Genomic DNA, 288,358 nt, shown 5'->3' with positions numbered 1-288,358 from the left:
TTCACACGCACTATCCGAGAGTAGCTGAACATTTTGATGAAGATTTTTAATTAAAAACAAAATTAATTAAGATTATTTAGTGCAAGTTATCGAAAAATCTTAATAAATGACTTTCGACATTTTTCCTGGTATAAATCGCCCCTATAAATTCGTAAATATAATTAACGATTCTTGGATATCTCCCGTATGGATATGGTTAGTGTATACGATTATAAAATTATGGCAATCTTTTTAGTAGACGATCGAAAGGCTGACAAGAGAAGAATCGAGATCTTCTGATTCGCGTATACGAACAAGGGAGTGAATTCTGGATATATGCGGTAGTCGCTGCCATGTATGTGAAAGACAAGAAGTGAACGAGAGAGAGAGAGAGAGAGAGAGAGAAAGAGAAGGAGAGAGTAGGATGTCGATTTCGCGTACGAAAGAGCAGGAGGAACGGGAGAAGGCAAGGACCCGTATACAATGCGTGCTCTCCGCGTGGAATAAACGAGCTCTCTCGCTGCACAGAAGAAGAAGCAAGCCTACCGCAGCTGACGCAGCGAGGGGGCCCGGCAAGCGGGTGGGTAGGAGGAAAGGGGAAGATGCGGCAAAACGGGAAGCCGGGGAGGACCGGTTGGAATTTAGGGTAGGTCGGCGAAGAGAGAGAAAGAGAGAGAAAGCCGCCCTTCGCGCGTCGCCGCCGAATCCTCCTCGAGACACGACCTACGCTCACACGGTCTCTCTGCGTTTCCATCCTGTCGCCCTCTTCCCCCTCACTGCAGCTCCCGCGGCCCACACGTCTCGAACCCAAATTCGCTTCTCGTCCTTGAGTCAAGGGGAGCCTTGTTCTTCGCGCGCGTATATTCGTACCAAGAACCGGACTGAATGCGCCCGACCAAAGTCGGTGAGTGGACCATCGCGAGCCATACAAGAACGAAAGTGGACCGGAAAATAGCAATCTGAAGGATCGACTTTGTCGGTTTGATTACACGGCTTGATCGACGAAATTCGTTTGCGAGCTGCATGAGTAACGTTCTTCTCTCGAAAAAAAAAAATATATATACATACATGTATACGCCGTGATTTTTTTTCATTTTTATTAGATTGCATTAGTTGAATTCTTTTCAATTCAGTAATATTAAATACTGACAATTTTTTTCAACATACAAAATTGCAAATAAATTTTTAATCTAAAAAATATGATGCATATATTCATTATATTCCGTACTGCATGTATTTATCTTAATTCGGCCATACTCTATCGCCATAATTGGACCTTCCTTCTAAACGCCATTGGACCTAGCCCCTCTGCTTCCAAATACTAAAACGAGTTTAGGAAGAACGCGTCAACCAATACGAGCGATCATAGTAGCCATGACGGTTTCACGAATCTCTTGAATAGATTCTTAGTCTTCACTTACGCGAACGAAGTGTGATAGATATCACATCAAATACGATATATGTCTAGTGTATGTATATTCATTTTCTATATACGAAGAGCTGTAAAATGCGACTAGTCATGAAATATAGGCGCGCTTGACACGAGAAGGAGAATGACAGTAATGGAAGTAGAAATAGAAACGTTACTAGGACGGTATAGAATGCAGAAGGTCTCAGGCAGTCATAGTGGAATAGTGGATAGAGATCGGGCAGAGTGGGAGCCAGGCCAGGTAGAAAGAGGAGTGCCTGGTTTTCTTTGAGCAGCGGATGAAGGAAGGAGAGGCTGAAGAGGAGGAGGAAGAGAAAGAGGCATAATGGCCCGAGGCATTTTAGGATGGCCACTACTATTTATTATGGCTCCCGACATATCCGCTCGCCATGTCTTTTCTTTTTGGCTTTGGCTATCGCAACTCTTCTTTTCCTAGTTTTTTTCAGAATTCTTCACGCATCGAGACGACAGTAGAAGAGTTGCAAAGCACGCCATATCATGAAAAATATTATTTCATCTATTAATATTTGCAGTATTACATACTGCAATTTTTTTAAAAATTATATCACTTAATTTTATATTGCTCTGAAAGAAACATCTTTCAGTTTTATGATAAAAACTCTTCATATGCAAGAAGATTATAGTTTAAAGTAAAAAAAATGTATCAGGGATAGTAAATTCTTAATCCTATGAAATGTTGGTTATATCTCGCGTTCCGCTCGACATTTTCCCGATTGATCGGTCATTTAATCGGATCGACGCCGTCGGTCATCGTCGTCCGCCTGCCTCTTCTTGTGACATCTCGTTTCGCTCCGTCGTCCAAAACCGAAACCGTTATCAGCGACATTTCCTCTTAAGCGCGGAATCGACAACGACAACGGAGAACGGCAGTGTGAGCGACCGACCAACCAATTCCCTTTCCTTCAGTTTTCTCACGGTGGCCCCTCTTCCGGTGGTCCGCAGACTGTCGTCCTGGAAGTACATACTAGGAAGGCACGAGCAAGAGGTGGAGGTGAAAGGAAGAAAGACAGTCGTGCGCCGCAAGCCGATACGTATCTGCGTTCAATGAAGGAAACTGCCGTTTGTTTTACAAGGATCATAATAAACGAAAGAGAGAGGGATTGAAAAGACGGAAATGTATATCAAATTATGTATATAGAGGCAATGAGACAATAGAAAAAATGATGTATAAAATTTCTCTCTGAGTATTTTCAGCAGATAAAAGTGCTCTTATTATTAATCTATTATGCAATTTTTGGAATCTAAACATTTTTTGAAATTTTAATAATTTATGAAATATAAACCAATTAATATTAAAATAAGTGACTCGATTTAAAATAAATTTCTGATGGAATTCATAAAATATGATTGCTATATAAGATACATGCACAAGAATATCTTTATATTGTAAATTGATAAATTTGCAAAAAAAAATAATAGAGAGACCTTATGCATTTTCATATCGAATTAAGCGTAAAATGCCAAGATTATGATGCCACGAATATTCTTCACTTCAGAACCGCGTTTTCTCCAACGAAACGACAAATGAACGAGACGAGGAACCTTCCAGAGGAACGAACGAACTCTCTCGCACCGCTCTCCGTCTTGTTCGCTTGCGCGTCGAAAGAATTCCCTGCTTCTCCTTCGGCAAGAAGTGCAGCGGATGAAAGAGAAAGGAAAAAGAGAAAGAGAGACAGAGGAGCGAGGCGTGCGAAGGGGTACCGGTGCGCCAACTCAATTTCTCCTCTTTTGGTACCCAACTTGAGTCTCCGACAGCGCGGCGGGTGCCCCACCATGTCAGGCCTCGGCGCGCTGGGCCCTCTCCGCCGGCCCCACCGACCATCCCGTAGTCAGAAGGGTCCTACGGCCATTGATCCCGACCTTCACGCGCCGAACGAGCGCGATTGCCAACGAAAGCCGACTTGCCGAACCCGAACCTGCGGCAACGCGGTTTTGCGCTGCTCCTCCCGTTCTTCCCGTTCTCCCCCCATCCCCCATCGAGCTGCCATGCCGTCGACTTCTCCCTCGTTTCCTCCATCCTTCCACGTCGAGAGATCCACCGCACCTCTTGCCCTTCCTCTTCTTCTTCTTCTTTCTCCTACTCCCCTAACCTTCCCTAACCAAGCGACCGCTCAGCTCGAACTCCCTGATTCTCTCTTTTCCCTGCGTCTCCCCTTCCTTCCTCCCCTCCTCCCCCTCATCACGTGTCCCTCGATTCACCGAGGGTCCATACGGATCACGTTGAAGGATGAAGGGCCCGCGGGGCACGTCGGGGGAATAGCGAAACGTTCATGGGTTTAAAAATAACCTTCTTAGAAAACGGCCCGAGGAAAAGCATTTCTGCACGACGTTCCCCTTTTTCCGGCTGCTATTTCGTGTCGTCATCGCCATCGTGGGAGAATCGGAGTTTGAGAATGAATGGCGACGATGAGATGAGTTTTGGTTTCTCAGGCTATCGCGAAGATTTATGTTATATGAGCCATAAAATTCCAATTCTTTTATCTTTCCAATGATTCCTTTAAATCGGAGTATTATTAAGGAGAGGTGATATAAATTGGACGATAATTATGTAGATCGAGTTATGTGTAACATTAATATTTTAAAACAAAGACAAACTAGAGTTTTTAGTACGGTGAAGATAAATGGCTTGTGATAAAAATCAACATCTTACACATATAAAAGAAACCTCGAGAATACCTGCTATATAATATATTTCTTTGCACTTTCCACACAAGACTAATTAATCGCAAGTAGATTAATCAATTTAAATAACTTAAATTAAATCTTTCTCTCAACGATAAGAGATATATAACGCAGTCAAATAATCACTATGCACAATTACTCTACATTCATGTGCGATTAAAATAAAATTTACAAATCGTAAAAGTCGAAATTAAGAAGATATCCAAATTTTCCGAAGCCAAGAATAAAATCGCTCCGTGCTCCGTAAAAGTCAAGTGTGATATTAATCCGAATCTGATTAAAAATGATTCTAAAATTAATACGCCCGTGACGGGAAATAAGAATATATGTATCTGTCCTCCTCTCACATCTCAGTGTCAACTTGAACCAAAATAATATCCAACAAAATGTTAATGTCGCTTCGCGTATCGCGCACAAGCACTTACACCTGTCAATTCAAGCGACTGCCATTTCAATGTAACAGATATCTGGATTATTCGCACACGTGTACGATGCAGCGGAATAATGAATGCGCTTCACCTTGAATTCAGTCATTCCGCCTCTCCATCCAGCGGCGCGCTTCGACAACGGAGCGAGCCCATAGCGATGTCCCGTCATGCGCGAGGGATTTCGCGTGTGTTTTGGTTGTTACTTCCACTCGGGCTCGTATCCGCGCCTGGGCTGTTATCTGCAGCGCCTTAATAACATTTTGAGCGACGCTACACGCAGACAACTCTTGACAATGGCCGTAGGCCGGCTTCTCAGAAAACCGACACGTTTATCGCGAATTTCCGTTGTTATGCCTACGCGAAATATGCTGCTCGCCATTACGCGAAATAGTCGAGGCGTGAGTTCGAATTAAGAGCGCCAGCTTGGAACGCGCGCGGCATTGTTAAATTAAAACCGATGGATTCGCCGATTGTGTTGCATCGTATATGTAACGTCTGCGGCTACGCAGTCATCGCGTCGGTGAATTGGAAAAAAAATAGAGTATTCATTATCTCGTTCGGCGAAGGCAGCGTTCGCGATCTCAAAAATGCATTGTTCTCTCTGTCTCATCGCGCAAATGTCTAATTAATGCTCGATTCTTCATTATCTTCTATCGTATACTTGTCTAATGTGTATTGCGAATAGAAAAAAATTAAATCGTCTTCCTTTAAGAATGCGCAAATCGGGTAATTGATGACTACTATTTATAAATGCCTGGGAAGATATCTGTATAAATCAAATGTAACGCCCGTCATGATGCAGGCCACAAAGGATTAAATCGCAACTCGTATCTCCAAACTCAAATTCGGCCAAGCCCGCGTTAATACGGCGCATTATTGCGCGCGGTGTATGACCGATGTGTGTGCGTGAATCGCATATGTTGCGCGTTATACAAATCGAGAGGAGGTACGATCGATCGATGCACGCACTACTCGCGTATCGGTGCACACAGGTCGCGTACAGCCGTCCGTATATGTAGGTATATGTGCACACGTGGTAAGTAATCGTTACCGTGGCTACCGGCAAACCGGCGGTGAAATTAACACACACCGGCGGCTTCCACAGCAACTACTACGGATATATTGCGCGCGTCTACGCATGTAACGCATACACACGTGTATAACATATACATATCGCACATATATTTCGGCGCGTCAACGTCGCGACCGCGGATTTGCGGAGATGGCATTAGTATCGTGTTACGTGAATTCCGTGACGCGAGTATGTATACGGGGTGTCCCGCACTGCCACCATCCCATCCTCCGATGATGGATTCTCGAATGAGAATTGGATCTTTCCTTGACCGAGAGAATTTACCTGGAGATACGCGCGATCGTAGCTGCGGCTATTGATTATCATTTTATTAGCTATTTTCGGATGAAAGGGCTTAACAGATTGAATCATTTACAAGATATATTCCCTGAAACACATATACAATTTAAAAAATTCTAAAGACTTGATTCTTGTGAATACCCATGAAAAAATAGACGAATAAAAAATATAACAATATTTTTCACGTGTCATTTTTAGGTGTGGAGATTCTTTAACTGTTATTTCCGTTAAATTCTTCTTCGAGAAAGTTTGAGCACAGATTGATCGAGGAATATATCGGCAACCGATCGTGGCAGGACACCCTTTATATTCTACGTGTATACGTGTGCGTAACGTGTCTATGAAATCTGCGAGCGGTGCACCGCGGGCGTCAGGTCTAAGAAGGAGTGGATATAGTTGGACTTACTATAGCAACGAGAGACGTTACGTGAGTAAGATGATTCGAAACAAGGTTATTGGCTCTGCGAGTGCAGCTGCCGCCTGCTGCCGCTCGCTGCCTCTACTTGCTGCGGCTATTGAGCGCGGTTTTCTTGTTCTTTTCCCCGATGCTCTCTTGCTTCATCTATTCGCCCATCCTGCCTTCTGACTTCATATCAGCCCTTCTTTCTCTCTCTTTCTCTTTCCAAGTCATAGAAAATTTAAAATTCATATGATGCTTCGTTACTGCTATTATCGATATTTCGACAATATTGCACATTCTAAATCAATATAAAAATCTGGAAGATATATCTAAGAGACATTCAAAGATCATTTGAAAAATTTAAATTTCTTTCTCTCGAATGAACGTTTTTCGAGCAAAATTTTCAACCCTAAATATCCTAGGTTTTATTTCGTATATTTATGTAGTTATATATAATAATATTTCTTTGCAAGGAATAAAAGAAATTAGCAGCAAATGGAATGAATCAGCAGATGTCATAAGGGACCAAATGCCGCCATGAGAATGATCATCGTGCCATGCTGGCAGGGACTGTACCCGAAGTTTGCGGGCCCGCCGAAGTGAGGTGTATACCTATCTACCTGCCTCTCCTCCTCTCTTTCTTTCTCCTCTACTAGTCGTGGTAAGTCACTGTATGCTCGCCTGGACTGGACGTCGTCGAACGTTGCTGTTTCGAGAGCAGAAGTATTCGAAGGAGCAACGTCCAACGGCAAGCGGGCAGCCAACCGACCGGCGCGCCAAGGGACAAAGAGCGGCCGCCGGCCCAAAAGAATAAATAAATAAAGTAGAGAAAAAGAGAAGAAAAGAGAGAGAAAGAAAGAGAAAGGAGAGGGGCAAAGCATCAAGCGAAGGAGAAGAAGAAGCGAAGAGGAGAGAACAGGTTGAAAGAAGAAGGAGAATGTGCCGCAATGAAGGCAGTGGAGGGAATAAGGTGGTACCCGGCCCAAGTGGCCGCCATCAGTGCCAAGGACATCGACCGAAATCCAAGGGTACCGTCAAGGCCAAGGAAGGCCCGACCTGCGCCATCGCAAATTCGCTTGACTCTTTTCTTTCTCTGTTGCGGTCTTATTCAGGGGCGTGAGTAAAATAAGAACTGTCTGTGCGCGTCCAAAATGCGTCAACAGCAAACCGACCGAAACTCGAGGGCGTCTGCGAAATTCACTGTGCGTTGGAACATGACTGACATATCAACACGTTGCAGAAAATATCGATAACTATCAAAAGTTTTGATGAAGAGATATTAAAGTTATTTAGCTTCTCGGAAATTTAGAGATGTTTTTAATATCGAAAGAGAAAAATGAGTTTATTTTAAAAATAAATTATAAATTAACTTTATAAACATTTTAAAGATTAAATAAAAATTAAATAAAGATTAAAAATATATAAGTAAAAATTATATATAATTGATATGTATATTACTACCGCAGTTTAATACATGTTACATGTTATTTAATTTATATATGTATATATGATGGTCATTATTTTATTGCAGCATGACATGAGTGGAATATTTTTTTCTTAGACTTCACTCTCTATAGAATACGTTGTAAATAATTTTAATAAACTTCAGCCACATAAGAGTATTTAATACAGGCTATTTTTTGTTTGCGCATCACCTTTTTCTGCGTAAAATATATTTAGATAACCTTTTTAAAAGGTTTCTCTGAAGTTTATAAAAAAAATTAATAAGATTGTTTATTCGCATTTTTATTATTATACTTTGTCACAACACTTTCCATTTTTTTTAATGACATTGCTAATAATACCTATGCCTAACACAAACTAAAATTGAAAGTCTAGTCACTATATCGATTGTCATGTTTTCAATAGCAATCGCATGTTGCTAGCTCCCGATATTAAGGGTCATCAACGCCTAGGCAACGCCGTCAGGATCATTAAGAGCAAGTGCCGGCGCGTTTCAAGTTTCGAGCGTGCGAGCCAGGTGGATGACCGCAGCTCGGCAGCGAGGGTTGACGACTCGCGCCGAAGGAAAAATCCGGAAGCCGGATGGCCGAGGAGGATGAGAGAGGAGGGTTGATATGTGCGCTAGGGCGCCGCAGACTATCACAAGCGCTAGACTTACTTCTCTCTGGCCCTCGCAGCCTGACCCTCCCCTGCTTTCCCCGCTGCTCTCCGACGATCTCCCTCTGTGTCTCTCTATTTTTTTTTTCATCCCTCCAGAAGGATGAGTCTCCAGCGGGGTGGAGTCACCCACGCCCACGCAGGCCGAGCCGGTAGGCCTACCCCAACGTAACTCGCAGTGCGTATATCTACCCTTTAGGCCGGCAGCCACCCCCGATCCAGGCGACGTGTAGGGGGCGTGTACGTGCCCCTGCCTGCCTGCGACGACCAGGTTTGCCAGTCCTGGCAGGTTGCACGTGCACCGTTTTGCATCAAGGGTTAGCGGAGAGGAACGAGACGAAAGGGGTGGCACGCTTTTTCGATACCGAAGACGGAAAGCTATCGGTGGCAAATAGGAGGCAAGAGGCCCATATATCGGCAGGAAGAAGAAAATTGACTCCACTGGACCGCGAATCGGAAAATCCACGCCATGATGAAAGTGCGTGCGATTTTCGACGTCGCTCCACAGGTCAGCTGAGAATGCTGAAGGGGTGGCTGACGTGTTCGCTCGAAGTGGTTCCGCCACGTGCCGAGAAATATCGAACGACGGAGAATAAGGTAAATCTTTTCCCAGATATATATCGTAATCGCTCGGCATCGAGCCGAGCCGTTGCACATAAAACGGGAGGACACACGCGGTGGAAAATATCGATCGGATAAAATATACTATTTTATGATCGAATCGTCGAAAATGACGGTGAATGATTCATCGCTCGCGACAAAATTACAGGAAGAATATTAATGACCTAAATCGCAAACTATCTCTCTAATCAATTTCGTTCCATGAGATTTCGCGGTATGTTTTTGCAAATTTTTCTGCGAACGTAAATTCTCATACAACTTCTGACGTTTATTGCGGTACTGTTATTGCAATGGATCAGAGAGATGCTTGACTTTTATCTAAATCTCGATTCACTACAGAGTTTTATCAACCTAGATTTTATTTCTTATATATAGCAATATATCGAGAGAGAGGGGGGAGAAAGAGAGAGAGAAAGAGTCTTGAATGCCAATGTATTCTAGAAACAATCCGTATTTTATTGACTTCCTTTACACGAATGAGAAAAAGAATGAGAATATTGTAGATAGTTGCTTCTATTTGTATGTCATTGCATATACAAGATCTTAATATAAGAAACAAAATCTTTCGAAAGAGCCTGTAATATAACTTTTTAGAGATGCTGTCAATACGTATATAATCTTACGTAAAATATTATGCATGCACGACTAAAGACCAGTTTTAAACGACGCGATTACATTTTATCGGATAAAGAGAAAAGGCAAACCGACCAATTTCTCGAAAGATGACAGACTGTCAAATGAGAAATTACGTTTAAGCGAGATTGCGCTCAACGACTTGCCAACATTTTCGCGATTTGCGTTTAAGATACCGAATAAAAAAAAAAGAAGAAAAAATTCGGGCAACGATGATGAATCAAGTGCACGATTTATTTGTTCCAAACAGGTTTATATTCGCGGGAGAGATGAATCGTTGGCGTCGTCAAACGTTAATCACGACGGGCAACGATATCGGGCGACGTTAATAATTCATCCCCGCCCGTTCTCGGGCCCTTCACCGCGAATGAATTATGCACGCGCTTCTCATAAGCAGCAAACGAGAGTAAACTCCGATTAGTCTTTTGCACCTGATCCCGTTTTATCTCCCGATCGTGGCAACGGCCTCGCTCGAGAGAGCCGCCGCTGGATCGTGATCGTCGATTGCGCGGGATCGCCGCGCACCGCCTGATATCTCAATTCCCGCTCGAGAGAAAGAAGGCATATATTCGATGTATATCTCTGTATTTACATATAAATATTAATAAACGTCCGCGCGCGATCGCGCGGCTCCTCCACGGCAACGATCGTCCTTTACTTTATCACGAGGACGCTTAACTTCAGTTCGAGTTCAGCCGGACGTTTTCTTCATCGTGTTGCCTATCACGATTTTTCTCTCATCCAGAGAGATTTTCCTAATCCGTTCATTAAATGAAAGACCGATTCTAAATTAAGATTTCATCGAAATACTTTCAATGCTTGTCTCTTGAATAAATCTTGTAACGATCGAACACACATGTATTGGCGTGTGTTTATTTAATTATCTATTAAGCTAAATGTTAATGAGAATTATCACATATTCGCTTCGTTATCTCAAATTGACCTATCGCTCGATAACTTTGTACCCTTTTAACGATATTTAACGTTGACGTGGAAATAGAATACGCTGGCGGTTACAACTAATACTAGAGGGATAAAATTAACACTTCTCTTTAAAATGGCCAGTCCAGCAGCGCATACTCGCTCGTGCGTTGCACGACTCTCGTCTCGTTCCTCTCCATTATGAACGGAAGGCCGTGGCCGAGTGGATGCGGTGCGCGCAGAACAGGTGCCAACCGGTTCGAGAAAGCTTCGCCCTGCCAATAAGTGCGCTCACCCTTCTTCTCGCGAGACAGGTGGACCGACCGGTGCATCGTTGATCCTGTCTGTACAGAGTCTCGCGACATGCACAATTTCAGGGAAACCGAAACGCGAGGCAAAAATAAGTTACGTCGCGTCACTCGATCGACCAGCTCCGCACTTTAGATTTTCGCTATCCTGAATGACCGAAACAGGTGATACCTTGCTAATATTTCCTGTATCCTTTTAAGAAAATATTCAGAAATTTCTCATAATCTGTTCTCATAAAATATACATAGCTATAGAATTTAGTTATAAAAGAGAGAAAATTGTTACTTGGTATTATTTCTTAATTATAGAATGATGAAAAGTATTAGGTATATAAATTTTTATTATTATTGAAATAAATGAAGCTTGTCGCTTATAGCGAGCAGTGACTGAAAACGAACGATGTACTCTTGTTTATGTATTTACGCGCGAGCTATGTAATTAACGTGAAAATGCTTACTTACGCGATAATGTTCGCGAAACGTTTTATCGTCGTCATCAGTAATGAGCTTCGTTAAGTATTGAGCATATTTGTAAATAACGATCGAATATCAAAACCATATAAGCGGAATTCCCCATAATTTGATTTACATTTGTTATGCGTTCCGTTACGTTTTTCCCTGATACACATATATATACATATATATGCACTCCGGTGCACTCGTCGAGCCGACGATGACTCGTATCATCCAAAAATGATTGCTTATGAAAACTTGGCGCATCCGGACGAACGAAAATCAAAATTGTGTGTACCAATTGCGTCCGTAATTGAATTAAAAACTAATTACTTGCCAAACGATGCGGTGCGCATTTGTATCTGATACTCTCTCGTCAGGGACCGGCGCGAGATCGATCGTCAGAGAGAATAATTATCCGTCACAATGATATCCGACCAAATCATCGACGAGTACCGAAATCGTACGTGTAATCGTCACGTTAACCATATATTCCACCTTAAACAATTCCGAGCATAATAGGCTCGCAATCAATTGGGTAACGCTAAAAGTTCTAAACAATTATATATTGTTGTTATACGTTAATATAACATGAAATACCATTCGCCAATTAACAAGCATGACGAAATGCAATTTATATTAAATATTACAAGAGCGCTCGCATATTAGTTTTAACCATTTCTACATCGAAATAGGTTTTTTCAATTAAATTTCGCGATATTATATTATTGTTTCGCGATACAGTATAATATAAATGTTTAATATGTGTACATTTTAATAAGTTTTAATTTATACGCTTATAGTTATATAATCATTAATATAAAAATTATGAAGGTGTATGATATTTTCGAATATTTTGGATCCCATCAACGGAATTTAAATACTTTTAAAATGCATTGTCCTGTGCGCGAAAGAAACTCAGTCACTTGAAAATGGATCCGCAAAAGGGCACATATAGGGTTATCTTTTTCCCCTATCACGCAGGCGGTCGACGTCGATACGCCTACGTTAAAATATTTATAAGACATGTCAGATTATACGCTTTCGAGACTACAGGGACCTCTCATCTAAAGTAGAGAGAAATAAAAGCGAATAATTTTATGAAAGATACACGACACGAATTTGTACTAATCGCGATCCGGATTCTATATTTTATCTTTTCGTGTTCATTATTACATTTATTATCAAATCGTTCGAAGTTTCTATTTAATTGTATATCTATTATTAAACGTAAAATAATTAGCATGGTGAAATATTGACTCGTTAATAGACTAAATAATAAATTAATAATTATTAATAAATTATTAAAACGTAAACAAAAATAATTTTTCAACGCATAACGACAATTTTATATATAATTAAACGATCGAATTAAGGCATGGAAATAAGGTCGAAGAATTTGAGAATATTCTGAGGAAGAAATTTTCAACTTAGACTGTCGACGAGTGCACGGAACGTTTCAAACGGGTATACTCGGCTGGGCTTCGCGATGATGATGGTTCCTCGAGAGCGGCCCGCGTGCGGAGAAAGGTTGGCGCGGTATGCAATTTTCGCACAGTGTAAACGGACCTCTCACGTAACACATGCTCCGCACGCATACGCATCCTCCCTGCCTTCCCCTCCGCGGAGCCCCGTAGACTCTGTTCGCGCGTTTATCCTATCCTCCTTGCAACCCTCTCTCGCCCTTCAGCCCGCGGTTCTCCGGTGAAGGCGCGAAGAGGATCGCGTCGTCGCCGATGTGACAATCGCGCGTATACGTACAACGAGGACGCAGAACGATGCACCGGTCGGTAGAGAAAGGGATGCGAGCGGCGTGCACGCGACGAGGATGGAACGAGCCGTTATTTTTATAGCGTTACGGTAGGTTAAAGCCGCGTCCGACCAACCGACGTACCATATCCACCAACCTAACCCGGGTTAGTCGGGACTATCTATCTGTCTCTGCTCCCCTCGACATCGTTCCTCTCTTTTTCTCTCACCCCGTCGTTCCCTCGACCCCCCTCGTCATCCCCTTTCTCACCCTCTCTCACTCTTTCTCTTTTCAAAGCACGCCGTGCACGCTCCTCTCTCCCTTCCGCCAAGCGAGGGCTCCGCGCGCATTTATAATGCACGCAAAATTTCATGCAGAGGCGCTTCGCCTGCCTTCCAATCCTTTGATAACACGCTGTTTGCGTGCGCCCGCGCGCACCGACACACACGCGCGGCCGGTCCGGTAGCTCGGTGTATACGCGACTATATTTAAAAGCGCCCGAGAGAGCACCCGTTGCCCTTCTCGCTCTCGTCCCCTTGCGCATCCGCGGCCTCTCTGCTCCGGCCCTTCGCTTCTACACTCTTTAACTCTTTCCCCCTTCCAACACACATACACATACATACACTCTCTCTCTTCTCTCTCTCTCGCGAGATGGGCAGCGCGCGACAACTTCCGGTGGCCGGGCAGCACGCTTCCACGATCGAGATGCGTCTCTCTCTCGTCGAGTGGTTTCTCGAAAAAATATCCCTCTCGACACATGCACAGACACGTCAATATACGTAAACATACAGGCGTATACGTATATACGCGCATGCACGCGCACATACACACATGTGTGAACACAGTGTGAATCGCGGGTTGCCTCTTTTTTTCTCCCCCCTTTTCGTTCTCTCGCTCTCGCTGCCGATCGCTGCGCGCACCATCTCCTTTTTGCGATGCGCTCGCACGCACGCGCACAGGGAGGGCTCGTTGCTTTTTTTCCGCGGCTTTTTGCAGTCTTTTTATAGGCAATGAGCGAGTGGTTAGATGAACTCCGCGCGATAAGCAGGGCGTGGGTAAATTCGAATCACCGCGCCGCTGGCTGCCTGCCTGGCTGGGCTTGCCTCGCGTCGCGGTTATCAGTTTGGGGGATGCTTTCAACCACCCCGAGCAATAGGATGAACGATTGCTATGACAATATTCGATTCTCTAATCTAACAGTATTAAGATCGTAGATGCGATTCTGACATTTTTGGACGCCTAAATCATTTTTGCTTTTTCTATCAACGATGCGAGAACCAGAAGAGATAGTGAAAGGGATGAAATAGAGATTTACTTTGCAAATAAAATATTTTATGTACCTGTTAGGGTGTTGGGGTGTTTGAAACATTTTAACGAAAATACTTGAGTATTGAGAATTGTTATGAGCAAAAGAGATTTAAATTATCATAAATCGTTAATGAGATTTAGTACTGTTTACGTTGAACAAGTGGACTTTAAAAAGAACGCAAGATTTTTAATTTGTTATTAATTAATATTATGTCATTTTTATCGAACAGCTTTTCAGAGACCAGTTCATCTCAGAATGGAATTTCGTGTGTACAAGTCTTTCATCTTAGACAGATGGTAAAATAATTAATTTCTATTAGTCTTCCGAGAGACAGCTACAAATATAAATCTTATTACAAATCTCCCGATGCGTACAGAGATATTAATGAGACCATGAAACCTCGTTCCTGCTGCGAGAGCTGCGTTTTATCAAAACGTTCCACGCCACGGCGTGCGTAATCCGCGAGAATTGAATCGGACGTGGCACGTGTCCGCAGTTGTTCTCTGGCCATTCCGGTCTCACTCTTTCTCTCGTTTCACTTCTCTTTTCTCTTTCTCTTTCTCTCTCTCTCTCTCTCTCCTCTATTTTACTCTCGCCGTTGTATCGCAGGACCTCCCACGCTACTCTCTCAAGCTCGTCTTCTCATTCTCTTTCTCGCACTCCATGACCCTTGATTGACAAGCGTTTATTTTGCGCTACGCGCTCGACGATCGATGAAACCCCATCGCTGCCGAAATGGAAATGTATATACATACATATCGGAAATGGCCAATTAATCCCGCACGTGCGGCGGGTGGATTTCGATACTGCCAATGAAACGGATGCGTAAAAAACGGGCCAGCTTTCCGCCGGATTAAAACTGCATCGACGCGTTAAACACATGCCACAAAGTTTGTAAACGCAAAAAAAAACCAACCGTATACTATATCTATGTACTGTGACATAAAAATAAAACATTGCTCGTAGAGTTGATTCACTATTGTTTGTTGTATTCTCACTGCTTATATTTAATTTATAGTTTGAAATTGTGCAAAAAAAAGAAAAACGTTAATCAAACATTTTTAATTTAAACTGCGTTAGATATTATATATATATATATATATATATATATATGTTAAGTGTGTGTGTGTGTAAAGAATATAGATGGAAAAGTAATTACATGAAATTTTCAATTATGTAAACACTAATTTTAGGTACAATAAAATTTGCAACTCAATGCAAAAAAATAGCAAATGTTTATATGATAATACAAACATAAATAATAGCATCGTTGCTTCCTGCATACTTACGAAAACGCAAGATACTATTTATAGAAAAATGCATCTTTTCGAGATATATTTATTTTTGACACTTGGAATTTCTTTTACGTCATTATTCACTAAAGTCTCTGAAGAACCATCGCGCTGCTTGACGAATTATTCCGAGACGTGACATTCACATTGCAACAAGGCCGCGATATCTCTCGACACGCTGCCGCGTCGTAGAAAACGCGCGACAAGCCGCCGTCAATGAATTAATTAAGCGCGGAGTCTCGTCTTAATGCGATTACCGGTGTAACGGGGCTTTTAATTATTCGCATGTCGGCTCGCACGTTTTTGGCGACGAAATCGATCCTTCCTCTCTAATGAAAAGAGAGAAAAGGGGGAGGAGGAGAGAGAAAGGGTGCTGAGAACGGGGAGATTCGCCTAAATTGCTCGTTTCTCAATTATTCATCATCCTTTCCCATCCCTCTCATCAACCATCCTCTTGGTCCGCACTCGCTTGCCGACACTTTTCACACTACCGACACGGTTTCCGTCAGCGTCCTTCCCCTCTCCTCGTTCTCAATCACCACTCTCGCCCAGAGCTCGGCGGCAGAGCTTCCTCATCCTCCTTCTCCTTCTCTCGTTTATTTCCCTCGTTCTCCCGGAATTGAAGTGTACCACCTACACCCACGACGGCCTACCTCCATTATGCATCGGCCTCGACAACGACGGCCACGACCACGACGAGGACGACGACGAGAGGGACCTCAATGCAAAACGCGCGCCGACATTTAATTCAGTTCAGTTCAGCGCCGCGGTATTTCGCGCGGTGGCGGCTCGCGTAGTGATGTTCCATTAAAACCCGAGACAATAACCTGACAGGTCTGATCGGCACATCTCCAGCTTCTCTCCCTGGCTTCGTACACACGCCGCGCGGCAGCTGCTCTCCGGCTCTCCGTCCCTATAACGGAAGAGCGGAGGCTGCCGCTGTCTACCGAGAAACTGACTTCCGGCCTCCGACCGCCATCGACTCTCGCGGCCGGATTAAGAGATCCGGGTGCGAGAGGGAAAGAGAGAAAGAACGATCGAGAGAGAGAGAGAGAGAGAGAGAGAGAGAGAGAGAGAGAGAGAGAGAGGAGGCGAAACGTTTAGTTTAGTTTCGAGCGTGTCGCTCAACACCGCGCACGTTTTGTCGTACGTTTGTCGACCGGTTTTGTTCCACGGCCGACCGCGAACCAGGTCAGCGATTTCGAACGAGCGTGAACCTTTTAACGGAGGAAACGAACCAATTAACCCTTTGAGAACAAACATTGCGAATTCGCTGGAGGCCGGTAGAACTGTCCTCTCTTTCGATGACAATATATAAAGAACATGCTGTTATCGACTGCATCGTATCCGCGACGAATAATACATTCTGGCGTGTACGTTTGCCATTTCTCTGTTCATAGACATTGCCATTATCCTGATTATAAAATAAATCAATCTTTCAGAGAATTTGGCTACTTTAAAGAATATAATAATATTTAAAATTTCGTTTAAAAAAATAATTTTTCTCTTAATTTTTTTTTCTTGATAATGTGAAACATAGATATGTAGCTACAATGTCAAATGTAATTTATCACATTACATCACGCACATTTTAAGAAAAAGAGAAAGTATTATAATATAAATGCTTTTGTAACGATATAAATTAAATATCAATATAGAGCGAGAAAGAAGATTTGTAACAACGATATAAAAACTCTTTGTTTTTATCGTTCAATGATTTAAGAATATCTTTCAGCCAGGGTTCAAGATTTCACACATTTTGGCCTACATTTTTTAAAATTATCTTCCTTTATAAGAAAAGTATGGTTTGATGAAAATTAATGCGGCGCCAGCTAAAATATGCGTCCGCACATTAAATATGGTATTAATCGTACTTAAAAATTCTAACGTCCGCGTTTAAGTTCCGGTCCACGCCTCGGCGTGGAGCGCTATGAAATTGCAAGGGTGCTCTCGGACTTTCGTGTGCGACGCAAATTAATTTTCAAGTGGCGCTCAGAATACCAGAGCGTGGCGCGAAGTGCAAAGCCCGCGGAGAGGAGAATCTGCGCGTTGGCCACGAATACGATTAACAATTTCAACAATTCCTGATAAACTCGCGATATTCTTCTCGTTACTCGACATGAAATTATTTAGAGAAGACTATATATTTCTGATTTTACATACATAATATATATATGATATACAATATTAATTATCTTAAATCAACTGCAAAGAAGATTGTACTTCTATGCAATTTATTTATTGATTCGCGGAATTTTTTTGTTCATTGCAAAGGTGATCAGAAAAACGTAGCGAGGAGAAGCGCAAAATGTATAGCTGTTTGCAAGCGAGTATGGGAGGCGTATATCATCGCGATATTTCGATCTCGAGAATCGTCCGTCTCTTCCAGAAATAACTCGAGTTCGAGGGACCTTTGTCACAGTCGCGGGTAACGATTGGCGATATCTCAACCGATCGACGATGGCCGCGTATCGCGACGGCGCAAGGATAGGGAGAAAGAAGTGCATCAAGCGTGAAATGGAAACTCTTCTCGATTTTAGATGCATACCCCCTACCAAAATAGTACTTTTCTTTTTTCCTTTTCTAAAAAAGATATGTAAAGTCGATACTTGTATATAACGAAGTTTATTGTTGTCCCTTTTCCGCGATGCCCATTGGCTGTCAAGATTCGCGTTGTGCGTTATATTCGTAGCATTGAGAGGCTGTCATCGCGAGGGTTAGTAGTTTGACAGTTTGTTCAAAATAAAATTAAATAAAATAATAATATTAGTTTTAAATAATATGTTATAATACTTTAAACTCGATTAATATTTTTGACAGTTATCAGCTGATTTCTGTCAAAAAATATTAATCGCGGATAAAGTATTATAACATATTATTTTATTTAATTTTATTTTGAACAAACTGTTAAACTACTAACCCTCGCGATGACAGCCTCTCGATGCTACAAATATAAAGCACAATGCGAATCGAAACAGTCAATCAGCATCGCGGAAAAGATGCAACAATACTCACAAGAATCGACTTAACATGCTTTTTTTAGAAAGGGATATTTATAATATTTTAAACTCGATTAATATTTTTGACAATTATCAGCTGATTTTTGTCAAAAAATATTAATCGCGGATAAGATATTATAACATATTATATAAAACATTAATATTTTTATATTTTCATACATATTATATATACCGCCGTTATCGCTATAAAAATGTTATAAAATAAACAATTTCTCACTCACCGATACGTACAATAGCGGAGTTGTAGTACATAGCACATTGATCTGAAAACAAAATATTCAAATTATGTATATACATGTGTGTGTCGAATATCTCATAAACAATGCATATAATACTTTAAACTCGATTAATATTTTTGACAGTTATCAGCTGATTTCTGTCAAAAAATATTAATAAAAAATAAGATATTATAACATATTATTTACAATATATTACTATTTTAATTTTTTAACATATTAATTTAAAATTTAATTAGCAAATTAAAGCTTTAATCAGCTAATTTCTGAGAGAAAATATTAATCGAGTTTAAACAAACTTAATATTATTTTTTTTAAAATATTTTTTTAAACATAAAACCGAAGAATGACGCGCTTGTGCTATTCTAGTTTAAATAAAAAAGGCAAATTCCAATATTCGATATATGTACTGCAAAAGATTAGCAAGACAATAATTTTCAGGACAATATTTCGGACAATTTCGAAAAGCAAATATTTGAAGATAAAACGATATTTTGTTGCGAGCAAAATTAGGTAGGCAGTTAATTACCCGACGAGTTTGTAATCATTCGATATAGATTCTGCATCCTAAATTGCAATAACATATTTCCAATAATTAATATTTAATGACAATTTGCTACCGGTAATTTATTATTTATTGTTACAAGTTTGCCCCGATAGCATTACGCCTTGTTGTATCGATCTTCTGGGTATTGTTGCGCAATTGAAAATATACGCATATATTAATATAGTCAATACAATTTTCTCGAGTGATTTGATGAATTTTTAGAAAATTTCACGAGAAGATTTAACGGCGTGTGGTGTGTCTATATGCACGTATGTTTAATTTAGTAATAAGCAAATCTGTTTGATTTAATAATAAATAAGAACACAGAAATATAAATAAAGAACAAATTTTTGTTTCGCGCTCCCGTTTTTTAAAAATGGTTTCAATTATCTTGTCGCGCGAGAGCAACTCGTTTACCTCATAATCCCAACAAGTGGATAAATTTTACATGAATTCGAAAGAACGTGCGAGGGCTTTAACGACACTGAAATATGCGAGCATCACCCTCACGGGAAGAGAGCACGGGAAAATTCAGGACCGCGAACGTGATGATATCTCACGCATGTAGGTCATGGGCCCTCCGTGGCAATCTCGTCGCTCGTCCTCTTTCTCGTCGTAATCTTCACCCTCCCACGAGAGATCGTCATAGGAACCGCTCAAGTTTTCTCCCTCGGCGAAATAATTTCCCGGAAAATTAACGTCGGCGGGCACGCGGCCATAACGCAACGCGTATGCATCGCGCTTGATAAATAGAAAGAACGAACGAAGGTGGATTGGTGGTGCGAAAAGAGAAAAAGGAACGTTCGAGGGTGCAACGCAGAGGCGCGACGACACAACGAAGGGAGAGAGAGGGAAAAAGGTAGCGCGAGAAGAAGATACGATGGAGGAAGAAGGGGTGCCGAGAAAGTAAGAGCGAAATGGAGACAGGAAGCGCGCGAAGAGACAGCAGAGTCGCAGGTGGAGGAAGCAGGCGGAAGAAGAAGCGAGAGGTGACACGCGGAGAGGGCACGCGTGGAATAGAGGACGGTGCACGGCCGAGAGAAATAGACAGAGAGAGGGTAACGACGAACACGGAGGGTTTGCCGGAGGGAATGCGATAGGGTGAGAAGGGAGAGAGAAAGAGGGAGAGCGGGGATGGAACGAGGAGACAACGGGGGCCGCACGGCGTTATAAGATCGATAGCTGATGTGATACCAACCCAACCCAAGCCGACCCAACTGAACCCAGTCCAACCCGCGGTTCGTTCACCCCCGCGGCGTATTCGCGCCATTATCTGTTCCAAATGTCGTCGTCGACGGCGACATCGCTCCACTTCGTATCGCGAAGCGGCTCGCCGCCGCCTTCCTTCGTTCAAACCGGCCGGCCGGCAGCCACCCTGTGTCCCACCCCGCAAGATAGAGGGGAAGCGGAATGATTTTCTCTCGCGAACCCCGACCGAGGTAAACGCGGGGTGGCTTCTTCGGCTTTTTCCTTCTCTCGCCCACTCCCCTCCCTTCTCCTCCCTTCGAGCTCTCACCCTCGCATCTTCCCCTACGTTTTTAAGATTATGCGTTCGCCATGCATTTACAGCGTTCCGGTGCTCGAATATACGCCGTTTTACGAATCCCCGATCCTATCATCGCGCTTCCCCTCTTCTCAACCCTCTTCATGTTCAACGACTGCCACTAACAACGTTGCGCGATTTCTGCCTAGCTTCATCTCCGCGTGAATTATGTCTAATCGTCGTTGTAAAGATTCAAGTTCAAATCAATTCGGGCAGATCGAAGAGATACTCCTCCACATCAAAGTTTCGAATTTATAACAAGAGAAAGCTATTAGTTATTAGACTGACGATAGGATAGATGTAAGATAGAAAATAAAAGCTTCAATTATCTCTTAGAACATGATAAGATTCCGCGTACTCTATTAACGTAAATTTTTCAGCCTAGATCTGCTTAATTAGCACGATTTGCGAAATATCGCGGTCGATGAACGAGACTTGGCCGGCACGTTTAAACATTGCCCACAACTGCTGAGTTTCTCTCCTCGATATATGTACGCGAAGCACGTTTAGCGCGGCCGTAAACCCGGAGAACCGGTGCGTTTTGGTAACCAGCTGCCACGCAAAAACTGCACTATCCGATTTTATGCCCGATGCACGCCCCATCGTTGACGTTTCCGCATTGCCCCTTATACGGCACGCATAGCCGTACACGTGCGCGCGGATGCATCTATCCGCAAATGCGCTTTGTGATGCCCGGTGCCGGGCAGGCACGCAAATCTCTGCGTCCGTTTCTCGTAAATCGATAATCGATACTAATAAGGCACACACTAACAGTTCCTACACGCGGCACGGTTTACGATTATCTTTTAATATCGATCCTGACGATTTTAACCGCGACACGCATAATTGGCGACGACGTTAGCGTTTTACGACGAGGCGCTCCTTCAAGCGACGACGGTTGAGCCCCGTTTCTTAAAGTTGAACATAAAATTGAATTCCTGCAACAGAGCAGTTTTACATCCCTTATGGCGCCGCTTTTAGCGACGTAAAAGCGCCCTAAAGAAAATGCATCCGGCATGTGTGTAAGGGGCTTCTCCACGGGAAACTTACATTTTGCAACGCAATAAGCTCTCCTTTGTTAAATTAATCAATATCTATCGCGCGTTAGTAACATAAAAGTCATTTTTAATAAGCATTTTTTTATGAGCACAAAGAAAGTGGAAGCAGGTTACTGCTTGAAATCAATTTCTCGCCATGTTAATAAATCGTAAAACAAACGCAGCTGTTAAATACTTTATGATTATTAATAAAGTTTAAATTATAGCTTGTTGCAAAAAAATTAAAAATAAAATTATAACTTTCAGGACTGCATCAGTTATTTTAGAAAGGACATTTTTGTCAATAAAACATTCTCGACATTTTTTAAACAAAGCTTAATTCAAACTGTGAATCTAATTACAAATACGTAATATTTTTTAGAAAACATATGGAATGTGTTAATATGTGTGACAAAAATTATATACGTATTATAATATACACATTAAAGAAAAATTAGAACATATACCGTGCATCTTTTTATTTTCCCTTCAATATACGCTATATAAAGCAGCAATTGCCACATGCTCAAATTACATGGACGTAAGTATTTCGTTTATGCGGTAGAAGGATCCCACTAACGGCGACAACAATGCGACTAGTATGCGCCACGTGTCACCCACACAAGGGATGATTTCGTACGAGCGCAGATCTCGTCACGAATGCACGACAGTGTACACTAGGATTTCACATCAATTAAAATGAGAGGTAATCAATGTCGTTTTTTCATTAATATAGGTTTACATCGGATTCTCGTTATAAACAAAATGAATAATAATGAAATAATTTTGCTTTAATGCACAAATTCGGTTTAGCGCCTCTACAAGAATTCTGTTTTCAAAGGGAAGTAAAAATTAATTTAAATAGGAATAGAATTGACATTTAATAAGCTATTTAATCTCTCATGTGTGACTAATTTTTTATTAGTAAAAACTCACTACATTGGAGATGCGTTGGAAAAGTTCTGTAATTTTGTGATCAGCTTATGCAATCTCAGAGTATGCGTAGTATTATTTATTCAAATATTATTATTAATTAGAATGGATTAATAATCAGAAAATTGATTAATCAAATCAAAGCGTAGTTAAGTGTCTTTCTATCAGTTCGAAATAAGTATATTCTATCGTCAAATGATAATTAACTTCAAATACACAACTCTCCCTCTTTGATTCACTGACAATAAGCTTAAAATTAAATTTCTGAGGTAATTGTTCAACATTGATTAGGTAGCAATTTTCTTCAATATTACAGTTTATTCGAATGATGTACGAAAATCTATTACAGTTTAAGTCGCTTAAAGCGAAATAAATTAGTCATAATTCAGCCAATGTTAACTTAATATTAATAACTATAATAATAGTGTCGTCCAACAAAGGACAGTCACGAAGTGTTAGAACAATTTTAGGGAAATGTATATATTTTTTAAAAACATTCGTCGAGAGAAAAGATTCAATGATATATATTATTGATGTCTCAATTGAAGTCAAACGAGTCAAAACCAAAAGGGATCAACATTTTACTCTTTTTTGCGTGCGTATAACTTGTGTTAAATTCAAAGAAATTTTATATGCAAATTTGTTCATAAAGCTGACAATGAATCGATTAAGACCTCCAATGTGACCCATAAAATCAAAAATTAAATGTTAGCCAGACTTTTTGGTTTTTGACTTTTGACCTCAATTGAGTCAATAATAATATATACTGTTGAACTTGTCGATGAGTACTTTTCAAAAATATATGCAAACACTTCGTGAGCGTTCCTTGTAAGTTTATTACCGTGTTACAGTGCCCTCTAATCTACTATTGAACGCGAACAAGGGTACGCTGCAAGATACAAATAAATTGTAAAGGACGCGCGCATCAAGAAGAAGGAAAGAAGTTGTTCGTTTAGCGGTGACAGATTAAATCGGTACAATCACGATAATGTAATTAATGTCAAATTTATCGCTCTAGAATGTCGCAAGATTAAATTCGTACGTCCTAAAATTTTAATTATATTGATAAAACTAATTAACGATTGGCTGATTTAATTATAAAGTCGCGGCTATAATTGTATTTAATTGATTTAGATATTTATTTCATTTTTTTCTTCCATTTAATCGATATAAAACGTATATGCAATCACAAATATATCGCAATCGCATATAAAATCAATTAAATTAATTAATTGACTTCTCTTGATATTGAAAATATAAAAATGCGAATAAAATTAAAAAAGATGACCATTCAAGAACATACGTAGGATTTCCGCATCGCGGTAAACTTAGCACGATTTGAGTCTTAAAAGCTTAAAATTAATCCCCGGATCAAAATTATTTGCTACATGTTAATAGACAGAACCATGGTAACGTGTAAACCTCTGTAAACGCATGTGGCATGTCTACGGCCGACACTACGGGAACACACCGACAAGCGAGGTTAACCAACTCCAGGTTAGCAATTCGTTGTCCCTTCCCGGATTGTAGCTGTACCTATATTATGTATAGCAGAGAAGGTAAATTTAGTTAACCAGGGTTAGAGCGCTAACCCACCTTGTTGCAACCGGTCCCTATACTCACCGCTGTTTGACAGCGAACACGAATTAGGGCAACATTATTATCGGATGTTTCGAAACTAACGAAACGACGGTGTAATATTATGAAAACTTTGTGTTTCCTCTACACATCTCGCCGCACGTAGTGGCCAAATCGAACGAGCGAGCAAATGAGATCAGGAATGGCTGAGACTCTCTGCCGGGGAGTCCGAAACTAATAGTATCGATTTTTCCAAAAAGCATACAACAAACATCATAAATCCCGCAATTATTTTCATCGAAGGAACAATCGATGGAAATTAAATGTATCTCGGAAATCTTTGCGGATGATAAGATATTTATTATTTGTTATATATAATATATATATATATATATTTCAATCTGCGTCCATGGGAAACATAACTGCAACGAGAAATTAATAAAGCGAACGGGCACCGCCTTTCGGCGCCGCGTCTTGTCTTGCGTCGGTGCAACTCTCGAAATGCGACACCGCATCGTATCCTCTACCGGGCTCTTACAAAAGTTCCCCATAACAAGGAGCGTGCTTGTAGCTGTAACAATAGTAAATCCTGCCTCGAGACAGACACGGTCCTCTCTCGCGTCCTCATGTACCCTTTCCCCCCTCCTACACATCGGATCTTCCCTGTAACATCGTTGCACGCGCGTGCATTCGCGGACGCGCCGTCGACATCTCTCTTCGCCGTATGTCGGGCGAAAAAGCACAGCGTTTTTATAGTTACACGAATCGCATTCGCGTCGCGAATAAAAATAGCGACGAGAGAGATAAGGCGCGCGTTGTTTTATGGCGAATTATACCCGGGGGATATTAAATATCTTATTACGCGCACCCGCTCTTTTAAAAGGGGGAACTTTTGTTACGCTCTCTCCTCGGTCGCGGAAGGGATGCGCGCAAGCAAAGGCGAACGCGCGCGCGAAAAAGCGAGCACTCGCTCGTTATATACGCGCGGGTCGCGGTAATATTTCGCAACGGCCCTTCCAGGCGAGAAAGGGTTCCGCGGAATTAAAATAGTTTTTATGGAATGTTTAAAAGAACCTGAAGAAGCATTACTAGGCGGCTTTCGCGAGTTTCGCGGTTAATTAAATCATGTGAATTAATCTGGCGCGTGACTCGAAAATCTTTTCAGATGTTTAATTGGAAAATTCGCGCGGGGCAAACGCGTACTCCAAATCCCTCGAATGACATTGGACTCGATTCTCGTCGGAAACAGATGTATAAGAGATGAAAAAAATTTCTCATAATAACGTCCCACCGTGCAAAAATCAAATGTCAACAATTATCAATGGCAGTTACATCGTCTTAATATCTTTATATTGAATGAAATGCAAATTCCCAAGAAGCTTTGTTCGTCACGTTTTCGCGTCAAGTTCGAAGTTCTTCGCAACTCGTTTTCTATTGACAAAGCGACTGGTTGATGCGATCCTGGGCAACGCGAACAAACCCAGACAGAAGTTTCTGGTTACAATGGATTTAACACCTGTGATGGAAGGAGTTTCTGCGCTAATAACAACCTGCGGGCTCCGAAACAGTCTTGAAAATTTATGATGCGTATTAAACCCGCCGACCGCAAACAGCTCCACGCCGATGGTCACAGCGAAAAAGATTCGAGTTGTACAGTCTTCAAATATGAGAAATATTTTATAAAGATTTCGGATATACATGATTAGGAATGCTATTACTTGCGACAAAATATTTCTCTATTGATTTGTCACGTGCGGTATACATTTGATAAAATAATTACATTTTATTACGTATAATAGTGTTAGAAAGTAATTATAATTAATAATTTTTAATTATTATTAAAAAACAAATAAAGAATTATGAAAAAGAATATAGTTTTTCGATAAAGTCTTTAATTTTTAATTGACAAAAAATGAGACAATTATAAAGATTCAAACAGTGATTTAGATAGACAGAATTGTGTGCTCGTTCAAGTTTATTTCAAATCTCTCGTGTATATCACTCTCTTACACAGCTTCATCTACCTAATTATATTACTGCTCTTAATATAGCACTGAGAATTATATTTAAAGACATCATTCAAGACATATTGATTAAAAAATCCCTGCAATATTATCCATAGTTTGGAAATTTCCAAAACCGATGGTCATTCACAGATATAAAAAAAGAAAGAATATTTTTTTAAATTACGGGCGAGTTTATGAGAGATCGCAAAACGATTGTTAAGCGTAACTGAACGCAGCCGCGCTGAATAACGTCGCCAATTGCTCTCATTGTCAGTATCTCACTTCTACAGCCTGCTCCCCCCGTCCGCGGCTTATCTTACCGCGCAATCGAGCCCGGTGTACGGAACCTTCTCCTGTACATGTACTTCCGGCGGACGCCTAAATTTAGGCCTCGCGCAGCCCCGCGTTAGATACTCAGCCTCGTATAGGCTGTAGTCAGGCAAACTAACCCGACGTTCTCACTCACTCAACTCGCGCGAACCTCGCTCCCTTTCTTTCTCTCTATCTCTCTCTCTCTCTCTCTCTCTCTCTCTCTTACTCTCTCTTTCTTGCCCTCTTTCTCTTCCTCTCCTCTTTCCTCTCCCCGTTCTACGTGCAAGAAAGGGAGGAAAAGAAGGGGAGAGAGGGAGGAGAGCAATGAAGAGTGTGTACCTACACGCGGCCGGCCGACCGTTCGGCCGGCTGGCAGGTTTACAAGGAAGGTAAAGGCAAAGCAAAGCCGGGCAGATAGAAGGCAGCCTTCCCCAGTGTTGAAGAGAGTCTATACGATACACACCGTCACGCATTCACCCTCGTCCGATCCCAGACCTGCCTGAACTCTTTTTCCCTTAGTCCCTTCTCGATCCTCCCTCTTGGCCCCTTTCTCCCCCCTTTCTCCCCCCTTTCCTCTTTCGCGTCATCCAGCCGGCCTGCCCGCCTGCTTACTTGTTCGCTCGCTTCCACCACCAGTACCATCGACACCACTACCAGCACCATCGTTACCATCGGTATACACACCACCACCTTTCTCTCTCTTTCTCTCTCCTCTCATCCACCTTCTCGACCCTTCGTTCTCGCGGGGGTCCCCCTCCGGCACCCCACTCACGCACAGGGATCTCCGGAATCCCCTCGCTCGTCGCCTCAGTCGTCGGTTGCACGGCGAGTCGTACGTGCCGTCTGGCCCCTCTTCTCCGTCCGCACTTCTCCTTCTCCTCTTCTTCCTTCTCTCTATCACATTTCTACTAGCCCTCCTCTTCCGTCGTACTTTATTCTCCTTCCTCCGCCTGGTTCCCTCATAGTTACTCTCTCTTTCTCGCGCGCGGCCCTGCGCCCAGGGGTGAACGAACCTACTAAATGACGGCCATGAAAACAGCCGAAGCTCGGGCACGAAGGATGAAGGAAAGCACGGACCGAAGACGCGGGGGGATTCCCCCTTTCCCCTTCTCGTCCGCGACCGCGAGCAACCGCTCCTCTTCATCCCAGAGACCCATGTTCTCCACATTCTTCTATCCTCCATTCTTTCCTTCTTGTTCCTCCAACTCTCTCTCAATCTTCTTCGCTTGTTCTGTTTCGCATATTTCTCTATTCTCTCTATTCCACTTTCTTTCATCTCGGACTCGACTAGGCACGAAGCGTCCGCTTTCTTTTATCCTCTTTCGCTACGTCTCGCATGTTACCGTGATATCGGAATGGCAAATTTTATCGATAACTGAATACTTCGTAGCGTTAAAAAAAAGGATTTGAATCATCTGGAAGATAATGTAGAGAAAGATCGAAAGCACTGATGGAGAACAAGAGAAACGACAATTTAACGTCCGTGATAGAGAAGAAATTTGTTAGTGAGATTATCTGAACAGAGTGATTTCCAAAAAGTGTAATAAACTTGAGCAAATTTTTTAAAGTGATATTATTTTTATAAAAGAATTAAAGATCTCTGTGCCTTTTCTCTGAAAATTTAAAAAATTAATAATTCTACATTTTGCATATATCTGATTTCGAGAATGCTAATTTTGAGAGTACTTGTTATAATAATTAAGTTAATATAAAAAAGAATAATTCGTCCAAAAATATACATATAATTATTATATTGCATCAAATATTTATTGATGTAATATATAATATTAAAACTTGTACTCATATATAGAACCATATAGAATATTTAAAATAATGTATAAGCAAATTTCTTTCCATGTCTTATAGAAGAAGAAAAAGAGCAGATGAAAGTTACATGACAAAGATTTTAATCGTACGAAACACACGTGAACAACTTTGGCTAGTCAACACGCGGTGCGAAACCGGACGTCGTCATCAAGCGAACGGTGACGATAAATTAGCAGCCATTGATACCCTCGGCTGTTATTTCGGCGAAGGAGCGGGAATAGAGAATGTGGGGAGGAAAATTAGCCGCGATAAAGGGTACTCGAGGAAGCACACGCTCGGAAGAAGAGGGGACAAAGATAAAGAGAAGGCAAAGCGAGGAACGCTCGCGCGACTACTACTACTTCTACTAGTATTACTACTACTACTACTACTCAGTGATTGCGTACAAAGATTACATATTCCATCCGTTTGTCGTCATTAAATCCGTTCTCTTTCCGAGTCACTCGCACTTTATTTATGCTACGTTTATGCAGCGATAGCAGGAACAGAGATCGTAAATATAGACACATTATAGTCACATGTGTATATATTTAAAATCGGAATAACACACATGTATGTCAATATAAGTAAACGAGCATAAAATACAGTCTGCTAAACCAGTTACAATATGTAATAATAATATGAGAGAGATCCTAAAATTCTCTTGGATTTAATTTTATGAATAGCTCCACCTAATTTCACACGAAATCCCTCGCGTAATTTGTATATATATTTTAATTTTACAGGATAAAAGTAAATAGAAACCGCGATAAAATTTTTTTTCTGCGAAAAAACCGGCATATATATTTTTAATTTAATTTTGTATTTCAAGGAGCTCTTATATGTTTCTATAATTCATTAGATTATTTTCTAATAACGCGTCGTACCGGAAAGAGTTACCGCCGGAAGTTCGATTCTTAGGATTGATTCCATATGCCGTCGAAGCAACGCGGATGCGTGCGCGTCTCGACGGTAACGAGACGAGAGAACGGAACGAACGCGACCAGCGTTTACGAGCCGCGAAACCCGGGCTCGAAGCAGATCCGGAGAGTGCGTAGCTGATCACGTCGTTCGACTGATTCGCATGTAGGAATGTAATTAGACGCATGATACAGATATGGTAATACGCGTTGTACGCATAATTACGTATCATTGCGGGTTACATATTGCATACGGATGCGGTATGAAATTCCGAATCGCGCGCAAAATTTCCAAGCGCTTTGCAGCACGCTTGGAAAACGTTAATTATAAATAAATTACGCGAAACTCTTTATACTTCTCTGTTCCCGTATTTTATATTATACAAAATATTATTGGATTACATTTTATTTGTATGTATACACACCGCATTTGTATACTTTATTTGATTTATAAATAAATTAGTTTTTTTAGAAAATATTCCAAGTGTATTTTCTTCTCTGAACGACAACATGAATTAGAATTTACGGAGTCGATTTTCAACATAGAAATTTTGACAAATGACTAAAGACTCGTATCAAATTTAGGGAAGAGCTCAATCGACGTTGCTTAATGAATTTTCTCGGAATGAATGCGCGACACGTTTCGAGAGGTTTGTTTATAGTCGCGAACACGCACTGCATCCGATCGCAAAAAACCGAGTTATGCCAAGTTATCGTGGTCGACCCGCGGCTTTCAATTCTCCGAGAGAGAGAGACGGCAGAGAGGCTTCAGGTTTCGCGTCGTAAAAGCAGACTCTCTCGCTCTCGATTTCTTCGTTCATTCTTATTATTCCCCTCTCCCTTTTCACCCTTCTGCTTTTATCCTCCTGCCTTCGATCTTTGTCCTACGAGCTTTTCTTCGCTCCTTGTCCTACCAATTGTTTTCGAATCGGCGAGTCATGGGAACGATCGATGGTGACTATAGATTGGATCGCGAAGTTCAAATGAGAAGAATTCCAGCGCGCTGATTCTTATCGATAATTGAGCTATCGATACCAATGCATGCGACATATTCATAATGTCTCGAAAAATTCGCTGCTTATAAAGCGACGATAAGTGAAACTGCTATGTCATGTTCTTCTTTTACATTTGGTTTGAGACATAAACTTGTTAAAGAGTCTGGATAACATTGCTATATAAGATGATAAAAAGTAATAATGCAAAAATCACTTTGCAGCTATTTTGTAAAATCAATATTAAAGAATGTTCAAAATAATTAAATAAAATATCAGTGAAAATATATCGTTCTATTATATTTAAGGCTGATATAACGCTTCGAGTGCATATACAGAATAGCCCGTAATTAAAAATATATTCAATGTAGAAAAACATTTTTTTCAAAATATCAAGAACATCACATGTCATAAATGTCAGAAAACACGAGTAAAAAAATCTAGTTTATATAAATAGGAAAGAGTAAAAGAGCGCGTATACATGATAATCCTGAGAAAAGATTTAAACGTCCATTCGAAGCAAGATTAAACGTAACGCGACGCACGCATCGTCTCTTCTAGCTTCCTCTAGCTTCTCGACAACGCGCACGCCGCGTGCTCGACGTGCTCCACGTGCACTCGAGTCTGTCAACAATTTTCCGTCGTGGTGGTCGCGCGAACAGAGAGAGTCGAACCGAACTAACGTACCATCTTTCCGCGCGACGGAAGAAGAAAGCGGAAGGCGGAAAATGGCCGCAAGGGGAAAGAGAGACGCGAGAAAAAGAGCGAGAGATCTTTCGGGTCAAAGGGGAGAAATACACGGAACGACGACGACTACTACTACTACTATTCCGTCGCGTTTCGAGTCGAGCGCTAGATTTAATTACAAAAGTTACGAGGTGCTCGACTACAACTCTCAAGGGAATTAAAAGCTGCGTGGTGGGCGCCACCGCTTTTCGCACGCTGCGGAAACATCGCGTATATCCGCCGCGATTAACGCTCCCCGTCCGTCACCGCGATGATTCTGATATGCGGTTGCATCTCCCGAAGAGATGCATCGGGGAGCAGGAAGCGTTAGATCGATTCTTTGATAACCGTTGGTATTGTTAATTAAAAGCCGACGGTTTTCCGAATGTCTGCATCGCGTTAACGTAATTGCAAGTGCAAACGCTACAATTAGACGCTGCAAAATTATCTCGCTATTATATATTAATCTTCATTTTTTGTTTGTTTAAATTTTTTTAGATATTTTTAGAATATTTTTATGCGTATCCGTTCTTAATTAACACTATATAGGTATATGAAAATAATGCACGTGGGCAGATACGACTTTGAACATAAAAAGCATCTGCAGAGCCTGTACAACTAAGTAGCTGAAATTATCCTTAAACGATTAGAGGAATTGAGCTTATTAAAAGCGTAATCGTGTAACGATGTCATCGACGTAACCTGCTTGTCCGGAGACGGGCGATTCTTTTCTCCTGACAAGTCGCTTTGTCGCCTTTATCTGTCAATACTTAGCGCTTCGAAAATTAGGAATGTATGCAAACCGGTTTTTCGCTCATTTAAGCATTCCTTCTACGCACATCTCGACAATTTCATCTGCAAAATTTATAAAAATGCGCTGCTTTGCGTCTCTAATTAATACCGGCGTAATTATCATAACACTTCGCTCTATGACGACCAGTGTTGTGCTTAGATGATTTTAAAATTAGCTAGATAAAGATGAGATAAAAATATGTAAATTTATCTTATATAAGATAAAGATGATTTTGTTTTAAATGTATCTAGATAAAAGATAAAATTATATGGCGATTCATCTAGATAACTTCTAGATAATATTATTTTTTGACTGATTATGTAAACAAAAAAATGTAAATTTTAAAAGGGATATAAAAATATATTCATACTTTTATTTGTAAGTTTCTATCGCTTACTGTTTAAGTTTACTATTTAAATATTTTTATGTGACTATGACTCTAAATCAAATTATCTGAACATTATTCTAGATAATTTAATAAAGATAACACATTTTTTCATCTAAGATGCAGATATAGATAATACATATTTTTATTATCTATATAAAGATAAGATGCTGCAAAAATTTTATCTAGATAATCATCTATATAATTTTATTTAGATAACAGCAAACACTGATGACGACTATCACATTGAGATAAAACGATGTATAATACTGATACCGTGTATAGAATAATACAACAGTGTAGTATGAATGAGATATTGATACCATTTGCAACTTAAGTTTTTCTTGCCACATTGATCCGATATATAAATGTTATTCCTATTCTTTTTGTTACAAGATATGATATATATTTTTTTCGTGAGATGTCACATCATGTTAAATAATTAATAAAAATAAATAAATTATTAGAAATTTTTAGAATTAAAAAAAAATTTAATATATGTATGTTTTTATTTTAAGTTTATGTAATAAATATTTATACAATATGTGGAAATCATTTTATATATATATATATATATATATATATAATGATCAATTTGCTTATCGATCGATCGATAAATACATACTAGGTCGAGTAAATCATCTTATTGACATTGACCGTCAAAAGACTGCAGCGCATGCAGCTGATCTTTCTCGATCCCTCTATATTCTACACTCTACACCTTCAGCCGCTCTTCTTATCTCTCGAAAGAAGATGCGATTTTACGCCACCCTCTTTTTCACTTCATCGCTTATCTTCGCTCCACAAACTTACTACAACAATCCGCAACTGAGCGTTGCAAGCTACCAGAGAAGAACTTATCTTAACGTTTTCGTTCTACAGAAACCTTGGAAAAATTTGGCAACTTTAGACAAGTTTTACAGTTAAGATAGAAAGTTTCGTTATCGTCTGCTTTGCTAGGACTTTAAGATTGCAGGATCATAGTCTTCCGCGTGATTTTACATCGATAAAATGCAAATAAGAACATGACAAGACAGAGACATTTTCAAGATGCCGGGTTAACAAAGTTTAGTGTGCAAGAATTCCGCAATAGAATAGAAACACAAATGCAATTTTCTGCAAAAAAATGTAGTTTTAAATTTAATTTATAAATTTATGTTCCCAAGATAACAAAATGCAAAATTGTAAAGGTATTAGTAGAATATACCTACTGCCTAATGACATTCAACATAAACGTACTTCAAAAGTGGTAAATGAGAGTATGAATAATTGAAACGTTCGTTATTCCGTTGTGTGATTTGCAAAGCTAATTAGTTGAAAATGTTCCTTCATTGCTTATAAAGTACAGTGTACCAGTTCTTAGTTCACGAAACCATAAGAATTTCGAAGAAACTGAAAACGTTTCTTGAGTAGCAATCAGTCTCAATCGCAAGAGTTAAGGGTTGGAGACCCCCAACGGATAAAAAAACCTTTCTTCAACACGACAATATTTCAAATGGAATATGTAAATTGCTACGTATGCATGAAAATGTACGAAATGCAGGTTATATATCTTACATCTTTTGTTTAAGAGTTTTAAAGATAACGAAAATATACTATACCTAGTTAATTTTTTATTATAATTCAAAGATTGTATAATCTAATTTTTTGATAAATATAAATTAATTTTAAATTATACTTAAATAATACGCAGATAAAAAAATCTAACAGAGTCTAGGGCACTTCATTCTTCACATCTATTTTATTTATCTTTACGGACGATTCGATTTTAAAATAGAAATATTTATTATTATCCTAATATTAATAACATTAGATTAATAAAAATACAAAAATATTTACTGTACGACTAGGGTGTGTGAAGTTGGCACCTCTATGTTATGCTATCATAGTTCTGTTAAGAGTTCTGAGTTATTTAGAACCATAGGAAGAGTTCTTGATAATTTTTAGAAATATAGTTCCGGTCACACATTACGATAACGAAAATCAGTTTCAAAAAATAGGGGTGCCAACTTTACATTTTTTTACATCGAGTTCCAATAGTTTTGAGCAGAGTTTTAGAGTTCTTTTAAATAGTTATATAGTTCCTGGTTATTTTTTGAAAGAATTCTGTAATTTTTAGATAAAAAAACGTATCTTCGATATTGAAAGTATGTTTTTTATCTCTATAAAAATTGCAAAACCCTTTCAGAAAATAATCAGGAACTATGTAACTATTAAACAATTTAAATTTACTCACCTCACGGTTGCTCCTTTGTTGCCCGATGCCTCCCCAGGCCTCCTTCTCGTAGAAGTTTCGAAACACTTGCATTCGCGTTATTTTTTTTTTTTCGCGAAAACGCGCGGCGACGCCCGGGTTTTAGCTATCGCGATTACGATATTGGTACGTGCGACGCAATCGGATTTATACGATAATTAACTGCCAAAGACGCTAATTAATACACTCGTCCTTTCGCGGACCGGCAAGAAGCGCGCGATCACAAACAATCAAAGAAGAGCACTGGAGGTGGAGCTACACTGGCACTGCCAGGTTCGAAACGCGCAACGATACGTCGCGCCGAGTCGTAGTGGTGGGGCATTGTAGGGATCGCGACGTGGGAGCTCGGCGAATCACGTCGCGACTGCATACCTCCAATACTACGACCTGGTGGGAGTATGTATTCGCGACGTGATTCGCCGAGCTCCCACGTCGCGACTCCTACAATGCCCCACCATTCGGCGCGACGTGTCGTTGGTCGTTGCGCGTTCCGAATCTGGCAGTGCCAGTCTAGCTCCACCTCCAGCCTCCAATGCTGTTCTTCGATTGTTCGTGATCAACGGGCACGCCTCTTGCCGGTTCGCGAAAGGACGAGTGTATTAATTAGCGTCTTTGGTGGTTAATTATCGTATAAATCCGATCGCGTCGCACGTACCGACATCGTAATCGCGATCGCACACGTGAAATTGATCTCGTCGATCGTGATGAATCGCGCTCAGTTCGTCTCGCTGCATCCTTCGGCGACTTGAGTGCGTCGCGGCGAAGTCGCTCTCTTGATCAACTTCGTTCGATAAGCCTCTGCGAAAAGTGGGTCTTGGAAAAAGCGGCGACGCGAAAATGGAGCTTCGATTTTATTCACGCGCGAATAAGCTCTCGCGAGTCTCGCGCTTTACCGAAACGCGTCGAAGATTGTGATAGCTAAAACCCGGGCGTCGCCGCACGTTGCGAACGAAAAAAAATAACGCGAGTACAAGTGTTTCGAAACTTTTACGAGAAGGAGGCCCGGGGAGGCATCGGGCAACAAAGGAGCAACCGTGAGGTGAGTAAATTTAAATTATTTAATAGTTACATAGTTCCTGATTATTTTTTTAAAGAGTTTTGCAATTTTTATAGAGATAAAAAAACATACTTTCAATATCGAAGATATTTTAGAAATATCTTTTTTATCTAAAAATTGCAGAACTCTTTCAAAAAATAATCAGGAACTATACATATAACTATTTAAAAGAACCTTAAAACTCTGCTCAAAACTATTAGAACTCGATGTGTAAAAAAATGTGAAGTTGGCATCTCTATTTTTTGAAACTGATTTTCGTTATCGTAATGACCGGAACTATTTCTAAAAATTATCAAGAACTCTTCCTATGGTTCTAAATAACTCAGAACTCTTAACAGAACTATGATAGCATAACATAGAGGTGCCAACTTCACACACCCGTACGACTAAAGATAAGACGCGAGAAAATCCATACGAAAAATCACGCATAATTACAACCAACGGACTTAAAGCGATGTTTAAAATATATTGAATTTCGGTCAGAGTAGCATTTTACTTGGAGGGACAAAGATAAACAGGAAAGGAGAAGCGCACAGAAACGTGGAAACGGATGCTGCCGGAGAAGAACTTTCAAGACTTTCAACACTTTGAAAAGCCGCGTTAAATGTCATCGAAAAAAGGCAAGGGAAAAGAAAATTTCCGTATGCACTTAAGTGCATACTTCATTGAAGTAATTATCATTAAGTGTCATCGCACTTTCTGATATATTATTATATCGCCGCGTTTGAAGAAACAATTATACGATCATAATATTCCCAGCCAGATATCGCGGGTTAACATTTACCTATAATAAGAATCGTTGTTATCACGCTTCTCGTTCGCGCTCTACGTTAACGTAAGAGATAATCATTTTTAATGTAAAGAGGAATATTGTCGAGTAATCGCACTCACTTGAAGAACCCACTTGTATAACGCATATAGTGTGCAATAGCTTGTTTATAGTTTTTCAAAGAGAGCAAAATTTAAAAATTATTCTAAAATTATGCATATATCTTTACTGATGAATTTTTAATTTTGCTCGTAATATTTTACGTTTATCAAAAATTTATTTATTTCTAAAAAATTATATAATATTTTGCAATATTTATATACATATAATTAAAGGCTATTATTATTATCCTCTGTCAGTTCTCTACCAGAAAAACTCAATCTGTCATCCCCTTCTCCCTAATTTGAAGTCTATGCAATTTTCAAATTCGACCAATTTACACACAGGCCTTAATCATTTTGTCTCGCGATTAGGTTGATAGCTGTTATTTCTTCTCTTTCTCTCTCTGTTACCGCAATCACTATCTTGTCCCCCTCTTCTATCACTCGTTCGCTCTCTTCCCATCCCCTTCGATCCCACTCGCTGCCAAGTGCGAGCTCATAGTCCAAGTACAAGCAATCGTTATATTCTTCTCTCTTTCTCTTTCTTGTTCTCTTTTTCTCTGCGTAACGTACCTACTGGCTAATCTATTACCGGTTGAAGGCGGTACCTTAGCCTTGCAGTTTGCTGACCGCGCCATTAAAACACGCAAGCTCCGTACACGACGACGACGAGTGCCTTTTACTCTCGATCGCCGGAGCAGCGGCATCCCGAGCTTCGTCGATATGAGTTATCACAGTCGCCGGAAAACCGCGTCGCAACCCGTTTCGCATTCGTCCACGAGAGCGAGGCCTAATGTTAAGCATGCGATGGCCTACTTAAAGTTTCACGGTTGTATGTGCACGCGCGTGACCGTCGTGTGCCTCGCGCGCCAAGCCGGGTATCGGCCTGACAACAGGTCAACGTTCACCGATCACCGACTAAATAGGCCGGAAAAGAAGCTGCAAAGACTCTTTTTAAGAGCATACAATTTTTTTCAATGTAAAAGAGTATATGTAAAAATTAAAAAAAAATATAATCGTAAAGAATTTAAAAAATTAAGATTTATACAAGAATACAATAAAATAGGTATATTAATTTATACAAGCTAGAGAGCGTGGGAGAAAAAGAAAGAGATATCGAAATTGAATTCTACGAACGCGAGAAAAGAACCAGACCGATACTGCTCGTTTCGCGGCGAGCGAACATTCAGTCGTCGAAATCCACCGCAATTTGTTGTTAAGCTTGTTCGTTTGCTCGTTGCCCGAAGATAACGGAAGGGGCAATGATCGTGCGAGGGCTTATATACGGGACGCAAGGACTGTGTGCATAAACTCTCGCAGATAGCTTATAGCTAAGCAATAAAAAGGGGAAACAAAAGTTAAGATTTTACTGTACATATGTGTGGGATGTATCGAATATCAACATGCTTTCTGACGATTACACAGATTCTCTGGAAAAATTAACGTTGTGTAATCTTTTCTTAATGAAAATTTGACAGAAATTCTAATCACTGTCCAATTGTTTTAAAATTGACAATAAAGTAATTAAACGTAAAGTTTAAAACGAATGACTGAAAAATGTATTTTTTTTATAACTTATATTTTTTTATTTTTATATACTGCATTTTTCTTTTAGAAGAAATATAATATTTTTATTTTAAAGATCAATTGTGTTGATTGAAAATTAAAATTATACTTGAGATCAATACTAAATGTTTCACGAGCGCAGCTTTGACTTTTTACAATTTTTCAAATAATTTTGTAACTAAACTACTCGACTATTCTATATACATGAGAAAATGTGTGCGAGTATTTGAAACTTTCGGTGACCTAAGATCCGAGTTATAACCATCAAACCATAGAGTATCGAAAATTTCCGGGATATATCTATAGTACTAGAGACATACTGGTTTCCGGCGCAAACCCAAATCGATAAAACCCATCTCGCGATCCGGTTATCGAGTACCGGAGATTTCGGATACTCACACAATCCTGGAACATATTACACGTTAAGTGCACGTTACATACGTAATGTTACACGATCATAATGAATGTATTTATATTAGCCAAAGGATTATCGCGTTATAATTATTATTGACCTTTTAAAATAATCATTCGATAACAAATGGAATTTACTATTTAATTAATCGCTTGTTGAATAAGCAATATATGGCAGATAGTTATTTCAAATTTATTTGAATGTTTAACATTTTGCTAAAAAATATATATATGTATAATTACAAATATATATGTAGAAAAACTATAAAAAAATCATGTGCCCGTGAGATATTATATCTCATGAATATCAACATATCAATAATGAATAACATATACACACACTATCATTTCTTTACGATTTTTGCAGCCTCAAGACATGCAAATAGAATATTATTTCTCCGTTACGAGGCACGCGATACCGTAAAACATATCGTCGAGCTGATCACCCGGTATGGTCATGAGTCCGCCACTGATTAAGTCGGAAATGAACGTTTACAAGTAATGTTTAAGCACCTTACATCGACCAGATCACCTTCGACCAGCGTTTGACCTCTGAGAAGGCGACGAAGCGGGAAAGGGAGAACAAGAAGAGGCAGATGAGGAAGAAGGCAAAACTGCAGTGCGCAAGGAAGAGGAAGAGGGTCGTGACTCTGGTAGCCTACATCCGAACGCAGTTATCTCTTTCTCTCTTAGCCACTATCTTTACGCCTTACTCTGCACGCACGCAGACACTCCGCTCGGTTATGTCGAGACGTTAACGGCTCTCAGCCATACGCCACGTTTTCTTAGCCTTTATGTTATACCAGCGTAGCGTCGCGCCTCTGAAAACCGCCAAGAGTGCGGAATAAAATCATGTCAATACGATGGGAAATTGATGGCGTGATATTTTTCTCTTTTATGTTAATACTGTGTCGAGCAACTGTTGCACTTTGTTCCACGTGCTGCGTCATTTTCGCGGAAAGAAATAAATGATAATTATTATTATCGCGCAATTTCAAGTGTAAATAACGTTCGATCGTATCGTTGACTTTGGAATGTCTCAAATTTTTTTTTCGAAATTACGCGAAATGAATTTTTTACTTCATTTCAATATTAAATATCAAGTATTTAACATGCCTCGCATCTCGTTAAACTTTGAATGATTATGACAAAAAAGGAATATAAATCTGCGCAAATTATATAACTTGTACATGTGTATCGCAAAGTATTTATTATGCATTAAAGTATTTTTTTTATCGCGTATTTAATTGTCGATAGACTCGTGACGGATATACTAATGATTTTTGCAGGAATTAATGACTTTGACAGAAAGAAAAATTAACTCGCAAACCTTTTTTTTCGAATCAGAGGCAAACACCGGAGAATCGCGAATCGTACAAGCGCAACATCATCCAATTATCGGTCGTGCAGCGACAGTTATATCAGTAACGACGCGTTTATTGGAATATTATCCAATGCGAGTTCGACATTAACAGAGCGATGGAAATACGCCGGGTTAACTTTTAATCGGGCGGCCGTGCTGCGCGAGAGATGGATCGTCGAAAAATCGGCTGGTATCGAATTATCGAAGTTATCGGAATGGGTTTTTGCCGCTCGCAAACATTTTTAATTAAATCCGTTATCTTATTATGTTTTAATTCGTATACGCGCGTTCGCGATGGCTTATATAATGATACACACACGGCATGTAAATGAAAATGCGTATACGGTGTGTGCGCCGTCCGTTTTTGGTTTCATATCGAATATGAGATTTATTGGTAGAGTAAACAAAAATCCGCGCGCCGGGAACTGAAAAGTACCGCGATCGTATTATCCCGCGATAATGTGCATAATACTATGGCCCCTCACGGAAAGTGAGGTTTGTAAATTTTTGAATCCGCCAAGTGTACAAAAGCGGAGAATTCAACATATGTATCTCAGTATTTTTCCGGCTTTTGCTATAGTGCGTCGCGTGAAAACTACCCATGTATATAACGACACGACGTGAATTTTGATGATATAAACGGTACAAATAGTTTTTGACATTTATGTGACCGATTTTACGCAACGCGGCATGTATAAACACGTGCATACACGTGCATAAAGTAGCATGCACATGTTCTTCCCACGACCTATATATTTTCCTCGGGTATGACTCGCGATGTCACAGAAATTCAATTCCTTCACCTCGACTACTTTTGCAGTCAAAAACAATCAAAAAATCTCCGTCCCGATATAGCGTGAGAGTGAATAGAAACGAGTGCCTCACGTGTTTCGATTAGTATGCCGCGTGCGCAAACTAACGTGGTTCTTTTGCACGATTAGTTTTCGAATTTTTTCCATACTTTCCCCACAGCATCTTATTATATAGATGCCATTCGTATTCATATATCTAAAGTCAATCCTGAAAGTGGTGTTTAATATTGATATCTAACTAATAAATTTAAATATATTCAATATATAGTATATGCACTTCCAGAAAAAACCAGTCTCACGATAATATGTGACAATTGTAAAGATTAAAATAAATTTTGACACTGGCGCTCTATTTACATATCGCAATGAGAAATAACTGACAGGAAATACGGCGTAACGTTCCTCAATTTTCTAGTCGTCGCGCATATACAATTTCCTTTTTTTAAACGCGAGAGAAAGAAGCTTAGCTCCAACGACTTTGGATTTATCTGCTTATCGCGGCCAGACTCTTCAATTAAAACAATCTCCGGCTGCGTGAGAGCGCGCGTCGGCTCTCGCCGGCTTTATCGAGAGCTCGCAGCTCGACGACGATTCCACGCTGCATCGCGTTGCAAGTTGGGCTCGCCGCGCGCTATGATGTATCGCGTGCCCTACGGAGTAAAATCGAGTACGCACACACGTGCTCACGTTCAACAGCATACGTCCAGCTCGGGCAGCATTGCGTGCCGCCGGCTCGGCTCGGCACGGCACGGCTCGACCGACGTAGGCCACGTAGGACGCGCGGTGCGTGTGCGGCAATACGCAGGGCATTGGTGTAGGTCTAGGGCCCGACTCGGCCAATGAGGGACCGGGAATTCGTGGCAGAACGCCGACGAGGCCGGCCAATCGCGGGGCCCCGCTCGCCCGGGGTTACTGACCTGGCCAATGCGTTAAATATCCCATCCTGAAAAATATCGTGCCCTCTCTCTTTGCCCTCAGCTTTTCTACGAGCGGCCGAGAGAGACAGAAGGGAGCGGAGGAAGACGACGACGGCGGCGCCGTGCGAGCTCGCGCGCGCGTACAGATGCATCGGGTTTAATTGTACGTGCATGTGTGCGTTTATGCGTGCGTTTATGCGTGCGTGTATGCGCGAAAGAAAAAAAAGAAGCGAACGCGAGAAAAAGAAGGGAACGAGAGTACGAGCGGGGGAGGAAGGGCAAGGGGTTGGAGAACGGACAGAGGGAGAAAGTCCCCAAGACGAAGCGAGAGAGAAAGACACGCGGGTGCATATCCCTTTGTTTGTACGGCACGTTCGTGCCTGGCCTCTACATATCCACTGCGCGCCCCCGTAGCTTCGTATTTCATTGATTAGTATTGCCCATTAAAAGGACGCCTTTATTTCGCCACTCTTCCATTCCCTAGAATAGACGGTACCACGCGACCGCGCGAGTATATAACTAATGTCCGCTCTCTCTCTTTCTCTACAAACGTTCCCTCCGTACGTATTTTTAATTCATTACTCATTATGCAAGAATTATATCGACGTCTCGCTGTACCTTACTTAATAATTCTGCGTACAAACCGAATATTTTTTTTATGAAACTTTGTAATAATGTAGACTAGAATATAGCCGTTCTATTATAAATTTCAAGAGAGCTTGCTGTGAGCAATATCGTTTAAATTAGTTAAAGCCCAATCTCATCTTAAGCAACGTTCCTATAGTATAATGTAATGTAAATATCAGCCCAATATCGCGCATGATACTTATCATGCGCGCCAATAACGATTCTATGCGCTTCTTTTCTTCCTAATAACTGCATTGTAAGAAAAAATTGTACGAATCTTAATGATCATCAAGAAAATAGGAAAGTCATTTCTTTCTTTCGTTGCGTCAAGATTGCATCAAAATGTTTCAATTTCAAGAGTCGACAAAGTCGTCTTATCGTACAGATCTTCCTATCGCACACGTGTATAATTAACCGCTTATCTTTATCACATCGTTCTTTACGTCGTAATTTGAAAAAATCCAAAGACATCCGTGAGTTTGTTACCTAACCAGACGGTTTATTTCTATCAATTTCGCGGTCTCGCGCAACGAGCCTTGTATCGCCGCTTTTTTTTCCCATGTCGCGTCCGGTCGTTTCCTGAATGCCGGCGTTACACCATAACTGCCCGCATAATGCGTTAATTATATGTCGCTATTAGCGGCGCGCTCCCGAGCGACGTTGCACGCCGATATACGGAATCGTCGCACCCGAGTGTGTCGTGTGCATTGTCCGCCGAGCGGATTATAAGCTCGGGATAGAGAGATCCGGGGATGAGAGATAGCCAGTGTGTGTGTGTGTGTGTGTGTGTGTGTGTACGCCGAAAGCGCGAGGAGAAGGGCACTCGCGTAGATCGCGACGTCACTGAGGACGTTCGTATTATCGCTCGGGCACCCAATTGCCGGCCCGAGAGAATTCCCGAGCGGAAACGCGCGCCGCTGCCGAGTATAGAGAAGGGTATTAACCCCTCTAAACCGGTTGTCAAATCCTCTCCTTTGTGAACGCGAAAAGGTAGTAGATCGCGCGACTAATCGTCGCGTAGCCCCGACAATGAGCGCGACGTGACGGATGTAATCTACGGATGATTTATCGCTGATGCGTTTCACTTTGATCTAATTTCGCGCGGATACCTTCTTGCGTCCGATAAATAAATATTATATCGATGAAAAAAATATTCGCGTCATCTCGCCGGTCGAGAAATCTCGAAGGAAATAGCGAAGGAGTTCTCTCTTCTTTTTTTTCGCTTTTTCCATTCGTCAATCGTCTCGCGAGTCGATTTCACAAGTACTCGTGGTGTCGCAAATTTGCACTGCCGCGGCCGGTTGCAGCTGTTTGTGTGCTGCCGGGGCCACTAAGGCGGCCCAACCCTTGTGGACTTTTGTATCGATTACCCATCGGTTGGGCGAGGTTTCGCCCCGGCGACGGGCAGCCGTAATTTTAGCGCAAATATTCTCGCGTTAATTGGAGCGATCGGCCGCCGATCGGCGATTATCACGTATCGCGTACGCAAAATAATTTCACAGCGTGTCACGTCGGAATCCTGTTCCATCTACGAACCGACGAGCCGTATATAATGGATTTATTCTGACGCGTTATACCTAGACACGAATTTTTCATAGAAGCTCGCAAATTTATTACAAAATGTATAGCATTATTTTTTTTAAATCTACATCTATATTAATCGAATATTAAAATGAAAAATTTTACGTATCATATATTATTGTACAGTTACAATAGTGCCGGTACAATATATATCAGACATACATATATGTTTTCCCTATTAATTTTTAAAATTGTACCGCGTTGTATAATTCATGGTGTTTTATTTGTAAGAAAAACACATGGATGTGTCAAAGAATATAATTTAATGCTTGCAGTGACACACTGTACAGCGAAAGAGAGACTTGATTATCAAAAGTAGAGAAGAGAGATAAATACGAATGTATCAAAAGACCGAGAATCCCGTTAGATTCCGATGTACGCATTTGCAAAGTTAACATACGATGCAAAGTCCTAACGCGAGACACGTCTAGACACTTCCTAAACGTGGTCAAGATTGCCCACACACGGCTTGCTCTTTCGCGAAATTATATTCACGATATATTTCGATTACCATAATTCGCGCCAGCTCGCGTACCATCAAATATTTGTGTAGATATAAGTAAGCTCCGTATAAAACGGCCACTTTACCATTCTAAATTTCGCTCGCCATCTGCAAGTCAAAGGTGTGCTCAAAGGCTTACGACGCTCGACGCCTCGGCGAGATGCATAAAAATGCACATGGATATTTGCATTTAAGAATCGTTCCCGATACCCTTCTCCTCCCATATGTTCGTCCCGCTTGTCTTCCCCCCCCCCCCTCTCTCTCTCTCTCTACAAATAACCCCGATAGTTACTTTCAAACATAATAACACGAAGGTCGATAGGATCTCTGAAAATTTCTACCCAAGTCCGTCGCGTATTAAACTTTCGCAGATCGCCTGCGGAAATTTTCAAAGGGATCGTAAGTAACGTCGATCTTTTTCGATTTCCAACATTAAGTTTCGCCGTTGATGATAAGTCGTGAACTCGAAATTAGAGAGGAAAATGTTGTAACTCGTACAATCTTTCTCGGCTATATGACATTTTATCAAAGTGATTTTACGAAATGATTGATATTAGCCCTTTCTAAAAAAGGCATGTTAAGAAAGGGATGTTATAATTTTTTCTTAATTCGAAATAAACAATTTCTCACTCACCGGTCCGTGCAATAGCGGAATTGTAGTATACAGCACACATTGATCTGAAAACAAAATATTCAAATTATGTATATACATGTGTGTGTGGGGAGGGGGTGTATGTGTGTGTACAAGTGTTTTGAAAGTCTGGAAACGGTCGAATATCTCAATATAGTTTAGACAAAAATGTTTTTAGGTTTTACCTCACAGTTGCCCCGTTGTCGCCCGATGCCTCCCCGGGCCTCCTCCTCCTCTCTTAGTTCATGGTAGCACTCACGGCACTCCCGACACGCGAAACTTTACACGGCACTCCCGACGCGACACGCGACGCGTGAGACACACGCGTATTTCGCGCATTGCACTTGCAATGAGAAAAAGCGATGCGAAAACTATAATCGCACGAATCAACGTCCGGTCGACACTCGAGAATCTTGCAGTCAAATGCGCAGCTTAGCAGCAATGCTACCTGTAACAAATAAAATAAAATAAAACATTACTATTTTAATTTTTATAACATATTATTATTTTAAAATTTAATTAACAAATTTTATGCAAATATAATCTATGCAAATATAAATCGCAGTCTGATTTTAATTTTTGTGTAAGGAAGAATCTGCCGTTAAATAATTTATAAAAAAATAGCTTAACATTCTCGCTGAAATATTTGATATTTTTATCGCCGAAACTTCTATAAAGTGCTCGGAAATAATTTGAAACATATGTTCGGATGAAATTGGAGCGCAAAGAGTTAATTGCGCTTGTACCAGGGTCCGAAATGTTTCATCCACCGAGGGTCGTTTCTCCTCCGGATAATCCGCGGTGATTCGTAATTCGAGCCTCGCGAAATTTCACCGTGTTCCATAGAGAAACACGCATGTAAATCGGGGACCGCGTAATACCTGGGACAGCTTACGACACCCGGTGGGCCAACCAGTTTCACTTACGCGAAACAGCGGCTGAACATCGACGTCGCCGGCATTCTCGCCCTTTTACCCGAGGATATCACCAAAGAACAGCATACGGAATTCACGAAGAAGAGAAGGAATGCAAATGCAGCCGCGAAACACAGCTACACGGTTTCGCGTGTTAGTCTCTTTGTCTCTTTTCTGTCCCGCGCGCGCAGAGTAAGTTACATAAAAAATAGAATTCTCCACGTTCACCTTCTCTGCGCTTTCTTCCTTTCATTCTGTATGCCATGCTTTCGAGGCAAATAGTATGTATATATATTATTTTATGCTTCTCGTACGCACATACCGAGTGTTCTAAAATTATCGGAAAAATAAATATAATATATATATATATATAGAAAGAGAGAAATGTTTATATAATCTGTATATAATAATATTAGATATATAATATTATATAATATTATATATCTATATATATATATATTTTATATACATATATTTTATACATATATGTTATATCTAATTGCATTGATTAATTAGAGCAATAAGATTTAGTTTATTTATCGTAAAACGACAAGTTTTTCCAACAATAAGCTTGATACTTTTCGAAGTCCTCTTTATGTTTGAAACAATATCATTATCACATAATGCGCTGTAGACGAAAATATTTTTTACATTTTACTGTGCTCTACACCGTCCCTTCCTCAAACAAAGCTAATTTCTTTAATTGTGAGAAATGTGCGTTGAAAGCATACCGCAGTCACATTTTAACACCCTTTCTATAATCCCTTTTAATTGTAGCCACGCTGAAAGAGCTATACGATGGGCGCGTTCACATGTATGTACACGCGTACATACATATGTGAGCACATTTACACGGTACATAGCGATCATAAACACCGGATATAATAATTCGGAATCACAGGTATAAAATAATTTAATAGACGCGAGCGGGTCGGCGCACGTGACCTATTTATCGTTGATATTACCGCGTAATCATAAGCCGCTTAATTATCCGCGTAATAGTGGTAGTCCTAGTAGCGGTAACAGTAACGGTACTAATAATAGTTGCGACGATAATGATTTTGACGATAACGAATTTAATTAACGCGAATTCAAGAATATGCGACGATGCGTCTCTTTGTCGTCGTATCGACTTATACGTGTCTCGAGTTTACTTTCGACAACTCTCGAAAATGATATTTAATGAATGTCAGACGACATAAATCATATAATAAAGATATAAATCATCTTTATGTTCTGTGAGATAATGAGATTTTTAATATTTATTTTAATTTCCAGATTTTTTTTAGAATCAATGGCAATGAAAAAATTATGTAATTATATATTATTGTACATGCAAAAAAACCCGATATGTAGCTCAATTATATCCCTCCAAACCTCGTATCCGCCGATAATTCTCGTCACGCGTAGCTTTAAGAAAACTCAGGACGTGTGCAATTTGCAGGACGGGGCACAGAGTGGCGCGCATAGATAAGGAGCCAAGAAAATGCCGCATTTCTTCGGAATGTTTTTCATTTTCAGAGTCGTGCGGCGCGGGGACACACACCACCTCGTCATTAACGCGAGAACCTTCGGCATTAACACTCCTCGCTAATGACAGTCAGCGTGTATGCGCGCTGCCAGCGGCAATGGTAGCGATGCAACGCACATGCAACCGCCGCGCCGTTCGTGCTGATGCATTCGCTGCAAGTGGGCTGCCCGGCAGGCCGCCACGGTAAGCCGATTATCCACCTAAATACGAAGCCAGAGCGATGCATGTGGCTCAAATTGATGTTGTTTCTTCCTCTCCTTAAGCTTTCTGTCTCTCCGCCAACTTTTTCCCGGACTTCCCCTTCTTCCCGCTCCCTGGCATGGTATTATTACGCGCCTCGATGGAAAGGTTCGAAGCGCATTTTTTTTTCCAGCGCTCCGCTCCTTAACGCTAATGCCGAAACATTAGTTACCGTGCATTTTCCATAGAGTTTTCCTTCGGACGAAGAAGAAGAGGGCCTGTCGGCAGTATTAAGTTGTTCCGGACAGGCGTATTTCGCGAGTAATGTATAACTGGCTCGGATTTGCGAATGTAATGTCATAAAAGGAAAAAGAACGTCTAGCTATTGTTAAAATACATCTTTAAAAAACGTGAAAGCAAATGTATGTATATGTACGCGAAATAGAACATGATACACAAATTAATAAGCAACGGGCTCTTTGTTTTGCGAAACATTTTTTTCTCTCGGTAAGACTCTATCGTTTACATTTTACATATGTTTTGATCACTAATGTAATATAGTGTGTTAATGAAATTTAATGTGTTAAAATGAACATTGCCATGATATCGGTATTGAGCTCTAATCCTTAATTCTGCGCCATCAATATTATTAAATTTTGTTGATACTTTTGTATGTTTTTCATTTCCGGAGTCGTGCAGCGGACGACGCCACCTCGTCACTCGTCCTCCTCGCTAATGACAGTCAGCGTGCATGCGCGTAACTTTTTTATATCCGTATGCCCCAGAATATCCATCTCAATATACTAATAACTACTCCCTTTTTCTCTTTTCCTCTCGCAGTTCTTCATCCATCGATCATCCATTATCGCATTTCGTATTCGCATATAAACACCTGTATACCTTCGTAAAATATATATATATATATATATATATATATATATATATATATATATACGCGCGCACACACAGGTTTTCAGGGTTTGCGGAACAACATGAGATTTCTCGATACGCGCGCGCCCGCAGATTGTATACGACCAACCATGTGCGGCTAATTACTTTACGCGGTGGTCTAAAAAAAAACGAAAAAGGAAGCTAAATGAAAGAGTAGCGAGCAAAATAACCGAATTCGCGCTCACTACGAGAAAGAGAGAGAGAGAGAGAGAGATACAGTGCTTGAGGGCGGCTTTAACCGAAAAAAATCCCATCCCGCGTTTCGTTTTCATGATGTATTACTATACCGAAAAAATTCAAAGGCGCATCAAATCTACTTCCCCCCTCCCCGTCATTGCTAGATAATAATGTTCAGAGGGATGCAAGTTATTGTGAGCTAATTCCACAACTGACCATGATGTGTATGATAATTTCTAACTTCTCCGTTTAATATATCACAATATATACAATCGATGAACATATAATAGTTCTGCGGAGAAAAAGCAAAAATGCAGCGAAGAGTAGAGATCGAAAAATCGCGAATAAGCGAGAATCTACGATTTTGTCGTGATTTGACTGCAATACGAGACGCAAATCACATGACGAGAGGAGATGAGTTATAAGATACGTTGGAAACGACCCTCGATAAAAAGCGAGTTTTGCGAGAGCGCGCGTTGATTTATCATCGTGCTCGCGATCGCGAACGGCTTCAAAAGCGAGAGGAAAAAGCTCCGTACGGCACGTACGGCGTCATTCTCTCGCCGGGTTCCGTCTAATCGAAATCTAATCTGACGCCGGGCGAACAATATAAAACCTCTTCGGCTCATCGAACATATTGCAACCTCACGCTTCGGCAATGCGGAAGGACTGGACAAGACGGACAGATTGCTCGTCGGGATCACTAGGAGTCTTCGGACAAGCTCGCAAAGCTGAATAATACGAGAAAAAAAATAGAAAAATCTCATCAAGCAGGTGTATAAAAGATAAATCTTTATATATATTGCTCTTTGTGTAAAGAAAAATGAGGTACATATTAAAAAAAAAAATTATTATTGTGCGAGCTATGTCTTTCGAAAGCAAGTTCGTACGTTTAGAACGAATGTGAACAACAGTAAATATATCGATAAATTATGAGAATAAGGAAATATTCGAAAGAAAGGAAGTATTTATGTACTCTCGGCCATAAAGTTGACGCGGTTTTCTTTAAAATGCGAGAAGAGAAATAATTCTTCAAGTTTATCGCAAGATTCCAACATTGTACGGACGAAAATAATGGTATATATCCGACATTCCTCGTTCATACACTTTAATACCTTACGAAACAATGTTGAACACTTGCAGGAAGAGGAACGAGGTAACAGAGGACAAATGTGATGGACTGCGACGAAAAGCTGACCGATGCGACGAGGCGTTGAACAGACAGGGTAGTCTGACAAAAGAAGAAGAGAAAGAAGAAGAAGGAAGAAAAGGGAGGAAGAGAAGAGGAAGAGGGAGAGAAGGAGGCGGGAAGCTGGATATATAGGAATGAAAGAGGGAGAGATGGCACTCGGATTTTTCCGCAGGCGGGATTTTGAAACCTGTTTGAGTGCTTTGAAATCTAGAGAAATAAAAGAGCGCCGAGGCCAAAGCCGGGCGAGCACGTTCGGATGAGACAAGGGGGAAGAGGGGAAGGATCAGGGGAAAGAAGACGAGGAAGCGGCGGCTGTCGAAGGGACGAGGAGATGTACGGAATACACGAAGGATGGACCGACAGGGCAGAGAAGAGAAGAGAAGTCTGGCAAAAAGTAGTTCGACGTTCGTACACGCACCGCTATTCCCTCTCGCGCTCATATTCTCGTTCTTCTTATTCTCCATCTCCATCGTTCTATCCGTTCTCTTCTCTTTTACCGCCGTCCTGCGGTTGCCTCCTTCAACATTCCTTCGCGAGGAATGTGCCATACTCTAACCCTGGGAGCTACGAAATTATATCAGGTCTGGATACATTATCTATATATATTGCGTTCTCTCTCTCTTTCTCTCTCTCTCTCTCTCTCTCTCTCTCTCGATCTCCATCGTTTCGGTTGTTTCTTCGATCGCGAGCTAATTCCGAGAGACTCCTCCTGAGAAGCCATAAACGCGCGCGACCGCGCATCGAGTGGTTAGTAATGGGTGTTAATTACGCGCAGTTATATTGCGTATGTGCGCGTAGGATATATTGATCGACGACGATTAGCTACTCACGGCAGATGCGCGTCTCCGTCTTTAAGCTATTAGCTATTCCGTTAATAGTGAATATTATCGCTTAGTTACGATATGTGATATGCGTTTCTGTATCTAGGAGTTTAACGATAATTTTGAGAAAGACCAATTTACAAGTTTGAGAGATACTGCATTTTTTTCAAGATTCTATAAGACATACGGATTATTTATAAAAATAGATCTTTGAGAATGAAACTAAAAAATATAAGAAATGAATAGAGGAGAGTATTGTTCATAATATAATTAATTATATTATAATTAATACATTTCAAATTTCCCATACACTTTTTCTCCAACATTGTTCTACAAAAATGACATCACGTATATGATAAAGAAGCTTGAAATACAATCAAAATCTCTCAAATTATATTATTAGATATTGCAAAGCATCAAATTGTTCTTAAGAAAAAATTCATCTCCCAGATGCAGTTATTATACTTTAACAATAGCAATGACCGTCGTTTTTAAAACTTTTATGTTGTACGATATCGATCTCGCTCTCAGCAAAGGAGAGACAATATTGTACTCATCCAAAAGTAACTTAACGACTTGTTCATCAAAAATGATGCGACCACCTGACGGTACCGCATATACACGTTTTCCACGCTTACGCACGTCTTACGCATCGCTTTAACCCTGCATCGTGGCATTCCGGTAATCACTGTCGCCGGTGATATTTTTAGACGATCATCGAGCGTCTCGTTTATAATTCAGGAAATCGCGATGCGGCGTCTCCGGCTTTTACGCGATGAACGGCGATCTCGCGTAGAAGTGGGTCATCTCACGAAGCGGGATCGTTTCGCGCGTAGTTCAGAAGCCGCGCGGCTCGTTGACCGAGGCCTTAATCGGCGACAAAGTGATCTATGGATTTAACACTCGACAAAGACGCGCGGGTTCATTTTTGCCCGCGAATCAGGTCGATGCAGCTCATCAGAGAAAATCAGCTGGCAGTATCCCGCTGCGAATTCGTTTTGCGAGAAGCGTGCATTTACAAGCGCGAGAAACGTAATCGCGCTGATTTTTATCGAATCGATTCATTTCTAATAAATTCACTCTCTGAGTTTAGATACAGCGAATGAATTGATTGGTCGAGAAAAATTGTTTTATATAAGTAAATATAATTTAAAGTACATGCAAAAATTTAATTTTTCAATTTTTTAAATGATGGTGTCGCTTTCCCATGTATAATCTTTAGCATTCGATTGTTAATTAAGATTAAAATTTTCGAAAACTGTCAACATTATTTAAAAAATATATTATTCAAAATGGATGATTAATAAAAGTTTAACTATTGCTTATTGTGAGCATCTATATTTACTGAAAATTTTACTGAATAAATAAGTGACGCTTCGTTGTTTATCTTGCGCGCAAGTTTTGTGTCGGGGACCGAGAGCATTACTTCGCCACCGTCGTACAAAAGGTCCTCGCGATGTCACCGTAGGGACCGGGTCGTAAGATCGTAAAAGGTTGTGCGCCGGCGATATAAAGCGTTTAATGCGCGACTCTTGAAATTCTATTTGCACCGGCAATGCCATCCTCGCGTCGACTTTTGCGTAGAAAGTTCGTGCAGGTGTGGCAGTCTATCGTATCGAAACAATGCACCTTAGCGGCGATTTGTCCTTCCTTACCCTCCCTTTCTCACATTTCCCTCTGTCTTAAAAACAATTCGATTTCTCCTCTGACGAGAAAATAGAATTCTCGAAATATCGTCTGCTATTTGTCAGATTTTTTTCCACGATAGTCATCTCTCCCTATGCATAATACCAAGGATACCTTCGGAATGATTTCTGAAGCTAAAGCATATAGTCCAGAATTTTAAAATAATTGATAAAGTTCCGTCTAGCTTTTTTTCTTTTCAAGTTTTAAGATTCGTGATACGTAACAATTTTTTTTTTTATAAAAATTGACTGTGGAGTTAGGTTTAATATTTTATCTAACAATAAGACGCAAGTGTCCAAAAATGGATTTTAATTATTTTGGCAGATATTTCGCCGACGCTCGCGCAGTCAATATATTCACAAATCCTTCACAGATTCGGTTAAACATCAAGTCACACATGTAGCTAATGAAATTTTTCTTCGGAGTTCTAGCGAAATTCTAGTCCCTTCGCAACCATGTCGCATCGCGCTTTAACGTTAATTAAACTGAAAGGTTTTTTTAACGTAACTTTGTTTTGCGTAACTTGAGGAATTAAGAATTCCCGCAGGGATTTCGACATTGTTTAATTTGGCTAGACGTGAGTATAATGAAAATGCATTTTTTTCCCTTCGGGATTGGCGAATGTAAATATTCGTCACAAAATCAAAAGCATCGCGATATTTTTATTCGCGAGATTTTTTTTAAAGGTGCCAAATAATTTCGCTGCCCGGCACGCGAATGTACCATTACGGCCGATAAAAAGTGTAACGGTGATAAAAATTATTACAGCGCGGTCAAACGTTGTTTCTGCGACGCGATCAATTATCGTCAGCTCTTTCGCGCCGCTAACTGTATTATGTATATGTGCAACGTATTGAATTACCAAAAAATGGTGAAAAATGTACGCCACGTGCGGACACACGGCGAGATGGAAAAATTTACGGTGAAATATACGAATAATGCGCACGGTGCACACGCGCGAAATGGTGTGCGTATACATATATGTATGTATGTATATATATATATATATATATGCACTCGCGTTGGAACGCATCCGATACAATTTTTGCAGCCATACATGCGTTTCACGCGAGCTTTTATCAGTAACTCATCGTCACCATGTTTTACACATGCGTTCGCTAATTGATTCAAATTGACTCGTTTTTAGCCAACTACACTTTGGCATCGAACTATGTAACAGATATACCATACACGAAAAATGGAGTATCGTTGGCACGCGCATATAGGTTTGTTGTTCTAACAGATTAATTTTAGAAGCACCCTACAGATCGTTAAATTAACAGATATAAAATACTGCTTCTTCGTTAAAATGTGTCCTCGTCTTTTTTCATGAAAAATTAGACACAGGTAAATTTTTTAATATCTTTTTTTTTATATATAGAAATAGTAAAAATAATATGATTACATTTAGATGAAAAGTATATTTTCCCCCGAATATTTGATATGGAAATTTTTTAAACATGTTATATGCGTATTCAGTTGTTTTTGTAAACGTCTACAAACGTACCAATACGCTGTCAATGTAAAAAAGTAATTACTTCGCGGTTATCAGTTAAAATTCCGAAAGAGACTCAAAAGATATACGTTTAAATGTCAAGTCATATGTAGCCATATGTGTCACGTCGCACATCATAGAACGTAATCGTTATGCGAAAGGAACGTGTTGATCATATCATATCATGTGCACACATCGAAAAAAACAATAAGCGAGCGCATGAGAGAGAAAGAGAGAAAAAAGGAGAGAATAAAAGAGAATTGAAGTTATGGCTTAAAGCTATGACTTAATTTTATTCTCATTTTTATGTTTAATATATATATCTATAATTTTATCAAATTGTAACTAAGCAGAAACTATTATGATAAATCTTTATAAAACCAACAAATTTTATAAAATCGGATCATCATTCATTTCATATCATTGCATCTGACTAGATAAGCAAATAGATCGATAACACGTTGAAAACAAATATGTGCCTTCGCGAAAGTATTTATTTTACCGGATTAAATCAAGATTGTGGATTTATTGTACAAATTGCAGTGAATCTTTATATTATCGTACTTTAGGAAAATTGCTTCGCTCCAGTTAAACTTTTTCATCGTAAAAAAAAAATCTTTTTCCGGTACGAAACCTTCCTCACCATTATCTGTTCCGCTCGACAACAATCCGCAATTACAAACTATTAACTTATTATTATTGCGCTACAATGTGTGTTCCGTAAAAGCAAGAGCGAAACCGTCATTCTTCCCGTCTCGTTCCAGACGGAAAGAAATGACGGCGGTATCAGAACGACCGAGAATAAAGTGTCATAAAAGTAGGAAAATCGAAGGTCTCCCTTGATCAGGACTTTGCGAGAGGAAGCGACTAGAAGCGGATATTAAGGCCTCACAGAAAAACAGGTTCACGATCCGGTCGATGAAATTGGAATCCCAACGGTACGGCTCTCTCATCGAATCTTATCACGGTAATATACGCGATCGCACACCGGACAGAAGAGCAAAGTAAAGAAGGAGCACCACGATGTAAATATCACGGTAACGAATCGAGAACTCTCTCGTTGAGACGATCGTTGCGTTACCGCAACGTTATGATGGACATCGATCTTCCTGAGCGCGAGTTTAATCCATCAGATCGTTGCGACTTATTTCTTCTACTTATATAAAGGATTGAACGGCGAAATGCGATGGTACTTTAGGTCTTATGAGAAACGGGAAGTTAAATACGCTAGTACACACCCGTCCCTGCATATATACTTTATCATAAATCTGTGAATATCTTATCTATATTTTCCTGCGGATGAGACGTTAATTAGTAACTTTCTCTGTTTATTTACAAATTTACGTTCACGGACTTCGAGTCAATTCATTGTCGACAAAAATGTCGGAATATCGGTAAACCCAGTCGTGGAACTATCGCGGCCATGTTTCACCCCGGCTCCGCCAGGTAAAACAAATGCCCCCACTTAACAAGCGAAAATTTCGCGCCGGGGTTGGCTCTACGCGCGACAATCCCGCCCCCGAAGACGATCTCTTCCGGTGCGCGGAAGATGAAAGCTCCCGGACGTTGGCCCGCAAAAATGTCGAGCGCACGTCGCCATTAATTTTCCCCGCCGTCCCGCGTGCGTCGCCCCTCGGCTCCGCTGCTCCCTTTTCAGTCCCAACATTCTTTCTCTCCTCCTCGCTTTAGGATCCGACTACCGGCTGTGTTGCTTTAGGTCAGTGCCGTCTCTTCGCTGACGCCGTTCTTCCCTCTCTCCTTCTTCTCAAATCCTGCTCCGAGATACCCAACGAGAGGAAACGGGGGGGAAAAGAGGGGTAAGGACGGTAGATAGGTAGAAAGAAAGGGCTAAGACAGAGGGAAAAAGGATATAAAGAAGAAAAAAAAACAAACGAGAAAGAGAGAGAAAAAGAGGAAATGAAACAACGCCTAACGAGCAGTTTAGGAGGGATAAGAAAACCGCCATCGGTCCTTGGTTCGCGTCCCGGAGAGTTCCTCGACTCTTGCATGACTTTTTGGGCCAACCTGCCCTTTTGCTACTCTCTCTTGCCTCGCCCGATCTCCGTCGAATCCATCTCTTCTCTTCTCTCCTTCTGCCTCTCGCCGTAGCTATCTTTTCTCCCGACCTGTTCCAGCCTCCGCTGAACCATCCTCAGAGGATCATCCACCTGGCGCCCTCTCTTGTCCGGAACGTCCCTCGAGGAGCGAGAGAAGTGACAAGGCATCCTTTGCTCGTCCCCGTGTCCTTCCGTCCTACGTTGCGCCCTTCTCGGCACCCTCTGTCGCGCGCACCGTCGATCGTACGCCCGATTGGGCTCGAGTAATTCGCTAGAGAGCCGAGGGATAACGCGAATAACGGCGAGATAAGCTGCGTATTGTCCAGACATGCTTTTGATCTCTCTCTCCCCCTCCCACCCTCTCTTTCTCCTTCTCGTTCGTTGAAATTTCACCGTCAACTGGTGCGACGATTTCGTAATTAGAGACTATCGATTCTAAAGGTACGCAAATTTCTTATAAATATCGTAAAAATGAGTAAGAAAAGTCTAATTTTGTTCGATATTGTTTAATCATTAGTTTTAATCTTTCTTTCTAATTATCTGCATCTATATTATACGATAATATATTTCAATTTTAGCATTATTTTATTATAAATATTTTTAAATGATTGTATATGTGCGCGCTATATGGATATTTATAGTGTTTGAATGGATAAGAAACATTACAATAGATATTTTTATAATAGTCAACTCTATTTCTTTAGGATCTCGTATAGCGAGGGGTATAGTTCCCTCGAGGATTTCACAGACCTCGGAATTATACGTGCCTAGAATTTACATTTGGTTATACGATCGCTTCCTCGCTGGCCACGCAAAGCAAAGCCGTTTTGTGAGGATTACATTCCTAGAAAAGTCCGAGCGCGATTAAACATATATGAACGCCACACGAGATAAACGGCGATATTAATCCGCGTTAATGCGACGGGATTTTGGAATGTAACGTATAACAACAAATAAGAGTATTATCGTCCTTTATACGAAATTTCTTTTTTTTTACCGTTGACTATCAGCTCTTATTAAAAATAAAAAATGTGTTTTTTCTCTCTCTCTCTCTCTCTCTCTCTCTCTCTCTCTCTCTCTCTCTCTCTCTCTTTTCTGCTTTACGAGAATAGTGAATTATTGATTATGTGCCAAATACAATGTCGCCTTACTACTTCGTCATATAAGTGCATTTTCTGCGAGGTCGTTTAAAGAAAATATGCGGGCATCGCAGACCGTTCCAGTTTCCAGTGGACGCTATCCTTCATGCAAAAATTTGCATTTCTGCGGTTAACCAAAGTACGAAATTAAAAACTAGAAAATATTTTTTTCCTTTTCTAGTGAAAAAGAAGAAATAAAAATCAGAAGAAAATATCGTTTTTTAAACTTAATAAAATCTCAACATTGCATTAGTCATCGGAATGTGTAAAATAATAACAATCATCCTTGTCGCGCAGCAAATAAAAGAATATAAAATCTCGTATCGAAATTTTCTTTTTGCATGATAAGATTTCTAATCGCGATAAAAGTGAAGTCGTCACTTGCACGATGTAAAATCTATCGGTTCTTCACACGTGTCGGACGTGCCGTCTCCTTTCCACAGTCCCTGATATTTAAATATTCAAACCCATGTCATGGCGCGACGAGCCGTTTCGAGTTTGATAGGGCTACTTGAAACTAGGGTAAGTTGCAACAGTCATAAATCTTGTGTTTCTCATGAAACGTAACGCGTTACTATCGATTTTGTATTTCTTTCGATGGAATAATAAACCATGATATTAACATTCTTTATCACAATGCAACATAGTGTTAAAATGATAATACAGATTTATTATATAATAATGCGTGCATATATATACGAATAGATTTAATATATTTTGAAAAGAGAAATGTGTAATATATAATTAAAGAATAATATACATTATTATAAATAAATTATAATTAATAATAAGAATTAATATAAATAAAGAAAAAGAGAGAGAAAATAGAGGTATTTAATTATTACATCAAAGAGTAGTTAGTCGCAGACACGCAAACAAGAAATATGAACCATTTACCCTAGTTGCAACTAGTGACTATCTTCTTTTATTACATTTTCGAATCTTATGATCGATGATGGATGGTAACGATCCAGGGTGATGTGATATTAGCGGTCGCTCTTTTCTCTTCGCTTTTTAGTGGTTGCTACTTTCTGGACCCGATTCGGTCCCATTGATAAACGCTTGCTTCACCGACGAGAATTTCGCTTCCATTACACGACGTCGAAACTGCGCTAAATTACAGCTTCGAAACCGAAGAGCTGTATGTACCACCGAGTGAACGATCGAGGCGCAGGGGAGGGAAAAAGGAAAAATTTAAAGAGCTCCTTCGCGCCGTCGGCGAAGGTACTCTAGAACCCGAACGTTAACGTCCATCATCGATAATGTGGTCGGCCAGAGACTAGTTGAAAATTGGAGTGGTTATACTTTTCAGGGCAATATGCGTTAAGATGAGACAAAGGAGTGTGTTTGTCGGCAGAGAAAGGAAGACTTTTAAACCAAATGTCAAAGTTACATGTAGTGTCACGCGGAAATTAAATTAATTATTTAATAAAAATTGAATTTTATTTTGAATTTATGTATCTCGTGTTAATTTTTTTATTCGTAAGCGAAAGTGTTCGCGGAAAAAAGACAGTAAAATTCTCAACGATAAGTTCTCTACACTTATGCGTGCCACTTCTGAAGACAATCAATTTCGAGTACGCTTAATTAAAAGAAACGCTAGAAACGAATTTTCGACATTGTTCGACGGGTTTCTCGTCATTATCCACAAAGTTGCGTCTCGACAACAACAACTATTACCCGACGTTGGTGGTTGAAGGCGTTGATAGTTGCGGTTGATGACTAGAATAGCGCATACTGGTAGCAGCTGTCATTACCCAGAGGCAAGCTTGCTCGTGACTAATCCTGCATGCCGATTCACCGTAACCTAGCCTACGAGAACCTGCCTCTATACATATATACATATACACGATTAACGTGCTGGGTTACCCTAGGTTGTCATCCTGCCGCAAGGAAACCAAATCGATAGCGCGCGTACTACGCGTGAGCGACCCAGTAATGCGGTATTCGTTTCGTTTCCATCTCTACAATATACAAACAGCCAAAATTTCCTAGGTACTCGAGAGATAGCAATTTGTACGATAGCAATTTTATAAAAATATTGTCAATTATCCAATATCGAAATAGTGATAACACTCGACTTGCCTTATTGCAATTTATCAATTTCTACTCCAAAAAATTATTACAAGGTTAATATTAATATTATTTAAAAATTCATGTTTACAAGTATATAAAACAGAAACGTCATATTTAATAAAAAGATTGTTATTTTAATGTAAATTGAATAGATCGATATGTGTTTGATAGATAGCATTTAATAGATAGCATTTATGTATTAATCTCATTGTCGCAGTTAAGTACATTTATCTAAATTTTTTGCATAAAATGCAAATTCCACGTAAAGTTAAATTAATTAAAGTCAAACTTAAATGGAATTTTAGTGCAATTGACGCAGTTTAAACATTATTTCTCGTCATGTCAATTACGTCCTGACCGAATGACCGAATGCAAGATAATGTTCGAGCGACTAGAACGAGAGAGACGCCTAATTTGCATAGCGGCTTTACACAGCAGGATGGAAGGACTCGCGTCAAGCAATGCTCTTTTTTTGACGACACACACATGTACAACACGTCGCACGACATTATATGTATAATTTAAGCGGAAAATTCAACGGACGCTTGCCCACAGAGTTTCGATGTATTTTCTTTTCCCTCATTTATACTCTTAGTAACGTTTCTACTGCGAATCCTTCTCTTATTCCTCTAGCTTCTCTCCCTTCCTCTCTGCTCTCCTCGCCCTGGTTGGTTCAGATATTTCCACGGCGTAATGTAATCCGCTTTACCTTGCCTGCGCGCCGCGCGGTTGACATATTTTTTCTCCCCTCGTCGTCTAAAGTACGTGTGCCGTCATACAATGTTCTAAGGAGCCTTTCCCGCTTTTTCTTTTCGCCCGGTAATACCGTCCCGGCGGATGTAACGCAATATTTTCATTGCGCTCTTTGCCCGCGGCCACGGAAATGAATATCGTCTCGTTGCCGATATTAAAGTCAAATCAGCAGGAAAACGTCGGGCTAATATTACCATCCCCAACGAGCCGTTTGATGCGGAAAAAGGCCGCAGAGCGATGAGCTTTCCTCGGATATCCCTCCTCTACGCGGAATTCGTTTCAGCTCTCGTTCAATCTCGATATGATGTGACATCGGAGAGAAATTAGAACGGTTTTACACCAAAGATTATCATATCACGTTGGTCGACTCGAGTCGGATTTTTTTTTCGCGTAGGTGATTTTGTTTTTTCGCGGAAGAATTTGTTATCGCTAAAACAACTTCGATGTTTTCTAGAATAACTTATCCCAGATTTAAAAAAGAATTTTTTATCTTCCGTGTACGGTCGTCTCGGCTGTGTACTTTTACCGTTTGATTACAGCGCGGTGTATATCGCCCAATTATGACCCGTACGAGAGCAGTTTTATTGCGCGACGAAAAGACGAAGCTCTCTTGGACGATCCTTCTTCTCTCGGTGAGAGCCTCGCTGCGTAATTGTGTACCTTGGGCTCTTCGATCAACGTCCGGTAACGAGTTGACATACCGCGCAAAAAAACGGATCGATAACATGCTGTGCATTGCGGTCGTGTGTCCATCCGTCGCGATCGCGTGTATACGTGCGTATATGTGTGATGCGGAATCGTGGACGGACCTTTCCCGCTATATGGATGGTTGCACGAGCGCAAGCACGCGACTAAATTTCGTGGAGCGATAAGCTTTCGGCGAAGAGGACACTTAAGCGAAAGGCCGTGGGGGGCGAATTCCCCGAACTATTCGAAATTAATTCTACGTACCATCCCGCGCAGTTTCCGCCATGCAGAATGGAAATCGAATTTAGATATCTTTCACGGTCTAAAATAAAAACGTTCGCGAATTGTCGCTTCTCTCTCGCACAATAAAATTTTGCCGGTAAAACTAACGAATTAGAAACGAATAAAAAAAAAGAAATAAAAAACTCTGACACATGTGCGATCCCCCAATTTTTTTATTTTAATTAGACACTCAAAATTTATATTTCTCAAGCAATAGAAATTGTCGTCTGCGCGCGTTGAAAATGCATAGTGCCGTCTATTTATGAATAGCGAGATTATAATTCGCATTACGAAACATTCCGTCGAACTTTAAATATGATATACTATTTACTTTGCCGGCACTTTGCATCACACCGCCAGCCGTTGTTTACGTAATAAACATTCTTCTTCGTGATAAAGAGTGCGCTTAGGCGGGCGGAAGAGGTTTCTTTCAGAGCATTTCTTCGGAGAACACGAGGTTTCGAGGTGGGAAGGTACTTTGTCTTTGCACCATCGCGCGTGCAGTGTTGGATGCTGCGGCGTGAAGATTTTTTTTTTATAAATCGCTTTTATAGCCTGCTATCAGGTCGCTGTATAAATAATATCCATTTATCCCCCGCAACGCTTAATATTTACAGCGAGTTTATTTACACTTTTTTCGCTTAAGCACCTATAATGCTACTAATAACCAGAAAAAGTATAACCTACTAATTATCCAATATCTTTTAATAATGCTTGTTGGATTAAATATTTCATCGATCATAGTTACATTATGTTTTATTCGCGAGATAGACATTTTGATATACAAATTTATTTTTGTTGTAATCCATGATTTACAGAGAATAATAAATGAATAGCTTGTACAGAGTATGTACAATTTCTGATTTATGCATAATGAGTTTGACTTTGTCTTTCAAATCATGTCATTGAATCGCGACCTTTGGTGCCAGAAAAAAAACGATCTCGATAATGAAAGAACAGATGTGATGTAGCCGATAAAAACAGTTATATAGTAAACAACGCGGGCAAGGTTAAAAAATACCTTTCTCGTCGTACGACCAAAAGATGATGCATAATTCCTGCACACGTAACTTTTGTATCCTTCTTTCATTATCTTATAGTCCGTCGCGTTCACCAAGGTGGAAAGTGGAAACTTCTTTCCCAAGAAAAAGAAGAGAAGATGATTGTTGTCCGTTTCCGGATGATGCCCTCCCAACACATCGCGAATTTCAAACGTTGGCGTCAGGCGTCAAAAAATTCAACGAATAAAATCATATTTCGAAATGTAAGCGCGATCTCTCCGCGTCTCGACATGCTATTGTTATTGTCAACATAATATTCAAGAAATAAGCAGAGGTTCATAGCTACATAATTGATGCAGCTTGAGTCTATACGCAGCTTGCGTAAAAACAATTCTAACTCTTGCAGTTTCTACGTTTCAGAAATTTAAGGTCAGACTTTGAAAAATGTTAAAAAATATATAAAATCTCAAAATGTATTTTAAACATTAATAAAAATATTATATTAATATAATAATTATTAATATTTAAAATACACAATAAATATAATAATAATAGATTATTTCGTATTAGATGTTAGATTATTTCGTGTTTAAGATTTCGCACGCGCGTATTTGATATATAAATCTGTTTTCGTTTAATACAAATCTCTTTCCGTTTAATCCGACAACGCTTAATTCGCATTTCCTTCATAATGTAGTGTCACGTATGTACGATAATCGATCTCTGGCAACTACGAAATCGCATAAAGTAAGGTAACGGCTAACTATACGCGCTATAAGTTAGTGCCTAGTTTCATACTAACATAAGAAATTCTCTTCTCGCTCGTTGTGTCACTCGCTGCGTGGAAGGTTAAGCTGTTGCACGACGGATTATCGATCCGCGGTGGAAAAAAAGACATGTTGCAATGCGTCCTATTTTAGGCTACGAGCGAACGAGGCTTCGCGACGCGTTGTTCAACTTGATTCTCTTTTCGTTGCAATCGACCGGACTTCACTCGTCAATTTTTATGTGGTGTTTCAATGGCTAATCAACCGACAAATGCCACTCACGCCCTCGTGACACTCGCATGCACAACTTACACACGCATATATTTAAAATAAATCGCTAAAAAGTACCTGAATATGAACATTTTATGGATAAGCGATAATAAAAAGAACGACACAGTTATTTTGTTATTTAAAGTCTTATCTTTATATTATTTATATCAAGTATCGAGAATCATTTGTATTTATACTGCTCCGTGAAGTTTCGTGAGATATGCATCAAACTCTTGAGTATTTAATTTCTAATTCTATTCAATTTAGCAGTGAGTAGAATCAATAAAAAATTTTAACATAAATTTACCTATGCGTAAAATTTAGACAAATTCTTGCTGCACAAATGAGCGAGAATTTGAAGTATTTTTATATATTTGATGTATAATTTTTGGCTTTTAGAAAAAGATTATTTAATACTATTTTAATGAAGATCTAATCATTTGATTTAACATTTGACATTATTCTAAAGCTTATCCGCATTATCTTAACGCTTTCTGATTTGAATTGCGAATTAACTCGCAACAATTTAAGTTGTATATAAAATTTTAAATTCTATATATATAAGATATGTGTGTGTAAGATGTGTGTCTTTCTCTCTATATTAAAAATTGTATACAAAATTTAAAACTCACCAATATGATGCGCGACAGTAGAGTTGTAGTTTCCGACGTTCCTTTCTGTAAAATATAAATATATCCAAATTTATAAATATATATATTACAGTTTATAAAATAATAATTTCTCAAAAATAACTAACGCATGCAATTAAACATTTTTCACGCATTTATTTAAATACATTTCTAATGGAAAGAACAAATAATTTCAGAAAATAATTTCAGAAAACTTTTGTTAAATAAATTTTTATATAATTTAATAAATAAAGGTATAATTCTTATATACGTATATATACAAATAAGCAATAAATCTTAACATTGTTAAAAACATTACAAGCACATACATATATATATATATATATATATACATATGTGTGTGTTTTTTAAAATATATTAAATAAAAGATATTTTATATATGTCATATTACACAAAAGAATTGTACGAGAATGCAATATGCAATAATTACTGAGATAAACGATTTAATTTCGTGCAAATAATGAATAATAAATGCATAATTAATTATTCTCACCTCAACGTTGCTCTGCCGTTGCCCGATGCCTCCTTGGCCTCGTCCTCCTCTCAGGTTAATTGAGTTTCATCAGGATTGCCAGGTTCTCATGTGTTGCACTTGGTCTTTAATTACGATCGCGCGCGAAACACTGGATACGGACGCGCGACATTTTACACGACACTCCCGAATTCGGACGCGTGATATTTTGCACGGCACTCCCGAACTCGGACGCGTGACATTTTGCACTCCTGAAAACTAACTGTAAGTAACAGGATGCGTTCGCAACGCGATTAAAATAGACTCGCGACATTTTATACGACACTCCCGCATTCGGACGCGTAACATTTTATACGATACTCCCGACCGAATCAACGCGACAATTCATCTTCGATATTAATCAACATTCAGAAATTAATATGTTTAATTTATTTTGTAACAATGCAATCAAACATAAACGAATCAATATCCCGTTTCGCATTTTGAGCCAACGAGTCAAGATAACAATTTGGAGCAATGGTTAAGCCCGAACCGGAAGAAGACGAAATCGATCGGTGCGGGATCTATATGAATATTATATGGGATCTATATGAATATTCGCTCGAATTTTGTCTTCGTACACATTTGTATCGCAGAAGGCGCGCGTGCGATTCAAACTCGTTTAAGCATGATTTCATATGAAACACTAGAAGTTATGCCATAGGAGATATAATATAGACGAAGAGAGAGAAGACCCGTTTCTGATGCTAACAATCTAGGAAATGGAGGCTCAACCTCTCTTTTAGCGAGCTAAAATCGACTCAAGTAGTTCTAATCAACCCATTAACGCGATACGGCTGATAGACGATATCAGAGAAGAGGTCTATTAATGTCGACCCCAAGACAATCGACCGAATTCTAATCGATTCGGGCTGAGTCATTTATCGGAGCAGAACGTGTTCTCAATCAATCGAATTTTAAGCTTAAATACAAAACCGCGCGCGCGTATATGTACACATATCTATGTATATATTACATACATGAGTATGTACGCGACCGGCATCATCTCGTGCCACGATGCACTTGAGAACGTTGCCTAGCAACGTCTCAATGAAATATTCCATTCTATTGGTATCGAAAGTACGATCGTCGATGACATAAGTGCGGAAGGGGATATCAATTAAACGCGCTGTATAAGTCTTAAAAAATCGCGTTCGGGTATACTTGGCTTCCCCTTCAGAATAAATAATTCCTCCAGGTACTGAGCCCTCCCACCACGTCAAGGTGTACCCACGGGAAGGTTTATTACATTCCTTGAAAAAAAAAAAATGATATAAATATGCTTCACAAAATAAGCAATCGTATATTATATCGCGCTTTGTTTCATAAAATATTCTTTCAATATATTATATAAAATAAATTGTAAGATATATTATATTTAAAAAATTACATAATATAAATGCCGAATATTTTGTTTAATGCATCATAAAATAATTATTATTAATAAATCGTCGATGTATGCTCGATATTCATTGTTGTTCGGATTATTCGATTCGATGAATCGAGTAGTACTCTGCCTTCCCAATCCGATAATAGTAGGCAAATTACATGTAAATTAGCGAAGATTTCAAAACGCGAGATATATTCGAATACAATCACTAATTGTTCGTAGACGAACGATCGCGTTCGGCACCTCGTAATACTTGTCATACTCTCGCAATCGTATTTCGAAAGATAATTATGACGACACACGGAGCGACTTACGACGCCTGCCTGCTCGCTCGAATCTCGGAGCGCGAATGCTAACAAGGTTGCGGAATGTAAACAATAGCGCGGCATGTGTAGCAAAATTCGGCAGTCGTTCTCCCCACTCCATTATATACATTGTATACGTGGTGATTTTATTATCATTTCGTGTGAATAGAATTGGAGATTATCAGTGCGCGCGATTTACGATATGTATAAGTATCAATCGAGGCAATTCATATTTATCATAGTATAATTATTTCACACAATTTATGCACTTTATTGAAATCAAAGCGATAAAAATCTTTATCGTTTTATTGCAATCTTTATGAGCACGCGATAATTGTTTCTTCAACAATACTTGGATATTAAAATTTCGGTCATTGACGAAATATCTCGAGTACATGACGAATCAATTTCAGCGTCGCGACGCGGTTTAATTAGTTAGTATAGTCGTTATTGACTCCGTGTTTTAATATTTATTAGTCATATTACTATAAATAATTAATATATTTTTACATAAATAAATATATATACATAATATATATTTTACACAACATTGTGTTTAAAATTTTTGCACAATTTGAATATAAATCTTTGTATTTTACAAATCAACATAGTGCACTACAACTTATGCGATAAAAAATTATTTTAATTTTAATCTTAAGAAAAGAATTTTTATTTTGGTCTGCAATATATATTCGCATTTAAATATATTCTTATAAATTTGTAATTTTTTTCTTGAGTTTCATACAAAAACAAAAAATGTTTTGTCAAAAAATTTTTTTGACATTTATAAAAGAGAATTTTCTTATTGTTGAGTACATATGTATTTAATAAATGTTATTATGCAATAAATTCAAATAAATCATATATGTATTAAAAGTGCAGTCTGTTTTAGTTTTTTATGCAATAAATATAGAGTTATATAATGTAACACATAATGTATAAGATAATATAATGACAAATATCATTATATAAAATTGAAAATAAATGTAATAATAAAAATATATATATACACACACACACACACATATATATATATATATATATATATATATATACTTTTCTAAGTAAACTTGTTGCTTTTTGATGAATAAAATTATGACAAATATTTTATAAAACGTGCGCTAGCAAGATTGTCAAAAATTTTGTTTTAAACACATTTAAGCAACTAAATATCTCGCACTAAATGGAATCTTCTTATTTATACATATTAAATACGCACCAATCAATTTAATATTAAGCTCCATATTAAACTCATCATAAAAATAAATTCATAATGTTAAATTTGTCATCATCATCAAGTGTGCAATTAAAAAGAGTGATCGTATTTTTGTATAATATTAGAATAATAACAATTTTCTGATATTAACTTTGAAAGTATAGAATAAAGCAACGTTACAAGGAGAGTGTGGCATACGAAACGACTCGCATAACATCATCATCCTGCACGCACACTCGTGCGACAAAACTTTCGCCGCAAAATCTCGTGTTTCTCTCACTCTTTTTCTCTCTCTTTCTTTCTCTCTTTTTCGCTTGGCGTCGCGATCCCCTTTCGAGAGGGGCCGGCGTGAATGTTCGACGGTCTGCGACCTACCCCAAAATCGCCCGTTAGGTCCTCACGAACGAGGCGACGCGCCACGCGCGCAATTTCGGACGAAACTTTCGCTGTACCACATCCGGCCCGAACCTTCCTTACGAAGTACGATGTTGCATGGGGCCGCCCCTGGCATAATAATTGTCCGACGCGTAATACGGTACAGTCCGAACGGGTCTCTCGGCGAAAATCGAACTTTGAAGAGAGTTAAACTGCAGACGACTAGAATTTTACAACATGTCGGATTTACATGATTTTTGATCTAATTATGATTTTAATTATGATAATTAAATTAAATTTTATCATAAAACTTCAATAAAAATCGATTTATATTTGTATAAGTATGCTTTAAAAAATTGAAACTTAAAGGTTAAATGCAAAATGTAAAATTGGAAATCTAAAATATGTATACTTCTTGTTAACAATAGCTCTTTGTATACATATTATATACATTTCTAATTAAACACGAAGAAATAACTCACGGAAACTCGTGGAAATTAGTCTTATTGTCAATTAAACTTAAACTAATGAGGAATGTATAAATCGAAAACATTATTAAATTATAAAAGCTAAATGATAATGATAATATGTTTTCGTCAAAAAACATAAAGAGGAAAAATGTTATGATTATAAAGAAATGTACAAAATAGAGAAAGATATTTATACATAAAGAAATCAAAATAAACGAAATTATTATGTCAAAGTTTGTTATAAAATATTATCTTTTGTTTTACTTTCATGTTTCTTATTATTTAATTTGCTATCAAAATTAATAAATGCATAAAAACTTTTTTTCTAAAATTTATACATATTTCGTTTTTTGCTTATTTATTTTTCGCGTTTTCATATTTTATAGTAATATAGATATTACATTATTTTAATTAAATGTGAAATGCGAAATGTAAATATATTAGCAATACGTTCAATTTTCAATATAACGGCAATACTGATGGTATGGAAAAAAACATGTAATGTAGAAAACTGTTTTTTTTTACTGGTGGAATTTAGAATATTTTATACATCGATACTTTTAATTATAGAGTGGCGTAACGTAAATATAAGTCCATGTTTCGATATATTGACATAAAAGGATGTAGCCGATTCACCTGATATTGATAAAACTTCTTGTAAGTTAATATTGACATAATTTGGCTTAATGCAAAACTTAGACGCCGCGTAACAGTTAGTATTTGCTTTTCTACCATATGTATATTTACTATTCTGCAGGTTGGCTTTATCACTTCGCTGTAAAAAAAATGTCAACGATATCGATGGAAGAATCGCGCGTAAGCTCTCCGTTACACAAACAGATATGGGAAATATTTTAAATGTACTTGAGTTTAATATTTATTTAAATCCCCGTCCGTTTCGCGCAATATGGTGATTTGCTCGTATTAACTCACAGCGGAGTGGAAATCAAAATCGCCACTAACCGTGGAAAATCGACGGTTCGCGCACAGATATATCTGTATAAATTTTTCGGTACCCAGCAATTCTCAGATAAAACTGGTGTCAACATTTTTTAAAATAATAAACAAATTTTAATATCCAACCTTAAAAAAACTTTAAAACTATCTAAAAAAGAAACGAGATAATATTAAAAAATTTCTTTTCCAAAAACACTGAAAATATTTCAAATTAAAAAAAAATATATAAATATAATATTGAAGACAAAAATATATAAATTTTTTTCGAGAAACAAATAGTTACAAATTCACAAGCACAAATTTGAATCTTTAAACGCCTATCCTAAGAGCCTTACATAGGGACTACTCTCTCCTCTCTTTCTCTTCTTGCGTAGATTCTTTCCATAAGTTAAAGTTAATTGAGACTTAAGTGATTCTCCGGGAATCAGTTAAACCACCGTTAACGTTAACCGACACTGGTGAGAACAATTCTTATCGGTGAATCCGTCGCTGCTTGTTAATGAATAACCGTGAATGTTTCAGTTTACATTCTCGAGCAGAATCATCGCGTGCGGAGCTCGTGAGTAATCGAGAATCGAGACGCAGTATGTGCGTTCGTGCGTGGGATCGTTAGATAATACACGGCGATTTCACGCCGATGCTATCGCAACATTTTTACGATGCGATACAGTAGTTCGTTACGGTATCACGTTTACGCCACTCATAATTATCATTAACGTTATTTTATACCTAATACTCGGCACCAGCTCTGAAGAGAAAGAGAAAGAAAGAAAGCATTCTATGCAATACTATTTAAATCATATATCAATATTTGTATGTTTGCAATTTTTTGACAATTTACGATAAAACGTTCGCTTGAAAGATTTTGCTCAATTCTTAGATCGCAACATTGCAAAGTTTTCATAAATAAAATAAAATAAAATAATATATGACTTCTCATAAAAGAAAATCAATTGTATCTCCACAGATAATTTATTTTATCTACAACTTATGGATAAATCTTACTACTACTTTCAAAATTTTATTTTATCAGAGTTATTTTGTCATTTTTTAAATAAAAATTTCTGAAAAATAACACGCTAATTTTAATTAATGTAAAGTATCCGTTTTCGGAGAAAATTGGCGCGTTATTTCATATCGGAAATAAATCGGTGTCTGCTTAGTCGACGATGGATTGATAGTCGAAATCGGACACTTTCCGGCACGTTTCATTCGCAGTGCATTTTTAGCCCACACGCATGTACGCAAGGTCATTGACACGGTACACTTTTATCGTTAAGTATGGTCGGCGATGAGTGATTTGCACGCAGTTGGATCTCTCCTCGTTCTTTTTTTTTTTTTTTCATTCCTCCGCATATATGTTCTGGGTTGGAATTGAAACGACCGAAACGAACTGTAACCGGACTAACTCGTTGCATCTTGGGACATATTATTCGAGACATTAATATGTGTTTTAAATATCGAATATAAGATGTCGTAGTATCTCGAATATCGCAACAAAATATATGAATAATTACAATAATTATTATATGATATATCAAATTATTATGAGACTATATATGTATATAAAAAATCCTTTTAAGCCTTTCAAATATAAACAATTTTGCATAGATTATTTGCATTTTTGTTAATTATTTGTCATTAAACATATCATTAAGAGCACCTTCTTATTATTTAAATATTTTATTGAATGATTACGCTGTCGAATAAATTGTATGATATCATAATCAATGTAGGACTCAGAAAAAAATTAATTGCAATTCATCGAAAAATTTCTCATTAAAAATACAGCTAAAATAAAGAATATTTCGATAAAGCAATAATAGTGTAATTTATTATCGAAGCTCTGAAAACTTTTGTTATTCAAAAAATCTGAATTTGACAAAAAAAGTTTGAAGTAGGAGAAACTCGCACACACAGACACAGAATGTATATTATTATGCATGATACATAAGAAGGAAATTGATCGAATAAAATGCATTTCTGGAGACTCGTAGGATCGCCATCGCTTGCTACCTTTGTTCGTTTTTGAATCGATCGCATAGCGATGATCGAGATGCTATCGGTGCAAAATGGGTTGGCCAATCGCGATGCTCGCTCTCGAGTAGCGACGATGTTCACTCATATTCGGTGAGTGACCTGCAACCGCTGGTCTCGACGACCAGCAGCACCAAACATTTATATGCCTACTGCCCGGCCTGAAAATATCGTCTCCGAAGTGCATACAAGGAACCCTGACCCTCCTCAACGACAATGTTCGACATCCACGTTGCGCTTTCGCATTAAACTTTTACTAACTATCGTATACTTTCTTAACTATATATGTATGTATGCACATATGTACGCACCGCATAAAGTTATAATTCTGCGTAATGATGCACATGCATAAATCAAACATAGATTGCCTGATAAATTTTTACTTCGTTTTAGTAAAATCATATGACAGTACTAACTTCAAATTGCTTCAAAAATTTAAGGAATTTTGACCAATTAATTTCTTCTACACATACATACAAACAGGTATCTTATACTTTTATATAGAATATTTTATATAATATTCTATATTTATATACGAGTTTTTATATATTAAAAAGATACCAAATATTAAAAAATAAAAAACTGCAATTGCTAACATCTTTTATATTTTATTGAAAAAAATTTGGCATAAAATTTGCCAGAAATTTGATGAATCCTTTATGTAACGGGTTTGAAATTTATTTTCGCGAGAGGAATACACACTATACGAGTACCACTAAATTTAAGATACTAATTCGATACGGTGAATTATAACGATGGCCTTCGGCGTTGGGCTTCATTCGATAATGTACTGTAGTTTGCATGATCGCATCGATCCGTAAAAAGCATCACGTAAATAAGCTTCTCTGAATATGTAGTTTATCTCGTTCTTACCATATGAAAGTCTTCATATGAAAAATTTTAACGTATCTATAACTAATGTAGGTCAAACATTTCTACATAACGCGACGACACAATGATGCTTTGTATAAAAATTCTACACATAGTAAAATATTTTATATAAAATATATAAATACAAATAATATTTTTGAGTTGCGTAAAATAAAAAAAAGTAAAAAAAATAACACTCGCATTTTTTTCAAAACCTCTGTTTAAATGTTGGGAATTTTATCATGTGCGAGTATAATTGCAAAAAAAATGTATGGAACAAATTCCTGCCAATTTTTCTTCTAATTGGACTAATTCGGCTATTGTTTTTCTTCGTGATAAAATTTCGTTACGTCGCGACGACGGACGTGTCAGACGCATCGCGTCAAGTATCGCGATGGATTAATCGAGTGCACCGACTAGAAGAACGGCGCACCTGCTGTTTCACGTACATCATACGATTCCGATCGGCATGATTAACGGCCGGCGAGAAAGCGGTCGACCTCGATATCCCTCGTGTCCGTTCGTCGGATGGAAAACTTATAATTTGGCAATTGGACCACGCAAACGCGCGCGCACCAAGTCTCGTACGCGAAACAGGAAGAGACGATCGTAGAGGTGTATCACTCGCGGAGCTGATAACCGTGAACGTTTCGTGCGCGCATGCACACATAAACATACATACACACATACGTGTGTATGATGCGCACGTGTACGTGCACGTACATGAGCGTCTATGCTGAATTATGCAGCCTGCATATTTTCCGGTCTGTTTGGTGGGTCTCAAAGCCTAACCGGTAACCCAGCAGCCTACGCACACGCGCGCGCACACATATATATAAATACACTGGCTAACTCGTCTGCAGGAGCGTCGCAGAACGCGCGAAAATTTTTCAATTTCACAGCAGGCTGCGCCTGCAAGAGAGAGCACGCTGTGAAAGAAGAACTACCTCCCTCGAGCGTGGGGACGATTTCAAACCGAGAATAGAATAATGATGGCGTCGCAAAGAGAGATTCGCGGAAACTCTTTGCGACAGGCCGCTATCTCCGGGCTGCGTTTTATTAGCTCTCGCTATACGCGTCAATCGGAATAGAATGTCTCTCATGACATTTCTTTCAGTAATAGGTAACGCAAGGAGCGCGTAATTATATATTATAAATGATTAATCATTTCCAACATAAACGAGAAATAACAAAAAAAAACATATAAAACTTCAATCGCGTTTTCAAAGACAGATGTGCGACGTTAATCGCAATGTCACCATTATATTGGGATTGCATGTTGAATACTAATTGATCCTTCGTTAGAATCTTGAAACTTGGATTTTAAACGAGAATGCTATTAGCCTGCATCGCGCTCGCAGTGAGAGAGAACCTTATCGTTTATTATAAATCATAATTCAATTTGCCGCAAATGATCATGATATGTGACAGCGCCGAGATGTCGTCGGCGTTTTATTGTAACGCACGTAATTCGCCGATTGATCGATCGACGATGATTTAATGAACGCTGGCGGACGGGCACCGTTGTGTCGAATCGGACGATGCGTAATTTCCGCGCGGCCGGTTTATAAATCCTGATTAATTATTTGTCACTGACCGCGCAGTAGTAGATACACGAGTACTTCGAAAATTCAATAATTCGGCGGCGCGGTTTATAGCCCATTATTCTCTGCGAAATTAATATCTGCCGCGCGGGCTGATTATTTCGACATTAAAAGCACTATTGTTTTGATTAATCTCTAAATGTAACCGGAAAAAGCGACATCTATCAACATCGGAAACTGATCTACAATCGGGGGAGTAAGTACAATGTATGTACATCGCGCGATGCAAATTTTAACGACTCGGTCCCCCCTCATCGACATGTACCCACAAATCCTGCTTCGCGTCTCTACCTTCCGCCCATTGTCATTCAAAGACTCACTATCAAAAATCTGACAGTTCATGAGAGACCACTATAAGCCATGAGAGGCCGAATAAAAACGCATGACTTGCAATCTCTGTCACAGTTTGCGTGGCGCTTTTTACATCTCATAATTTTATAGAAAACCTGTCAAATTACGGGATGCCCGTTAGTTCGCAAACACACGTACACGCGCGCATATAATCCTGCTATGAATCTACATAATAATCGACAACAGCACACGGATATTTTCTATCACGCAATCGATTTGTTTTCGCATCTCCGCCATTCGCCAGGCGCGTTATGCTTATTTGCTCGCCATTATCGATCATTTGCTAAGCGCTTGAAACTTTAACCCTCTTGTGAAAGACTCGTGAAATTCCATGAACATCTATGTTATTTTTACTGGACTATATAATATTTATTATATTTTTAAGATCGTCTCTCTATAGATGCGGTAATTCTCAATCTAGCTTCGAGAAATAAAATTGCAAAAAATCAAAACGCATCAAAAAGTATTAAATATTTGGTGGTGTACAATTTTTAATCCAATTTATTCACAATTTGTATCGTAATTCCATCTATATATGTATATAATGTTTTATTCATCGGATAAAAACGAGTCAAACGGTTGAATTTATTTAACTTTTTTCTACCAATCTGCCTTGCTACTTTCATCGAGCACTTGACATTACATGATTTTTAAGGCAATGACACGTTCACCTTTTCTTTGCCAATGTGACAATAATCATCGTAATCACTTTCTAAATCCCCAAGTGGCAACCTCGATTCTACCGCTAACATTACGCGAAAAGCCTTGATAAAGCTCTAGTCACCTGCAATAACTTCTTCTGCCGATGAATTGGCAAACACGATTTGTAAAAAAAAATAAGTAAAGTGGTTTTATGAGAAACAATTGATAAAGAACAACTCTGGTAACTAACAACGAATCAAACAAATTGCATTAGAAAGGCATGTCGAAGTACAATTGTCTTTAACGCTCTTTAAGTCTATAAACAACGATGATTGCAGAATAATTACACGCAAGATACAACCTCACTATCATTTTATTAGATCTAGTCAAAATCACGATCGTGATAATTAGACGTACGTACATAACGGCAGAAAACAAATATCAAAACGTGCAACAGGTAGCTTTGCTAAATAACGTTCATTACTTTTGGTAAAACGGAGAAATATAAAAAAAAAAAAAAAAAAACAAATAGAGAGAATTACTCTAGCTCCAACAAATTTTAAAAAATAAAAAATGTTTCAAATGTTGTCAAAGTAATTATGCGCAAATATTGCATATTATATACATATTTTTATTCATTACTACTCATAATTTATACCATTATTCCATAGCTTTAATTGTACTTTAATCAAAGTACGTGAGTTTAAAACAAAAGAATCGAACGTCCAATTACTTCCCCCTTCTGTCATTCAGAGCAAGTATCGATTAATTCTCTTCCTCGAGACCTTTCGCGGCTCCTTCTCCTCATCGGCCTCGACGCTCGTTTCGCCGACTCTTGCACATTTTTAGAAATTCAGGTTGCGTTAAATTGCTGGGCACAAATTGTGCCGGCCGCGTGTCGCGCTCTGATTCGACGGCGGTCACGTGTACGCGGCACGCGAACCCTGATCGCACGGCACGCATAAGTCGACCAAAGATGGGAGGAAGATTCGGTAGCAATAGAATCCATTGACAAGTAAAGTACTATAATTGTATTGTTCAAGAATGTTTAAGATATTTATTTCCAACCCTCATTTTTAAACAATTTGCTTGCAAACTTTAAAGAAATTGATAAAAACGTGTTTCTTTTTAAACGTATGCCTTTATAGAAGAGAAGGATCGTGTCGAGATCACTGTTTGAATATGTAAATTGATGTATATTTAAATTTTGGAAAGCACGAATATTCTAAAAACCAGGACTGTATACTGTAGAGATAAATGGCCATTGTACTACGATAAGTAATTCGCAATCTTCGTAATAATATACTCCGTACGATGTACAAATCGATCGCTTGTATATGTCTTGATAACAGATTCCCGTGAGATTGCTAGAAGTGAACGCGAGCAATGAGAAAACGAATAGTATCTAAAATGATACAGAATGGCACTATTATGAGAGATAATTTCTCGATAGTACTTAAGAGTTGTTCGAAACGCGGGAGAAATGCTATTCGGAAAAAGGAAGACCTAATCACCTCTCGTGGGACCACTTTGTGATTACCGTCGTGACAAATTACAGAAACAGTGTGACACACCATGGTCGAGTCGCAATATAACGCGATATACAAATTATCCAACATGGTAATCGCCATTGTAATTCGAGGGGTATGAAGTTACGATTGCGAGTCTGGTATACGTTACTTGATTACAAAGTTGCTCTTTCTCAAATGCTCTTTTCGTGTATCTCCAAGCAAAGTCATTAAAAATTCTATAACGTATAGCAATTGATTGACTATTGTCAAACCGAAAACAAATTCTGGAATTTATTTACTCGAAATATCTAACACATAATTATATGTGTATATTATACATACATAAAATTGTATATATAAATATTTAAAAAAATATATATATATATCTATATGTATATATTTATATTTATATATAATCTATTATACATGTGTGTGTGTATGTGTTTTTTTAATAAAAATTATTTTTTTAATAAAAATGTTGGAATTTTAAAGAAAATATATAAATAATATTCCACGCTAATATGTAGATAATATCTCTATCAGAGTTTTGTAATATATTAATGTAGTCACACACAATGTAAATTTGGAAGGTAAATCGATCGTCCAGCGCTCATAAATTACGGGCCATTCATCAAACAAAAATAATAAATTACGATGTTAACAACATCGGGACGTCAACAAAATAATAGAAAACACATTATTCGGGAGAATGGACTGTGACCGATGATCCTGCTGTGTGAGCGAGGAATAATATATAATTATTATTGCCGCACATTACACGCAACCAACCACATAATCTCCCCAAACATTGCAAATATTCTCTGCGACAAGTTACGCAAAAATATTATTTTAGCCTCTCTGTATGTAGCGTTTAATCTTTCTTTTTACCCTCATCAGTAAAACCGCGCAATTAGTCCAATTTTGCAGAGGGTATGCACGTACTGGTTTTAAAATGAAATACTTACTACGTTTTCTGCGAATTTTCTATAGCAAGTCTTTTTTCCAGTTCTCTCCCTCTCTCGATACCAATAACGTTAATTGCTAGAGCTATTCCGAGAAATCTAAATCTTTAAACGGCTTCATCAGTAGTGAATATCAATCAACATTACCAATTCTCTCTCAATTGAAAGAAAAATATCAAGAGACATTTTCCAATTTTCGATGATATATTTCGATAATTATAGAACTCAGCATTTGGAGAATAAAATTGTGATTATAATTAAAACATCGCGCAATTGTATAGCAATTATCTTAAAAGAGCTCTATCTACGGAAAGATTTCAACTTTGCAAACTTTAGCGAATAGCTGATGCACATAGCTTCATTATCTATATTTTTGTATTTGTTATTTTCGTGATATTATTATCTTAATTTAATTTTTTCTTTTTAAAATCGCCCGATCAATACAAATTATATTATCATATTTTGTCACACAATTTTCGCGTATTTGTATATAATTCTTGTATATAAGTATTTTTTTAATTCTTATGTATCATGTATGTAATCATGAACAATTTATTGTTTTGAACTATATTGAAAGAACGACCAGCACATATATATATTATAAGATAATTTTCTTGCAAAAGGATCGAAAGAGAGAGACATTATTTAAAGAATTCTTCGCCTTCGTATATTACCTAACATACACCAAAAGAAAGATACACTCCATAAAATAATTAATACAGAAAAGAGCAGCGAGAAACTTCACCACATGATACCGAAGAAAACATGAAAATAAGCAATAGCCATTATCGTTCCTTTATTTCTTCCTCTCTGGGTAATTATCGCAAACTATCGGATCGCAAGAATTCGTCGAAACGCGACTTCTATTGCGCAATAAATTTTTCCTCGAAGAAAAATTGTCGTAGGTCTTCATCCGCCTTCTTCAATCGTACTTGGCAATAATTACGAAGCAATTAGGCATTACGGCGTAACGATAAATATTTCATTACAGTGACTTTCGAGGCCTGGAAACTAACATTGGTAACACTATACATGATAGTCCTGTTTTTTTTTCTCCCTTTTTTTTTTATTCGATGGAGAACGTCATTTCGACGTCGTTGCGCGTTATAGAAGCGCGTTTACATTAAATCGATAGTTCCTTAGCGGTGACGAAAATTGCGGATACGTTGGCTGCTGCAGCCACGAAAAGCGGACGTCTGAGGCGTCAGAATTTAATTACGGAAATGGAAGCGGCTTATAACTGTCGTTCCACTACCACTATCACCGGTGCAGAGTTTTCCCGCAAAACATGGTTCCGCTCGCGCGCACGCAAAATGTTGTGAAAGCAAACGCGTTTCGCTTATATCCAGTGGAAGAGACACTGAGAGAAGAGATGCGATACGACAATGGTCACGTCGATCAACCTGCGAATGCAGATTATACGCTGTTTCTGAGGATCTTGAAGCTCTCGATAGTCGCAAATAGAAACGTGAGAAAGATAGATAGATAGATAGACAGAGAAAGAGAGAGAGAGAGAGGGAGAAGAGAAAAAGAGAAATAAAACTATTGCTACATTCAGCAGTGTGATATTCAATTTACTCATCATATCGCCATTCCTCTCTTTCTTTTAATCAATATTCATATATAATAGGAAAAAATATCAAAAACGAAAGATAAGTTTCGTAAAAGTAAACTAAGCGGTTATATTATACGGAGAAAAACTCTTTTGATAGAAAAAGATACATATTTTGCGAAATAAATGATCTAAAAATAAATGATCCGAAAAACGATAATTAATCTTCACATTTATTTATTCGTTTCAACAAGCCATCTCTCTTTCGATTCTACGAATTTGCAGCAGCCAGTCTACGTTATACATAAATTACGAAGCACGATATAAATTATGCAACGTGCTGAAAGAAACTCATCAGAAAGGCCGTTAACTGAGAAATGAAATGCTGAATAAGTAACGACTGGCTAAGCGACGCGGCATATTATTAATATCAACATATTCTTTTTAATTAACAATTAAAACGACTTTTCGGTCAATATCATGAATTATTAAGAATATCAGACAAACATGGTATTATAATCAGTGAATGTATTGTATATCAAAAAAAATTTCAGACTATACGTAAAATCGCAAAAAGAAACATATATACATTTTTTTCTTTAAATTCCAATTAACGGTTGATTAGCGGAATTTTTTCTTTACACTGCTTTTCCAGTCTTGCGGTTTCCTATATTAGCATCATTTCATCTCACTGATATGTATTCAAACGATTTGCTTCATGAAACATCGATTAATACTTGATACTATATGTGATATTATAAGTATTTACTGTTCAAAAATCATAAAGCAACGAATAGAAAGAAAGAAAGCCGATTGAAAGCCTATATACGAAAAATCATATTTTAAATATAGAAAAATCAAAGTCCGTCATTTAAATAATTTTTATCTCGTTCCAAAAAAGCAAAAATGCAAAGAAATTCTGGTGGGTTAATTTTTAATAGATATAATCATTAAGTGCATTATAAAAATTCATGTTAGAATAATATTGTATTTTTTGCAAGTTATATATCCGTCCTGATTTATTTAATAATCTTAAAAGAAAAATCTCTTAAATTTGACATTTGTCACATTTGTCATCGAGATTTAAATATGTTTACAGTAAAATTATCTTTGTAACGCGGATTGTGATTTAAATGTTATTGATAGTTAATCATTTTACACACAAAATAATTATTATGCCGCAAATATCGAATCGATTATGTTCTCGATAAGCGAATCTATTGCGCTATATATCGTTTTTGCAGACGTATATCAATCTGTGATTATACGTCTCTAACGAAAAACTGGTTTAGTTTTTATAGACAGAGAGTTATCGCGTTGATTTTTTGCATCATGCGTTGGAAGCAGTCTTGTGTCCGTAAAACAGGATTGTGTTGAGAAGAGCGCATTTCAGTACAAAATAAAGGAATATTCCAAAATTTTTTTAAGAAATGCTCGATTCTGAACACAAGCAGGGAATAAAAAAATAGGGTACTATTGAATTGTGCAAAACAGTTAAGAAAAATATTTGGATGGATGAAGACATCTAACACACAGATCGATAATAGGAGTTACATTCCGACTGTGGTAAAATATCGTGCACGAGAAATTATTATCGCACCGGTATAACCAGATTTAAAGCTTGCGCAACACGTGTGTTTCCGTAGAGATGCGAGAGAAAAATGGATGGAGAAAGGAAAAAGAGAGAAAGAGAAGAATAGATTTCCTCATGTTCAACGATTTTAAATTGTTCGAATGGAATTCAATGTTCGTCATTTAGTCGATGCTTGTCTCGATTGACACCGATCGATCGATCACTACTAACCGCAAGCTGCAGTAAAATTGATCCTGATAAGTGATGTCTACTAAGCATGCAGTTACATTCATCTAATTGAGATAGAAATCTCAAATGAGATTTTTTTATCATAAAATTAATAAACATATAAATCAGAACTATCATGTCAAGACAATAAAAAATAATCGTATTGCTAATTACTGTTAAAATGTCAAAATGTCAAATATTATCAATTACAAACAAGATAATAATATAACTATATAGTTGTCATAAGAAAAAATAGATATTAAAATCTACTAACAATAAAATCAGCATTCTCTCAGCTAAAACTTTTCTTATCTCTCGAACTAACTCGATGTGTCGACTGGGAACGAAAACAGATTCGAGATCTGCCAACAAATTATATGGCAAGCTTTCCTTTTCGCTCACAATCAGTATCAATGCTACCCCCATTCGCTCTTTTGCATTCAGAGGATCATAGAGCTACGGAAACCAATGCGTCCGGGTACGCACTTTCAAGTTCTCTCTTTCTCCCTCGTTTCCCTCATACTCTTAAACACTCCTGAACTTCTTCCCTTACAGCATCGCAGCGAGCGATCAAATAAAAGCCTGTGTTTTCCCCGATATTGAACCTTAAGCTAAGCCTAACCTGCCTCAACCTCCGCCTACCACAACGTGCCCTGGTGTAGAGCAAAGGGGAGAGCAGAAAGAGAAGGGTAAGGGGACAAACGGAGGGGCGCAGGACGCAGGGATGGGCACACGCGGGGAGAGAGAGGGCATCAGGTAGGGGGAAGCCACCCCAACTGCGGTCGTTGACCCCACGCACACTCCCAGTCCGGCCCGAACCCACCCTTCAGGGCCGACGACACTGGTGCCGTCTCACGGAAAAGTATTGTACTCGCATCGCGCAACCTTCTTTCAGAACTTCTCTCTCTTTCTCTCTCTTTTCATCCCCTTCTCGCCACCGGAACCTTTCGTTCCTCGTCACTTTCCGCATACTTATATCCTCTCTATCGCTCGTCCGCCCACGCTTTCCTCCCTTTCCCTCTTTTTCGTACGCTCTCTCTTTCTCTCCGTCTTCGTCTTTCCACCAGGACACCCCGGGCCTTCGAGATATTCCACGGTAACGACTAAGCGGGGAAAAAAATTTTAGGTGTCGCCGAGTGGAGTTCATTTTGTTACTCGCCCTTTATTGCCGCGAGCGATTTGTCGAGTTGTTTGCAATATTTCTCGAAAGCTGTCGGTTAGGGGAGACGAGCATTCTTGTGGAAGTGTAATTGACCGTCGATTTCCGTCTTAAAGTATCCGCGGACGATCAATGTCGATTAAAGAAGTGACGTTAAAAAAAGCGAATTAAACGCGTAAATAATATAAAATCTAATCTCTAAAATCTAAACTAAAATACAAGTGCAAATGTGATATACAACGCACGCACTTTCCTACATCATTTAATTAGAAAAAGTACATCACGTAATATATTTATTGTCTTAATATTTGCAAAGTTTTCTGATTAATGAAAAGATATACTTGCGTTTGTGATAAAATGAGAAATAAATTATCGAACAACATTTGATATATATCGAAACGTCTCATTCGGGCAGCAATTGAAAGTAACAATTTATTTGTTCGCGAGTAATTTTCGTACTTTTGTATCTCGACGCACACGAATCTACGTAATGCGCGGACGAACAGACAAAGATTGACGTTACGTAAAAGTATTGTATACTCGTTGCAACCCTTTTCAATACATGCTCTCCCTCCTTCCCCGCGCGCTTCCCCGGTCCTTGCCATTTCCTTCTCTCGCATGCGTGTTCCGGGATCCCGTGATACCCTCTTGTGGGTCTGTCATGTGCTGACAATTTGTGTACACACACATTCAAGAGCATAAAAAGTTTGTCGTCTGATTAAAATAGAAATAAAGAAGAAACATTCGATCACAGCATAAGATATATAAATGAGAAATTGATTATTTCAATAATTAATTTTTATAATTATTACACTCTCTTTAGAGACGTCTTGTTATATAACGTATATGTGTCGAGTGTATAGTAGATGTTAAATTAATCGACATTATTACGCCGAGCAACGTATATAGGGATCGATCTAAGATAACGTGGGACTTTATTGTTTATACCGTATTCGAAACTATCGTATCGTAAAAACTGTTATGCTGTATACTTTCCGCTGCGAAAAATGCAAGAGGTTCAGAGTATCGCGAAGTACAGATTTCACACACATTAAGCCGCTCATCTTTGCGAAAAATCACACAAAACCGATCGGCAATAATGCGTCGGGAAAATTCTGAGGAAAAGTTTTACTGTCTCTCTCTTAGCGCCATGGCCGATTTGTTATCCAGCCGCGCGGATGCGTATGCATGCCTTTACTTCCGGGTTAGGGTCCTATAGGATGTTGCTCAACGACCTGTATCGGCACACCTTTTTTCTCGTCGGCATCGAGCGCCAACGAGAGACGTTCTTTTTCTTCGTCGACAATCAAGAACCTATCCGCAACGGGGAATCTCACCCTGTTATGCGTATGTCATTCGCCGAATCAAAAAAATATATAAACATACTTTTTCTAGTCAATTATAATTAATTGCGAATGAAAGAATAAGTTAAACTTAACTCTTGAGAATATAACTTTTGTAAAAAAAATCCTCAGTTTTCCTCAGTTTTTATTATTTGATTTTATAACGTGTGTGATATAAAAATCTAATATTTAATTTCTGGATGCTTAGTAAAATAATTCGTAAAATAAAATAATAGAGTCTTGGTAAGCTCTTAAAGAGATGATATATTTTTTTCATATATCATAAAAAGTCCGCGTTAATAAGTTCGAATAATTAATCAGTTATTCTATCAAAGTACCGCCGTGACAGGTAACGCTGTGTAGAAAGCGTAATAAACTTTACTAATTTACGATTTCGTCAATAATCCAGCACATAACGGCGACCATCAGTTGTTCGAAATTTCAACAACTTCCGCGCAAATTCGTTGAAATAACACGCGGTAGGTTTACAGCGCGACCCTACGTACTCTAATCACATTTCGCTGTAGTTTCGGGGATCGCCTCACCGACCAGCGGGAACGTAATTGTTATTTTGCCATCGCGCAATGTAAATGTCGCCAAAGCATAGTTTGTTTTACGATAACGCATCGGCATGATGCCGCGCAAAGCAAGTGTAAACGAGGAGAGCACTTTTCCAGTAATGATTCGTTAACAACGATCATTGTGGTAACGTTATGCTTCGTTTCGCTAATGCCGAATAGCGACACTCCTCGCAATTATGATATATTTTACGCGATAATAGATTATTAGCACTATAGCGCTTTTTTCGAAATTTCAAAAACTAAACAGTCTAAATTGTACCATCTGTTTTGAGGCTTTGTTCTACGTGCATTCTTTTACATAATAAAAAATAATTTTCGACTGGCGATTTAAATTTTATTCTCGCTAAAAATTTGTTTTAACGAAATATTTGAATATACGATAATGTTTTTTTTTATGTATCAACTCTGTAACGTATCATGTCATTTATCCTTAAAAGCACGCACAATGACGTTCATCAAGCTTATTTTAAAAAATTTAGTGTTGCGATTTTTATTGAGTAAATTGCGAAACGATAAAATGTGATTTTTAATCTACGAAACAAAGAGAGAAAAAGAATCGCTGAATGGATCATAAAAACGCGGTGGTATTGTTTATTTTTTTCCACACATCATCGCACGGTCCTGTCACGAGTGCGTGCCTTTTTTTCGGACGAGCCTCGACAGTGTAATCCAGAACAGATGAAAGAGTTGCATTATTTTCGGGCGAACACGCCGGACTGCTAAAAATCTCTCTCCATATCTCTCGAATACCAGCGCGGCAATTTTTCTACTCGTGATAAACTGTAAATAAATGTTGTATTAAATCCGCGGCGCGGGAACACAATATATTTTTATTTGTCGAATGATGTTATTTCTCGTAAAAGTGCAACAACAAAAACAAAACAAGGGATGTACAAGATTGATTAAAAAGGAATAGTTTCACGGCACAAAATTGAAAATTATCACTTCGTCCTTGTTACTAACTTTTGTTTGATGTTTTCTATTATATAAATTAAACAATTTATTCATTTTTTTACGTGGAAAGATATAACTTCACATAAAGACACACAGTTTTATTTAAATTTAAATCAGATGATATGAATGCTGTTTTTCAAAGAAGATAATGGTTTTTTCTCTTTTTAGAACTGTGCGCTTACAAATATTATTCAGTTTATTAATTCTTCTACATTATCCCTCTCGAGAGTTTATTTATACCCTTTTATATTAAAACAAATAATAAATGTATATTATACTCTTTTGCAGAAATTAGAAAAATAAGAAAAAAGTTTATATTTATAAAATTAAAACATTTTTTTAATTAAAGCAGATTTCTCACTCAATAATTATGCCTACAAATATAATTTACGATACAGTAATAAAAATATGTTCTAAAGGTCACTAATTCCTCTGTGGTTTTTGTAATTTAATGTCTTTTTAATAGCAGAGTATACATAATAGATACATACGTATGCAAGAGATGTGTAATAACAGACATCTCTCACATATGTGTTTCCCAGACGAAATCTTTTTTTTTATTCCCGCTGGTTTTCGAGCGCACGACAGGGGCGAACTTATGTGTCTCACGAAAGGAGACGACCCACCCTAAATTTGCGTGTTCGAGCGGTTCGCAGACTGCTCCCTTCCTAAAAGTTTCAACCCTCCGAGAATAGCCCGTACTGACCTACCCCTACTACGTGATTTATGTACGAGCATCGTGCGTAGACTCAAGGGCGACGAGACCCCTCGTTCCTTCTTAGCCCTTTCGAGACACACCGGACATACGAGTACTTGTCTCGAAGGAAGGGCTAAAAAATTTCTCCCACAATCGTGCTTATTTTCGCATATTTTAACGATACAATAAAACGTGTTTTTAATATAAGAAAAAAGTAAATAAATAAAATGGAATTAATTTTCTAATTAATGCTCCCATCACACATTGATATTATATTTCATTTCTTATCAATAATAAGCAAAAATCTTTTTATGAATACACATAAATAATTAATTTACTTTAATTATAAGTTTAATTATTTATAAATAATATTTTATGAAACAATAGAAAAATGAAAAACTATTTGAAAGAGAGAGAATTGAAAACTGTAAAAATCCCAAATACAAGTATATCCTGTATTTTAGCTACTTATATTTGCAAAGTTCTATGTAAAACGGTGATGAAAACTCAGAGGTAACCCCTAATTAATTCAGCCACAAACAAGTTAATCGCGTAGCCTACGACAAAGCCTGAGAGAAATCCGCGAATTCACCGCAATCTGTCTGTCTCTCTCTTTCTCTCTCTCTCTCTTAGTGGTGCACCGCGTTGTTTTTCATCCCAGTTAACGTAATGACCACTTTGTGCCTCGATCGGCACCCGAAAAAGCACGTACACACACGTATCCCGATACGGACCTTTGCTTCAATATAATGCTAGAGTGACTCTATGTGTATTACCCTTGATTCGTCGAGAATGCCTGCGTTTATTTCGCGACGCAAAATGAATACTTTCTATCTATCTACCCCTTGCTCCCTTTACGTTTGCCCCCTCGTCGACCAACCCCTCGTACGCTTTTATTCGCGCCACTGAATTACGAGCAGCCTGCAAAATTGCTTTTCGTACGTAAAAGAAAACCATTGCCCGCCGCTCCTCGCGGTCGATACGACTCGCGAAAGGGTGTTGTATGAGAGATGTGTGCGTCGGCGTGTGCGTGCAGGGAATCGTTCCTGTAAACGATAACGGTCCGCGAAAAGAGGAAAGAAAAAAAAGCACGCATGGTGGTTTCGCGAACGTGATCCGTTTGTTGGCAGAAAACCACTGCGCCTTTAATTTCTTTTTCGTGGAAGATGCTGTTCGATGGGCAGGAAACCGTCCGAAACCGTCGTTTAAAAAACGCGAATAGCACGTTGGCTCTCTTGGAACTATCTCGTTAATAATTATTCCGAAGCGCTATTAAATTTCTCGAGAAAGTGAATACTATATTTTATGTGATTTTTAATTCATTATAGCACTACATATGTATATATGCAGATCTGGATTATATTATTATAATAGAAATGTCGCATGTGTGTAAGTCGATTCTCGCAAGTAATGTTGCCTCTCTTCCGCGATTGGCTGTCTTGATTCGCGTTGTGCGTTATATTCATAGTGTCATCGCGAGGTTAGCAGTTTGACAGTTTGTTCAAAATAAAATTAAATAAAATAGTAATATGTTGTAAATAATATATTATAATATCTTATCCGCGATTAATATTTTTTGACAGAAATCAGCTGATAACTATCAAAAATATTAATCGAAAGAGAGAGAGAATTTAAAGTATTATAATAACATATTATTTAAAACATATTATTTTATTTAATTTTATTTTGAACAAACTATCAAATTACTAACTTTCGCGAAAGCCTCTCGATGCTACGAATATAACGCACAATGCAAATCGAAACAGTCAATAAGCGGAAAAGATGCAACAATATTGCGAGAATAGATTTAATATGTATTTTTAAGAAATGGATGTTATAATATTTTCTTAACTAGATCGAAATGAACAATTTGTCACTCACCGGTCCGTGCAATAGCGGAATTGTAGTACACAGCATACATTGATCTGAAAACAAAATATTCAAATTATGTATATACATGTGTGTGTGGGCCGGGGGGGGTATGTGTGTGTACAGGTGTTTTGAAAATCTAGAAACGGTCGAATATCTCAATGTTTAGAAAAAATGTTTTTAGGTTTTACCTCACAGTTGCCCCGTTGTCGCCCGATGCCTCCCCGGGCCTCCTCCTCCTCTTTTGGTCCATGGTAGCACTCACGACACTCGCGAAAATACGAATAATTACGATCGCCCGATACTTTACACGGCACTCCCGACACGCGAAACTTTACACGGCACTCCCGACACGACGCGTGAATCGCAATGCTACCTGTAACAAATAAGATACATACATATATTAGAATAATCTTATTATTTCGCATTATATAACATACACAATATAAATATGTAAGCTAGAATTAACGATAAATATCCACGGATCGCAACAGATTCGCGCGCGCGAAAACAGATTAAGTTGGGTTATGTTGGCAAGAGATTTTGCATCCAATTTTTCGCGAAATATACGTTTCGAACAATTACGACTACATATTAACGTTGAAATTATGATATGCGATTGATAAATATTACAATACAAAGGTTAGAAATCGTTTCTAACGATTATGCTTACTAATTAATCACAGCGGGACGCAGCTCGAACTGCCTGATACTCGCGGCGTTTCGGTAATGGCCGAGGCTACAAACATCGGCAACTTCACTCTAATAACGCGCGCGCGATACTTAATTAACACTCGAAGGAGATTCGTTCGAAAAGATATAGCTTTAGAAAGAAAAAATATTAATCGAGAATAAGATATTATAACATTATTTACAACATATTACTATTTTATAGCTTTTACCATATTATTATTTTAAAATTTAATTAGCAAATTATAACATACATAATATAAATATAAATATGTAAGCTATATTTAATTAGCAAATTTTCGCTTTATTAATATTTTTTGACAGAAATCAGCTGATTAAAGCGTTAATTTGCTAATTAATTTTTAAAATAATAATATGTTATAAAAATTAAAATAGTATAATATATTTTAAATAATATGTTATAATACTTTAAACTCGATTAATATTTTTGACAGTTATCAGCTGATTTCTGTCAAAAAATATTAATCGAAAATAAGGTATTATAACATATTACTATTTTAAATTTTCATAACATTTATATTTAAAAATTTAATTAGTAAATTAACGCTTTAATCAACTGATTTCTGTAAAAAAATATTAATCGAGTAAATCAACTTTAAATAAACTTTATATTATTTTTTTTTAAATATAATTTTTTTAATACAAAACCGAAGAATGGTGCGCGCGTAACGCGCGCTTGGGTTGTTCTAGTTTATTTAAAAATTGAATCAACTTTGCTGTAATAAAATATAGTTTAATGTCGTATTTTCCATAGATTTTGAAATTTTAATATTAAATATCTCAGTAATCACAAATTAAAAATTTACAAAAATTAAATCCACCTGAAATCTCATTATCTTATTGCATTTTTAAAGTTTATATCACAAAAACTCTTGCTCGAAAATTATTTATATCTCGACACATTTGTCAAAAAAATATTTATATTTTAGTTTCAAAGAAATTATAGACATATACATATATACGTCAAAATTTACTTAAAGACTCTCACTTTTTACAAATCGCAATCGCATGAGGAAGGTTATGCGTGAGTCAGCCCTTGTAATATCATTGTAACGCTGAGCGCATTTATTTGTAATACACGCAAGAAATGATTAGGCCTGTCAGAGCCAAACTCTTTGACAACAGTAATTTATTATTGAGCATGTAATCGCAGTGCTGAAGAATCGTCGCAACTTTGTTTTTAACTTCCCTCGCGCGGGGAGCTCTTTAGGTTTCCTACGGAGGGATCGTACCTAAGTACTTGTTGCTTTCGAAGCGTACAGAATCGTGATTCTCTCGGCTGTATACGCGGTTTGCACGCTACGTAGATGCATGACAGATAAATATAAAACATAGTTCATTGTGAGAATAGAAAAATGCGTTGTTTATTATTTTTAAGACAATTTTCAAAATAATAATTCAAGAAAATAAATCTAAATTAAAATTTTTTTTAGAAACTCTACCAATCTCTCTTTTCTAAAGCACCCGAAAATTTATCTTTAAACATTTCGCGTACAACTCGAATAATGTGAGTTGAGTTGACATACGCAACAAGGCTACGCTTTCCGTAGAGAGAGTGTCCGTAGACACTCTATATGTATACAGAATTGTATATGCTGTATGCCCGTACACGTACGGACGTTAAAAAAATATCGCTATCATGCTTGGAGGCATCGTGGACTCGTATATCGCTCGATCAGAAATTTCGCAAACATTTCGAGTTGGATTTCCGCTCAATTGTCGCTAGCTCGCGCGTCTTACGCGCTTACCCACGTGTGTTTAATCAATCCCTATGAAACGCAGACGTATTGCCTTCGATAAATATTCGAATACAAACTTTCCCTATTTTTCCATTCTGTGTGCCCATCCTCAAACTCTCCATCCTCGCTCATGGATCGCGACGCGCTTGAAACGTCACGTCCGCAGACAATGCGATCCATCCGACATCACATCTCCATCAGAAAATTGATCAATCCCTTCCGTCGTGCCTCGTCACGAATCTCCCGGAGCCTTAACGAGCTACGTACACCGGAAGCGGACTGCAACCAACCACTAACACCTTCTTACCCAATCTCTCGCGAGCGTCTCCCCCAACTTCCAGCCACTTGCCCCCCTCGCGACGAGGAAATTGGCGAAGGTGGCGGTAGCGGTCCTAGCGGAGAATTCATCCCTTAAGAAAATACAGGCAATAACCTCCAGATCCTCATCGGAGGCAGGAAACCGGGAGGCTGTGGTGGAATGAGGGGATGAGTGCGACGGAGGGATGGCATAGTACTAGAAAGACGTTGCTGCGTAGCGAGAGGCAACGGGATGCGAAGGGGCGTCGAACGAAGGAGAACGAGGCAGCCGCCGTTGCCGCCGCCGTCGCGGAGGTGGAGGAAAAGGTGAAGGTGGAGAACTCGGTGGGGGACGGTGGGTTAAAGGTAGCGGGCCAGAGCCTCACTTTATTTTTATGCAGTTATTGATCTCCGTAGAACCCGACACCCGCCGCGTACCCGCAGCTTTCCTCTCCCCGTGCCGCCCTCTTCGCTCCTACTTGCTCTCCCCCGTCCCTCCTGGAGCGCCCTTCGGCCAACTCGACCTCCTGCCACCGCGCCTCTTGCCGCCTTGTACCGGAGAGCTACCCTCTGCCCCTTTCGCGGCAGGGTGGCGGCGGGTAACTAGCTTATCAAAAAATGGGCGTTGCCGCCGCTCACTGTCCTGTTCTGCCTCTTTCTCTGGCACTTGTGCACATCATCTCGTTCCTTTCATCCTGCATCCTCCTTCCTCTTTCTTTCTTTCTCTCTCATTCTCGCTCACTTTTTCTCGCGGTATTTCTCCTTCTCGAACTTACTTCCGTCCCTGTTTCTTTCTATTTTTGTCCGTCTTCGTTCTCTCTCTTCCGCCTTCTCGCTTCCGTTCGCGAACTCTTCTCTGCAATCTTCTTCGTTGCGCAGGAGAAACATCAGTTACCCTCTCGCTCGCGGCTACTCGCGGGTCCATCGATCCTCTCTCTTTACGCGGCTATCTCTATAGCGTCTTCCATTGTGGCTCGCACACCTGCCTTGTCGCGGGGTAGTCCTCATTGGCGTGTCGACGGCGGAGGGCGCGGGATTGAGCACGAAGGACAGGGGAACGAGGGCGCCTTCAGTCAGTTCGGTGGGGTGAGGCAACTCGCCCGTGGTGAGAGAAGGGTGAGAGAACGAAATAAGATATCGGAGAAAGAGAAGGGGGATGGTGGAGGAAGATGAGCAGCAGGGCCAGCAGGTGGAAGAGGAAGGATGAGGCAGCAGGAGAGCATCGAGAACGGGGGGGAGATGAAGCGAAGGCGAGAAAGAGAACGAGAGCGAGAGCGAGAGCGAGATCGAGACCAAGAGAAAGAGAGAGAGAGAAAGCGTACGGAGGTATCCCATCCTTGTGCCCGGCCACCCACGCCAACTACCCCACTTCCCATTTTCTTCCAGGGTGTGTCCCATGCTTCTTCGATTTAGGGTAGGTTCGGGGCCAACCGAACCACCCTCGGTCTCTCCACCTCGCGCGGTTCTGGCCGCTACACTTCCTCCCCAACCCCTCGCTTCGCCCTCACACCGTCCTTGTTCCGGCGACTCGCACTATCTTGCCTACGCGGAACTGGCCAGGTGGCGGCGTATGGTGGTTGTGTGTACATGTACGATGCGCGTGCACGTGCACGCTTACACACGCCTAGCCCGATCGATGTCTACATCCTATACACCCTCTCCTCAAATACCACCCCTTCGTCTTCTCTCTTCCCCGGCTTTTCCGCCCATACTCATCCCTTTGGTCCTTAATTACGCGCGCGGGACGCTACACTCTTTTCTTTCTTTTAGCGCGGCAGCTCCAGCAGTGGAACCGAACGGACCTCTCCTTTTCTTTCTCTTTGCCTCTTTCTTTTACAGACGCGCTTGATCTCGAAATGCGAGCCCGATCCTTAGATTGCATCGCACGGCTAAGGATGATCCGGCTTGATCCCTCGGCGCAGGCCGTATTCCGCCAAGACGCCGCTGAACGACACGTTCGATTTCATCTAATGCAAGCGATCTTTTTCTCTGATCTCATGTTCAAGTGTACTTGCGTATTAATCCTTTTACGCTCGGACTATTTATCAGATACGAAAATTCTCAAATAGAACTTACTTCAATTATTAATATTTTCAAAAAAGTGAAAAGTATAAAAAATTTATTAATAATTAATAACTTATTAATAATTTAAAATAAATAAAAATGTGTAATTAATTATAAAGAATATTTTGTAATGAGTTATGCGTTCAATATATAAGAGACGAACTTTTCCATTTCGTATTTTTGTTGTAATTAAATAAAATATACTTATATCATATATGTATACAATATACGTATACAGTATGCATATATATTTTTTTATCCAATCACAACAAAAATACAAAATTGAAAAGTTCGCCTCTTATATATAGAATGCATGACTCATTACATAATATTCTTTATAATTATTTACACATAATTGTATTTATTACAAATTATTAATAAAATCTCTTTTATACTTTCTATTTTTTTTTTTAAATTATAATAATTGAATAAGTTCTATATATGTACATGTATATATTCTTAAGTTTGTTTATATTTGTATACAATTAATTGTACTTGTCAAAGGTGTAAAGGTATAATTTTTAAAGATAAAATTCATTTTTGTGTGCTACATATTGTATATATGAGATATAAAAAAGAATTATCAAGAATTATATCTTCACTTGTCAAGTACAATTAATCATATACGATATACGATATACGGATACAGATTTGTTTATGAATATATCAGAAACATATGACAAAATATGTCATAAAGAATGTAAGCGATATATAACGAATATAATATAGTCCCTTCATAGAAGTGAAATTTACATCAAAATAGTAAATCATTGTATTCTACATGCATATATTATTGATATTTCTGTTATAGATATATTTCTTTTATTATAAGTACTTTTATTTTATGAGAATTTTTTTACGATCTCACATTTATAATTTTGCACGATTATCAATTTAAAATAATTGAAAATGTTATTATTACGCAAGAATTATTATTGGAAGAAAAGCTTTCGAAGAATGTGATCTGAATTGTGCATTCTCAAAAAATTGCATGTAATATCGATAATAATACAATGAAATACTATTACGTAAAAGGTGTGTTATGTCTTTCAACCGAATGGTGGATTCTGTTTTATTTCCAAATGTGGATCTATTTCTGCAGTATTGCGTAAGGGAAAGAAGATAGCTCCCTCAGGAAATTCTAAATATATTAGTGCAATGTGCACACGATTACGAAGGAGTAATTTTCGATAAAATTCTCCAGACTTGCTCGACAATATCGACGCATTAGAGTAATTAGTTAACGTAACCATATGTCAACATCCTTATATCAATACATATATTCCTTAGTTATTATCTGATATAATTAGCATCTGCTAATTAGCAAAATCTCGCGACATAATATACGCAGCATAATTCAATCTTTCGAACAAAAACGTTGATTGTTTCGATGTATAAAAGAAAGAAAGGATTACATTTTCATCAACTTCTTCGTCATTTCGAAAGTCCACTTCGCATAATTAACGACGCTCGAATCGCTCGCATAAAGCAACAAAGGCTGTTCAAGCGTAAACTACACAATCAATTAATCACCGATTAGTACCATTTATCCCGAGATCACGATTGTTATCGCTTCGTTGGTTCGAAAGTATTGTCTTCCGTAGAGAGAGAGAAAAAAAAGAGGAAAAGAGAGAGAAAAAGGAAGAGAGAGGAAAAAAAATGAGAGGGGAAGGAAGCGGTCGCCTCGTCGTCGCTGCTGCTGCGCCTCGTGCTTTCCACCCCCGAGCTACGTCGGGGATAGGGTCAATGCCCGATCACGTGGCAAAAAGGGCGAAAAACGTTTCTTCGTGAGTAACGGCGGGACGACGCGAAGGGATGACGGCGAAAGGGACGACAGAGGCAAAGGCAGGCAGAAGTCCGAGAAGCGGAGGAGAGCCGAAAACGTGATAGCGTCGCCCGGGCCGCGTAGCAACAGGCATCTGTTGCAATAGAGAAGACTCGATAGATAGACCCGCCGCTACCGTATGTACTTGCATCTATCGTTCCTGTACGTGTGCACCATACACACGTCGATCGACATCCACGTGCGCGCGTACGTAGATCTATCGAGAGGAGAAAATCAACCGCGCCTGCTGGAACGACTCTACATTCAAAGAGAATACGATTGTCGTGCGTATATATACGTGTAAGGAGACGCAATATGTATATGTATCGAACGCACATACTATTCCAAAAGACGCATATATGTACAACAGGAAACACGAGCGCGAATTTCGCGGAAAAGTATATATTCTCGAAAATAATGAAGGAAGCTTCATCTAATCAGCTTTTCTTTAATGTTAAATAATTTATCCTTAGACTTTTATACAAAGGAGAGAGAATGTATCGACCAGTTTTTCTAAATTGCTAATAATGTTTAATCGTGTAAAAATATTTTTAAAATTAATTGCTTATTAAAAAAGGTTCCTTTAAATTTTTAATTATATTAAAATTTTAATTATTGCGTAACAAAATTATTTCAGATAATGATGAAAATGATAAGTTAATTATTGCAACAAATTCAATGATAATAATTCAAGTATTTTCTATTTACTATTGTTATATTATTAGTACGTGTAATTAATACGTGTAATTCAACCGAATTTTATTCGAACAATTTTCTCTGTATTATTTGGCGTATTTTGTAAGTGTTCGTATATATAAGACACAGATTTACACCCGTCATCAGAACTGACATTGGTATATATATGTGAATCGATGCAATGTCTGCGGATATATCCAGCGAGGGAAATGTGCCGCGTGCAGGAAAATCGCGTCGTCGACCGTATCGCTTGCCGGAAAATAGGCATGAACGGCACGAAAAACGTGGCAGGCCATGCGTGGAGAATTGTCGGAGTGCTGGGAATGATGGAAACATATAGAGGAAAAGAGAGGAAAGAGGAAGCGAGAGAAACGAAAGTAGTACGATGCATAATCCGAGACGTGTGTCCTCGCTCAAGAAGCAAATCGACAAGCGAACGCGATTAATTAAAGGCGATAACAGACGTTCTCTTGATTACATCCGCGGTACGTAGTGCATTCTATCTTGTACGTACATAATAATACATCTTACACAAAAGATGTGTTAAAATATTTTAAATCACGTAAAGTTAGAAAAAGAAGTTTAAAATCATGATGCTCAGTTAGACGAAAACGTTTAAAATATTCGACAAATTGAGAATTTAAATAATTAAAAATATAGCAATCACAATATGTTGAATTTTTGAATAACCAATAAATAACCGAGAAAAAATAATGAAATTCTTAGTCGTATTAAATTTTTATCAATTATCGAAATATATCCTTTATACATATAGTTTGTCTTATTGAAATGAAAATCAACAGTGTGCACGTTACAACAGCAACGTTGAACTCAACACGGACGCGTATAATTAATATTGTTAAAACATTCTCATATAATTTCATGCGGCAATTAAGTTTTACGAAGAGTCGGGATATAGACGTGAAACTCGGTTTGCAATGATAATCTTTCAGTTCATAGTAGAAAAAGCCCGCGGCACAATGCGCTAGCAGTACAGTCGAACAGGTGGCAGTTCTATATTTTACCTTACCTTTACTTCGCTGCGGCTGACTCCTCCCGGCTCCTCTCTACTTTCGCCACCGCTTCGATCCTACTCTGCTCTCTCTGCCGAAAATAGCGACCGTGAACTTGCCTAGCTCTCTTGAATGAAGAGATATCCGTGCTACGTGTACGTTCCAACGTGGAAATTGCGATTTTAATAGACCCAACTGTAACAAATATAATATTCATTGAGATTATTACAACACGAGAATATGAACAATGAATTAACAAATAAATCGCGAAATTACATGTATTTTTGGATATCTTTTTTTGGTATCTTTTTCATGTAGATCACGTATCTTTCTCATAACGTTTTAACGGCTCTATGTGTGTATGTATGATGCTGTTTTTAATAATATCGAAGGTACATTGAAACGTTTAATAAAATTTTAAGAGCTTTCGTGTACGTAGAGTTCTATGGTTCTTCCATAATTTTTCAATTAATAGAAAGCGTTATTTACTTCTCTCAACCAACTCTTCAATTACTACGCAACGGCGCATTTAATTACCTGATCAATTTATCGAAATTAGAATTAGCAATCTCGAGAGCAGATTGCGCGTTTTTTGCTGTTCTCGTTCGCAACAATCGTGACAAAAAAAAAACGATCGAGAGATTCGGCAAGCAGCAAAAAATTCTGAAAACATCGATGACAAATGTCGGAAGCCACTTCGCTATCGTGCCTTAACTCCGTGACGACGAGAGATATCGCCCTATATGCCTACAATTTCTGACAATTCAAAAATGTCCATTAAATGCACCGTAACGTGGCGGCCGTCCTCGTACGAAATGGGAAAAGTTTCGGAGCGCGCGCATTGTTTACACCGTCCGTTGCAAGGGCGACGCGTAAATTCCGCGAAATCCGGCACCGCTCGATGTTATACGCGTGCATTCGCACACACACACACACATACACACGAGCCGCGACACACCGCGGCGTTATCATAACCTAGTGACGCCAAATATTGATTTTGACACGTACACGTGACGAGACGTGTCGGACACTGACGCGCTGTAAATGCATATATGTGTATAACACGCGTGTCATGTACACATACGTATATATACATATATATATATTATACATACGCGAGTCCGACAATATATGTATGCATTCGGCAGCTCGAGAACCAATGCACGTCGAATTTAGCCACTCACACACGGACTTACGCACGTTGATCCATCTCACGAGCTCTCGAGCTGCCACTTGCACATATACATATATCTGTAAAAGGAAGCGGCATTACATCGACAATACACCGAGGGAGAGAACTTGAGCAAATTTTTGATCTCGTTACATTTATGCCGCAATACACAGTGATTTGCAAAACAATAAACTGTACAGACAATACTGACACTTTAAGATAATATCTGTTAGACCATTTGACAAATAAATGCATCATTTAGAGAAGACATTACACAATATTTTTGCAAATTAATATTTATATTTAAAATTTCACTCGAATTTTGAATCTCATGCATATAATAATGATATAATAATACATATTTCTTGTTTTAAATAAATGGTGATAAATACCAATACAAAAGCAAGTAATTGTTCCTCTCTTTGTCTCTCTCTCTCTCTCTCTCTGTATGTGTGTGTGTGTGTGTGTTTCTTTTTCCTTTTATATAATATTCTCAGAAAGACAGCGTTGTTTCTTGAACCGAACATTTAATTTTTTGGTACGATGGATATTTTCCACGTAGCATAATACGATGGTCGAGCATGTTTGTTTTGAGTTCGCAATAAATACACTAGGATCATCGGCTAATGGCACGGCAAGATGCCGTGCCGAAAAGGTTAAACTCGAATGCGCATTAAGTACTTACGAAGAAGTCGTTGACGCTGCATTTCGGGTCGATGTTTTCACAGCCGGTTAGTATACAGTTGCATGCGCCGCGTAAAAGGAGGTCATGGTACAACCAAATAGCAATAATAATACAAGAACTATAAGTCCCACACACCGCACATCCGACACTTGTAAAACTTGAAATTCTTACGAATGTTTGTTGAGTGTATGCTAGCGGCATCTGGCAGGAAACAGAAAGTACGAATCACTAAAAAATTCTGCGATTTAATGTCGGTAAAATACTGTAGGTTAGAATAAGAATTGATAATAAATTGAGATATAAATATTTTCAAAGCTAAAATGATTAATACCATTTACATGAAAAATGTTTTACTGATTTAATTATAATCTTGTCATATGAACAAGTAGACAAAGTAATATGTAAATACCTGGACAAAAGCGCAATGATTTCTCTTCTCTTCCTCTCCCTCTCTCTCTCTCTCTCTCTCTTTCTCTCTCTCTCTCTCTCTCTCTCTCTCTCTCTCTCTCTCTCTCTCTCTCTCTCTCTCTTTCTTTATACAATATTATCGAAAAGATAGCGTTGTTTCTTGATATTCGTCGCGTATATAACATTACCGTGGCTGAACATGTTTGTTCTGCAATCAAAACAATCAAAACAAATACATTAGAAAAGCTCCCGTATCGAAAAGATTATACTCAAATGCGCATCACAGAGCATATCGAGAAATCGCGTCGACAAGTCAATGTTTCCACGGCCAATTATGGTTACAAGGTAATAATACCATATAACCATCGACTTGTCGACGATTTCTCGCTATGTTATGCGTTTTATATAAAAAAGATTGTGATACATACACAACTAAACAACAATATCGATGTAAAACAGTCTCCCGTTTGAAACCGTTGCCGACATTTTGAACTATGCAAGTGCCGTTCGTGGTGCAAGTGCATATGAACGACATCTGGTGGTGAAACAGAAAATGCGACACGCTATAATTTCTGCAATACCGACGAATATTAACATGATAAAAATATTTTTATTGACCTAACCCTAACCATCTTATACATGAAAAAAATTGTACATAGATAAGATTTTTACTATTCAGACGTTCTCCGTATTAAAAATTATTAAATGCATGTATTTTAGAAATAAAAGATTCGTTGTATATTATTCGTATCATTATAAATATCGTGTATAAAACAATATTGATTTTTTACGTAAGAATTATAATTATATATATTTCATATAGAGAATGTCTTGTTCGATTAATAAAACTATATATATATATGCTAATTGGCCACGATTACTTCTAGGACTTTGAGGATAGGAAGATTTTTCGTATTTATTGTTTAGTTAGAAGTACGTGGGATGCGAGTAGATGTCGCATGACGAAATTATGTATTGAGAAATATGCTGCTTCATGTCTTATACTTATATGACATATGTATATATATACATACATACATATATGTATATTTTTCTTTTAAAGATCACGTCAAACATTACGAGAGAAATATGATAATTCAATAAAAATATAAACAATTAATTGAGCGTACCATGCGAAACATCTGGATACATTCGGCAACGAAGTAAATGCATCTATTTTCACATCGTCGTCATCGTCACCTTCGTGTACATTTCTTACCCTTTTTTTTCAGTGATATCTCTGAAACATACAGACACTGTGATTGTCATATGACGCGACTAGGCGCTCGACGCAACGAAACTCCGAGTATGCTTACCGCTCAGTCCGTACAGTCGAGAGCAAAAGGTTAGCCAGGCTCGTGTCGGAAGGTCGTGTATCGAAGCGTTAAATCGCAATATTGCGCCAGGGGCGTCATGAGAAATTTGTAGAGAAAAAAAAGTTGACCCGCTTCGGTGTATATAGTATCCGTATTCAGGCCCGCGATGCGAAGTTATCGCAGGGCGAAGGTGATTTTTCCGGAAGTGCCGCCGCGAAGCGACGCGCGCAGACTGTACTGTGGACGCCACCGGCAGCCACGAGCGGCCGCTTGACGTACAGTCACTTTCAAGAACACGCCGCGTGAACCGTCTGCGAGGACCGACGTGACACACTCCGATCGCCGAATTACGCGTGGGGCGTGATGAGAAACTTGTCGGGCGTAAAAAACTAACACGATTTGGTGTATATAGTATTCGTTTTCGCTCGCTCGTTCTCGAGTTATTCGCGATCGAAGGAGCGTTCCGCACGCGCGTATCGGAGCGCTGCGAGCGGGGACTGTACGAACGGACGCTACGGGAGTCCGCAGCCGGCATAGGCTCAGTTGGCAGCAGCACGCACAGCGAGTAGCATCAACCATGGCCGATATCTCGAAGGACGAGCTACGCAAGGAGATCACCGGTAAGTGGCGATATCGCGCGATGTAAGGGATTCCGGCGCCGGATTATCGCGGAATCGAGGTACGCGAGAATGTTGGCGTGCGTTACGCGTAACCGCGCCATCGGGAATACGGGCGAAATCGGGCTCTTTGCTCTTGCGACGTGACGTCTTTAGCGCGCACGTATGTGCCCAAGTGGCGTGCCCCACGCCGGCCATTACAACCGCGATCCGCTGTATTTCGTCACCTACGTATCGGAATAACGACGGGACCCGGGGAATATTCGGCCCGTGCAATCCGCTCGCGATTTTCCGAGGAGCCACTTCGGTGTTCTGGCGAAAAGTCGGATTTTTCGTTGTTCGCTATAAAAAGATCGCTTTCTCGCCTCGCCGTCTCGTATATGACGCGTCTCGAGAAATGTATGTGTGTGGTAGTGTGGTGGCGCGCGCCTATCTCTCGCATTCGCATTTATGTTCTCTCATTTACTCTTTTTCTCTCTCTCTCTCTCCCTCGTCGTCTTTCGTATCTCTATCTCTCTCTCTCTCTCGCGCGCGTGTTCTCGGTGTCGCGTCACGACGGATTTTTGCGTCGTAGTAGATAAAAAAAATACGCAATATTCCAACGCGAGAATCTCCTTCGGGAAAGATACGCTCGTTCGTCGATCGGAACCGAGCGCGCGCGCGTTGCCCTTTTCCCTCCTTTGCGCGCCTCGCGTATCGCCGATTGGATAGTCATTGGTTATAACCGCCATCGCACACATACATACACATTCATACGTATCATGCATGCGCACACACACAACATCGCCGTACCGTACTTCTCTGTCTCCCCCCCGAGATATTTGTTAGTTTACTATCTTTTCCCGCCGCGGAGTAAAGCGCGCTGCTTCTCGCCATTACGACTCGCCCGTTACAAGTTACATGGCGGTGTAACGCGCGCGCGCGCGCGTTACTACTGTCGCGCGCGTATTTTTTTCATTCGAGATTTTCGGCAAGAGAGCGCCGTGAATCGACCGAGCGCGCGCGCGCGCGTTCTACTCCGCTTCGCTCCCTCTTATCGCTCTCTCTCGCTCGCTCTCTCTCTCTCTCTCTCTCCCTCTCCTCTCTCCCTCTGTCTCTCTTCCCTTCTTCCTTCATCTTCTCGCGGTTTTCGATCTTTTCCGGAATTAATGCGCCGACCGATCGACCGCGATACGCCGAGAAAAACCCCTCCGCGACCCATTCCACGCGTCGCATCGTCGCCACGTCATGTACTTCCAGATATCTTTTTGTTAGTCTCGCACCGCTCCGATCGGCGGTGACCGGCACCGCGCGCGCCACGGCGGCCATTTGCGTTCGATATTTACTAGATCCCCGACGCGGGAAACCGTACTACCCCAGATCACGCATACACGCGAGTTTCTCCGTGTGTGTGTCTGTGTGTGCGTGGAGAGAATGAATGGTGACGTATTCTCAACGTACTCTTACACGTTCATCCTTCCTTCTCCTTGCTTATTTTTCTTTTATGCAACTATTGGGAAAGAAATAAATTTTCATCTATTTTTTATTTTATATTTTTCTATGTTTTCTCCTTTTTTTTAAATGAAGAATTATACAATATATATCTTTATTGTTTTGTATCAGAGTTAAAAACTTTACAGATTTTTTTTTTTTTTTTCGGAATTTTTCTTGATAAATCTTTTAGAAAAGTAAAATATTTTGATACATATATTGATAAAATATGTTTATTAATTTTGTTTAGCTATCCTCAAGGATGCTGATCTTACTACAATGTCTGCTAAAAAAGTGAGACAACAAATCGAGGAGAAACTTGATATTGATCTCATAGAAAGGTAAGCAATAAGTAGAGAAAAATGTGATTGCGAATAAATATTTTTGTTCATGTTTTTCAATGACGCATAAAGACTATTTTCTCTTATCAACCTAATTGTGAGTCATATTCTTTATATATATATATATGCACATAGGATTAACGTAATTGTACATTTGTATGTGAATACATTTATATATTATAATTATAAAAAACATTTTTTATATATCACATGTTCTATCGTATCGTTAGTCTGAATCAACTTCAATTATAAATCATACGTAAAATATTATGGTTTAGATATGAAAACTAGCATAAATATGCAAACAAAATTATTATATAATACTTTATTTTTTTATATCTAAAAACAATATAATAAGATACATATTTTTGAGCAGAGAAGATAATCGTGCTTTTCAAATTTAAATTTATTAATAATCTATCATGTGCACGATAGATTTTTATGAAATCATATTACTATGACAATTTATATAATATAGCATTTAATTGAACTTACGTTATTATTGAAAGTGAATAAAAAATTAAAGCGGACTAATAGGCACTTGTGCACTGTAAAATGGTGCACAAGAGAGTCTCTCGATGTCCAAGAAAAAAAGTGAGGATTTCTGAGTGGGGCTGAAATAATAAGAATAAGTTACCACCTCGTTCCTCCTCTGACATACATTTTAACTTACATTTTATTTCTATCGTAAATATTGATATTACATATATTTATACGTTTTTTTTTTTTTTTATATATATAGAAAGAAAGAGGTCGATGATTTAGTTATGGAATGTCTTCAAGAAAAACAAGATGGAGGTAAAAAAAAGAAAAAGGCTGCTAGCGAAGAATCTGAAGATGGCGAGGAGGAAGAGGAAGAAGGATCCGAAGAGGAGGAGGAGGAGGAAGAAAAAAAACCAGCCAAGCGAAATCCTGCTAAAAAGGCTCCTAATAAACGTAAGAAGGGTTCCTCCGATGATGAAGAAAGCGCAAGTGATGATGATGCCAGTGACGAAGAATATAGCCCAAAGAAACCTAAAGTTACACCCAAAAAAAGTAAGATATATTTTTGTTATATATATTATTATTATATATATTATTATTAAGTTATTTTGTAGATCATGTTTTAAGAAATCGACAACATAATTTTTTTGTAGGTAAGCCTGGAAAGAAGGGAAAAAAGAAGGGAAGTGACAGTGATAGTGACGAGGACTGGGGTAAAAATAAAAAGGCTCCAGCAGGTACAGCAAAGAAGGGTGGCGCTGGCAAAGGCAAGGGAGGTGGTTACACACGCGCTATCACACTATCACCAGAACTTGCCGCTGTTGTCGGCGCAGAACAAATGGCTCGACATGAAGTCGTGAAGAAAGTATGGAGTATCATTAAAGAAAGAAATCTTTATGTAAGTATAATCGTTTATTTAAGATTTTTCACTCGATTTTACTTGTGCGACATATTTTATTTGGTCATATATTACAAGTCAAATACTAGCCATATATGTCGGATATAGATTACAAAAAGTGTCACATGTTGCCAATAAAATGATTCTTTACAGGATCCTAAGAATAAACAATTCGCAATTTGCGATGAGGAATTAATGAAGGTAATCGGCGTAAAGCGTTTCAGAACTTTTGGTATGATGAAATACCTCAAAAATCACTTTGTAGATTAAATCATATTTCAATCCCGATCTCCGACAAGTTATATACATATATAACATATTCCAAGGTGCGTCTCGTGCACCTCTCCATCTTTCTCACGATACATATATATATACACATATATATATACATGAAACACAAACGTATTTCTTGCGACTTAAGACTTTAGACCATGTTTACACCATTCCGACGTACTCTGCCGTCCATCGTAATTGTTTTGTCCCATTGGTTATTACAATATTGTACTTTGATTCTATAGGTATCATAGATATGACTTCCAACAACTGTTAGGAATAATGTTTGATAATATGTAACGACTATAATTGCCAGCTTTTTCCGATGATTCTAACATTGGGACAATTATTACCATGGACGTTCAGGTGATTTCGAAATGTGAATGACATTACAGTGGCCAATAGTCAATAAGCTGGTTTTAAGTCATCTAATTCAAAATAAATGTTTTATCATTTGTATGATCGTGATTAATAACAATATCTTACTCCAAACGCGGTAACACGACGCACCATTATAACAATGACATTTAAATGAATTAGAAATGTACATTTAAATTTAAAAGCAATGTTTTTTGAGAAGTTTTATTTTAACTGACACATTTATCACATTGTGGCACAATTGCTTTCAATATTTGAAGTATGGATTTGAAAAATTTCTTTTTTTTTTATTATCAAGTATCATCTTAATTGTCCTTCAGTATGAAAATACCACTCCTATAACAGCACACATATTCAAAAGACGTTCAGAGAATAGCCATAGGATGTTATAAACATTCTCTGATTGTCCTCCGAACGTCTTTTGAACATGTGTGCTGTTAGGGACATAGTATTTCTGTCGTTTTGTTTTATTACTCTTTTAAATAAAATGCTTCTTGAAAATATTGGATATAACAAAATGACAGACTTCACTTCCGAAATGGGAAAAAAAGTGTGGGACGTTTATAAAAGAAATGCGGAAAAACAAAGAGAGAAGCTATGCGGAAAATCATCCTGTACCTCTTCTGTATAATAGCTACATTAAACACATGAAAATGTAAGCAAAGTTTAATTGTATTATCGTGTAATTACTAATTATTGTCGTAATATAGGTTTCTTGGTGTAAAAATTGAAAATCTAACATTTAAGATCTAATGGTAAAACAATATATTCATTGAAAAGTATGATATAAGCACATTAAAGTCACAGTGCGCGCAGCGGTCTCTGGCGCAATGTTGAAATGTAGGAAGTAAAAATGGGCTCACGGAGCGAGGTGCGGAATCTTAACCGCATACGTCTGTTCGAGCTTTGACATGTGTAAAATTCGTGTATTTTGAATATAAATTAAAGAAATGCTGGCCTAAGTCATGAGGAAAGCCACACGAATGAAATCATACAGTTTGCGATAACGAAAGCATACATACGCAAGGAAAATGATATGTGCGCACGGAATGATAAATTATAACGCTAATTTTACGTTTCCTAAAAAGAAAAAAAAAATGGTTTAAGCTGTAATGTTCCGTGAAATGTATTTGGAAGTGTCATTAAAAAGAGTATTGCTTTCATTTTTTTTAAATCGCGTATAATTTATTTCAATTATTTCCTAGCATTTCCTCTGAACATGGTCCGATACATATCCTTTAATGCTCTAAATAAATATAATCGTATGTATTATTGATTATTTACGATACTATATGTGGCTTCTCTCTATTAAAAAATATTTTTTATCAATATTTATATTTTTTGTTTTCTGATTAATGCGTGCACTTTACGAGTTATTCATAGATTGATATGCATACAAAGTCACATAATTATCTTAGAAATTGCTTTAAAAATTTTATAAGTGTTCAAGCTCCTCTTCTAAAAACGACACAACATGTTGATTGTTATCCCGCCTTCCTCGCAAACCAAATATAAATGTTTTAAGATTCTTTGTGTTTGTATAGTTATCTCTTCTGGTTTGAACTTCCTTATCCTGAGGCGGAGTCGCTTGTACGTAAACACCGTATCGAAAGTGCGAGTTGAATGTCTGTGTACTACGAGTAACGCATCGACTTATATTTGCCTGAGAAATTATCATGTGTGAAATCATCATCATTTTTCATCTACGGAACGTGAGAGAAAACAAAGCAAGGTATGTGTTACATAAAACACACATGCATACATATATGTATATAATATACATGTTTTATATAGATGCATATGTTTTATATATAAATATATATATATATATATAAAACATATGCATTTTAATTAACTAATATATAATTTTTAATATTTCAATATATTATTTCTTGTAAAATGTCATGATATATTACGATACATATATTTTATATGTATATTTATATAACAATTATATAGTTAATTAAAATGTGGAGTATCATTAAAATTATTAATAGTAGAGAGAGAATGTGTTTGTGAAATATATAAAAATATATTAATTGATCAATTATTTTCTCGTAACGCTAATAAAATTCGACTCACCAAACGTAATGCTCTTCGTTTCAACTCCCAAATGTTGGAAGTATAATCTTTATCAATGTAAGGCGGAAGTATATGAACGTCCGTTTGAATCTTCTGATTATGACGAACTTTTAATTGCAATCCTTTCTCTGTCAATCTTGTGAAAAATGAATATTTTTTTTATGTCAAAGATAAATACACGACAAAGTTAGATTATACGATTATCAACTCACTCTTCTTGATTTTGCATAGCTTTAATTTCTTCGTGCAGTTGGAATAGATGGATATATTCCGGATGATTGCGAACAAAATTCAGCGCCTCGTAAACATACCTATTAACAGTCAACATTGAAAAATCTACGGACATTTCTATTTACAAACAAAAGTACCTGTCGGGATTTTTTCCAAATTTAATTGCTGCTTCGGGCGATTTAAAAGCGTAAAATTTTCCTCGCCATTTTGCCACACCGTTGTTCGGGTTTCCCGGTATTAAAGCTCCTTTAGCCGTGGCAAATGTCCATGCACAAAATCCTAGAAACTGATATACTTTTTGATTAATTATTTGAAAATTTATTTGGTACAGTTCTTGGAGTAAAGCCGCGTAATACTTTTAATATATACAAACATTTAATTTTTTTAAATCTCAAAATCGTACAATTAGATATAAATACTGTTCTACTTCGATTACCTCTAAATTAATCTTCTCGAAGTCCTTCGTAACATTTGGGTAATATATTAAACACTCTCCACACTCCGCTGAAAAAAAGGAAATATTTATTCTATCAAAATAAAATCGGCGGATAAACATATCCGTCTGTGAATTTATGCTAATTTAAAGAATCATGAATACTTATTAAATTGCCCATAGAACGTTCCAATCTTTCAGCATCAGTCAGAATATCTATATTTTGAGCTATGTTATCCAGCTTTGTTTGATAGTCATTTACAGTCTGTGTAATGCAAATATATTATTCTGAACAAATATTCCAAAAATATGTTAAAATCAATATCAGAGATAAATGTATATTTTGATACCTTATTACTCAAATTCTGTAATTCCCAAAGGAAGTTGTTAATGCTGCTCAAAATGATTACCTCATCTTGCAAACCCATCCATATATCCGCTAGATCAATAAATTGTGGCTAATAGACAGATTATACATTATTAATCATAATATGATTACATGATTGATTCACATTTTATTCTGATAAAGATAGCTTTTTTAACCTTCTTTTTTTTTATCTTAATTTGTTAATATTTTTTTATAATTCCAAAAAGAAACATATATTTCATCACATACAAATTCTACTAATAAAAAATACGAATAAAAGACTTTCTTTATATGGACTATAATGTTTATATGAAAACAAGTTTTATCTGTGAAAAGCAAAATGGAAAGATTCTATAAGTGTTTCAATTCCTGAAAATAATAAATGTCTGAATGCGGTAACAAAATAATTATGCTGTATGTTAATTATAATATATTTTTTAGGTAACAAAGCAGTCGTATTTACGTAGACTTGAGCAGTAGGTATAGCCGTTCTGTATCGAACAGTATTGTGCAGTTTAAGGAGTCGTGTCTGAAGACGGTCCATCAGAATCTTTACTGCGTTCTCGCTGCGCTCCACATCGCCCAACAGCTTTCTATAACGAGACCATATTTAAAATTATATCAAACGCATATTAAGAATATTACTACATATTATATGGTCTCTTTCAAAAAGCACCGAATATAAATCTCTTGCTGACGACTAGCTGTTAGCATTTCGATAGTCCATTCAATCTGTTCTTCGAGATCAGATACCGCTTCTTTTGAACTGCAAGCATACGGAATGTCGTTCGATATGCTTGTAATCGCGTTCTCTACGATAGCCGTAAATTTGTACACCTTGGCCATTAGTGGCTCTAATAGTTCGAGGACAGAATTACGAGTCTTCGTTAAAGCCTCTTGTAGGATGCTGGGTACTGAAAGCAATTATCATTATAATCGCTCGCGGCAAAAGCGTATTTTTTTTCTTTCGATATCGTTCGAGATTAAAGTTTAACAATTATCTTGTGCTCTTACGATCGTCGATCCCCTCGCCACCGCGTTGACAATCTCTATTAAACAAACGGATTCCAGCGACTATGCACATCAACTCCATCAGCTGTTCTTCTTTCTCTCGTTTCGGTAAAGTCACATAGTGAGCCAATTCAGAAGGTTGGAAGACGCTCTGCAACGCCACCGAAACCTCTCTAATGTAAAATACGTTTTGTGATTAGGCGTACTAATTTTTTTATTGAAGATTTTATGAGGATTTAAAGATAATAATAATAATTTAGTATAATTTAATTAATTAATTTCTTAAATATAATATCTGTCACAACTTTTGATACATAAATGCAAATTCCAGCTTATAAATAAAATAATCTTTACTTTTATTCGTGACAATAATAACGTGACAATTAGTACAAGAAATTTTCTGTAATCGAAAAAATGAAAAACTAAATATCATTGACTTTATTTGATTTTATTCAATTTTAAATTTCTATGAAATTATAATATAAATGTATGTATTTTATTGTTGTGTGATTGAAATACCTCAGAATCGAAGGAACTATAGGGCTTCCGAGACCACTTAGTAGCGTTATCACTGCCAATATTTTTTGATAAAATTTTTCCGTATCCTTCTCACTTTTCAATTTAGTAGTCTCACAAATTTCGGCAGCTAGAGGTCCAGTCTTTTGGTGCAGTCGTAACCGATGCTTTTTGACAGTTTCGTCTGGGGAAAATATAAAATCGCAACACAATAATTTATAAAATAAAAATGTCAAAATAACGAATCAAAAATCTTTTTACCTCTGTCATGATAATGCTTGGCGAAGTATAGCTGATTTTTCAAAGTTATCAAACACGGTTTACTTTGATCACATAGCCTCTCTACTATCGCTTGAATTACTTTTACATTGCTCTCTACATCGTTTTCTTTTATTCGATATGTTGGATTTAATTGATACAGAGAAAGCTAAAATTATTTTTGGAAACAATAATTATAATCAGTGTCGTTGCTTTACCAAAGTGAATTTTAAAATATTTCTTTGATTATTAAATTACCAAAAATGAGGCCAAATCTTTAGTTACTGGTGTTTCTTTCACTTTACATTCGTTTACAATTTTTTTCGTCAATTTTCGTACATTTTCCATCGTAGGAAACAAATAACACTTCTCCTTCGGTTGATTTTAGGAAGTCTCACTTGCTACAGTTGTGGATTCAAACAAAACTATATTCATCCATAAAGTTTGATCGATACTTGTATCGAAACCATGTCGCCGTATTTGAAGGTTCCTTCCAATTTCTTTAAATATATTATAGAACTGAAGAGATTATTGTTCACTGCAATAACTTTACGCAAATGCAAACTTTGACATGAAAATATATATAACCGCACGAAAAATAAATTAATCTTGTATCGATTAATATATTTCTTACTTATTTCACACAACAAATGTATATATAAGTTTAGTTAACGAACAAAAATTGATGATTAATATATTTATTTAACACATTAAAATATGTATATATAAATTTTCGAGCATGGAATTATGATTAATATATTTATTATTTATTTCACACATCAAAATATTATACATATACAAGATACAAACTTTATCAACTAATTTTTTTACAATGTATATATATTTATAATTTATATTTGATAATATACGTAACTTTATTTAACAATATGTTTCAGATTTGCAGATAATGGAAAATCGTAACAGCTAAGAATCGAATCGATTAAAATTTTCTTTCTCGTTAATATGTAAAGAAAATCTTTTTTTCAATCATAAATAATCAAAATTACAACGTCGGCGATGTAAATTATTGCGCGCGTATTCAAATTCGAGCGCGCTCGCGGTCGTGCGTGCTCGGCTATTTCCGCGACGCCTCGTCTCGCCGACATGCCGAAAGTCGTGGAGGGGATCGGCGGCGGACTTCAGAGCTGTCGTAACGGTCCGCGCGAATGGAGCCAGTCGGGCTGGGTGGTCGGTATCGAGAGTGTGGTATGTGCACGCGAACGATAGACGCGATATAGCCAACGTGCAAGGAAACGTGTGTGAGAATCGTGTTGTCATGACGTGCGCGTGAGTGACTGCCAACGGCGTCTAGGAGCCAGCCAGCCAGACGTGTGCGAGTCTCAGGAACATGGCGCGTGATTCTCGACGCCTCGTCGTCGCCGTCGTCGGCGGTGGCAGCGGTGGCAGTGTTGGTGCAACGGGGAGGTGCAAACTGCTGCTGGTCTTTTTCGTGCTGCTGCTCTCGATCGTCGTTCCTGCCGCGTACGCCGACAGTCAAGGTGAGTCACACCGTGAATTTCTCATTAAACACGCTACGTGCGTGTCCTGTTATGCACGCCGGTGTCATTAGCTTTTTGCTTTTTGTTTTCCACGGCGATATCCGTCGTCGCTCGCTGTACATAACAGTACCATAGTGATACCAGCCGTGTTCTCATGTTTGTCATTAACTGTCTATCATTTCGTTTGACGCGATTTTTCGGAGAATCGGGGCATCGAAGCATCGGAGGGAACAATACGAACATCGTGCGACGTTAAGGAGACCGTTAGGGAGAAAATAATTCCGCGCTTGTGTGTTTTCCGATGTACTATTTCAAGGTCGTTATTCGATTTAACTCTTATGTTTCATTCACACACACATTCATAAGGCGTTTAATATTTTCCTCGCTTATCATACGTCTTTTCCTCCGATGTTAGAAATGAAATTTATATTTAAGTGTTAATTAAATATATTATAGTTTCTTAAAGAAAGTATGCAGCCATGACACCCACGTGATTCGCGCCAAATTCACGCCGCAACAACCGTGATTTTTTTGGCGCGCAATTATACAATTTTTAAATCTATGATTTCTCTTTTATCTACGGCTTACATTCCTAATTGCAATGATTATGAAATTTTAATAGCTGTGAAGATAAGAAATTATTTTCTCTATTTTGTTATAAATAATTTTATATCTCTCTTTATATTTTCAACATTTCAAATACGTCTATTTATTATACCTTTCGCTAAATATTAAATATATATTATAATATATATTTAAATATATATAGACGTAAATATATATTTAATATTTAGCGAAATTTTAATAGCTGTGAAGATAAATTATTTTCTCTATTTTGTTATAAATAATTTTATATCTCTCTTTATATTTTCAACATTTCAAATACGTCTATTTATTATACCTTTCGCTAAATTTATATTTAATATTTAGCGAAAGGTATAATAAATAGACGTATTTGAAATGTTGAAAATATAAAGAGAGATATAAAATTATTTATAACAAAATAGAGAAAATAATTTCTTATCTTCACAGCTATTAAAATTTCGCTAAATATTAAATATATATTTAGCGAAAGGTATAATATAATAAAATCAACGTACAAACGCGATAAAATAATATTTGAGAAATATATTATATATAACCAATTGTGCAACGATTTACGATAATATTCAAGCAATGTTGCATTTATAAATTTAATAATATTGAAGTATATTTATTATTTTTAATTTAAGAAATAAATTTTTTTGTGCAATTGATGATGAGGTGCGCAACATATGACATATTCTCATATGATTTTGATGATTCATTTGACATGTTTTGTTCCACAACATTAATTGCATTTTCACGTGATGTAACTGACGTCATTGCGTGTAATTTCGTTTGCAATATATGTATTTGTCGTTTGGGCAAGATGATCCATGTCGTTTCTTCAGGGAATTCTATATAACCACAGATAGAATTTCTCTGTTCGTTATAATATCGCGATGTTATTCCAAGAGATCTCAAGCTTCGCAAGTCGCATTTGAAATAATAATGAACTGGTTGCTGCATAATACATGTTTCATATATTGTATATCAAATACATTTTACATTATTTAAAAATTTCCGAATAATATTTATTTGCAAATATCATTAAGCTCTCGCTTAATCCTATCTCATAAAATTAAATTAAACATTTTCATAAGTATTTTATATTACATTGCTGTATTGCAAACACACACACTATACAATATAATTTTAATTTTAATGTTCAATATTTAAAACAAAATCTTTATCATCCAATATAACCATTTCAAAATTTAAATCGCTTTTTATATATATACCTTAATTATATATTAATACAGACAGAAATTATGAGAATTGTAATGCTGTGCATTACTTTATTTATACAATATATTATTTGAATTTTCTAATGGAGAATAATTTTTGATGTCATATTGTTAATAATTGTGGATATATATAAACATTGCAAACGTCAGCAATATTCATAAACATTCAAAGGACCATGCCGAGTCCATTTTATCTTTAATATCGAAAATCGATAAATAAATATGACTACTTACCAGGAATATTGTATAATGTGAAGCGACTACATATATATACGATAAGAATTACGTATTTAATTTAACGGGATCTGCATTGCAGATTAAAGCTATGTGTGTATAAACATTTCGTCTCACATTATTTTAATTAGCTCTTCTCGTGTTATTTTATACGATTTTCTCATTTTCTATCATACTATTCTTGACACATTTTTCGTCAAGGCACTCATCATTATGACAGAAAATGGAGTAGAATCTTTGGAAGCGACCGTAAAATTATCTGATTCTAATATTCCTTCTAAAGTAACGTTTCGTTGTAAATTCCGTTGCGAAAATTACAGCGTGACAAGTCACACCACGTTTACGCCAGGAAGGACGCAATGTGAATCACGAGTTTCTTTGTATCGACGACCTTTCTGAGATGTAAGCGCAACTATGTAAATTGCCACGCGTGCGCATCTCGGTAACTCATTCATTGTAAATAAGATAGCAATCGCTATAGCTCACTTCTATTCTTCAAATACGCAATTCTTAATGATTAGCATACAGCTCTAGGTACGGACTGTCACAATAAAGTAGGAAAAATTTTACACAATGCAAGTAAAGATCGCGTGAAAGTTTTAAATACAAAAATTTAATTGTTCGAAAGTGGATTTATTATATCGATAATCGAGCGCGATCACTTTAATAAGATTTTATTATTTTTCTAATTTGAAAGCATTTGAGAAATCGATGGGGCATCCGTATCTCTCGCGATTAACGTTTAAATTAAATTTTAATCCGAGAATATTTCTTTCCGATAACGAAGGTTATTAAATGATGAATCGTCGCGATTGGTTCCGTTGCAGTTCGGTGCGAGTATAAATAATCGCCCTCGCGTATAAAAAGGAGGTCCCCAGCGAGAGTGGAAGTATCCTGACAAAGGGCGCCGTGGAATTTATGTCCATTGTTGGACTCGGGGGAGAGAATCGCCAGTTCGTCAAAACAGTCGAAAAAATTTATGGGTGTATGTTGAATGTAAATGCGATGGCGGCTGTACGAAGGATTTATGGGGATTTACATTACGATTTATTTATTTTTTCCGATCATGTGAGGCAAACGCGTACGTTGGTCCTCCGAAAATGCAGCGATTTAAAGGCTGTCTACCTTAACATTGGATCGATTGCAACGCGAAACCCCCATTTCTTTTTACCCTTAAACTATTCGCCAGTGAAAGTATCACATAAAAATAAAAATTATTTCTCGTATATTATACAATATAATATATTTGTTATTAAAGGGAAAAGGGAGATATAAGAAAAGAAAGAATATAGGAAGACAAAATTGCGACGATTCGATGTAATTATGTTATGAATATGAACGTATATATCATTGGCACGTAAATCTCTGAGATAGTTGAATCTAACCAAGCTTTCGTACAAGCACGCATTGCGTTCACAGCTGCGTGAAAAAGCTGCCAGCTGCAAATGAGTAATGTCAGAATACTCGCGCTATATGTAACGTGGTGGGAAAATGGTTAATCGCACTCGTGGCGGAGATGTATAATCTTTATATATACGTCGACGCGAGAGATGCATATAGCCTGCGCGTTTCCTTGCGTTAAACCTCCCGATGCGCGATCGTATATTACTGTTCTTCTCCAAATCGTAAATCCGATTTCATGTTTCTCCCATTACAAATCATTTCTGAAAAGCGAATAGAGCTTCGGAATCTGCCGCATCGCGCATATAAACTTTAATTCGAACTGTTAACGATTTTTATTACTTTTTGACGAAGTGAATTCTATTTTTCGGCTGTGATGTAAACGAACTCGAAAGATGTAGACACTCTCAGAAACTTGTCTTGTAAAATACTTGATGAAATATTATGACAACGCATCGACTTCATTTTTATCATTGGCTTTGCTTCCAAGTCTCGCTAGTGTTCGTTATTTTCTCGTCCTTCTCGGAATGCTCGACAGGCCGTGTAGGTGCCGACAAAAAGACCTTGATACGACCGCTTGGTACTTCGGCGTATTGAGAGTGCTGCGCGGATTTTCTTTTATTTTATTTTATTTCATCTAACCAACTCTTTTCGCCATTGGATTTCTTACTGTACTCTCAACTCTTTCAGTATATATGTGATATATATATATATATTTTTAAATTTTATTTATATTTTATGAAATTTTATAAATAAAATCTTTATTGAATTTTAAATTTCCCAAATTTTGTATATCTATCATATTTCTGTTATATTCTATTTTATTTATATAAATAATGTTAACAGAATGTAACAGAAATATAATAGAGATAGACGAAATTTAGGGAATTTACTATGTAATAAAGATTTTATTTATAGCATTTCATAAACTATAAATATATACACACACGATAATAATGACACACGATGAATTAAATATAATTGATAAAAGATATAAACATGTATATCTCTTATAAATATATTTCTTGTTTTATCTTTTTCTAAAAATTCTCTGTTATATTTGATTTCGCGCGATTTCAAATATAGTCTTCCGGAATATGATACTTAGAGTAGGAATCCATCCGTGACGAACCTGAAATGTTCTGCATTTCCGGTCCGGACGATGAAAAAGCGAATCATCGTCGGTTGAGTCATTATCGTTGAGCTGTTGCGTACTCAGAACGAATGGATCGCTTTTAATCGATGATTAACGCGATTCTTTCGATGATGCCGAGAGTAGTCGGGAGTACTTGTTCGAGTCAGCATGTTATTCATTCAAGCATTCGCTCGTAGAATAATGAGTGGCGTCTAACGAAGGAGATCGATTCACGGCGACTTCCGTTTATTTCTCATTACACCCGAGTGCAAAACGATGACAAATTGCACATTGTCTCTTCGCGAAGATCTTCTATCGCGCGCAGAAAATGTAACAAAATGAAATGGCATCGTAATTTATGTACCAAGTACAATCGACATCATACCATAAATCATACTTATTATAGATGAACTAACTGCTATCATTATTCGTTGGTGACGAATTTCGAAATGAGAAAGAAAGAGAAATTTTAGCAAAATGATAGGTACTACTATCTCTTTTATTTTTTCACTTTTACATAAAAACGAAACATAAAACAAGCTATAAAATTGCTGGTATTTATTACATTTTTAAAACATTATTTTTTATGGTTAAAGAGTTCTATATAAAGCCCATTTAATTATAAAAAAAGTGATTAATTGTATTATAATCGGTGCATCAAAATATTCCACAATGTATAAACACGCACGCATGTTAAACAACGTTAATTATACATTTTTCTACAAATGTTTGTCGCTGTTTGTTTTTATTATAACATATCGCGAATTCTCATATTAAAAATTGATTTGATATTTTGTTTCAACTCAATAACGCAACGATATTGAAATGCAAAACTTGTTCCGCGTTTAATTTAACAATATATTTTTCGGAATTTCCGCGAATCCATACATTTAAAAATATGTTCAGTTTAATCTAAAATCCGTAAAACGTGAATCTATGAACCAAAGCATTAATAGCACTAATAACTTGAATGATTTATTCGTTGAGAAAAAGTCTTGATAAATACAGCAGTTTTCAAGTAATTTAAATGGAAATGAACTATATTCTTTTGAATTATATTCTCTTTTATATATATGTATAAGCTTTATACTCCATAATCCTCTCGTATATTTTTTGCACAAATGCAATTGAAACAGTTTTTATAAGTAAAGCCTGCTTACACACAGATGGTTTATGAGAAGATTAACGTATTATTGAGAATTTTTAATATAGACCATTTTTAAAAATAGATGTTTTTCGAATCTCGTAATAAAAATATATCGAGTGTGTATCGCGCGAGCGAAAAAAATTAATTATCATTCACGTGTGATTTTATCGAGTAGAAGCAATCGAATGGGCGTATTAATATTTTCTCGCGCATCATACTCGATGAAGAGAAAAAAAATAGAAGAGGAGATATTCCAGTCTCGCGCGGATGTATACGGGGAGAAATCGATCGGAAAATTCACACGCAGTTGAACGGAACGCGAGCGGGGTGAAGCACCTCGTTATACGGAAAAATCGAAAGTCTCGTCCGACCTGATAGATTATAGTCGCTATACAGTAACTACATATTCCGTAGCTTATTCACGAGCGAGTAGCGAATCGGGAGTTCGCTATTCGCCCGAAGCACTGCAAGCCGCTCGTTAAATTCTCAACACCGTTCCATTTACCCACTTCGCAATAAAATCGACGACGTATTAGTCGCCGGTAACAATGTCAGTCTGGTCTATAAAAGCTTTATCGCAAATGCATTCGTTTCCCTCTGCTCTTTGCGCGAGCGAGGGAGCGAGGGAGCGACTCGAATTGCGCATTTTTCACGCGCGATTTTTATCTTTGTTCATTAAACGATGCGACCTCGTTCGGCGACCTCTCTTCACAGTGTATTCGCCGTCATTATTTCGCAATTGTATTGTATTAACTTTATATCGCACTTTAATGGTCCGCGTGCAGAAAAGAAAATGACACCGAGCGTTACGTGCTCTACGTGCACAAGATTAAAGATTTATTAGAGGAATGTTTAAGAAATAGGCAGTGTCTCGCTTCATCTCTCTCTCTCTCTCTTTCTCTGCTACTCGAAAAGTGCGCCGGTGTATTATTTATTTTCTATTACCGTCGCCTTTTCTGGGTAGACCTGCATTTAAACGGAATTATAAGCGTACAAATCGCACGACCGGCTAACTGTAAAGCGCGGCGTTAACGGATCTTTCGTTACATCGTTCGAGAAACATTCGTGATACTTGCACATGAGTGATAGTTTGGAAACAAATTGCTTTTGTCATGCTGTAAAGACAGATGACTTGTAAGTGCGTTAATTTTTGAATGGTGAAGTAGAGTTACATCGCGTACATCAATTGTTTCCTCTTTAAATTATATTTCTTTATGACTAATAGCCGTATATTCTGTAAGAACATTTTTTTTTGTTCTATAAGCTCTGTAGCTCTTTAGCTCTTTCTTTTTTCGCTCTTTCTTTTTTGCTTTATATACAGTGCTACATAGCTTACAGAGATACAGCATTAAAGAGCATTTTTACAAAATAGACCCATTAATTAGTTATTATGCTCGTTATTATTTTAATTAATTTAACGTTTACGTCCGGTATACTTTTATATATCTCTGTTTCTAGATTAATTACATAGACGTATGTCTAAACTTGTGTTGCCTAACCGGATCGCTCAAGCTTGAAAACGGCTGTGAAAGCAATTTGATGAGTCATCCACATAATGTGCCTGATTCATTAGCTAAAAATTAAAGCATATTCAAAAATCCTGTTTCTACGATGCGCTCATTAGACGCATAAACAGTACTATTAATAATCGATTCGTTGGTATATGTAATTTCGATGGCAATTAAACGGTCGTAAATACGCCAAATTTATCGTTCGCGCACTATAGATGTGCTATAGGATGCATTCGTAGAGAGATGACGGGGGTTGATGGAGTAATAACAATATACGTGTTTATGCGAGGCTCTCGTACGAATCGGTAGGAACTCATTAGTATTTTCGATTTACGGTCGATCGTATAAATAATTTGTTCGATACCTCATTCAGCGAGATAAGAGAAAATAAATTGTGCTCGCTGATGACCTAACGTGATGTATATATTATGTTTAATGAATATAACATTACATTTTGGATTATCGACTTCGATAATCATCGTATCTAAATTTGCAATCATCCATGAAAAGCCGTATTTTGACAAAAATGGCATATATAGATTTATACACAAGAAAATTATGTTAATTTTTGTCATAATGATTTAATTAACTTCCAACCGACAAATATCGCGTTTCAAAATTATTTAACATGCAAAAGAATATCGTATTAATATAAATATCGAAATTCTGCGATAAATTATCAGTTCAAATTAATATCATTAATATTCTATTACATATCAGTTTGTTGAGAATGCACGAAACATGATATTATACAATACAAAGTTAATTGATGGGACTTATCGATCGGATCTAATAAATATATTTTTGTCTGTTGGTGACACATTCTATTTAGTATTCAGAACATTACCACGATCTCGCGAATCCATTTCCGGTTTCCGAATCATCTGAATCGTCCTATGATTACTGGCGGTCTGGCCAATGCGATGTAATCCCGATGAATATTACTGTCGCGATTGCATTAACGCACAGATGACACGGGTTATTGGTGCGATTCCGTTCGATGCTCGAAATGTTTCCGTTTGTAATTATCATAATTATATGTACAAGTTATACAGATGGACATTATTATGAAATATTTGAAATCAAATCTTTCAAATTGTTTCTTACCGCGATCGAGAAAAAATATTTACATCTTCAATTATACTATTTACATGTTATGATTATACCATGTTTATTTTACAAATATTTCATCTTGTATCATTGTAATCCGACAAAAATGAAGTTTAAATAATTTTGTTTGAAACTAGTGAATTCTGATTGTGCACAGAAATTAAAATATTATGCAAAAATTTTTAAAAATATTAAAATATATGTACTACTTTGAAAATATAACAATATTAAATGTTAAACGTATCTAACAATATCCGTTCTTGAGAATCTGTTTTAAAATCAATTCTTCAATTGACATGCGTTTAATTTTTTCAACATTCTATTTTTAATACATATAATAATGTTAATCTACAGTCCTATATTATATTTAAATGATCGTATTTCATATATTTCAATTACACATATTTTCGATAAATTTTGTTTATAAGCGTTATTCGATAAAATATTTTTATTTATCTTTTATGCGACGGATTAAAAAAAAAGAAATGTAAAAAATGGACCGAGATAAAAAATGATTGTACGAAATCATCGTTTTAATTGATGAGAAGATTTGCTATTGTTTAGATTTTATTTTGTGAAATTCGCGAAGAAAATTCGCCACTCTTTTGCTCTGTTCTGCCACTCGATTGAACGTGTTAACGTAACGAGGATGCAGCTGCCGAGAAGGGCAATGAAACCTCGCCCGCGCTGCTTTACCTTTCTTCTTTATTGTGTCTCCGTCAAAACGCTCCATGGAGCTACCGAGTGTGCTTGGAAGGACAGAAAAGACCATTGTGACGAGAAAAAGATATCGACCGACAGAGCGTTCGGACGGAAAATATAGACAACGATGTGCACGTCTGACAAAATTTGGTCACTTGTACTTGGTAGACAGATGGTGATATGAGAACAAACAATTGACTGTTGTAGCTTTTAAGATTGCACAGAAGTTTTTACTGAGTTCAGTATCTTTTAGAGTTGAAAAAAATCTTTCGAGCGTAAAGAAAAAATATTTAACTTAATTGTTTCGAATAAAAATGCGAAAATATGTTTTGATATTTCATTTAAAGCTATTTTTTTCCAAGGAAAACAAAAGGAGAGATACTAAAATCTAGGTGAGAGAAAAGAGAGAAAATACAGAGATACCATTGCAAAATTAAACGGTCCAGTATAATTACAGTTCTGCTCTATATCTTTCAATATAAAAATTTCCCAGAAGCACTTTACGTAATAAGCATCTAATTGCTGCATTATTTTTGCCTCTCGACTTCTCTCATCTCTCCCACAAGTTTGTTCCTCATTAACAATCGAGATATTTTAACGATCAACGATAAGACAATCTGCCAAGTCCGCGAGGAAGAATATTTTCTTAAAGCAGCTAACTCGAGAAAAGAGTTAAACTTCTCGACGCTCTACACCTCGGTAGCTCCATCAGAAAGTGGTCCATTGTCAAACTAATGGCTTAATCGACTGGTAATGGAGAAGAGGACCGCCACGTCTCCACCCACGGATAGCGAACAAAGAATTTCTTGCTGCGGGCGGACACGGGCGACGCGATGATGCGTCGCGTTCGCAGCAAGAAAGCTCACGTGCTTGCGATGGACAATGATGATGCGGTGCATCTGCGGTGTAATGCACGTCCCGGGAGACGCGCAGGAGCGCGTTAGGTACACCGCACCTGGGGCGTTCTGCATAAAATTGCGAATAGCATCGTTAGAGAGAGAGAGAGAGATAGCCGCCAGCTGCATCACATGGGAAATCGCGTCATTTCGAGCGTTATCGTTCGCTGGGAGGTAAAAATTTAAATTGCGAAGTGAAATATTCACTATTCGACCAATTTATTTTTCAAACAATTTTTTAAAATTATTATTTGTCGAAACTAGAAAAAACATATACACACACGTAACACTGACAGTATTCGTTCCTCTCCCCAGTTTGTTAAATTTATCTCAATCCATTACCGCATTACCGAGCTAAGGAAGGAGGAGACGCGATAATCGATAACGCTTTTTAGAACGTAGGAAATCTCAATTACGCGACGCGGATTTAAGTACGGGCGTGTAGAGGATACGTCGCTCGGACTCGAGCGCTGCTCGAAAGCGTTAAGCTCAATGAGTATGATCGATGACGGCGAAGAGGAGGCTCGTGCCATGCGTAGGCAGAAACAATGGTATACGATGGCGTGGTGTAGGCGAACCGTGCCAGCCGGCGCGTCATCCGCGTCGTCTGGAGATTGACTCAAATAGAGGATACAGCATGCTTGATTTTGATATCGATATTCTGCTCGATGCATTTATCTTTCGAACGTTTTTTGCAAAATATTTTGCAATATATATGTATTCCAACATATACAGAGATTTTTATTAATAAAATAATGGAGAGTTATGGGAATAATTACAAAACTATAGATTACTTCAAAAGTATTGTCTATGAGAGATTGCTAATGTTTTTATTTTGCATATTAATTAATTTTTTTATATTATCGTTCTCTTTTCTCTCTCTTTTATTTTGCTATATTTTTTATTTCTGAATATATAAACTTAATATTAAAAATAAAATGTATAAATGCTGTTTTTCGGTTTTTACATTTTAATTTTATTACTCTTCCATCATATTTCCAAACTGATACTTTTTATACGATAATATAAAAATATTCGATATCGATAATTTTATGTTAAAATAAGTAAAGAAAAAAATTTCAGATTTTCTAAAAGCAGCTTGACAAAACTATACACAAGAATTTGTGAATTTTCCAATTGATTTAAAACTTTTTGGTTAAATTTTATTAACAAAGGACGCTGTGTAAACGAAATTAATTATTGTATATTCCAGCGCTTTATATTATATTTCATGCATTAGTATCGTTAGTGCAGAAACGTTGGAGTTTCAAACTTTTTAACGATGTAAAATCAGATTAGGACGCTAAAGATTAATGGACGTAGTTACTTACGTTATTAAGTTTATCATGCTAATTAATTAATGTGGATGTGAAGTTAGTATATGTCAAGTGTGGGAGCAGATATTATGTTTGTGTTATTGGTTTTATATTTTACTTATTATTAGTCATTAAACATGTTTCTAAAATCTAAAAGATAAAGAACAGGAGCTAAAGATATTCTCTGTGCGAAATAATCTGAATTCGAATAAAAGTTACTGACTATGAGTTTTTACCGAAACATTCGATGACATTCGCTCTACGTATAACTAATAATAATGCGATAGTGTTTCGGCCCTGGATTCTCTATGGAAGGCCAATCTTAGATTCACAACGTGGGTGTTTCCAATGCTAGGCGCGAAATTTGCATTAAAATGCAGTATGCATATGTTATGAATATGATATGTTATTCAATTGACTCTTGGTAATATAAAAGAGAGTCGTGTCTTACATAATAATTGAAAAATAATTTCGAAACTATATTATATATATATATTTCCGATATTATTTACTTAAAACAAATCTCGAATAGCATTTATATAAACATATATGAGTTATCCGGATGGACAAAGTTAGTCTAAACACTGTTAGTCTAAAGAAAGAAAAATCAAAGAAACCGAGTTCTTATAAAAATAAGTATACAAGAGCATTTTCTGTAATGCCAAGAGCTCAACTTGTTTGTTGTCCATTCTGTTTCTTCCTCCCTCTCTGAAGATCCTTTTGTGGCTCGTTTTATTTTTCTTAGATATACTTGTGTGTCTTTTTCTTACCGTTATCCCGAGTACGCACCTCGGCCGAGATAATCCTCCTCCGTGTTCCGTGCTGGTTCTACAACGTTTGTTCCAATACCCGTTCCACGCCCGCCGACAGATGCTGGCAGTCCGTTTCGAAAATACGAATCTTCCGCTCCACCCGCGCCCTGCTGCTCGAGCTATATCCGTAACGGGTTTAACCGTCTGCCGAGAGCAAGCGCTTTTTATCTAAGGTTCTTTTTACACGATCACCAAGCCCGTAAACCGCCTCCGTAAGATTCGCGCGAAAGAGCATCTTCGTTAAGGGAGATGATATAAGGAAACGTGTGTATGCGGGGCAGACGGAGTTGTTCGCCACGCGAATAAATTGCGTTTTGACCACGCATTCGTAAAATTCAGGGTTTTTTAATTTTTATTTATTGTTCAATCCTCTTTTCATTGTTATTTTATAACGATTGTCACACGCATGTTTAATCAACTGCGACGATAACGCAGTGATTGAAGGGTAAATATGTAAAATTTGGATTTCTTAGAATAATTCGAGAGTGCTTGGCATTCGCGAAGATGGCATTCACGTCCGATGAAATATGTAGGATTCTATACATACGTGCGACGATTACAGAAAGCTGTTCGGAATCGGGCGCGGGTGCTTTTACCTACTATACGACCCATTTTCATGGCCAGGAAGGTCAACTTGAGTACGCGGAGCGCGGTTGAATGGGAGAATTTATGCCGCGTATCCGACATCGGGGACCCTGTCCCCTTTTCGTACGACGTCCATTGTACGTCCGATTTTTATCGAAGGACGCCACTTCTAACCCGGGGTCTCTCTCTTTCTCCCTCGCATTTCTAAACGCACGCGTCGAGTACGCCAAATGGCAAGAAAAAGTATGATGGAAACGAATGGCAGAAATATATTTCGCCTTCTCTTGACATTCGATTCTTTAATATCGGTTATTATACGTACACTATAATAAATAGTACAATGATAAATGCATATGGTTTGTTGTAAGGAGATCTTATTACGTGCTACACAATATGTTGAAAGCTACATGCATAGGCTCGCCAAATTAATGAACCGGCTAAGCTATAAGAGAAGCATCATAAAACGCGTGAATGCATTAAACTTGAGACCGGCGTCGTTTCCCCTCGTAATGAACATCCTTTATATGTCCAACTTTCGTTGAAGCGTTTATTTCCGCTCGTATCGTCTTTCACATTTCTAAACGTAGCAGGAATTGTGTGACGCGTGCCAACGTCCGCCATATGTTTCATCGCGTAATAACTCTACTCTTCCCTTCGGATTAGCTATCGAAGATATTCCGGCGCCGGAAATGAATTTTTCTCTCGATGGTAATTACATGTTTTACTGCCCACAGAATTAATGAGGAAATTAATTTTATAAAATTTATGGCTAAGCCAGTGGAAAATTCGTTAAACTCATGAAAAGCACACTTGGCATGTACTTCAATTTCTCCATACTTGGTCGGAAATTCAAAATACACGTACACGTTGTTACGATATAATTATGAATATATATAATTAGTTTGTCGTGATATAGTAATTTAAGATTTCGACATGTGTTTTATATTTCCCATGTCCGATCGCTTTTTGATGGGCGTGGAGATATGTTCTCGTTTTGACCCGAGTCATCTGGAGTCAATGTCGTCGCTTCGCATGTCATGTGTGCTTTTGTGATGACTCAAAGCATGCACTAGTTGACACCAAGCATCGCCCCGAGCGATGCGATTACTGTCAACTAGCGCGATGCATCTTCTTCCGGTGCAGCGACGTAATTACGCCGTATGAATTACGTAAAACGATAATTAGCTGTGAACGCAGAGGCTCACAGGAGCTAAATGAGCTTATCGAGACATATAATGGCATTGCGATATTTTGTTCGATCATTTCCAGCATTGAAAAAGTGACTATTATTATAGCATTTCGATGACATCAAATTGAAGGATACATGTAGGCAAAACTTACAATTTTCAATTTGTTCCATTACCGATTTAAGGAGATTAATTTTATTATGCATTATTTCTCCAAGTAAAAGTATGTAATACCAAGTCAAACATTTAATCTTTAATTCAACTTTCAATCAATCTTTTTTTTAATACAATTTTGAAATAAAAAGATGTTTTATTCGAATCTATAACATATACAAATTTTTTTATCGCATAGCTTGAAAAATGTGATAGTTGCTTTATATATAATTTTAATCGAGATGAAAATATCAAATTATAGAACTCTTAACGAACGTCTAATTTTCAATTTGTGTGAACAAGTGCGTCTCTGATATTCTTGGTTGAAATAAATTTTCTTAAATTGTCAAAAAATTATGGCGTCTTAACGTTGCTAGCCGATGAATCACGTACAGCCGAGAAAATATTTCTTCTCGCCGTTAGTCAGACGTGACGCAGAAGAGAAACAATATTTTTCTGTCATGTTCCGTACGGCGCGAAGCAGAGGAAAAGGAATTTAAATTCAATTAATTTTATATAGCTGTTTTCTTTATATATAATATATATGTATTATATTGCTTTTTGTTTCTTTTGTTTTCGCTCGAGATTAATGCAAACTATATTTTTCTTCCACATTTTTATTATAATCTTCGATAATATCTATCATGTTATTTAATATTAAAATTAACTTTTTTAACTTGCAATAATAGATTTTTGTAATATTTTTCCATAATTTATTACGGAAATAGAAAAAGAAAACTGGATCAATATTGCAGATGAATTATTGAAACAAAATATTTTGTGCAAAAACTTTCGTTGCTGTTTTGCCAGCAAAAAAATATACGATATCGAAAACTCGAAGGATTACACGCGAAAATAAATTCAGGTCTTTCTGGAGTTTTCGCAATTCTCTATCGCGATTCGTTTCCGAGCCCGGTTTTGCTCGCGAGAGAAATTGTCACCGGATTCCATTTCGCGGGTGCACGACTGCTCGCCTATCGAAAACAAGTACGCCGACAGGTAGATTTTACGAGAACGAATAAAGTGCAAAATAAAGATAGAGCTTGCTCCGCGTCGGACGGAGAATGGCTTTCCGAAATCTCGCTGATGTTTGAACTAGTAAGTCGTAATCTTCGCGGCGGATGTGCGGGCGTCATAAAATACAAGAAAATCTTGGCGCGAAACTCTATTGTGCGAGAGAAGCGAAACTCGCACATAAAGGTCCAATTGGAGTCTCAATGTGACGCTTTCTTACTGTGTTGCATTGACGACGACGATGACGATACTAGTGACCGCCGAGATATTTGGCAAGGATGACCGGTGGTTCATCCTTCACGACAATCGCGAACGTGCCAAACCGGTCGTTGCGTTTCCTTTTTATATCGGTGACTTGAATGTTCTCCAAATATATATTCTCGGAGCGAAAAGAATTTTTATTGCCCAGTCGTCGTAATCGATGCACAAAGAATCGCAATGCTTGATATATAAAACACTTGTTTAAATTTTTTCTCGCGATATTGTATATTTCTTGCATTATTTTGACATAGATATTTTTTTAGAATTCTGCTATATGTTTGAAAGTTATTGATAATTGCTTACAAATTCGAAGCTTATAGGAATGTAACTTAAAAACTCATTTTAAAAGATAAGATATGAGGAGCTAAAAATATATTTTTTATATTTCTCGGACGATATTTTTCCTTCTAAGGTACATAATGTGTTCGTTTTCCTCGACAAAGGATACGATAAATCGGGCGCGGGAGCAACAGAATAATCGAGGACACTGATCGATCTCGTAATCTGCGCGCGCTCTCGATTCGCCGAGCGTGGAAAGTCCAACATTAACGTCGCGTAACGGATGCAATTTTAACGGTAACGCTGCTATTTGCATAATCGGCCGACATCGGCAGCATCCCACGGTGATCCGATTTGACGATAATCGTTACTGGCAAAGAAAGTGTTGATACGCTCGTAAACTTTTCCTTTACGATTGTACGAGACCTCGGAAAATCGTTGAACACTAGTAAAACCGGCCGAACACTACTCGTTTCCATTAACGCTGACGAAGTTGAGAAAAATGTGTAATTTGATCTATAGAATGAACTATAGAAAGATCTATAGAATAAAATCTATAGAACCTTTTCGTTATTAATTTTATGGCAGATTTAATGGCAGATTCCTTGACATAGTTTGTTACTTTTTCTTAGAAAAAATATAGAAATATTATATTGTTGAAAGTTTTTAATATTATATTCAATATTTAAATTATTTCACCTTAATATTTAATATGTAAATATTAAATCAAATAAATATCAAATATCAAATACAAAATATATCAAATAAATATATAATTATACTTGCATTTAAATCAATTTTACTGTGTAATATTAAATGACATTTTCAGATAACTTAGAAATTATATAGCATTTAATTTTTTTGTTTTCAATCGCTTATAAGTCAAGAACGTTATATTTCCTTATCTTAGATGTATCGAAAATTAACTCCGTTAGCGTTAATTGGAATAGCAACTTTATTACAACCACAGATTTAAGATTCCTCGGTAATTGCGATCGTTTAATTAAATCGATGCATTTAGGACACGAGACAGGTAGAACGTAATGTTTATCGTAATTTGCTGCCGGAAAATTTGCGATCGATATTTGTATAAGCTTATAGGACGAAGATATTTCATCTGGTTTATATGCAGCTCGGTACACGCTTGCTGCAACTGGAGCTATATCTCGACGCAACCTAATCGCGATCCCGATCTATGTTTAGAGTCGTGTCTTAACGCAGAACCGCACGATTGAGAATCCTCGTTTGGCGTCTTCGACGAGAGAGAAATTCGAATCTATTCCCGGCTTTAACAATGATCCAACAGTTTTAACACGATCGGGTAGCTCCGTCTACGAGATTCGGTTGCCAGAAAAAGTGTCTCGTCGTGCTCGAATGCATTCTTTATGCAAGCCATATCCACTCGAGATATCCATGCAAATTATTGCAATTAATAATCAACAATTAATTAAAAGCATAAGAGCCGCTTATCTTGAGAGTATAAGCTTTCAAATTTTTACGAGATATAAAATTGATAAAATTATCCAAGTTTTATATAAAGATTTCATATGAAATTTTAAGCAATAATGAGCTTATGCATTAGTATATACTTACATTTCCCTAATACTCGAGTTCGTAATATTCAGCATACGCTCTTGTTCCAGTCTTATCTGCGTATGCGTTTCCTGTGATAAGTGCTAGTTTGCTCGTACATCGGAAACCAGCTCGGCGAATCGTAAGAATAGTAAGTGGAACATTGAACGTAGTTGCGAGGTCGATGTATGGCAAATGCATTTTCATGATTTCATTATTAACCTTTTTCTCTGGCGACGTCAAACTTGCGTCGTTCTTCTAATATACATATATTCTTGTCATCTCTATCTTCGAGATTAAAGAGCGCCCCTTTGTCATGATAAAATATTAATATTTCCAAAGTATTTTTTATTATTTTCGTTTTTTCATATTCCAAAAATGAGTATTTATATTACAGATTAAATTTACAAATTATAATACGTAATAGATTTTAATCATATTAATTATTATAATCTAATAGACAAGGCTTCGCGCGATAAATTTGACCATACAAATTATTTTAAGCGTGCAACTGAATGACTTATATATATTTTAAACCCATATTCTCGATCTTCTTTTATCGATAAAAGAAGATCGAGAATATGGGCCTTAGACTTTAATGTGATGCAACGCATTCGATATATAACATAAAATATGTATTGTTAATACTAACAATTTGAAAATATGCAATGTCGCGGTGACATAGCAAACACTATGGAATTGTTTGGGGGGGGGGGGCGCTAATTATATACTAACAATAAGTAACAAACTTTCGTATTCGTGCAACGCGCGCTTCTTATCCGGCTTTTCTTCAAGTTTTACCTCAGATTTACGCAAAGTTTTTCAATAAACCCGGGTCCGCCGCTCACCCCAGAGAGAGTTCGTCGTCGTTCCATTCCTTCCATTTCGAACTTTTATTTTCGTGGAGTCACTCCGCCACAGTTACTAGTAGGATTCGTCACCTAAAAATGGATTCTACCGTTAAATTCCGGGCGTGGAGGGAGAACGAATGTCTCGAAATCCATTGTCCCGATAGTCAAATGTGAATGCTATTTCATCATCCCCTTCTTCTTCCCTATTTACGCGAAAACTTTGCGAATTCGTCGGAATTCGTCGTAAGTTTTTCGATAAATTCTTTTGTCCTAAATCCGTCGTCATCCTCTCGCCAAGAGAAAAATCTCCAATCGTTAATTCGCCAAGAATGCTTTTAAGCCCTCCTTTAATGCGGGTGTTAAATGCCGTGCGTAGATTTACGATGATTTTTCGTAACGTGCGCACATCTTGATCCTCTTTTTGTATTTTGTAAAGTACAGCATTGCATAATATACAGTGTGTACAACGTGAAAGCTATACGGTGCAACGAAAGTTTGTGCACATTACAAGCTTTTCACATTAGTTTGTGCAATGCGCATACTACGACGGACCATGAAACATTCTAAGTGGCTCAATCTGCAAATGCTTTGTAATTTTATGTCACGTGGAGCAAATAAAATAGAGACTCAAGTATATATTACAAAAAAAATCTATATATAAAATTTGATTTTATATATAAATTTATATATTATTATTTTATATTTTAGAATGTTTTTTTTTCCTATATATTTACTTTACATATTAATATATTAATATACGTTTCTATTTTTAAGGCCATGGAAGATTAAATTTTCCTGTCCTATATATGAATATCTGTTATATAATATGCAAATGAAGCTATTTACTTAGTTTCATAACACTTGTTTACAGACAGTATTTTAAGCAAATAGTATTCTGGATTTATTTATGGACGCACTATTTTAAATCATTATCGATTGTGTTGTCGCATAAAGTTTCTCGGTGTATACTGCAACTTCCGCGTTTAAAGGTCGATTCTTTCATGCGCTCTCTTTCTCCGAATGAAATGTTATTTCCGCAAATCCTTATTTATTCATACGATAGTCGGTCGCCGAAAAGTGGATCGCAAGAGAAGATTACTATTAGCTCCGAAAACGCAAAACACGAACGTCTCGAAATCCGACTCGGTGCTGTGGTTAAACGAACGCAGCTTTTTCTTTTTTTTTTTTTTTTTTTTCTTTCTGAAGCACCGGTTGTTAACCCACATAGAAATTATCGTTACTCACTTGCCGTTGGATTCGCTCCAAGTCGGGCGACTGCAGGTCGTTCTGCCGCTGTTCATGACGAGCTTTTGAATTTGGTCAGTTCTCTTCGATCGTTGAAAATTCCTTTTACCTGCGTCCACCGGAAATCACTTTTCACACAATACCTGATGCATTCTTTTCATAGATGTTCTCAATTTGCTACGAATGAGATTACTTGCATTCTAAAACTATGATATAACTATTAATAATAATAATAATAATAATAATAAATAATATTTACTATTATTATTATTATTAATTATATTATATTATTATAATTATAATATGTATAATAATAATATATAATATAATAATATTAATAATAATAATTATTTTTATTATCGTTTCTTCAATTCTTCATCAGTGTGAGAATTACATGCGTCAAAATCCGACTTTAAAATCATTTTCGACTTTAGAAATTTAATTAGAATAAGCGTATTGCGTCGACTGTGTCCGTATGTCGCGGATCTATGTTTTAAATTTGAATTTATACCACTTTTAGAATAAACTTGTAATCTTTATTTGAATCCTTCTTGTCACCAGGAAGGAACTGATAAAGGGCGATTTGAAGGCACAGACGCAGCGCTAAGCAGCTGTGCAAATTGCCTCGTTTTTCTGAAACTCCGACGTCGGTTGGTCGACGCGAGAAACAGATGTAAATCCATTCTTCTTTCTTGACAAGATTGTAAAGCTTTTACAAGCGTAGCGTGAGTCGCTTGTTGCTCATTCGTACGCGGTCAGTAAAAATTCGAGGGCTCTCTTCTTTTTCAATCTATACGTTATCACATACCTTCGATGGTTAGTTAATTGATTGTCGATTTTTTATCGCAAATAAATTTAAGTCGCGATTGATTAAGTCTTATATCGAACAAAAGTCTACCGCTGATTTGAACATCGCGATTCTATAATTTTATGCAACTGTAATAAGATTAAGTAAAACAGATTCTCTTTTTAGTTATCGCGCAAGCTTAACGTTTGACTTATTGCTCTTGATACGTCGTAATAGAGGCTATAATTCTTATCCACACGCAGACTGCAACCACGTTTGCCATAATGTATCGCCGAACTGATATATTACAATAACTTTGTAGGAATTGTTGTCGAACATAGCCATGTATCTGTTCCAGTGATTTATTATATAATTCCCTAAAGATAAAATGATAACACAACCCACACACACAGAAAAATTTATTTTGCATATATTTATATTTGTAGCTATATATTTCAAAATACTATTCGAAAGTTTCTTTTAATTTGAAACAGAAAGAGAAATTTCTAAAATAATAAATAAAAGATTAACCAGAATTAAAAAATTAAAAGAAAGTACCTTTCTCTAATTTACATTTAATATTGTTTGTATATAATGTACAAATTTCTTTTTTATAGCAAATTATTTAAATATTTTTATTATTAATTTATTAATTTTTTATTATTATTAATTTATTATTAATCTGCATACATATATTGACACAATCCAACGTAGTAAACCATTGTTGCTTCTTGATTAATTATCGCTTTCTATAATATCTCGTCGTGAATTCTACTGTGATAGACATGATTGTAGAAAAAGATAACATTTAAAGATGATAAAATTTAAAAAACGTGCGACCCTCGAGTAGGATTTCTTCACATGCTATTTACGAGGGTTCTAGTCCCGTTGCAGCAACGATAACCCTTATCCGTGGGACAATTCCCATCCTGCATCGTCGCTGAATTGCACACGCATAATCGCCTACGAGGCGTTAAGTGACCGGCCAGCGACCTGTCGTCATCGTGATGCATATCGGCGTGATATACTTCGCGATGAAAACGAGATCCATACGAGATGATAAATCGTTGGACCGCTAAACCATTAACGAGCGATTTTCGGTTCTCTTATCGACGCGCCGATTTGGCACAGGTCGGTGCATCACTATCGCAGACAGCTCGCTTATCTTCGCGGTCACACTTGAACGTACACAAACCCTGGCGAGCTTTACGACACGATTCTGCTTTCGACAGCGCGTTTACCTTGCATTCTTTTATTCATAGTTTCGAAAGAGTGGAAAAAGGTTCAATTACAAAGAGTGTACTTTAATCTTTCTGAAAGCGGAAATGGTATTCTGTTAAATGGAACCAGAGTATTATATACATATATATCACTGAAAAATAGTAAATAGTCATTGATAATGTCCAATCAGTTATAAATAGAGCAATGTAATTAACTCGATGAAATTTCACTGAAAATATTAATTAGTAGTAGCGACTGTTACCATTAATATTTTAAAATTTGTCTTCTATTATAATATTATATATGAGATAAATTTAAGAGTGTATTTTGTTAAAAAAAGAAATATCTGCAATGAATTTTTGACTAGTCTTTTCTTCTAAAATTTATTACATCTTAAGATTAACAAAATCTTTTGATACTTATAATTCTGAATTTGAATTCTTTACACATGTTTTATTCTAGATACGTGTCTCTCTGTGTGTGAGTGGGGTGGGGGCTTCTTCCCAAAAAATAATAATTCAAAATAAATAGAAAAAGCTTTAGAAGCTCTACATCTTGCAAATATACTGTATACTATTAAATATATATGATTACTAATTTTTCAGTGAAATCTTTTATTGCTATCATGCGTTATTAATTGCTTTATAAAGTAAGAAATTTAATTTTTTTCCGGATCTTCCATTATAATCTTTTTCATTCCGTGGCGGAGCCACGATGATTTCATTCACCTTCAATATTCCTTTCGTCGATACGATCTCATTGAATTACGCAAGGAGAAACTTTCTATCCTCTCTCGCGCTAACGATAGGCACCCATAATACCCAAGGCCCAATCCTTTGGGCTTCAGCTTAATAATCATTTTATCCAAGCGACATGCACTCGCGTTTGATTCGCAATTTCCACTTTATAATCCCCGTCAGATCCGGTTCTTTCATTTTCCACGGATGATTCCGTCGCCGGATTATTATTCGCGGGCTTACTGCTCGTGTCGTCGGCAACTCCCATGTATTTGTTACATTTTCCTTCTGTCACGTAGATTTGCGTGTTTTGCGGCGGTACAACGAAATTATCTTTGGCAGACAGGGCGGTGCACATTGTGTGTTGGCGGCGCGTTAGACTCGCTAAGCTAAACCATTCGTTCGTGCCACAAAACAAAGTTCGCCACGCTCTCGGCGGTGTCTCGTTATCCGTTCGTTGTCTCCTTTCGGCGCCGCAATTTCGCAATGTCACATGATTTCGTGCGAGATTGATCATTCCCTTCGACTTCTTGCGGCGTGTCTTACACGCGAATTCGCGGTATCTTTCCGCGAATATTATCGCATATAATAACAACTCCCGTGATAAGCCACCATGATTAATGCGTGTAAAAAAATATATATATGTATAATATTACATGAGTAAATATGTAAAATAAATTTATCGATATCTTTGATATTTATTCTTAAAATATAGGGAAATATTCTAAAATTTAAATATTAACTTAAGAGAGATACTGAAATTAATAAACTTATTGTGCGATTTGGCGAGGAAAGATATAATGCTGTTTCGATATCCAGATTTGGAATTTTCTTAAAACAAATGCCTTTGAAAACTTAAGATAGGTGAAATCCTTCTGTAATACGTTTTCGCTTGATAGCACATTTTAGCAATATCGGCGAAGCAACATGTTGCCATGTAATGTGCTACTTCAAAGAGGCGCGATAGTGTATTCAAGCGTACGATTAGAGCCTTTGATTTCCTGCGCAAATGCGCGGCTCCCAAATCGCTATCTCTTTATCGACGCGGGCTTTGCACCCGGTTTGCGCCCCTTTATGCCTTCAATTGAAGAGTACATCGAAGTCAATTTCTTCATTTCCCTGGCTTTCCGAGCCGAGCCCCGGGCAATCCGCTCAGTCGGCTGAAATAACACGGGCGCTGCATAAGGCACGAAAAGAGGTCTCGAGAGAGTTCACTCACTCTCTTGTCTCTTTTCCCCGAAACAATCTTATTCCATCTTTCACCCCCGATTTATGCTTTAGCAAGATTTTAACAACGAGAAAATATGAGCCCGCTAGGAGCCGATTTAGCTAAATTTTTAAGATCTCATCTGCACGACGAATGTGCGTGCTTTATTTATATAGCAGCGCGATAAACGTGCGCATCGCTATAAATCTGTCGTGCCGCGATTCCGAGCATCGATCAATCTCCATCAAACTCACTGCGATATGTGACAGGCGCGACATTAGAAACATCGTGATAAAAAAAATCTGAGATTTTTCAATTGGAGCACTTTTAATGTATTCGAGCATTAATGAACGAAATGTTATATCGCGATACGATATGATACGATTATTATATATTATAAAATCGCGAGGAAGATATTTCGTGTTCAAAATTTCCGCTAACCTTCCAAGACACGAAATCGCGGAAACAAATTTGCAAGACGCTGGAAGCAATTCCCTCGGCTGCTTTCTGCTTTCTTGACTTAATGCTGATTACTCGGCACTCGCTGTGCTACGTTCACTACTTGGAGTTAAGTGCCATTCGTTCTTCCTCCATTCGCGATTCTCTCCATCTCTCTCACGAATGTTTATTTTCCTATGTCGAATTAGATCTCGAATAGATATTGGGTAACTTCATCAAGCGTTTAGTTGGAACATCGTCGCGTCGCGCTGACGTGGGTATTTTCGATCTATCATTTTATCAACATTTTATTATCGAGAGTTGCCGCGAGAGAAAATAAAATATTCAACTCATAGTCTTTTTTCCGTGTGCGATGAGTTATTTTTGTTGTCGAATTGAATTTTATTATGACAGAAAATAAAATTTCAAAGACACGTTCGATTCTACAATTCGCCCGATTAATTGTAAATTCGCGAGACGTCGAAGTAGAATATATAGAGTATCTTTGACGAAATCATGATCGATCATACGCGCGCGAACATAGAAGAGAACTGTCAAATAAAAATATGTCGAAGCGCGCGTTATGAATTAATTAATTTAATGTCACAGTAAATTACAAAATTACAAAGATTCTAGTTGGCACTTGGTCAGGTAAAAGTCAGCATAACCCACTTTCATACGCGAGAGGATTTATACTCGATTTCGAATCTTGGCAGCCGCGCGCGTTTTTACGGCGACGCGTCTCATAATGACGAAACACGGCTGAATGAAAGTAATACACTATGCCAGACGCTCGATTTAGGATGTTAGTCGCTCGTGTTTCGGTTAGACGACTAGACGATGATGACTCACGTCAAGTTCGTTGCCTTCGCCGACAGTTTATCGACTTTTCATCGTCGGCGCAGCCGGCGCGCGGTTTGTTGTTTCAATGAAATCGTACCGAGAGTGTCATGCGTTCTTTTAGGACCTCTGAACTTGCCATTTGCCATTAAGCGGTGATCACAACTATGACTTATGTCCGAGATATTGACCGCGATAATAATTTGATTGAACAGACATTTATAGAGTTATCGTAATAAAATAATAGAACGTATATACACATACAGAATTCGATTTTTATTAAGTTATTCTATTATATTCTATTATTCTACATATCGTAAAATTCTAGGATTGTAAAATGAGACGAGCTGATTATATCTTTTTTCATTATCTGTATTATAATCTGCTTATGCAATGTTTACAAAAACATATCCTATATTTCAGGATATGTTTTTGTTCATTTAGCAGTTCAGTTAGCAGCATTCAGTTAGCAGGAATTTTTAATAATCTATATAAATATTAAAGTTTAATATTTTCATAATATTCTAATTTTTAATATTCTGTATTTAATAAAAATTTTTAGTAATTTTATACTGATTATTTCACTCAAATATAAAAATATTCGGATTAAAAAAAGACTCGACGTTTCTAATATCGCGCGTGTCACATATCGCAGTCAGTTTGATGGAGATTGATCGATGCTCGGATTTTTAAATACGCTCCGATATCGTGCATATTTAACTCACATATAGAAATACATTTATAAATATCCGAGCTTTCGATTAAGAACTTTGATCGAGAAACTCCCTCAGAAAGTTTAATCAATCCGGCGCATTTCGATCACAGTAGCAAATATATCGCTTGCATTTCCACGAGCTGTGTATGCTATTGACTCATTCATTTCACTTTGCCACACGCGGTATTAAACGCGTAACAGGATATACATACAACGGGTACATTTTCGATGGATAAGGGAATTACAGGCGTCTGTATCGGGGGTGGATTATTCGCTTAATACAGCGTACCGTGTACGGTGATCGAACCGCCGTCGAACATTTTGTCGACAGTGTCGACGATGATGTCTGGTGGAAGTAAAAGGGTTTCGCGGTATCATACAACCCATGTTCTATGACAGATTATGTTTCTCAAATTACCTTCGACTCAAGCGACGCGACTATCCGGGTCGCGACCACTACTTTGTCGCGAACGATTTCAAAGTTTTCCTGCCATCTTACAGAAGGGAAGCCCCTGTTCTCTTCGAGAATATTCTGACAAATTCGCAATGAATATCGAGCAAAAATCTAATATTCTTAATTTTTCTATTCCATTTTTTTATTTGTAATGCAATTGATACAATTATGAGTTATAGAAATAAAAATCACGTTTTCAAATTTCGATGTTTAATTGGAATGCAATTTTATAGTATTCCAGGTAGCAAATAAAAGTATTGTATATGTGTGTATAAAAATTTTTTTTTTCCAATATTGAAATTTTAGAAATTTTAGAAAATATAGATTTCGCTAGAGAACATTTCCAGAAATCCATAAAAAATGTGAATTTTGTTTCTACTCTTCATACTTATTATTGACTTATCTTATAGGTTGCACAATGAACTACTTTAATATCTTTCTTACCTTGCAAACTTTCTTGAGAAAAAAAAATTGAAAAAGTTTAAAAGAGAGTTGTAACTTTTTAACAGATTAACATTTCAGAACTTCTAAATTATGAAAAAAAAATAAAAGAGATAGCTCAAGATACAATTAAGATGTTGTTTGAGAAATGGAACATTTTATTATTTTTTATCTCAAGCTATATGTGTGCAAGCTACGTATTTCTCTATCTCTATTATATATATTTGTTCATTATGCGCGCTATTACTTTGCAACGAGAGATATATTAATGCTGAAATGGGAGGTAAAATGATCATCTAGCAATCGCTTCTATGGCACGGATGTAATATCGAAATTCGGATCATTTGCTTGGTTACACGAGATATTCATAGAGCTATCCCCACGTCCGGCCCGATAGCGATAAAGCGTAATTCGACGACAATGCGGCGCGCAATAAGGCCGCAATGCAGCAGCGACATTTCCGTTTAACAGCGTCCCGTGCTGCTGTCTCTCGCGCGACTGCATTGTGCGGCATAAGCTTCTAACAATGGTCCCTAAAGTAGCGAATTGTGGGATGATCGGGCATCACTAAACGTGTCCCGACGACTGACAACCATCCACGTGGGCGTCATGAAAGAGAATTGCGCGTTTAGGAATGAATCATATGGGCTAAATTATTTATAAGGTTGAGCAGGCAATCAAGTTTCAGAAAAAAAAAAAAAAAAAAAAAAACAACCGGCTCTCACGAGATGTAAAGAAACACCTGAGGAAAGATTGATCTATTTTCGGTGGATGATAGCGCGTCATATCACGTAGAAAAAGAACGAAAGAGACGACGCACCTTAAAGAAGTAGAAAAGATGATAGCGATTCTTATCTTGTCGACTAGTGTGAAGAGAGAAGATATCTTTTATGTGACATCTAGATTTGATTCTCGAAGGCAGTTTATTTATCAGATAACTAGCGTTATTAACTAGAGTTTTTCCATATAATAGGTATAAAAATGATTGGGATTATATTTCAGAAAAAAAATTATCATGTCCGTAAAATAATATTCGATTTATCTATTGCATTTTATTTGAAAATATCTATAAAGTAGACTATGAGACATAGAAATCTGAGGAGACATAATACATCAATATCAATCAAACATGCAATCGTGTGTAATAATATTAGGCGTTTATGCATCCCAAGAAATTATCTTTATTACGAGAGATACGACAATATTCGCTCTCGCAGATTCGTTCTTGTAAACGTCCTTGCGAGGGATGGTAACCTAGAAATGCGAATAACTTCTCATTATCATGCAAATAACACCTATTTTTATGTAGCATGACAGGGCATACTTATGAGATAATAATTATCACGCGCGCGAGGCGGCATTCTGGAATGTTTGCAATGATGGGTATATGTGATGGTAAATTTAATTAATGCTGTTGTAGATTTCCACTCCTTCGCACGCCTTCGCGTTTGTAATCATTACATTAAAAACTACTAGCGATGACACAAGGATAGAAGATGTAAATTTTATATTGCGTCAGCTAACATTATACGCGTTAGATTGATGCACAGAGAGAAAATAATATAACAGTATCAAGAATATTTTCTTATTGTCGTCGTCTGTATAATAATCTATCTGTGTGAAAATTATCAGAAATTAAATACGCACATTATAATAAAACTGTTACCCATTTTTCATACGAAATTGTATAGCTATGGTTTTATTAATAATTTTTTTTTATTTTAATTATATATTTATCTCTTTTAATACAAATTATATAAGTACTTCAAAGTTAAAATTGTTTTAAAGTTATACAATTATTTTAATATTATATTAAAAGTATTAATAAATATATTGAAGAAAACTATCTTAAAAAAAAAAAAAAAAACACAAACTAACATATAAGAGAGTTACTTATTCAAATGATAATCACTTATTTACTATAGAGAAGATCAGAGCCGTTAATCTTTTTATCGTTATTATGATATAGAGCCACTATCTCTTACAAAGCCACTACGGCTATATATACATCGCTACCGCTCTCGAGATGCGGAGGCGAATCTTGGCGGTCCTCACGTAGACTCGATAGTCCTTTTAACCTCGAGCCTCAAGTACGTTATCGATATCAATCGATCGCAACGTTTGAGTTTCGTATCACGTTCCGATGCATACGTATCAGACTTGTGGTACACACGTGCATCATGTATAGCAGTGCCTCTCCAACCTGTTTGTCACACAATCACCGAAGGGAACTATTCTATTTTTTACATATTTCGCTTTCCAATTCTCCGTTACTTCTCTCAAGATAACATTTTAATACTAATTTCAGAAACAGAATTTTGATTTTAACTTGAACGATTTTAACCGTGGGTCACAAAAATATACACACAAAATTTATAGAAAATTAAATCTACGTTTACATTTATTATTATAGTTTGCTATTTTAATGCTGAAACATTTAGTTTATTGCGCCACTTTAAATACTAAATCTAAATTTTATATTTATCTCATTTGAAAAAATATTCGAGCGTTTTCACACTGTGAAAGCGTTATAAAGTCAAAGTATCCGACATGGACAATTCCGGAAAATGTGGCATGTGGTTTGAGAGTCGCTGCACCGCGATACGTACGTTCGACTTTTATACATGTACAACAAAACGTATAGGTGTAAATATAGGACAAATTCCAGACGCCAACGCGTTTTCTTTCGATAGGATTCCGCTCCGAATTGTCATTCATTTCCGCGAATCGTCCAGAACGTATCCTCGGATCGTGAAAGGAGTCGCTCGCGTTATGGTCCTTGATCGTGAGATATATCGGTCACACTCGCTACTACCTATACGTATTTGGAGATAGATTACAGATACACATTCGGATGTTAACAGCTAATTATGATGACTTTGTATCGATCGCTTTGATCATTTGATCCGATCTGCGAGAGAACAAATCGTGTCGGGTCAACGTTTAACTTGGGATGGAATAAATATATATACAATATACGTATGATTGAATAATAATTTGTAAAATATACATTTCTTCACATTCATTCTTGAATTGTTAATTGAATTTGTAATCGGTTATTCACTTTTCCACTTTTCGAAATGTCTGTATAAATTCGCGGATTACTAACAGTATCCTATGAGCGGAGTAAAGTTTATTTAATAAATCTGAAAATCGAATACATACGCATTAAAGAAGTTGCGATTTTCCTCTCGTTGATGCATTAAATTTACAAAGTGCATCACAAATTATGATTATTAATACAACAGATTTGACCAAGGATTTGACGCATTATTTACATATATTCTCTGGTGAATAGCATGACGATGTAAAGTTTTATTATCAATTCTATAGCATCAGGATGCACGTATTTTATCTTGATAATGATTTCTATCATACATAACATAATTGAAAAAGGAGAGATACAAGAATGCCAAATATCTTGATGTAATTATGATGGTTTTATAGCGTTTTTCTTTATATTTTTTTTATGCGGAGAACAATAGCCTCGTGCGTTACATAATATTTTTGCACGCTCTCCGAGAGAAAGGAAGGAAGGGGCATCAGGCTTGTAATAAAAATCGCGAATACGTGTTTATTTTATTTTTGTTATGTATTGAAACCTCGTGAAACGTTAGAGATCGATCTCTCACAGTTTGAAGCGAAACAGCAGTTGCAACGTGTGCAATATTACAATACACGGGGTTGAATGCAACGCGCGACGTTCTTAAACTTCTGCACGCTATTCCACCGCAAAATGGATTACGCGATATGTTGCCTCGCAGCGGAATCTCTTACGACGTAGGAACTCTGGGAATAAAAGGGCCTTGTGCATACGTGCAATTAGGCGAAATTATTTTGTGCCAAAGGGCAAAGAGAACGCGCGCTCGTTTCCTCTCTGGAAACTTGCAGTGTGCTCTACGAACAAAAGAAACTACTCGCTAATTTCATTAATTCTCAAACGCGAAATAGAGTAATCTTCATTCTCAAAATGCGCAGGATTTATACATATGTACATTACAATGTGTAATGTATGTACATATTATAATCCTGACTGTATGTAGGGTGTGTGAAGTTGGCACCCCTATGTTATGCTATCATAGTTCTGTTAAGAGTTCTGAGTTATTTAGAACCATAGGAAGAGTTCTTGATAATTTTTAGAAATAGTTCCGGTCATTACGATAACGAAAATCAGTTTTAAAAAATAGGGGTGCCAACTTTACATTTTTTTACACATCGAGTTCCAATAGTTTTGAGCAGAGTTTTAAGGTTCTTTTAAATAGTTATATAGTTCCTGATTATTTTTTGAAAGAGTTCTGCAATTTTTAGATAAAAAAACGTATCTTTAATATCGAAGATATTTCTAAAATATCAAGTTCTCGTGAAAAACGTTAAAGTTCGTGATTTTCTAAATGTTTCGTAAAAGTGTATTAATTTTAAAAAATCAATCTCTTCGAAACTATAATAGATAGAGCCATGTGGTTTTCACGTTTTTTCTTGTCTTATCGAGTACGATTCAGAACTCTACCGTCTTTCCCCAGAACTTGATATTTTAAAAATATCTTCGATATTGAAAGTATGTTTTTTTATCTCTATAAAAGTTGCAAAACTCTTTAAAAAAATAATCAGAAACTATGTAACTATATATTGAACAATTTAAATTTACTCACCTCACGGTTGCTCCTTTGTTGCCCGATGCCTCCCCGGGCCTCCTTCTCGTACAAGTTTCGAAACACTTGCATTCGCGTTATTTTTTTTTTTTCGCGAAAACGCGCGGCGACGCCCGGGTTTTAGCTATCGCGATTACGATATTGGTACGTGCGACGCGATCGGATTTATACGATAATTAACCGTCAAAGACGCTAATTAATACACTCGTCCTTTCGCGAACCGCCAAAAAGCGCGCGACCATTGATCACGAAAAACCGAAGAAAAGTACTGGAGGTGGAGCTAGACTGGCACTGCCAGGTTCGGAACGCGCAACGATACGTCGCGCCGAGTCGTAGTGGCGGGGGTATGTAAAGGTCGCGACGTGGGAGCTCGGCGAATCACGTCGCGACTACATGCCCCTACCAGGCGTAGTGATGGGGGTATATGTAGTCGCGATGTGATTCGCCGAGCTCCCACGTCGCAACCTCTACATACCCCCACCACTACGACGTGGCGCGCGTGTCGCTGCGCGTTCCGAACCTGGCAGTGCCAGTCTAGCTCTACCTACAGTGCTCTTCTTCGATTCTTCATGATCAACGATCCGCGAAAGGACGAGTGTATTAATTAGCGTTTTTGGTGGTTAATTATCGTATAAATCCGATCGCGTCGCACGTACCAATATCGTAATCGCGATCACACGCGCGAGATTGATCTCGTCGGCCGTGAATCTCGCTCAATATTTGTCTCGCTTGCGTCCTTGGGCGACTTCAGTACGTCGCGGCCAATTCGCCATCTTCGTTCGATATGTGCTGCTATATTCTCGTGGTATTTTCCATCGTTCGTGATTAACGGTCGCGCGCTTCTTGCCGGTCCGCGAAAGGACGAGTGTATTAGCGTCTTTGGCAGTTAATTATCGTATAAATCCGATCGCGTCGCGCGTACCGACATCGTAATCGCGATCGCACGCGTGAAATTGATCTCGTCGATCGTAAATCTCGCTCAATGTTCGTCTCGCTGCATCCTTCGGCGACTTGAGTGCGTCGCGGCCAAGTCGCTCTCTTGATCATCTTCGTTCGATAAGCCCCTGCGAAAAGTGGGTCTTGGAAAAAGCGGCCACGCGAAAATGGAGCTTCGGTTTTATTCGCGCGCGAATAAGCTCTCGCGAGTCTCGCGTTTTACCGAAACGCGTCGAAGATTGTGATAGCTAAAACCCGGGCGTCGCCGCGCGTCGCGAACGAAAATAAATAACGCGTGTGCAAGTGTTTCGAAACTTGTACGAGAAGGAGGCCCGGGGAGGCATCGGGCAACAAAGGAGCAACCGTGAGGTGAGTAAATTTAAATTGTTTAATAGTTACATAGTTCCTGATTATTTTTTGAAAGAGTTTTGCAATTTTTATAGAGATAAAAAAAACATACTTTCAATATCGAAGATATTTTTAAAATATCAAGTTCTGGGGAAAGACGGTAGAATTCTGAATCGTATTCGATAAGACAAGAAAAAACGTGAAAACCACATGGCTCTATCTATTATAGTTTCGAAGAGATTGATTTTTTAAAATTAATACACTTTTACGAAACATTTAGAAAATCACGAACTTTAACGTTTTTCACGAGAACTTGATATTTTAGAAATATCTTCGATATTGAAGGTACGTTTTTTATCTAAAAATTGCACTATTTAAAAGAACCTTAAAACTCTGCTCAAAACTATTGGAACTCGATGTGTAAAAAAATGTGAAGTTGGCACCCCTATTTTTTGAAACTGATTTTCGTTATCGTAATGACCGGAACTATTTCTAAAAATTATCAGGAACTCTTCCTATGGTTCTAAATAACTCAGAACTCTTAACAGAACTATGATAACATAACATAGGAGTGTCAACTTCACTCACCCCTGTATGTAATGGATATATTTCCATTACATTCCCGTTTGACTCAACGCTCTGGCCGTATAAACAGAATTACACGTCTAAAACTATAATAATAATACTAAAAAATTGACATCCATTTCATGTTAATATTTCAAGATCGAATTCTTTGATATTTTTAAAGTGAGCTAAAAGCCACGATAAGTGACAATTTGCAGAATAATTTAATGTTGATATCTTTCAGTATTTATATAGAACTCGCTTTGCCAGAACCTATATAAACGAACGCGAAGATCGCTTTTATGACTTTAGATATTTCTGATGTAACTGAATATTAAGTTGAATCGAAGTTTTCGAAAGTACACATCTTCCCCGTTATCCTTAAGGGCGGCGGTAACCTGAGTTTATGGCAGTAAAGATCAATACTCAGTGACTCAGAGGAATTCCCTCAAGCAAGCTTTCTCGCAAATCGATCGAATCGTATATTCATTCTTCTCGTCGACGCGAATATATTCTCGTCCTAAGTCGTATCGAATATATAAGAGTACTTCCGATTCCGGTCTAGCCGTTTCTTTATTCAAGTATTGCTGTGGTTGATATTTGAATTGAAAGAGAAATCTATAAGGGCAATATTCATATATATATATATATACATATTCGTATATATACATATTCACACTAGCGGATACTGATGTCGATAATGGGGGGAGGTTTTGCAAAATTACCTCAGGATCCGCCAGTGAAGGGCATAATGTGCTTTTCACATAGGAACATTTCTATCTTTTTTTTTTATTTAACATTATATTGAAACAGTGTAATCGTATCTCCGTTTCAAATTTAACGGTTTAAGTGTCAACAATTTTTGACGGGAACAAAGAGAGGCCGCAGTGCGAGAGTATTCCAATGTAACGTAAAATCAGAGCTGAAAATAGACACGCTAGTTGAATGATTTATTACGCACGCTAAGATCAAGCGAGATACGTACGTCGGTCTCTTCAACTCTCCAATGTATATTAATGCGGCAGCAGTTAAACGGGTCTCATTAAATACTTGAACCGCTACAACGTTCCGGGAATCGTTCGAGGAATTACTATACGCGGTGCATTGTGTCAACTATTTCCGTACTTGTCTAAATATTACGTAATATAGTCGACGATATTTCATAAAAAATATATGATTTATTACGCGTCTCTCTTCGGTAAAATTCGTTTTTCGTTTCTAATAGCTCCACGGATAGAGGTTTACACATGGCGCATTTATTACCATCATTATTTGTAATGATTAATTGTAATGATTATTGTCACGATAATGGGTACAGCAACTAGTAGGTGCAGAACGTTAAATTGCACTGTTGCATATAACTGATAAATACTGAACGATGAAGAATGCAATATCTCGATACGCTCATCAGAAGGAATGCAACACGTTACATTATGAAATATCATTTTATCGCGATATGCGAGATCCGATAACAATAAATATCAGGTTTTTTTAAGTGATACATAAAGTAGATGTGCTATATTGCTATATTATATTGGGATAATTGATCTCTCTTTCTTTCTCTCCAAATATTAAAAGTACATTCTGCGTATCTATTATAATTATAATTATATTAAAACAAATAAGAGAATAAAAAGAAAAATAATGGTAGAAAATTTCAAGTAATTTTATTCGTTTCGATTCAATTTTTATTTGATAATAATTTAACAAATTAATATTTTGCTCCGTATAGAGTTAAATTAATTTTTCCATATATTCCTTCGCTTCTCCAGTATTTACATTCGAAGCTGGATCCTCCTTTTTTCTAAGAATTCATGCATTTATCACGTTTCTTATCGCCTAAGATAATGATTGGATTCGAGTCAGCATCCTTCTGAGGAAGGTCATTTCATCTCATAAGGGTCACTCCGGGCTAAAAGAAACGAATGAGTCACGTGTCGGTCAGGTTGCCTCGGTAACTTCCTGCAGATCGATACCTATACGGCAATCCGGATCCGAAATTACCGGAGGGCGACCCTCGACTTTCCACGAAGTGTAAGCACGCACTCTCCGCGCACGCATCGCCGCACGATTGTGTGCACGCGCGTGCGTGAGCGTGAGGATGAACGTGCCGGTACGTATACACACGCGTGCCCGTTTTATATCGGGCGTGTGTCATCGCCCCTGCAGCCAACGCAGAAACGCTACTACGCGTTCTGAACACATGCGGTCATTACTTTCCCTTCGACGAGAACTTGGCCCTTCGACAGAGAGACGTGTGCACCACGGATATTTTTCTGTCATCTTTCCAAAGATTTCGGAAAGTCAATTTCATTAATTTCATCTAATTACTTGCGGGATTCCCGTGTAAGAACGCGTCTGCGATAATTTCGGAAAAATATTTACTCGCCTCCACTAATGACATGAATAATTAGGAAGCGTGTTATTTTGGGAAAAAATATTTTTGGTATCTCTTATTCGAAATCAGAAATATTATTGGTAACCTTTTGGTTTAAAATTTTAATGACACAAACATTCTAAGACGATCTGCACGTTTATTCTTGGATGGTGACAATTGATGTAATGTTTTTCATATTTATAATATCGCTGTCGCATCTAGCAAAGCTTTGTTAATATTTTTCTATTTTTATTTATTATTTGAAAATATTTATTACGTTTATATTTTGCGTATATTTAAGCATCGATTTGAGTTGAAATTAATTCTCCATATGAATAATTGACAAAGTCGATTCGAAAGTAATGATCCCCAAGAATGTCGATTAATCGCAGACTCGCGTGAAGATCTTAGAACTTTGAGAGCGAAATGCACGGCGAAATTCGCGAAGCGTTTAACTGCATTCCTCATTTACTCGAAGGCATGCAGAGGCGGTCAAGAATGGACGCGGCGAACACCCAAAATAAACGGAGCACATTAACGTTAGAACTGCCACGCCCGTTACTTCGTCGGCTAAATCTCGTTCAAGCGGTCAGCAATCTTTTGCGATTGAAATATCCATTTAGATGGATCGATAGAAGCGCTAATTATTTTTCCGCAATTTGCAATCGATAGTTCTTGAAGAAAAAAAAAGAAAACATTTTTGCAGCTATTTTATAAATTTTATACATATACACATAATGACATCTCATTCTTTCAAATCACTATAAAATATTGCAATTGATTTCAATTCTTTTTCTAGAAGTAATAAATACGTCAGATAGGGTTTTAAATTATTTTGCGTTGTGTGTATGGAGTTTATGTGGTTAGAAATGTAATTAATCAGAGATTTTTAATATACATCAAACTTTTTTTATCCATTTTTCCTATTTTTTAAAACTCAACGCTTTCGCAACGAGAGAAATATTAATTCATACTATGCGGAATCGTATCATCTCTTATTTTTTTTTATCGCGCGTGGCAAATGGCGGATAATAAAATCGCCTCGCGTATCCCTCCGGACGAAAATGATTGTCGAACGATTCAAATGAGAGCGGAATAAAAATGTTCCCCATCTAGACTATCGTCTCTGTAAAAAGGATATCGCCAGGTTTCCTGTTATCGAAAAACCATCGTTCGACGTCGAGTCGATATCTGGTGAGTTACCGAACAAGGGAATCTTCCTCGCGGCATCCTCGCTTACGTTTTCATCCCGCGATCGTTAACGAAATTCCGTCCAAGATGCGCCGATCCGTCTTCCCCGAGTGTCACGGCGATTTACTAACCGCTCGGTGATCTCGTTTCCAATTAACATGTAATTGAAAAGTTTTGCGCGACCTTAATTGCGAGCGCGCACGTTTGGCGTTCTCCATTTTTTTTCGTTCGCGAGAAGAAAATATGAATTTGCGGGATTGACTCCTTGAAAATGCATTTCACGCTCACAATCAATATTCGTCAAGCTGCCCTCCGTGGAGTTCTTTGTCATCCACATTTTTATCGCGTTTGTATTTAAATTCTTTTGGTTATGCTCGCGCGAGTCGTGGTTCTCGATTAAAATTTCAAAAAGTATTCACTCTTGGATATATTGAATATCGAATGCATTTTACGATGCAAAAGGAGAGAGAGAGAGAGAGCAGTCATGAATTAGTTCACAGTTATCTTTGTGATTTTCAAAGAAATAATTATGCGCAATTTTTTCCAATTCTTTCATTTTTAATTAACGTATGACATATGATATCGTGTATGAAATCAATCGCATAATCGTTATTTAGCTGACAAAAGTATAGTCTGCCATCTATCTAATTTAATCCGTGTTTTTACTATTTCGATTCGTACTTCGTTTCGTTAATGCATTTATTCTCGACACTTCAATTATTCGTCGTCGTCAGGAGGACGCTTGCGTCCCATTAATCGTCAGGTAATCACTCAATTCTAACTACGATGAAATAAAAAACTTAGCATGCCTCCTACATAATTGAATATTCGCCTATGAATACCTAACTATTCTTCGGAAGAACGGAACATGAAGCGTTCACTTCCGATATTGATGTCACTCGCTTTTATTACATTCTCTGACCTTTATATCCGTTATCCACATTCTTTAATCCTCGACCGAATCAATAGCTGTGGCAATTCTTTTCTGCGTCGTCGAGAAATTTCTATTTCGATTGATGAGACTTAAATGTGAATAAAAAAATCAATTATTAATTTAAATACATTTAAGATAAGAATGTTATCGAATATAAATATACATATAATTTCTATATGAATTTAAGATTTTTTATTCTTCGCTTTTAATAGCTCGTTTTTATTAGTCCGTAATTTTTTGTGTATGAAAGAAGATCAAATACGTAATACAATACTATATATACCGACTATGAATTCATTGAGGGACCGGAAGTACATATATGGCCCACCAAAACCAAACATAGATATGAATGAGAGATGCTATTCGACATTAGATAATCCCGTAGATAATATCAACCAACGAAGAGAGAGAAAAGGACAGAAAGTATCCTACGCTTTTCCTTTGATAAAAATCGAGCTCGTTTTATTACGTACAGACTAAAAATGGAGAATGGCTCGTAAAGTGCTCTCCATGTTCGCGATCGAATAATGTATTCGCGTATCATTGAGTTTCACGACATTTTAATCAGCAAACCGGATGAATTCCTCATTTTTAAACAACCGCAATTTTGCGGTCGAGATTAGTGCATTTACGTTATATATGTATACAAAAGCAATCCGATAATGAATAACAACACGAATTACACGCAGCTTTGTTAACAGAATAAATATAAATTCTCCTTCTATCTCTCATCAATTTCATCGTAATCAGTTTTATATATGCGCGCAGGACGAAATATCAATATTGATCGAATAAACAAGTATTATAATTATCAATTAAATAATGGATTTTAGTGGTCAGTGTCATATCTATGTGTATGTCAATTCGCACACGTATTAGAAAATAATAGTGATGTCAATAATAAAAAAAGTCACGATGAAAAATTGAATATAATATAAACAACTGATTTTTGTCTTTAAAATTTTCTGATATATATTTATTACTTTGTCAGATGAGAGGTATAATATAGGATTATTTACTGAATTTCTCGTTCGTGAAAGAAAAGTGACAGTAATTGAAATCGCGAACATAGTCGCGGAGATGCGCTCTTTGTTGTGCACGTTATGGCGAACTATGATGCTCTTTGCATTGGACGACGATGGCGGAGAATTCTTATTACTTCATTCGTCTCATTAGAGAGTCTGCACTCGTTGATGCGCACCAGTGGACAGAAACGGGAATTAATAGAAGAACCGGAGAGAGAGAGAGAAATGAGAAACGAGAGGAGGAAATGGAGAGAGGCGCGTGTTATTTTCAGAATAAAAAAAATCACATTGCGACGTCTGCATCATTTCAGAAATATCGATGCACAACGATGTATTAAGGGATTTCCAGAAATCTTTCATCGTGCTTTTTAAATGGAAATATATCCGATTGCTGATCACCGCGTTTTGTCGAAATCTAAAGTTATATCGATACTCTCGAATACATATAAAACAAATTTATAATTTACAAAAGCAACACAAAACAGATTTTTAATATAACACACTTAAACTTTTATTTGTTATTTATAACTTGTAGTTGATAATAACTTTGTTTTAAGTTTCTTTTTTTACTTTAGCGATTCTTACTTTATTAAAATACCATCTTTGCGCTCGAAAAGATTTCAAAGATTTAGTATTCTCAGCGGCAGTTTAACTTCTTTCTCTCTTAATGCATCTTTCCTAGTAGGACAAGTTTTTGAAGGAATCATAATTAAATCTGTAATTAAATACAAACTAGAAGTTTTGAACTTTTTTTCAAACAACTTGGCACGTTGTTGCTCCAAATCATCCAAATTATACGTATAATTATATGTATAATTTGGACGTTCTAATTTTATACAAGAAAAAATGTATATATATGTTCAGAGAAAACTAATAGATCCTCAATCGGACGGTCTGTTTTTCTCGTTCAATCAACCGGCTTATCTTTTTCCGAGCATAAATTCTCGAGTTACATTTGAGATATTGTTCTGCGTTCTTATGCATTTCGGTTCGATGATCCGGATAAAGAGGAGAAAAGAGAGAGAGATAGAGAGAGGAAAAAAAGAAATACAAGGTCTTGCAAAAAGGCGATGCATCTCGAAAACAAAAATAAAGCGTGGAGGAGAGGCTCTCGATGTTTTTTTACGTGGGAGAGAATGTGATTTCTTAACCGGACAAGGAGAAGTCGCGAGTGAGCTGGCGTGTCAAGCCGAGGGGAAATAAATATTTGAACGTTTCCCTCTTCACTATCCTCTTGACGGTAAAGGGATGGAAATAGCGAGGGTGTGCGCCTGTTGAAACGAAATTTTCTTGCCCTTGGTTTTGTGATGCAGTCAAGCCGTGATTCTCTTTTCCTTTTGACTAGCTAGACTATCAAATTTGCAGGAGAAGGGGGCATTTATTTAAGCGAGAAAAAGCTGCACAGTGAGAAACATAAATAATAGATAGAATCTATTGAATATACTTGATTCGTTAGCTGATGAATCAGTTAATATATCCATTATTAATTATCAATCACTATATCGATTAATATTTATAAAAATTGATATATTTTCGCTGCAAAAACTTTATTTTTATGAAATTTAATTTGAGGAATTAATTATCGGAATATTTAATATCGAATGTTAAAAAGATAAGGAATAAGACTTTAAGCTTTCTCAAAATTTGCTCTCAGAAAAAGTGACTTGAAATTCGTCGAATGATATTAAAATGAAGATCGGGGTCTCTGAATTACTCTGCACATGAATGAAGAATTGCTGGAGATATGAAAGCAATCGGCAGTGAGACGACCTTAAAAAGATTTTATCGCATTCTCTTAGAGAAGCTGACGAAAATATAGAGCGCATCGTTCGTCCGCGAAGAAAAGTTTTCGCGAAAAACCCCGACCAAAGATAAAAAGTTAACACAAATAGGAGCAGAGACAACTCTCTTGAAACAATAGCTGTGAAGAAATTCTTCACGATGGAATCCTCCTTTTATCGCGAATGCAGCCATTGTCCGCTACGTCGAAGAGAAGATATGTTATGCTCTTGTTAATAATAATTATCAAAGCCGGCTATATCGTTTGACCTTGCTTTAATACAATTGTTAAATAGCATTGCGTGATCACGTCATACTGTGCATTGACTCTCATATGGTAGACCTTGATCGAGGGATTATTATCCGATGATAGCGCGAAACGAAGCGTCTTTGTGGAGAAACAACTGCATTCGTTGATAATTTCGGGATAAAGCAAGCTTTTTCCCATAGACAAAGAGCTGAGATCAAATATTAAAAATTGTTCATTTTTACTAATATTAATAATAATAATTCTCATTTAATATTAATAATAAGTCTATATAATAAAATCTTAAATTGCTACTAATATTTATAGTAATTTTAAATTATCACACATAAACACAGGTTGTTCAAATAATATTTTTCTCTTTATTTAAAAGAAATTTAAAGATTTGACAATAAGTGACATTATAGATGTATAGTTCTCGCTGATAGAAAAGGTAAATGTTATCGTACGAAAGTAGAACGAAATGGTAACTTGAGAACAGCAGGTTTCGCTGACAGTAATCCAAGGAAGCATCGCTTAACGCCTATTCACAGTAATTAACCTCAGCTGGAATAACTCGAACTACCTTCCTTCGTCTAATTCGAGACATTTGAAGCCGCTAAATGTATTTTTTAATTTTAGATTTGAGACGATTTCATGCATTTGCACACAATTTATATAATATTATGTCGAATATATAATACATATGAGCTTCTAGAAAATTTTCTGGAAAGTATAAGAGATTTATTATTTTCGAGTAAATAAGAAATAATATCCGACATTCTTTTTCATAAGAATTTTCGTCATGTGCGAGGTAATATTGGGGATCGCATAAATATAACCCTTTTATAGAAATACAAAAGCCATCACTGTGCATCGTTTTGATATTTCTGTTTCGCAGTGATATTTTATTCTTTTGAATATATGGCGTGTATGTCACGGTGTAATGTGTCTTCTTGAATTTATAGAACAAAAACAGTCGTTGCATGAAATGGACTCTCTTAGTGCGGTCGTAAATGATGCCTATTGAGCTTGTAGTCTTTTTATGTACATGGACTCGCGAAAGGATGCAATTCCATCCGTGAAAAGCGATGAATGTCGAATTTAATGGAGATGTTCAATGGAAACATATTAGGTTTATTCGATGACATTATGTCTTACTCCGCCATCGCGTTAATTGAATCCTCATGTCTCTATTTCAGGGGAGAAGAGGGAGAGAGAAAAATATACGTGAATATATATATATATATATATATATATATATATATATATATATGTAGTTTCTCAAAATAGCTTTCTCTCCATTTTTCGTAAAATTTTGTTGCTTCCTAGAGTTCTTAACATAGTTTAGAAGTGTGTAAAAAATTTTCGAGTTTGAACTTTAAAGAATTTATTTGCACTTCAGCGCGAATATTAAAGTAGTGAACTCGCGAAGCTCGTGTCGCGAGTTTCAGAACGAAGTTTGTATATAAAGCGTACTTCAACGATAATTCATGAACATAATTCATCAATCACAATTGAAGCCTTAACAATTTTACAACTTTGAATATTTTCAATATTCAGCAGATCATTAATATATAGAATGTTGCAATCTCCTTTCAGCGAAATCAATTAACACATACGCGTACAGTATCTCTTATATCTTATACCATCGCGAAAAGATTAATGCACTGTTTTCGCAATAGTCTGTAAAAATTATTCCGCAAACACGTTTGCTTCGCGAGATATACGGAATCTTCGTGTGCAAACCTCATCACGTTCGTTCTGCAGAGACGTTAGCGAGAGAGTTTGTTCGCGAATACACAACGACACTTAGGCACAGCGATAAGACAAGTGATATGACAGGTAGACAAGCAATCCTTTAGCCACTCGCGCCGTTGTGTAAGCAATTCTAAGTGTCGGTGAGGAGGAGTATCTCGCACGAGTGCAATTATGGCGCGCGGCTGTATTTCGACTGAGCGAGCAATTTTCTACAACCCTGCACGACGAAACGTGTGCTGTTCCGAAACCCTCGTAACCGTAAAGTCTGTTCATTGGTGCTCTTACGATTTTATGTACGGATCCACTCGACGGTGAAATTACATACGCCCGAAAGGAGGAGGTGAGCGATTATTGGCCGAGTCAATCCGATATTAGATAAATGTGATAAATGGTCATAGTACGGACGGGATTTTGAATGACCGGTAATATTCCCGGTATTTATCGATTATATTTCTACTGCTTCCTCTCTTCGAAAAATCGCTGAGAGAAATTTGACTCGATCAAATATTGTTTTAACATGCAATATCAAGAATCTGTTTGAGAAGAAGAAAAAAACCGCACAGACACATATACACAAACACAAAGAGAACTTCAGATATAAATTAATTTTATTTTTGCAAGATGTGTTTGTGTAAAATTTTTATTATATATATAGTTATTATGTATATAATCAATTTCACCATATTTATTAAGTATCTCATACATTAGTATTATCTTGTTACGTTTGCTACATCAGATTGTAGTAGAATAAGCGAACAGTAGACGTATCGCGTGAGGTTGCAAGTAAATCAATTTTACGCTTGAGTGCATATTAATCCGTTAAATGCAGCGAAATCGTCCCAGAAAGGCAAACGAATGCACAGAACGTAATATATCTGATCGAGATATCCGATTCGCGAAGCCAATTCGTCGCTAAGCCTTGCAAATGCCGTCAATGCGATAAGCCGCTTTTGGATTGATGCCAACTCTATCAAATATACGAATAAAGTTAGTCTAGCGAAAGGACGAGCAAAAGATCTGATGAATAGCGTCAAGCATCGTACAAAAGATCGCTATTACATGAAAAACAGTAGCCGCTTCACTTGTTAATGATGATACAGAAATTTGTGTTCCATTTTGAGGGCGACAAAACGTGTAGAATATTCTGCGAAATTAAATGTTCGTTCTCTAACTCTATCGAAAGTCTATCACTCGTTTTACTCCTCTGTAAATGGAGGAGGCCGTCTCCATTCGACGTATAATCGATAACTGCGATTTGCGACAACTATGCTAATCAACAATGAGACTCATCGCCTTTGCGCGAGTGTGTGACTGAAACGATAAGAGAGTTGCGACATCCGTTGTGAGTCATGTGTTCGGGAGACTCTTCTGATAAGTGGAGGCTATAATTATGAACTTTAATTGGCTAACGAGAGTAGACTGAGGTCGACAAAGTAAAATACAGACACGGGAGCCTGATTAATCCATTCAGTAAACTCGGCTTCATTCATGTGATTAATCCGAAAACCAATAATCAATGTGTTAATAATCAATGTTCAAATCCCGCATTGGAATTAATTTTCGAAAATATATTGAATCGAAACATTAGTTTTTAATAATATTTGAAAAATCTTTATTTGTCTACATTAGATAAATTAATTTTATCATTTTTCTAATTATATATTATTTATTATTTAATTATATAATGCTTTCAGGAATTTTCTAGAGCTCTTGATACATTGAATTTTTTTTACTAATAATGCATGAGACGGATGCTCATTTTAACGAGACGGAAGAACTTTCTTTACTTTCACGTTATCTTCTCTGAAATATTTTTCTATTGTTCAGCATACATTCTTCTCTTAGATTGCGTAGAATGCATATTGCGTTTGACGCGCAAATTTATATCCATGCTATTTTATGTACGTCGCTTCCTGTTTATGTTGAAAGCTTCGCAACAGCAAACACTTTTCGCAAAAAATAATTGTATGTACTTATCAACGTCGCAATAAAAAAAATATCTAGAATTTTAAATTACTAAATAGATCGAAGAAGGGATTAAGACATACACATATATTAGAAATTTTATCTTGCTGGAGAAATAAAGTCGTTACTTTTACGGACAATAGAAGTTCACTCTCTCGTATCGCTGATGTCTCTTGGGGAAAAAAAGAAAAAAAAACATACATCGTTATACATTGATGTAGCGTACGTAATGTAAAATGAACGAAATGAGACAGCGTTGAGTTACGTGCTATGCATGTCGACCGTCGCAAAATACGGAACACGCGATTATGGCCAACGTTTCTTCGCCCAGAGAGGAGTCGTGTTTGCACGCGGTCGCCGGGGACACGTGTGAAATCGGGATGCGAGTCATGGGAACACGAAATACAGATCCGCCTTCGCATATGCACCGATGCGACGCGCGCGTTCGCCCGAATTAGTCGCGTCCTAATTGACCGTCGCTAATTCACCTCCGGCTGCGCAGCCGTCATCTGCCAACATCTTTGTGCGGTCGCATATGACAGCGTCTCTCAAATTGCTTTCCTCGCGCGGTTGCGTCAATTGGTGAATCATAAAATAGCGCTTCCGTCGTGATTTCGTTCAATTTCTTCAATTGAAATCGCGAAATGTGTGAAATAATTCCTGTGCTGCCCAATTTCCGCGAGATAACAGAGTGTCTATACTCTCTTTGGGATTCTCAGAAATGTTTTTTTTTTTTTTATTTAGAAAAATGGGGGAGTTTCCCTGGAATTTTATTAGAACTTGGGATATTTTTTTTTTAATTCTCTTTTACATAATTTTGCTCTTATATTGCAAGCAATGATAAAAAAAAAATAAAAATGTTATGAAATTAAAAATACTTCTTTTATAAAATTTAATTCTTTTTAGCATATTTTTAAAATTGACATTTATAACTTAAGAGACTCTTTATTTAATTTTTGTTTCATAAGTTAAAATCATTAGAAAATGCAATAAAAAAATTATTTAAAAATTTTGGCATCTTGGAAATTCTTGCATTTAAAAATTCTGCAATTTTATCTGGAATTTTTAACAAAAAATATCTGAAAGATCAACGAATATATTTTATTATAAAATACTATTGAAACCAACTTTTGTATATGTAATAATAATGTGAATAGAGTTAGGCATATATACATAGAATATACACAATATTAATATAGCAAGTTTGAGCAATTTTCCGAAAAAGAACTTTTAAAATTAATTACCTACATAGTATCAAGACATGAACTTATTCTGGTTTATATTTCGATTTGCTGACGATGCAAGATGAAAAGTATCACAAGAAAAAAATTCATATAATTCATATAATGATATAATGGATAAAGGAGATACATAATAGTATTGAGAATAAGAACAATGAAAAATTCAGTTAGTATTAAAAAGAAAGCATGAAAAGTATGAAAAATGTGAAACTCCGATTGTCTTTGCATTTTCAGTATACTGTTCTCAAGTTCCTGCGATCGGTTTTGTTCCCGAGTTACATTCGATATCTGATTGTGAGATGGAAAGTGGGCTACAAATCATATCGACAAGAAACTTATATAAGATATTTTATCGAGAAAAAAAATGGGGAGGAAAAATATTTGCATTCCTTTTCGTATTTAATTGATAAAAATCATTTTTTGTTCAAAATCGGGTGGTAGCTTTTAAAACTCTCGTTCTTTGAGTCTTGTTGACTCAAGCCTTTTTCAGGTCAATGACACGCATGTTTAACGATGCAGTTACATGATTAACGACGCGGACAGATTCGTACTCGAGTATTCGCATCTCTGTGTAAGCTTACTACGACAGACCAGATGGTGGAGTCTAGTTTGCTATGCTATCTGCGCTATATAGAGGATGACCCGCGCCGTAAATCAGGATTATCTTGCGACCTCGGCCGAGATATGGAAAACGGTTGAAACAAATGTCCGTGCCCTTCTCCTAGAATATAATTTCCATTTACCCATATTTTTTCCGAATTCGCATAATCTTGCAATCATCCTCACGCTCTCAGGACTGAGCAATCTTTCAACACTTTCTGTGCAATTTTTCACCACATTTATATGTATGTTAACATACATTGCGACTGAAATATTTATATAAATATAATCTAAAGGAAAAACATGCATTTTTTAAAAATAGGAACATACATTAATTAATCTGGATGTAGATCTTTTTCGTCTTATTTTTCTTCCGGTGAATATTTCCTGGTTCAACGATTAATGTTATATATTATAGAATCAGGTAAATCTGTAACAATAATCTTGATCACGTTCGTCGATCATATTATAGTAAACGATATCAAAAATTACGATCATAAATTTGTCAGCGAACGGAGAACGAACGTCAAATGCTGCTTCGAGAATGATTCATGCGAGCAATCACATCGAGTCGACAGGATTCTCGCGATGCTACATAACCGGCTCCAATTTCCCGCCCCCGTGTGTATCGTACGCTTGTTCGACAGGAAATTAATGACAAATCGACCCTGGCCGCGTAACGAGTTACCCGATAGGCTTAAATCCATCGTGACGTAATTGCCTGATAGCCGGAGATGCATAGTTCAATTACACCGAGAGAGAATTATCATTCCGGTTCGCCCTGTTCCGTTTGCATATCCGTGGCAATTGTCGAGAGAGCAGCGCGGAAGTGAAGGCAACGAGACTTCGTTCCTGCGAGTGTGCCTGTCACGAATGGCATAGCGACGTTATTTCATAATGTACGGAACGTCGAGCAGAGAAATCCGAAAGCGTATAAAATTCTCCGCGTATAGGATAATAATGGTGATAAGACAAGCTGCAATGTAACGATGTTCATAGTAGCGCAGACAATACACTGTATTATCTTACAATTTTTTTTTTATATAATATACAGTTGTAATACAATCCTGCAATGTACATCTTGCAAGGATCTCTGTAATAATAGCAATTTAACACGTGATTTTTTTATAGAAATTGGCATAAGCTCTTTTTCACATCTTACCATTCTCTTTTCTCAATTTTTTTATAAAATATAAATATATATAACATTAGCAATAAAAAGGCATTGTGTTTTTCCGATGAATCCAAACAAACGCGACTTGACGAGACGGTTTTCGTCCACAGTTTAATTATAAAGTTCATTATGCACGCGTTCGCGCTGACAACTTGAACAACATGTATGTGCAATTCAGTCGTTAGTTTAGTTGCAGTATTAATCGACTCATTCAAATATTAAATATCCGTTGTTTGCGCGCGCGAGAAGCGCATCGGGCGTGACGACCAAGCGGAGTTTATTTGAATTTAATCATAGAGCAAAGTGCCCGTATTAACCGGGATATACCGTTCTCCGCATAGCGATGAGGTGTATAGCGGGAGACAGGGGAATTTAATATCCGGACGAGTATATCCATGTGTGCAGCAACGGACAACCGGGTGGGCCGAATTGTCCGAGCAAATTTGCGTGCTCGTCACCGCGGAAACACGCGGAAAATGTGCAACGCCAAACGTGTCGCGGAAACGTCGCGATTTTGCAGCGACAGCTCGGTTCACTTTGTGACCAAATCGCGAAAAAAAATTCTCTTTGGACGTGCGTATATAAGCTTTACCTTTTCTTTCTCTCACGCGATGTTACGGACAGATATTAACAGAGCGAGATTTGACAGATGCTATCAAACGCATGTCAGACCCGATCGATCGGAATGACGTATTACTATATCGAACGCGTTTTGATATCGGAGTTCGCGGTATGTTATTACAGCTCGTCCGATCGCGCGTGCGTTTAAACATTTTCACGGTAAATATTTGTAGAGTTTTTACGTTTGTGTGAGTCGTTTTTGCATCACTAGTTTAGCGGTTATTTATTTTGTTATTTGTCGAAATAATTTGGTTATTCAAGACATTGATGCGATTCGTGAGATATATGTTTATCTATTGTTTCGAAAAATATTTGTATATTTATTCTAGTCTGAAAAATATTTTTGGAACTATGAAATTGCACTTTTCTTAATTCATTTTGCATAGAAGCGCATCTCGAATTCTGCTCATTAAAGATATTTTTCACTTTTTACATTTTTCTGGTAATTCTCTATTATTATAGATTTTATTGTCAATATTGAATCTATATTTGGTTCCATGACATAAATGCATATGGATTTTAAAAAAAACCGCGATTTTTACCAATAATTACTTAATGAAATTTTAAATACATATTTGTATATCTGACTTCTAAGGTTTACAATGAAAGAACATCCTTTCATTTTACGAGCAAAGATAAAAACGTTCATATCCGGTGAGGCTTGGATAAGGGTTAAAGGCATCCGCTTCTCAAAACATGGAAGCGGCGAAAAAAAAGCTTGGCCGCCACGCAAGATGGTTCTCTTTCACGGCCATTGACGCCTTTCTTCGCACTCTCTTATATTCGCGAGAACCGTTTTTGCGCACCATTCTTTTTATTTTATCCCCATTGACGTCAATCTCGCTCTCATAAACGTCGTCGCACATGTGCGAGCTCTTCGTGCGACACGTTTCGTGGACACGCGGACTCGCGCATCGCCGTTACACTTTAAAGAGCCAATCAAAATTCCATGTTGACCCACTTTGTAACTGACCGACGATTCCGTTCGCGACAGTGTGATGCTACGCTTGATAATCGTTCCGAAACGCGATCGCGATTCGACGTGCACGTCGCCGCCCATCGCAGGAAGCTATTATCGCTTTCACGCGTTCCGGCCTGTCATTCAAATTGCATGCGAAGCAAACCACGTAAATAAGGGATCCGATGTTTGCGCATGTTGCGGGAAACGATGCGGAAAGAATCTAGGTCTAGCCTTCTTCAACTGTCAACTATGAAAATATACGTCTTGGAACAGATGGGAAACATATGTCACTCAATTCTTTTTTGTTTTTCTGAAGAATAATTAACGATAGTAATGTGTGATTGATCATTCTGTTTTTTTTCCCTCTGTTTTCAGAAAGCAAGCACTAAAAATGTTTTCATAGAAACAAGCACTAAATCAGCAATAGTCACCGTCCAAATATTAAAATGGATGACTCAACAAATCATGATTCAAAAAATTTTATTTCACGGCACGTCGACAGTTTATTCAATAGATATCGTATCGATAACCGATAAAATACTTTGGAACATTTTTAAACTGGGATATCTCTTTTTCTCTCTGCTCTCTCCTCTCTCTCTCTCTCTCTCTCTCTCTCTCTCTCTCTCTCTCTCTCTCTCTCTCTCTCTCTCTCTCTCTCTCTCTCTCTCTCTCTCTCGATCAAATTTGATAGTCAATATACCGAGGATTTATCATCGAGGAATAATAGCGTTGATGCTGGATATGATTTTACATGCGTCTGGTTTGTCGATGTCTATATATTGATCGTGCGCGAGTGAATTTAATTGAAATTCAGATTTGCGCGATGCTTGCGAGAAACAGAGGAAACGTTAAGCAATAATTTCAATCCGTTTACCACCTACACGGGAAGAATTAGCGCGCTTAATGTGCAGTTGACAGAATGACGAATCGCGCCGGCCAATCCCTCTTCTCATCTAATATATACATATATGCGCAATACGGTTATGATGCTTCGAATGCAGCAGTGTATGAAAGCAGTAAATCAATAAAGCTATATTAAATTATTAATTAATAATAAATAACTATGTTTAATTATTTGAAGTAGTAATTGAACTACATATTAACACTAACAATAAAGCACAATTATATAGAAATTGATGAAATAATTGTTAATTACAGAGTTACAACTAAATATTTAATTAAATCTAATGAATCTCTGATTTCAATTTATGATTCATATTAATCGTGTACACTTTCAAAAATGTCAAAAATTAGATATTGCAGATTCCACATATTTAAATAGATGAACCTACAGATTTATTTTAATCGCGTGAATTTGTTTTATTAGAATTTTCTATTTAATCTCTTTCCGTATTCTCAAAAACAAATCGCTCGTACAAACTTTCATTATTTTTACGAGTTTTTCGAACTTGCTTCTGTGCTTCTTTGAATCTCGAATTTTCGAATTCAAAGCCCGCTTCTCCCTGTGCGGATAAATGTAAATGGTCGGAATGGAACCGCCTCGGAAGCATCGACTTCGTTCCCTCGAGTCGACGAAAAATAAATTCCTACGCTACTGGGTGGGTCGATAGTTTCGGTACTCCCAGAACGGGGACGTGGTCGCGCAGTTAGTCAAATTTGGGAAAACCGAGGTCCGACCGCGGAGCCACTGAGTTTACCCCTTTGCAGCCCGGTATACCGGTGTCAAGGACTTTCGTCGATATAACATCTGGCTAAAGTGTCAGCAAGAGGTGGGCTCCTGTTTGTTACACAAACAAGCAGCTGCGAATGTGTCGAGGAGCGAAAAGCGGTTTCATTGCGCGTTTCGCTCGATTATGCGCAGTTCGAAAATGCTCTATTTGCGAAAAGAGCTTCGCAATTTTTGGAAACGCTCCACGAATATTGATATTGCGTACATCCGATTGCCATCGAAAATATTTCGCTTTTTTCCGAGAGTTTATTGAAAAGTGCATTCGAAAACAACATTTGATTTGTTGCTTATTTTGATTAATCGTACGAGAATAAAGTCAATCCCTACGGTTATGAATTTTAACAGTATTTGTACAATAAACTAGCAGTTTTATAAAAATCTCTTTTACAAGAATTTTTTTTATATTTGAATTTTTTGAATTTTTCGAGTCTGTGATAAATGCAAAACAATTTTTTTTTCGACGGAAAAGAAAATAAACATTTTTACTCGCGGTACGTGTGAAATTTTGGTGTAAAATTCGTTTATTAATAATGAAAAATGTCAGTTTAATGGACGTTAAAACCTCGTTAGCAGTCGGATAATTAGCGGTCATTCAGTGAATTTTAACGCCAACGCTCTTTTAGCAATGCGTTAAATATTGCATACGACATACTTTTTTTTTCATGCAAGAGCTCTTTTTGGTGCGTTGCCTAACTTCCATATAATGCATAAAAAGTAAAAACTAATGATGTCCGGTATTCGAGAAAAAGTGTAAGAACTGGCAGCTTCGATCGATACACTAACTATATTCATTAATGTAGAAGCTTTGTAAAAAGCTTTGTAAATTCCACATTATGATGTAGACTCCTCTTACGATGCATCCTTTTTTCAACGTCGCTTCTCGCTTGTTAACACTTGAATAATTCTGTAAGAGCCTCATTTGGCTTATAAGTTAATATAGAGTAAAAGTGCAAAGTACTTTTAACACTGAACATACGAAAATACAAAATTCTTTTTGTGTTAAATGAAAAATTTTGAAAACTAATTTTTAAAAATTTTTATAAAAATTTTATAGCACTTCTACACATTAAATTTATTGTGTGTGTATATATATATTTGAGTTCTATCTTTATTTTAAATATATCTTGAGTTTAAATGAATAGTTCTGTGGCCAAGGATATTGCCTCAGGACAGACTAAGACACCAAGTTCACACAATGTTTTACTTTGTCCTTTTTGCGAGAGATTCGGTATTAAAGTTCGTATTTTATTATGTACTGTAAAAGTCCAATACTTCAACATTGGTTTAATTAATTGTTACAGGTCCGTCCCCAGACTTTAGTAGACACATTCTGGTGAGACCGCGAGTGTATCACGGCAGGACAAAGAGACAGATCTCATCGACCAAAGAGAACGTGAGTACGACTCAACATTTCGTTTTTAAATGAACTAGAAGAAGTTCTTAAAACTCCATGAAATATTAGCTGAAACTGCATCTTCGAATTTCTAAGACATTGCTTAGATTTTCTTGGATCGCAAAAATAAAACACTATATTCACGGTTTCTGCACAGTTTTTCTATATTTCTTTCTTTATCACAGCGTACAATATTTAGTATTTAACCCGTAAATGTTGTAAATCATAATAGCGGTTTTTGTACAAAAGTATCATTGATGATTCTTTTATAAAAATTTTATGGACACAAAGAGCCTTTTTTGTCGACAATTTTCTCTTTTTTCGTTGCAGAGTTAATTAATAAATTAAAATTCAACTCAATTAAATTATCTGACAGAAACTTTTTAATCAATTATTTGCTAATGTATTTACTTAAAATAGCTCTGCGATTTAATACATTTCATTTTTATCACATCACATCACTGTAATAAATTATATTTTAAACGTGTTAATATCAATTATCAAATATACCGGATATTTCGGAGACTTGAAGAGGTTTAATGCCCACGATTCGTAATCTTTTCTCGGTAAAGTACATTGTTCGCTATCAGCAGTTGCCGAATACCTTTTTTCAGCGAGTTTTCGCGCGACGTTCGCCATTTGCTCGGGCGGATTACGATGCGAAACGTGTATCGGCGCCGGGTGCAACAATTTCAATGCAAATGTTCTGGCGTGCAGCGAATACAAGCGAACAAATATCCGTCGCGAGGATCGCTGTGCTATTAAGTAGGATGACACTAGGGACCAAGGGAAAAAGGGAGAAAGAGAGAGTTCATTTGTCGGTTATCATAGCGAATTCGGAAAAATCTGTAGGGAACATATGCAATTGTTGCCTTTAGATACTGTATGTGATTCGAGTTTCGAAGAATGCTATTCAAACGATAGAAATTTTGATTTTTCTTCTTTGATGTTTATCAGAGTTTATTTTCAAAAAAAAATTTATCTTTTTCAAAAGCATAGAAAAAAGTTTCAAATATATTGTGTTATTTATCGGAAAAAAGTCAATGATTAACATTTATTATAAGTTTTGAGAACTTTTGAGAGAATTTTTAAAAATTAGTCATATGTTTTTATATACAGATTCATGATATTAAAGATAGTGTTAATATGCTTATTATCATTTTTAACTGTATTCAATTTTTAATTCAAATAAATGAAAAATTTTCTAGATTTCTAGAATAATTTCTAGATTAATTTTATAAGGACGCAGTTGAAAATACAGTCAAAATGAGTTCTACATGAATACACAAAATAAGAATATTTTTTTCAAGAATTGACTACACAACAACTTTTCCGTTAGAAAGATATATACAATATATGTCAAGAAAAATATAAAATAATATTTTATTTCTATAAAAGCTATTTCAAATGCAGCACAACATTCCTGGATTGTTATCCTATCTTTGCTTTTTTTTTCGGAGCAATGTATCACATAATAGAAGATAGCAGGAGAAATGCACATTTATAGGAATAACAACAGAATTTATACGTCGAATGTATATACATATCCCGGTGTCGTATTTTCTGAATTCGTTGTTTGGCGAGTACTACAGTGGATGCACTTTGCAAGAGTATACATGTTACGCACAAACACACATACGTATATACAAGCTAAAAGTTTCGCTCAATAATAAAATATCTTTTATTTATGATTTAAACTTTTAAATTTATAATACGATAATATACAATTTATTTATTTCTTTGAGAATTTTTATATTGAAAAGAGAGATCTTTAAATAATAGAAAAAAAGAAAAAAGAGAGAGAAAAATGTTCAGAAAATATATGTTTTAAATAATAATTTATAAATTATTAAAATCTGCAATACACGTCAATAAAATAAGTATTTAATAATATTTAATAATATTAGAAGAAATCTGATTTTTATTCTGATACAATTCTAACACAATTTATTGAAAAGTAAACTCTCTGACTTTACGAGATATTTATTTTCAACACTATCTTTAAATGTCATTCGCATACCGCATTGATCGCTCGCAGATCGCGCTTCTCTATTATATTACTGATAAACCAGAACATATCTACAATGTTCTGCAGGATTAAACGTACTTAAAAACGTGCCAAACAATAAAGTAATTTTACATTTTTCACGATATCGATATTTTCAAACGATATCGCCCTGTTTCGTGAATGGCATAACGATAAATATAACAATAAAAGGTGACGGCGGTGGAATATCGCGTGTAAGTAGCATGCTTTTTAGTGCTGTTATATTCTTCTGGGACATTCTCGCGTCTTCGAATATCGTGAACAATTCACTTTATTGGCCTCCACCCAGCGCAGTCGTCGACCGCGTCGCAGACGCATAATGCACGCGGATGGTTGCTGCGTAATCGCGACAATATATAGCGCAGAAATTTTAGAACAAAAGTTTATAAAATTAAATTAAGCCAAAATAGAAATGTTTTGAATATAAAGAGTCGACTAAAATAAAAATTATGTTACACGAGCATCATATTTAAAACATTGATGAAAAATGTAAGTAATCTTGAGTTTCAATCTTTCTCGGTTTGATCTGAAAAAATTTAAATTATATATTTAAAAATCATAAAAATACCATTGCAGTGTTAGATGTAAATTTGAAGGAAGAAGCATATTTTAGGGAAAATAATGTCTATAACATTCGGACTAATTTTTAAATTGTGTACAATATAGAACCTGGGGAATGTAACGTGTGGTATCAAGTTTCTCTCTCTCTCTCTTTGTTTTTTATTGGTTCCTTTTTTAAATCCGGAAATTCCCGCACCAACATTGCACGAATCCTAGAATCGCGGAACAAACTTGGAGCACCACAATCCCAAATACTGCTACCGTATAGAGGTACACGTGTACGTCTTCGCGTGTGCGTTAGTTCAAACATAGTAACTCGACACTAGTATGTACTTCAATGTTGCTAAATACAGTTCACACCGCTTAACATGCGAGCCTGCAGGACATAGACGTATGCAAGTTAATATCGCGGTTGCTCGGTTGAATAAGATTGCGGATTCTAGCGTGCAACGACGATCTGTGATTTAGTCGCTATGTAGTGATACAGAAATTATGATTCGCGTGCACGATTTCTTCTGGAATAGCCGACGAAAACTTTTTGATTGAATTTAAATAGGATTGAAGAGAATATAAAATGATCGATGTCTAAATAAATCGATAAAAAGATATTAATATATGCATGTTCTTGTATCTAGTCCATTAAATTTTGCAAATAGATAAATGCAACATAGTGTGGTAGCTTGCTGACATATATCAGTAATCAAATGTTTTAGAGAATTTTTTTAACTTTTAATAAACATATGAATTTTATTAATATGACATATGACGGATTTTAATATTAAATAATATTATTAAAATAGCAGAATTTTTTTCTGATTTTTCATGGCACGATAAATTCTTAGCAATAATAAAAATAAGAAGTTGCTATGAGCAACTACTTAATCCCTAAAAAAGGCAGGTTATTGACATGTCGCTTTTCCGCGATGCTAATTAGCTGTCTCGATTCGCGTTGTGCGTTTTCATATAGCATATTAGCATATAAGCATATTCTTATAGCATCGAGCAGCTGTCATCGCGAGGATTAGCAGTTTAACAGTTTGTCCAAAATAAAATTTATATACATTTATGTACACATTTATATATATATATACATTTATGTATATTTTGTATAATTATGTTGACCTATACTACTTACATTTATTACATTATTTTATACCACCATTTTGCATTTAACTTTTTAATTTATGATGTCAAAATTAATTAATATTGGTTATTATTTATTATTATATGTATTGATTGATAGTATTTTTATTAATTTATATCACTTTCATTGATCTACACTACTTTCATTGACCTATAATACTTACATTTACTAAATTACTTTATATCACCATTTTGCATTTAACTTTTTAATTCATGATATTCAAATTAATTAATATTGCTAATTATTTATTATTAAAAAATTAACTTGTAATATTTTATTGATTTATACTATTTTTATTGACCTATACTACTTACATTTACTACGTTACTTTATATCACCATTTTGCATTTAACCTTTTAATTTATGATGTCAAAATTAATTATTATTTATTATTATATGTACCTATTGATAGTATGTTTATTAACTTATGTTACTTTCATTGACCTATACCACTTATATTTACTACACCATTATTTTATCTCACCATTTCGCATTTCTGTCAAAAAATATTAATCACGGATAAAGTATTATAACATATTATACACTGAAAGAATTTTCTTTTAGAATTTACACTGAAAATCATGGTAATCGTGGGACAATATGATATGGAAAGAATTTTATGAGAATTTCTCTGATTAATATTTATCACAATAAAAATAATAATATTCATCACATTAAAATATAACACATATTTGATTAATTTTACTAAACTGCATAGTAAAATTAATCAAACATGTGTTATATTTTAATGTGATGAATATTATTATTTTTATTGTGATAAATATTAATCAGAGAAATTCTCATAAAATTCTTTCCATATCATATTGTCTCACAATTACCATGATTTTCAGGGTATATTCTAAGAGAAAATTTTTTCTGTGTATTACTTACAAAATATTATTATTTTAATTATAATAATGTTGTAAATATGTAAATAATATTATACGTATGTTGTAATATATACTTATAATATAAACTTATTTGTCCGCGATTAATATTTTTTGACAAAAATCAGCTGATAACTGTCAAAAATATTAATCGAATTTAAAGTATTAAAACATGTATTATTATTTTATTTTATTTTATTTTGGATAAACTGTCAAACTGCTGACCCTCGCGATGATAGTCTATCGATGCTATGAATAAAACGCACAACGCAAATCGAGGCAGCTAATTAACATCGCGAAAAAGAGGCAACAATACTTGCGAGAATCGATTTAACATGTTTTTTTTTAAAAAAGGAAAAGGACTAGAACAACACAAGCGTGCGTTATTCTTCAATTTTATCTTAAAAAGAATGATACAGAAATCAGCTGATAACTGTCAAAAAATATTAATTGAGTTTAAAATACTATAACATTTTATTTAAAACGAATTCATATATTTAAGAGGCCAACTTTTCGAGCCATTATTCGGGTGTTATATTAAACTCAAGTTTATTCAATATATTATACAAAACATAATAAAATATAAATGGAAAGTATAAACGTTTCAACCTCGAAAAGTTGGCCTCTTAAATATATGAATTTGTTTTGAACATTACACGAGCGTAGAAGACTTTCTCATTTGATTTTATTTAAAACATATTTTAATTTTTATGACATAATATTATTTTAAAATTTAATTAACGCTTTATTAATATTTTTTGACAGAAATCAGCTGATTAAAGCGTTAATTTGATTTGCTAATTAAATTTTAAAATAAGAATATGTTATAAAAATTAAAATAATATGTTTTAAATAATATGCTATAATTTTCCTTAAATTCGATTAATATTTTTGACAGTTATCAGCTGATTTCTATCAAAAAATATTAATCGCAGATAAGGCATTATAACATATTATTTACAACATATTACCATTTTAATTTTTATAACCTATTATTATTTTAAAATTTAATTAGCAAATTAACGCTTTATTAATATTTTTTCATAGAAATTAGCTGATTAAAACGTTAATTTGTTAATTAAATTTTAAAATAATAGTATATAATAAAAATTATAAAATAATATGTTTTAAATAAAATGTTATAGTATTTTTTAAACTCTTTGCGCTTGTGTTGTTCTAGTATATGTAAATATTTTTGAGTAATATGGAATATTTTTATTATATGTGTGGGTATGTATTAGATTTCTTTTAAATATTCGTTTTTAAATATCAATTGCTATCTCTGTTGAACTGTTGGTAGCTGTCTCAAACTGATGGGATTATGGATCATGGCAATGGTCAATATCGAACAAGCTGCACAATTTAATTTTTGATGAAACGAGCAATTGACCTTGTTTCTCGTTATCACACGCGCTAACAGACAATATCAATCTATTTGATAGAAGTAGCTATGATTTTCTGTTTAACAGTATCTCGAGTAACACGCGCTCGATTGCTGTTCGCATTTCTGTATCTTTCGCGCGTGCATATAATGTGATACTATTGATTTCGAGATACGAGATCCGCGTATCTGTCTTTAAAAAAATAAAAGTTTTCTTGTATTGAAAATTTAATTTATTATAAATGGAATGCAAAGCTCATATGTCTTCTGCACTCTTGAGCTTCTTTTAGCGAAACAGAATCATTATTTAAAGTATAAAAATCGTGGAAACTCTATGCAAGGTCAAAGAAATCTGACAATCAAGAAATGTTGATAGAGAAGCCAGAGAAATTATGAATATCTTGAGTTTTTTGTCACACGACGGATAGAAATCAAACAACTATTCGGTTAACAATTTTCATTTCTTGTTTCTATACTATACATAAGATTCATCATCAAATCTTATTGTATTTTTCTACAATAGTAGGTAGTTTTTGTTACAATAATAACAAGATCAAAAAATTATTTCTTTACTACAAGCGTAGTTATTTTTTATTTAATATTTATTTTTATTCGCTTGAAATGTCATAATTGCATTTATATGGCAATCTCGAAGTTTGTAATCGTTTCTGATATTAATTGTATAATTAATTCAGATGTAATTCAGGACACTTCGGAAATTAATAATATAATATCTTTGCGTATTTTTAAGATACATTCGATTCGTTGCATTGAGATGCAGTCGAGCTAAGTTGAAATCGTGTATCGTAATCTGACGAACATTATATCAAACTCGAAGAATGATCATTAAGTGATTGAACCACTAATACGTGAAAGCTGTAGGGCGAGTAAACGCTATTGTCCAATAAATTTTTAATACAGCTCTACTAGCTTTGTTAAGATTTTAAACCACTTCGCGAGATATTCCTATAAGAAGATAAGAAATACAGCGAAAGAAGTAGATCTCGCTTTATGTGCAGCTACAGCTTTACGTTGAGTTTCCGCGCCCAAAGTGTGTGCTTAGAAAGAAAAGATAAGTACTTTTATGAGTGCTGTGAATCGGTGAGATGGTGTGATTCATATTATTTAATATGCAAATAATGAAGCAGTCGAATAATATTGGTTGCAATAAATTAATTGAACGATATTATGATGAAAGAATACTATTTATTCTGATGTAGGGTGTTTCTGTTCGCCGAACCATAAAAGTTTCTGGAGAAAGCGTAATTTTAATATAATAGTATTATCTTGTACTTTTATCAGATCTCACGTAATTACTAGATTATACATCATTAGCTGCATGAAACGGGGTCGATTATTCTTCCGCGAAAATGAAGTTTGCTCTCTCTCTCTCTCTGTCATTATTATAAAATTAATCTTTAATTAACATATTCTTGTGGAGTAGCTCGAACGATCTTTCAAATATTTTTTTAATGTGCAAAAGAGAGAGTAACAACTTTTCAATTTCCCGACTATTTTACAAGACTCTTTTACAAGCATGTAATGCAAAAGCTTTTTCACAATTTTTCAATTTTTCGTAATTTTAACATGGTTTTAAAGTTGATATATATATATATATATATATATATATATATATATATATATTATATGTTTATAGACTTTGTCAATATTCATGAGATTCTGCAACTTGCGAGATACACAGACAGACGTGCAAAACAATTTCAATTCCATAAATTAGTATATATTATAAAATTATTCTTACAATTAAAATCTCTCGTATTCCTTATTCTTATTTAAATATTATGAAAGTTTATTTTCTGATCTTAAAACCATTTAATAACTTTTAGTTGCCTCACAAGCTTTTAACTAGATAGCAGTTTAACGAATTTTCTTTTTAGTTATTAAAAAATTTTAACTAATATCGTTCCACTGAAACGGAACTGTATTAACCACAGTGCATAATACAATGTTCACCGTTAGATTGCGATAATATGGACGATAAGTTCTTTGTTCATATCTGCCGGTGGCGGCAAACTGCGGAAACGAGACTTCCTCTGTTCGCGAGCTTGGCGTTGGTCTAGGATGATTAAAGATTTCTTTCATTCCACAAAGTAACTACGACGAACCTCTGTAAGTGATAATGTATGTGTTAGCCGTTTGCAGAGCCATAGTGCGATAGAGCAAGACCAGAAAACGCGAAGAGTTCAGCGTGTGAAGCTGTAAACTGTACTGAAATAATTTGAACGTATGTTAAGAGAATCGTCTGCCTGCCTTTTCTTGTAAATTCGAGCTTAACAGTTGCTCGCTGACTCTCAAGCGTTTAATTAAATTACACAATGCTGCTGCATTGCAAAAATATATTTGGCGATCTAATATCACTATCTGGATAATAAAATATCAAGAAACAAAAAATATTTAATTTATATTTATAGAAAATAATTAAATAAATAATTACTAAATAAATAATAAAATAATAGAGAAAAGAAATTGTAGAAAAGAATTCAGTTGAATACAATGATTTTAAGTACAAAACATTTTGTATGATATTTCTCATTAGACACGGAAATCTAAAAATCAAAAAGCAAAATAAATAACCTAACATTCTCTCTCAGATCTATCTTTATCTATATTTACTCTATATTTTTATACTAAACTAAAAATAATCTAATATTATTTTTATACTTATTATATTTATTGAGGATATTTTGATAATCCGATAAAATCATCCAAGGATGAGATAAATTACGATATTGCAATTCTTTTTTTTTTTTTTATGTACAAATAGTGTTTAGTTTGTTACGCATTCTTCAGCATATGTTGAAATACTACTAGAGAGAGGGAAAGGCCTGTACAAAGAAAACACAGATTCACCGCAACCTTGGCGTGGTCGTGAGAATGAATACGGCCATGCACGCATTCGTTCGTGTGTACGCGCAACACGCGTGCGGAATGTAGGATTTTCCGATCGTCAGGAGAGTCGTGTAAATTCCAGTGCAAAGTTAAAAATAGCATATGCGACACGCTTTTATATAACATACAGTATTAGAAACAATTAGGAACATTTAGAAAAATTACTTGATATAAATTAATCGAGCTCTGGATAATTATCCTGTGATTAGACAAAATTTGGAGAAATGTTTTGTTTTGCAAAAAAAAAATACAATGAAATATTGCTTCGATTCGAGAGGAGAAAGATTTTTTTCTTAGTGATATATATATAAGCGGACGTTTGAAAAAAACTTTTCGATAGTCTAGAAAGCCAATGAACTGCCCGCATTATGCGCCGATGTCACGTGTCGGGTTCGTATCAATTAATTCCGTTTGCTTTCAACTGATGCAGCCGCGTGTATCGAGATAGAGGAGCACGCGTGGATACGCTTGTATTCATTCTCTTTCCGGTCGTTGCCGACATAGTTTTCGAAACTTGCACTATCTATTCTTTTACGTAATTTTCTCATACCGACACAAATATTTGTCAACACGATAAGATTATTAGAACAGGATTCCTGTGGAAGCTGTGAAAAACTTAGTCATGAATACATACAAACATCTTATTTATTTGTGATATTCCTGTTGTTATCATCCGTACTATTGCAAAGATAGAAATGCACAGATAAAATTATAAAAACAATTGTATAAAAAAATCTGTTATTTTCATTAACGAATTTCAATATGTAAATTCGCTAGATCATAAATCTTTTATGACAATGACGCTGAATAATTTGATTAATGGTTTTTACCTTTTTATTTTCGCGGCGTGTAATAAAAATATTTCTTTGTTTTGGAAAAATAAAAAAAATAATAGCAATTTTAGCGAATGTCGCAGTTATGATTGGCACGTTGCTGTGTAATTTATTTATAATTAACAGCCTAGCTCTCTCTCTCTCTCTGTCTCTGTCTCTCTCTCTCTCTTGTCGTGGAAACGTGTAACATATATAATAACGTTTGCATATTAAAGAAATAATATGCGACCACATCAATACGCGAAATACATAACGGATAAATGAGTCTCGTTACGATTCAGCAAATTGAAATTAGAGTTTCTTTTTTGCGGTCAACCGTTCCAAATAAGTCGCGATCCGCAACCAGGCAATTACCGAAGGTAACGCGTTGAGCGTGATGATTTTGTATTTTACGACACGAATAACGACGCGACCACACGAATATCCGCGCCGTAATTAAAGTCGCAAAAACTATCGCGCTATTAACGCGTTTAAATCGTACCGCAGATGCCGCGAATCTCTGTTCTCCATTAGACTCTCTGAAAGTGCGTGAATTGACGCGCGTTTCGTCTAAATGTGCGATAAAGCTCGCTTGAGATCCATTCAATGATCCTCAAACGATGTACGATATATATGGATTCTTTTTTATGTGTTCCTCTTTTCAGTGACACATATCGGCTTTCAATCTTATTTCTATCGCGTAGATTAAAAATCATTAGTCACGTGCGAATAATGTTATACGAAGTTAGATTAATTTAATCTTTAAGAGAAATTGAATTCAAAATTTTTTTTTCGTGAGACCAAGTTACATTTATATGTATGATTTTAACATTTATTTTAATTTTTTAATTTACTTCTTTTTATACATTTAGGATGTTGCAGGAAATTGACAGAAAATACACATATGAATATTTATTTTATAGTCAAATTGAATTTAAAATTTTGATCTCAAGATAATTTATATAATATAATTATAATTTTCAAAAGAGCAAAATAAACCATTTTAATTTTATTTCAATAATTTTCGATTGTGATTAATTAAAAATGTTCTTTTTGAGATTATATATATTTATAAAACAAACTATAAACTTTATTTATAGCAACCGGAGAGGGAAATTTTTCTGAAACTACATTTAAATATGAAAGCTATAGTAATCGTGCCGTCGAATGTTGAACACAAATTGCCCTGGAACGCGATTAATCAAAACGTCCTGGGTGAATCGTGCTGTGCATTTCTATTCGTACGAACGTTCCTCGCAATTTGTCTTTCCCAGCGGCAGACGTTTCTGCGGTCCTAGCAGAATTTTCCTAAAAAGATCGGCGTCACCGTCAAGCTTTTCTTTTCTTTGAATTTTCAAGGGGGGGACGCACGCACAATCGGTGTGAAAAGAACCGCGGAACCGGAAACTCCGGAAACGTGAGCGAGAATAGTTTACGGGTGTTCACACACAATGGAAGGAACGTAAGGACCACCTCGGCTGAGTTTAACTTGCGCGAGAGGAGAATTTTTCTTTTTCCTTCTTTCTGTTTTTACCGGATGTTCCTTTTTTTTTTTCCTCCGTTGTTACATTCCTTTTTCCTTCCGTCGGATTAACTCGTCTGCTTACGGGATTAAAAAGGACAGGACAACGCGTGGCGAATTTTTCCCGTCGACATGCGAACGACACGGCGCAGCCGGACTCTCTCCATCGGAAAAGTTGAAACGATTATCAGCTGTTTAATCCAACAAGCTGGATAATGTAGTTTGTTGAATTTATCAGCTAAATTATTTGGGATACGCCAATACACAGGGCAGAGAGCAAAAAGTGTCTGCGAACTTTCGCGAGCTTTCGCATTTACTTTGGCAAAATTCTTGGATCTGCTTCCAATTCAATGACATTGTGTAGAGAGAATTCCGGCATTTATACAAAATTTTCAATTATTTCATCATGTATCGCGTTACGTAGAATGTTTCGATTTTACCAAGCTATTTTTTATCTATGTATTCTTTGATTTATTTATTATAATGTCAATTTGCGTCTGAGAAAATTAACATCAGTTTTCGCGCAAAGAGGGAGACTTAATTATACAAGGAACAATTATCTCCTCCCAAAAAAGATTAACTGAATAAATTTGGAAAAGATTGCGAGATCTCAGTGTGAGATACCTATATACACGGATATCAAATAGCCGTGACCTGGCGATATATATATGTATTTGTTTCCCGATATCGACGGAAGACGGATGCGGGTCGTGCCATTGTAAGAGCTAGCAAACGATATGATATCAAAAACGGTTTCTGCGGTGGCCACGAGCCAAGTATAGATTGCTAACTGTCACTGGACAATGATATACACCACGCTGAAAGGATTTCAAAGGAACGTACTGTCGACCCATACACAGCGGTATCGTTGGACAGCTTCCTAAGAAATATCGTTACTGCACCATTTGTCTTCCGACATAGTGTAAGATGCTTTGCAGATATTACATTGAAGATTCTCCTCAATTTGCTTAATGCGTTTCTTTTTGGAAATCAAGTTTTAACGCGTATGGATATAGAGAAACTTCATAGTGCAGAGGCTGTCGAATTAAAAGTTATATTTCATTTAATGGATTCTGATTTTCCACAATATGTGTATTTTGAAATAATAGCAGTTAAAGTTATTTTACTCTGAAAGTTTAATGACATCTCGGCTTCATTTAACAAACGCGCGTTACCAATTTAGCTAATTTTAATTTCTACCATCACAATATTTTTACGGACAATTTTATAATATATATACTTTTTTAAATATAAATCTTCTGTTATATGAAATAAAATTTTGATATGAAATTAAATTTCTGTTGTGAATATAAGATATATATTTAAAATAATATTAAACTGAATTGAACTTAAAATCGTTTCAGCGATCATATATTCGCAATATGAGAACTTCTACGTCGTTTTGCCAATTTATTTCGTGTTTCACAGTAATCCAGTATTAACTTATTTAAGGAGAATATTTTTTTCCATGCATTGCTAATACTTAGTAATGCTAGTTGCTTAGTAAAAGTTGCCCTTTTACGTAAGTAAGCGTCCAGCAGGAATCGTATGTGTTAAACATCTATTTGACATCCTATCTATTTTAAAACATTAAATTTTCATACAGAAAATGATAGTATTTTATTTGTAAGTTTATAGTAATAATAATTTCGCTTGTATCATATTATAAAAAAAAATCATTACATACACTTAACGATTCTGAATTAAGATACATACATATATACATCAGTGATTTTTTTATCTTAAGTCTCGAATGACAATCTTTTTTCAAAATGTTATTCTTTTTATTGCTTCGACTACGAACGCGAAATTATTAGTACAAACAATTACAAATGAAATACTATCATCTTCTACATGGAAGACTTAGTTTATTAAAAATAAGATGTTGAGTTCATAAAAGTGTATTAGACGACATTGCGCTCGCTATCGAAGAGCAAGGAAGTAATCAATAATTCATGTCGGCGCAGTACCTTGGTTCGATTTATCCGTCCTAGCGTGGAAGCGAAGTTCTCTCCAATTTTACAACGCTACGTTACACGAGTAATTACTGCCACAATTTCAATTGAACGCGGCACTTAGAGTAATTAAGAGTCGAGCTTCCATCGCGCTGCTCCGTCTTTACACGGGCGGGACGAAAGATGGTTAGTTAGAAGCTTTCTTTGTATTCTCCTTGGCATCGACGTAAATTGTAAAGAAGAACGTAAAATGGCTGTGGGGGGTGGTGGGATGTTTAGCCCGAGGGATCGCACGTGATCTCGGGTAAGCTTTTAAAACGTCGGTTGCAACGACTACCTTGATTAACTAATCCTGACTGGCGCTTGACATTTTTCTATTCTCTTTTTTTTTTAACCACAATCTGTATAGTTTATTAGCGTTGAATTATTTTCCTTCCACGAAAGCATATTTTATTTATACTCATGTATATTAGTAATGCATTTTACTTCTATTTTTAAAGATAGAAATACAGATTAAAATATAACGGCACGAAAATATATGCTAATAATAATATATTTAGAATTCAATTACTTCTCCGATTTTATTCGCTAATTATTTCAAAACTTTGATATTTTCGTCGAGGGAAACTGATTTCAAAAGCTTGATAAAGTGTAAATTCCAAATTAATCAGGAAATCGGTCATTGCAATTTAATCTGTTTATTTGGGGACCGAATAATAGAATCGACAAAGATAGCAAATTTAATTTACTGCTAAAAATTGATGCAGATTGTCCTCTGAGGATTAACGAGCCTATCACCGAGTAAACCGCTGTTAGCGTCATCGTCGGTGCAGCATCCGCAGATATAACGCAGCATCCACCGTCCGCGTTCGTCTCTCAGTACCGCGGGAAAAGAGCTTATCTCGACTGGGATGTACCCCATGAATTAAACATCGCCCATGCCGCTGGCGCAAATGAGATTCGCAAATTCATTTCGCACTCGGCACGCGTATGCTCGAAAGGGATGACGTTGTACGCGCTTGATTTTCTCGGAGAGAGTTTATGAATTTCGAACCGAGCTTTCCGGTCTCGCGGAATTGTAATCTAATAACTGTTAACTGTTTTACGCGATTTCAAACGATATGACAGTCGACAAATTGCATTAATCGTACCGAAAACGATAAATGCGACGAACAGTCAGCTGTTTCATCAATAATTGACATTGCTCTAGTAATCAAGGATTGAATTCATGTTGTGATAAATAGGCGTAGAAAATCACGCTTCAGATATTCATGAAAATGATAATTTCTGTGTTCGAGTTATTACATTATCTCGTCATTCGTGATTAAATTTTAGCCATATGAAATTATTATTGTATCTTCTTTAGTATTTCCAAAATTTAAAAATAGAATTCAAATATATCAGCTAAATATTATTTTATGTTAGATACGTTACTTTTGCAAACTTTCTACTTTTTTTGCAAATGTACAATTACATTTGAATTAATTATTCGTAAGAAAGTTTTGCTATTTGCTTGCTTAATATTTGCTCGACAATTAATAAGTTTTCACCGACGTCCGGTTTTCTTGTTTATTGTTCATACAATATTCTCGGGTTGTTGGATACTCAGTCATTCGATTTCATGGCCGGAGAAAGCGAGCATCCGAGTATAAAATTAATTGCAGTTCGATACAACAATCTCGGGAATTCAATTTTCAAGAGAAATTTTCTTTTCTCAGCTCTAAGCATAGTTTTATCGCTATTAACGCAACAGGTGCGCGATCGGGCTCTCTGGTGTGACAAGAAAGAATCGGCTATATTACTTGAATCACTTTTTGCATACAAGTTTATAATAGAGAATAATATATGTGAAAAAAATATTTAAAAGATATGATGAAAATAGACATTACAGACTGCTAATTGAAATTGAATATAAATGCATAGTAATATATGTGTAAAGCATGACGAAATACATATAAATTAAATTTTTCGTTTTCATTTAATTAATTACGATAATTTTATATAATATTTTATATTAATTTTATATAATTTTTTTATGTAATATTTAATTTTATAATCCTTTCTTCTAAATTCCCAATCAATTTATCATAAACTTGATATCGTTGATTAATATAGGTTCTCCAATGCACAGTTTTGCATTTTTGGTGTAAGAAAAGAAGAAAAATTTACTGACGGACGGAAACTTTAAATTGCGATATTTTTTTTTATTTTTCAGGACATCGAGCACGCGGACGTGCTGACGGTGGGTTTCAATGTGGACGGTGTCGAGCGTGTTCTCGACCTTCGACTGAACACCGATTTAATTCCGGTCGGCTATCAGCAACGCCACCAGCATCGCGGCACGTACAAAGTGCACACCCCGTCGAAAGTTGTAAGTACACTTGGATACTCCCACAGTATTCACGCCGTGGCGTGTTAACTGCCTTTCCGCAAACAATGTCGGTTAATCGATATCGAGCAAGCGTAATTTTATCGGATACGGAGAGGACCTAGAAAGCATCCAAGATACATTCCACTTGAAGCCGGTGTTCGAACGGCCATTCACTCGCTTGATTCGTGACATATCGAATAGCCGCATAAAGAAGGGCATTATCGTCATTTTATGACTTGTTGCGATGTAAAATTTACGATCGTATGCACGATCGTTCATTCCGTTAGAAGAGGGATAATTGATACATGTTATTTTTCACACATTCGTTATCTGACGTTTTGCATAATTTTTAAAATATTATTATCGCGCATTATTTTTTAGATTAAATATTATTTTATTACTGTTTTATCGCATATCTCATTATTTTCAAGATCTCTATATTATAGAGCGCAACGAGATATGGTATTTATTAAAGTTGTGTTGCTGAGCTAAGCACAAATCAGCTGTTTAAGATTAATATTGCTACGTTACTAGAAAAAGACTTATTCATTATAATTTATTAATATATAATTATATTAATGTATATTAATGTAAAATTTTTCTCATTTTCTATTTACATCTAGTTTTTATTACATCTCGATCATTTGATAGGAAGGTTAATAATCCCGGTTTTACGATGATTCTAGAAATCGGCTAGAAATCGGCATCGATTTTACGATGCAACCATGTAAAGAAGGTCGTCTTGTACGATTTAATTTTAATTTGCCAGAACTTTTGTGTTGAACGTTGTATTAACGTCATTACATTGTATTAACTTGCTGCCGAGATATTTCATTACTACATTTGCAACTTAATCGGCCCAACACTAAAAAACTTTCGACGATGTTTTATTTAATCGGATCGACAAAAAGTATGTCAGGTAGAAGAGAAATAGCGTTATTATAATTAAAACTAATTTCCGTTTCAAGCGGAAGAGAAATTTCCATTCCCATTTCGGAGAACTCGAATCTACCTATATCTGGGAAAGTTTATTTGATTCCACGCTCGGCTCGAATTTCCGGTCCCACGAAAATTAAAAATCTCTCCGCGGATGTCCGCCGTTCTGTCTCGCCGTATCTGTCTGCCGTCATCGCGGATGGACTTGGCAGATAGGTATAAGTACGTACACCGTGCACAGGTATAACGACTCGACAGAATCGATCGGAATGACTCACTTTCTGTCTCGCTGCATGTTTAATATACATTGTCTCGTTGCAACCACACGCAAATGTGTAGCGACGAGAATGTGTTGGGCTCGGTGGCATATAACCCCGTCGCGTTATAAAACTGTGCGCGAACGGTGGTCGGTAATGTTTCCGCTTTATAATTCAAGCGCCGGTAGGAGAAAGGCAGGAAGGATGGAAAAAAAGGAAAAAATGTCACAGAATACGTTGAATTGCGACATGTCCGCAGAGCGAATCGCGCAAAATACGAGAATCGCTCTGGGAAAACTCGAAAATTTTTCACGTTAATCGTCCGATTCCGCTGTCTATCGTAACGTTTCTTTCCGTAGCTATTTTGACTAATATGCCTTACACACAGTAAATATAATAAAGCGGCAGAGATTAAAACGAAAAATCGATATTTTAAATATACTAGAACAACAGAAGCGCTACGCGTGCGCCATTCTTCAGTTTTATATTTAAAAAAATGATATTTCTAAAAAAATTATATTTTTTTTACAGAATCGGCTGATAACTGTCAGAAAATATTAATCGAGATTAAAGTACCATAACATATTATTTTAAATATATTATTATTTTAACTTTTATAACATATTATTATTTAAAAATTTAATTAGCAAATTTATTGACGCTTTAATCAGCTGATTTCTGTAAAAAAATATTACTAAAACGTTAATTTGCTAATTAAATTTCAAAGTAATAATATGTTATAAAAATTAAAATTAAAATAATATGTTATAATGCCTTATCTCCGATTAATGTTTTTTGACAGAAATCAGCTGATAACTGTCAAAAATATTAATCGAGTTTAAGGAACTATAACATATTATATATTATATTATATAAAAAATATTATATTTTCATTTTTATAACATATTATTTTCAAATGTAATTAGCAAGTTAACGCTTTAATCAGCTGATTTCTGTTAAAAAATATTACTAAAGCGTTAATTTGCTAAAGAATTTGTACGCTGGTGTCTGCATGGTACCAAAATATTCTGCAAACAATGTACTATTGAAATATATAAGAGGTGAATTTTTGGCTCGTCTTACAATATTAAAAATCGACATTATATCCCCGCGGACCCTATGGGGCGCATTTTTATATTACGTATATTACTATATTTAGACAAGCCATAAATTCATCGTTTGTATATTTCGATAGTATATTGTAAAAAGATTATTTTTACACCAACCAGATACGAGCCTACAAATTCTTTTATTTAATATACATAATTTATGTATGCGCAATATAGGGTACGCGGCAAAAAAGTATCGATTTTTAATATTTTAAGGCGAGTCAAAAATTCATAGCTTATATATTTCGATAATACATTGTTTGCAGAATATTTTCATACCAAGCAGACACCAGCGTACAAATTTTTTAATTTAATATACATAATATAAGAATGCGCCGCATAGTGTCCGCGGCTACCCAGTGTCGATATTTAACATTTGAAGGCTAGCCAAAAATTAATCGCTCTTATATTTCGATGGATTTTTGGCTCGTCTTAAAATATTAAATGTTGACACAATAAATGGCACATATTTTGGATCTTCTTTTATCGATAAAGGAAGATCTAGAATATGGGCCTATATCGCCGCGGACTTTATGTGGCGCATTCTTATATTATGTATATTAAATAAAAGGATTTGTACGCTGGTGTCTGCATGGTACCAAAATATTCTGCAAACAATGTACTGTCAAAATATACAAGAGATTAATTTTTAACCCTTATAAGAATATTAAAAATCGATACTTTATAGCCACGGATCTTATATACCGCAGTCTTATATTATGTGTATTAAACGAAATAATTGCGCTCGAATTCATTTGATATAGAAGTAATCTGCATATAATGTACAATTAAAAAAAACAAACAATTAATTTTTGGCTTTGTTTAAAATATTAAAAATCGATACTTTATAGCCGCGGATTCATTAAAACCCAGACTTATATTATGTGTATTCAATGAAAAAATTTGTAGGCTGGAATCCATTTGGTATAAATGAAATCTGCATATAATATACAATTAAAAAGAACAAACGATTAATTTTTGGCTCTGTTTAAAATATTAAAAATCGATACTTTATAGCCGCGGATTCATTAAAACTCAGACTTATATTATGTGTATTCAATTAAAAATTATGTATAATAATGTTTTAAATAAAATTTGTTATAATTCTTTAAATTTGATTAAAATTTTTGACAGTTAGCTGATTTCTCTCAAAAAATATTAATCGCAGATAAGGCATTATATTTTTCTTTGATTTCGATATTATAATTATATCTTTGCATCTTCCTCTTAATTATAATTGACGAGTAAAATACATTGGATTTATTAAAGCATTTCTCAGTAAACTTACAGCTAAAAATTCTTTTATGATTAGTATAAAAGAAAATTATAGAATTAATTTAAACAACAATGACAAAGTTAATAATATTTTTTGTGTATTTTTTATTTTTATTTTTAATAAAATTAAATGAGGAGAAAATAAGTAATACACTATTTATTTAATTATTAATGTAGTCGAACAATGATTGAGTAAGAAAAAGTCATCGGGAATGTAGGACAAAAGTCACGCGTGAAATTCACCGTCGTCAAATTCACTGTCGGAGCTCGTTGCGCTAGCACCGCAATATTATATTTACTGTTTTGCACAATTGTATTTAATTAATTGGCGGTTCCGGCTTCTATCGTCCCGTTCCACTTCTCATTTTTCGTGGTATAAATACATGTTATCCACGCGAATAAACTAATTTTAAGCTCGTTAAAGGAGAAAATAGAAGTATATGGAAGATAGAAATGCGCGATATTCCCACCAAAGGGAAAATGATTGGAGACCATTATTGTTACAAGGATATATAAAATCCCTTTTTTTACGCTCTCAACGTGCGATTCTGAAATTTACCATTCCGGTAATAAGGACGCGGCTGTTACGAAATGTATTTTTCTTTCGCTCAGCACTCTCTCGTGATATAAATCTACATAATCTCCAATGCGGCGCACACGCGATATTACATTTAATAGAAGCGAGGATAAGCTTACCGTGGGCGTACAAAAGTTCATATTCCGTCGACACGCCTCGTAACGCGCTTTCCATGGAGCACGTTACGCTCTCGCGAAATTTTTCTCTTATCCGACAATGAATCAAGCTGTATGCTTTATCCGTCCGTTATATATCAAACAGGTCCCCCAGTTATTATCCTTGGATGCATATAGGTGATGGATGATTATGGATGTTTTGTGTCTAACGTGAATTAAACGCGAACTTACTGTAAATCAGTCACGTGTGCGCAAACGATGAAAAATGGTGTACATTACGAATAAAGTGTACCAATCATTTAAATCCCTTTCTAAAAAAAGGCATGTTATTGACATTGTTGTCGCTTTTCTGCGATACTAATTGGCTGTCTCGATTCGCGTTGTGCATTATATTCATAGCATCGAGCAGCTGTCATCGCGAGAGTTAGCAGTATGTTTGACAGTTTGTCCAAAATAAAATAAAATAAAATAAAAAGTATTATAATATATTATATTACTTAAAATATATTATTATTTTAATTATAATAATATATTGTAAATAAAATTATATAGTTATAATATATGTATACTTTATCCGCGATTAATATTTTTTGACGCAGAAATCAGCTAATAACTGTCAAAAATATAAATTGAATTAAAAATATTAAAACATATTATTATTTTATTTTATTTTATTTTGGACAAACTGTCAAACTGCTAACCCTCGCAATGACAGCCTCGATGCTATGAATATAATTTACAATGCATATTGAGGCAGCTAATCAACATCACAAAAAAGAGGCAACTTTTAGGCAGCTTGCGAATACAGAATTATGCGCGATTCCATTTTAAAATCAATTGACTATTTTATTCTCAATTTAGCGTCAATATCTCATAAATGATTAATTTAACGCTGCTATATCTTTTCGCGTATATATTACAGATTGTTTCGAAATACACTGTGCACAGAGATGAAAATAAAGTTGAAAAAAAATCTATTTTTCGAAAAATTTGGAAATTGTTTGACGTCTCTTCTTTCAGCGACAAGAAGAATTTTCGCAAAAAAAAGGAACACTCGATCCATTAGCTTAAAATTAAAATTTCACAGTACAGATTATATATATATATATATAAACTTGCGAGAATTGACTTGACATGCCTTTTTTAAAAAAGGCCTAGAACAACACAAGCTCGCGCAACGCGCGCACTATTCCTCAAATTTATTTATGTTAAAAAGAATTATACAGAAATCAGCTGATAACTGTCAAAAAATATTAATCGAGTTATTTAAAACATATTATTATTTTAATTTTCATAACATAATATTATTTTAAAATTTATTTAGCAAATTAACGCTTTAATCAGCTGATGTATGTCAAAAATATTAATAAAGCGTAAATTGGCTAATTAAAATTTAAAATAATAATAAATTATAAAAATTAAAATAATAATATGTTGAAAATAATAAATTATAATGCTTTATCTAGGATTAATTTTTTTTTTCACAGTTATCAGCTGATTTCTGCGTCAAAAAATATTAATCGCGGACAAACTATACATATATTATAACATATGATTTTATTTACAACATATTATAATTATAATAATATATTTTAAGTAATATAATATGTTATAATACTTTATCCGCAATTAATATTTTTGACAGAAATCAGCTGATTAAAACGTTAATTTGTTAATTAATTTTAAAATAAGAATATGTAATAAAATTTATAAAATAATATGCTTTAAATAAAATGTTATAGTACTTTAAACTCGATAAAAACTTTTTGACATTTATCAGCTGATTTCTGTCAAAAAATATTATTCGAGTTTAAATTATTATAACATATTATTTATAACATTATTATTTTAATTTTTATAGCATATTTTTATTTGGGCAAGAACATATGTATTTAGATCAAAAAATTAACTCCAGCACGATTATTTAAATATCTCATATTACTTTTATGTGTCATATTTAAAAAATTATGTTATTAAAGCAAATGAGCTGGGATTATTCCAATAGTTTCAATAATCATAAATGTACATACATATTCATATATTTATGCGTAAACATAAATGTACATACATATTCATATATTTATGCGTAAACATAAATGTACATACATATTCATATATTTATGCGTAAACATAAATGTACATACATATTCATATATTTATGCGTAAACATAAATGTACATACATATTCATATATTTATGCGTAAACATAAATGTACATACATATTCATATATATATGCGTAAACATAAATGTACATACATATTCATATATATATGCGTAAACATAAATGTACATACATATTCATATATTTATGCGTAAACATAAATGTACATACATATTCATATATTTATGCGTAAACATAAATGTACATACATATTCATATATTTATGCGTAAACATAAATGTACATACATATTCATATATTTATGCGTAAACATAAATGTACATACATATTCATATATTTATGCGTAAACATAAATGTACATACATATTCATATATATATGCGTAAACATAAATGTACATACATATTCATATATTTATGCATAAACATAAATGTACATACATATTCATATATTTATGCATAAACATAAATGTACATACATATTCATATATTTATGCATAAACATAAATGTACATACATATTCATATATTTATGCATAAACATAAATGTACATACATATTCATATATTTATGCATAAACATAAATGTACATACATATTCATATATTTATGCATAAACATAAATGTACATACATATTCATATATTTATGCATAAACATAAATGTACATACATATTCATATATTTATGCATAAACATAAATGTACATACATATTCATATATTTATGCATAAACATAAATGTACATACATATTCATATATTTATGCATAAACATAAATGTACATACATATTCATATATTTATGCATAAACATAAATGTACATACATATTCATATATTTATGCATAAACATAAATGTACATACATATTCATATATTTATGCATAAACATAAATGTACATACATATTCATATATTTATGCATAAACATAAATGTACATACATATTCATATATTTATGCATAAACATAAATGTACATACATATTCATATATTTATGCATAAACATAAATGTACATACATATTCATATATTTATGCATAAACATAAATGTACATACATATTCATATATTTATGCATAAACATAAATGTACATACATATTCATATATTTATGCATAAACATAAATGTACATACATATTCATATATTTATGCATAAACATAAATGTACATACATATTCATATATTTATGCATAAACATAAATGTACATACATATTCATATATTTATGCATAAACATAAATGTACATACATATTCATATATTTATGCATAAACATAAATGTACATACATATTCATATATTTATGCATAAACATAAATGTACATACATATTCATATATTTATGCATAAACATAAATGTACATACATATTCATATATTTATGCATAAACATAAATGTACATACATATTCATATATTTATGCATAAACATAAATGTACATACATATTCATATATATATGCATAAACATAAATGTACATACATATTCATATATATATGCATAAACATAAATGTACATACATATTCATATATATATGCATAAACATAAATGTACATACATATTCATATATATATGCATAAACATAAATGTACATACATATTCATATATATATGCATAAACATAAATGTACATACATATTCATATATTTATGCATAAACATAAATGTACATACATATTCATATATTTATGCATAAACATAAATGTACATACATATTCATATATTTATGCATAAACATAAATGTACATACATATTCATATATTTATGCATAAACATAAATGTACATACATATTCATATATTTATGCATAAACATAAATGTACATACATATTCATATATTTATGCATAAACATAAATGTACATACATATTCATATATTTATGCATAAACATAAATGTACATACATATTCATATATTTATGCATAAACATAAATGTACATACATATTCATATATTTATGCATAAACATAAATGTACATACATATTCATATATTTATGCATAAACATAAATGTACATACATATTCATATATATATGCATAAACATAAATGTACATACATATTCATATATATATGCATAAACATAAATGTACATACATATTCATATATATATGCATAAACATAAATGTACATACATATTCATATATTTATGCATAAACATAAATGTACATACATATTCATATATTTATGCATAAACATAAATGTACATACATATTCATATATTTATGCATAAACATAAATGTACATACATATTCATATATTTATGCATAAACATAAATGTACATACATATTCATATATTTATGCATAAACATAAATGTACATACATATTCATATATTTATGCATAAACATAAATGTACATACATATTCATATATTTATGCATAAACATAAATGTACATACATATTCATATATTTATGCATAAACATAAATGTACATACATATTCATATATTTATGCATAAACATAAATGTACATACATATTCATATATTTATGCATAAACATAAATGTACATACATATTCATATATTTATGCATAAACATAAATGTACATACATATTCATATATTTATGCATAAACATAAATGTACATACATATTCATATATTTATGCATAAACATAAATGTACATACATATTCATATATTTATGCATAAACATAAATGTACATACATATTCATATATTTATGCATAAACATAAATGTACATACATATTCATATATTTATGCATAAACATAAATGTACATACATATTCATATATTTATGCATAAACATAAATGTACATACATATTCATATATATATGCATAAACATAAATGTACATACATATTCATATATTTATGCATAAACATAAATGTACATACATATTCATATATTTATGCATAAACATAAATGTACATACATATTCATATATATGCATAAACATAGTTTTAACAACTTATTTGGCAAGAATATATGTATTTGGATTAAAAAATTAACTCCAGCTCGATTATTTAAATATCTCATATTACCTATATGTGTCATATTTAAAAAATTATATTATTAAAGCAAATGAGCTGGGATTATTTCTTACTAAACTGCATAGTAAAATTAATCAAACATATTTAATATTTTATTGTAATAGATATTATTATTGTGATAAACATTAATCAGAGAAATTCTCATAAAATTCTTTCCATATCATATTGTCCCACGATTACCATGATTTTCAGGGTAAATTTTAAGATAAAATCCTCTGTGTTTATTACTTACAAAATATTATAATTTTAATTATAATAATATGTTGTAGATATGTAAATAATATTATACGAGTATGTTATAATATATTCTTTTAATATAAACTTATTTGTCCGCGATTAATATTTTTTGAAAAAAGCAGCTCATAACTGTCAAAAATATTAATCCAATTTAAAATATTAAAACATATATTATTATTTAATTTAATTTAATTTTGGATAAAATGTCAAACCGCTGATCCTCGCGATGATTGTCAACAATAATTGCGGGAATCGATTTAACATGTTTTTTTTTAGAAAAGGACTAGAACAACACAAGCGCGCGTTATTCTTCAATTTTATGTTAAAAAGAATGATACAGAAATCAGCTGATATAACTGTCAAAAAATATTAATCGAGTTTAAAAAGTACTATAACATTTTATTTATAACATATCATTATTTTACTTTTTATGTCATAATATTATTTTAAAATTTAATTAACGCTTTATTAGTATTTTTTGACAGAAATCAGTTGATTAAAGCGTTAATTTGTTTGCTAATTAAATTTTAAAATAAGAATGTGTTATAAAAATTAAAATAATATGTTATAATTTTCCTTAAACTCGATTAATATTTTTGACAGTTATCAGGTGCTTTCTATCAAAAAATATTAATCGCAGATAAGGCATTATAACATATTATTTACAACATATTTCCATTTAAATTTTTATAACCTATTATTTTAAAATTTAATTAGCAAATTAACGATTTATTAGTATTTTTTGATAGAAATTAGCTGATTAAAATGTTAATTTGTTAATTAAATTTTAAAAGAATAATTAGTAATAAAAATTATAAAATAATGTTTTAAATAAAATGTTATAGTATGTTTAAACTCGATTAATATCTTTTGACAGTTATTAACTGATTTCTGTGAAAAAATATTAATCGAGTTTAAAGTACTATAACATTTTATTTAAAACATATTATTACTTTATAATTTTTATTACATACTATTATTTTAAAATTTAATTAACAAATTAACGCTTTAGTCAGCTGATTTCTGTCAAAAAATATTAATCAAGTTTAAACAAACTTTATATAAAAATATCATTCTTTTTATATAAAATCGAAGAATGGCGCGCGCGTAGCGCGCGCTTATGTTGTTCTAGTTGTTTTAAAAAACATATTTGTGAAGAATTTTGTGATATTTTTTTTTTCAATGAAGACTTGTAATTTACGCATAATATCTTAGTAATTCTTTGATTCGTGATAACATAGATCCTTGGATGCAAATAAATTCCTAATCTCTCTCGTGTTTTTTTGAATCCTTGTAAATTACTAAATTATTCGATTCAATTATAAGTGTACATATATCGCTGCAATTTCTTCGATATTTACATTATTTAAAATTTTATTTAAAATTCTAGAATACGGATTTCTCTTTTTTCTGATGATAAAAGTAAAATTGCTGCTGAGACATCGATTATAATCGAAAATATTATTATTGAGATTGGAACTTTGCTCTGTTAGAAACGTCTTTATAGCATTTTTTCAACAAAACGAGTAAAAATAAATGACATGCGCGAGCTGCTGGCAATAAATAAGTATCATGCTTGCATTAAATAATCATACGATGACGTTGATTGATACGCGATAATAAATAGATTCTTGGATACAAATAAATTCCTAATCTCTCTCGTGTATTTGAATCCTTATAAATTTCTAAATCATTCGATTTAGTTGTAAATATATCTTGCAATTTCTTCAATTCTTGCATCATTTAATATTGAAAATTCTAGAATATAAATCTCCTTTTTTTCCCAATGATAAGAGTAAATTTATTGTTACTGAGAAATCGATTATAAATCAGAAATATTATCGAGATTGGAACTTTGTCCTGAGAAAAACGTCTTTACAGCATTTTTTCACGAGATGAGTAAACTTGAATAATGAAATACGCGAGCTGCTGGCAATAAATAAGCGTCACGCTCGCATTAAATAATCATACGACGACGATTGAACGGTATCGACACGTTCCCCTGCTAATTCAATTCCCGTCCATCGCGACGTGTACACCTTCCTACGTTGGCAATCGAATAATGGACCGTGGATCGATGATCCTAGTAACGGAGAAAGCGTTTCAGGGACGATCCCGATACCCACCCTCTGCGAGATCGTGCTTCTTTGTGCTGCGGAGCAATTCCTTTTGGGAAAGTAACGTGCTTGCTCTTCGAAGTAAACGGCTCACCTCCCTCATTCCTCGCGGCGGAAAAAGAAACGTGAAAAATCGCCGGAGTTCGGCAAGGCGTGCGCACGTCCCAGAATCTGGGACAACTATATTTGTACTGTGAGCCGATGTACGATTTCGATGTGCATCCGAGAAACCAAGATAAGCTCGCGAACTTGCAGCTTCTGGAGTGCACGAGCGATTTCTTGATGCATTATCGCATTATCGTGACTCATCATGAATCGGACAAACGCACGTTAAATGACAGAAGTAGATGCAAGATCAAATTAAATACACAAATGCCCACACAGATATATATACATATATGTGTGTGTGTGTGTGTGTGTGCGCGCGCGCGAATAAGTTAAAACATAAATTTAATTAAAAGTTTACCTTCATGAAGGACTGTATTTCTTTTTCACTCGCGACGATGAAATTACGCAAAAACTTTTTCCAGTTTTACGTCCCGAGTTGTAGCAAGTTGTAGCAAGGAAAATTATACATATATAATATGTACAAACTAAAAACTGTAAACTGTAAATACGGTGAAATCGAGAGAGAACTTTTATTCACGCAAATTGTCGATAAAATCGAGAGAAAATTGAAAAAAAGGTCTCTTAAAATTAGTGCACTTAACAAATATTCATGAGTTGCGTGAATTTTGCAGGAACTCTGTCATTATCAAGGTAGTGTTCGAGATGTCCCCGATTCGTGGGTTGCGTTATCCACTTGTAGAGGATTGCGCGGTGTCATCTTCGATGGTGAGAACCTTCACTACATCCATCCGGAAGACGAGAGTTTGGGTTCCTCGCATTACCTTTACAAGCACAGCGATCTCATTGCCAATAATACTTGCGGTAAGTGTTTCTTGCGATCAACATTGTTATATTCAATTTTGTTTCATTCAATATTGTTATATTATTACATATAGATGTTTCTTCAAAGAATTACACGCGTAATAATATAAAGATTGGAAAGACAAAGATTGTGTTCGTCGTAAAAAAAAAGATTGATATTATTAGCATGTCAGTATCAATATTTCTTTTCTCGACTTAATTATTATTAACGTTGCGCAACGGATCCGCTTCTGACCTCGAAAAGTCGAGATGATTGTTACTTGGAGGAGACACGTGTCGCGTCTCAAGTTAAGTTAACGACATTCATAATTAAGATCTCAGAGTTTCGTGACTAATAAGTTGACTCACAACTTGACACTTATAAATCATTCCCGTCGAGATCGTATCTGTTGTTCTCGCGAGAAACTTCGGTAAAGCGATTTCCGCGGATTTCTTTAAGAGTATTCACGGAGCTTTGACTCTGTGAGTGAAACGCAGCCTTTAGCAGCGAACGTCTTTCTCGGGTCCTCGTCCTCCCTCAGTGACGATGCCCTCGTTCGCTCCTTCTTTGAGCACGGGCTCAAAGACCCGCCTCGGAAAGACTGGTCTCTCCTTAACAGTCTTAACGAATGTGAGAGCAAGGTCTCGGAGACTCTTTGTCCTGCCATGGCTCTACCGGGAATCTCGCTGCCGACGATCGTGTCCCTATGTGTCTGATGTTTTTCCTCGGTTACAGGTTACGAAGGCACGCCGCCGCACCACGTTCTCCCTCGAGATCATCGCGAGATTAAAAGGCCCTCCAGGGTATGTATGTGCACAGAGAACGACGGAAAAAAATTTCGCGCAAACTGCTTTTCCTCTCTTTACATGCTCTTCTGCTTCCGATTTTTGCTTTTCTCCTTCTTATTGGAAGACTCGTAAATAATTGTAAACACCTCTTGGAATTACTCTCTATTATATTGCACTTGGTGAAAATTTAGATAAAATTTAATTTTTAATAATTAGTGAATTATTTGGCATTGAAGATAAAAGAAATGATCAAATCAGAGTTCGCCAGCTTGCATTAAATTATTAACTCTAATGAATAAAATTGAAATTAATGAATTTTATAATTAATATCACGTCGCTCTCTTTTTTTATAGCACAAAAGGGCGGCTGAAATTATTCGGGGACCCTATAATGCAAATAGACAGTCGCGTTATGTAGAATTAGTACTTGTAATCGACAAGAAGGAATATATGGCGCTCGACGAAAACCTGGATAAAGTACATCAGCACTGTAAGGACATCGCCAACATTATCAACGCTGTAAGTAACGTCATCGTCGTCACTTAACTAGACGTATAATTCATTTCGACCTCAAGAACGAGAACGAGCTAAAGCGCGCGGCGTTAGTTCAACAACTCTATTATCCAATTAGACGCTTTGAACATTTGCGGTTTCCTTTTCCTAAAATTCGCTGGACTGTAGCCATCAGGTTTAGCAATTTCATTCCACGAATTTTACTTAATCTAGATTAATTAGCCGTTATATACATAATTATGTTCTCATGGATACTCAAGCCTCAATACCTTTTTCTTCTTCAAAAAGTAGAAACCTCAAGCGCGAGAACTGTAATAAATCCTATTAATTATATGCGAGCCACTACACCTTCTCTGCTTAAATTCATTATTTTTCAAAAATTGATTTATATGCATTTTTAAGATTAAATTTCTCGGTAATTAAACTGTTACAATAAAATTCGCTTGATTAAAAATTAATTCTATTAATCGGTTTTCTCGAAGCTTAAATAATATTTTTCATTCTTCTATTTTTTAAATTTATTACCAACAACAATAATGGATCTCCGTTTGACCTTTAATATATTTACAACCGACAGAAAGCACGACACTCTGTATATTCTGCGAACACTCTCCGACGCAGCTGGACAGAGAGATTAATTAGCGCGTACTCAACCGTATCACGATACCGCGAAATCTCCATGTAAAATACAAGACGAGGGTATTTCGGTGTGTTTGTAGTTGTATATGCCGTTGAACGTATTCATCGCCCTGGTTGGCGTGCAAGTGTGGTCCGAGTCGGACGAGATAAATCTATCATCGAACGGCGACACCACTCTGTCAAATTTCCTGCGCTATCGTAGGGAGAAGCTGGTTCAGGACATACCCAACGATAACGCCCAGCTGTTGACGTAAGTATTGTTTGCAATACTAGATACGTTATGTAGACTTTAGCTGCGCGTAAAAAAAATAATGAGTTTGATATTTTTGTTTCTCGATACCAGGCGAATCACCTTCGAAGGCGGAGTGGTCGGCAAAGCTCTTAAGGGACCGATATGCACCTACGAATTTTCCGGCGGAGTCTCCATGGATCATTCGAACGTCGTCGGTTTAGTCGCGGCCACCGTTGCTCACGAGATGGGCCATAATTTTGGTATGGAACACGACGGACCGGATTGCGGCTGCCCCGAAGAGAAGTGCGTCGCGGTTTTATCTTTCTCTAATATTGTAATCGCTGATTCATCCCAAGTCCAGCTTCAATAATTATTCCGGGCACTCTTCTAGGTGCATAATGGCATCGTCCAGCGGCTCGTCCGGACCTACGCATTGGTCCACGTGTTCATTGGAACACTTGGCTATAGCCTTCGAGCACGGCATGGATTACTGTTTGAGGAACAAGCCGCAAAAGCTCTTCGACAGTCCCATCTGCGGCAACGGATTCGTCGAATCGGGCGAGCAGTGCGACTGCGGTTTGAAAGAGAATTGCGACAACCCCTGCTGCAACGTGACCACCTGTATGCTGCACAGTAATGCAAGCTGCGCCACCGGCGAGTGCTGCGACCTGAAGACCTGCAGGCCGAAGAGCGCGGGCACGGAATGCCGAAGCGCCGAGCATGAATGCGACCTGCCGGAATATTGCACGGGTCAGAGCGAATATTGTCCGGCGGACGTGTTTAAGATGGACGGCGAAACTTGCAACATGGGCAAGACTTTCTGCTACCAGGGCTCGTGCAGGACGCATGACGATCAGTGCAAACTCCTATGGGGCCCCACCGGTTGGTCCTCCGACACGCAGTGTTACGATATGAACAACCGAGGCACGAAGAACGGTAACTGCGGCTACAATCGCGTCGACGCGAGCTTCATCAAATGCAACGATGGGTAAGTTGTGGCTGTATCGTATATACGAGAATGATACCGTGAGAGAAGTTGGATTTTGATGTATCGAATCTGTTATAGAAATCTTCTCTGCGGCATGCTACACTGTAAACATTTGAATGAACGACTAGAATTTGGCATGGAATCGGTCGCAACCTTGAGTCACTCCTTCATCAATAACGGCGGGAAAATAATACCGTGTCGTTCGGCCATAGTCGATCTCGGATTGAACGAGGTCGATCCTGGACTCGCACCGGATGGCTCCAAGTGTGCACCTGGAAAGGTAAAGTATTTTCAACGACAAAAGTGTAATTTTTTTTTATTGTGAAGTAGACCAGAAATATAATTGGATATAATTTGAATAATTATAATTTGCTTATATATATAGATGTGCGTAAATCAAAAATGTATGTCAGTGGCGGATTTGAGAGCATCCGTATCTGGCGGTAAAGCCTGCCCGAATAATTGCAACGGTAACGGAGTATGTAACAGTCTTGGTCATTGCCATTGTAACCGTGGTTTTCGACCACCTGACTGCCTTCATCCTGGAATCGGAGGCTCCGAAGATAGCGGTCCAGCCGAAGATCCAAACGGTAAATATTTTATCTACTTATATCCATCGTATTAATCGATAAAAGTAAAAAAACGTTTATATTTAGCATTCTAAATAATCTCAGTGGAAAAATAACACTCGATAACTCGATAACTCGATAATCTCGAGAAAACACGTTTTAATTTGAGAGAGATACATATATATTATGTTTTTATAGATCTACATTTGTATGATATGCATTTCATGTGCTTTCAGCACGGATCGATTTTTATTACCGCGTTCTACATTGTTACGTTTTTATAAATCTACATTTTCGACTACATGATATTCATGTGCTTTTATGTGGTTTCAGCGCGGAATGATTTTATAACCGCGCTATACGTTATCTTCTTGGGAGTGGTACCTGCCGTTGCTCTGGTATTACTCGGAGTTTGGTACGTCAGGAATTCCGGACAGCACTGGAAGAAGGACGTGATGTCCACGTACGTATTTAGTTTCGACCGTTTTAAAGAGAAACGCAAACCGCATGCTAATAAGTCACTCGGTGTTCCTACGTCAAAGACACATTACACTGCCGGTAGCAAGTTTCTCGGGGTGATCTTCGCCTATTTCACGCCGAAGCGAAAGAATACTCGTAACGCGAACAACAAAATATTTACAGTCAGTGATAACGCCGCGCTCAAAGAATCGCTGCAGATAACTAAGACTAATCTGATATCCACCACCAATCCGGACGCTATCAAATGTAGCAATAATATCGAGTACAGAAAATCATTGCTATTCGGCAACATAAAGTCAGACGTTAGCGCAAAGTCCCAAACGCAGAATAACGTTGCGGCTCTTTCGATACCTGCCGTTGAAATCCAGTCGAAGAGAATCCCTCCGCTTAGGTCGGAATTAGGTTCCAAGATATCCGAGTGTATTCAACAGATTCAGAAAAAATCGCCTAAAAACGTCAAAGGACTTACACTCAACACAGAATTTAAATTCGAGCACTTGAATGAGAGTCCAGCCAGTACGTCTGACGTTACTCCAAAGACGGACGTATTTAACAATTCAAAGAATTGTCCGCCTGCTCCATTTTACAATAAAAAACCACCGCCGCCACCGGCACCTGCTCAAAGCTTAAAGCCAAAGATCTGAGCGATTTCTGATCTGTCTGTATGAATCTAATCGCGCGTAGATATTCGTGAAAATTCACGTATTATTAGACAAATTTATTGATTTACTATTTATATAGTGTATTACATGTGATATACTTATATAAATCTCGAATCTCAAAATCTATTTTATAATCTCTAATAAAGGAGCTGATATCTTCAGATTCTGTTAGATCGGGAAATAATCACACATTCCAATTAAAACATATCATTTACAAAAGTCGAACAAATTCATGGACTATCAATATATGAAAAGCGAGATTATAATTAAAAAAAAAAAAAGATCAGAATGAGTTATCACCGCGAATATATTTTTTAAATAAACATGAAATAGATTGTTAATTTATTAAAAACAATTTTATTTAACATAGTGCAAATATCGTAGCATTTTGCGAGTTATGATTTTTGCATTATAATACGGGGACTTAAAAATGGTGGTGGTATATAGAAACAATATTTGGACATATTACTTATTACCAGAACACGCTAAAATAATTCCTACTGTGATTCCAACTGCTGATAGTCGTAATAATATGCTCACTGGTATAGTCAAAATTTTATAATAATATTTTTACACAAATTAGACAAAAAACGAAATTAATAGCTAAGAATAAGTGTAAATAATATAAATCGTATCATGTTTATATCTCGCCTGTCTATCGTGATTAAATCTGTTCAAAACAGATTTTCTTTATGTAATAAGCGTTATGAGATATATAGGGTGTGATAATCGCGGCGTAGTAATTGATGTATACACTTTTTATTTAATATTTTGAATTAGATATTTACATTTTTGGTGCAATATTTGGTGCAATATTTGGTGCATTGTTTTGATCGCAAATTTAGACTTTGTTAGATGAACAGCATTTTGTTCTCACTAATTGCTCATGTACTTAAAAAAAACTTATTTAATTTAGGAGGCTTTATTTTCTCTTAATTTATTCTTAATTAAATATTAAATATAGAAGCTATCTAAATAAAAATTGTAATATATATCAATATATATTAGAATATTAATATACACCTGCAAAATATTTATCTTTGCTCTATTCTAGTTTACATAATTTTCAAATTATTAATCCGTCAATGCTACATGCATGATAATTAATATTAAATAAGGCATTCAATTTTATAGAACAAAGTACTGTTTTCTTTTTTGAATACCAACGAATTTTTATATAAAAGAATTATAAAAATGATATTTTTTACGACATATTGCGCCACAAAGACAGAGATTATTGAAAACAGTTTGCGTAACGTGTAGAGCATGTGCAGAAAATCATGTTATATGAGCATGAGCATGAATAAAAATTCTCTTCTTACTGACTTTGCATTTTACGAAAATTGGCAATTTATATATTTATAAATTAGTAATTTATAAATTAGAAGCACTAAATTTGGAGGACGTTTAAAAATCAATTTTGTTGATTATTTATTTATATTATATTAATACTTAATTTTACATAAGTAATACTTAATTTTTATTAATGAAGAATATTTTTTTTATTTCTTTACTCATTTCTTGGATAGAGAAGATAAAGCTTCAACGAATGTTACTCATATTTAGATTAATAAAATGTACTATTATTATTGAATAAACGTAGTATCGATATACAGTGTTTTCAGTCTTCCTCAATGATTTCCTTCTCCAATTGCTTGCACTAATATCTTAATCTGTAACTAACATTTCCCTGCAATTGTTTCTTGCCTGTGCATGTGTTTGGATTTACGGTGAATGGCATTTGAAAGAAATGTTTACACATGATTATTTTCACACGATGCTAAATATTTGCATGTGTTAAATAAAGTATGTAGTATATGATAAAAAAATAAAAATTTATACATTACTTCTCGTTGTATCATTTTAATATCTTGATAAACACACACATTTTTTTTTTTTCAATTATCAAGATCTGCACAAGGGAGGGAAGCACAATGTGTTTTACATTGTAATTTAAACCGATTAGAAAAGATCTTCAAATTTGTTATCTTATTACAAATCAATATTAGCCATGCACTAAATATTACATAATTACGCTTTCAAGTTCCTCAATTCCTTTGCTTATAATTCTGCTTCAAATTTCAGGACCGATCGCGGCCACAATGGATCGCTGATCAAAACGATCGATCGTTCAGGCCCCATGTCTCGTAACATCGAGACGATTGATTCTAGTCTGAGTCAGGATCCGGCGTGTGTGAGTTTACTACCTAAGACAGAGGTCGACGAGCGCTATACCAACAATATGTTCGGCCAGTTTAAAGGCTTCACAATCACGCCGATCCACTCGAATCAATCCAAACTGGCCGAGCCCACGAAACCGGCCCCGCCTCCACCCCCAGGGTGGATGCCTACCGTAGCGATAAAGACGAACGTAATTAAATCGAGCATGCAAAGGTGCAATGTGCCGCAAAGAAGCAGTCTGTTGAGTTCTAACGTCAACGACGCGACCGCGCCGATGTTGCCGCCGTTGAATCCCGGATCTACGGCGCGACCATTAATCAGCAGCCCCGTATTGGCAGCTACAACCTGTACGTCCGTCGAATTGGTAGCCTCCAAGATACCCACCAGATCTGCCCCGGACGTACCGACGCGTCCAGCCCCGGCACCACCGATCACCACCGCTTCCACGGCTCCCGCAAAGCCGCAGAGACCCAACAGCACGCCCTTGACGAACGTGATCTTGCCGGAACCTGAGAAGAAGCCAGATAGAGGTAGCACGCTCAATCGAATCGCATCGATGTTACGTCCTGGTTCCGGCATCATGAGAAGCAACTCCCAGAGGGACGAAAGGAACACGAATTCTCTCCCGAGAAGTCAGCATCACAAGGTCAACAAGGTTATCGACAAGGAGATCCTGAGAAACTTGGAGATTTCCAATCCGATACCGCAGAAGGAGATTGAGATCGCTACGCCGGTCATCCCGGTAATATCAGCGACCAAAGCCGAGAATAAGAACGTGGTTCTGCGCGCTCAGTCAATGAGAGATAGCAAAGTTACGCCGAGACCTCTTATCCATACATTCGGTTCGATGTGTCAGACGACGCCCGTCAAGAGACCTACCAGTATTCCCGCCGGCACGAGACCTACGTCGCCACCTCCTGGTCCACCGAACATCGCGCAGACGGAAAAATCCATCGAGAGCGCGATAAAGATTCCGGGACTGCCCGGTTATCAAAATCCACCCGTGAAGCCGCTGGAGAACGTTTACGACGACTGCATGAACTTGATCGCGGAATCGGCCTTGACGAAGATCACGGAAGAATCACCTACGAATGACAATATCTACGCGGTGATAGAGGAATCCGTGCCGGAGAAGAACAGGAAGAACACGGAATTGGAGGTCACAACGGTCGATAACGAATACAAACTGCCGAAACGCATCGACGCGACGTCCACCGGTGGAATGGAGTCGATGGGTCTGCTGTCGGAAATCGTCTCGGAGATCTCGAATCGCAATTTCGACTCTATATACTCCACCTCGACGTTAACCAGGAAGAAGAGAGAGAAAAATAAGGAGAACGCGGAAGGTAAAAATGCGGAAAGTACAAGTTCCGACAGTTCTCTGGGTAATTATATGAATTCGAGCCACTACAAAACACCCGGGAGCGTTTATTCGAACTCGACTTCCGGCAAATTTAATTCCTCGAGCTCCACCACCAGCTCCGGTTATCTACACCCATCCGTCATAAATATTCCGCAAGTGGACAGGAAAGAGACGGATAAAAATATCTCGGACACGAACGACAACTTGAAACCTATCGAGAAGAGCAAGCCAGATACCCTCAAGTCTAATAATCCTAATATAAACGACGAGCTGTCCAAGGAACTCGGCATGAAGCCGCCTGAGAATTCTGTAGGGTACAAACCGTTCGCTTCGACGAAGACTCGACCGTCTCATTTGATACATATCAAAAAGGACGACCAAGTTGAGAGTAAGGTTCCGGTTAAGCCGCCTTTGAACAGGACTAAAACGCCACCGAACATCGCGAAGAGTCCGACTTCCAAAGAGACGCCCGAGTCCGGCGTAAAACTCACGAGACAAAGTTCAGATAATACGTTAAAGTCGTTGAAATCTTCCTCGAAAGCGTCCGACGCGAGTTCGATAAATTCGGCGAAGCAGCGTTCGGAGGCAAACGCGAGGCAAACGCAACTGAACGCGACCAAGTCGAATAGCGATTCAGATAAGGAGGAATCGCGTACAACCGTATCTGTCAAACATGTGCCTTGTAGTCCTAAGGATAATCCGGGCAAGTTCAATAGTCCGGATTTGGTCTCGAGCTGCTCGAATTCGAATCAAGGCGGCACCAAGTCGCCGGACGTTGTGGGTGGCAACCCCAAGTTCAGTCTCTCGTTGAAGACACCCGTTCACAAAACACCACCCACGCTGCTGAAAGGACAGAAGACGCCTACGACGCCGTTGAAACCTCTAAACATTACGTCCAAAGCGACTGGGCTCTCGGAAAGGAAGAAGTCTCCGACTGGCAACGCGGGCGTAGCTAAATCATTATCGCCGACTGTCAAGGATCCGAATAACGTCAAGGGTGCAACGTCCAAGGTATCCCCTAAGAATACGGAAACAATCAAGGGCGAGGATGGAGGAGGAGCGAAAACGACTCCGCTCCAAAGGGCGGCGAGTGGTAAATTCAACGTGGCGTCGCTTCAGCAAAAGTTCGAGGTCAACAAAAACAATTCCGCGGTTACGAGAACTATATCCAGTGCGAATAATAAAAAGCCGATGCCGGCGCGACCGAAGTGACGGAAGTGAGCGGCGTAAAAGAAAAGAAAAAAAGATAAACAAGTAATCATCTCTCACGAAAGAGAAGCGAAGTCTATACTTGAAACATTCTAGTCCGTCATTGATTCATTCTCGTTGGAGAAGATATATGTAAATGAATATACACGTTCAAGCTTGTACAAAGCGTGCACGAGTATAAACGTAAATATGCGAGGGCGATATATATCTCTATAACTTTTTAATTAAGAATCCTTAAACGGAAGTTGAAAAAAAATAGTACAAGGATCGCGAATCTTTCCCTCTAAGATTCACAAAAAAAAAAAAGAACCGCTAATTTTACGAGCAAATGTTATATTTCTTGTCAGGATATTGTAAAATTGCGGTCGTACGTGGCCATTACATTACATAAGCGAAACATAATAGTATTGAAAATTGTAAATAGCATCCACTTAAAAATTGTCAAATATTTTTTGTAGAGACTACCCACACATTGCCGACGTTCAAGCGTACCTATACACATGTAAGCCAATAATTACCGTAATATTTATCTTAAGCGTTTTATAAGAAGCGATATTACGAGGTAAGCGACATTATTTTCGAAACTTTCGCTTAAAAACTGGAGAAGGGCGTGTTACGAAAATTAATTAACCTCTGTGATATATGTATATGTATAAAGAAATACTGCACAGAAATACACTATACGTCACCTTGTTACGACTGGCAGGCTATAGATGCGACCAAAATTATTTTATATCATACTACACAAATATGAGATATGATGGTCCCGAAAGATATCCGGCGAACGAAGGCAAAGGGATGAGAAAGAGAAAGAGAAAAGGCAAGAAAGGAGATCTTTGAGCTGCACGTAACTTATTCTTGTATTCATTTTATTAATCCACTGAAGGTTGATCAATTATTAAAATCAATGTGTGAAAATTCGTGCCCTTAATCGAATCCGATACACAAAAGTAGACTGTACCGGAAGTCACGCGCCATTAAGTTAAAAGCTATCGGAAATCGCAGTCATATCTGACAGACGTAATTCTGTTAATAGAAGGCCTCTTTCCAAAGATTAAGATATAACAATCTAAAAATCTAGGATATATATACAAAATTGTACCTTCAAGATTCCAGGGGAGTCAAAATTGAAATGACATTAGTTAGGAAAATTTAAATGTTAACAGTCTCGATAGTAACGTAACACTGCGAATCGAATAAAGTTGATATTCTTTAGACATTAAATTAAATCAGAATCACATGAAGTATTTAGATCACGCCTTTATTTTTTCTCCGCGTAAATGAATTAGCGACAAGGCTTGTTTCGTTTAAGGCCGCTCTCGACGCAAAGACTAAAACTATTTATTTGACTGATCGTGTAAATATTGTTTATATAAGATAGGCACATAAAGAGAGAAAGAGCTAAGTTTTATACAATGTACCTTTGGACTGGATAAGTTAAATTGTAAGTTACCCTTAACGCATTATACGTGCGAGAATTGTGAGAGACAGCTTCGATTTTTTTTAAATATAAAAAATATGTAAATTTTATTATATTACTAGCTATAAAATTGTGGAAAGGTTTTATTGAACTGATCCAGAGCCGGCTATATAAATGCATTTACTCGTTCCGTTTTTCTTTTGTTTTTTTTTTGTTTTTTTTTCGTACGAAAAACTCCGATGGATAATTTTTCATTCATAGTATGCAGTTTGTAATAGTTCCTATACATACGAGTATTTGGAAATCATACGGAAATTCGCCAAAGTTCAATAAAGCTTTTTTACTCACGTACTGTGCATTGCTTTTTCCGCTTGTTTCTCTAGGCGTGACATCGTATGTGTTGCTTCATTACGAGACAATCAAGCATTGTTTTGCATACACGTTCGAGGAGAAGGCTTGGCTCAACAATCTGCTTGTTATTAATAAATAAATGCTATTTTAGTAAGAGTACAACTCTTTAAAAAGAAAAAAAAATAAGAAAAAAGAATTAAACGTCACAATTAAATTGCAACGTGTAATTGTAATTACGAATTTACTGTGTAATAAAAAATATCCGACAAAAATTGGCTTACATACAAGGATCGTTATCAGGCAATACAGCCTACAATCATATGTCATATGATTAAGTTACAAGACTTCATCTCACACCGTTTAGTAAATAACAACAAGCATCATTGCAATACATATTGTACATTCAGTACCAAAGATAAGTATATAGCATCCTATCTATGACACTGCTGAGATAAGTACTACAATAATTAATTACGATAATGTGTACATTACCTTAAACCATAACAATGTTTAAATAAAGTCTTTATTCCAACTAAATACATTTGTTTAAACTATCTTCTACATTTCCATATTTTGCGAAAAAAAAGAATTAATTTATAATTAATTAATGATTAATTAATTAGGCTAACATCGATCGAAAACAGAATAATTTTAAATATGTAGCATATATAATAGCGTATAGTAGGATTTATTATATATATAAGTCAATATACACAAAATTGCAAATTTAATCCTTGTTATTGTTATAATTGTGATACAAAATTCCTGAGGCATTTATATACAAATTCTTTGATTAATTTAGATTCTATTTTAATTAATTTTTATTCTTTTATAAAGTCTTGTAACTTCTAAATATTATATAACATTGAACAAATACCATATTGTCCATTTTTACATGCAAAATTTGATAAATAATAAATAAGTACGCAATAAGGATAAATATTTAAAAGATGGAGTTAAAATTACATTTTTATTTTTGGAATTATCTGTTTTAATTGCGCGTATATTTCTTTCAAAAGAGAAACATATGATTGCGAAATTACATCGCTCTCTTGATACTTGATGTTTTTTAATACGAGCGAAGAGGAAGATTGAAAGAAGGCATAACAAAAGCGCAGAATAAGAAGAATAGAACGCGCAGTATAAGATATATGATATATTTATATGAAAAAATAAAAAATTATAAAAAATAGCGGGTCTCTTTTCTCGAGAGCGCGATCTAAGGATCGATCATGCGCGCGAGAAACGCTGACAAGTAGACGCGCGCATGCGCGGAGCGCTTGTGTGTATCGCGGTTTCGTCGATGGCCACCTCCGTCAAAATTAATTTCGCGATTTTTGTCGCTATTTTTCGCGATCGCGACGGCGATACCGCGACGGCGATACTGCGACTGACAGATCTCGCGTCAAGCGCTCTCGGATGAACATCGGAGCGCGATTATCGTTCCTTTAAACGGACGCTCGGTGTCCGGTTCGTCGACCGTACATGTATATGTACCGTCGAAAAAAAATTGATTCCCCGGAAAAAAAAGAAACATGTACCACTGTGTGATACGGAGAATTGCACAAGCAACGCCAACAATTGCTGTACATAAGAATTCTAAATCATGGTACCGAATGTAAATCGATCGTAGCGAGTCGTTCTCGTAAGTATATGAATTAAAAAACTTCAGATACATAGCAGAACGAATAACGTAATCGAGGAAGAATATGTACGAAATCTCGGATATATTTTGTCTATTAATTAGAAGACTAACCTACAAATCATTTTCTGCCGCACAATGTACTCTCTGCTTTGATCCGTTCGCTCTGTTTTATGTTTACGAGATCGTGAACGAATAAGCAGAGCAGAATCACTGAAAATTTGACATTTGGCGTCGATCGTGAAATCGCGCTTTGACCGAATTTTTCTAAATTACAGGAGACCCTATTGCGCGCGTGGTGAAGATGGCATATGCACCATTGCCCAATCTTGTACCCATAAATGCGTCTAACATGTGTCTAAACAAAGTGACGAAGATCGCTTTATCCGAAGTAAGTTACATGGTTGATGTGCAAACAAAAAAAATAAATGAATAAATAAATGTTACATAAGAATATTCTATGTTGAATGTTAATGTTTCTAGTAAAGTAATCAGTTCCTTATCGTGTTATACAATTTAAAAAAATGCAATATTATTTACAGGTGTTGCAATCAGATCCAGTAAAACGTCTTTTCAATCAGCCAAACATTATTATCAAGACAATTCCTTTAAAGGAAATTGTTTCAACAGCTGAGCTTGACAAGAACATATTTGATAATAAGAGAAATGGCGCAATAGCATTCAACAATGTGAAATCATCTGCGATATCAATAGTTCCTGTGAAGATACCGGATGAAGAAAAGGAGGATGCTAATCTTCTGCCTTCAAAAATAGAGGACAAGAAATCGGAAATTGCTCTGTTGCCTGTGAAGAAAAAATTATGTGGCCACTATGAACCATGCGAGAACATTGTTTGCGATGTGATGGTGCAGCAGTACGTAGATGATGACAGAGTGTCACCTATGTTAGCAGTGAACATAGAAGAGGAAGAAATAAACGCGCCAGTCGGAAAACATTGCAAAAATCATTATTGCGACGCGTTGAGCATCGATCACAATCGTTGTCGTCGGGCGTCAATAAAGTTATATAGATGCGATAAATCTCATATGTGCGATATTTGTGGAATAACATTGGAAGGATGGAAAACTCGGATATATCACAGGAATTGCACGAGAAAGAACGAGTATAGACACAACAATGTTGATAGAGTACATTTGCTAAAGGAGAGGATGCGCGAACGTGAATTGCAAATTTTAGAAATTGCAAAAATGAAGAAAAACGATTACTCGGATCCTGTAAAAGCGATAGAGACTTTGCGAAAGAACGAGGAAATAATAATCATTCCAAAAACAACGCCTAGTCAACAACCGATCATCACCATAACTTCGGTACCCAGCACTCAATCAATCGGCACTAACGTATCTAATGCTCAACCTATCAAAATTAATTCGCAAGGAAACAACTTCGCGAATATCTTTGGAAGTGTGCCGTTCACGATTTCACCGCAAAACACATCGCGTCCGATAGAGAGCAAATCAACGCAATTGATAAATCAAGTTGCATTTCCAAATTTGCAGCAGAAATCGTACGTGACATCTACTTCGACTCCCACTTCCGTTCCTCCTACTGTCGCTACTTCTGTATCGGCTGCATCTTCGCAGAATCAATTTGTTCGTCTCGCAACTTCGTCTCAAACCACCGCTATTCAGCCTTTGACGATAAACAATTGGGTTGTGTCACCGTCACATGTTTTAACGACCACACCGATTCAGACTAAATCGTTCTTGACGCCGATACGCGTGGTGCCTATAACTAATTTGATAACCGCGCCGTCATTGTTACATCGGACGCAAGGTATCCCCAAATTCTGCATCATGGCGGAAAATGTAGTAAAGCCGGTGACTATATCAAACCCACCGTCTCTTCAGTCTGCTACTGCAGCTGCAGCTACTACCACTAACACTACAACTGCTACAACGACTACTGCTGTTACCACCTCTAACGCTGCTATTAAAATGCAACAAAAAAACACTCTGAAAGTTCCGATACAGCAGTTTTCGATACAAAAGTTGCAAAACAAAGGACGAAAGCTATTCAAGAGGAAGAAAACTTTCTTCTGCAACTACTGTAAGAAACATTTCAGCACCGACTGGTACTTTAAAATGCACGTCGCGAAACATGAAGGCGAGAAGCTTTTCTTTTGCAATCTTTGTGACGAATCTTTTAGTAACAAGTACGATATGAATAGACACATGACTAAACAACACAATGGTCAAAAGGAGATGTTTACGACGCAACTATTAAAGGAATATGCTTGCGATCAATGTGACTATGTTTGTAAATCGATCGTTTTACTCAAAAACCATGTTAAAACGCACACGACATTGAGTTCCGATGAAAACGTCAACATGAAGAAACGGAAGTTAAAATCCTCTGAAGAAAAAATAAATCACACAACATCAGTACATGATTCAAATGGAAAGGATGCGAAGGAAATAGATTGTCAGGATACATCTGGTAATCTGAACGAGAATAATGAAGAAATGACTGAAGATAATGTTAAAAGTATAGCCATCAAGAAACACAACAATATAGATTTATCGATGATTAATGGGAACAATAGTGCGAAGATGAATGGATTTACAATCGTTGCTACAATAGAAAAAAATATCGATCACAAGAATTACAAACAAGAATCTATTATGTCGTGATAAAAAAGCGTGCAATATATTTTATTTATAAGAAATACGAACTAGACGATATTTTTCCAAGTATCGTTTGTGAAAAGAAACTTGGAAGAATGGAAATATATGCGTGGAAAGAGTATTCAAGAAAGTATCCTATCAACAACCAAAAAGCATTAAATATAAATGTTGGTATGTGTTTGTACAACGAGTGTGAGCAAGGTATACTTATATTATAATTAATTTATAATACTGTTCTCTCTGATGCAAAAGTACTGATTGTGTCCTTCGAGATATGAATCTCTTTCAATGTAAAGGGTTCTTGATTTACGCAGTCGCATTTTAAATAAAAACCGCGACGAATAAAAACTGCCTATAATTTGTCCGCGCAGAGAGAGAGAAAAACGTTTATAGAAAGAGCAATGTTTTAAATTTTATTTATTTTTATACATGATAATTTAACATAATGATTTTGTTAAATTTTTAATATCTCAATTATATGTTTACGCCAGTAATTTTTTCTCTTACATTCCTGCATTAAGTATATAAGATATATCACAAATTTGATATGCATTACATATATTTTATAATTAATATATAATATTTTGTCGTTTTTTCTTGTCTCAAATAATTATATAAATTTTATTTTCTGCTTTAAATGATGTTTATTTTACAATCGCATATAATGTTAAATTTTCTTTTAAGCAGAGATTGAAGAATATAAAATCTAAAAAAAAACTCTTACGTTATATTTGATACATCTTAATTGTGTATAATTAAAATGTTTGTAATTAAAATATATATTTTCTCTTATAACTTTTTTTTAACGAATATCTTAAAGATATATCTTCGTTTTCTCTGTAAATTTTGTTACAATAAGAAAATGCAAGTTTTTTTTTTGTACGATTTTCTGGCAACATTAAAGCACCTAAATGTAAAATATAAATGTCGTTGACATACGTCGATGCACAATATATGTTTATGTATATACATAAAAAATATTTTAGTTGAAATATGAAGTATAAAATTGGCTTTATTCTCGAATAGCCTTAATTATCAGATGTAGATTAAAAATTCCCGTCATGTACTGTGTAAAGACCCGTCCCCTCACGAGATTAAGTGATATAAACTCATAAATATCAAATCAAATTAACAAAGCGAGGTTAATTCAAGTCAAAATTGACTCGAAATGGCCTCTTTTTATTAGTTTAATTGATATAATATGAGTTACATAGCACATTAAAATGTAATACAAATATATCTTTTTGTATTGCATTCTATTTCTTATTCAAAAAAACATAAAACACAAACTACATTTTTATTTATTTATGATGTGATATAGATTTATCATTGTTTTTTTCCTTTAAAAGCAACATTGTATTTAAATATATCTTCTTTTAAAAAATCAGAGTCAGTTACTATTAAATTAAAATATTCTAGTATCAGAATAAGATGCACAAAATGACTGTCTTGTTTTTTAAGATTCATGTAAAATGCGCACTTTGTTTAATAATAATTTTTTTTTTTTTAATGAAAATTGATATAAGAGCAGATCAGTACAAATATATGAAACTGGAATACATTTAATGTGAATTTAATTAACGAGTAAATTTAATTTTGTATATTGCACACATTGTAAAATATCCAATATTCAATATTCATTCTGCACTGTTGTGTTGTTAGAATGTAAAATAAAGAGAAAGAGGAGAATCATGAAATATTTTATTACATGTGATTTGTTCAGGATAAATAATGTTCCTTAATATGAAGGATTGATGAAATGTTGAGTGCCTTGTGAACTATTTCTTCTACTATAGTCATATTTATTTTTTATAGACCTATAGGTGACTCGTCTGTGCAGAAATAAAATCTATTTAAACATGTTCTACACTTTCTATATTTTTCTCTGGCTAATAAACATATGTTCAAACTGTGAATACAAATCTTGATATATGTCTCACTGTTGTTAGATAGATTTGAGATTTCTCGAATTAGCAAATATAGAATTTATATGTATCTTGCACATATAGGGCACAAGTTTATAAAGACTATGCTTTGTAATATTGTGGATTTAGGATTGCAAAATGAAGTATGACATGCAACAAAATGTTACATTGTTTTAATAATACATAAATATTGTTTCATGCTTTGTATATTGGAGATATCGATCTCATGCGTTCATAATCTGTTTTGTATTATTGCGATATAAAAATATAAAGTTTGCAATAAAAATATAAAAAATAACTAGCTGTGAAATAAATCTTGATAATCTCGATAAAATATCTGTTAAATATCGCATGAGGAAATAAATTAGTTGACGATTTCGAAATATGTTTATTATACTCTCTATTCAGTTTACATGGGAGATTTTTAATAAAATAAGCTTGTTTATTTTTCTTTTTACTTGAGAGTGTAATAGTATAATTTAAATGCTGCGAATTTTTTTATCTCTTTCCTCTTATTGACATTCATAATAAAAATCTTCTAATAAATTATATATTTTTATTTTGGATGTAAATCTTATACATCTTTTAATGATTTATAGATGAACAAAAAATTTAGTTTAAATTATATGTTAAAGATTATAAGATATTTCAGATAGATATATATTTTTAAAAGTTTGATTATTTATTCGGAAATATACATATTACAAAAGGAAAAAAAATTCTAATAGCATAAATCATATTCGATCTAAAGCTTCTAACATTATGACGCTGTTACCACGAATTACCTAAAAAAATATATAATTTATCATAATTAAATTTTGCATTGATTCTAAGTAATTATAACTTATAGAATATCAAACTTTTATAAATCCACCTTTTATAAAACCATATTCTTTGTAACTTACCACCATGCCGATATTGTTTTTGGTACCATCTTTGCATTCCTCTATACTTTCATCGATAACCATATTCATGAATGGATCAAAACCTCGCAGTATGCCAATAACATGTCGACCTCCGTTCAATTTCACTGAAAGATATTTCAAGTAAAATTACAATTAAGAGCAAAATATATTTGTTAATATAAAGATGTCTTTATATATTGCCTTCTATGTATACAAATGTCTTTAATATTCTTAAATATTATATAAAAACAGATAAAATTAATATAAAAAATGCAATTATTTTTAAAATTCAACAATATAAATTATAAATGCTTACAATCTTTAAAAGATATAAAAGTAAGTCTGAAATTTGCACAATTTTTTTCATTAAAAAAAGTATTTCTTTATTACTATAGCAAAATACTATTGCTTCATAGAAATCTTTAAGTGATATAATTTTTCTTACAAATAGATGTATGTGATTTTCAACGAGGCTTATACCTAATCCTTACCTAACCTAATTTCTCTGAGTCATGCAATTTGAATTTTATTAGCACGTTTTTTTGTGATACTTACGAGATAGTTTTTTATCCATATACCTGAAAAAAAAAAAAAATTTGTCATTAGTAAATGTGTAAAATGCCATATACTTTAATGATGATTACACAATAATGATGAAGACTAAATATAATAGTAAGACATTGCACATCAAAATTACTTACTTTTTCAATTCGGGTGGATGTGCCTTGCTCATTTTGGTGACAACTGATTTACAGTTTGCTTAGATTACACTTACGAGTACGTTTATATCAATTTATTTTTATTATTGCCGGCTTTGTTTGGTACTTGCTCCTTAGCATCCTAAAGGTGCGATTACATTCATGTAACAATATGTATCGAACCAGAAAGATACTAGAAAGTCTCTATCCGGCAGCCAATCAAACATTTTGTCGTATGAATGAAATCTCGCCTTTACGCTACAAGATCATCAATGACGTAGTTTTCTCTATCGACGAAAATGCGATTTAACATACTCCTAATGAATGATAATCCTCTCAACACTTTTAGATTAATATATAAAAATTATATTAGTGTTTTTTATTATATTCTTGCAAAAAAAAAAATATAATTAAGGCTCCTGGGTGCTCCCTACCGCGGCCATATTGGATTGTGACGTCTGAGGCGAGAAAGCACACGCTGAAAATTCTTAGATGCCATTTTTTAATGAAAAGATATTTCGATTAAACAGCACTTCAGATCATTTTACAGCTGTTGATTGATTATAAAGGGGAAAGGATAGTTTTCGGGGTTTTTTAAGAATGTGCTAAAGCCATCTGAAATGCTGTTTCATCGAAATATTTTTTGATTTCGAAATGGCATCTAAGAAATTTTAGCGTGTGTTTTCTCGCCTCTGACGTCACGATTTCGACATGGTCGGCAAGGAGCCAGGAGCCTTAAGCTGGAAAAATATTTCGATAAAAATTGGAATAATTAAAGTTGTTATTTAAATTATGATAAATTAAAATTGATATCTTTTTGAATGATGAAGAATATGGTTTATTTATAAAAATGCTTTTCATCATTAGATTGATAAGGCGATAAAAAGAATATACGATTTAGATAATATAGCGTGTTGTCTGTTTGTGAACAGATAAGGATTCTCATATAAATAAAAAGAGTTATACAAATAAAGAGAACAATTATTATAAAATCTCAAAATATACATTGTTTAATTAAAACTGGAAGACTGGAGAAATGATATATATCCCGATCTAAGTTATGGAATCGCAACTTTATTTTCTTTCTTATAACATTGGTACATGAAATAAGTGCGTCATCGCTTCAATCTTTGAAACAATTATATATTATATCAACGATATCTAATGTCTCTCTTTTTTCGATTCCATAACATTGCGAATGGTATATCGATCCTAAACATCATGACAATCACATGAAACACGTACAATATATGCATTATCTCTCCTCATCGAATATAGTTCCATTATTATATATCGCGCGAGATGTAAGATATTCTCTTTTTATCGGTACAAAATGTAAATACATATGTATTTATAAAAGTACAACATTAATCTTGCTTCAATGCAAGAAACGATGATACTTCTCTCACACGTATCGGAAATAATCGCCACATGTATGTACAAATAATTCTTGATGAAGTGCATTGACAATTTTTTTTCTTTTTTTTTTTTTATAATGATCAAAATTCATAGAACGGATTAAAATACATTTAAGACTAACATTAACTTGATCATAGAAAAATTTAACAGATTTTCAAACCCTTTAATTGTCCGTGTTACGAATAGTTAGAATATTACGAAAACGAGATGCATTATTTAAAAGAGATTATTTTGATATCACTTAAAAGTGAAATGTTTCGTATTGTTACATTTGGACAGAAGTAAATTTCCTCTCAATTCCGTAAAAATTTATAACACTTAAATCTTTCAAAAAACGCGTGAAGCTAGGAGGATCTTCGTGTGGTGTTTTAACTTCTCTCTTCGATCTATATTTCATATATATATCACACGTGATTTAAGATTATATTTCATCGTAATATCAATATATGTATGTATCCAACAACATGTACATCAGAGTTCAACAACGTACAGTAAAAGCGATGGAAATGAAGGCTCATAATTCCCATCGCACATTAATGCTAAATATCTTTGCCCGCTTCTCTGTCTTCTATTAACGTTAAGTTATTAAAGCTGAGAAACGGACAATCGCATTTAGCGATTAGAATATAGATTGACTTAGCTCGATTACTGTCAGAAGCGCACAATAATAGTCTCAGTTTATAATCAAAAATAATTCCGGAAGAGCTAACATTATATAGAAGATTATTATTACGAGAGATTCATATAACGACACGAAAAAAGATCTTGTCTACTGTAATTTCTACATAGAATAAAGCGCAAGAGAGGACCTTTATAAATATACAATACAAAGAGATACTAGAGCACATCGATCCGACTTAATCGGCTAATTTTCGTGGAATGCCATCGTAAATATTTCAACACACACACTTTGAAAGACGACATATCAAATTTTATAACGTTATTATATATATAAACTGTCAATAAAAGCGCAATTTCGCGCTGGACCCATCTATCCAGCATCCAAAACATTTTTCGTCAACTCTATTTTCGAATCGCTCCCATAAACATCATATTTTCACAGCTTCATCTCTTTAAAAATAAAATCAGAAAGAGATGAAGAGAATCGTTTAAATCTCGGTCATATAACTTTGACGCTTATGAGAGCGGTCCCTCGAAATACAAACGAATCTAAGTACAAGGTACGTATTTTAACGAGGTCTCCAAAAATTTCGACTCACCCGAATTAAAGGCAGAGTGAACATTTTTATATTAAACGTGCAAAAATCTAGGATGGAACGGATTGGCATAGCAAGTCGTGAGTATAAATGACTTGCGCGAATATCTTTTATATGTCGTCGCTGTACATATTCAAGATATATTCGTACGGACTATATAACTTATCAATTATTAGAAAAATTTCCTCGGTCGTCCTGTATCTTATTATACTTTTCATAAATGACATCTATATGTATATATATGCATATGTAGATACATGAAGAGAATTTGTTTCGATATGTGTTTACGCGGAGAGGTAATATAGCATCAAAATAATATTTCTTTCTCGAGATATTTGTAGAATTGTAAATTGTATAAAGTACTCTTTGTGGAAAATTATTGCTTCTGTAAGAATAATTCATATCTCACCAACAATCTCCTTTGATCCTTTTAATCCTTCGATCTTATAAATAAATTTTCTCCAACCAGATTATTATTCTTTTTTTATATAATAAATAATATATATATATATATTTTTTTTTAATTAAAAAATTAAGTGTAATGCGCGCGGAATAATCTTAAAGATAATTAGGATGTTCTTAAGAAGCACATCTGTTTTGCAGGAAGAATTACGGTAACGTGTTCAATGTGCAGCGCGAGAACAATCAATAAGTACGCTAAAAATTGCAGAAGATTTGAATCGTAAACAAACATCAATTAGACTTAAGTACACAGTTCACTACACAATTCATATTTCATAAAATTACCATTGAGAAAGATAATACGCCAATAATAAATATACGAAAATCTTTATAATGCGCGCGAACGGAGGCAGTGAGAAAGAGAGAGATTTCAATAACAATATCTTTGGCAAAAGTGAGGAAGCACTCGAGTCAAAGTAATAGAATATGATTAAGTACCTGACACTTTTCAAATGTTATTTGTGCTGATTTATGTAAATTCAACGCGATATCGACAGTCCACAAAAACACGAAAGGGTGACGTTTAAAAGAAACCTAAAATTTTTTTAAAAATATATAGGACGTCTTTTAAACGTCTTTATATACGCGTTTTTAGACATGTCGCGTGTCGTTTGGAGTTTTACACACAGCTCTTCTTACCTTTCAAGTGTTATATGACATATTAAAAGGGCAACTTATGTAACTTGGAGCACGCGACGTTAAATTCATGCTTGCAAATTCCTTTGCCGATTATGCTAGTGGAATGTATTTATAGTATTCGGATTACGCGATAGTATTCAATGGATCGGATTAAGATACCGTCGCGGCTAAAAATGTGTCGAATGTTTCGCAATTCATCGCTTTACATTCGTTTCATTAGTTATTAATGACGGATTTAGACGATTAATCCTTTTGATAAAATTTCTACACACTATAAAAATAATGAACGAAAATTGGTTTTATTGCAAAATGCCGGAATATGTTTCTAGAAATCGCTAAATTCACGATATGAAAAAATTAAAAATTTCCTTTGATGTGTTTCCGATGGAATGGCACATTACATGACAATTAATGAATATTTTAATTTGAACTATAAAGTGTGTTTTTTTTCTATCGACAAAATTCTATCAAAAGGATTAAACAATTTTATATGTTCAAAGACATCGATTTATGTATATGCGATTAATATTATTGTACATATAACGAATGTGTCTCATCCAGAAGTACGATATCAAACCATCGTCTCCCGAAAGATCTTCACCGACGCATCCGCATGCTTAGTATGCACATATCTTGTTATCGTCCTCACGGCATTGTTGTTATTGTTGATAACGCCGTTGAATACCTCGTTGCTTCTCAGCCCGGGTTTCGTCTCTGCCTGGGTTTCCATCGCCGTCTCTGCGGCCAGGAACGAATATTCTTCTAAGTGACAACCGTTGTCATGCATTGTAAAAAACCGAATTGGCACCAATTCGAATCTCACGATACTATTTGACAAAGACGTCTTCCAATAATAATTTTTACATTCTTTAATTGATTATTAAAATGTTAGATGATTTACAAGTCATTTTATCTTTATTATCGCAAGAAGTTATAAAATTATATCGAAATATTTTTCTGTATTTTAATCTCAAAGACATAATCTTTATTATCATCTCATGTATTGAATCTTGTTTAATTATTAAAAATACATACATGAGACAATAATAAAAATTATTAAATCTATATATAATACAACAAATAATTGTGGTTAGACATTTAAAGTGTGCGAATATATGCGAGAAATTTGTTTTAACGAGAAATCGTAAGACAAATTAAACATGACCAGATGTACATTTTTCATAATTTATATATATATATATATATATATATATATATATATATAAGCAAACTTCTCGTATACTAAATATATATGTTAAGATAGATGGTTAATGACACTGCATTCGAGACGCAGTAGCGCAGATCACACAAACAAGTGCATCTATTTTATATCTACAATAATGCTTACCATGTTTTTTTTCTTGAACAATCGTATCACGACCCGCCGCAACGTCGGGTTTATATATAAATTGCGATTGTACTGCGCGAGAAAGATCATGAAAGATAAATAACTGTGATAATAAGAGAAATATGTGAGAAATAATGAAAAGTAAGAATAAGCAAGAATATACTGCTGAATACTCTAAAAAGCGTCCAAGCTTTTATAAATAGATAAAATTTCCATAAAATTGTTATTTCTCGTTTATGCAAGTATAATAATAATAATCATAAAAAATAAGAATGTCGAGAAATATAAATGCGTAAGGAAAACATGTGTGTAATGAAGGAAATATTTATTTTCAAAATTTCCCTCAGATCTGCCATACTGCGCTCCTCAATTAAAATTTGCAGCTGTGTCGATTATTAAAAGTGCGACTTAACGTGCGGAGCGTAAAATTAAATAAAAATATACAGACGCACTATGTGAAGCAATAATCGATAAGTGTCCGAGATAAAAAAAAGTGCAGCAAAATCGCCATTCAACAGCAGCAACACTTAATTTAGGCTCTCGCTGACATACAATCGAACAAATATCTGTTAATGTAAAATTGTTGTGTGTATGTAAAATTCAAGATATTTCTAATATAAGCACACGCAGAAACTTTTTTCGATTCAATCGAAAAAAACAAGTAAACAACACGTATTTCTTATTAGAATAATAAATTCTTCATAGCGATTCTAAATTACTATAGCCCGAGACAATTTCCGTACAGAAGAGATTATCGTTCTATATATTATCTTATCTTCTATATTTTCTCACATGGATCATATTGGAACATTAAAAAGAAAACGCGATAATCAGAGTGATAGGCAGAGCTCGCTATTCATCATTTTTTTTAATCTTCAAGAATTTTTTTTCTTTTCGCGATTGTATTGAAAACAGATGAAAAAAAGCATGCTCTCTCTATACTATCTCTCCTCTTTATCAAAATCATATTTATTATTTAGTACTACCTATGGTAATAAATCGATACTGTACATTCGCAATAAAAGATAAACTAAAGGATACAAATAAAGAAAATATTCATGTGTGTATATGAAAAATAAATTTATATTTACAAAATAGGGAGATATATATAAGGGAAGTCTCGTCGATGAATTATTTACACGATATATTCCGACAGGAATACGCGATACATTCTAATCAGCCTACGCGGTATAGAAAATAAAACAAAAATGCAGTACAACAATGTTCGGAATCTGCGCTCCGTTTCGTATGCGCGCACAGATTCATCGTTTTAAAACTAATATGGCAAATGGAAATCGATTGATACGGTGCTCGGACAATTGCCGTAGATGTAAAACTGATTCCCCGATATCCGCATCGAGAATTATATTTTCAACGCAAACGGGGAGAGGTATAGCATTAAGTCACACAATTGTCACACAATTGTCACACGACATTGCTCCACGTTTCGCATCTCGTGGCAAGAAAAACTCGGAAACAGATACATCAAATGATTAATCAAAATCGATTAATCTCTCGCCGAATCTCTCGTCTGCCGTGAGATCGCTTCTTTCCGAAATAATTTCCCTACTTTATCTACGTCGGCGATTTTGCTTTCTATCTTCTTATCAAAGAAACAGATTGTAGGAAAGCGCTAACGAGCGCAAACGATAAAGAAAAAAAATCGTGGTACACGTGGAATAATGTATATATTAACGTAACAAATAAGCTCAAATTGTCAATTGTGTTTCTCCCGTTGAAAAACTTTCAACGACATTCCTTTACGTTCCAGTTAGCGCAATTCGTCTAATGACTTTCCACGCGTATATTTGATATAATGGCATGACATCTGATGGATTCGAAATTAATGCTCTGTCATTTTTCCGGACAACCGTAACAAACGGGGCAAACTTCTTTCCTGGCCAACATCCGTCACATAAATTAATATCTTCTCACTTAACAAGCTACAACAAATCTAACTTTGGCAGTAATGTCCACTCGTGCGCGTAAAAAAAAATCTAGCGAAAAAATCTTCTTGGCAAGAACGCAGTACGTATGACGACGTGATACATTCGCGTATAACGTTCTAAAAAAAAAAGAAAAAAAGACGCAATGCGAGACTTGCAATGTCACCGTCAAATTCTTCATCGCTTGTGAAACGCGAGTGAAATGTTAGAAACGGTACAAACGATATACGATGACAATACTATTCAATTGCGAGACGATAGTGTGATCACATAATAAATAAAATCTTTATACCTATAAATCTATAAAATAAAATTATTATTAAGGTTGTAGTATATTGCAACAGAATCAAGGACAAGAACACTGCGAGGTAACAATTTCCTTGAAAACGATTACTCTTGACCGTGCGTATCAAGGGTCCGGAGACGCGCGATCGGTTTTATATAAAGTAACATAAAATAGGACAAGTGTAGGACTGTTTGCATAAAAGGTGCATACCGGTAACGATTTTATCAGTCTGTACGTATTGTGATATTTGACATTGTACAGCGGCGAAATTATCTATCATAACTATTCTTCACAAATTCGTACGTTCTAAATAATGCGACATTACGTAACGTGTGATTATACTGGTTATAAATATACAACGAAGGGAACAGAATTTTCTATCACTCGGATACTATTTTCTAAGAAATATGTGTAGAATCAATGTCGATATTAAAGTATCATGCACATGCAAAATATCGTTTCGCAATGTCTTTCGCGGCATGCAAAGTATAGTATAACACTTATATTTCGCGATAAAACGCAAAGCGCAAGCGAGAAGTCGTTAATGATTAAGATCATATCCTTCTCTTTTTATGTCACGCTTATCGTCGTTTTTAAGTGTCTTCGACAATGAAATATACAGTCTGTTTACATTCGCGATACGCAATATCCTTTCGATAATTGCAATTTCCTTTCAATTATACCATCTATTAATCACACGTCCAAGAATGTACTGCAATTAATTAGTTGCTTGTCGTCAACAATAAAATAATATGTACACCGATTAAAAATAAATTATAATCTTACGCTAAGAAGTGATGCGACTATAGATGCTATCTCGACTACTACTTAGCAGTTGAGAGAACAGTATGAGGGAAGACGTGGAAATAAAGTTTATCAAAGGAATACTCTATGTAAGTAGAAAAAAAAAAAAAAAAATAATTGATCGCCATTTCCAGAGAACGGAAAATATCGACGATTTTACTCCGACGACTTGCGCTCGCGTAATATTTTTCTATAGAGAAAAAAAAAAAACTATCGGTACTTTCGGCTCTCTTAATTTGCGGACGCAACAATACGATAAATAAACGAGGAACATTATACACAGATTCTAAGATGCAGATTAAAACGATAATTCTCTCACGATACTACGCAACAACACTTTTTACACCTAGTCCGCTTTTTTATAATGTTGCTCTTGTATCGTTCAGTGACTTTGTAAGCTTTCAACTTTAATCTGTCATTCGCTGCGTGATCACTGATATCCTGACTGTTCGCAGAGTTGCTTCTCGTGCACATCCTTTGTTTACTAACTGTCTCATAACTTATAATCTCTGCGTCGTGATTTACCGCATGATCCGCGTGTACATCTGAGCATATCTTTATCACATTGCAGTCACAATCTCGATCTCGAAGAGGCTCCGTTTCCGCGCCGGATCTCTCATACGACTTATCATTGATTTCCACGTTTGTTCCGTTCGGATCCGTACGGGTTCTATCGTGATTCACATATACCTTTCGCAATGCTTGAGAATTCGGCTGATTCTCCAACAGTATCTCGGTAAATCGCGTATCTTTGCCTTTGAAACACGATTCGTCCGAAATATCGCATTTTAATTCGTCGTTAGTCGTATCGTGGAAGACATCGTTCTTCATATAAGATGTTCTCACGAGAGCTTGCGCTTCTATTATTTGACATTTCGTCTCCTTGCACATGTCGCATTCGTCCTCGATGAATTCTCCATCGTCATCTTTGCAGTACAGCTTCTCGCTTAACACCGGCTCACTGTGACCTTTCGCGCGCGAATGCGTATTTTTTCTCTTAATTTCTACTATTCTCTCTGTATTCGGAGTCAATATGTTACCTTCTTCCTCGTCCGTCTTGTCACAAATCTCATCCGATTTTTCCGAACTCACCGCTTCGCCGCTCAGCGTTTTCGTGCGACCGTCCGAGTACGCGCTCAATTTGTTTTCCGAATAATTACTCAATCTGTCGTCGTGAAAGTACACGGAGCTCGCGTTCGATTCGAAATTGCTCGCGTTTATTATGGCTATTCGTGGTATAATTCGTGGCGGACTCGAATTCGAGGATTGATTCGCGAAATTACTGAAAGAGTGGTATCCCTGATGACCCTTACCTTGGATCCAGGCCTCCGTTAGAACGTGGGACCGTTGCCACGACACGTCGCTGTTGCATCTGTTCTTTCTCACGCACCAGTGCTGATCCTCGGCGTCGGACCAAGAACGCAGATGGCACTCGCTGGGACTCCTCTTAATATCCGAGACATCTACGTCCAGGTCCGAGACATCCTCGTCCCTCTTATTTTGCACGATCAGCTCCAGTTTGGATTTCAGTAACGCCGGCGACACGGCTCGGTTGACGAGCCGTCTCGACGCGATCGACGTGATATGAGTCGACCTTGGCGCGGACGACGCGAGATTGTTGTTGTCGATGTGATCCGTATCTAGATACGGGACCTCTCCGGAGGCCATAAGCGCGTTCGGACTCGGACTGTCCATACTATCTGGCGTGTAGGGATCATGCTTAACGGGTATTGCGTGCAACAGATTAGACGAACGATCAACAAAATCCGCGCGCGCGTTAGCGTAACTATTGCAATCAGGCAACATGGACAACAACTCCGGGTAATTGTTGGGCACTCGGAAGCAAAACTCAGATGCAATTGGCAAGCTGCAGCAGTCTATCATACCTGCATCCGAGATGAGACTAGCCTTCAAGTAGACTGGCTGTAAAATGGCAAGAAAAATAACGGCTCTTTATGTATCGTCGTGCGTCACTGCGAGAGGATGATAAAGATGGTACATGAAGGGTTCGTATTGTGTGGAATTCTATGAATGTGGGGGAAAGGTCTCAAACCAACGTTTCAAAGAAATAATCATGTGCCATAATAATGTACTTTTCAATCTGTAAAGTTTGTCGGCATGATAATTAAGGAACCGTAAAACTTTAAAACTGCAATATTTTTAAGTATTGTAGTAATAATTTAATTTAATTATTTAATTATGAGACAAGCTCTACTCTGAAAAATTATGTCGAGACATTTATTATAATCCAATTAAATATGTTGTAATAATAATTAATTACCTGCAAAATTTTATGTATTTTTTATACATATTAATATATTTATTTTTACAAAATAATGTTTCCAATATTAATTTTTATAATAGAGTTATTAACGCGATTAATTATCGCTTCTCATTATAATATCATGGACAAATGTTATTGTTATGTAATTGCAAATTTATTCATATATTTATTTATATATTTATGTATGATGTATAATGTAATGAAATGTCATTCAGCATTACGAAAGACGAAAAAATGCGTAACAAGCGTTACAATGCATATCGGCAATTAGATTGAAAAAGTACAATTATTCTATGATAACGATAGTGACAGCTGATAAGAATTATGAGATTCAAAGTATAAAATGTAGAAGTAAAATACTTGAGGATACACTACGTGTGGAAGTGCTACATTAAACAAGCCCCTATATGTTTATTGTCGAGATAACAGAATAAAGAGACGTGAAAGAGATGTGGGGGATTCGAGAGATAAGAACAGAGACAGACAGTTCATAGATAGGTACCTTAGTGCTTAGAGATTCATTCGAAACTCCAGAAAAACAGGCTGCACCATAATAATCGAAAGAATGGATCATCAGAATAAGAACTAGGAAGTGTGTAAATACATGTTCCCAGCATATAATAAGTAAAAAATGTCGCAGTATCGTTTTATAAATGTAAGAGAAATGTAACTTTTTTGGAAAACTTTTGTCTTACCTTGTGATCGCCCATGCATGTAGTTGAACCGATTACACCATACTCCACTGCGTCGGAATCATCTATCTGCACATATAGAGATACGAGCGTCACGTTGGGCTAATAAATTTCAACTTCTAGTACGGCTTCGCGTCGCGCGTTAATTAAGAGTATAAACTTTATACATACATTCTGGACTAGTGTTTTCGCAGTAGGGCTCAACAAGATCCGATCGCACCAAGCCGGTACTCTCGTTTGCATGTAATTTTCAGGCTCGTTAACATCTTCTTGAAACGGATAACTTGGTACGAAATTGATTGGAAACTCGAACAACCGTCCTTTAAAATCTCCCACTTCTTTATCATACTCGCGTAACTGTAAATGTTTAAAGTTGTATTATTGACATCCTGACTCGATTGAATATAATATTATATGTATAAAAACATATAAAAATATATAATATTTACCCATTCACCGCCATTCTTCATAAAAATGTTTTGATGTTCGTAATGTGAAAATTCCTTTTTCCCTAATGTTAATACGAGATCATTGTCTCTATTGTGAAATTGTAATTTAGAAATATTTCCTTTATTCGATAACCTTTTCTCTCGAGTATCTTCTGTCAGTTTCTATTAAAGACAAATTAAAGTGCTGTAATATATTGGATTTTAATAGGATTGCTTCGTTGTGACGTGGATAATAATACGCGTATGTAATACACAAAGAGTAAAATACGATTGTCGACTGCTGGATATATTGTTTTTAAAAACAATTGCTTTTAAAAACAATTTATTAACAACGTTAATTTATTTGTGAAAATAGATAGTTAAGAGATATGTTACATTAATGAGTTTATATTGAATGCACAAATGTAAATTAATACTTAATTTCTTTCTTACTTTTTATTTTATCGTATCTTATCGTAACTCTTGATGAGCCTCACCTTTATCACGTTTGCCGTGTCCGTCCTAAAATTAAAGTCACCAAATAAAAAATACGGCACATTTGGATACTTGTCGTTATGAAATCTATCTAATGTGTGCTCGAGCGCTCTTCTGCGCGTTTTACTGTATACCGATGGAAACTGTAAAGAAATTAGAAAAGTAAAGTATATATTATATATATAAAATATATAGAGAGGATCTCATATTTGTAAAAATATTCTTTACCGTCTCCATAGCAATAAAATTGCTCGCGTCGTGAAATAAGTGTATGTTTATGAGATCAAAAACTGTTCCACTAATACTCCATCGAGTCCGCAGGAAACCCTTCCTGGACCATTTGCATTCTGGGAAAAATTCTTGAGGAAACTTGGCTTTTTCTTTGGTTGTGACTGCTTCTATGTTGCCAGAATGAACTTCTTTTCCATTTATCGGTATAAAAGTACACTCTAAAATCGGAAATAAATGGAAAAGATATAAGTTATCTGTTTATTTTCATTTATTGATAGCTATCGAAAATAAAATTACTACGCAACGTACCATTAAAATCCCATAATAAAACATCGCTTAAGGACTCGTGCACGAAATAGAAATTTCCTAGAGCCTGTATAAAATAATCTTGATGAGAATATTGCTCTTTGTTTAAAGTATTAGATATTAATTGAGCATTAATAACAAATATTCTTCAACTCACTGTGAAATGTTCAGCGGATGAATAATCCTCGTCAAGGAATACCCTAATTTTGTCAAATAATCTTAATTCTTCCGATGACATAAGCAATCTGGAAATAATATTTATATCTCGCATTAAAAGTCATATCTATATAATTAATTATAAGCATTTATAAGCTTTATGTATATATAACGTAAAATTCTTTTGTACATTTTTTATTCAACTTTTTTTTTACATGTATATTATGAATTTCTCCCCTATCAATATCATATACAATTATCTTTTGAAGCAGCTCACTCAGCTATAGAGCCACGTGTTATGCGTCTATTTTTGCACCTTTTTGCCAGTTATGCGTTAAATCATATTCAATATCGAGTATGTGAAAAGAGAGAGCTATTTGCTTTTTTATGCCATAGTTTATAAAAGGTTTGTTTATAATATCAACACAGTGATAAAAATCAAAAGTGAAAATGTTATAGGTAACTATCGAGAGATTTCTACAAACAAGTTTAACAGACGAATGTATAGGCTCTTATCCTAATAATCGAATTAAAGTCAAATATTAGTAGTTCCTGGAAACCATCCAAGAAGCACTACAAATAGCACGACGCGTTTGCAACTTCTAGAGGAAAGAAGTTTATATTGTTATTTCAGTTTCAATATTTTTAATGTTTAAAAAAAATTGCTGCAACTCTCGTTATCGAAAATAATAATAATGACAAGTGCGATAAAGACGTATCACGGGAGAAAGATGATTAATATGCTCATGTAAAATTTCGATGAAAATATGCGAGAGATTTACCTAACAAAGTCTTCGACATGCCTCATACTCTGCTCGTAATTCTTTCCACCTACTTCTTGGCAGTGCAGTGCTATAAATTTCGGATCTAGTTTCGATATGGTCTGAAAAAGCAATTTGCACGTAAGCACAAACACAAAGTCTCGGGCGCGCGCGTGCGCACGCGTTGTTGACGTATCGTGTACAAGTCCGCACCAAGGATACTTACGGATAAAAATTCTTCCGTCCATATTTTTAGCATGACACTAGGCTGCAAGGAGAAAATCAGTAGTATCAATCTCACGAACCTTCATACCTCGTGCACTTTAAAAGAAAAGCTTAATGAGATGTTCGACGGCGCGTGGATGTATTAATAGATCGTTAACGTCAAACACGCAAGGATATCGATGGTCCCTTACGATAATAAAGCGTCGCGCGATCCTTCACATTTTGCACAAACGACGATATGATAATCGATTACTGTGATAGTCGCGCGCGAATCCGGTATAAACAAGCCTAGTACGTATGTAGGTGTTTCGATAAAAACGTATATCCTCCAATTATGCAAATTAATATTAGGATGGAAATATCAACAAGTGTCTTAAAATTAATCAAGCGAATGACACACGCATGTTTCTTGATCCTTTCGTGCGCGATGACACTGGGAGAAAAACTTATTGTATTATTATATGCATATATTTATCACTCCTTTAATCGAAATATTTTTCATTAATCGTGTGTGTTTACAATTAATCATTGAAATTAGACTTTACGTAAATAATTTTTTTAACACGAGAAATCCTAGGTATACATAAGATAAATCGAGAAGTCCGACGAGTTGATTTCTCAACTTAATAATCAACTTTCGATGGAAATTTTTCGTCCGTCTCAAACGGTGCTAAAATAGATGCTGCGATTGAAAAAAGAAGAATGACATTTTATTCGACGTTTTATTTCAGTATCGAAATCTTGCAAACATATTTTTCGCATATCTTTATAAATTACATAATTCCGTTAATGATTCATCCTGCGGTATTACATTATCCGATCATTAATGTCACGTGAGAAATTATCGTGAATATTCGTAATCACGCTTTTCCAAACATGTGGCAATAATAAGAAATAACAAAAATAAGTATTGAAACTCTGAAAATTGCTCCAAAGTATAAATATCTTCTCATTAGCCTTTTTTAAAATTATCCGCATTCAGAGAGAAACAAATGTAACATTTTCAATGATTAATGCGACAAGACGTCGTAATATTTTGAAGCACAATGACTGGATACATAATCAAAGTGACACCGAACTTTGGAGTCTCTAACTCGTGAAAACGTCAGGGGAGTTTATATATTCTCAAGTTTTTACAGGTGAAAAAAATTTTCAAACAGATATAAGACAGTTTAAAAAATTTCCCAACAAAGTCACGTTACGTCAAACCCAATAATATATGTTAATAACTCAAAAAAATGAAGCAAATGTAAAGTTGGACACGCGAAAGGGGAGAAAGGCGGAAAATGAGGAAATATATCAAATTTTAAATTAAAATCGAATTTCGAATTTCATCGCGGATCGACAAACTTCCTTTCTCGAGCGCGATCGAGTGATACCAAACCGATCGCTCGGCACGTGTGCTCCTAAACGAGAGACGGCCGTACCGTATGTGTACAACACGGATATGTGCGAAATCCGCGACAACCTCGACGTATAAGTAAGGCGAGGAGAACGGCGGAGATCGACGACGACGACGAGGACGACAAGTAGGTCGAGCGTCGCAGAAGCGAATATAATCGGCGCGAAAAAATCGACGAAGAAGAGACGCGAGAGAGACGAACGAGATCGATCGATCGGAAGGGCGCGGTAATGTAACATTAAAACGTACCTCCTCGAAGATGCTGCCGACGTTCGCGGTGATGAGGAGAACCGGGACGCCGTTGCCCGCCATTCTCACGTCCGGGCGCCTGTGTGCTGTTGCTTCTGGAGCCGAGATTCCGGTCTCTTCCGATTATTATCGACACCGGTGTGGCAGCTGACAATGACGACGAAGATGACGACTAGACACGCTCCGGTGCGTACACAGCTCGTCGACACTCGCACTGCACTATCTCCTACAGCTGGCGACGGCGACGGCGACGACGACGATGACGACGACGACGATGACGATGAAACGACGGACCAGCGACTGGCAGCACCCGCGGCCGCGCGACGATCGACGGCGGCCGCGCACGTCGCTCGTTCGCAACGCACTCGCACACTATTGTCGCCCGCACCACACTAAACTGGCCGTCGATCGGCCGTCTCTTGCGCAGCCGTCTCGCTCTCTCTCCTTCTGCCTCCTGCAGTCCTCTTCTCTCACCGCCTCCCTCTCTCACCGATCTCCGGAGCCTCTCTTCTCGTACCTTTCGGGGAAAGCGCAGCGTTGACACGATGCGAGTTGAATAGACACAGTCCACGATGTTGTCCGTCGGGACGACGAGTAATTAAAGACGGACGAGAGGTAGAATAAAAGTCAACCCCCGCGCCGAGAAGAAGCCATGCTCGCGCACCGTGAACCGATGCACCGCTCGTCGCGTCCGACCTCAACGCTGCCGCGTTCTGCAAGTATGTATGTACACATTGTCAATCGCGACAAGGAGGAGAGGAAGAGAATGCGCGGGGAGAGAGAAAAAAAGAGAAAGAGAGAGAGGAAGCTGGTCCCTGTTGCGTCGACGCGTTGCGTTGCGTTACGTTACGTTGCGTCGCGTTGGCGCACGAGAGAGAGAAAAGTCGTGTGCGCGCGGTAAATATATCCCTCTATCGGCCGCGACCAAGACACGCCTACCGCGGACGTCAATAGGCAGTGCCGTGTCTATCACGTGTGCAGCTGGCGGACACGTGCGGCACGTGCGGGGCGCCACAACGAAATGCTCCCTCGACGACGATCGATCGATTGTCAAACGAGAGAATCTCTCGTCAATTTCACCTAAAAAGAAAGATCAAAATAATTAAACACTAAGAATAAAACAAAATAATTAAATTTCAGTAGATAATTTCTGAAATAATCGAGTAATAAGTACACTGAGAGAATTTTCTCTTAGAATTTACCCTGAAAATCATGGTAATCGTGGGAAAATATTGGAAAGAATTTTATGAAAATTTCTCTGATTAATATTTATCACAATAAAAATAATAATATCTATCACAATAAAATATAAAACATGTTTGATTAATTTTACTAAACTGCATTCTAAGAGAAAATTTTCTCTGTGTAAGGATAAAATATATTCTATTCCATTTGGTAATTTTATTTGGATAATAATTAGAAAAGAAAGAAACAATCTTTGCGGATGTAATCATTAATGAATAGAATGAGAAAAGTTATATATTTATATATGATGTAATGATGAAATATTGTGTGACAGATACGAATTTCAAGAAGATAACTAATAAATATTTATCTGTTATTTATAATGAATAAATTCATAATTGAATCAAAATGATAAATTTAAAATTCACATGAGTATAGGAGAGTCGAAAAAATAATTCATATTATCTGAATAAATCCAGTAATTTACTTTAGATTTTAGATAATGTAAGATGATTATCATATTCGAATGAATAAAGAATATAAATGTTACAAAAATAGACGAGTATATATATGGAAGATTCAACTGTGAGAAAACGTAAGATATATATATATATATATATAATTTAACGATTATAAACGAGGAAAGTTCATCGCGAATTAATCGGATGGCTCATTTTAGAAAAAGACCAAAGTCATCTGTGCGTGACTCTCAGAAAACGAGGAAAAAAAATTGCACGCTCCAACAGGCAGGGGGTATATCGTTTATCGATATTCGCCGTGAAATATTCGTGTCGCAACAAACGGCGATGAACAAGTATCAATGGCAATCGACACAGGATCGATACTTTCCAGTATTGCTCCTGTATCTCATTCCGGCATGGCTAGAGATGACAGAGCCGGGGCTTTTTACGCGCGAACGAAGATCAACGTTATCGATATGACGTGCTTGATTGTTTCTCGCTTAGGCTCACAATCAGAGAAAATTGCCGATGACAATTCGGGAAGCACTCGTAAGGGTATTCACAATAAATTTCGAATTTGCGTACAAGAGTATGCGTGCGTCGATCCTGCAGATTTCTATGAAAACTATGTTATTTTTAAATCTCGTACCTCGATGTGGAACTGTCATTCAGGAGATCTATCAGGTTGCCCTATCTAACAGTATGTGCAATAACGCATTTAATGTGACATGTTGCGTGTGATATCTGCGAATGATATTCAAATCGAAGCGCGATAACTGGATAAAGAATCTTTTTAACCAAGTTTCATGACATTTTTGTAGAGAGAGAGAGAGAATTCTATAAAATAAAATATTGAAGCTGTAAAGTAAAATTATTATTTTTTAAAATAAAAGTTTGCCGATGCATCCCCTCTTCCTTTTTTTTTGGCTATCGCTTAAAAATTTCTGATTGAATTTTTTTCTATTATTACACAAGAGAATGCGTGGTTTGTTTTTGTAGCGTTTTTTATCACAGCAACTTTTCCATAGCATGCAGAAGAATACGAATTCAGAGATATTCTTTATAAGAATTAAACTAAAGTTATAGCTTACATAAAATATATATATATATAAGCTTATATATATATATATTTTTTACGTTAAATTGGAAGAATGATAAATGTATCTTATTATAATATGTAACTTTTATGTCGCTCATGTTATATATTTTTTATAATAATATAGATATATATGTATTTAATAACATCTTTTTCATCGCCCTACACATTTTTTATTCCTTTTTTTTTAAACTGAATTATCTCATTTTAAATACAGAGAATAATGCATAAAAAAATAACTTTTTTAAATCCTTTTAGTGACAAATGTCATCTACTTAAGCATATTGAAAGTATTCCTCAAGTATTCGAATAAAAATTTGACACACATTATTTCTCTAATATATTTTCATAAGACAACTTTTGCTTATATGGCTCTTTTTCAAAATAAATTAATATACGTGATACTATTATAAAAAATGCAATATTTATAATTTTCTATATATAAAAAATTATCAACTTTATTTTATAAAAATCCGAGGACAAAAAATCAAGAGCTATTGAAGGTAGTGCGCGCTTACACGGAACTAATGTAAGTCTTTTGTAAGAAAAATTGATTTGAGATCTTAGACAATCGAAATTAAGTGCATGCACTAGGAAAGACGCAGTGGATTTACGTCACGACATGTAACCTTGTATAGTTGATAATTTTTGTTCAATCGGATTCTTTGTTAGCTGTTCTTTGACAGTCGCTGTCAGTTTTTCGATCAACTAACAAGTAAAAACTCGTCTAATATCAGTCATGATAATGAGCGGGACAAAAGTTTTAGTAAAAGTGTGCTGTCGCGATGTGTGAAAAGCGATAATAATAGTTGCGTCAATGAAAGCGATTACATTTGTTGGAAACTTATTGGTCAAATCAACCAACGTCATTATTATCTGTGCACGAAAGAGAGAGTGAGTGTGTATGTTATTGTAAGATAAATCGCTCGCAATTCTCTTTTAATATACGAAAAAAATAAGCTATGACAGCGGGGATCGTAAACGAGAAGAAAGAGATTCATTATAGTTTGAAGATAACGACAGAAATAGAAGCGAACTATTATAGCACTTGTTTCTAAGAAGCAGAAAAATTTCATTTTAAGAAACGAAATTCACAAATATATTATCTTTTCTATTATCTATCCTTAATTGTAATTCATAATAAAAATAATTTGTGAAACTGTTTAAATATCCGTTTAAATTATTTTCGGGTCAATCTCACTTTAATCGTATAATAAATAAAATATTTTTAAAAAATGAAAATAAATAAAAAAACTAAAAAAAATATATATATATAAAATGTATATTTTTAATTAATTATATTTTCTTATGTTATCTTTCTTTCGAAACATATATTTTGTCCAAAACATATAAAGCTTATATTACACACAGAATCGATTGAATGAATTTAAATGCAATATTTCGGACACTGTATATCAAATGAATATTACCGATATTAACTTGTTGTTTATAACATTAATAAAAACTGCGTTCTCCGGGATGTGGATTCCACGATTCGGGGAAATAATACGGCCCTGAAGAAACGGCGCGTGTAGTCGGAAGCGATGTTACAGCTGCGCATGTGAAATACAGAGAGCTTTTGCTCCGTCTCTCGGCCCGGTTTCCGAGCTTTTTTTCTCTCTCCCGACGTCGTCTCGATCCGGACGTAATATCCGCGACGTACCGTCGTTGCCGATCATCCCCGATTGTTCGCGCCGCACAATTTCAAAGCTGCACGCGATTGTGTCACCGTGAAACGGGGCTCCGGCCGCCGCGTCGCCGGCGGTTTTTGTTCCGCCGTGCACCTCGCATCGCATTGACCCGGGTGTCGTCTGCATCGCGACAGTCGGTCCCGATTTCCGTGAACGGAAGGAAACGTAAGTTTCGGCACGTGTATATGCGTGCGTGCGTGCGTTCACGTAGTACGTCGGAAACGCACGAGCGACGGAAGTCGACCGACTTCGATCGACAACATCGTCGTCGTCGAGGACGACGATGACGATGACGATGTGACGTCGGAGAATCAGCGGATTTTCGAAGCGCGACGCGTCAGTCGAGTGTATTTTTTCGGAGTAAGATTCGTCGAAAGTAGATTTTGGACGACGAGAGAGAGAGAAAGAGATCCGGGCTCTCTTTCGCATAATAATCGATACCGCGTTGCCCACTTTCCGCGACCCATTGGGAGATTAAAGCGGTATGCCAGAAATATCACAACACTGACTTGAGCTGCATCTGCTTAGAGATCTTCTGGGTTTATCATTCGCGTAGTTGACTTACATACGACGATTGTATCTCTCCCCGAGTTCATTTCCAAATTTTTCTAGAATATTATAGCGATTTTCAGGGATATGTCGTGCATCAATTAATACAATAGAAAGTAAAGATCTCGAAGAAAACGCGTGCCCTTCAATGACTTCTCAACTGTATTGTATTTAGAATATTATTCTCTTTTGCAATTTGCCTACGATGTGCAAAAGTGAATCTAAATGTTTATTATTCTCTTTTGCAATTTGACTACGATGTGCAAAAGTGAATCTAAATGTTTGATAGACTATATATGTTTTAATATTGTGTTCGAAAAAGAGAAGCAGAAAAAATAGTAAGTCAAGAGTATATCGTAAATATGATTTGATATATTTTTATATTGTAATCAGAAACATAAATCACAAACTGAAATTTCCAAGTACGATTATTTAAAGACAAATAACATATCACAATTCTACATTACATAAAAAATTGTTCTGTAATTTTGTATAAAGAATTCATGTATTTTTTAAATTAAAAATTGTTTTAATATAAAAATATATAAAAAATTACCTTACATAGTATCTCTTTTTGAAATAGAATTAATTTTGTATCCATTTAATTTTTTATGAAAAAAAAAACTTTAATTTGCAAAAAAGTTATCCCACTACTTTCTAAATTTTTGAAAAATTTTTCAAGCTTGCATTCTGCTTTGACGATATCTACAAAATTTAGAATATATTTCTCTCATTCTAGGATTCTATTTAATAATAAAATATTTTATATGTCTAACTATATATATAAATAAAAGATATTAATATGAAAATATGTAAGTTAAAGACAAATGATTGATGCGTGATGCAAAGAAAGAAAGATGTGAGCAAAGTTCCAACGCGATTTAAAAGATTGTTGTTACGACTCTATATAAAAAAACTGGACTTTACATCGCAGAAAACAAAAGCCCTTGTTGCGCCTGACTAATATTAATGTTGAACCCCTGCGCAAAAACAATTCGAAATAAGTGATACAGGGAAAAGTATATGTTCAATCGGAAATGATACGTACTTTTTTATACGTATCGTTTCGCTTGTTATTGAATGCAGAATAATTATAAAAGCAGAGGATGCGCCGCGGTTTTTGCATTATGCGACCGTGTATGAATCATAACGTTGATTCAGACGTATCGTGTACAAGTTTCGCTGAAAATCGCTATGAACGTAAATCGTACACTATTTCATCGTAAATAGAAATCGCGTCTTTTATGCAGCTCGCGTAGTTTTTACGAAAGTACTAGCGTTATCGCATAAATATAATTTTAGAGACGTCACACGTTTCACGAAGAAGCGAGTTTGATATGCATACGAAGAATGAATGCTAGATATCTTTAATTTTAATTCGGACTTCGACTAAGGCATATATAAATTCTTTCCCGAATGTTATTAAAACATGTTAAAGACATATCGCTAATGTAAATAATTAGTAATCTCATTGTCAGTAAATAGTTATTTTAATACATAAATATGCAACACAATTGAAATTATTGTTATTTTTATTTATTTTCTTATTATTGTCTTTTTTAATGAAATATAACTATACGATATATTAATGTCTAATAAACTTCCAATCGAATATTTTCGGACTTCTTTCAAACTTTTTATAGAACTTTATTTTATGTAAATTATAGAAGCGAATATATAGATTTCGGTCATTCGATGATGCATTTATTTTACGAATTTGCGAGAATTAGGTTTGCTTGGGGCGATTTCGATTGCCCGGGTCGAAAACCCTACAGATTTTTATCGTCTACGTGATCGTGTCTCGATGTCATCAATCTTTTTATTATCGGCGTCATCCGTTGACACTTTCCAGCACGATCATGCACCCGAGAGTAATATTACTACCAACGTTGGTGGCCTTCGTCTCCGCCGAGAGCATTCTAATGACGGAGGTCTTTGTCATTCCCATCAGACCGGAGACTTTCGACTGGAGTGCAGATGGTAAGATACATATATTCAGTCTATTCTAACTTTCTTTAACCGTCAGAAATAGCTTGCGATTCTTTATCATTTTTATTTAATAGCTCTATAAATTCTCGATATCATATAGGACCCTTGATATCATAAATGGAAATATAATTAAAATATAATAAAAAATAAAAAATATGTAGTATCGAGTAGCTATAATTATTCCACGTGGATATCTCCGAAGATAATCCATTTCACATTACGAAATACACTTTAAGTTTTCATACGTCATTCGTAAAACATGCTACGAATAACAATTACTTGTTAGATCGTCGTTGCGTTAACCTTAGAGGCAATATTGTCGCATACCGCGGTACTTTCTAATTCAATGCCTTCAAACAATTTCAATGATACACGAAACAAGTCATTAAAGTTATCGCGGTATTCAGATAATATTATAATAATTATATTTCCCAGATTAAAAGTGTACTTTCCACACTGACATAAAAAAATATAAAAAAATTCTTATTCTTAAACTTGAACTGATTAATCACATCTAAAAAAGTGAAAGGATCTTAGAGAGATTTTATATCGCGATATTTGGATATTTGAGCAGACATTATTCATAGACAATATTTTTTTTATTTTACCATGTACTTTCAATTATATTCTTTTATCAATGTTAAAAATTATTGTTATATTTTATTGATTTTCACTAGAAATTCTTCGCTGTCTTTCCCATTTTTAATTTTTATTAATAACTCGCACAAACACATCATATACATTAAAGTCTTTTATTTTATATATTTTTTTCTTATCATTTTTTTTTATGAAAGATATTTTCCGACGCGAATATCGCGAACGTTTATAATCCGTGCCGTTTTATTTCAGGACACCCCGATCAATTTTCGTATCAACCTTCTTTACTAAACGCTCCCGATCTTCCATCGTGGATACATTATACCTATAGCAAGAAGGATCATCACGGTTTTCTATACGGAGTAGCGCCCAAAGATCAAAAATACTTTCAGGTAATACACAATCGCTATTATATTATTAATTCGCGATTGACGATGTTATGTAATAATTACAATGATAATTTTAGCTGGAGATTGTGGGACTGAACAAACACACCTACGAAACCCGTTACAAGGTACTCGATATGAACGTACTTGAGAGAGAGAATCTGACAAAGTACGAGGTGCATTTGAAAATCGACAACCTCAACGTGGAGGACATGTTCGATCGCAATCGCACCGAGAAGCTCCTCGACATATTTAGGTCTGTCGCATTAAGCGAAAATTCAATTCTCTCAGTTTCAATGTCCTTGATAGCGATAACGTATGTCATTTGTCGTTTCCTTCCTCGATCGAGACAAGGCAGGGAGAATTTTTCGATAATGACATACGTAACATGCGGTAATTCGATAATTACGTTGGTGCGATAAACGCATTCCATTCTTTTTAATTGTAGGAAAAAGTTGTGGAAAGGTGCCGCGGATTTGTACGTGACCTTTTTGGCGTCTGCGATTGAGCTCGGAGCTCGTTTACCTCTGAAACCCAGCGAAGGTGAAGGGTGAGTCACGTTTCGAGATTATCAAACTCAATTTAACTCTCTGAAGCCCCTAAAGTAGATTTTGCTGTGAGTAGAATGATAAAACTTTCAGCTATGACTTTTCTCTCTTTCGATCTACAAAGTATTTAAAACTAATTAATTGTCAAATAATCTTCGTGATCACACAAGTTATAGCAAATAAAAATAATTAAAGAATAAGCGATAATTCTCCTCAATGAAATCTTTTCTAATATTTTCTAATCAAACATTACTGAGACCTGAGACAATTAGCTAATTTTTACGCTAGTTTATTACAAATTGCAATTACAAACTAAAGTCAATGAAATTTTGTAGAAATATAGTAACGTGGTTACACGAGAATGAGAGTGATGTTGTCAGAATGAGAGATCAAGCAGCTTCTCTGATATCGCTGACGTACTAATCGTCCGATCAAACATCGTGACGTGCATCTGCGACGCACAGTTGTTTTTAAAATAATATTATATTGCTATTTCCTACACATATATAAGCTATCGTTTATGTGCCCGACGGGAAGAACGTAGGTACGCTTTCTTATCGCAGGCTGGATATGTTTAATCTAATTGTGGCCGAGAACTTTGAGAGTCATTAGAAGAGCGAACTGTTGCAGTCTTGTTATGCTTTCGTCAATCATCTTTGATTCGATATGCGTTACATTATAAAGCACACTCTCATTATAGAATATTTTCCAAATAATGATAATTTTGATATTTATTAAATTGTGATATTTTATGATATTTATTGAATTCATTTCCGAAGCGAATCGTGAATCGTGAAGCAAATTCACAGCATTTCGTTGCACGACCTCATAATGTTATGCATATAATATAAAATGTTAATATAAAAGTTCAGTTCTTCTTAACATAAATCAGCCAACGCGCTAAAGAGTTTTGCACAAACCATCTTGAATTGCAATTTACAATTCTTATTGATTACATCATCTTATTGATTAAATCACGATTCCTATTGTGCTCCTTTCATGCAGAGTCCATTGCGCGCTTTAATGAGCTGATCCATAGAGACGGAGACATCGTTTTTTCGCGTAAAAGTATGTCATGTTTCACATCAAATCCGGGAATGAATAACGATATTGTTATTTTTCGCATTTCTCGGGAATAAACTTTCGATTTCAAGCCCTACGGACTTTCTGATTAGAAATTTACTGTGAGTTCCCCAAGTGACTCCCCTAAGATTCTGATTCCACGGATCAACGATCATGATTTATCGTATGGGCATGTACGTTGATACTGCGATTCGATTCCCGCTTTTATTGCTGTCGTACTTTTCGAAGGAAAATACGTCTCTGAATGATGTAGATTTTCTTTAATTGATAAGTATACCGCGTATTGTTGTTACAGACAATGATTGTTATTTCTCGCAATTAAAATCCGAGATAAAAAAAAACAATGGAAAAAATAAGAAAATCTCAGACACGAATACTTCCAGCGAATGTAATTAAAAAAAAAAAAAAAATTGGATTGGTCGTTTATTTAAGAGAGAGTGTAGGTTTTTTCATAATTTAATTTTGACCGACGAATCTCGGGACTTGAATTTTGCTCATCTTTATACCAGGGTTGGCCGAAAAAGTCCAGTAAGTGGAAAAAACCATGGTAAATTCCGGTTTTTACCGTCTCGGACTTTTTTATCCAATGGAATAAACTGGCAAAAACTATAAAAATGATTACATTAAAATATATTTATATAATTTTATGAAAAAATATGCGTTTGCTTTAATTAATAAATCATATTAATCACTATGATTAAAAAAATAAGAAAAATATAAAATCTTCTTTAATTCAAATTAATATATAAAATAAATTTTTTTAAACTTTAAAGATATAAAAATTTTTTTTATTTATTTTATTGTTTTTATTAGAAAGTACCAGTTTTTGCCGGTTTTTTCCGGAAAATACCGGTTTTTATCACTGGCATGGACTTTATCTAAAAAATGTGGAAATTTGCCAACCCTGCTTTATACACTTGTTTGCGCGAAACCATCGAGGAAAATAATTTTGTCGCGCACGCAGAATGAGTGAGACGAGGCGTAACGCGGTGTTGATGTTATTGAAGCGCGGCGCGGCGTGGGCAGACTTCCTTCCGGTGTAACAACATGTGACATAAAAACAACGTATCTGCATGCGACATGAGCGCGCTGCATCAAAAGAAATTCAATCGTTACGAAATCGTTGCACCGATGCGATATACGGGACGTGACGCGGGATGTAGCGAAAAAAAAAGAAGAAAGAAACGTACGTTATATATTCCCGATGTAGATTTATGTTTGGACAAATACCTCGAGGCAAAGTTTCGCAACGAGATATCGATTCATTATGAAGCAGCTCAAATTTATATTTAAGCCATGACGTGTCTTGAAACCAAGACGAGATTGAAAACAACGGTCTTTCTCAAAGAGAATAAAAAGGACAATTACTAATAATATTAGATAAATATGTTTTAATCTGTTTCGAGATTATACTTATTGCTACATAAATGATGCTCTGATTCATCATACACCTGATTCATCGCATGTAATTTAAGTAAAATAGAATCATCAGTCGTTATGAAAAAGATGTGAGATAACTTTTTCTATAAATATATATATATATATATATATATATATATATATATATATAAATTCGAAAATAAATTATTCTCTTTCCTTGAATGTAGCGTTGAAAATGACACGTATATATGTGGCTCTTATAAAAGATATTTATAACGGATCATGTAACAGAGATTATTTCATCGATAATAATTTTTGCAAATTAAAAAAAAGAACCAAGAAATATAATGTTGGGAGAAATTTTCTCCCTTCTTTTAATTTTACTTTTATAACGCATGCTCTCCTTTTTTTTGCGCAATGATCATGTTCGGATAAAAACTTTTATTTCCCCCCTCTCTCTCCCTCTAAAACAGCAACTTTACATCTGTAACGCGAATGCATTCCCACTTGCCTGTACATCGTGTCTGTCGACAGACTATTGTCAGAAAAAAATGCAACGGTAACAGAATCAAGAATGAATGTCCGCTACGAATTATCGCTATTGTTCCGATAACATGCAATATACGTTCGGCAGATTCGGATAATCGGCGGCGTTACCTTTTTTCACGCCTCGACATGACGCCCTCGCATATCTCTCATATGTTAATATGTGAATCACCAACGTACACTATCATCGCACTTGTATGTTCGATCAACCGAAGTGGCGTTAAACACGTGTATGCACTTGAAATGTACGAAAGTCCAAAATCTCGCTACGTCTACGAGCGGTGCGATTAATCTTTCACGACGGCGAGATCAATCGATTGGTACCGTCAAAAAATACACTTTTTGGGACAGCAGATACCTGTATTTCGCGTTAAGGATAGGAAAAAAAATTTTTTTTAATTAAACGAACGTGCAAACTGTTGGACGGTCAAGACCAGACTGATCCTTTATCGTCTCTCAACGAAATTTTGCGCTCGAGGTCTCTCAGAAGGTGCTATCCGACACTGACAATGAATTATCGTAATGCTCGGCGCAACAGAATGGAGGTTCGAAATCGCGTTTACGACGAGAGATGAGGCGGCACGATTAATCTCCTTCGCGACCAAGATAAATCGATTACGCTGATTGATCGCACATATTGCACGCGTCGGTTGTCACTTTCAGACTTATTGCGCCGCGCGAAGTACGATGACACCACCGACAGTGCCAGCGGCAATTATTCCTAACATAAATGCGACATTCCCGTCACGCTTGAAACATTTAGCTGACTGACTGGCGGGGACTTGTTTCCACAAGTGATAAGGCCGCGCCTAAGGAGCCACCTCGTGCACTCGATACGTATCAGTGCACCGTATCAGTGTTGCGTATCAGCATGAAAACCGGAAGGAACGATTGCAAAATTGTTGGGACAGTATATTTCGTCCTCTGTTTAGTATAATGTAAATTTTTGTACAAAAAACGTATATAAAGTACAAATATACATATATTACTTGCACGTGGAGAGTCATGCACGTGTATGATTCAAAAGATAAAATTTACAAAGACAAAATTTTAAATTGGAAAAAAAATTCATTTGACTTCGCTATATTTCTAGTCAATAATTACGAGAAAGAAAAACAATTATTCAGTTAAAAATAAAAATTAAATATAAACGTGTAGAGCAAACACAGAAATCAATTTTATATATTGGCTAGCCACATGATAACATATGTTGTAAACGTTGAATTAATATTCGCGTAAAATCAGTTAATTATTCGTAATAATTAGCCTCAAGGAATGTATTGACATTATTTGCGAGAGATATCGAATTTAAACTGTTATTTGTACGTAAAGAAGCTCAGTATTATGAAATAATTGTAGAATATTATTCAGCAGAAATATACGATTTAGATTTATTCAACCAATAACAATTAAAAAAGATGAGATTGAATAAAATTATTAAAATATGATTAGCTATAATCAGAAGAATCAAGACTTTTTTCGGATAATCAAGAATCAAGACTCATATTGGAATATAGATCGTATTTAAAATCAAATATTTCTGACAAACAGTGGCGATTAATAATAAAATTCTTCAAATGCAATAACGATATTGATTTATATCGATAGCATTAATAATTTACAGAAGAACAATTGTTCGCGTGCACACGCTGTATTTAATTGTTAATGCATGCTACGACCAAAAGTCCCACGCGTGCTACTTAAAAGAATCCTTGACGAGAATGACGCAAATACCGTGTAGAGTGAATATCGCGATATGAGTCGCCTGATTGTTGAGTGTCAAAGTTTCTTCATAATATAACGAATGATAGCTCTTTGACGCCGGTGAATTTTGATTTGATTCGATTGACGTATTTTATATTACGTTTTCATGTTAATTCTTCGTTATCGTGACGAACAAAAGATTTTTTGTTTCAGAGTCGTCGTGAGATTGGGCAGTACGATGCCGTTCTCACAAGAATTGAACGAATTGCAAGAGGAAGTCAAGCCGCTCTGGAAAATGCCATCGTGTCCTAGAGACTTCAAAAGGACCAGTGTGGAGATTCTCTTCCGAGAGGCTGAGTTCAGATTGGATTGGTGTTCCTTCAGATTAGTAAGTTAATTGACTTAAACTGCGCTCTGTTATATATGCAATACTTTTTTCTTTGTTATTATAATACGTCATATTATAGCTCGGAAATAATTTATCTTCACCAGTGAAGACCTAAAGAATCAACTCTGCCTGTTATATAATTTATAACCTACTTGTATTTTGCCTATTTGCCTTCCAAAAAATTATGCACTCATGATACAACATGTTATCATATGTCAGTCATACAAGCATCTAATATATCTTGTCAGACAAACTTGGTACATTTCCAAGTATATTGCACGATGACAATGCACGTTTTATATCTATCATAATCAGTATTTCTTGAATATTTTGTTTAATCGTCGCACAAACATTCTTTTTTTCTAATTTACGTAAATATTAATTCCGCAAACTCATCTTGATCGATTATATATTTGATTGGCGCATTATCATGCAAGGATGTGTCACAATTATCCGAAAATCGAGCATTTACTTCTGTGACATTTTATGATATCCTTTTCATTAGCGATAATTAAGACAACAGTTATTTCCTCTAGCTAGAGGAGGACCAGCAGAGTCTGCAGCACGAAAGCGCTCGACGGGGTCCCAGCGTTGTAGGACTACCTTCGTCAGGCATCTCCGAGCACACGGAGTGGCGTTGGGCCCGTTCGACAAAAGCCAGCATACCCACGAGGAGCTACTTCAATGAAATCGCCACCACAATTTTCGTACCAGTCATCCTACTTCTCGTGCTAGGCGCCTTGCTTAGCACCGCTTTCTGTCTACATCACGAGAAAATGTAAGCGCTTGTTACTATCTTGCTTGAGGAGAACCAGTCGGAGCTACTTTAACGCGATGGTCATCTGCATTCCGGAAAAAATTATTTTTAATTCGCATATATTCCTTCCTTTAATAAAAACTCATATTTCATTTCTTTTTTTTCCTTGTCATTTAATGTAGATTTCGCTATTTTATTTTTTATTCAATATTTTGCTTCTCATCGATTGTATATAGTTAATTTTAATTTTAATGCTTTGACAAGAATGCTATCTTCATTTCTTATCTGTAGTTGTGGTCACTTACGTATGGGTGACGACATTATTTCCTGTTTAGCATTTATGTTGACTGACAATGAGAGAAAATTAAGATTACATTTGAGTGTCTCGTAATCGTCGAGGAAATGCATGCATAATCTGTTTAATCTGTTGCAATGTGATTGCTGTAGCAGGGATCAAAACGTTGAACAATTTTAATTTGGTTGATTGCGTTCACAAAAAATATTCTTTGAAAGCCTACGATATATATTAATTTTGATAAAATTTCAATACACTTAGTACACCGTGGGGCGCATTTAACGACAGCAGTCTCGATCATATAGAAAGAGATTGTTGTGTCTGTATTTGTTATTACATGCTATTACAATGAGTTTCATTCATAAGTAGATATCTGACAAGTTTGCTGGCACGATCAAAATGCGTCAAATCGTACGAATATTCGGTAAATAAATTTGAAAAGTATGCATTTGCTGCGCGTGACGCACAACGAAAACGAAGAACACGCAAGTCAGAGTCTAGACGGATAGAATTAGCGTAAAGCACTGTTTTTTTAAATAGTCAGCATAATATTTTAACGAATGCAAGAATCGTATAAATTAGATGTATCCCGACAAACAATTTTACAATAATAATAAAGCAATAATAAGAAATTAAAAACAAAAACAATTACGTATATATAATTATATGTATTATATATACACGTATGTATACATTATATACAATATATAAACTATATAAAATATATAATATATATAGTATATATATATAATATATACATACATATATATTTACGAAAAAAAAGCTTGCTATTTATAAATAATTCTAATTAACGATAATAAAAAACACACGGGAATCAGTTCTCCTTGATTTACGGAATATCGCGAAGAAATCGTCAGATGAAACATACCTGTTGCGTGTCACATTGACAAAAAAGAAAAGGATAAGGTCGCCCAGGTATGAATGACATTCGCGAAGAAATAGGAAGGGGAATAAGCAAGAAACTTACACGATTGTAAAATATTGATTTTGATACAAACCGCGAACGGAAGCATTTGACGTACGTATAATTATATCGGTAATTATAATGCACGGTATGAAAATGATTGTTATCGGATGTATAGTTTCACACGTGCAAGGTTGTCGACTATCGCCGGAAAACATTTTAAATTTAAAGTTGTTTCCTTTCGAACGAACATTATTTCAGACGATTACTTGGCAGATATGTTTAATCATCAAAATTTTTAATGTTGAAAATTTTTAAAGATCTAGAAAATAGAGATGCAATCAAGTTTTCGCTAAAACAAAGCATAATTTAAAATTAGATAAAGTTTATATATATATTTTATATGTATATATATATAAAGATGAGGAACTATTTATTTTGCCGTAGGTATACAGTATCACGTTCCAGTTTTCTTTATTTGCAGCTCAAGGCAATAAAAACGAGCATTCAGGGTTGGCTAATTTGCGACTAATGAGTCGCGACAAAGAGGCGAACAATGTGTCTTTCTGGAGGCGATAAAAAGATTAAAATTACATAGTCGTCGGAGTACAATGTATATATACATACGCGATATAAATAACCGGTTGCGGGCGATTATAGATGTCGGAATTTTTGTACATGCGATGTAACCAATCTAAGTGTGATTTTATTATGAACGCAATGTGCGTCATGTTTGTTACGCATACAAATACGTTTTTTCACTCGTAAAAGAAAATACGACTGTTTTAGTTCGTCGATCGTCAAACTTGTTTGGGTCCAGATCATTAACGACGATTAAACTGATAACGCGTCACAGAATCGATGATATTTATCATCTTGCTTATAATATTTTCGATTTAAGATCTTTTTACTTACGAAGCGCATTTTTTTCCCACAACAGCCATCTCAATCATTCGAAATTCACAGACTATTATAAATTATCGAAATAACTGTCTAAATCTAATTGCAATTTTTTCAAATATTCTCGAGAATGTGGTAACCATTTTTTATCGGCTTGGAGTATTTTGCTTAATCAGTTAACAATTGGCTGTGCCAGTAATGGTCTGCGATAAAGCTTCTCATTATAATAATATAGGAATAGAAAGAAGAAAAGAGATGGAGTAACCGAGAAAAAAGAAAATACTCAGGAAAAACCGTACACTGAGAGAATTTTCTCTTAGAATTTACCCTGAAAATCATGATAATCGTGGGACAATATGGTATGGAAAGAAATTTATGAGAATTTCTGATTAATATTTATCACAATAAAAATAATAATATCTATCACAATAAAATATAGAATATATATGTTTAATTAATTTTGCTATGCAGTTTAGTAAAATTAATCAAACATGTGTGTTTCATATTTTGTGATAAATATTAATCAGAGAAATTCTTATAAAATTCTTTTCATATCATATTGTCCCACGATTACCATGATTTTTAGGGTAAATTCTAAGAGAAAATTCTCTCTGTGTATAAAGAAAGAATAGAAGAACAGAAAATAATAGTGGAAAAAGAAAGAAAGATAAAAAGGTGTCAACTTGACGAGTTTCATATCACATCAACTTTTTGACGACATTGTATTTATCATAGCATTGCTAGTGTCTAACAGAATTTTTCAGATGATATCGCGCTAATGTTATTTAAAAAAAAAACTCGATATCTTTCTTTTTAAATGGCCATGCCTAGTCACGATAATGACTGAGCGAAATCGTGTCACCTGATCACACTATCTTTCTTATCAGGGAGAAAAGAAAGGCTCGTTTGACGTGTCTGCGTACACTATGCTTACCATTCGCACGCTTGATCTCTTTCACGCCGCGCGTGTACACACATATGCTAACTAACTAAACGCGTGGCATGCAACATGCGTGCGTGCGTGCGTGCGTGCGATGAACGGGTAAGTGACCGCGAGAGATCGGTGCCTCACGATCAACGGTCATATGGTACGTGACGCGATTGGAATCGGTGTGACGCAATGGAATCGCTTATCAGCGAGTATGGCTCGCTTATTCACGTGGAAATAGATCGAACGTGTCGCTGATCGATGCCGATTTTCGCCGATCAGCGACCGTGCACCGCGTATGTGCTAATTTTACCCTCGCATGTAAACACCGTCTGGCTTTTGTATTCTTCAAGTCGCGTGTCTGCTCAAATTTCTCACTATCGCGGGCTCTATCGTTCTCTCGTCTATCGCGATGTATATATAATCGAGCAACGATCGGTGTATTATAATCATGAAAAAAGAACGCTGTTATTTTGGAAATTTATACATGCTATGAAAAAACGAATCAGTATTCTTTATTGAGCTAACAATTTCAAGCAACCATTAATATAGCTTCTGATTTAAAAAATAATTAAAATCTTGTTCCAGTAATATGGACAATTGAAAATTTGTTTAAAAGGCAACAACTGCGAAAAATATAAAAGAATAATTACAACAAAATTTAATTGTTATTTGATATATATGTTGTTACAAACACACAAAACAAGAATGTAAAAGATACCTGAAAGCGTTTGAAAAATTGAGATTTTTTTAGATATTGATGTATGTGTGTGTTGCGCGAGGATATATCATTTTATTTAATGTATTATTAGAAAAACTATTTTTATTCTTAATAGGATATATAAAATAGTTTTTTTTCTCTAATAATATCCACGAGTTTGCAAAATGACATAACGCTATATCAGCTGTGAACGCTTCAATTACTGCAGTCACAAAAGCGGTATGGGCCAGCTACCGCTAAAAGGCGTGAACTGACCGGAAATAATGTTTACACAGCTACAAAAGCCGCTTTGCAAAGTTATCGTATAAGTGTCGTCATAAAATCTACAATTTTTTTCTGGATACTTATAGAAAAGTGATTGAAGGCCTTTGTATTTTTATGGCTGTATGAGAGATACACGTAAATTAAAAATTATTACAAGACATATATCATTTGATTCATATGGAGTCAGGCTATGAAATTATTAAACATATATATCAAATAAATTCTTTCTGTGATTACAGTTTACAACACACTTCATAATAATTAATCCAATAATATATTTTTTGCAGCGTTCTTTTATTATTTTATCAGCAACTTTGAGACACTTTTACCTTTGCACGTAATATGTAATATACATTGCTTTTGATAACACTGGTGAATCTATTATAATTCTGCGTCAAAGAATATCAGTATTTATCGTAAATATTTATGAAAAACCTCTTGAACCTTACAATGATAATATGTATTCAAGAACGACACGCGAAATCGCATCTAACGTCAATATTTTTCGCGATGAAGGCAATTAATAAACAGCTCGCGTCAATATACGAGGTACAACCGTCAAGAAAATAAACACGAATGTATTTTATTATCAAGTGTGTCTGTTATTAAACACTACGTTATAAATAATTATGAGAATCATCATTATCATTTGGTGAAATAAATTATCAATCAAAACACAAATTTTTCATGTTTTTATAATTTATACTATAAAGCAAACTTGTAACATTACACGTTACCTCTATGTTTACGGTAATAAAAACGTCGCGATATTGGCGCCTTTATAAGACGCCTTTCTCGTATCGAAATTTGTGCACACTAAAAATTCCAACGGGTTCAATCCGTGGCCATAAATGGAGACGCGATTAAATGGAATGCAGCAGAGTTTTAATCGGGTCGCCGGCTTGTCCGGCTGTGGTGTACGATAATCGGCGCGTTTGCAAAAGAGCCGACCCTGTCCAAAGCGCACTCGCGCGTCCGAGTGCGTGCGTGTCTTCGAGTATCGTGGGGCGCAACAATTTTCATTGGCGCGTCGCGATAATAAGTCAATTACGTCGTGTTACACGTGACGATTGACGCAGCACTGACGTAGCCGTGTTCATTTCGCGTGCATTGAGAGGGGAAATCGGGATTCATTGAAGTAACAATCGAGGAGAGTCGCGGAGAGAGTCGTGAGCGATCTCGCGCGTTTATTTTCACGTTCCGCGTTCATGTCCAGCCCGCTCGTGTTCTCCCCAAGGGCCCCGACATAAACCGTGTCAGTCGTGATCCACGCGTGCGATCAAGGTAATCACGCGGTTGATAATGCGGGCACTGCGCAAACAGGAACAGGACTCACGCGTCATAGACGCGATATGACTCGTTAAAAAGTTCTGGCGGTTGCGGCCGCGGACGAAGAGAAGCTCGCAGAAAACCATTCGCGTTCTCTTTTCGATGGAATCATCGTAAAAGTTTATCGTACAATAAAAGGTTTTCTCCATAATTATGCGACAAACGGGTTTTACCGCGCTCTCTTTCATCCTTCCCTTTAATCAACGTCCTATCAACTTTCTTCTCATTTTATGATTAATATATATAAATCGTGATAAAAATTCAATTAAATGTTAAATGATGCAACTTTTTCATGTACCTGTTTGAAATTTCAGGGATCCTTATAAGCACATTGTGCCAAAATTTCGTTATATCGCATTAATAAATATGTTAATACAAATATTGGCAGAAATTTTCAAGACTTTTGTCATAGAAGAATTTCACTTTTTGAATTAAAATGATATTTTATTGTAATATTTCCTCATCATCAATTATAAAGATGATTGGAATATTGTTTGACGGCTATGCATAAACCTCTAGTTTTTACTGCAAAACATGGATTAATAAATGTTATTTTAATAATAAATGAACGGATCGTAGATGTTGTTTATACTTGTTTGAAAACGTTTAAATTATTCAATTAGTTTCATAAATATCTGCAGTGTTTTTCCTTTATTTTTTTTTACTGTAACTTGTATGTTTATGTTTTCGAAGTTTGCAAGAGACGTGTTCTGACGTAAATATAATAATTAAAATGTCATTAGAAAAGAGTAATATACCATTACGTACTTGTCATCCTTCGTATTTATATAGTTTAAATTATGTAATCTGGATAATATAATTTATGATTGACGCAAATGTTAATGTTAAACCAACCGGGCGTTTGCATTTAATGATGTTAATTAGTCAGCTATTATTTAAATATATTCGATGAAAAAACGTAGATATTTATATTTTATTTTGTCTAGGACAGATCCAGACTCAGATGAATATTTTGATGAACTCTTTAATATTTTCCTTATAAGGGAACAACCAATTAGGTATGTTCACACTTGCGTAAATAATTTATTTGAGATTTTTAATGGATACTAATTATTGCACAGTGACGCAACATAATTAAAGTATTACTAATTTTGTTTGATGTGAATCATAATACATATAACAAATTGATAGAAACCAGTTGATTTTACCATTTCAATTAGTTCAGATTAAAGTTTTATTTTCGATTATTTCCTTATATACAGTTTTTCTTATTTATTAATTTCTTAATTTATTAATTTATCGTGTCTGCATGTTTATCACAATAATAAACTATTATTGAATTATAATATATTCTGAAATCTACAGGCTTTTTAAAAACTTATAAAGATTAACAATGTTTGTAATCATTTATATAATAAATAACGATCAAAAATCACAGTTAATCATAATTAATAAGTTTTTGAAGTTGGATTTTAACTTTATTCATTCCTAAATATTATTTTTATCACATTAAATAAACGCGAATAATAAATCTGAATTTTTGTGAAGTTTTAATGTTCTCCTGAATTTAAATAAAATCCTGTTTTAACAAAGCTATATATTTCTGTATATTTTTGCAGCGAAAAGCGAGAACCAACACCAGTAGAAGGAGTTGGAAATAATGGAATACAAATGGTGCAATATGCCATGTCGGAGAGAGGCACTTTGAAATCTCTGTCAGCTCAACCATCGAGTCCGAATGATTCTATATCGCCAAGTCCAAGGTAGAATGATTTACAAAGATCAAAAGAGATAATTTCGACAAGTTAATTATTATTTTAATTGACGCTGTAAAAAGAATTGTTTTTACATAAATTATCGCATTTTCACAAACTTATGCAAATTATACTGCTTTTAATCTTTGAAAATCTGATGGTCATAAGTCATAAATAATGATAATCATAAATAATGATTGATGAGTATTTATAAGCATTTTTTTGCACCGGAACTTCTCTCCCGAGAAAAGATTCAGATTTTAGATAATACGTAAAAAATATTGCATTAAATTATCGTGTTATAGCGTAGCAGGACATTATTTCTCACGAAGAGAATATTATCGTGCGTACTCACAAGCAGAATCATTAATCAAACGTACAAGTGCGTGTACTGTAGAAATATGTGACATCGTAATTATTTCCAGTCAAAAAAAAGAAAACAATACAATTCAACGTAATCGCATTGTGAATGCGTTACGTGGAAGTCGTAAAGAGATATTCGTACAAAGTCGAATGAATCTTCTTATTCTTTACAAATACTCTTCACTAAATTATATAAGTACATTGCGTGAAACGTGAAAAGAGAATTTTCTCTTAGAATTTACCCTGAAAAACATAATAATCGTGAGACAATATGGTATAGAAAGAATTTTAAAAATGTTTGATTAATTTTACCATACTTTTAGTAAATTTTACTATACTTTTAGTAAAATTAATCAAACATATTTTATATTTTATTGTGATAGATATTATATTATTTTTTATTGTGATAAATATTAATCAGAGAAATTCTCATAAAATTCTTTCCATATTACATTGTCCCACGATTATCATGATTTTCAGGGTAAATTCTAAGAGAAAATTCTCTTTTCACGTTTCACGCACAATGTACTTATATAATTTAGTGAAGAGTATTTGTAAAGAATAAGAAGATTCATTCGACTTTGTACGAATATCTCTTTACGACTTCCACGTAACGCATTCACTCTGTATATATATCGCGTGAATACAAAACGGAAAGTTTCGGATAATTTAATTCGGATAAGTCATGTAAATAAAAATTTATTTTCAAGAGGACATTTAAAAAGAATATGTTTTAAAAATATTAACAAATTTTTCACTCGTTTCTTGTTCGGCCTTTTATATATATTTGTTTGCGTCTAAAGGTTGCCTTGATTGCCTTGTGATTTTAATATAAATATCATATTTCAGAATCTCCGGCGAACGTTGCAATCCGTATATTCGTCCAAATCCGCCACCTTATGCCGGGCCGACTAATTTGTAAGTATTTCTGAATCGCTTTTACGCGTACGATATATTCTAATTGTGCGTTATCCGTTTATGATTCACAGTGCCAGCTTACGCGCCGATTTCTGACTATACGAGCAACCCGCGAAAACATGGTTTTGCTAAATGAATATAGCTCGCGGGTGGCTTTCAATCAACACGTTTCGAGGCCGAAGACTACAAACTCATCGAAATCGACTTCAAATTTGCAAGTTGAATCAGATATTAAATATGCGCGCGTCGCTTCTTATTGCTAACCGTAAACACGTATTTACGTCATGCTTTTCGAGCAATATAAAGTTTCTCAATATGTTAAAAGGTTTTTTGATAAATTGATTTGCGACTTGAAAATTTTCCGAAACATGTTTTTACGAGTAGACGAGTTGTATAGAACAGTATAGAACAGTGTTTTTTTAGACAATATATGTTGCACATTGTACACAGAGAGAATTTTCTCTTAGAATTTACCCCGAAAATCATGGTAATCGTGGGACAATATGGTATGGAAAGAATTTTATGAGAATTTCTCTGATTAATATTTATTACAATAAAAATAATAATATCTATCACAAATAAAATAAAAATATAAAATAAAATATAAAACATGTTTGATTAATTTTACTAAACTGCATAGTAAAATTAATTAAACATATTTTATATTTTATTGTGATAGATATTATTATTTTTATTGTGATAAATATTAATCAGAGAAATTCTTATAAAATTCTTTCCATATACTATATAATTGTCCCATCATTACCATGATTTTCAGGGTAAATTCTAAGAGAAAATTCTCTCAGTGTATACATATCTACTTATGTATTGTAATAATCAAGTAAATGGCATAACATTTAATGTATGTATAATTGTAACGTAACAAGAGTTTTTGCATATATATATATATATATATATATATATATATATATATATATATTGAAATAAGAAATAAATGTATAATTCTAAAGATGTACATTGATTTTTGTTCTCACATTGAGAATAAGCATTTAAAATCAATTATTTCATTATTTAGAATCTGTTTCATTAAGTAATGTACAAATAATTTATGAATAATTTTTGTTTTCCTCTCCTTATCGATTAAGAAAAAAAAGCATATTTATTTCAGAAAACACACATACTTTATCTTCATATATATTTATTCTGAAAACAAAAATTGCTCCACAAATTATTTATTTGTCAAACCGATGACAAACTATTTTAGTGTAACATACCCCAAGTTGTTAACATTGTGGACAAGATGAATTTTCCATCGACCCTCGTGTCTGGAGAAATCTGGATTGCTCGTGATGCATCTGTAACGGAAAAATATGAATATGAGGAGAAACGTTCAAAATGGAGAATAAAAGTTAAGATCTACAGGAGAGATTCGGCAAATGAGTTAACCTTTCGATCATTTGTTTCCGATAACGCGTCTTGTAGTATAAATAGACGACTAAATCAACATTTCGCTTTCTAATCGAGATGCTGGACGGAAAGTTACCGAAAAACACACATACACACACACGCATGCACGCAAAGATTGAATGTTCGAAGCGATACTGGCGCGACTGACGCCGGCGCGCGCCTTGTTTACATACCTAACCTAGTCCAACTTAACCTAACGTCAGGGGATGCGCACGCGCACGCGCGCGCGCGCGCCCACGCTTGCCAGCTGTTCAACGGGAGCGTCCGACAAGGGGCAGAGTACTGCAGAGCGAGCGGGCGCGTTTGTGTTTTGCGTTTCGCGTCCCTGACAATTTGGACCACGAAACTGCGGACGTGTGATATCTGTCGCGAGCGAGACTCGAGCGGACGGATCTCGCGACGATCGCGAACTGTTCCGAGTCATAAAAACATGGCTGGTATCATGCCGCTGTCCGGCAGATCCGGCCGAAAACAGTGGACGCTGCACGGTAATCATCTCCTGCAATCTCGCACGAGCACTTTGGGAGAGATATGCCTAAAATTCGGACAAGGATGCTGACTATGTTCATGTCTGAAAAGCGCACGTGACCTGTAACAAATACGGCGCGATATACGATGCGTTCTAAAATCTGTTTTACAAAAACACTTAAATAAACAAATAAATATTAATTGTCAAATTGGAATTGATGAAAAATTAATCCTTGACAATTGACGAGCGACATTCTTACGTTGTAATACGAAATTTAATAAATCAAATAATTGTTCTTATTAGAAATATCTTTTGAAACAATATATATGTTCAAATTAATGTTTTATTAATTAACAATTACTCATACAATAATTATTATGCATCAACAAAATTGGATGCAATCTGGATAAAACTTTGATAATAATCACAATAGCTAACATCACTTGCAATAATGTCAATTTATTATTAATGTCTCTCATGTGTATTGTAATGAAATAATGAATTATGATTAAACAGTTTGATAATTGTAAATCTTATTAATAGATGGACCTAAAGGCTCTCTTAGACGGTTACGTTCTCGATTGGCAGAAGATGGCTGTCCAGAATCTCAAGTAATTTTGGCTAAACAATTGTTGGAAGAACGATGCGGTGAGTTATAAAATTATAAGTATCTGTATTAAAATTTTCCTGTCATATTATATCATCTTTGCTATATACATACATACATACATTTACTTACGTTATATATTGGATGATTGCAAAAGTTCGTGCCCGATTTGAAGTTATTACCACCATCTATACAAATCGGGCACGAACTTTTGCAATCATCCAATATATAATATAATTATATATAAATGTATAATTCATAATATATTATATTAAAATATATATTTGAAGATCTTGATGTTGATAAAGAAGAAAATGCAAAATTGGGTGTTTATTGGTTAACGAAAGCCTCGGAGCAGGGAAATCTAGAAGCAACTGACATTCTTAGAAAGTGCTTAGCTACAGGCCGTGGTATTACGGAGCATAACTATTATGACGTGAAAAGTTGTCTGGACATGACGCAAGATGAAAAGTTGGCTAGAAGAGCAGCGAGGGAAATGTTCATGAGGTAAAGAATCAAACAAAGAAAATAATTAAACGATAGAAAAATAAAAATAGATCACATTATATACATTAAATATGAAATTTCTTTTTCCAATTAGCTTATCAAACGGCGAGGACTTTATCACAACAGAACAACTGCAAAGACGTATGAGAAGTTTATCATCCCCATCGACCAGTAATCACGATCATTCTCAATCGAATATTACTTCTAATAACCTGTCACAAAAGAAATTAAATGATGAGGATAACGATTGCTTCCCTAGAAACGGGCTTCCTGATGATTCTCCAACTTCGAAAGACGAAGATCGAGCAAACGATATTCAAAGTAAGAAGTTTTTTAAAAATTTTACACCACATTTATATATCCTTTACTTACATACACACTTAATCGTAGATCGGGCGGATCATCAAAGTGAAAAGATCACAGAGGCTGCTCTGGTCTCCGCGGCTGCGAGTTATGCACGCGGAATGCTTCCAATAGTATCACACGCTCTCTGCATGGTGGATCCTTCCGAACTGACACTGGATACGATACCGTTGCTGCAGAGACCATTCGTCCATCCGCTTGCGTCGTTGAAGCGTTTCTATAGTTGGCTGATCGAGACTCTGGGTCATAGAGGGACGTCGATCAGAAATATTCTCTTTACATCGAACTTACATATTTTCTTATTACTCTTATTATACTCTTTATTCGGTACGGAGAGCCTAATACTTTTTATACCGATGGCTCTCTACTATCTATCGTTCATAGTCATGGTGGTAGCCACATTTCAAATGCTCCAGCGGAAACGCGAGTTCAACGACTTCCGTGTGTGGTCCGGCCTATTTCTGAGTTATTCGGGCGGAAATCTGAATCCTGAGGAAGCGGAGTATCAATTTTGCCGTAACAATCTGAAACCTCACGGACACTTCTTTCTCGCATTGCTGTTGAACCTGATAATCTATCCTCTGATAGCTCACCAGTGGACCCCGCAATCCGAATTTACCGTAATAGCGGTCGCGTTGACTCTCATCACGCTCTCCAATTTCATGTGGAAGGACTCTTCGCGGTTTCCCGACTTCCTAGCTCTGTTCAGTTTCGGCGTACACGTCCTCGCGAAGTATCCTTACGAGACGGACATGGTTGTGGCGCAAAGTTGGAGATTCTTGGACGTCAGAGTGCCAACATTCGCGTCTTACGTTGTCGGCAACGGTATAGAGTTCTGTCTCAACTTCCGCGCCGTGTTTTATCTTCTGATACCGGCGGTCTTCGCGAAAATGGCTGCGAGAGATGGTTGGCGCGGCACATATCGAACTCTGATACCCCACTGCGTTACTCTGAGCTGGTGGCAAATAGCAATCTTCAGCTCTCAAGGCGCTACATGGTACGGCTTGATCAGAGGTACCCTTGCACTAGTCGGCATGGTCCTCTTTCTTCCAATAGCCGGTGTAGCTTCCGTCATATTACCGATCATAGCCATTGCAAAGTATTTATCAGAAAATGATCTGGCAATGAGAATAGCGGTCACCACTGTACTCGGAGGAATGCCATTTTTGGCTTCATGGTATCTGAGAAAGACCAGAACATCAAGATTTAATTGGATTATTACGCTCATTCAAGTACGTATATCGTTGTTATTCCTTGACCATCTTAAATTTAAATATTTTCAAATATTTATATCTTGTTCTAAATGTATCTTGTTCTTTTATAGATCGTGCTTGGCATTGGTGCTGCGACATTTTTATCGTGGCCGATGATAATGGAATATAAGCAGGATTCTGACGAAATATCGTATGAAATCGCCTCTAGTTTAACATGGGATCAGTATCGGAACTACTGTCATCAACCTGCATGGGAAGAATTGTCGTCGAAAGCGCAAGTGCAAGTGCAATGCACCCAGTTGGAAGGCGTACCTGTTTCGTGGGAAGGTTACGTGACGAATATTAGATTAAAATCGATGAAGAACAATATCGCAATCATATTAAACAAATTGCCTGATAATATTAGATCGATACTCGGTTGTATGTACGGGGAAGCGTACGTGGAAAATTGTAATTCGGGCGACGACATTCGTAAAAAGAACTGCAAGCATGTCACGAGCATTCAGAGACGAAGGAGTAAATGTCACGTACCGTCTTGGAATCGATACGAATTTGAGATCTTCGTCAAAATGAAAAACGGCGTTTGGGGAAGTACAACGGAGATACGTCTTATCGCGGATCATTCTTTCACTAATTTCAGTTTAAACATATACCCGGGCGACAAAATTTGGTTTTCCGGTGTGCTTTTGAATAATGGCTTAGAAAAAGAATCTCTTCTCGGTGGCGCCGAACCGCACATCGATTTAGAAGAGGCAGGATGTCTCGCGTGCAACTCACTTGATTTAGAAACATCTTACAAACGTTATAGGTATCGTATAAGTTTAAGCTCTATTATCAGAGATCTTTGTCTCAGTGTAAAGACTGTATTAAATTTTCTGTTAAATCCAATTGTAATGTTCAAGTGATCACACGATCACTTTATACATGATTGAATTCTTCGAAATCTTTCTAATTTATATTTAATGTCTGTACTATTCCAATATTTCTAAATATTGCTCTATTGTCTGTTTAATACTATTTATTTTAAAAACAAATTATTTTATTGGAATTTCTAAATTAAGGAAGTAAAAATTTTAATAATTGAAAATACAAGAAATCAATTCATATATAATGTACTGAGAAAATACAACTTTATAAGAGTATAAATATGCATGCAGTGAATTGTAATACAATTGTCTTCAAAAGACACATTTCGAAATATTATATATCTTTCATTACATTAATTCTTCGTTTGGGCAACTTAACATAAACATTTTATTGAAATAGATATAAACAATTTTATTGTTTACAAGAGCGTTATATCACTAAAATATACTGCAAAATATTATATCTGACACGTTATATATGTATATAGTACAAGCTAAATTGAAAAAAATAACTATGTTAGGTATATAAGCAGCATTTCTTCAATATCTGACACACATGTACATGTGTGTGTGATATATAAAAGTAGAGATTAGTGCGTTTTGATGTTACCGAACGCCTCAGGCAATATACATTAGACTTTCATGAACAAATCGTAATCTGCTTCAGAATATTAACATATATTTTAAGATCGATATATTTTCCTAAGCATTATTGCCAATAAACAAAGAGAAAGAGATAAACGCTTAATATTTTTGTATTCCGTTTTCGGACAATGATTAGAACTGACATCGTTTTAATCTTATTTTAATGTATGTTAATGAAAACTGCATTTTTTTACTAGGTTTATAACATACATTATCATGATAAAATTTTAATTGAACTAGGGCAGTATATGCACAAACTAATATAAATAATCTTAGATTATATTTAATAATCTATGATTAAAAGAACAAAGGAAAAAAATATGATATTCATATAGAATTTTGTGTAATATCGATTAAAAAACTATTAAAGTTCAGTTACCTGAATGACACAGCTTTTAAGGAACACTGAAAATATATGTACAATACAAACAACAATTTACTTTATATATTGATGTTAAGTGTTTAGATAACTATTAACAAGCATATCTGTCTGTAGAGTTAAGGATAGTTTCGTCATTGTATTACACAAAGACAATAGGAACCAAGATAGTAGAAGAGATAAGACAGATATAGATGTGCCTTGGTGTTTTCTGTTTGAATAATTTTATCGTTGATAATAAAAGTATTCTATGCTTCTTCAAAGCAAACAAAATTGATTAAATGCATTAAAACACTATGAACTCTTGCATTCTAATGTGTAAATGTATATTTTTGTCATGAACAATATATTAAGAAATATAAAATTCAAAATATTGTCTTATTACTATGTAGCAATAAGTTTTAATACCTCATATATACCCTGCGCGCACCAATACAATTATTATGGAAAAAAAGACATTTTGTTTAGAATTATTGTATAGACATATTTATTTTGTATTTGGCAACAGATCATGATACATTATTGTTTCGAATGATAACATCATATTGATAACAAGACAATTGTTTATTAAACGGTTTGGTTCCCTTTTTCTTAATTTCCATATAAAAGAACTTTATTATACAATACAGAGTTTTATACTATTTAATTATTTTATATATTGAAATATACATTAAAGAATCCTCCATATTGCGTTTTCTTTATGTTGTACTTTGACGCAATGTTGAGTTCCATTCTAATATTGCATAATTCGTGTGACCAATAGTCTGTTTACACAGTTGTAGATATATATAATCTGCAAAAAGTTCTAACACAAACTTTATGCAATATGGGGGCTCCGAATATAATATTAATTTCCTTTATGTACAGATATAAAATCTATATTAATAAAGTCTTCACTATGTCTAATCTGCAATTGCAAATAATTACCCAATAAAAAAAAGACAAAAAAAAAAGAGATCGAAAAGAATTGTTTTTTCGTTTCTCTAAGAAAACATTCCTTTTATTTGTGATGTACTTCCTTAAATATTAAAAAAAATCACTGAAGATATTAGAATTAATTTACATTTACATTCCAACTTAAACAAATGTTTTGGAAAAAAGCATGTTACGACTTACGACGAAGGTCTTGAATATTTAGCCTGAAATTAACATATGGAAGGTTTTTCAAGATCATGCTGATACAGTTAACAATGTACACATATAATACACTCAAGTTAATTATTATCTCATCCAACGTATTTTTTTATAAGTCAGACATATAAGAAACTGTCAAATTCTTTGTGGCATCTGAAGAAATAATAACTTTGGTTTACAAGAATAATAAATACGTATTTTTAAATATAATAAAATTAAATAGACACATTAAAATTTAATTAATGACAATTGGCAATCAATTTAATATACAAATGAGACAACATTCGGCAAATGTTTAAGTCATTAAAATACTTGCATACATACATATTTCTCTTTTACCCCGAAGCCTTTACTCTTGCAAGAAACGTTTATGTGACAAATTTATGCTAGATTTATTTTAATTTCTGGGGAAAAAAAAAAAAAAAAAAAAAAAAAGAAAGAAGACAGTCTTATGAGCATTTTATAATCTATATATCTATTGTATACAAAGAATTCTGGATAAAAGAGAAATTGATAAACTGCGATGTTCAAGAGACATACACGCTATCTAAAAAGCTGACTTAGTAAAAACGCTTTCTGCTATTTTCCTGCTGTTTCTGATATAGCATAATGGCAATGACAACAATGACTATTAATATAAGTGCACCAACTAGCATGATTAGAAAAAGTTTTATACCACTCATGCCAGATTGCTTTGGATCTTCTATGCGTTCTGAAATAAAAGAGCGATATTAGAATAAAAACTTATATATATATATTATATATTAAATAAATATGATTTTTAAATCCGGCCAAATTTAAAAATATTTCTTAATTTATATATTATATATGTACACAATAGAGTATTTTTTTGTTTGATTGTTCCTCATACCTCTTGGTGCGTCATAGAATGCTGCTGATGGCACAATTTGAGATCTGTCTTCTTGGTCTTTAGGCTGTAAATTCATTTAAATTGTCAAGTTAATTGTCATTGTTAATTTGTTAATTATTATAATTAAACCGTTTATATTTTTATCAACATATAAAATTGATTTTTATATATATATATAAATCAATTTTATATGTCGATAAAAATATAAACGATTTAATTATAATAACGTCATACATTCAGTATTGAAATATAAAAAAAGACTTATTAAAAAATTAGTAATTTTTTCTTAGCACTTACATCATCTGGTAGATCTAATTCAAATAAGCGAATTGACAGTATATCATGATTGTCAGACAAATCACCCGTAGTTGCGGAAATTCCGATATAATATCCTGTTGGTAGTTTAACTTCATTCACTTGAAAGCATTGCTTCCATCCTAGTTTATCAACAATATCCGTTGAAACTTCATTGTGATAAAAAAAACAAGAAATATAAGATTAGCATAATATATACATGTGATTCCACACATAATCAATATACATATATACATTTGCAGACAAAAGAAAAAACTAATCATAAAGATGACACAATGTAAATAAAAAACAATCCACGTAATAGAGCAAAGTACAAAATACAAATAAGTAAATAATGTAAGAAAAGATGCTATATTCTTTCTTATTAATATTGATAATTCTTATTATATTGGTATTTTAATAATGATGCATACTACACAATATAAGAGATGCAATCAGATATATTTTAATGTATAATTGTGTTTGATTTTACATACCAGTTAAGGTATCTTTCTCGTATCTTATAGCTATATGTGTACCATGCTCTACATTTCTAAACTTTGCTTCACATCCTGCGAGTTGTGTATGAGTACCATCACGATCATGATCATAATGTAAAGATCCATTATTAACCATTGCTGAGATATAAGGATGTTGATGCTACATTACAAATATATCACTCATGTATTAAAAAGAAAAGATACAAAGAAACACGAATGAAGATTTTAATGCATAGATTTTGCAATATACGATATTCAAAATATCAAATAAGTAACAAAATTTGAAAATTCGAAATATTCAAGATTATTCAAACTTTGGCTAGAACTTCAAAAGTATTTACTAGCACAATCCTATATACACAACCCTATATATTACTACAAATTTATACATATTTAACGTACGCTATGTGCACCGTTATGATTGCTATATGTATCAAGTATTACTGCTAATCCTTGGAAATAGTCTTGATTTCCAAATATTGGACCTGTTTTCATTCTTTCCTTGGCATACCAAATGACCAAACCATCTCCAAATAAGTCTTTTCCCTTTCCATGTACTTTAAACTCAACTTGTAATTCCCAGTTTCGTACATGGCATGGCTATAAACATAATAAGCTTAAAAATCTTACTCAATACATAATACACATACATTTATATACATACACAAATCTATATATAATATGTACAATGTATAAGAAAAGTGCTTACTACAGAATTCCATAAGGCACCTTGTTTACTTTGTAAATCAGGTGTTAACCTGATATAATTATTAGTTACCATTGTACTTCCCATAAAGTCCCAATAAGGCATTGTCATACCTGTGCCTATTATATATTAAATATAATTTTATGAGTAAAATATTTATATTGTATAATAGTTTAAAATAGTTTAAAATAAATAATTTAAATAAAGACAGAATTTTTATAAATGTACATTATACATTAATTTATATATGTATTGTATTATATCTTTATACATATATATACATTATAGTTTCTATATCTCTCTTGCTGTTTTATAACTTACCTTGAATATAAAATATATTAGAAACTTATGACTTGTTATTAAAACTTATCTTTACTGATACTTACATTTATGTTATTTAATATTTCATGAAATTTTATAGTTTACGTTACTAATCTTCGAATAAAATAAGAAAAAAAAAAAGAATATTTCTAATAATGTAGTTTGAAAATTTCTATCAGTCTACAATTAAAAATATAATATTTGGCGCCTTTTTTAAGAATGATATATATTTATCAATTATACATACTTACGTGGATCTAATCTTTCGATAAATCACGATTACTGCTTTTACGTTACGTAATTATAAAACGCACGTAGACAGTTTTCTTGAATTTACATATGATATCGAAAAAAACAATACACACATATGAAAAATAAATTAATTCGCCGCTTCGTAACCTCAAAAATCACAGCAGAGCGAATCGCAGTTTAGGATATTGCAATTAAATAATAAATAAATAGATCTCGTGTCGATAAAAAAGAATCACTCAAGTGCGTGACTTATTAACAATAAGATAATCGAAATCGGCGAACCTTGATACGGCTTGACCAGACTATGTTCTCGTTTCATGTAATCCTTTGTGTTCCATTCTGCGGCGAATGACTCGAAAATTCCGATCATCAGAAGAAGCAAGCACGAAATTGCACTCATGTTTCCCTTCATCCGTGACAAAAGAGCGTTTCGCACCACGTGTTTTCCTATCACTTTAATATAAATTATAATAAATATATACGCGACGATGATTACAACGCGTTATCCAAAGCAGCCACCCCGCTTAAGAACACTTCAGCCAACTTGAGCCAACTGCAAGGGCCGCTCAAGCTGACCAATGTCATCGATATCATGATGTAAACAGAGAGAAGACTCTGACATGAATAAAAAAAAAAAAAAAAGATCCTCGCTCTCCGATTGGTCGATCAAATTTGCACCGACCAATCGGAGACCGAGGATCTCTTTGTCCTGATTGGTCAATCGAGCGCTTCACCCTAGATGAATATATTTCCGAACACAATGGCCGGTATTCATAGTCCGTTCTCATTTCAAGACCGTCTTAAGTAATGTCTTAAGATGCAAATATGGCTCTGTGATTGGTTAATCACATCTTAAGATTGTACTTAAGCCAGTCTTAAATATAAGAACCGACTATGAATACCGGCCAATGGCCGCGTTCAGCAGAAAAAGCAGCTTTCAACTGTTGTAAAATTCGTGAATCTGATTGGTGTATTCTCTTCATCTTAGCTGAACCTAAGAGAATACACCAATCAGATTCACGAATTTTACAACAGCTGCTTTTTCTGCTGAACGCGGCCAATCTATCATTGTCGCGATCAATGTTCGCGCGAGAAAAGTAACGCGAGTGCAAAGTGTTTCGTGAAGCTTCTACGAGGACAGTTTCTCACGCAGAGGTTGGTCTCCTGCAAGAAAATTTTTAATCTCTAATCTTATTCTTAGATGAATAATATTCGGTAACACTGAAGGAGAGCTTCGTCCTCTCCGAAATGAATCTAAATTAAAAAATCCTCCGGGAAGGGGAGGTCGGAACCTACTGTAATTTTTTTTCCTATTTTAGAGCGATAATTTTTATTTACAGATTCGTGTGTTTTACGCACAAAAATATACAATATTGTAAAGTTTCAGAGAGGACGGAGCTCATCATCTTCTTCAGTAATATCATGTTTTCTGAAATATTTCGAATAATATATATATATATATATATATATATATGTGTGTATATTCACATATTAAACGATTATTTTGAAGCTAGCTGCATAATCGATCGCTTCGACAGTTTGATACTTCGAGAATCGCAATATCATTTCTCGATAGATATAATATGGCGGCTGAGCCCGGAACGTTAGCTAACGTGTCGTAGAATTCTCCTATTCGAATCGGTTTGTATTTCTCCCGTTCGTTGTCCGAGAGTGAAAGTCTTGCACGCGCAATTCATCGCGAGTGTCTCTTAAAGTATAACCATATAATGTAAGCGTCTGTGATCGATATCGGTCGCGATTTGGTCTGCCTCGAAAATTGTCATAAAAAAAAGTAATTTCATTTCCTATTATTCTCTCATATCGAAGTGCAGTGAAAGTGAGATTGACGTGCCATCGCCGTCAAGGTAGGTGTATCGATATTTTTTCTAACATTCAATAAAGTAAGAATATAATAAAATGTGAGGGTGCTTGATATAAAAAAAAATCTTTCTTAAATTTACATTTCCCGAGAGAACGACATCGCATATATAACCGATCTTGTGTGGCCACAATTTTTTTATATAAATATCTATAAATAATTTTTTCGCTTCATCCACGAAAAATATATAGTCGCATGAAATTCGTCGTTAAGGATAATTTCAGAGCGATTCGTATGCAGGCGCGAAAGCGACGACAGCGCCAATTAAGGACGCCCGCGGCCTCGCAACCGGAAACCGGAAGTGAGGCGAGTCGGCGAGAAACGCGAGCCGGTTGTATATATTATTACGCACTTACATACATACACGCGTAACGTACGACGTTGACAGTCTATTCCGCGCGCAACAGTTGATTAATCGGTATCCGGCATTCCGTCAGACTTTTCGAATCGGCGAAATAGTTTTGCGCGATTCAATTCCGCGTACGAGTCTTCGAAATAAACGTTTCCGTCGTCCTCGCACGCTACGTCTGCGTGCATACGCGCGCGCGCGCGTGCGCTTGCGTCGTGCATTAATCGTGTCCTCGTCGTTGCAGTCGGTCTGCGGTTGCATGGCGTCCTGCGTAGTGCGTATGTGCGCTTGAACTCGACGGAGCCGTTCGTGCACGAGATACCGGCGCCCGCATTCGTACAGCCAAGTCCACGTCGCGAGTAGTTGGCCGCGACGAGAGTAAGAAAGGACGAATATTAATATTTGAGCTGAGAAAGCCAATTAGTAGCGAAGAATTAGGAAAGGAGTGAGAGAGAGAGAGAGGGTGAGAGAGAGAAAGAGAGAGAGAGAGAGAGTGGGAAAGAGTGAGAGAGAGAGAGAGAAAGTGGGAAAGAGTGTGTGAGAGAGAGAGAGAGAGAGAGAGAGAAAGACCGATAGTAGAAGCAAGGTATAGGTATATGCTTATCGTACATTAAGTGGGGGCTTATAGCGTTTGCACAAAGATCGGATAAGAAAAAAAAAGGGTGTGGAGTTTAACCGGGCGCGACTAATAGGCACGCCGCTAATCGCTATCGTGGCCATGGGTAAGACGCCAAAGAAGGCGGCCCCTGGGGGCGATGAGAGGAATTTGTACGTTCGGAGGCTCAAGGCAACGACCGCGCCGTCGAAAGCTTCTGAATCTAGCTTGCACGAGAGTCAGCGCGAGTCCGAGAGTTTGAACAGGTTTGTAGAAACACATCAGCAACAGCGAATTGCAAGTTCTGCCAGAGTTTCTCAGTCACAGATAGTCGCACTTGGATCTACCTGATTTACTCCGAGGCATTCAATGTGAAGAAGAAGTAGATTTTGTAGTACTGTTTGCGTATTTGGAACTTGTTAATTGTTTGCCGCTGTAGTTTTAAAAGAGTTTTTTGTATTCTATAATATTTGGTAGAGAAGAATCTCCATGATTGTATTACATCGTCTCACAATATCTAAATATATCTATAATACACCATGTAATCATAATGCATATATGGTTTATAAAATTTTGGAGCATAAAAACAATATTTTCAGTATATCGAAGAATTTTGAAGTACGAACCAAGTTGATATAAGGTTTAATGACACATATTGATAGAAAAGATTTAGAGATATTTCAGAATTTTTATACTTATTTTATTTTAGAGAGAATATTTTAATAATGTATGTGTGAGGAAAATATATATAAACTTTTTTTCTTTTTGAAAAGACATGAGAAACTTTGGTTAATCTTGTTTAACATACTTTTAAATTAGTACCTCTCATCACCTCCAGCATTTACTCAAAGGCCATCTGCCATATACGACTTATCTCTCTTCATTGATTATGAATATCTTATTTTGGTTTCAGGCCAAAACTGACTGGAGTGCAGAAAAAAGTGCCAGCTGGATCAGGAAAGAATTTTAAGGTATATGTTTCTAATTTTTTTCTAAATTTCTCATTATTTACAATATATTCAGAAACTGTTATAAATTTGATAAGTATATGATAACTGTATATATGATTATTTTGAGCCACACATTACAATATACAAATATTAAATAATTGTTCAGAAATTATATATTCATATAATTTATTGAAATTGTTACGCTTTATTTACTTAATATGTTGTATTTTGTCAATTTATATAATATTAAGTGTTTATTTTTATTGGTGCAACATTGATATTTCCTAACATATTTTCTTATGATAGTATTATCTTTTATTATAGATTAAGTATGAATTTATCAGCATATTGTATATACTTGGAATGATAATTCTATAATATGTTTATAATTATTTATCATATTATATAATTATTTAATTCTTAATTTTTTGTCGTCAACTTATGTTATTGTTAACAATTTTCTCATGGTATTTGATTTTCATATTGATTTTTCTATTTTTTGTATATTATATATAAATCTTGCATGTGTTATAATCTATGTACAAGTGCAAAAAGATGTTAATTATTAAATATATTTTATATATTATAAAAATATCCTATATGTAATATGAAACAATTTCTGTATAATGCGCAATTTAAATAACAAACATTTGTATCTTAAATGTAAAATTTTGTATTATACTAACTTCAATAGCTTAACAGATGATTAAAATTGTATAGAGAGAGATTATATATAATATATATATATATATATATATATATAAATATATATTCTACAAGAAATAAATTTAAATTGGATAAATATTATAAAGTAATATTACATTGCATAAATAATATAAAAATATCTGAGTATATATAAAGTTATCTGTTAAGTTATTTTCTTTGCAATGTAGAAATAATGTATGTTGTAGAGCAAACTTCGTCCTCCAACAAAGGGTGGACTTAATCAAGCATCAAAACAATTAAAAATATCAATGAAAAATCCAGAAGCGAAGACTGCAGACATGCAGCTGGGATCAGAAGAAGCTGAAGTTAAATTGAATGTTTCAATTCAAAAGGAAAATAAAGAAGAGAATGGTAACAACAAAGTTATTGTAATTGAAGAATCTGCTATTGAAAAAGAACACGTTGATTGTACCGAACAGACATCAAGCAAATTTCAAACTTCTACGAAGACTGTTCAGGAAGTTGTATCTGTTGGAAGCAAAATTATTTCCCAAGAAAAAGAAATCTCGACAGAAAATGTTAATAGTGAAACCAAAGAACTTGAAGAAGATAATGATATAAAATTAACATTTGATGTGGAGAAGAATTCTACAAAAAATGGAGAAGAAAAATTAAACGACAAGCAACTAAAAGACGATAGTTTGGGAGAAGAATTACAAGATCAATTGAAGAATGGCATAAATGAAAAAGAAGAGATGCAAACCGAAGTTCAAACAGACACGGAAAGCTATTCAGTGGACATTGTTGAATCTACTACATCGGAGTTATCAGAAACATCGGAATCCATTTCTCAGAGTGATATACAGAAGGATAAAGAAAAAATCGGTGATGTAAACAATGAGGCATCTGTTTCTCATAATTCATCTACGCTAAAAGATTCATACGTGCTAAAAGATGTACAGGTTATGCTTGTCCGATCAGATGCAAAAGACAATTCAAAACTTTTTGACGTAAGTAATACAGAAGGCACACCGAGTCAACTATCAAAAGATCTGTCATTTGGCAAGACCCTAAGGAACATCTCAGGAAGACACTCGATCGGCAGAATGCGTCATGTTACTTTGCGCGAGAGAAGGATATCACCAAATAACTCTCTTTTCGTAAATACGTCTACCATGTCGATACCACAAGATGACGAGACAGAATCTAAGATCTTACATTACAGTTTACTATCCGACAGTTTTCCTACAAATGGTAGCCCATTGGATAGGAAACGGAAAATTGAGACAGCAAATTGGGATTCAGTGAAAAAGCAGAAAACAGATGAAGAGGAGAGTAGTAGTTCATTAAATAGATCTATAAATCTAGTGAAAGGTTTTGTCAAACCTATGCTGATATCCACGCCAAGAGCCACACCTTATAAGTTTGAATCTACTAAGTTAGACATTAGCGGGATAAAGGATGATGACAATAAGATAACGATTGAAACAACTGAGAGTACAAAGAAATGGTGTGTCATCATGTAAATTTTCATGAAAATTATATGTCATTATACAAAAGAAATTTTATATTTTCAAGAGGTGTAATCAGGAGCATTCATGTATATCACATTTTGATAGCGGATAATTTCTTTTCTAATTAATCAGTTAGTAATTCTTATTTCTTAAATTCTTATTTCTTTATGTTTTAGAATTTGCCGGAAAACATATACTGTACATTTTAGAAAAAATTTTTACAAATTTCTTTCAATAGCAGATGTATGTTTCTAATAATTAAATTAGTCAAATATTATATATTTCTCTCCACTGTGTATAGATTGCTAAAACTGTTATTGTTAATGTGTAACTTTTTATTGCCATTCGCTAACTGGACAACAAATTTAGAAAGAGAAAAGTAAACTAATAAAATAAAAAAGTACAATTTTATTAACTTGACATGACTATTTTATAAACAAAGACTTGATTTTATCAAACATACATAACTTTTGACATAATGCGATATAAAATACATAATTAAACACATACATACATACACACGTACAGAGAAATGTAAAATGTATTTAATTTCAGTATATGTTCTAATTTACATCCCATGTAATCTGTATATCTAATACAATTTTGTAAGTAGAGGTTGATACATGATAAATACACAGATAAATACACGGATAAGTTTTATTTTTATTATTATAAATAGAAATAATTCTGTAACGCAATGTTACATAAATTGATTTGACAAAATATTTACTTGGAAGTAATTTCTTCCGTTTACTGTCATACTATCTCTAAAAAAATGCCTATTCTATACATTTATTTCTCATATTGTGTAATATTAAGAAGACATATCTATCTTTATGTTTAGTTCTTAATGAAGTACCCTATTTAAATTTCTGTAATTTGTCGAGAATGTATTATTGATATGAGATTATGTGTTATTCTATACATAGTTATTTCGAACAAATTTCAAAGATTGTAATATTAATATGATTGTATATTTTGCTTTAGTTATAGCGAATTGTTGCTACGAAATAAGTATACCCGCATTTATGATACCAGTGGCTTTTTATGATCTATCATTAAAAATATTCCCATTGGTTATTACAATGATCCGCCTTATATCAGTCGTGCAAAAGATTTAATAATTTGTATATTGTAATGTTATATGTATAATTTTTTAATTGATAGATCAGTTCAATACTTTTATAGAAAACATGGTAATTTTCCATGTGCTACTTATATTTGATATAAGAATACTCATTTTATTTTATCAACAAATATGAACATCTGTTGCAATTATAACAAATAAAATATATATATTGTATATCGTTGAATTTGTTATTAATTTAAATATGATATGTTTTAATCTATTTTCTTTTTTATATCTTTTCAGCATTTTTAAAAATATAATATATATTTTTAAAAAATATATTTAAATATATAATATAAACATGTTTTTTCACACATTTAATAAGTATAAAAGACATATATATATAATGGACTGCAGTAGGATGCAAGGGTCGGCAGTAAAGTCTCAAGGAATTTAAACGGCTAAAGGAATAGCCTCATCTCTTTCTTTAATTGCATTTCAGAAATATAAGATTAAATCAACAACAGCACATATTCGTTGGACAGATGGCTTAGTTAAGATGATACTGCTAATTCACAGAAGACTATAAACGCTGCAAATTATTATTAATCACGTTTCATAGTTTGCAGATTTATTAGTTAATCTTTGAAATCTGAAGCGTCATCCTATGGTAATATCGCTTAATATAACAATTTGAAATCTAATTGTTAAAAGGTCTCTCTTCATATCATTATTGCTCTGTTAAAATTGAATTGTTTCGTTTTAGAAAATGTAATAGTTTCAGAATGTAATATTTTAAATGAAACATATAATTGATTTCTAATTGAAGTTATTAGAAATTTAATTTATACTATTAATAGTGTATAAAATGTAATTTGAAAGATATTCATTTATTATCTATTTCTCTTTTATTATCTTTATTTATATGGCAATAATATTAATAATAGAGAAACCATTTAAAAAAATATTAAATTAATACTTTGTCGAATGAAATTAGAACAGCAAATTTTTAAAGTATATAATTCTCGCCTCAAGGACATGATATATATCAGTATATTAAGACTTCCTCTCAGATGATACTGTTCTAGATGTGCTTCAATAATTAAGCTTGATTCGTCTGAATTTCTGCCTTAATATCAATCTTCGTAATTAATATCACTTCTTTCTTCTTTTTAGAGTTGTTTTTAGATGCATTCTAAGAAATGTAAATGTTTTATTAAAAATTTTTATTAACACTTTTAATGTACATAATTTTAATATAAAGATATATGGTGACTAAAATAATATACAGTATTTTTGTTATAATAATCGTAAAATAAAGTTTATCAGTTAATAAAGTATCGAGCATATATCTCGATAATTGTTAGTACTGTGATTTTACGTAAACTTTATATTATATATTGAGCATTAATTTCTTAACTTAGATAAATAACAAAATGTTAATATTTTCTCTAAATATTATAAAATTATTTTTTTTAATTGTCCCTCATATATTTTGTCATTATATAATAATTCTTTCTGCAGTCATATTTTTAACAGATAGATTAAATCTGTATAATCTGCATATAAGTTTCGAGAACTTATATAAATAAAAAATTAAATAATTTCTCTTCCTAAAATGTCAATTGTTTAATCGAAGAGATAAATATTTTTTCAGGTATAACAATTCAGAAGACATTTTAACTGCCTTGTAATAAAAAGGACGTATTTTTTTTTATAGAATAGGCAGTTTTTTGAATGATTATAATATATAAATCATTTTCTGTTATAATTACATATTATTTATGAGAAAAGCATGAATAGTTATCTTACTAGTTATTTCTCTTAATAAATATGATATAAAAATATATGCATATTTTTTTCTCATTCGATTCCATTCGAATAATTTTTTTTTATTTTTATTTATTGTATATTGCATAATCTGTTTGCATTCATCACTTTTTATGTTGATTATCATTCTTTTTCTTATCAATCTTTTTTTGTCTCGAGAATATCAATTAAAAACAAGATTGCAGGGATATGCAGTACTTCAACATACCGTGTCATACTACCCTAAATTCTTGATTATGCGGTCAATGGAATCACGAGCAACATGCGCGAAATATATTTCTGAAATTTAAGGCCCGGTTGCGGCGTAAAGTGTCAACGATGTGAAATGCATATCATAAGCACGCACGAAATTGGGTCTGTGATGCAGCATCCTATATGAAATTATCTGTCTTTCATTTAGTTATAATTATCTCTTTTCGTCGTCAAATTATAATTGCAAATTTAAAAACTTTGCTATAAAAATATTCGTTTATATATCTCAAATTGTAATTGCGTAAGTCTAATCATTTGTATCAAATTTTGTAATTGTGCAAATTGTCTAAATTTTATTGATATTTTTGTTCAATTTAGGTAAGATAATTCAGCGAGAAACGAATTATGTTTTAAGACGAGGATAAATTTTCTTCAGATTATTAAAAAGAATTTATAATTCTGTTGTTTATTTTTTGCAAAATAATTAAATCGTTATAGAAAATTATTGTATATTATTATTGATGGTGTTATATATAATCATTCATTAAAGTTTGTATGCACTTATCTTATTGTTCCATGTCAAAATTTCTTTTTTTGTCATCAAGATTGATTAATACTTAAAACGACAATTCTGTATAAATCTATTTTTTTATTTTTTACAGAAGTGTCGCAAGTACTTCAGTAAGTCATCACGACGGCCCTATGAAGGCAGGGACCTTGACAACCCTCCCGAAGTCCCGGCCACAGGACCGATCTGATCCTGGTCCCGTGCGGATTCGGGGAAGCGTGATGCCTCACGTGGACCTCTCTGCGAAACTCCAGACTCTGTGCTACGTCGAGCACCAGCGGCGTGGAACGTGCCAGACACGCCCAGGCCAAAGTGGAGCACGCGGTGGCGTAACTCTTGACCTCGGCGCATCCACGCAGACACGGAAAGTCATACAGTGTCCTCTCCAACTGGTTGACCACCTGCTCGGCGACCTCACGGGAACCGGTCTGCGCGCCGGAAGTGGCCAGTTGCCGTTTTATGCATTCCTCGAGCTCCGGAGTCGTCGCCGACGACTGCGATGCAGCCGCGCCGTTCAGGATCTTCAGGGCCTCCAGGCGCCTCGATGTCTGAACCATGCCAGCTAAACGCCACGAGAGCTGCGGATGAAATTCGACGGTTAGCAGAGACTACGACTGGTAACGTAATAGTTTTCAATTCTATTAGAATATACGATATATGCATGCCGTTAGAGACACGCCGTTAAATTACGCGCGTCTGCTCGACGCTCGTGCTACGAGCTTTTCTTCCACGAATATTTAGAATATTCAAGTGGAATTGAATGAGGAAGAGGTGTCGAGTACGTTTCGCATGCGGCGTAGTAAAATTATCATGAACGGATGTTAAACAGAGATTAGAATGGAACAGGTTTTACAACACATTCGCTGATTCATGATTGAAGTCGACGCATGATTTGTGCGTCCTATGTTTCGATCGTTTCGCTACAAATTGAATGTTTTTTTCTGCGACAGATTTATGATATCCAAATATCTTTGACTGACAGAGTCGAATTTGATAAATATTAGTTTGCACAAAGTTAGACATATGTATCATTAAAATGTTCTTTACATTTTATCATACAGTAAACCACTGATTAATAATAAAAAACTTGCAGCAGTAGTGAATCATTATACTGCATACTAAAGCAGTAGTATTTTATTAAATGAAATATATGAAATGATTTTTTATCTAAATGAGATCTGTATTTATCGGATAATATTTTAATTATTTTCATAGAATTCAAAATAATTTTTTATCCTTTGCAAAAGTATAATGATGTATGTATCGTAAAATCAAACATATATCTAAAAGTATGTGCTAGAAAACTTGAATTTCTATTTCAATTATTTATAGTATTCACTTATGTTGGATGACGCTGATTTGCGTATTTCATATAATTCTAATACGATTATTATTTTTTCCAATAACGTTAATACGAGAATTACATTTGATTGATAATCGATTTTATGCGCAAAGTATCGAACGTATTTATAATCGCGAATCATCTGTGAACACATATAATAGATCATAGAGATTTTCTCGTTAACATGCTTTGCCATGCTTATTACGCTTATTATGGAGGATACGTCGATCGTAATCTCTATGAAATCGGGGACAGCATTGAAGTCACCGCGGTAAGAATGCCGGTCGTTTTAATTAGGCGATGTATGTGAGAGCATACTTCTTCCGCGTTATTCCGGTTATCGCGTAATTGCGACGGAATTTCGCGGGATCATGTCGCACGAAGGAATCCTCTCCGTTGGATTTACACAATGGCAATATACGAGCATTGTTGATGAATTACTGCTTTTAACGGCGGTTCATCCTGAACAGAGAACGACTAACTGTTCATCCGGTACCGTTACAAGTGCGAAAGTTTGCACTGTTGTATTACAACTCGTACGTTTTTCATTCGTTTGTCATAACTATCAGTTATTTTATGCATAATGAATCAGAAGAAACGAGTTAAAGCTTAACGAGGTAGAGTGTGTTACTACGAGAACACAATACAAGAATATAATTTTTGCGTAACCCAGTATTCTCTATTGTTTAAAAGAAATCGACATTTTTTTAAAGGTTGATTCACGAGAATCTCTCTTTGACTTTTGACACAAATATTCTAATCGCGAATGCTAGAGTCATAACACACTTCTAACGGAATCGTGAATTATTTATGCAATGATGTTTTATTATAAATATTTGAGTCGATAATCTGAAGTAGTAACAATTACATATCCGAATATTGAGAATATACTTTAATTAACGAGAATATATTAATATATAACTGTGATATCGACAATTGTCGACTTCCACGAAGGAGCATTTAACTCATGACTAGCCAATTTATATAGAAATATCCACGGTAACTTTTAGTTTATATCAGTATCAAGAATGTCGAAAGTTACGAAACTACTGGTACACGCAATACCTTCAATCTGCGGAATTGAGTTAGAACTTAGAGTTAGAACTTGCGCTCACCGCGTGACTGCCAGCTGAATATAGCATGAGTTGCAACCCTACATCACGCGCAAAGTATTAAATTGAATCATAATCGGCCGATAATGCTATTGTTTACGTACGCAATAACGCGAGAAATTTTTATTCATCATCGAATCAGTAATCAATCGTCTCTCTTTTAAGCCTTCTTTACAGTCGAGAGGAGCGTTAATATTTCTAAGACACGTGCGTAGTCGTGTTAAGGCCAGTTTCACAAACGTCAATTAACTTTAATCTCCGGTTAAATTATATCTTTGTCTCTTTTTAAGAACGTATCTGAAAAGAGACAAAAAGATATAGTTTAACCAGAGGTTAAAGTTAACCGACATTTGTGAAAATGGCCCTAAGACAGAATGAAAAAAAATCGTCTTCCTTGCAATATATATTTTTATCACGCGCTTCTTGCGTGTGAAAATCATTTTCCCGCTATGCAACATATTAATTGCAGAGTGATAAGTTGTCACTATATAGATATATCACGATCGTTTGCAATTAGCTCAAATTTTAAAGAAAAATGATAATCAATACATATTCGTTTTTTTTTTCGATTTAATTAACTTGAAAGTTATTAGGAGCTGCGCACAATAAAAGAAATAAAGAGCAGGGAATAAAGAATAGAAAATAGGAACAGGGAATAGGGAATAGGGAACAGTTTAATATAAAACATATGAAATATAATTTAGTAACGCAAAATATTTATATATAATTTATATAAATTCGATTATTCGCGAAAGACTATAATCTCTATAATTATTTTTTTACAGGTGGCCTCTCTGCGGCGACTTTCCGCGTAAATTTCGTGTGTCGTGCCGCGCGGATCGTAGCTTCGTAATTATAAATTGTCGCGTGCTGTTTTTTCAAATATGAGTCGCATATAATTAACATAAGCGCATAAAATATACGTACGATTAAAAGCGAAAGTACGAAAAGTCACGTACGATTAATATCGGGAGTTCCGTACAAAGTATCGCGCGATTAAAATCGGAAGTGCCGTATAGAGTCGTGTACGATTAACGTCGGGAGTGTCGTTCAAATTGTCGTGCGATTATTTTATTTTGTTGAGTAATGTATGCGCGTGATTGTATTTTCGCGAGCGTGTGTTGTGCAAGTGCCAAAAAGACAACGCTATGAACAAAAGAGGAGGAGAAAGAGAAGGTCCAGGGAGGCATCGGGCACTGGCGGATCAACTATGCGGTAAGCAGATTATAATTAAAACAAATTTATACAAATTAATATTATATAAATATATAAATAAATTATATAAATATATATAAATATATAATATACACTAAAAAAAAAAAATTTGTTAAACTTGACTAAACTTTTCAACTAAATTACTGTTTTGTTAATTGAACATATATTAGTATTTAAGTCAAATATACGTTTTGTTAGATTTAATATGTTATATTTAATTTAAATATTTCTATATGTTCAATTAACAAAATAATATTTAGTTGAAAGATTTAGTCAAGTTAACAAATTTTTTTAAAATTTAGATCTAAAAAAATAATTAAAAAATTTAATAATTGTCATGACGTAATATTAAACATATTTTACGATACGAATAAAAGTTTAATTGCGCATAAATATATAATTTATATATAATTTATATAATTATATATATAATTTATATAAATTTATTATTTAAATTTTTATTAATATAAAGTTTAAAAATAAATTAATATTAAGAATAAATTTGAAATAAAATTTTTAAAAATAATTTGAGAAACAAAATAAATATAGACATTTAAGGTAATTTAGAAAATAAAAAGAATTATATTTTTATTATAATTAGATAATTGATAATAAACAATTTTATATATGTATATATAATTTTAATATTGTTTATAAAATTTATAATTATTTAATTTACTTGTTAAAAATTAAATTTTATTATATTTTATATAAATTTAGATCTAAAAAATAATTAGAAAGTTTAATAATTTTTATGACGTGATATTAAACATATTTTACGATACGAATAAAAGTTTAATTGCGCATTATTGACTTTTTCAAATATTAATTATTTTGAAAACTATTTTGTATACATAATTTGTGTTTTTTATATGTTACAGATCAACGCTTTGTACGATAGAGCTCCGCTGTTACGCATCGTATCGGTGAGTGTATTGCATGTATACATATATGTATAACACATTATCCGTATATATTAATCGTAGATTAATCACCAAAAATTAACTAAAGCGCAATCAGAAAAAAGAGTTAAGAAATTATATGTTAACTTTTTTATTAAAACAATGAATTACATATTTTTTTTTACAAAATTAAAAAATATATGCCATCAAATAAAAGTATTAAAAATTCTCGTTTTTCTTTTGTTTATGAACTTTCTGGCGATTATTTCTGTGTTATATATTAAAATATACAAATATAAGGGCTGCGGCAATAAAAGGAATAAGAAACGGAATAAGAAAGGGAATCGAGAACAGAAAACAGGAACAGGAAATAGGAAACAGTTTAATATAAAACATATGTTTTATATTGAACTGTTCTTTATTCCCTGTTCTTGTTTTCTGTTTTTTATTCTCTGTTCCTTTATTTCTTTTATTGTGCGCAGCCCCTTAAGTATTAATTTATGGGCACTTACAGAACTTACAGAACTCTTTTGTTTATAGAAGCACACACACAAATATCGTGTGTAAAATATTTTATTTTGACATTAATTAATATTTATTTTTTTGATTGAGTAAATAATTGTTTGAAGAACCGATTTATATAAATAATTTCTTATCTCTTTTTCTTATCTCTAATATTTTTTCCGTTAAACTGGTGATTTAAGTATTTTAAGAATGTATTAAGAATTATCATTGCACTGATACGTACTTATCAGTCTTCTTGTTATTTTATATCTACAAATATATCTCAAAATACGCACGAGAATAAAAATTTTTCCGTAAAATAAAGGAAAAATGCGTGATGTAAGTTGAGCAGCAAGGAAATCTCTTCCTCATGCTTATTTCATCGCATTTGTGTGTGAAACGAAAGACGGCAATGGCTGGATAGCGAATCAGATCTCTCTGCTTGCGTTATTTAAGAAAACGATTGCCTTTCGCACTTTATTCGACACTTTTAATAGTAATCGGGTAGGAGAGTTTTATTGGATTTCGGACCTTTAAAATATCGATCAGCGGCTGTCAATATTTCACCTCTCTCGTTCCTTATGCTATACTATTCCGTCGTCTTGGTGATATTCGTCTGAGAGATATTCGTGCATACATCAAGTTATTTCAAGCTGAAGTATAAATCGTATTGTCGATTGAAATTCTCCATCTGCTACGGAATTAGCTGTCGCAGCTCGTCTGAAAATGACGCATGAACATCGGGAGTTGCTGTAGCGCAACTTCAATTCTGGCATCGTCATCGAAATTACAGGTGCATATCTGCGCCTCTCGAGGAAGATAGTATTTCGCGAATTGTCTCAGCCAGGTTATCGACCAAGTGACAGCAGCCCATTTTACAAAGTGACATAAACACGCGTACGCGAGAGAGAAAGAGAGATGATAGCGAAGAAAGATAGTCCAGGTTTGTGCGCGAGCTCGCATATGTGTGTGTGTATCGCTTTCTTCGTGGATATTTATTTTAGTTCATCGATTTCCCAGATATCCGTGTGAAAGCTATCTATATGTATCCGTGTGTATATGCAAAGTACCTAATAGCCTCAGGCTGACGGACTAGTGTCTCTCTCTCTTTCTCTTTCTCTCTCTCTGTCACTTGCCGAGTATCGCAAAAGTGCGCTCTCTGCCCGGCTCCCCTTTCGCACTACCACAGATCATCCCTTCGCTCTTTTCCCTCCCTGGCGGCTTTGACGTTAATGGTCCATCGATCGGACGAGAGACAGGTGCGTGGTGGTAGTAAAAATAATCTTACAGCACACTTATACGTATATACAAACATCGTTGATGCTCTATTCGAAATTTATGATTAACTGTTATGAAAAGATATCTCTTTATACTTTTTCTCTCTCTTGTTTTTTTTATCTCGTTGTCGTTTCGTTTGACTCGTTCGCTAATTAAAAAAAAAAAAAATATTAAGAGCCAGAAGTTTTTCGGATGAATTATCGAATATGCTATTTTGTGAAATGCACGTTTTGTTTTAAATAACACAATTTTCCCGGAAATACAACAAGTTTAATTTTAAAACACTATTACACGTGCGCTTGCACTCGTTGCTAATGAAGAGATTGTTCGCTTTTAATGCGAATGAATTGGTATTTTCCAAATAAATTCCGATTTTTCTTTCGTCTACATGCGCGTTTATTATATGCAATTATACAGTGCTGTTATATCTATACATGCAATTACATTACGTATGGAACCTTGGTTATTAATGCAAGAAATATTTGTTTAATTAAAATGTCGAAAATTGATAATAATTACGCGTATTTTGAAATTATCTAAAATTTTATATTTGCAATATAATCGCTCTTAAATTCTTAAAGGATATCTTGTAGGACTTTACAAGTTTTTGTTCAAAGACTTCGTCGATCGTAAAACTGAGTTTTACGCTGTAATGAAATTATTTGGATCAACGAGACGACGCGAACGCGAAATGGATCGCTTTACGCTTCACTTGCAATGAAGAAGTTTACTTTATAAATTCCTGTTCAAACCAGCAGTAAAAAAGATCTTATTACTCTTGTCAGCACAATGTGAAATCTAAAAAAATCTATAAATTTATAAATTTTTTAAATATATCTACAAATATATTCACTGTACAATCTTATGTAGTTTCTCATCTTTTTAAGTTACATTTGTCATGATATTTGAAATTGATGAATGAAGTTTTTATTTTTCTTTTTTTTTACTTTATGCATATTGCTCCATTTTTGCTCCATTTTTGCTCCATTTTTTGAGAATTGTATAAAATCACATTCTATACGCACTTAGTATTTTCTATACGCATTCATACGTTTAGATGAATTTGATAGCAATCTTTTTTATTAAGGAAAACTATAGTATCAAGAGTCTTTGAGTTATAAGTCACTGAAAATGGAGAATTTTCTGTGAATTAAACTTGAAAAGCGGATAACAGATATTGCCTGTTTGACTTTACGTGAACTTTAATTAAAAAGTTTCAATATTTTTTTTATATAAACGTATTCATTAAAATATGTAATATTGATAATTTTAAAATTGTATAGAAAAAAAAGATCTTTCATTAAACATTTTTTTGCTAAAGAAAGAATGATAAAGATTGACTTTGAATTATTTGGAGAATATTTAGTGAGAAGGAGATACGGTAGTAGATATCTTTATAACATGAGTTTCAAAGCATGATTACGGGACGTGTAAACCACACCAAAGTGCACGTTTCGCGGTAGGATTGTTTGTAGCGCCTGCTTTAACATTATCCAGCGCGAGAGTGCAAGTGGAGATCAAGTGTTGACATACCGCACTCTTGGTCGAGTGTATGCGTTCTCCATTACATTTCAGCGAGTCTCTCTCTTTTTCATGATACACAACCGACGCTTTTTCGGTGCTCGTGAATGAGAACATAAGCTTTGTGCTTTGCTTCGTTTTTTCTGCATCTCGAGATGCATCTCTTTGACTATACTTGAGAAATGGAACTTCGTTCTCCTACGTGTACAGAAAAATGTAGCAAAATTTGTCTCATTATATATTGCATATTTTCATTTGCATACTTATATCATAATGATATTGATCACTTATCACTATTGTATCATATCATTAGCTTTTAATGCCACGACAATACTTAGTTTCCATAGCGACCTGTGGGGTAACAGCCAATGTCGTGAAGCAATGTCACGCGAAAATGAGCTTGGCGAGTTCATACGACAGTAACTCGTTCAATCATTTTTGTTGACACGCGAAACTAAGGCAACTTTATTTTTAAAACGTGTATTTATACTCAGAGTGACCGAATTTATAAAGAGAGTAACAAACTTCAACAAGAAATACGAAAAATATTCCATATCCAATTTAATTTCCGATATTTACACTTGAATAAACATATTTATGTTCGCTTGTTTATATAATCCAAGTCCAAATGAGATTTTAAAATAATGAAATTTACGTCAATGAGAGAGCGAATATATGTATACTAATGAATTAAAAAAGTATTCATAGGGCAACGGATTAAAAAAATTATTAACACTGAGAGATTTTTCGGGTGTGCTTTTTATAGTAACTTAATCTCTTTGATATAATTACTATACCTCAAATTTTGTCAGGAGTGATACGCACAAGGTGTAACCCAATATCTCGTTACATGTTCTGACACCTTTAACATGATCTGTGTTTGCTCATGATGACGTATATACAATTCCTGTGAACCGTACATTAGCCGCTTAGACTCATGTACACGTGTACATTGGTTTAATTGCGCATGCATTAAGTTGATCTTTATTGTTCGATTTTACGGATTTTTTACACCATTGTTCTGTCATTTATTATAAAAATGAGATTCGTGCAAAATTCGATTTTAAGTCGAAATTTAAAATTAAAATTAATATATAAAAGAGAATGCAAATTTGCTATTAATCATTTATTGGCTATGGTATTAAAACGATCAATTTTGCATTTTATTTATTTATTTATTTTTTTTTGTTTACGTAGAGCGAACATTATAATATCGCATTAAAGAGATATTGAATTACATTTATTAAGCGAGGGAGTCTGTATTGCATCATAAAATAATTGAAATTTGCATATATATATATATACACAGAGAGAATTTTTCTCTTAGATTTTATTCTGAAAATCATGGTAATCGTGGGACAATATGGTATGGAAAGAATTTTATGAGAATTTCTCTGATTAATATTTATCACAATAAAAATAATATCTATTACAATAAAATATAAAATATGTTTGATTAATTTTACTATGCAGTTTAGTAAAATTAATCAAACATGTTTATATTTTATTGTGATAGATATTATTATTTTTATTGTGATAAATATTAATCAGAGAAATTCTCATAAAATTCTTTCCATACCATATAGTCCCACAAATACCATGATTTTCAGGATAAATTCTAAGAGAAAATTCTCTCTCAGTGTATATACATATATATTTGTGCATTTTCTTTTAATTTTGTGTGTAAAATGATATATAAGAAAAATGTTTTATACATCTATAGAAAGAGAGAGAGGGAAGGGGATTAATCTTTCGATATTGTTTGCTCGTAATAATCGCAATAAAAAAAAACCAAATAAATAAAATAAGAAGATACTCTAAAAACCGATTATGATACATGAATGTCTTTTACAAAATCAATTGCATTTTGCACATTAGTGCATATTAGTGCGAATGTCTGTCAGAATGTTATTTACATTCATGATTAAAAAAAATAAGCATTTTTTAATCATTTATATTTGTAGTGCACTATTCCTATAGAATTAATTCAGAAGAATAATAAAATCAATCAATTATACTTATACGATCATACATTGGCAAGATACTGAAATTAAGTCAGGCTGACATTAGACCAGGTGGTCAACGAAATGTGTTATAAGTCAAAGCCTTTTTTGGGAAATCTTTTTTATTCAGATTCCGTTAATAATTCATGTGCAAAACATATTGACAACGACATATTGTATAATGGATATATGTATATATTCACACGATAATTTCGGGCCTGCACGTGACTAATTCGTACGCATTTCTGCGGATGATCGAGTGCTATTCGTATAATCCGCAATCGCTTCGTTGCGCCTTTTGTTACGTCCGACTGTTTTTTTCATCTGGCGAAAGTCGCGTCTGTCACGCGAAATTGATCGATGAGAAAAAAAGATATTTCGATTTCCGGTATATAATACGGTTTTGATATTTGACTTTGTCATTCACACACATCGATAATTTTAATACTATCCACTGAAGATCGTTGTTAATATATCACACATTAATAGTTTTATTTTTTATTTAAAATATTTTTAATTATTTAATTCAAATTTTATATTTTATATTTTGTTTTATATTTTATGTTTTATATTTTGTTTTATGATTTATGATTTTATGATATAATAATTAGATAGATTTTTAATGTCGATAGAGCTATAACTGTCATAGAGGTGCAATTTTATATATAATATGCGAGATTTCAAGTATCGCGGTACTTTAACGAGCGGAGAAATATCTTTGATTGCGATTACTTGACTTAAAGTTGCACTTACCACTACCACCGAGTAGAGAATCTTCGCTTTTAAGTCGGGAGCGTCCTTGAGTGACTCTAGCGCATCTAGTGCGTCCAGGGTATGCAGATTGGCCTGGGCATAAAGAGCACCATACCTCTCAGCGAGTCGCTCCACCGTAATGTCCGCCGAGGTTAAATCCGAGCAATTGTCCTCTACGTTGAGAACTTCACAGTTGCTACCCGTTACGACGGGCTCCGGAGTTGGGCTGCAACTCTCGTCTGTATGGTAGCCCGCGCTGCTGGATTCTTCCTCGTAATCATCGCCTAGGTTCTCCTCGAGATGTAATATCTGCACAATAATAGTTCTTGATGTAGTACAGAATTTCTATATAAAGTTTTCAAATGCAAAAGTATTTTTTTGTATAAAGGTATTAAAAAATGTACACAATTTTTTACTTTTGTTAATATCTATAATACTTAAATATTTAGACTTTTTTGCAATGAGCACCTATATCGATAAAATGTTCTGAATTTCGAAGATATGTCCTTTTATTTTTCTACCGTCCGACACTGTGTTTCTTCAAATTCTACGTTGGTTTTATATTTGCAGTTTGCGATTAAAAATTTAAATTTTTTGTATAGTAAAATTATTTTTTTTTATTTTTTTTTCATATGCACTCTGCGCGTATAGAGTTACTGTGTGTTTGTAAGGTATCGAAAAATAAAAATCGAAAGGATTGAAAATGCTTAGAGAATATTGGAATGTGTTAAGTAAATATTATTGCGAGAAAAAATATATATTACAATTTATTTTTTTTTAAATTAGACAGAAATGAAATAAAGTAAAAAGAAATTGGTTTCGTTTTCTCTCTTTCTTTTAGAAAAATCTAAAGAAATATATATCTAGGAGATCAGAATTAATTAATTGGAAATATTTACTGACATTTCTATCTTTCATTACATTTATGAAAGACAAAACGATAATATTTTTATTTCATTTGCGTATAGTAGAATATATGTTGCGTGTGTTATGAGAGAAGAAACTACTGAACAGTCGCACACGCGCTTTTCTATTCGCTTGTCCTATTTTCGACTGGGATTTGCAGTCGATTCTGGGCTTTCAATTAAAACGTACTCAATAGAGAGCAATTAACGCGTTTCGGTATGCCGAAGGGAGTTTTCCAGTTCTGTTATATAACAATTTGCCATTTTCCGCTTTTTTTATATTTCAACGACCGTCATTTACGGTCGTTTTAAAGTTCTAGTGAGGATAAAAGGATAAATAATTATTCGTATATTTTTGCTTTCAATTTAACGCTAGTGATATACACAATTCTAAAAACTTTGTCACCGCGCTGTGTCCGTCCATTAGCGAGAAGCAGTTTAAACATGTCACGCGTGATAGCAGGATTCATCGCATTCCCAATCGAATTTCGACTAAATTTCGCGAGAAAGGATAAATATTGCGCATTTACGTTAAAACTCTTTAGAGGGTCTTTCTCTCTCTCTCTCTCTCTCTCTCTCTTTGTCGATCCTGGCGAAATTCATCAACTGAACTAAACGCGATTATTTTCCTCATTGAAGCGAATGACGTCGCTCAAAAGGGGAGAAAGCAAACTAATTTTGCCGTTTGTTTGTCCGATTAAATAGAAATTGCTATTCTTCTCATAAGTGGACGTCCCCGATGCATCGTATGTCGCGTTTGTCATCCACCGTTGCATCTCGCGTTCAATCAGTCGCGTTTTACCAAAACGTTTTGTAAAAGTCAAACGTGTACCAATCAGCGGAGAATCGATTTAAAATTTGTATTGCCCCCACAAAATTCTGTACCGCAACGGTGGCAGTTAGACATGTAAAATATTTATCGCGTATGCGACGTCGCTCCCAAGGGTGATAATTTATGACTCGGCATTAAATATTCGCGTGCGATATTTCGTATAGCATCCGTATTAACATTCCGCGCGCATTAATATATACTTTCGCGCATGCCTACGTTCCAAAACCATTTCTCATGAATATCGTGCATATCGATTTTATCGATAAATTCGATGGGACAATGTTATTCGGAACTCTATAATCACGTTCTCGGTCATGAATTATGAATAATACACGTATTATGAGACGAAATTTACGATAAAACTCATCGCACATGTGCGCTTGCTTTTATTTGATTAAAAAATTATTTCTATTTGGTTACATACATACATATAATATATCTCTCTTTGTGTGCATATTTTGTGATATATAGTTTTATCTCAGTTTATATTTCTCGTCGCGATTATGACATATTAATTGTATGGGCTAATATGGGAATCATATACGCAAGTGCATGTCTATTTGGCACGCATAACTATTTAGTATGCTTGTATCTTGTATGTAATGATTAATTTTATTTTGACTAAAGCTTCAGCAATTTATTCGAGTCAAATATATTCGATGTAATTGACTCGCTAGAACCGGTGGAAATAATTTATATTCCCACATATTCCCGCTGCACGCGTGAATATACATCTATTTGATCCCGATTTGATATCGTGCTTGTTTTAATTTAATCTCGAGTTGATAAAATCACATCTCGTTTATTTATTAATCGTGCGCGAGAAATTTATTTCTCGCTGATTGATTTCTATTCGAGTAATTCGCGCGATCCGCATGCCACCCTAATCAAGAGCAATCGAGTTTAAGCAGCGATAAGAATAAACTCGTGTAATTTAGGCTCGCCATAGGATCCTTATGGGATTTCACGGTGATTACCCTAGCGCCCCTTGACCGCTCGTAGCCGTGGATCGTCTTAGACACATCGGCTGCCGCAAGTCTCGCGAGAGTACTTGCAGTTGCATGTGTTACAACCTATCTTGAAAATGTATTCTCTCTCGGGTCGGACGGTGCAAGGTCCTTCACCTTTCTTATTGTTGCTGCCGACCGTACGAGTCTCACGCAGGGGCACGAAAAATAAACCGCGATCGCACACGAACTACGAGATCATTGCTCCAGTAGGCTACCGTTTCTATGTCAAACCTTTCCCTCAAACGGTCGCGCGAAGCGCGTGAATTGTCTCGCGGATAAATAACACTTGTATTGTTAAAATATAACGAACCTGAAACGTATTCTCTAACAATGAACTATTTAAAGTCGAATTTTTTCTACAGATCTTCGAATTTTTTCTACAGATCATTTCCCATCATTTGTGATTAATATTCGCATTGAAATTTTTTTCTCAAAAAAAAATCGAGCGCAATCTGACTCTGCTCTTCTCGTAAAGATGAGGGAGATAGGAATAAACCTGCGTATATTTTTGAAGATTAAATTTCGGGAATATTTCGACGTGCTTCTCGCTTACCTGCGGATTATCTCCGCTCATAAACTGTAGGGCGAGCGCGCAACCCCTCGAAAATTGCAGCAATCTTGCAGCGAGGGCCGGGTTCTTCGCGTTCGTCGATGCGAAGGTCGAGTTCCGCAAGGCCGTCCATTGTCGGAGCGCCTCCTTGTCCTGCTCGACCCGGCGCTTCAACTCCGCCAGTAGATTCTCCAAGCTACACGGTCCGCCCGCTTTCTCCAAGGTGTTCAGCAGGCTCTGATTATCGATCAGCCGCTGCTGGATCTCGCTGTATTTCAGGGAAAGCTGCCGCTGATGCGAGGCCGCCTGTACACCTTGATCCGCTACAAAAGCGTAAGAAAAGATCGGAGCTTCTCTCTCCCTCTCTCTTCCTCACTCTCTCTCTCTTTCTCTTCGGGAGTTTTATTATTATTTTTTATTATTAGAGCGGAACCGATGAGCGACGCGCGAGACGATTATTAGTGGCGTCCGCTGCTGTGTTTTTACGGCGCCTTGAGTTACGCAGATAGTCGGGCCGATATCCGGCACGAACAGTGAAATCACCGGGAGTGTCTGACATCATATATAGCGAAATGTACCATACTTTCCTCTTTATAATAAAACGGGATTAAATTATGCGCCGTTTCCGCACTCTCGCGCGCGAAGCGGATTGTCGCGGATGTACGCTCCAATAAGTTATAGTTCGGTCTGTTCCCATTATATCATATAATATGAGATACACCTTTTTTTCATTTATATACATATATAAACGATACATATATATATAAACATATATAAATGAAAAAAAAATATATATATTTAAAGTGAACAAAATCCTGACACAATCTCTATTCTTTGATAAAAGATTGTTGATTATTAACGTAATTTTAAATTATCGCTTAATGATCAAGCAAATGACACTCGTGCGAAGTAAAATTTCTATAGACATTTATCAATATTTACGACCAATATCGTCCATTGATCGTATGTTTCTGTCATCTCTCTTTAATATCTTTCTCCTCGATAACACCTCGATGATGACGCGCGTCACGCAAGATATCCGCGGACGAAAGAGTAGCACAGTCTCTCCTATGTAAATGACTTAACACGCGGCCCCGACATTATCAATTTGCATTTGTAAACATAATGCGACGCCCGGTAAAATCCGATACTTCACGGTTCCGTGATGCTCCAGATGTACGCGCGATATAGAAGGGCCGTGTAATTTTATTCCGGTGAAGTTAGCGGTGCGAATTAATCCCATCGGGCAGTAGATGATAATTGCATGCTGTAATGTGTATTACCGCACCGATGAACGCGTTTTGCACGGATAACTTCGGCTGAATCCGTGTCGCGGTTTTCCGTCGTGAATATTTCGATAACGTGTCCACTATAATGCCGAATCTCGTATGAAAATCCGGACAAATTTACGAAATAACGTATAATTGCGAAATATTGCAATATCAGTTTTGGATTTTACGCTGATTTGCCCCAGCGGCAATTAACACTCCTTTTTTGAATAATTAATCGCGTAATCGAAAGATGAATGGATTCTCATTTATCTTCATCACTATACTTCTAACAATTTCGAACTTTGATTTACGATCGTTAGTTTACGTATATTGCCATAAAACTTATGTGATACTATCGTGTCAATTTGAAACTTTCAAAAATCGAGACGATGTGATTTGAATATTTACAAGAGATTACTACATAAAAGTATTAGTTTGCGACGTGATCTTCGCGTTAACAATAAAATCAGAATCTTTACATACCTTTATGAGTTCCAGCGTGCTTGCCAAAATTCTCGATCTTGTGTAACGCTAATTTGTAAGTCTCCATTCGCGTCTCGAGTTCCTCTTTCAACGCAATCGGCAAAGGTACCAGATTAGGCGTAACAGAGTTCTCGGAGTTGTTTGTTTGCGAGCAGGGCACCAGTCCATGCTTGCCGAGACCTTCAACGGCTCTCTCCAGGCCGCGTTTCCTCGATATCAGGGTGTTCTTTGTGTTGGGCGATAATCTATTCAAAGATACGAGAAGTTTGCACCAGATCCGCGGTCGGACATGGTCCTGACTGCTCGATATTAGATGTACTATCCTCCAGAGGACTTGCTCGATTCGCAAGATCTTCGTGTCGCTGACGTTTAGCTCCACCAGCCGAGAATAGAGCGCCTCCAGCAAGATGAGGCTGTGCGGTAGCGTCTCGATCAACAGGTCCACCGGAATATCCGTCAAGGTTGCCTTCAGAGTGTAATGCGGCAGTTTCATCAGGAAGCCGGCTGCCTCCCTGTATTGTCTACCCTCGTATAATCTTAGCAGTCTGAAAGAAGGAACGTAGCCGTATTCCGTTAGCATGTGTACGGTAGTCTTGGCGGAACTTTACGTTATACAAACTAGAACAGTGTCAAGAGAGTAGAATCAAGATTTAACTTTACGACGCAAACTCATTAATCTTAATTATATATATCTAGACGAAAATGATGTTTATGTTTATTCAATGTATACACAGCAAAAAAAAAATTTATAATTAATAGATTGTATTTTTATGACACATTTATTGCTATGCACGACTAATTTCCGCTTATACGCGTTATTAGATACGAGTTTTACGTTGCATTTTAAACAGAATACGTAGAACATATATAGCAAAATGTGTTGTGAAAATACAATTAAAAGATAAATTCGAATCATCGAAATTGTCGTTGTTGAACATATTACGAAGATGTTCATATTGAGAGAACAAGAGCTATGAATCATCGTACGATATGGGAGAGTTGGATAGTGGTTGTTGAATGTAGTGAAGGTAATGTAGAATTGCTAATTGTGCAATGAATTTGCGTAGATCTGTGGTATCGGCATGTACACTAATAATTCACTGAAAATCGTAGTATGAATTTATGATTATTGATAGATTATGATTATTGATGTCTAAGTTAATTGATGTTTCATCTTTAATCGAAAATACATATATAACTCTTTTACGCGATGATTGATATCATATTGCATCTACTTATAAGGAATTTAACTTGTGAGAAGCTAGACTGAAAATCAAATTATTACGTACTTAAACATCTCTCTCATACATTTGAATATCTGAATATTCCTGCGAAATTATAAATAGATCACTTTTACATATTGAATCGGAATTAAAATTGCAGCAACGGATCTGTAAATACGGTAAAGATATTAGCATGAAAAATAATCTCACTGTATTACGCTCTCGATATCATTGATTATCGTGCTTGAAAAAAGTTTATGGAGTTTGTTACATAAAAAAGTAGATTACATATACAAAACAGAGACGAAACTTCATATAATTAATGTATAAAGTTGAAATATAATGTAAGATATACATGTTTCACATATTGAATCAGAATTAAAGTTTCAATGATTTGCAAATATATTTACATGAAAATTTAAAAGTATCAATATAAAAAGTAATCACTCTATATGTATATACGCGCTCTTGCTAAAAGTCGATTAAATGCGCTTGAAAAAAACTTTGGATTTTGTTACATAAAAAATTAGAATAAAATTTTAAAGCAATTAACAAAATTAATAATAAAATATTTAATTATATTTTTATATAATAATCATATTTTTGTGTTTAACACTTAATATGTGATTATGGATTAACGAGCTGTACTTGAAACTATTATTGTCGGTGCAAATTATCTCATTAGTCTTACGTAAGCACGATAATCACTTGTATAATCACGAATTACCGTTATTAAAAAGTCACGACGCAACGGCGGGGACGGATTAATTTGTCTCACCTCGCAGACAAATAAGTCTGCCGGTGATTTATTATTGTGCGAATTATTCTTGTTATTAGGAAACGGTGTTAAGCGGATTTATCGCGCGGATATCCGCAAACTCGCGGATATATTTCTCTTATTAGACGTGAATCACGGTTGCTTTTTGCACTACCTACGTAATTTCCATACGTTTTATCGATCGGCTGTCTTCGTATAATTGATTGTCACGTTACTCCTTTTCTCTTTCGCGGTGTTCTATTGATGCGCGACACACGCATAGGGGGATTAAATAAACTTATTAGATATCGCGGCTGTCTACCTGACGAATATGATGGTAATTATTTCTGATTCTTGGCTAGCGAGAGAGGAAGACACAATATGATTCGATAATGCAAGAGACTGTTATAGTTATAATTATATACTCAGGCAGAGCGGCGCCTCATATAAACATATACCTACGTTCCAAGCAAATTGTAATTATAAGTCGCGGTTGCTACTTCGCAAAATCCTTTGTTATAATTCTTCTTGTACGATGCATAAAAGCATCGTGCTTTATAATTGCAATGCACTGCCTTTACACTGCCTTATGTATACTTAGTTGATACAATATGCTCATTATACAACTAAAAGACTAGAAACGTGAAAATTTTTTTGATGGCTTTTGAAGACTTGTTCTTGTAAAAGTTGTGTAATTAATCAGCCGCGATTAATTAGAAACGCAAAAAATGTCTACTGCGAATTTTAAGCGCAACTCTCAAACTTTTCCTCTTATCCCGATGCCATTTTTTTATATGAACAAATTTTTAGCAAAGTTTTAACGACATCCGTGTATGAATTTTATATGCGTTTTTTTATTAATGAATTTTGATCGCCCGGATTTTTACAAGATAGATATATGGGTATATACATCTATTTTTCCCAGATAATATTATATGGATTTTGTTAGACGTCCGAAAAGTGCAGTTTGAGGATTGCTATTTTAAAATACTAGGCTTCAGTGACCCGACTCGAGCGATTTTAATAATTCCCTACATAAAATCTACGTACCTTCTCAATGCCATCCGCGGATTTGAGCCCTCATCCTCCGGGATGCCGATATGGCCGACCTGGAACTGCGAACCGGGACCCCATACGAGTCTTTGTATCGTATTTCTGGGTCGCTCCGGCCTGATCCTCTCGCAGGAATTGATGCCTGGAGGTGATATACTCTGCCTGCTCATCTTCGTCCACTCTTCGCTCTTATTTTTTTTAACGCCTATCCTTTTCGCTATAGGAACCCGTATTTATTTATTCTCCTCGCGAAACGGGGGTTAAAAACGTCACTCGAGAATCACCCTTACGATGTTTTTCTCGGCTCTTTGGGACAGACCATTCAAGACATTTACTTCTCGGGTCGACTTTTCTTTCTCACCGCTATTTCGAGACTTTCACGATCCTTTCTCTCTGTTCTCGATGCGATCTTTGACCCGTCAGCCACGCGTCTCCGTGAACTCTGGGTCGCCGCCCCACCTCTTGCAAATTGATACTTTTTACAGTATACTCGAGGCCGAGTGTGCCTCGATGATGGCTCTTGTCGTCGGCTCTTTACGTTTATGTGCACTCAGGTGTCTTCGCAATCACAGGCTTTCGTCAATCAAATTGATTTCGAATATTTTGTGACGGGCTTTGTCGGATTTTCAGTTCCGGTAAGAAGTGCGATGATTTTTATAAACCTAAATAAATATTTTACGACAGAAAAATTAGGCGTGTGTATGTGACATCGCGATTAATTCAATTTTAATTAAAATTAAAAATTTTTTTGTAATTGCCAGATTTTTCAATAAGGCAATGACTTCCAAAATTATTTGTTTGCTTTCTTTGCGAGAATTGATTTTTCAATCATATAATCGATTTTACCTAAATAAACTTTCTAAGTAAATTTCCTTAGTAATTTATCCATTAGTGTGCTATTCTCGTTGAACTCAATACCTTGGTGTTTTTTCGTCAATATTATTTTTTAATTATTCGTATTCTATTCGCATACCTCGCAAGTGAAATTAATTAGCACGTGTTTAATCAATTTAATTTTCTCATTCTTGAATCTGTTTTCTATTTTTATTGATAAAATTTCTATCTAATGCGTATATATAAGTTATATCAAAATTATGTTGTTGAAATAATTTCCCTGTTTTTGTATTTCGTACTTATGCACACACAAGTTGAATATCTTCCTAACAATAAAGTTTAAAAATCGACTATTTTTTTATAATCGTATCCATTAGAGCGACGCGTGCTGATTACTCTCGCTCGACCCCTCGTTTTTCTTCGCTTTGACTTCACTTTGTCCTTGACGAGGTTAGCCCTTCCTTTCTCTCCCTCACGATTTTCCGCACGTCTGGTCTCCGGTAGAAACGTAAGCTGCCTCGAGGCAGACCTCGTCGTCTAATTTTCTAACCGCTATTCTCTCCCACACGGGCTCTTTTTCGCAATTCTCCGCTCAGAAACAGCCGGCAGAAACATTTCGTTGTTGATTCGCTTTTGTACTCACCGCATCTTTCAACCTCGTTTCTTCACTTGTTGAATCTCGATCTTCGATCTTCTATCGCTAGTGCTAAGCCAGTCTCATTATCATCATGCAATTATCTCTGTGGCCCGCATCGATCGTAGATCGATCTCTCTACGACGATCTCTCGACGATCCTTATTCTTCACCGCAAGAATGTCCGAAACCGATTAACGATTTTTTGGCTTTCTTTTCTTCCCTCTAGCGTATTACACATCCTTCTTTCTCGCTCGTCTCTGCTTTTCCGCGTCTCTTTCTTTCACAAATTTCTTTCCGCCTGATGATCCTCGAATACGAAACACGAACTGGCCTACAGCCTCGGGGTAGACCGGCCCACTTTTTCGCGAGACGAACTGGACCTGCGGACAGAATTATTCACTGTGAGTCGCGTTCTTTCTCGATACGTCCCGGCGAAATATTTTTACGCGCGTTCTCCGCGATGCAATCCACGTGGGAATATGAATGTGTCGAGGGATTCGCATAAATTTATGATATATATCTCCCTTGAAATAAGCGCCGAAGCTCGATCACGGCAAAATCCTACTGTATATGCAGAATGTGTCTCAGCGCTATCAGAAAACATCTTAGCGACTGATATCTTAGCGAATTTGAAACGAAAATTTTATCTATATCTATATATCACATATAGATTTCAACGTTAGATAATTTTATAATTAAATATTGCATTGGAATAGTATTAAAACAAATCTAAATTAAAAGAAAAATTAAAGGATTAAAAATTAAAGAATAACAGTTTTATTAGCTACTCACACAAATAAAATTTAATTTAATTTAAAATCCTTGTTTATTCTTTAATATAGAGTATATTTTCATAATTATAGATTTCTCTAAAAATTTTTTATATAAACGTCAATAAGCAAACCGAAAAACTTTGACATTAATATTTCAAGATGTACGATCTTCGATTTTCTTAAAAGCGCGTGCTGTAGGTATGTAAAACAAGAAGGTGAAAAGAGAAAAGTAAATTCAAATAGAAGTTATCAAAAATGGAAGGAGTATCCATTTTTCTTCTATAAAAGTCTTCTTGTACACTTTGTACACGTGCGCGCATCCTAGTAGAATAAAATATTTGCCGTTAGCGAGGCGACACTCTAGAGCGACAGAAATGGTCCATGCATGATGCATCGGATCTCGGAACTGCGGTGTATAATCTCGCCGGTGCATCACAGATACCTAGCAAATTTCAGTATATCTTTGCTAGAAACA

General features: G+C 35.5%; 11 protein-coding genes and 2 long non-coding RNA genes across 22 annotated transcripts; 6 read left to right on the top strand and 7 right to left on the bottom strand.

Moving 5' to 3' along the window:
- Positions 1 to 86,935: 86,935 nt before the first annotated feature.
- On the bottom strand, positions 86,936 to 97,320 carry LOC145944362 (uncharacterized). Its single transcript, XR_014426662.1, has 4 exons — positions 97,132 to 97,320; positions 95,293 to 95,470; positions 87,122 to 87,306; positions 86,936 to 86,986 (listed from the first exon to the last, which is right to left on the bottom strand). It is a non-coding gene; the product is annotated as an uncharacterized LOC145944362 (long non-coding RNA).
- A 226-nt stretch (positions 97,321 to 97,546) lies between these two features.
- Positions 97,547 to 99,246, bottom strand: LOC145948888 (uncharacterized). The gene is made up of 4 exons (XR_014427496.1): positions 98,856 to 99,246; positions 98,670 to 98,779; positions 97,968 to 98,074; positions 97,547 to 97,747 (listed from the first exon to the last, which is right to left on the bottom strand). It is a non-coding gene; the product is annotated as an uncharacterized LOC145948888 (long non-coding RNA).
- Positions 99,247 to 99,328: 82 nt separating this feature from the next.
- On the top strand, positions 99,329 to 104,489 carry Non2 (upstream activation factor subunit spp27 homolog Non2). Of its 2 annotated transcripts, none has more exons than XM_083058452.1 (5): positions 99,329 to 99,475; positions 101,193 to 101,283; positions 102,026 to 102,318; positions 102,420 to 102,664; positions 102,818 to 104,489. In XM_083058452.1, exons 1-5 carry the CDS (start codon positions 99,433 to 99,435, stop codon positions 102,932 to 102,934), a joined length of 789 nt encoding a protein of 262 aa, XP_082914578.1. In that variant the 5' UTR covers positions 99,329 to 99,432; the 3' UTR covers positions 102,935 to 104,489. The 2 variants fall into 2 exon arrangements, with proteins under 2 accessions (XP_082914578.1, XP_082914589.1); XM_083058463.1 differs by lacking the exon at positions 99,329 to 99,475 and adding an exon at positions 100,871 to 100,892.
- A 128-nt stretch (positions 104,490 to 104,617) lies between these two features.
- LOC145948875 (cilia- and flagella-associated protein 206) lies at positions 104,618 to 108,583 on the bottom strand. Its single transcript, XM_083058438.1, has 13 exons — positions 108,472 to 108,583; positions 108,217 to 108,382; positions 107,959 to 108,139; positions 107,443 to 107,612; positions 107,105 to 107,342; positions 106,892 to 107,021; positions 106,412 to 106,519; positions 106,227 to 106,326; positions 106,065 to 106,132; positions 105,766 to 105,914; positions 105,610 to 105,708; positions 105,398 to 105,533; positions 104,618 to 104,978 (listed from the first exon to the last, which is right to left on the bottom strand). Exons 1-13 carry the CDS (start codon positions 108,559 to 108,561, stop codon positions 104,751 to 104,753), a joined length of 1,863 nt encoding a protein of 620 aa, XP_082914564.1. The 5' UTR covers positions 108,562 to 108,583; the 3' UTR covers positions 104,618 to 104,750.
- Positions 108,584 to 109,351: 768 nt separating this feature from the next.
- Meltrin (disintegrin and metalloproteinase domain-containing protein meltrin) lies at positions 109,352 to 200,871 on the top strand. The gene is made up of 13 exons (XM_083058423.1): positions 109,352 to 109,712; positions 161,154 to 161,245; positions 176,680 to 176,835; positions 189,312 to 189,501; positions 190,217 to 190,284; positions 190,623 to 190,787; positions 191,501 to 191,670; positions 191,764 to 191,955; positions 192,044 to 192,640; positions 192,719 to 192,920; positions 193,026 to 193,230; positions 193,543 to 193,672; positions 196,437 to 200,871. Exons 1-13 carry the CDS (start codon positions 109,562 to 109,564, stop codon positions 199,105 to 199,107), a joined length of 4,989 nt encoding a protein of 1,662 aa, XP_082914549.1. The 5' UTR covers positions 109,352 to 109,561; the 3' UTR covers positions 199,108 to 200,871.
- Positions 200,872 to 202,150: 1,279 nt separating this feature from the next.
- On the top strand, positions 202,151 to 207,404 carry LOC145948646 (uncharacterized). Its single transcript, XM_083058293.1, has 3 exons — positions 202,151 to 202,520; positions 202,796 to 202,908; positions 203,060 to 207,404. The coding sequence occupies exons 2-3, from the start codon at positions 202,822 to 202,824 to the stop codon at positions 205,166 to 205,168; spliced, it is 2,196 nt and encodes a 731-aa protein (XP_082914419.1). The 5' UTR covers positions 202,151 to 202,520; positions 202,796 to 202,821; the 3' UTR covers positions 205,169 to 207,404.
- A 344-nt stretch (positions 207,405 to 207,748) lies between these two features.
- Positions 207,749 to 208,858, bottom strand: Snrpg (small nuclear ribonucleoprotein G). Its single transcript, XM_083058340.1, has 4 exons — positions 208,694 to 208,858; positions 208,548 to 208,570; positions 207,993 to 208,117; positions 207,749 to 207,872 (listed from the first exon to the last, which is right to left on the bottom strand). The coding sequence occupies exons 1-4, from the start codon at positions 208,723 to 208,725 to the stop codon at positions 207,822 to 207,824; spliced, it is 231 nt and encodes a 76-aa protein (XP_082914466.1). The 5' UTR covers positions 208,726 to 208,858; the 3' UTR covers positions 207,749 to 207,821.
- A 5,980-nt stretch (positions 208,859 to 214,838) lies between these two features.
- 5ptasei (inositol polyphosphate-5-phosphatase A) lies at positions 214,839 to 224,182 on the bottom strand. The gene is made up of 11 exons (XM_083057814.1): positions 224,041 to 224,182; positions 222,391 to 222,432; positions 222,186 to 222,286; positions 221,405 to 221,492; positions 221,251 to 221,314; positions 220,939 to 221,159; positions 220,713 to 220,853; positions 220,237 to 220,398; positions 219,959 to 220,144; positions 219,791 to 219,856; positions 214,839 to 218,734 (listed from the first exon to the last, which is right to left on the bottom strand). The coding sequence occupies exons 1-11, from the start codon at positions 224,101 to 224,103 to the stop codon at positions 217,127 to 217,129; spliced, it is 2,742 nt and encodes a 913-aa protein (XP_082913940.1). The 5' UTR covers positions 224,104 to 224,182; the 3' UTR covers positions 214,839 to 217,126.
- Positions 224,183 to 228,331: 4,149 nt separating this feature from the next.
- Scgalpha (sarcoglycan alpha) lies at positions 228,332 to 247,344 on the top strand. 6 transcript variants are annotated; one of them, XM_083058059.1, is made up of 11 exons: positions 228,332 to 228,638; positions 230,875 to 231,002; positions 231,861 to 232,000; positions 232,075 to 232,250; positions 232,443 to 232,544; positions 237,469 to 237,643; positions 238,180 to 238,421; positions 244,710 to 244,781; positions 245,343 to 245,486; positions 246,690 to 246,758; positions 246,830 to 247,342. In XM_083058059.1, the coding sequence occupies exons 2-11, from the start codon at positions 230,882 to 230,884 to the stop codon at positions 246,852 to 246,854; spliced, it is 1,266 nt and encodes a 421-aa protein (XP_082914185.1). In that variant the 5' UTR covers positions 228,332 to 228,638; positions 230,875 to 230,881; the 3' UTR covers positions 246,855 to 247,342. The 6 variants fall into 6 exon arrangements, 5 of the variants coding, with proteins under 5 accessions (XP_082914185.1, XP_082914257.1, XP_082914108.1 ...); XM_083058131.1 differs by lacking the exon at positions 228,332 to 228,638 and adding an exon at positions 228,657 to 228,955; XM_083057982.1 differs by lacking the exon at positions 228,332 to 228,638 and adding an exon at positions 228,981 to 229,360 and having other exon boundaries at positions 246,830 to 247,344.
- A 1,112-nt stretch (positions 247,345 to 248,456) lies between these two features.
- Wfs1 (wolframin ER transmembrane glycoprotein wfs1) lies at positions 248,457 to 252,335 on the top strand. The gene is made up of 6 exons (XM_083057876.1): positions 248,457 to 248,674; positions 249,199 to 249,303; positions 249,553 to 249,769; positions 249,864 to 250,090; positions 250,160 to 251,364; positions 251,457 to 252,335. The coding sequence occupies exons 1-6, from the start codon at positions 248,617 to 248,619 to the stop codon at positions 252,249 to 252,251; spliced, it is 2,607 nt and encodes an 868-aa protein (XP_082914002.1). The 5' UTR covers positions 248,457 to 248,616; the 3' UTR covers positions 252,252 to 252,335.
- Positions 252,336 to 253,814: 1,479 nt separating this feature from the next.
- LOC145948494 (vesicular integral-membrane protein VIP36) lies at positions 253,815 to 257,884 on the bottom strand. Of its 2 annotated transcripts, XM_083058237.1 has the most exons (8): positions 257,597 to 257,884; positions 256,745 to 256,860; positions 256,438 to 256,635; positions 256,033 to 256,195; positions 255,539 to 255,705; positions 255,242 to 255,305; positions 254,911 to 255,082; positions 253,815 to 254,523 (listed from the first exon to the last, which is right to left on the bottom strand). In XM_083058237.1, the coding sequence occupies exons 1-7, from the start codon at positions 257,724 to 257,726 to the stop codon at positions 254,931 to 254,933; spliced, it is 990 nt and encodes a 329-aa protein (XP_082914363.1). In that variant the 5' UTR covers positions 257,727 to 257,884; the 3' UTR covers positions 253,815 to 254,523; positions 254,911 to 254,930. The 2 variants fall into 2 exon arrangements, with proteins under 2 accessions (XP_082914363.1, XP_082914326.1); XM_083058200.1 differs by lacking the exon at positions 253,815 to 254,523 and having other exon boundaries at positions 254,605 to 255,082.
- Positions 257,885 to 259,518: 1,634 nt separating this feature from the next.
- LOC145947452 (uncharacterized) lies at positions 259,519 to 264,544 on the top strand. Of its 3 annotated transcripts, none has more exons than XM_083057282.1 (4): positions 259,519 to 259,920; positions 260,235 to 260,403; positions 261,051 to 261,108; positions 261,999 to 264,543. In XM_083057282.1, the coding sequence occupies exons 2-4, from the start codon at positions 260,261 to 260,263 to the stop codon at positions 263,277 to 263,279; spliced, it is 1,482 nt and encodes a 493-aa protein (XP_082913408.1). In that variant the 5' UTR covers positions 259,519 to 259,920; positions 260,235 to 260,260; the 3' UTR covers positions 263,280 to 264,543. The 3 variants fall into 3 exon arrangements, with proteins under 3 accessions (XP_082913408.1, XP_082913374.1, XP_082913448.1); XM_083057248.1 differs by having other exon boundaries at positions 260,171 to 260,403; positions 261,999 to 264,542; XM_083057322.1 differs by lacking the exon at positions 260,235 to 260,403 and having other exon boundaries at positions 261,999 to 264,544.
- A 2,359-nt stretch (positions 264,545 to 266,903) lies between these two features.
- LOC145947380 (uncharacterized) lies at positions 266,904 to 286,325 on the bottom strand. The gene is made up of 5 exons (XM_083057190.1): positions 285,638 to 286,325; positions 282,608 to 283,152; positions 280,857 to 281,176; positions 277,557 to 277,865; positions 266,904 to 267,504 (listed from the first exon to the last, which is right to left on the bottom strand). The coding sequence occupies exons 1-5, from the start codon at positions 285,808 to 285,810 to the stop codon at positions 267,037 to 267,039; spliced, it is 1,815 nt and encodes a 604-aa protein (XP_082913316.1). The 5' UTR covers positions 285,811 to 286,325; the 3' UTR covers positions 266,904 to 267,036.
- Positions 286,326 to 288,358: the final 2,033 nt, after the last annotated feature.

This window comes from Prenolepis imparis, unplaced genomic scaffold (assembly GCF_030444845.1).
Source record: "Prenolepis imparis isolate NDT839.2.m4 unplaced genomic scaffold, iyPreImpa1.0 SCAF_1, whole genome shotgun sequence".
In the NCBI taxonomy this organism is placed as follows: Eukaryota; Metazoa; Arthropoda; class Insecta; order Hymenoptera; family Formicidae; genus Prenolepis; species Prenolepis imparis.
The sequence above is the reverse complement of the archived record's forward strand: the minus strand, read 5'-3'. Positions and strand labels throughout refer to the sequence as shown.

Coding starts and splice junctions, on each gene's coding strand:
- Scgalpha (XM_083057942.1), top strand. CDS start 230,129: ATGCGCCGCGGTTTTTGCATTATGCGACCGTGTATGAATCATAACGTT. Junction 230,245..230,874: donor AAATCGTACACTATTTCATC/GTAAATAGAAAT, acceptor GACACTTTCCAG/CACGATCATGCACCCGAGAG. Junction 232,251..232,442: donor AAGCTCCTCGACATATTTAG/GTCTGTCGCATT, acceptor TTTTAATTGTAG/GAAAAAGTTGTGGAAAGGTG.
- LOC145948494 (XM_083058237.1), bottom strand. CDS start 257,726: ATGAAGGGAAACATGAGTGCAATTTCGTGCTTGCTTCTTCTGATGATC. Junction 255,706..256,032: donor CGAGAAAGATACCTTAACTG/GTATGTAAAATC, acceptor ATCACAATGAAG/TTTCAACGGATATTGTTGAT. Junction 255,306..255,538: donor AATTAGATCTACCAGATGAT/GTAAGTGCTAAG, acceptor ATGAATTTACAG/CCTAAAGACCAAGAAGACAG.
- Snrpg (XM_083058340.1), bottom strand. CDS start 208,725: ATGAGCAAGGCACATCCACCCGAATTGAAAAA. Junction 208,571..208,693: donor CATCCACCCGAATTGAAAAA/GTAAGTAATTTT, acceptor TTTTTTTTTCAG/GTATATGGATAAAAAACTAT. Junction 207,873..207,992: donor AAAACAATATCGGCATGGTG/GTAAGTTACAAA, acceptor ATATTTTTTTAG/GTAATTCGTGGTAACAGCGT.
- LOC145948646 (XM_083058293.1), top strand. CDS start 202,822: ATGGCATATGCACCATTGCCCAATCTTGTACCCATAAATGCGTCTAAC. Junction 202,909..203,059: donor CGAAGATCGCTTTATCCGAA/GTAAGTTACATG, acceptor TATTATTTACAG/GTGTTGCAATCAGATCCAGT.
- LOC145947452 (XM_083057282.1), top strand. CDS start 260,261: ATGGGTAAGACGCCAAAGAAGGCGGCCCCTGGGGGCGATGAGAGGAAT. Junction 260,404..261,050: donor GAGTCCGAGAGTTTGAACAG/GTTTGTAGAAAC, acceptor TTTTGGTTTCAG/GCCAAAACTGACTGGAGTGC. Junction 261,109..261,998: donor GATCAGGAAAGAATTTTAAG/GTATATGTTTCT, acceptor TGTATGTTGTAG/AGCAAACTTCGTCCTCCAAC.
- LOC145948875 (XM_083058438.1), bottom strand. CDS start 108,561: ATGGAAAATGTACGAAAATTGACGAAAAAAATTGTAAACGAATGTAAA. Junction 107,022..107,104: donor CAGCAAGAGATTTATATTCG/GTGCTTTTTGAA, acceptor GTCTCGTTATAG/AAAGCTGTTGGGCGATGTGG. Junction 105,534..105,609: donor GCTATGCAAAATCAAGAAGA/GTGAGTTGATAA, acceptor ATTTTTCACAAG/ATTGACAGAGAAAGGATTGC.
- Meltrin (XM_083058423.1), top strand. CDS start 109,562: ATGGCGCGTGATTCTCGACGCCTCGTCGTCGCCGTCGTCGGCGGTGGC. Junction 190,285..190,622: donor AGATTAAAAGGCCCTCCAGG/GTATGTATGTGC, acceptor CTTTTTTTATAG/CACAAAAGGGCGGCTGAAAT. Junction 191,671..191,763: donor GATAACGCCCAGCTGTTGAC/GTAAGTATTGTT, acceptor TCTCGATACCAG/GCGAATCACCTTCGAAGGCG.
- LOC145947380 (XM_083057190.1), bottom strand. CDS start 285,810: ATGAGCAGGCAGAGTATATCACCTCCAGGCATCAATTCCTGCGAGAGG. Junction 277,866..280,856: donor TGAGCGGAGATAATCCGCAG/GTAAGCGAGAAG, acceptor ATTATTGTGCAG/ATATTACATCTCGAGGAGAA. Junction 267,505..277,556: donor TTCTCTACTCGGTGGTAGTG/GTAAGTGCAACT, acceptor TTTCATCCGCAG/CTCTCGTGGCGTTTAGCTGG.
- Wfs1 (XM_083057876.1), top strand. CDS start 248,617: ATGGCTGGTATCATGCCGCTGTCCGGCAGATCCGGCCGAAAACAGTGG. Junction 248,675..249,198: donor AAAACAGTGGACGCTGCACG/GTAATCATCTCC, acceptor TCTTATTAATAG/ATGGACCTAAAGGCTCTCTT. Junction 249,304..249,552: donor ATTGTTGGAAGAACGATGCG/GTGAGTTATAAA, acceptor ATATATTTGAAG/ATCTTGATGTTGATAAAGAA.
- 5ptasei (XM_083057814.1), bottom strand. CDS start 224,103: ATGGCGGGCAACGGCGTCCCGGTTCTCCTCATCACCGCGAACGTCGGC. Junction 222,433..224,040: donor TCGGCAGCATCTTCGAGGAG/GTACGTTTTAAT, acceptor TTCTCCTTGCAG/CCTAGTGTCATGCTAAAAAT. Junction 222,287..222,390: donor GGACGGAAGAATTTTTATCC/GTAAGTATCCTT, acceptor TTGCTTTTTCAG/ACCATATCGAAACTAGATCC.
- Non2 (XM_083058452.1), top strand. CDS start 99,433: ATGGCCGATATCTCGAAGGACGAGCTACGCAAGGAGATCACCG. Junction 101,284..102,025: donor GATATTGATCTCATAGAAAG/GTAAGCAATAAG, acceptor TTATATATATAG/AAAGAAAGAGGTCGATGATT. Junction 102,665..102,817: donor TTAAAGAAAGAAATCTTTAT/GTAAGTATAATC, acceptor GATTCTTTACAG/GATCCTAAGAATAAACAATT.